Source organism: Sciurus vulgaris (assembly GCF_902686455.1).
Source record: "Sciurus vulgaris genome assembly, chromosome: 10".
Lineage (NCBI taxonomy): Eukaryota > Metazoa > Chordata > Mammalia > Rodentia > Sciuridae > Sciurus > Sciurus vulgaris.
The window spans coordinates 79,443,050-79,726,581 of record NC_136470.1 but is presented as its reverse complement, the minus strand read 5'-3'; the positions used below and the strand labels follow the sequence as shown (position 1 = coordinate 79,726,581).

The 283,532-nt window shown below is 42.7% G+C and overlaps 4 protein-coding genes and 1 long non-coding RNA gene across 16 annotated transcripts; 1 reads left to right on the top strand and 4 right to left on the bottom strand.

Moving 5' to 3' along the window:
- Positions 1 to 118,487: 118,487 nt before the first annotated feature.
- Positions 118,488 to 131,215, bottom strand: CPN2 (carboxypeptidase N subunit 2). Its single transcript, XM_079101136.1, has 2 exons — positions 131,068 to 131,215; positions 118,488 to 123,785 (listed from the first exon to the last, which is right to left on the bottom strand). Exons 1-2 carry the CDS (start codon positions 131,068 to 131,070, stop codon positions 122,142 to 122,144), a joined length of 1,647 nt encoding a protein of 548 aa, XP_078957262.1. The 5' UTR covers positions 131,071 to 131,215; the 3' UTR covers positions 118,488 to 122,141.
- A 2,424-nt stretch (positions 131,216 to 133,639) lies between these two features.
- LRRC15 (leucine rich repeat containing 15) lies at positions 133,640 to 147,061 on the bottom strand. Its single transcript, XM_079101135.1, has 2 exons — positions 147,000 to 147,061; positions 133,640 to 139,212 (listed from the first exon to the last, which is right to left on the bottom strand). The coding sequence occupies exon 2, from the start codon at positions 139,205 to 139,207 to the stop codon at positions 137,441 to 137,443; it is 1,767 nt and encodes a 588-aa protein (XP_078957261.1). The 5' UTR covers positions 139,208 to 139,212; positions 147,000 to 147,061; the 3' UTR covers positions 133,640 to 137,440.
- LOC306638050 lies at positions 136,272 to 144,845 on the top strand. Its single transcript, XR_013757343.1, has 2 exons — positions 136,272 to 136,345; positions 142,765 to 144,845. It is a non-coding gene; the product is annotated as an uncharacterized lncRNA (long non-coding RNA).
- Positions 147,062 to 173,189: 26,128 nt separating the features above from the next.
- GP5 (glycoprotein V platelet) lies at positions 173,190 to 177,248 on the bottom strand. The gene has a single exon (XM_079156026.1). The coding sequence runs from the start codon at positions 176,836 to 176,838 to the stop codon at positions 174,982 to 174,984; it is 1,857 nt and encodes a 618-aa protein (XP_079012152.1). The 5' UTR covers positions 176,839 to 177,248; the 3' UTR covers positions 173,190 to 174,981.
- A 1,503-nt stretch (positions 177,249 to 178,751) lies between these two features.
- Positions 178,752 to 263,828, bottom strand: ATP13A3 (ATPase 13A3). Of its 12 annotated transcripts, none has more exons than XM_079156116.1 (34): positions 255,713 to 255,731; positions 254,915 to 254,958; positions 233,445 to 233,541; positions 231,302 to 231,475; positions 229,873 to 230,055; positions 229,559 to 229,629; positions 227,633 to 227,713; positions 226,354 to 226,423; positions 224,694 to 224,828; positions 224,172 to 224,244; positions 222,000 to 222,131; positions 220,718 to 220,897; positions 220,419 to 220,576; positions 219,445 to 219,633; positions 216,235 to 216,296; positions 212,467 to 212,617; positions 209,653 to 209,769; positions 209,064 to 209,081; positions 208,821 to 208,974; positions 208,606 to 208,726; positions 206,017 to 206,141; positions 204,176 to 204,351; positions 203,575 to 203,697; positions 203,417 to 203,496; positions 202,522 to 202,564; positions 202,322 to 202,431; positions 201,935 to 202,031; positions 201,183 to 201,255; positions 199,084 to 199,261; positions 197,331 to 197,518; positions 192,649 to 192,737; positions 189,498 to 189,578; positions 188,038 to 188,130; positions 178,752 to 181,949 (listed from the first exon to the last, which is right to left on the bottom strand). In XM_079156116.1, exons 3-34 carry the CDS (start codon positions 233,493 to 233,495, stop codon positions 181,752 to 181,754), a joined length of 3,774 nt encoding a protein of 1,257 aa, XP_079012242.1. In that variant the 5' UTR covers positions 233,496 to 233,541; positions 254,915 to 254,958; positions 255,713 to 255,731; the 3' UTR covers positions 178,752 to 181,751. The 12 variants fall into 12 exon arrangements, with proteins under 12 accessions (XP_079012242.1, XP_079012243.1, XP_079012246.1 ...); XM_079156117.1 differs by lacking the exons at positions 254,915 to 254,958; positions 255,713 to 255,731 and adding exons at positions 241,915 to 241,977; positions 244,791 to 251,012; XM_079156120.1 differs by lacking the exon at positions 254,915 to 254,958 and having other exon boundaries at positions 255,713 to 256,221.
- Between the last annotated feature and the right edge of the window lie 19,704 nt (positions 263,829 to 283,532).

The window sequence follows — 283,532 nt, the reverse complement described above, 5'->3', positions numbered from 1 at the left end:
ATTTATACGCTCATTAGAAAATAATACACAGTACTATAACTTGAATTATATGGTCATGGGAAGAAGAGCTCTATAATAGAATTAGGTCTATGGATTGTAAATTATATTTATTATAAAGTCTTTGCAAACTCCTTAAAAATAATAATACAGAGCACTTAATGCGGAAGGCTTTTTTTCCCTCTCTACCTTTTATTATTATTATTGTGAGAATTTGGAGATGCCACTCAGTCATTCTGTGCTAGAGCAAGCAAACATAAATCAATGCCAAATTTGCTGACAGCATTGCTCTCTATGCACATGTGTCTCTTCCTATGCATGCTCGCGCTCACACACACACACACACACATACACACACTAGCTCTTGGCCCACTCAGCTTCCCCATAATTTCACAAAAGAGTGACTCTAATGTTTGCTGCTTCGTGGGGAGCCAGTGGGCATGGCGGTGAATTAGATACCTACACCAGAGAGGGCCTGAGAGGCGTAATCAAATAAGGGAACCACTTGAACTGCTCTCCCAGCAGGAGCGGGAGGGAGGCCTTGAGAGGTTACAGGTGCTTTTCATCCAGCCTCGCAGGAGAGCACCAACTTCCTGCTGCTAGAAATTTGTCTGCAAATTTTTTCCTCATTCAGACAGAGAGCTGGGGTCCAAGAGACACTGGGTTGATATGATAACTTGATTAAGTCTGGGGACAGATGACACGGGAGCACCAAGTCAGCTCAAAGGAATCTGTGCTCTCCTCTTTAACCTCTCCTTGGGAGCCTACAAATTATATCTATTAATGTATCAGCCCCCGGCATTGCACAAAGACCGTGTCTGCTTAAATGTGTGTCAATCACTCGAGAGGCCTGTGTGGGATTCCCACCACATTTTCGTTTCTCTGCTCCATTTTAAACAACTGTTTAACCGGATGGTTGGTTGTTCAGACTAAAGCTCACAGCCACCTCCTGCTAAAATCACTTTGGAGGCAGAAGTCAGCAGAAGTGTTCAGAGTTTTCTTTAAATGGGCCTGGACTGCTGGAGCTTCCCCCAGGGGAAGGGAACCATGAGGAAGAAGGGTTTGGAAACTGCTCCGTGAAGCACGGGTGCACCATGGGGGATTCGCGGGGAGAAGATAAAACAGAAAAGTTGAGAGCTGAAGAAGTGCCAAGATGAGTTGCTGAGGGCCCCAGGAGAGAGCCCTGGGAGAGACATGCCTTCACCAAGTGCCAGCAAAGTGCCTGGTTGAAAAATGGGCCACGTGCGGGAGCTGCCCCCATGGATGTGAGGACATCTGCAGTGTGGCCAGCTGCACCCGCCAGACACAACCTCCCATCCTGGTCTCTGATCCCGGAGCTAGTCCACACAGGACAGATGAAGCTTCACTCCAGTAGTATGGCATTTTAAAATTGAGGCTTAATTTAAAAAGCAACAAAATGTACAGATTTCCAAGGGTACCCTTCAATGAGTTTGGAAAATGTAAACTGAAAACGTAACAGAACATTTCCATCACCCGCAAAAATTCCCTCGTATCCCCTGATTAACCTGCTGAAACTACAAGGAATGTGCTAATATTATCCTTCCAGTGGAGCACCATGCCTGGGGTCTCTATTATATAAGAACTTTATAATAAATGGCAGGCTGATATAATGGAATAATGATTATACTAGGAGGGAAAATATCTCCCTATACCCCACCAATCACTGTTCTGATTTCTATCACCCTTAGTTTATTTGTCGGCTGGGGAACTACATTTAAGTAGAACCATACAATAGTACTGTGTGTGTCTTACTTCTCTCACTTAGCTTTTGAGATTCATCCTTAAAGTTTTCTCCTTTTCTTTGCTCAGTAGTACTCCCTAGTAAGGATCTATCACAATTGGTTTACCTTTTCTGCTGAGAGAGGTACTTGGGTCGTTTCTAATGTGAAGCTATTATGAATGTAGGTGCTATAAATGAATCCATCAATTGTTTATAGGATTTTTCATTTCTGGGTCATAGGGTTAGGATATAATCCAAATGCCATTTAAACACCACTGCAAAATAAAGAAAGCCAGAAGTCATGACTGGTGTGGTCTTCAGTCAAGACAGGAAGGATTTTCTGGGACTTGACATTTTCTAGCTGTTGTCCCCATCTTTCCTAAAAAGCACAAGTTGCCTCTCTATTCCTCCCACTGGTGGGTAGGAGCAGATACTGGGACTGATCTAGGGTGGCCTGGGAAGTTCCATGAGCAAGAACGTCTATTGCAGCAAAATGGGTGTTGGCATCATTTCTGTCTGCTCAATATACCTGAATGTCCACCTGCTGAGCTCCTGCTATATGCTGGACCCTGTGGGGGCACTAGGGCTGTGGAAAGGGAGATGAATCTTCTAGGGCCTCTGTCTTTAAAGAGTTTGCAAGTCTAGAAGGAGAAATAAATAAGAATGAAAACATAAGTGGACATTCCGCAAACACTTAAAAGCGTGCTGGTGCTGGCGTGCTGGGGACAAGGCCAGACAAAGGCGGAGCTGACCCCTCTGAGCAACTTGAGGAAAACCTCCCACCCTGGGAGAATGGTTCCCATTCAGGAAAGAGGACATCAGCTGGAGGGAAAGTTGGATTTGGACTTGGAACAGGTATTTGAGAGCTTGGGTCAGTTTAGCCACCTTCAAACAGGAACCTTCTATGCCAGGTATCTCCACATGGATTTATCATCACAGTTCAGGGGCCCTGAGAGTGACATTGGCATTAAGGCCTCGAAAGTCACACAAACCCACCAAAACACAGAATTTTGGTGCTGGGCGGCGCCTTCCACGCCATTCCAAGAACAGATAGGGAAACTGAGGTCCAAGCTCAGAGAAGTTACTTTCCCAAAGTCACAGGGAACAAACATTTCCCCCCAATACAATCATTGTCCTATTACTCTAGCCTGCTATTTATTATGAAGTTCTCATTATATAATAAAGACCCTCTACCGGAAAGATAAGATGAACACATTTCCTACAGTTTCTTCAGCTTAATCGGATTTTGCCTGTGAGATCACACTTTGCCTATAAACAGCTGTTACATTTAGAGAGACATATTTTCATCCAGAAGTTATCCAAATGGTGTGATAAAAACAGTAAGACCCTGTTATGATAGGGCCTGTGTGATTATGGCTCATTCATTTTTACACAAGTTGTTTATTTTTCTAATTGTTAGGCTTTGGGTTTATTTCCTTGTCATTTTTCTACACAGAGGCTTGACAACTGTATAATCACAGAATACTATATAAACAATTTTATATTCTGCTTTTTTCCACTATTATAGAGTAAAACTTCCTTATTTTGGTGAAACCATTTCAACCCTGAAAACCATGGATGTATATTGCAGTACCACAAGCGGAGGGGGGCAGTGTGTGAATCTATTGAGTTTCCATACTGTCTTCAAACAGTTGTCACTGAATTGTTTTGTTTAAAAGGAAAAAAAAATGAATCTCAACTTATGTGAATTTGGCAGGAATTCTTTCAAAATTAATTTGCAAACCAAAAGGAACCAAAATAACAATTTATGATTCTTTGTAGAATTTTAGTAGTAAACAAAAATGATAAAATACTTTAAATTTGTACATTTTTAACTTTCTGAAACACTTTTTTTGTGCATCCTTTTAAGGGAACCCCTGATGAGCAACGGGCATGTGCTATCTCCATTTTGCAGATTGAGACACAGAGGGCCTGGGGAATGAGTGACTTGTTGTGATCATGGAGTAAGTCAGGCCACCCTGGCTTCCTCCACACCACCCTTTGCCCACCAAGCAATACAGTACCATTCAATAGCCCAGCTTGGACCCAAATACAATGCAGAGCAGCCCAGCACCGCCAACAGAGTAGTTTCTGATCAGTGGTGAGATCTACGATCACAGATTTTTTTCTTAACACATAGTATTCGTTTCTGTAGGTCTTCTGCCAGAACCCTGGCTGTCTACATTCACAATGCCCATTGCAAAATAAAAAGGCTGGAATTTTTGTTCAAAAAGCAGGGGAAATGTGCCCATAAAGGTCCTGAAATGTAAAGCTCTTTCCTTTTTTCCAGTGGTCTTTCTCACAACTTGTCATGGTAGCTTTTTAAATTTTATAATTAATGTTATTCTAAGTCAAGAAAAATTGAAAATCTTAAACAGTTAGCATGAGTTTTACTATTCATTTTTATTTTTTTATTTAGTTATTATTTATAAAATTATTTTGTGACTCTGGGGATGGAACCCAGGAGTGCTCTACCACTGAGCCAGATCCCCAGTACATTTTATTTTTCATTTTGAGACAGGTCTCAGTAGGTTGCCAGGGCTGGCTTTGAACTTGTGATTCTCCCAAGTAGCTGAGATGGCAGATACTATAGTTTATCTTTAAATCATATGGTGCCATTCGTAAGTACAAATCCAAGAGTATTCGACTCTTTGATAAAGTCACGGAAGTTGTATTTCACAGCTCACACATGCATGTATGTTGTTGTTGCTGTTCCTACCAGAACAGTGGCAGTTCTGCACAAAACCAAGCCAGCTGTGGTTCTTGCTCTGGGAAATGTACACTTAGGCTCCAGTCCTCTCTGCTAATGAGGCTAACCCAAAGGACAAGGAGCTATGTGTGGTAGCAGCACTGCCTCCTTCTGTCATTATTTTCAGTGTAAAAAGGTTGACTGACAGAGAGAAAGAAGATGAGTAAGAAAAGATATGGTAGGCTCCTTTGATCATTCATGTTTCTTAGAATGTCACTGTTTTTGGTCTGGGTTGTTCTGTCTGGTTTGAATGGAAAACCTAATCTCTGAGTACCATCAGCACCCCCACCCCCACCCCACTCACTCTGCTGTGGCCATGACCCACCTCCCTTGGGTCTCACAGAACTCCTGGGCCTCCTGGATTTCTACACCCCTGGGACATGGAGATTGCTGTGTGCACAGGATAGCAAGGAACTGCAGTTGCATAGACCTCTTATCCCATGTCTCATCTGATCTCAGAGCAGAGGCTCTGACATGCAATCATCAAAAATGTGAAGACAGCAACAGCTAAGTACGGAACCAAGCACAGGGCTGTGCTGAGCCTGTGCAGCAGGTCACATGCCAAGGTCAGCTCTGACTATGACTAATCCAGAGGCTTTGAGGGTGTGGACATGTCTCTGAGGGCTGAACTGTAGCTGAACCTCTAAGTGGAAGGTGGACCTGCCTTGCCACACCCCTGGACTGATGGGCCTCGGGAAAACGTCATCCCACAGAGAAGATGGAGCTCCCAGGCCTGCCCCACCCAAGATCCACCTGGTGGGGCTGGGCAACTTGGGGGACAGGAAGGGGTGGGGCAGGTACAGATCAGCTGCCTACTGCTAAAGTAGAGCAGAGGAAGTCTCATCAAGGAAATGTTATCATGAATTCAGAATCCTATCAGAACCTAGGGGTATTCTTTCTCTGCAAATAACATGGGTTTATTTGTTATTTTATTTATCATTATTATTATCATTGGTACTAGGAATTGAAGTACCAGGGGGCTCTACCACTAAGCCACATCCACAGTCCTTTTTATCTCCAGGAAAATTCTCACTAAATTACTCAGTCTGGCCTCAAATTTGCAATTCTCCTGCCTCGGCCTCCTGAGTCACTCGGATTACAGGTGTGCACTACCACACCTAGCTCAAAATAATGTTTTAAAGAAAGTCATCAGTGAAGGTATCTCTTCTGACACATTTCACAACCTAAAACCCATGGTGACAGCTCCGATTCTTGATGTGTGACTGAACCGGTGGCCTAACTGCTCGGAGCCTCTGTTCTCTTACCTGCGAAATGGGAAGAGCGACTCCTAATCCCGAGGCAGGTCCTTGTAGAGTTACACGGGGAGGGAGGGTAAGCCATACATCGCTGTCCACACGAAGGCCGACACGTTGCCCTAGCATGTTGGTAGCCGATGGACAGACGCTCCAGAGCTCATGCAGACGCCATCAGGAAATTTCAGTCTGGGGCAGAGTGATTTACAAAGCCTGCTCAGAAGTGGAGTCAATTAAGGTCAGCTTTCTATGTTGCTAAACAACAGGGGATTCTGGGTTCAGTAACCTTGAAAGGCAGGCCCAACACACCCCTTGAAACCGGGCTTTTCAGAGGGTTCAAAGGAAGGCGAAACAAAAGCCCCTCTTTGTGATGTTTTCACTCTTCCTTCATTGTCCTCTTTCACCCTCCGAGGGCCTTCCTGTAAAGAAAGGGGCTGCTAATGTGCGGAGTGGGAGTTTAAAATTGTCCAGGGCCAACAATGTTGGCACATTCTGCCGGGCCTCATTACAGAACCATCTGAAATGCTTGGGAAGTGTTTCCCACTCATTAGCATAAATAGCAGAAAAACTCTTTCACAAACAAAGCAGGTTCCATCTGCCCCCAGTATGTCCTCACCTTGACTTCAAATGGCCAGTCCCTCCCCCAACACAATACCAGGGGCGCAGGCCTCCGAGGCCCCAAACACCCCACTTCAGAACGGCATTCAGTGAAATATCAACACGGCAACCTGCATGTTTATTCATTGGCCAGCCCCCTCCTTTTAATGGAGTCCCTGCCCATTGTGGCCACTTGATTCTTTCACAGACCTGAAAGGGACAGGCAGGAGAGGCTTGCTCTCTGAGCTGTGGGGAGCCTTAGCAACCCACACCTTGTGAGTGGGTCGACCAGGCTAATTAGGTTTGTTCTGCCTTTTTGGTCCAAGCGTATTTTGTCAGGTATTCGGCTATGGGATTAAAGAGTCATTAATCACCCAGGCCTGACGCTGACAAGGTGGCTTTCACGATGAAGTCCCCTTCCTGGTGTGGGGAGCCAAAGCCGGATCTGTTTTGCATTACACTGCAGAAGAATGGAACATGGGCTGCTTCTCCCCAGTCCACCGCAGAGGACACCAACCATGGGGGCCCTGGCCTTCAAGAGTCTGGTGCCAGGAGTGAGACAGCTTCAACCTCCAAGCAAACATGCTCAGGGCAGCTGGCCAGAGGTGACTGGGCTCCAGAAGGAAATCTCCCAGAACAAGATCATAGCACCAGAGCAATGGGGACCTTAGTCACCAGCCAGCCACCCACGCCACTGAAGAAAGCACTGAGGCTCAGAAAGGGAAAGAGCCTTGCCCAAGGACACACAGCAGGATCTCCGTGCGATTCAAGATTAGAACTGGGCATGTCACCACCCTCACCACTAACACGCTGAATGCAAATCTACACGCCTTTTTTTTTGGAGGTTCTGGGAATCAAACCCAGGGCTTCACATTTGCTAAGCTCTATCACTGAGCTACGTCCCCAGGCCCTGTATCTAAACTTTTTATAACAATTTCAACATGATCCCACACTGTTGCACTTGACAATGCAGAGCACCCTGCAATCCTAGGAGGAGAAGGGAGGGAAGTTCTGCCCAAGTACCAAGTGCTGCAAAAGGCGAAGCTTTGTGCTAGGTAGTTGGCATACTTGAATTAATGGAAGTTACATGCCATTTTAGTTAGGTGGCAAGGGGAAGCTCTCAGCGAATCCTAGTCTTCACTCAACACAGCAGTTCTCCTAAGGAGGCATCGCCATTTCTTCTTCTTTTTTAATGGATAAAGAAACCAAGATACAGAAACATTACATAGCCTATCTTCCTTCCTGTGACTGATTGCCTTTTGAAAAGATAAGAAGAGTTCCCTAAATCCAGGTGTTCTCCTGAACTTTCATTATTACTTACATAAATCATAAATTCAAAGCTGAGGTCAGGTAAACAGCAGATAATCTTGATTCATTCCGTTGATTCCCTTTCATCTCTTACATTACTGATAAGCTTATCTCCGCCGATGTTTTCTTGCTTTTTCTTTATTTGCTTATTCTTTCATTAATGTAGCAAACACTTATTGAGCACCTATGATGCCAAGTGCTGGGGATACCAAGATTAATGTCCCCTTTCTCATGAAGTTGTTGGAAATGAGCTTCTCACAAAGCAGAGAGTAAACGAAGAAAGAGGAAGAGGGGCTCTGGGAAACAGCAGACCTGTCACAGAAGGGCAGTGCAGGCAATCATCGGGATGCCAGAGGGGTATCCCAGAAGCCCCCGGACTCAGAGGCCAGCCGTCCACATTGCTGCAGGGAGAGCCATGACAGGCTTCTGTCCGCAGATGAATGTGACAGAAGACTCTGTCTTCTGAGCAACTGTGAAAGGGATTTAGAACTTTGGCAGAGTTTGAACTTTATTGAACACACACACATACACACACACACAAATACACACAAAAGAAAAATATATTAGACAGCGACTAACTCCAGGAAAGAAAAGTAATCACAGTGTACTGCAGGGCTCCGTTCAAAAGGTAATTTTCATTTTCATAATGTAAACAGGGAATGTTAAATAAACTGCATTAGCACTTTACTACTTCAGGAGGATGTGGAAGGGAAGAGGAGAGTGTCTATAAGACAGGGGGCAGGGGCAAGTCACAGAATGAAGTCTAAACTCAGTTTTCACGGTAGGAATTCAAGAGTTAATGCTTAAAACAAAAAGATCAAAACATAGAAAGACATGCCCATTGGAGAAAGACCCTTGCAGCACTATTGGAATCTCCAAATTTTGCACAGGAGTAACTTTGGCAAATGCAAAACCTATCATTAAAAAGCCATTGTGAATTGAGCTGCTATAAACATTGATATGGTTGCGTCACTGTAGTATGTTGATTTTACGTCCTTTGGGTATAAACCGAGGAGTGGGATGACTGGGTCAAATGGTGGTTCCATTCCAAGTTTTCTGAGGAATTTCCATACCGCTTTCCATAATAGTGGCACCCATTTGCATTCCCACCAGCAATGTGTGAGTGTGCCTTTTCCCCACATCCTCGCCAGTATGTATTGTTGCTTGCCTTCTTGATAATTGCCATTCTGATTGGAGTGAGATGAAAGATTAGTTTTGATTTGCATTTCTGTAATTGCTAGAGATGTTGAACATTTTTTCATACATTTGTTGATGGATTGTATATCTTCTTCTGTGAAGTGTCTGTTCATTCCTTAGCTCATTTAGTAATTGGGTTATTTGGTTTTTAGGGAAGAATAGAGTTACTTTACATTAGGCAAAGGGAAGTGAAAGGAGGAGAAGGGGTATGGGGTAGGAATGATAGTAGAGTGAAACAGACATTCTCACCTCATGTGTATGACTGCAGGACCGATGTGATCCTGCAATATGTATAATCGGAAAAATGAAAGATCACACTCTATGTATGATCTATCAAAATGTAAAAATGCGTTCTACTGTCATGTGCAACTAATTAGAACAAACAAAATTCAAAAAACTTTTTTTAAATCTTGTGACATCAAGATAAAAAAGCCATTGCTTTATTGATTTTTTTTTTTTTTTTTTTTTTGTGGTACTGGGGATTGAACCCAGGGCCTTGTGCTTACGAGGCAAGCACTCTACCAGCTGAGCTATCTCCCCAGCCCGTGCTTTATTAATTTTAAAGGAGGACATTGTGTTTATTGTCGAAGGGTCCCAATATCATTAGGAGGCCGTCAGTCAAGAAGTATTTGAAGTATGCCTGGCAAGTACTGGAAGTTGGGAAGCAGGACGGGGTGGCAGAATGTTGGACAGACTGTCTTCTGGTTCTGTCCAGTGAAATGGACAGGACTCAAAAGTTAGCCTGAGCTAGACCCAGCGTGAAGCCCAGCTCTGTACTCACAGATCCCATGACGCTAGACCGCCAATTTAAACTTCAGGGTTTCCCTTTCCACATGTATAAAAGAGAAATAATACCTCCCACCCAGGACACATTTATATAGTCACCCCTACTAGAAGCTTAACAGGCTCCAAATAAAAGCTAGTCCTCAAACATACTCTCAGCAAAGCCTGTGAGGTCAATAGTATTCATTTCTTGAAAATATGAGGGGGGCTGGGGGACTAGATCTTTGATAAACAAATTGCTTGCTTCACCTGCACAAAGCCCTGGGTCCAATCCCCAGCACTGTGAAAAATAAATAAATAAATAAATATTTATTTGCTGGGTGTGGTGGCACACACCTGTAATCCCAGTGACTCAGGAGGCTGAGACACAAGGATTGCAAGTTGGAAGCCAGCCTTAGCAACTTAGTAAGACCCTATCTCAAACTAAAGTAATAAAAAGAGCTGAGGATATAACTCAATAGAAGAGTGCCCCCTTGGCTTAGGCCTCAGCACTGAAAAAATAAATAAATAAAAGGATAGATAATCATGTGGAGATGATAGACTCAAATCCACAGAATGACTCAATGTTGGAAAGAGATGAGGGGGAAAAACTGCATGTAGGGATTTTTTTCTTCTTCTCCCCCCCCCCTTTTTTTCTTTTTCTTTCTTTCTTTTTATCTTTATTATTAAGATGGGAGATGGGATCTCACTATGTTGTCCAGGCTGGACTTGAACTCCTAGACTCAGAGATTCTTCCGCCTTAGCCTCCAGAGTAGCTGGGACTGTAGGTAAGTGAACCTCTGTGCCTGGTTAGGAAAACGGTCTTAATGGATAATTTGCGCCTTCAAGACCTAAAACCAGACCTAGGAAATTTCTTTTAGAGAGTAAACACAGTAGGATTGATACACTGGATCCAAGTGTTCGTTTCTTTCTGAAGTTGAGTTATTCTATGGATTTGAACACTTGGAGAACTACGGAGCGATGCCCTTGGTCAATGTTCTCCCGGTCCTTATCTTGTGTTTCTGTCTGCCTTTCCCCGAGGCCAGAGACCGTTCTTTCCTGCTTCCTTCCTCTCTGTGGCCCCTCCCCACGTCCCTGAGCTCTTCCGCAGCAAAGGCCTTGCCATCTCCTGGTTTGGCCTCGCATGTCACCGGCGAGTGCGTGCACCCAGCCCACGTTAGAGTTTGTCCCAAAGCCTTGAGAGGCTGTTTGTGAAAAAGATCTCATGTTTCCATAACAAATAAAAATTGACTTAAACTTAGGAAAAATATAATCAGAGGTTGGCCTCCCAGACTTTCAAGGGGTGGAAATGGGTTCCCCAGAGGGAAAATTTTTAAAAATCGATGTAAATGACATTTACTTGTATTTTGGAGAGGAAGCACAGGTGGGGGGTGGGGACCAGTGGAAGGATGGGGAAAATTTTGCCTGAACAATAGAGAGATAATTCAGAAGTTGCCATACAGTAAGTAGGAACCTCCCAGGGGATTGATCATTTTCTACCCCTCTGACAAGAAGGTTGAGGGAGAGAAATCATGACCAGTCTTGTATCTGTCCTCGGAGAACATGAGACTCACTGCCAGCCTCCCTGAGCCCTGGTCACGGTCTGTGCAAAGAGGGTAAGGCCCAGCAGCCTCCAGAGATGCTGCACAAATCCTTCATTTGTAATCACTGAGCTGCGGAGAACAGTTAGCTGTGTATAGTTATTTGTTTGATTTTGTTTGTTTGTTTGTTTGTGGTGCTGGGGAATGAAGCCAGGGCCTCATGCATACTAGGTAGGAGAGTACTCTACCACTGAGCCTAAACCCCAGCCTAATAATTATTCTTTATAACCATAGCTAAAACCATGTATTAGTAAAACTGTAGCTAATATTTATTGAGCTCTTGGCATATGCCGGACATTGTGCTAATTATTGGCATGCAATCCCTATTTAATTCTCCTAATGATTCCACAAAGGAGTCTCCACTATAATGTTCCTTCACTTACGGAGGAGAAAAATGAGGCTTAAAGAAGAGGCAATTTGCCCAGGTAAAACCAGGACTTAGACAAATGCCCTGATTCTAGAGCCCCGCTTTTACTGCAGAATTGTTTTTAGAAAGTATTGATTTGTGTGATTTTTTTTTTCCCCTTGCATGTTCACAAGCCTTCCAAGCAGGCAGATGGTCCTGTAGAGTTTCTGTAGGACAGTAAACAAAATACTGCCTGAAAATCAAGTCTCTTACTGTATTTTGTAAAGACCAAAGTGCAGAGATGAGGCCAGGTATCCCAGGAAGATTTTTTTTTAAGTAGCCTAGGGGAGAAAAATGATGAGAAATTTCTCCCATCCTAGGAAATAGGGCTCTCAAGTCCTGTACAGTCTCAGCCCTGCAGGGGAGGGCAGATCCTCTCAAGGCTGACCCCCGGGTGCATTAGAAAGACCCAGCACTGTTTATTAAGGACAGATATATTTGTGTAACTCTTTGATGTCTGTCTTCCATGTTAGAGTTTCATGAGGAGGGGGACTATGCCTTGTCCTAACCTAGGAAACAGCACAAATTTGGAAATATAGTAGGTATTCAAGTGATACCTACTGAATGCTTGAATGAACCACTGAGTGAACTTGGAGCAATAATAGTTGGTCAAAACCTCGAGGGTGGGCTGGGACTGTGGCTCAGTGGCAGAACACTTGCCTAGCGTGTGTGAGACACAAGTTTCGATCCTTAGCACCACGTAAAAAATTAACAAGTAAAATAAAGGCATGCTATCTATCTACAATTATAAAAAAAATTATAAAAAAAGAAAAAGAAAAAGAAAAGAAAAGAAACTCAGCGGTCATGCAGCCCAACACCTTGAGAAGCCAAGTTCAGAGGTGTTGAACAACTGACTGAGATTAGAGTTGGTGATTGAGCCAACACTAAAAGCTAAGGACTCCACACAATCTTATGAGTGACTTTTTTCCCCTTGACCTGGACATCTTCCATCTCCAGATTTATTCTGATAGATCAAGGTCAAATCCTGAACCACCTACTTATAAACCACCATTGTCCTTCCTTGTTCTTAAGTTCACTGAAATATTATCTTAGGCCTCTTTAGTCTGTATTTCAGTGCCGTGTCTCACAGAACCTCAGTCTGTCTAATGCCCAAGAGGAGATTATTGCTTTCTCTCTTCTTTCAAAGAATTTTGTATTTTAATATGAGATTCAAAGGTTTTAAGATTTGTTCTTGTTCAACAGATGTTTGCTGAGTCCCCATAAATATGGACACTGTTCTAGAGGGTACAGCAGTAAGCAATATACCTTCTGCTGCAAAAGACAGATAATAAAGGAAAACTAGTAAATAAAACAATTTGAAGAGCTATAAAGAAAATAAAACGTGGTAAGGATGTTAAGAGACTGGGGATGTGGGCTATTTTTGATCAAGAGTTAGAGAAGACTTCTTTGAGGTCATATTTAAACTGAGACCAAATAAGAAAAGGCCAGCCTGCAAAGCGTACAGAGACAGAATTCCAAGCAGAGGAAGTTACTGTCACGCTGGTCCTAAGGACCTGGCCTGTCTGCTAAAGCATGACCAACGACACTTATCAGGAGTCTGTGATGTAGGTGAAGAGCAGATCACAGAGGATCTTGCAGGCCATGAAGGAAGGATTGAATTTTATTCTACAGGTACCAAGAGGCCATTGGAGAGTTTTAAGTAGGGGAGGGATGCGATTTTTCCTCATTTCCTTAAGACCACTAATGCTGCCAAGTAGAGAATGGCCTACAGCGGGAGAAATGGCCACAGGGAGACCAACGGATTGCAGTGGCCCAGCCAAGAGAAGAATATTCAGAGACTAGGCCAGAGCTAGTGCAGCCATGAGAAGTGACTGGACCTGGGATCTATTTCAGAGAGAGTGTTGTCATGACTTGTTGAAGGATTAGACATGGGCTCTGAGGAAAAGAGGCAGATCAAGACATACTCCTTAATTGTGAACGTAGGTGAATGGTGGTGTGTTCACTAATATGGAGAAAGAAGATTGGGAAATATTGGGGGAGGGGTAAACAAGAGCTGGTTTGGGAGGCATTAAGTTTAAGAGGTCTGCTAACCAGTCCAATGGAGATGCCAAGTAATCAGACAACTAAAGGAATGTAAAATAAGGGAGGAATTTCTGCATTCTAACAGGAAGACTTGGGCCACAGCTGGAAGGGGAGATGGGGAAGGAAAGGCCTCCTAGCTACTTTCAAGTCTCATCACCCAGCCATTGGACAGGTGAAACTCTCTAATGATTTTAGCACAGGAACCACATCCAGATCTAATCTCTCAACGGTGACAAGGTGGCTGATTTTACAGCAGACAGAATTACCTAGCATTCCTGAACTGTGAAAGGTTTCCATACTTGAATCAATGCATCAGGGAACGATTGCTATAGTTGCTAGACAATTGCTAGACTGATAGTTTGGATCTATAATGTTCCCCCAAGACCCTTGTTTTAAAGGCTTAGTTCCTAACCCATGGGGCTATTAGAAGGTGGTAGAAACTTCTAAAGGTGGAGCTTAGTAGTAAATCTTGATATTACTGGGGACATGACTTTGAAGGAAACAGTAGGACCCTGGCCCTTTCTCTTCCTCTTTCATGTCCTGGCCACGAGTTGAGTGATTTTGCTTTATTATGTGCTTCTGCCATGGTGTGCTGCCTCACCGTAGCCCAAAGCAACAGGACCAATTGATTATGAACTGGAACCTCTGAAATTATGAACCAAAATAAACCTTTTCTCTTTATAAATTGTCTCAGGTATTTGTTACAGTAATGGAAAGCTGACTGAAATGTGAACTTTCTCTTTAATTACCAAAATTATGTAGTCTCTCTTAATCCTATTATTTATAAGCCCATCCTCCTACCTGGGACCACCAGTATCTCATCTAGGAAGTGCAATGAACACAGCTGTTGTCCATGTGCCAGACCATTTATCCTCACCCCCACTGCCCTGCTTGCTGGTGAAGCCCACTTCCACCTCAGAGGATGGAAATGCCAGGTACCCTCATGCCAACCTTCCTTGACATTGGGGCAAGGAAGTAGAACCCAATCTTGGTCAAGGGGCCTGTCCTTAGAAAAAGTCTGTTGGGAATCTTCTGCAAAACTTTTCCTTTAATTAAAGAGCATGCTTCTCCTTCTCACTGCATATTATTGGTCAGCATGGGCTCCTGGGATGGTAGCACCCCTTTGCATGATCCAGAGGACAGTGAAGCAAAAGGCTGCAAATATCTGGGTCCCTGAGGACATTGGGGAGTCCTGGGCTCTTCCTGGCAGCCCTGTGGCCCAGCAGGAAAGGCTCTTGGTTTGACAATTGGTCATACCTAGTCTCTCTTCCCTCTGTCTCCTTACATCTTCCTCAGAGCTCAGGCACCACCCCTTCAAGCACAAAAACTGCTTTACTCTGAGCACCTTCACGTGTCTGTTCATCCCAGGCACTCAGGTGGTGAAGAAACAGATGTCCAGGTGGTGACCAGTCTATGGGTGTAAAGAATGAGTGTGGAGACTGGCGTCACATGGTCAATGATGGAAGACACGATTACAGTTTTTGGCCAGTGTGCCTGTAAAGGGCAAGAAGGGTGGTGTATGGCAGAATGACAGGACGGTGGCCTTCCAGGCTGGTGTTCTGAGAAGGCGTCCCCAAGGAGGTGACATTTAAAATAAGGCCTGAAGGCTGGTGATGTGCTCAGTGGTAGAGCACTGACCTCACATACACAAGGCTCTGGGCTCCACCCCCAGCACCGAAGTAAACAAGTAAGTCAATGAAGTATGACCTGAATAAGGATCCAGAGGGGGAAAAGAGCAGCCCTTCAACAAGAGGGACCAAGAAATGTGACTTGGGTTTCCATCTCCTCTTTAAGCAGAGCTCCTGAGCATGGGGGTGTGTTGCTCCCTTCACTAGCGTCCCAATGCTGCTCTCCCCCAAGTGTCTGCTCGCTCCCAGAGTCCACCCCGACGCTATCATTCCCACACCTTAGCAAAGCTTTTGAACAATCCTGACCCCGCCCTCGAGCAAACAAAACCAAGAACATTAAAGCCCTTCCCCTCTGAGTTTGGCCAGGAATCCCTCCCAACCTCATTTTGGGGTGGGGAGACAAGAATTAATGACAGCAAAGTGTTCAAGATTCCAGGCCTCACCCACGGGCTAGAGAAATGGGTTTGAAAAATGAACATCAACTCCAGGGCCCCAAGTCACACAGACCACTGTGTCCTCGTTTAAAAACGATCATACAAAGACTTCAACTTGTCCTGGAAACAGGTCAACAGGCCACAGTGGAGACATTTACAGACAGGCAGAGACCTAAACTTCCATCCTGATTTTTCCGTGGACCAGTTCTGTGACTTTGGGCATTTACCGAATCTCGATTTCCTCATCTGTCAAATAGGGCTAATAATACCCACCTTAGAAGAATTACTCACTATCAACATGAGCAGCACCCAATCTGATGGATTCTCAATACTCGGGAAATGTTGAATCTCCTCCTCGCAAGGCCTGGCTCTTCGATCGGGTAATTACATCCCTATGGAGGCATTCAGATGTGGTTACAGCCAGTGAACCTCAGAGAGGATTGCAATTCCGGTTCGTTAGCGATGCTCTCCAAGCTGGAAATCCATATTGAAGTCAGCAATGGCCACGGGCTGCTAGGTATGGCAGGAGGACTCCACCTCAGCTCACCTTGGCTCCTACCTGCCCCACCAGTCTCGCCAGACAGAAGTCAGGAAGAGCCCTTCACATTGAACTGGTATCTAGCAGCTCCCGATGCTCTTAACCTCAGGGCGATGCAGCTGGCTTTACTACTATCTTCCTTACAGTAGAGATGAGGAGGTCGAGTTCTAGAATGGAAGTGATGTACTCAAAGTCTTTCTTCCTTCCTTTCTCTTTCTTTTTCTTTTTCCTTTTCAGTGCTGGGGATCAAATCCAGGGCCTCACAGATGCTAGACCAAGTGCTCTATCGCAGAGTTATACTCCAGCCCCCCGAACCAATCTCAATGCCAATCTCTAAAAGTCCAGTGCTCCTGCCATACCACCAAATCCTGACAAAAGGAATGTTGTCTTGGAAAAGTTCAGCAACTGTCTTCCTAGCTTCTTGGAACTGACTTCTTGTCCAAAGGGATAAGTTGGCTCTGATTCTTTCAAAAACCCTTCCTACTGCCTGGGGGTGTGCAGCTCCAGGAATCAGAGAGGCCATGGCAGGCTCGTTGTCAGCAGCAAAGAATGCACTCCACAATCGCCCTGCCCTGCTCCTGTGCTGCCGGCTCATCTAGACCAATGTCACCGACTGGGCTCAGGATAGTCTGGCTTTATTCTAGGGCTCTCACTTGCATTCTTGCCTCTGGCACTGTGCATTCACACATGATCATAGGCCATGTTGGAACCCGCTTGCCAAACTGGTGACCTTTCCTCTTAGGCAAGTGTGGGGAGAATCAGTCTGACTTTGGTTCCAGAAATGACTTGAGGGTGATGAGCACTGGGTGCCACGGCCACCTCAGTTATCTGACACTGCTAAAGAGCAAACAAGGACCACTCTGCTTTACTTTCAGCAAAGAACCACCCGGAAGAAATGGAAAGTAGAATTCTACCTTCAAAATGTCCAGAATAACTGCAAACAAAGCTCTAATGGTTATATTAATTTCTCCAAAAAAAAAAAAAAAAAAAAAAAAAGAAGGTCCAAGCTGCTAGAGATCTTCTCATTCTACAAACTCATTTCATACAATGACAAGTGGGGAATAGTGAGGACAAGTGATCTTTTCAAGGCCACCCACTTAGCAGAGGCAGGGTGAGCACCCAGGACCCGGGTGCATTTTTCATACTGAACTATGCAGTTCACTCCAGAGCCCCAAGCACATTCGATTTGGATGTTCCAGATGATTCTCACGGCACCACTCCTCTCTCCCAACCTGCCACTCCCAGCACCCCTCCACCCCCTCCTCTACCTCGTCACCCCATCCACTCCTCTCCTACCCCTAGCACCTCCACCATGGCCTCCATGTCTTCTGTACCACTGCCCCACTTCTATACCACTGCTCCCCCACCTACCCTCCCTCCTCATCCCCTCCACCCCGACTTCACTTCCTCCTAGAACCACCTCCAATACCCCATCCTCTCCCACCTCCATCCTCACTGCATATACTCCTAGACTACCACCAACAGCTTCACTGCCCGCTACTTCTTGCATTAAAATAGGTCTTCCTACCAAAAATGCCTCTAAGATCTTAGTGCTTTGAAATAAAGAAGGTGCTCAGTATTTGAATCTGTACCTAGAGTCCATTTATCACACCTTTGAAAGAAACCAGGATTATTAACTCTTTCAAGTCCTGCTTGTTTTTGAAATTGCTTGTCCAAACACACTCATATACGTACTTTCTCTCCCCAGAAGACCATAGGTACTCTGAAACAAAGCAAACAATGGTGGCCTTGTTACTGAAGCCTGATATTAATAGATGATTCCTTTTGATTTCAGCCTGGAAACACTGGCAGCAAACCAATGTTAGGAAAGAGGACTGTGTAGCAAGTCTAAAAAGAACGATGAAGAAAAAAAATCCAACCCAGCTTTGATCAGAAGGGTCTAAAGACGAATTGTGGTCATTTCGCAGGTCTCTGGGTGGAAGTTAATGTCATTTTGAGACAAGAAAACTGGGTTAACAAAAAAAAAAAAAAAAAGGAAACCAAGAAGAAGGGATGCACTTTCTGAAGGAACAGGCCACCATGCCAGGAGGATCAAAGCTGCTTTCCATGCAGAGGAGAATGAAGGATTATTCACTTTCTATTTTTTCACGCCTGCAGCACACATGGGGATCTAATTGGTCAGGATGCGAAATACAGACAGGCAGCCCCAGCAGCGAGGCAGAGCCCAACAGGGGAGGCCAGGGCTTTCTGCAGCTGCAAACCATTAGAGGCAGGCTCACCACCATGTGCCCGCTTTAATTGCTCTTCTGTGTGTTTCCTCGGCTCACGACCACTAATGTCTACTTCCAAGCCTTTCTGATCTCAGAGGTGATGAGCTTGACGGCTGTCAGACGTGCTGGGGTTCAGGGAAGGCAGGGGATGCGTCTCAGGGGGAGTGCACGGAGGGGCTGCTGGGCTGGAAGAGGCGGGAACTTGGCTGCAAGCTCTGGCCCAGCCTCACATGCATTCTTGTTCCTTGGGGTCCTTAGCATAAAGCCAAGGGTCTCCCTGGGGGTGGCACTGCCTGGGTTCTAACCATAACACCAGGAGAGATGTAAGACAAAAGAGGGTAAAACAAACACAGGGCATGGAAACCTGCAGCACCGCAGTCTGCGACCTCAGCCTCTCTGACCCTTTATTTCTTTACCTTTAAGAAGCTGCGTGTACTGCTAGAAGGATTAAATGACATCACAAAAGGCAAACCAGTGCCAGGAGACCCCTGTTGCCATCTAGACCACAGCCCTCCTTGACCCTTCTGCCAGCCCCTTCATCTACTTTTATTATTCATTTATTTATTTATTTGTTTATTTGGTACTAGAGATTGAACTCAGAGGTACTCACTCGACCACTGAGCCACATCCCTAGCCCTGTTTTGGATTTTACTTAGAGACAGGGCCTCGCTGGGTTGCTTAGCGCCCTGTGGTTGTAGAGGCTGACTTTGAACTCCTGATCCTTCTACCTCAGCCTCCTGAGCCACTGGGATTACAAGTGTGCACCACCACGCCTGGCCTTCATCTACTTTTGATCCAAGTTCCCCCAAGTTCCCCTTTCAGCCTTTCTCCACTGCCACTCCCTGGTGACACTTTTCCCGACCACTCAGATCTGCAGGATCTCAGAGCCCCAGCCTTGCTGAACCCTCATTCCAGGCTCCCATCTTTGCTCTCCCATGTCAGCCTTGGGCGCATTCTCCTGCTATTATTACCAGTGATGGCCACATATGAAGCTATGAAATGCAAGCCCCTCCGTCCACCCCCCTACTGAGCCCTCTGCAGGGCTCCCGGTCACCTACAGGATAAAGCCTGAGTCCTCAGCTCTGGTCTTCTCCTCTGCCCCAGCTGCTCTGTTCTCTGCTGTTCCCTCGGACAGGGATGACTTCTTTCGCTTTCTGTCTGCTTCATCCTTCAACACACAGCTGAGGTGTTAGCTCTTCTGGGGAGCCACCCCAACTGCAGACAACAGCTAAGTACCATATATGTATTTCATATTGTCCTCTTTCCACCATATTGGACTGAAATCATCTGCTTGCCTGTCTCTCTCCATGTAAAGGTAAACTTTTTGGCAAAAAAGAATGCACTAGAATTCATCTTTCTACACCAGTTGTGGCATGTTTAGCATAGTACCTGAAATTTAGCAGGTATTCATAAGTGTATTTGGAGATAATTTATGGCTATCAGTTGTTTCTCTGAGTAAACTATCCAGTTAATTTGTAAACATTTGAAGTGCTGGAGTTTTTTTTATGTTTTGTGTTTTGGGTTTCTGCGGGGGTTGGGTACTGGAGATTGAACTGGGGATGTAACTAGACCATTTTGTATTCTGACCAGTGTCAAGCACATAACAGAGCCTCAATAAAAAGTTGCTGGTTCTGATGGCTGACTGTGCTGGGAATAATGCCCTGTGGGTCTAGCTTGTGTGTGTGGTTTTTCCAACATTTAAAATAGAGTTTTGCACATACTGGTGCTCAGTATGTTTATTTTGAGTGAATAAGTAGTTTGGCATTGTAGGGAAAGCCCTGTCCTGGTTAAGACATGCAATAGATTGAATGCTTATATGCCCCCAATTTAAAAAATGCAGTGGGTTGAATGTTTATATTCTCCCAAATTCATATATTGAAATGCCCCAAGTAGTGGTATTAGGAGACTAGGACCTTAGAGGTGGGCAGAATTAATTTATAAAGTTAATATATAAAATATATAAAAGAATTATGAAATGAATTGCCATATAAAAGAGGCTCAAGACAGCTTGCTCATCCCTTCTGCCACGTGAGAAGAAGCTTTTGCATGAGGAAGGGGGTTCCCACCAAACACTGGATCTGCCAGTGCCTTGGTCTTTGTCTTCCCTGCCTCTAAAATGGTGAGATATTTCTGTTGTGTATAAGCTACTTGGTCTAAGGTATTTTGTTACAGTAGCCCAAACAGGCCTGAGCTATGGCCAGAGGTAACAAGCACAAACCTGAAGAGGTCAAAGAGAACTTCTGATTTTCCCCAAAGCATCACTGCTCAGCCCCAAACCTCAGCAAACAATTCCCATCTTGATAAAGAACACCAACACACATCCTGTTGCTCAGACCAAAAATCTACGAATGATATTTGATTCATCCATTAGTCTTGCATCTTATCTCAACCCACTAATAAGTTTTATAGGCTCTGTTTTCAACATATACCCAAGCTTTGACCACCACCTTTACAACGGCCACCCTAATTCAGGCCACCATCATCCTGACCTCAGCTAGTCTCTTGCCCCAATACACATACTGTGTCCCCTTTTCATGTCATAGCCTCAATCTTTCTGATACCACCCCATGCCTTCCTAATCATGACCTGCATACAACCTCTCGCTCTCTATCTTCACACACACACACACACACACACACACACACACACACACACACGTATATTTGTATTCTTTATATAATAATCTATTTATACTAATATATCTCTGAAGGTATGCCTGTAGAGAGCTATCTCTATCTATATAGAGATATAGAGAGAGGATAGATGGAAGAATGGATGGATGGATGGATAGATAGATAGATAGATAGATAGATAGATAGATAGATAGATAGATAGATAGATAGATAGATACTGAGATACTAAGCCCTGGGCAGGATGGGCCAGCTCACTCATCTTTGTATCCCCTTTTCCTCCCTTTTCTCCACTACCCTCCACAACCCTGCACCAAGGAGCTGCTCCATAGATGTTTATTTCCAACAATGAGATAAATTGTTCTATGATTGTCTCAATTTTAGTCCATTACATTAGCAACACAAAACTCTACTGTTTGCTAACTATCTTAATACCTTTAGGTTTTTGGTAGGAAGAAGGTGAATGACATAGCTGGGAGAAACATACAACAAGAATTTAATCCCATCTAGTCTACCAAGTTTAAGAACCTCAAATAGATCTTTATCACATGCAATGAAAAGGACACTCTCGTACCTGCCAACAGGCATGAAAAATGGTACGACCACTTTGGAAAGCAGTTTGGCAGTATGTATCCAGAGACATCAAATTTCCATACCATTTAACATAATGTGCTGTATTCTAGAAAGCAGTCCTTGGTGTTCCCATGAGACACAGAGGCTGCAACCTAAATATAAGAACCAAAGCTCTAAAACTTTTAGAAGAAAACAAAGGAGTAGATCTTTGTGACTGTAGTCCAAGCGATGGGTTTTTAGATATGATGCCAAAAACACAGGCAACCAAAGAAAAAAAATGTGTGTGTATCAAAGGACACTGTCAGGAAAGTAAGAAGATAGGCAACAGAATGGGGCCGTTTTCTCCACATGGCTGGATTTTACCCAGAATATAACAAGAGCTCTTAAAACTTAACAATAAAAGGAAAAATGACCCAATTCTCCAGAGAAGATAAATACACAAATGACAAATAAACTCATGAAAAGATGCAAACCATCACTACTCACCAGGAAAATGAAAATCAAAACCACAGTGAGATACCACACCCACAATGACAGCTATTTCTGAACAAAGGAAAATAACAAGTGTTGGCAAGAATGTGAAGATATTGGTAACCTCATATGTTCCTAGTGGAAATGTGAATTTCTAGCACTTTGGAAAAGGGCTTGGCAGTTACTCAGAAAGTTAGACACAGACTTACCATCTGAACCAGCAATTCCACTTCCAGGTTTATGCCTAAGACAGTTGAACGCGTATGTCCTTGCAAAACTTGTTCATGGGTGTTCATAGTAGCATTAGCCACAATAGCCAAAAGCTGGAAGCACACATGTTCATCAACTGAAGGACATAGCTGCCTGTTCCCCATCTGTGGATTCAACCAATTGCAGATGGAAATATATATATATATATATGTGTGTGTGTGTGTGTTCAAAAGTTGCATTTGTACTGAAGATAGACTTTTTTCTTGGTCTTTGGTCCCTAAACAATACAGCATAGCTACTTATATAGCTTTTACACTGCATTAAATATTACAGGTAACCTAGAGATGATTTAAAGTACAGGGGAGGTTGTGCCTAAGTTATATACAATTACTGTGCCATTTTATGCAAGGGACTTGAGCACCCGTGGATTCTGGTATTTGCAAGGATCCCAGAACCACATGGAGGGATGACTGTACTGACACTGTAACAACGGGGATGAACCTTGAAATTAAGTGAAAGAGGCCAAAAATAAAGTCACATGTCGTATGATTTCATTTACATGAAATGTTCAGAATAGCAAGTCTACAGAAAGAGAAAGTACATTCGTAGTTTCCAGGGGCTGGAGGGAAGTAGGAATGAGTCTGGGATTTCTTTTTAGGACGAAAACAATATTTCTGGAATTAGAAAGTGGGGATGGTTGCACTACTGAGAATATGCTAAAAACTATAGCACTGGAACTTTAAAAGGTGAATTTTATGATTCCTGAATAATATCTCAATAAAGCAGTTATTTAAAAGGTGATCTTTACATCAAAATTTATATTAATAGGAAAGGAAATGTCCTTTTTTAAAAGGTGACCAATTAATAATCTGTTTGAAAGAATATTGTAAGCTGTTCAATTATATGTATGAAATGTCATCCTATGTCAAGTAGTTATGTAATAATATTAAATAAGAATAATTAGAACAAATGTTTTTTAAAGATATCAAATAATTCTGACTATTTTTTTTCCTTTTTCTTCCTTTGATCTGAAAAAACACACCAAACTTTAAACAGAGGTTGGTTACAGGTAGTTTATCTGTAAGTATTCTGTATTTCCTAAGCTTTCTTCAGATACACTGTATTAATTTTGTAATTTTATGATTTCATATAAATATCATAATTGTTGTAGATGGTGAAAGTGAGTTTTGGCATTGAGTTTAAGATCAACTCACCTCCCCCGTGTGGAGCCCAGTGCTCCCCCCACGGGACTGCTCCCCTCCCCTGACACACACACGCAGCATCCCCAGGGAGAACAGGCTGCAGGTCCCACACAGTTCTACACCTGTGAGTTCCACAGCATCACCTTGAGTAACAGGGAGCCGCTTCCTTTCCTGTTTCAGTCTCAGGAAGGTTTCTGAGAAACCAATTGTCATCTCAAAAGTGGTACAGGAGGTTCCGTCGCCAGGTCTGTGTCTTTCCTTTGTCTGCCCTCCCTGACTGTTTATTTGCTTTTCCATCTCCGGGTGGCTCCCTTCAGCCAAGGACACCACTAGTGTTGTTACAGGTGTGGGCTCATCCTGGTCTCATTTGTTCTGGAAGGAATTCTGGTCGGGTCAAATGCCTCTGTGGAAACTCAAGCTGAATTGTCTTCGGTTTCTGTCATTTTGTTTTAACATCCCTGCAGCCCCAGCCTGTCAGGGTCTCCACCAGAGACCCAGCCATTCATCAATTTAAAGCATGGCTATAAAGTTCTGGAAAGTGTCCAATCCCACAGAAGCAATCAGTTTTTTTCTTCTAATTTTTCTTTGAAGGCAGGAAAGAATCTGCTCATCTGGAGACAAGGAATAGGGCCTTTCCTGGGAGCCTGCTTTCAGACAGTAACACTCCACCTCTCAGCCACAGACCAAGCCTCCACCTCTGCAAGGTATTAATGCTGCTGAGAAACCAGCCAGGTGGTCTTTTTGAGTTAATTGTAATTGTCTCTATGTTTTATTGTTTCTCATTTAGCAATAATTATATCACATTATAGGACAGAAAGACTTCTCATATTAACTCTTATAATTCTCTCCACAATCCATAATATATGTCCTGTTTTGCAGATGAAGAAATACATTAAGAGTCAAATGACTCCCTCAAGTTCACACACCTAGTATTAGCAGGCAGATGTGGGATTTTTTTTTTTTTTTTCATTCTTTTCTTTCTTCCTGTGTGTATGTGTGTGTGTGTGTGTGTGTGTGTGTGTGTGTGTTGGGGATTGAATGCAGGACCTCACACATGCTAGGCAAGCACTGTACCATTGTGCTACATTCCCAGCCCTTTTTTATTTTATTTTATTTTATTTTATTTTTTTATTTATTTTGAGACAGGATCTCTCTATGTTGCTAAGGCTGGCCTCAAACTTCTAACCCTTCTGCCTCAGCCTCCTGAGTAGCTGGGATTACAGGTGTGCAGAGATGGGATTTGAACTCTGGTGATCTGCCTGTAGATTCTGTGCTTTTAGGCATAGGGATTCTCAACCTTCTACTCACAATTATAGTGAATCACCACTAGGACAGGGAAAAATAATCAGCCAGATTCAAGGATTAAATGAACATGAAAACTATACTAAGTAACTTCAGGAACCCCAAGTTTTGCTCTCTGGAGTTGGAGTGGTTTTGCTTCAAGTTAGTTTTGCCTGTTAATGGACACTTCTTTGGGGTACAATATAGGGAAATTCAGAAGAAAAGGACACAGAATGTCATGTTCATCACCAGCCTAGGCCTCATCATAGCAGAGAAGACCAGACTGTGGAGCACGGACCGTCCCTCACCCTACCACCAGCGGAAATCCCAGTGCCACCAGTGGGAAAGCCATTATTTAGCAGGCTACAGGGAGAAGAATGCTGAGCCTCACCGTAGACTCCCATCACGGTGCAGAGGAAAGGTACCCTGGAACACAACACCCTGTGTAGACAAGAAGTGAATGGTATTCCTTGAAGTTGTGCCTGGGAATTCTTATTCCTTGGCGTCGTGTGGGAAGTGTCTCCGAGATCCTGCAGCCACAGTTGAGGACAATTGCCTGGAAACCAAACTGCACACATTCCAGCCCCCAGCCCATGGGTATGGCCTGTCTATTTGGTGGTCAGGCCTTCCTCTGCAACAGAAGCGGATGGCTGCTCACCAGGCAAAATCCTAGCTGCATCTGCCAGATCTCTTTCACACTGATGAACATCCATCAGACACTTCTTCCTTGCACTTCTGTTTTCCAAAAAGAAGCCAAGGCACTCTTTCCCAACTTTCTCCAAACCAAGCCAATCGGGTGCTTCCTCACCCTACCTTCTCTGCATCGGAATAGGCCAAGAAGACTTCAGAGGACTTTATTTTCCATAGTTTGCATGTACATGGTTAAATGTGCTTTTTATTATTATAATTACTAGTTCTTATTAATGGGTCTCATTGTGATGTTTCTATACATGTATGACGTGCTTTGATCGTATTCACCCTCCCTACAACCTTTTCCTTGCGTACAATTATTTTTATCCATTCATCTCTCGATGGGCATCTAGGCTATTTCTATAACTTGGCTACAGTGAATAAAGTTGTGATAAACATGCATACTCTGATATCTCTTAGCATGCTGACTTTGATTCCTTCAGATCTATACCCAGAATTGTATAACTGCATAGGAACTTCCATACTGTTTTTTTTTTTTTTTTTGTTTGTTTGTTTCTCTTTGGGGGCTGTACTAATTTACATTCAAATCAATGGTGTATAAGGGCTCTTTTTCCCCCTTGCCAGAATTTGTAAATTTTAATTTTCTTGATAACATCCATTCTGATCAGGCTGAAATGGAATCTTAGTGTAGTTGTGATGCACATTTCCCTGATGGCTAAAGATGTTGAACTCTTTTTCATATATTTATTGGTCATTTGTACTTTTTCTTTTTAGAAGCATCTATTCAGCTCATTCGTTCATTTGTTGAATGGACTATGTGTTCTTTTTTTGGGGGGCGGGGGTGTTCCAGGGATTGAACTCAGGGGCACACGACCCCTGACCCACCTCCCCAGTCCTATTTTGTGTTTTATTAGAGACAGGGTCTCACTGAGTTGCTTAGCACCTCACTGTTGCTGAGGCTGGCTTTGAACTCAAGATCCTCCTGCCTCAGCCTCCGGACTCACTGGGATTACAGGTGTGTGTCACCACACTCAAAGGATTACTTGTTCTTTTGGTGTTCATTTTTTTTTTAGTCCTTTATAAATTCTGGATATTAATCCTCTGCCAAATAAGTAGTTGACAAAATTTCTCTCCCATTCTGTAGCCTGTCTCTTCACTCTATTGATTGTTTCCTTTGCTGTACACAACTTTTTTTAAGATGTAACCCTTTGTGTCAATGCTTGCTCTTATTTCCTGAACTATTGTGATCCTTAATGTACTTTTTGACACTCTTCTTGGCCCTGCCCTGGGTGAGGAGCATCCTGAAGCAGAATCACTGCGCCAGGCCGTAATTGCGTGGAGTTCTGGGTCCTGCACTGTCCAGCACTCCAAGGCCTTCCCCTCGGACTCTCATTGTTTATTCCTACCACATCGGTCTGGAGTATTCCACGGTTCAGGCAGTTGAGCCACAATTGAGAGTGGCAGCTACACAGCCCAGCCTCGCTGGGCCTCATTTTACAAACACTGCACCATTTACGAAGGTGTTTTAGAGGCTCTCCGAAGTGCCAGTGGGGCTCCCACCGCCAGGGCCTACTTCACGAGTGTGTCCCTGGTGCAGTCCTACAGGGCCTGCGTTTGGAAGGACCTCGTGTTTGGTTTATTGCTTTTCTGCGGCTGTCCTGAAACTCATGATCACCTTTGAACCAAAGGACCCACTGACTCCATTTTCACTGGAAACAGCTCTGCCCACGGCCTTCAGTTGCCACTCTCCATGCCCCCACCCCATACCTCCTGCCCCGCATTTGTGGGAGCAGAGAGTTTAGTTCCCAATGGAAGCATGAGGTTTGGTTCTTGAAACTTTGACTTGATATATAGTTACTTCCCCCTTTTGCCAACAAGGAATCTTAAACATGTGACATCCCCATGAGGTACAAACATCATTACCTAGTTCTGCAGGTGAAACAGAGATTTTTGGCTTTAGCTATAGCCCAGGGAGGCAGGAACAGCTCTAAGTCAAGGACCTACGGGAGGGTACACACTTGTTTGGGGGAGTAGAGGGTAAGTGGTAGATGGGCATGGATATTTTGAAAAGTACCATAGTACCTAAAAGATTGCCTTTGTAGCAAAACAATATTGCGGATCTCAAGAATCCGCAACACTGCTTGAAGAGAAAGCATAATCTTTCTTCTATATGGGGACGTTGAGATAAGAAATCTGAATGTGAATGGCTGCTTTGGCAGGTGACCCCCCCTAAAAGATAAGAGAAGAATTTGCAATTGATGCAGTATTTTGAGGTCATGAGAGACCAGTCAGAGTGAAAATACAGCATTTTAAGGGTGTCGATGAAATAAGCTTGGGGAGTCTGGAAGTCAAGGGCTCCCCTATTCTCTCTTTGGAAAACACAGTGGTGACATTTTGGGCAAGTGATGTAATCTCTTTGGTCCTGGTTCCTCACATGGAAATGGTAATAATATTAGTACCAAGTATGTGGGGTTGTTAAGAGGAACAGGGCAAACCACTGCCCCCAAATTGGAGAGACAGTCAAATAGAGAGGAAATATCAGAGCAGAAACCTGCAGGGTAACCAGCACTGGGCTAGAAAAAATAAAAACTGTAATTAACTCATTGCTGGAAGCCACATGTGGGTACATCAGAGGGTTAAAGACTCAAGGGGTACCCAGCCATGGGGGGTCCCACACATTTGTGAGTTTTACCTCCATGCAATGAATTTTCCTCTTAGTACCACTTTCATAGTGTCCCAGAGATTTTGATATGTTGTATCGTCGTTCTCATTGACCGCTAAGAATTTTTTTATCTCTTCACTGATGTTTTCTGTTATTCATGTTTCATTCAATAGCATAATATTTAGTCTCCAGGTGTTGGAGTTATTTCTATTTTTTATTTTGTCATTGATTTCTACTCCCAGTCCATTATGATCTGATAAAACACAGGCAGTATCTCTATTTTTTTTTGCATTTTCTAAGGGCTGCTTTGTGGCATGACATATGGTCTATTTTCAAGAAGGTTCCATGTGCTGCTGAGAAGAAAGTGAATCCACTCCTTGATGGATGGAATATTCCATATATGTCTATTAAGTCTAGGTTATTGATTGTGTTATTGAGTTCTATGGTTTCTTTGGTTGGTTTTTGTTTGGAAGATCTATCTAGTGGTGACAGCGGTGAGTTAAAGTCACCCAGAATTATTGTGTTGTGGTCTATGTGATTCCTGAAATTGAGAAGGATTTGTTTAATGTACAGGGATGCACCATTGTTTGGGGCATAAATATTTACTATCATTATGTCTTCCTGATTTATGGTTCCCTTAAGCAGTATGAAATGTCCTTCTTTATCCCTTCTGACTAACTTTGGCTTGAAGTCCACTTTATCTGATATAAGGATGGAAACCCTGCTTTTTTACTGAGTCCATGTGCATGGTAGGTTTTTTTCCCATCCTTTCATCTTTAGTCTGTGGATGTCTTTCTCTATGAGATGAGTCTCTTGCAGGCAGCATATTGTTGGGTCTTTCTTTTTAATCCATTCTGCCAGTCTGTGTCTTTTGATTGATGAGTTTTGATTGATTAACGTTCAGGATTATTATTGAGATATGATTTGTATTCCCAGTCATTTGGCTTATTTTTGGTTTTTAAGTCAGCTTGGTTTCTCCTTTGAGTGGTTTTTCTCTAAAGTAGTTCCTCCCTTTGCTGACCTCCATTGTTGTTTTTCATTTCCTCCTCATGGAATATTTTGTTGAGAACATTCTGTAGTGCAGGCTTTCTATTTGTAAATTCTTCTAACTTTTGTTTATCATGGAAAGATTTTATTTCATCTTCAAATCTGAAGGTTAGTTTTGCTGGGTATAGGATTCTTGGTTGGCAACCATGTTCTTTCAGACCTTGAAATATGTTGTTCCAGGCCCTTCTAGCTTTTAGAGTCTGAGTTGAGAAGTCAGCTGCTATCCGTATTGGTTTCCCCCGTATGTAATCTGATGCTTTTCTCTCATGGCCTTCAAAATCCTATCTTTATTTTGAATGTTAGGCATTTTCATTATAACGTTCATTATCAGTTGGTCTGGGGGTCCTGGCGGCAGGGAGCAGTCAGTCAATGTGAGGGCCCCAGAGGCAGGGAGTGATAGGTCGGACTGAGGGATCCTGGAGACGGGGCTCAGTCAGTCTGGCCAGGGGTCCTCCGGGGCCTGGCTATTGTCTCAAAATGGCAGCAGCCACGTGTAATCAAACCTGCAGGTACTGTCACAGTGAACTTCCAGGGAATAGCAGGCAGCTGGTGCTCCACTGGCGGTCGGCGATCAGTTTGCTGACTGTTATTGGTCGATCGGAAGGTGAACCTCGTGCTTTGGGTGATGGATAGGTGTAATGCAGGTGATGGACAGGCAAGAGGCAGGCAAATGGTGGATGATAGGTGCCTGACAGTGAGCAGTCTGCACTCAAACAAGGCGTCGATGTGCTGGCAGACTGCAGGTGATCACAGCAGACAAATGGGGTAAATAGCAGGGGGATCAATAAGCAGCAAAAACTGCCTCACCAAGAAACAGATATCCTCTGCTTGAAACCAGAGTTACGGAGTGACAAGAAACGCAGCCTCCCTCTAGCCCGCCATCTTGGATCTTCCGAGTTTTTTTAAAATACACCAGAACATTCTGCTCTTCTTAACAAAATTCTTCCCAAGGGAAACCATTTTACCAGACCCTGGAGTTTCATCAAAGCCTACCTGACCTGAGGGAAGGGCAAAACCAGCTCCAGCACCCAGCAGCCTGCCACAGGGGGCAGAGGAAACAGGAAACACCAGACCCCAGCTCCTTTAGCCATCCTGTCCCCCTGGAAGGGCCGGAGGTGAACTGAGAAGTGCGTGTGAGGTTCCAGTCCAGAGGCACAGGCTCTCTGATGACTGAGTCCAAGGACTACAGGACACTTCCCTCCCCACCCCTTATTGTCACAGTGCCAAAGTCTATTTACAGCAGTTCCTTTTACCTATGCCTCATATCCAGCAATGAAGAAAAAATTACAAGGAATACTAAAAAGCAAAACAGCTCAGTTTAGAAAAACAGAGCAAGCAGTCAGAAACAGATTCAGATACAGCAGGGATGTTGATATATAAAAGAACTACGGTTAATATACCAAGCGTTCTAACAGACGAAGTAGACAGCATGCAAGAACAGATGGATAAGGTAAGCAGAGAAATGAAGATTCTAAGGGGCAAAGAAGAAATGTGAGGAATCAAACACACTGCAACCATAAAGAAGAACAAACGCCTGCAATGGACTTATACAGTAGATTGACACAACTGAGAAAGGAATCTCTGAGCTTTAGGATATCCTAATATAAATCCCCTAAACTGAAAAGTTAACAGAAACATGATGTCCAAGTGGGGTGCAGTGGCACATAACTGTCATCCCAGCAACCTGGGAGGCCAAGGCAGGAGGTTTGCAAATTTGAGACCAGTTTCAGAAATTTAGCAAGCCCTGTCTCAAAATAAAAAGCAAAAAGGACTGGAATATATCTCAGTGGTATAGCATGACTAGGTTCAATCCCTAGCATTAAAAAACAAACAAGCAAATACAATATCCAAGAATTTTGAGATAACCGCAAAAGATGTAATGTACATGCACAGGAATATCTGAAGTAGAAGAAAGAAAAGAAGGAAGGAAAAGAAGAAATAATTGAAAGAATTATTACTGAGAATTTTCCTAAGTTAATGTCTGACAGTAAACCACACATGCAAAAGAGCACAGAGAACACCAGGCAGGACAAATTCAAAACAAACAATCAAAACTACCTGTGGGTATCATTTTCAAATTACAGAAAATCAAAGAACAAATTGAGAAGGTTGTTGCCAATAGACTTGCATGCCTTGCAAGAACTTTAAAATTTCTTCAGAAAGAATGAAAATTATATAGATCAGAAACTTGGATCTATATAAAGAAATGAAGGGCATTGGAGAAGGAAAAGTAAAGATAAAATGAAAACCTTTTATTTTATACTTTATCAAGTTGAACAGATAATGGTTTGTACAAAGTAACAAGAACAACGTATTCAATTTACTGTAAGTGAAAAAAATGGCAACAGTGATTCAACCAGTGGGAAAAAGAAATTTAATTATTTTGGTATTTTAAGGTATAGTACTCTTGATGCAGAATAATGTTATTTGAACTTTAGATTACTTGTATATTGTGAGCTCTAGGGCAACCACTTTTTTAAAAAAGGAAATAAAGCAGATATGCTAGGAGAAAGAGAAAACAGAATCTTGTGAAATTCTCAATTAAAACCACAAAAGACAGCAAAAGAGGAGGAGACAACAGGAGGAACAAAAAAAAGGTCAACTAATAGAATACAGTAACTAATGCTGTAGATATTAACCCAACTATATCAATAATCACTTTGAATATCAGTAGTCTAAATGCATCAATTAAAAGTCATCAGGCTGGATCAAAAAGACCTGCTTACATGTTGTTTACAAGAAACACACTTTAAATATAAAGTCATATATAGAATGAAAGCAAACGAATTATGAAAGCTATATTACACTAATACCAATCCAAAAAATCAAGGTAGCTATATTAATTTTGGTCAGAGCAGACTTCAGAGCAAGGAAAGTTATTGGAGAGAAGGAGGAGCCATTATATAATGATAAAAGGGTCAAATCTCCAAGAATACATAATAATCCTTAACAAGCGTGTGCCTAAGGGAGTGTCAAAATATGTAAGGCAAAGCTGAAAGGACTGCATGGAGAAATAGACAAATCTACTAGTTTGAATAGAGATTTCAAAGCTCTTCTGTGAGAAATGAACAATTCCAGTCAGCAGCAGAAAGTCAGTAAGAATATTGAGGTCAACAACACTGCCAATCAATTTGATGTACATACATCTAGAGACTAATTTATCCAGCAAGAGTAGAATGCACATTCTTCTCAAAGGGACATGTAACATTCACTAAGATAGGCCATATTCTTAATCACAAAGCATACCTTGACAAATGTAAAAGACTAGAAATCATACAGTGTCTGCTGACAGACCACAAAAATGAACTTAAACTAGATGGTGATAAGAGAAAGCCGAAAAATTCCAAAGTACTGGGAGATTAAACAATACAGTTCTCAAGGACACATGACTCAAAAAAGAAAACTTCAAATTTTAACATAGTTTTATGAAAATGCAACTTATCAAAAATTTGTGAAATTCGATAAAACAGTGCTTAGAGGGAAATTTGGAGTACTGAAAACATATTAGAAAGGAAGAATCTAAAAATCAATCATCTAAACTTCCAATATAGGAAACTAGAAAAAGAAGAGCAAATTAAATCCACACTAAGCAGAAAAAACAAAAATTAGAGCAGGAATCAATGAAGTTGGAAATACACAATCAATACAGAAAACTAAGAAGACAAAATGTTGGTTTTTTTGAAAAGATAAATATGGTTGATAAACTTATGGACAAATAACTAAGAAAAAAATAAGACTGGAAGTATAGATCATTGTAGAACTCTTTCCTGCAATGCACAAGCCCCTGAGTTCAATCCCCAACACTAAAAAAAATTAATTAGTCCATTCATTCATTATAAATAAATAAATTAAATAGAGCAAGAGAGAGAGGATATAATATTAGAAATGAAAGAGGGCATCACTACAGATCCCACAGATAATAAAATGATAACCAAGGAATATAATGAACAACTCCATGTTCACAAATTTGATATCTTAGATGAAATGGGCCAATTTCTTGAAAAATAGAATCTGTTAAAACTCACGCAAGCCAGTCATGGTGGCACATACCTGTAATCCCAATGATTTAGGAGGCAGAGGCAGGAGAATCACAAGTTTAAGGCCAGCCTCAGCAACTTAGGCCCTAAGCATCTTAGTGATACCCTGTCTCAAAATAAAAAACACAACAGACTGGGGATGTGGCTCAGTTGTTAGGTGCCCCGGTTTCAATCCCCAGTACAAAAACAAAACAAAACCTCATGCAAGAAGAAACAGACAATCTGAATAGACCTATATATCTATTAAAGAAATTAAATCTATACTTAATAACCTCCCAAGAGAGAAAGCACCAGGCCCAGATGGTTTACTGGTGAGACTCACCAAACATTTAAGGAAGAAATTGTACTACAATCTATTTTGAGAGGAGGGAAGCAAAGATGATACTTTTTACCTCATTCTATGAGGCCAGCATCACCCTAATACTAAACCAGACAAAAATACTACAAAGAAGGAAAACCTCTGACCAATATCCCTCCTGAAAATAGATGCAAAGAGCTTCAACAAAATATTAGTAAATAAAATCCAACAATGTATAAAAATAAAAAATAAACACAACCAAATGGAATTTATCCCAGGTATGAAAGTCTGGTTCAACATTCAAAACTCAGATAATTTATCCATGGATTAAAGAAAAAAAAACACAGGATCACAGCAACTGACGCAGAAATGGCATCTGACAAAACCCAACACCTATTCATGATAAAAAATGCTCACAAAACTAGGGAATAGAGGGGAACTTCCTCACTTGATAAAAATATCTACAAGAAAACCTACCACCATCAACACACTTAATAGTAAGAAACTGGAGGCTTTTCTGCTAAGATCAGGAACAAGGCGAGGATGTCCCTCCTTGTCACTTCTTTTCAACATTTAACTGTAAGTCCTAGCTAATGCCATAAGACCAGAAAAGGAGAGAAAATGCATAGGAATTGTAAAGAAAGAAGAAAACACTGTCTTTGTTCACAGGTGACATGATTGTCTATTTAGAAAATTCTAAAGATTTGATTTAAAAAACCTCTTAGCACTGATTAGTGATTTTTGCAAAGTTGTAGAATACAAGAGATAATATGCAAAAGCCAAATACTTTCCTGTACCTTAGCAATGAACAAGTAAAACTTGAAATTTAAAACATAATACCATTTATACTAGTACCTCAAAAAATGAAATATTTTGGTATAAATATAACAAAATAGGTATAAGATCTATACAAGGAAAACAGCAAAACTCTGATAAGCCAAGTAATGTTTTTAAAAAATTAAGTACAAGAAGAAACATTCCATGTTCAAAGATAGGAAGACTCAATACTGTCAAGGTATCAGTTCTAGCTTGATTTACATAGTGAAGGCAATCCCAGTCAGAATCCCAGCAGATTATTTTGTTGATTGGCATCAATAGACTGATCTTAAAGTTTATATGAAGAGGCAAAAGGCCCAGAATAGTTAACCTGATACAGAAGGAGATTGATGCTATTCAACTCTAAGTCTTACTATAAAGCTACTACAAACAAGATGGTGTGATATTGGCAAAAGACAAAGATATCAATGGAGCAGAATAAAGAATCCAAAATAGATGATCATAAATACAGCCAACTTGTCTTTGACAAAGGAACAGTGTACAGCTGAGAAAAGACACTCTTTTCAACAAATGGTGCTGGAAAAAGTGGACCTCCACATAGAAAAAGTGAATCTAGACACAAAATTTCCATCATTCACAAAAATCAACTCAAAATGAATCAGACCTAAATGTAAAATGCAGAGCTGTAACAGTCCTAGAAGATAAGGTAGAAGAAAACCTAAGTGACCTTAAATTTAGCAATGGCTTTTTAGATGTAATACCCAAAACACAATCTATAAAAGAAAGAATTGATAATGTAGGTTTCATTAAAATTAAATTTTTCTACTCTGCCAAAAAGACAGAGAAAATGAAAAGATAAGCCACAGACTGGAAGTAAATATTTTGAAAAAGACATACCTGATAGGTGACTAAATTTTACAAAGAACTCTTGAAAATCAACAATAAGAAAACAGCCAAGCTGGGGCTGGGGTTGTAGCTCAGTGGTAGAGTGCTTGCCTGGCACATGTGAGGCACTGGGTTGGAGCCTCAACACTACTTAAAAATAAATAAATAAAATAAATATTGTGTCCATCTACAACTAAAAAATATTTTAAAAAGAAAAAGAAAACAGCCAAGCTGATTTTTAGGAATGGGCCAACAACCTTAACAGACATTCACCAAAGAAGATACAGATGACAAGTAAAGCATATGAAAAAATGCTCTATATCATTTATAATTAGGGAACTAAAAATAAAAATAGCAATGACACCTTTCCATACCTACTAGAATGACCAAAAGCAAGAACTCTGACAAAACCAAATGCTGGGGAGGATGTGGAGAAACAGGAAATCTCATATGTTGCTGGTGGGAGTGCAAAATGGCACAGCCTCTTTGCAAGAGAATGTGGCAGTTTCTTATAAAATTAAATGTAGTCTTACCATAAGGTTCAGCAATCTCATTCTTTGGTTTTAATCCAAAGAAGTTGAAAATTTAGTCCACAGAGAAACCTGCTCATGAATATTTGTAGTAACTTTATTTATAATTGCCAAAACTTGGAAACAGCCAAGGTATCTCCAGTCAGTGAATAGATTAAAAATTATGGCACGTCCAGACAATGGAATGTATCATTCAGGACTGAAAAGAAATGGGCTCTCAGCCATGAAATGACATGGAGGGATCTTACCTGCATATTGCTAAGTGAAAGAAGCCCGTCTGGAAATGGTGCATACAGTATGATCAGAAAGTGTATGAATTTTGCTGAATATACCCTTATGACTTGTTTATGGTTCTTGCTTTTGTTTCTGATTTTTTGAGATAGGGTCTCACTGTTGCCCTGGATGGTCTGGAACTCATGGGCTCAAGTGATCCTCCTGCCTCAGCTTCCCAAGGAGCTGGGATAACAAAGAATCCCAACTATATAGAATTTTTTAAAAAAAATTTTAGTTGTATATGGACCCAATACTTTTATTTATTTAATATTTTTATCTGGTGCTGAGGATCAAACCCAGTGCCTCACCCATACAAGGCATGTGTTCTACCACTGAGCTTCAACCCCAGCCCATACAGAGAATTTTTATTGCACTGAAACCTATTCTGTCTGATACTAGGGATATATAGATACTTGCTAATGTAAGGTAATTGATGCATGTCATATGTTTGTCCAAAACCAACATGAAGGGTGAACCCTAATGCCACATCCCCAGCTACAATGTGTCAATCAACATAGGGTCAATTGCAAAAAGTATACCACTGGAGTGGGGAATGTTGGCAATGCAGGATTCTGTGCACGTGCTGGGCAGGGGCATGTGAGATGTCTCTGTGCCTTCCTCTCAGTTTTGCTGTGAATCTAAAACAGCACTAAAAAAATCAAGTCTATTTTTAGAAAGTCTGAATTTGGATAGCCTTTAGATATAAATGCCATTTTATAGAAAATCTAGGGAACAGAGGAATCATAATCATAAACAAAACCCTAAGGGTATATTCAGCAAAATCCATACTCTTTCTTCAAAACAACAACAAACAAATAAAAAACTGCAATTAAGAAATAGAGGGGGAAACCTATAGACTAAAATAACCTTAAGGAACCCATCTCTCATCTGTATCATGGGACTCTTATCTGGATCCCACTTCAAATAAGCAATCTAAGTCTTAAGTTTCCAAATTGCAAGTTCAGATTATAAAACCAGCTTTACTGAAAGGGAGCAGTCCTAGGGCTGCATTAGGGTGGTTCTGTCTGGTGATTTCCATCCCCAGAACAGCCCTGGGGAATCTGGACTCTTTAAATGTAAGTTCATAATAATAAAGAAGCCAACAACTTATGGAACGTTACCCATGGTGCTAAGCATGATGGATATTTTTTTTCATTCAGACATGCCTCATTCGTGGTATACTATGAAATAGGGGTTTGTTTTCATTCAAACAACACAGGTTAGAAAAGTAGTCATGTCGTAGCCACATCAATGTTTGTAGCAGCTCGATTCACAATAGCCAAGCTATGGAACCAACCTAGGTGCCCTTCAACCTATGAATGGATAAAGAAAATGTGGTATATATACACAATGGAATATTGTAAGAATGAAATTATGACATTTGCCAATAAATGGATGAAACTGGAGACATGGCTAAGGGAAATAAGCAGTCCCAAAAAAAACAAAGTGCAAATGTTCTCTCTGATATGCTAACCTCTAACAATGAAGGGTAGGGAGGGGAAGTATTGAAGTTCATTGGATTAGACAAAGGGGAATGAAGGGATGGGAGGAGGGAGGGGAATAGAAAGGACAGTAGAATAAATCAGACATCACTTTCCTGTGCTCATGGATGTTCACCACCAGTGAAACCCCACATCGTTTTCAACCACAACAATGGGATCAGAATTGTAATGGGTTGCACTCCATTGTATGTATAATATGTCAACATACACCCTACTGTCATGTATATCTAAAAACAACAAATTTTTTAAAAGAAGTCATGGAAACCTCCCTCCACCATCCCCATCACTAATCCTGCCCCCCAAAGGCAGTGACCGATTACAGCCCATGTGTTCTTCCTGACATTTGTCTATATTTAATCAACAGTATGTAGGCACGCCCACTTGGGTGTGTGTGCACATACACATAGTTTGTTTTTATGAAAATAGGATTGTACTTATTAAGCCACTTGCTTTTTTCATGTAGTCATCTATCCTTTTCTAAACCCGTACATATAATATGTGAGAGACAATAAGGAAATGTGGAATCAGCAAAAGGATTAGTGGGTGTCTGCAAGAAGAGCTATGTGTTGTTCCAAGTTCTTCTTTCCGGGCTGATCCCAGCTCTAAGCTACAGCTCTCTAAGATTTGGGGAACAGAAGACACACAGTGACTCTTGGTTGGGGACAAGGAAATGAGTTCTGTCAACCCTTCTACCATGTGCAAAAAAGCCAGTTTATTGTGGTTTTCTGAAAATCAAAATTTCTAATCCATAAATATGCATTCTCTTTTGAATCAGTTATAACATCTCTGATTCATTTACTAATAAAAATAATGTGTGTTCTTTTTTTCAATCTATTCAGTCATGATTTTACTTTAAAAAAAATCTTTTCACAACAGGGATTACTTTCTCTAGTATATTGATGGAGAAATTCAGACTTCCAAAGATTAGTGATTGGCAATGATCAAAGTGCCCAGTGTGACATGAATGGTGGATTCCAGGGTGACCTGTCTGCCTCTAAAGTTACCATGCAATTTTGCCTGTGTCATTTCAAAGGAACAGATACTAGTCACCTGCAGCAACTAGCCTGGGCATTTTAGGCTCCTATCACCCACAAAGTATTGATATCCCTACCTTACAAAGAGGTGAGGTAATGGGAGGTAATGGGTCCAGGGCACACTCGAAAGGGGACACAGAGCCTGGCAGCCCTGCCCCAAAGTTGCAGCTCTCAGCTGCTGTTGGTGCTATTGCTTGTCCCTCAAGGCTCTCTTTTCCTCCATCTGGCTTTTGGTAAGCCAGCCCAATTCATCATTTGGATGATTATTAGTCGGATACCATTGCCAAGAGATTTAGGTCTTAAAAGGAGTCCAAAGCTGTATGTTCATTTCCCAGAGCTACCATAGCAATGTGCCAGACTCTGGGCACAGAAATTCATCCTTCCCATTTTGGAGGCTAGAAGATCAAGATCAAGGTGCCTGCAGGGCCGTGCTCTCGGTCTGACCTCTCCAGGAGAGGGTCCGTCCTTGTCTCACCCAGTTCCTGCTGTTTGTGGGCCGTCTTTGGTGTTCTGTGACTTACAGAAGCATCACTCCAACCCTCTGTCTTCATCTGGTGTTCCGGCTATGTCTCCATGTGTCTTCACATGGCCTTCCCTCTGTGCCTGTCCCTTTCTGTGCTCTCGAATTTCCCCTTTCATTAGGACACCAGTTGCATTGAATTAGAGCCCATCTAATGACTTCATCTTAATTTGGTTTAATCTGCAAAGACCCTAATTCCAAACAAAGTCCTGGGGCGTTAGAACTTCAAAAATGGAGGGGGTAGGAATGCACCCCACCCCACCACTGGAGACATATGGGAGCTTGACCTCTCCCAAAGCATGTTCCGAGCCTGCTAGTCATACCAGGAGCTCTGTGGAGCAAAGGCTCTGTCGACTGATGAATGGGCCTGATCCCTGGTGGTGCTTACAGTGGCCACTTGCATGCTGCCATCTTGAAAAGATGCCACCAAGGGACCTGCCAACTTTGAGTTGGCATTTCCCAAACCACTTTGAGCACGGGAATTGTGGGGGTATTGTTGGTGGTGGTTTTGATAGTGTTCTGTGACACACGCTTGGGACAACTCACAAGATCAGAACCTGACTGAAACCAGGGAGGCCGAGATTTGCACTGACCCTGCTATTTACTGAATACGTGAACTTGGGCAATGCCTGTCCTCTCTGAGTTTCAGCTTCCTCGTCTGTATAAGGAGAGTGAAAATCCCTAGTTAGTTACTTAGGGTGAGTTCACTGCTATAACAACACCACAAAAGTTGAATGGCTTGGAAACAATAGGACATAAATTCATTCTTGCCCTGGTTGAGGTGGGGAACGTGCCGTCTGGGCAGTCTCTCCACTCAGGCAGCCAGAAAGCCAGGGTGACGGATGTTCTGCCAATTTAATTGGGTGGTTTCCAAGGGTAGGTGGGGTTGTCCTTGTTCCATCCAGTGGGGGAAGCTCTGAGATGCTTCCTGGGAGGTTCCCAGGGGTCAGGCTCTGCAGCAGAACCAATCACTCCTTCTCATACTGCTTGGGGCAGAACCCAATCCTAGTGCTGGAACTCACTGTAATGGGCTTGGAAGATGTGACAGCAGCCATTTCCCAGTGGGACACACTCTAGAGAAGGAAAGCACACCTATAGTGGACATCTAGGCTTCTCTGCCATAGGTAGCTTCAGGGGTGCTCTGAGCATTCAAGGAGCTTTTGACAAATGTGGAGTCCTTAGCATGATGCATGATTCAATGACTAAATAAATGGCAATAGGAAACGAAACGCAGGCCCTGTGGCACAAAGAAATGTGGACTCCCTTCTGTCCCTTGCTTCCTAAGGTGTCCTGGTGGCCCAAATCTGCCATGTGGTAGGGAAAGAAGAGTAAAGTCCCCAGGGTACCATTCAGCCCCAGACAGCTTCTGCCCCTGCTTCCTCTGCAGCCAGATGGAGAAGGGTGCAGCGCCAGGGTCGTGACAGCCTGCAGCTTCCCAGGCAGAGGCCCCCAGGCTGCAAGCCCCACCTTCCTGCAGTCGCTCAGCCAGCTGAGAGGCAGCACGCCAGGCCCCACAGCCGCCGCTGGAACACACATCAGTTGCAAACACTTAGCACGCTGGGGGAAGGGAAGAGCAGCATGCCCACAGGCTCCCCGCAGGGGCCAGACGTAGTGCAAACCCCAGCTACTCAGTCACAAGGCACAGGTGAGAGCCACCTCAAACCTTCCGGGGCTCTGAAGCCTGCAAGGAACCAAAGAGGGTCAGTAGGGCAACCCCCTGCCTTCAAATGCATGCATTCTTCCCGTGTCCACATTAATCATTAAAACAACTCTATCTCCAATCACATCCCCAACACCTGAACACATGAACAAGTTCCAACAAATGTGTGCAGGAGCCCCTCCCTCCTTTCTAGGCATGGAAATGAGTTTCTCTGAGCTGCCATCAATGTGTACACACAACTCTCTTTCCCCTCTTCTCACTCAGCTTTGTGTACACTTTCCCACGGATTCAGGTCTTCCAGGCACTGAATGTGTCACAGGATGACAAAATATATGGAAGACATATTTTGTTTTAGAATCACTACACCCAGAACATCTGGATAACGCTCAGACAACTGGAGAGATTCTTGCTGATGTTGCAAGTCTCCAAATGCATGTCCCCTTACAGAGAGAAGATGCGGTATTTTGCATCTACACATATTTACTTGGGCTTCTCAAGCACAGTGGACTGCAGAGTGTGACAGGTAGTGATATCTTCCCTGAAAGTGGCATGACCTGCAGTAGTAGCTGTTGGCCCAGCTACAAGTACAGCCCAAATTATTTATTGCTTTTGATTCCTGCACGGTTCCCTGTGTAAATTAAAATGTGACATTATTACACCCGCCAACAGCCCACCAGCGACCTTTAGCACTCTCCCCCCTCCGCAGCCGTTATTCAGCATAATTTGACCGGTTTGAGGCCAGTTGGGAGAGTGGGAAGGGATGGGTGGGGGCAGGAGGAGGCAGAGTCCAAATTAGAAACAGATCTAAAGAGCATGTGCAGGGAATTAGGCAGTGCGCCAGGAGCGCTCGCTGGCAGCGTGCGTAACCCCTCTTTAGGGACTGTCAGCTCCTCCTAGGTTTCCACAGCGGATGTTTCCCGGCCAGAGCGCAGCTGGGTTTCAGTTGTCAAAGCCACAGCCAAGACATCTGAGAAGGGAGCGGAGTGCCGGTGTGCACACGTGCATGCACGCCCAGGCCATATGCACACTCGCTTGACCCCAGGACTCCCAGCACACTTCCACACATACACGCCTACGAAGGCATCTGCCCAGCTGCCCAAACAACCCCCAATGCACAGGGTATAGACAGATGCAGGTGCACACAGTGTGAACTGGAAGAGACACATTTACACATGTGCACACCCAGACTCAGACTGTCCCTGCCCAAGCTTTTAAGAGAATTCTGGAGCTGGCTTCTCAATCCATGCTCCCCTAACCCCACCACAAGACCGGCTCTGTGACCTTGAGTTAGCCCTTCAACCTCTCTGAACCTCTGTGTTCCTAACTGGAAGGTATTATAAATCATGGTGGCCCTGATGGCCAAAATGATATAATAAAGTGAATGTCAGGAAACTGTGTGGATTTATTTATATGAGAAATGGCAAGAAGGATGGGTGGGGACAGTGGTGAAGATAAGGGCGGCTCATATCCTTTCAGGAGGAGACACAAAGCACTGAGCTGACTTGATTCTACCTTGATACAGGGTGAAATGTACACACAAGGGCAAGCAGGGCAGAGAGGAAGCAAGACACATTTCCCCGCACCTCTGTGGTCAGGAAGGGCACTTGCAGACATCCCCAGTGTACCCAGCTCTGGGCTCTTTGCTGCCCAGGAGGCCTGGTGTGCCACATAGGGTGCTGAGGTTGAAGTGCTGCTCTGCTGGCTCCCTCCCTCCCTACGCCTTTGCTGCCCACTATTCCTGCCAAGTCTTCCACAACTTCTCCTTCTCCGCCCACACTCTTGGGAGGAATATCCCTGTCTCTTCTCTCCCTCACCTTCAGGGCTTCCCTCCACCCATCCCCTTTCCCAGAGCCGCATCCCTCCTGGCATCAACCTCAGATCAATCCAGCGGAACCTGGCTGCCCTTTCCCTGGACAGACTACACACAAGCTCTTGTTCTGGGTGCTGTGAGGACAGAAGCAGGGTCAGGAATGGACTGGATATTGACCCTGCCCCAGGAGAGTTGTGGGGTCCAGAAGGAATCAGCACAGAGCACCAGTCAGGACCTGCCAGAGAAGGCATGAGCATTGGTAGACCCTGGAAGGTCAAGGGTCAGAAAACCATGTCCTATAGTGTAGATCAGGACACTCTGACCCAAGTGGCCTGGTGTGAGGAAGAACAGGTTGGGTAATACCAAAGTCAGAGACAAACAGCCAAGTAGAACTGGTCCTGAGGCCCATGGACAGCAGAGGACCTCAGAGTGCCAGGACCAGAATGGATAGGGGGCAGTGGACACTGGGGGAGATACATGAGGGTGGGAGGGGATTAGGCACAGACTCAGTAGTTCCTAGACCTTCATTTGGGCAACAACTTAAAGAGCTTCTCCTATGTGCTAAGTGCTGAGAATGCAGTGATTAATAAAACACAGATCCTACTTCCTGGAACTTTTCACAAGAAGACAACCGATACATAAATAGGCAATACCAATGCCATCAGTCACGTGCTCTCTAGGAAACGGCCTGGACACCGGGAACTGAGGGTATAGAGAAACCATCTAATTCAGACAAAAGGAGAAGAGGAGGTTCTGGAAGATGCATCCTGGGCCCAGGATACATAGAGAGCTGCAAGGAGTTTGGGTTGGTCACCAGGCAAAGGGTAAGTTGGAGGCAAGGGGAGAGATGAGGCTCGGGAGGTAAGCAAGAGCCAAGCGAGGGTGCAAGGTCTCCCCTGGTGCACCCATGCTCATCAGTTCAGCAGCTGTTATGAGAACCATTTGCAAGGGGCCATGCTGGGTGCTGACACTTCAGTGGAGATCAGAGCAAAGCAGACACGTGTGGGAAGGTCTAAGGTCGTTACAGTGGGAAACAAGAGAAACCAACAGATTTGAGAGCTGCACAGTCCACTTTGATTGGACAAGGATGGCGAAGGAGGGGGCATGTAAGATGGCTCTCCGGTTTCTAAACAAGGTCTAGATGGAGGAGGTGCCCTTCCCTGAGAGGGAAATACAGAAACGGAGCAGGTGGTGGCCAGGGATGATAAGTCTGCATCGTTCTTGCTTGTTGGCAAGGTTCAAGAGGCAGGAGCAAGAAGGGAGCTGGTGGCCATTGAGACTGGAGCAGAGCCCCAGCTAAAGACACGGGGAGTGGTTTCAAGAAGGTGGCAGATTAGTCTGCTGCCAGGGCCCCACCCTAGAAGAACAGAATTCAGGATTGAGAGCTAGCTCTAAATGGTGACTAAAATACTAAAGGCAAAATTTCAGTTCATTCTAGGTGCTACAGATACCTGTCTGTGGTAGCAAAACAAAGACCAGTCCTTCTTGCTAATGGCCTCATCAGGTCTGCATGAAGTTTGCACCAAAGAAAGGAGTTGTGGAAGGAACCACCTGAACCCACATGGTGGTCTTCTATGTGTTAGGTTTGTCCCCTGACTAGACCCCTCACGGCACTTACAACAGAGCTGGTGGGATAATAAGTGCCCAGCAAATATCTCCTAGGAGCATGTAAACTTGCAGCCAAGTCTGGGAGATTCTAGAGATGAAGGCAGCACTATGGCCTGAAAGGGCCCTCATTAAGTTCTCTGGAATTGAATTGGAGCTGTTGGTCTCCTCTGACTGCATTAGGAGAGTCCCATTTATAGCAGTTCCTTTTTATCTGCAGGGTTGGGGTGTTTTTTGTTCGTTTGTTTGTTTTTTGTTTTTGCCATGGTTTGATAACCCAGTCAACCACAATCCAAAAATATAAAATGGGCAATTCCAGAAATAAATAATTCCTAAGTTTTAAATCTTATGCCATTTTGATTAGTGTGCTGAAATCTTGTGCTCTTGTACCCAAAAGGTGAATCATACATTTGTCCAGTGTATCCGCCCTATATACACTACCCATCTCTTAGTCACTTAGTAGCCATCTTGGTTTTCAGATTAACTTTCACAGCAACACAGTCCTATGTTCAAATGACCCTTATTTTATTAATAATGGCCCCAAAGCACAAGAGTAATGATGCTGGAAACTGGGACATTCCAAAGAGAAACTTTAAAATGCTTCTCTTAAATATCATCACATAGACACAAGAGATGACCTTAGTATAGTAAGATATTTTGAGAAAGAGCCACATTCACATAACTTGTATTACAGTACATTGTTATGATTGTTCTATTTTATTATTAGTTAATTCTGCACTGTACCAAATTTATAAATTAAACTTTATATATGTACGTATGTAAAAGAAAAAATAGCACCTATAATGCTAGGTACTACCTAATCTCAGTTTCAGGAATCTGCTGGGGACCTAGGAACATATTCCCTGCAGATGAAGGGGGACTACTGGTCTTAATAGTAGACCCCCCCCCAAAAAAAAAAAAAAAAAAAAACAGCAGCTTTTAGTGTTGACCTTTGCTCTTCTGGAACTTAGTACAGAGACTTAAGCTTACACACTGGAACTCCAGGTGTTTACCCTACAACTGGATTCCCTAAAATACTGCCATTGTGATGAAGTCCAGGCTCAGGCTGACTGCTTAAAGCAAATATGCAGACATCACAAGTTGCGCTGAAATTAAGGGCTTGGAATAAATGAGAGCAGTCATCCAATCAAAGATTGGAAGAAAGTATTTTCAATGCTAAAGCTCATACGAAGGAAGGGTCTCATACGAACAGGTAAGTTTCAAAAGTCTATGCCAGAAAAAGTTTTTAATCAATTAACAAGACAATGTGGAAGGCAAACCTAGAGTGACTGAATCTGAATGTTTTCCTGCTAAAAAGCAGCTGGAGCCAGGTGCAGTGGTGCACACCTGTAATCCTAACAACTCAGGAGGCAGAGGCAGGAGGATCACAAGTTCAGGTCAGCCTGGGCAATTTAGACCCTGTCTCAAAATAAAAAATAAAAAAGACGGGGGCATAGCTCAGTGGTAGAGCACCCCTGGGTTTAATTCCAGCTACAAAAAAAAAAAAAAAAAAAAAAAAAGGCAGCAGTCAGAAGCTTAAAACAAGGAGGAGAGCTTACCCAATGGGAGGTTCAGGGTGGCTAGTTACAGGGTTCAGAAGTACTGATCTCTTCCTGCAATTGTGGAGCATAACCTACACGATTGCCTGATGAGCTGCCACCCCTGGACAAGATCTTTCCTGCAACCCCAAAGCCATCTTATGTGACAGAGCTGTGTTAGGTCAATCCCTTAGGGCTGGAGAGGGAAGTGACTACTCAGGATCTCCAGTTCAGGGGTGGCAAAGTGGAGATAGAAACCCTGGTGTCTGCCTCGGGTTTTAATACTGTTCCCTATTTGTGCTGTGAACAGGAACTCAGATCAAACTCCATCTGCCTGTGTTTCTCTCCAAATAGAAAATGTGTTGCTTCTTGTCATCAACCTTTCTACCCTCCCAAAAGCAGATTTAGCCAGAGTAAATGGTTATAATGCATTTCATGTATATGAAATGAGTATTAAAGAAGTGCCAACATGCAGAGGGGTGGATTCAATGGGATAAGTACATCCCACTTTCGAGTTATGACTAGCAAAGCTTCGACTCAAATTAATTTTGAGATGAAAATCGATTTGTAATCTATCTTCTATTGAATGCACCACAGATTATTTATTGACTTTTTAAAAAGTCTTTTACCATCAAATACTTGGAATTAGAAATAGATTGGCATTGAAATAATAAACAATGTTCTTATTAAGAAACAATAGAGTAAGCCAGGCACAAAAGTGGTGCACAATTGTAATCCCAGTGACTCGGGAGGCTGAGGCAGGAGGATCACAAGTTCAAAGCCAACCTCAGGGGAGTGAAGTGAGGGGAGGGGGCATGGGGGTAGGAATGATAGTAGAATGAATCGGACACTATTACCCTATGTGCATATATGATTACATGACCTGTGTAACTCTACGTCATGTACAACCAGATGAATGAGAAGTTTTACTCCATTTATGTAGGATGTGTCAAAATGCATTCTACTGTCATGCATAACTAATTAGAACAAATATATATTTTTTTTAAATTAAAAATTAAAAAAAAAAAAAAAAAAAAAAAGCCAGCCGCAGTAACCTAGCAAGACCCTAAGCAATTCAGCAAGATCCTACCTCTAAATAAAATATAAAAAAGGGCTGGGGATGTGACTCAGTGGTCAAGCATGCCTGGGTTCAAACCCTGGTACCATAAAAAAAGAATGAATGAATGAATGAATAAATAAATAAATAAATAAATAAATAAATAAATAAATAAAATGGGAAGAGTATGAAAAGGATAAATCACACACACAAAAATATCTCCTTATCTCTTTCCAGATGCCAGGTCTGGGACAGCTCCATTGGAACCTGAGGTGACCTGAGGTTGTCACAAAGATAGAAATTATGAGGAAAACAGAACAACTCTGAAAGCAGCAGTTCCGGCACTTATGTGAGGAGCCGGGACTTGTATGAAGTGCCTGAGGGACAGTGGTTGTTGGCCACCGGGATGGGAGTGGGTCCGGCAGACTTCCTGGCTTCTGGTCAGACAGACTGCCTTCCTGAATTACTAGGTCTAGGAAGTGGTGGTGACAGGGCGGGGGAGAGGGTGGAGAAGTTCCACGTGTCACACAACCCCCACACGGCCCTCTGCCGAGCTGCCGCCTCCCTTCCCCTTTCACAGACCAGTTGCCTAATCTGCAAAAGACTTGATGGTATCAGGATCCCTAACGGCTCTGAACTCCCGCCAGTCGAGAATTCAGATAGGAGAGCAGTTAGGGAAAGACAGGAAAACCCCAGCCGACCCGCAGCTCACAGGGGCCGCACAGAAAGCACGTGAGTGCTGGCCGCAGAGACAGAGCAGCAGCTGGCCTGTGTGGAGCACGTTGCCCACACTGGGCAAGGGGCTGTGTTTTTCTGTTCATTGTCACATTCCGTGGCCACAGGGACATGCCAGTGAGAGGACAAAGCATAGACGGGCTGAAGGAATGGCACCAGACGTCCACCCGGTAACCCCAGGCTCTGCATCCCACCATGCTGGACGCTGGGCTATTTCTGGAGGTTTAGGCTGGACAAACCTCTTTTTCTTTCTCCCACACACCACATACACTGGCAGCACCAGGAGAAACACTCCCAGCATGCTTCAGCTCCAAGCGGGATGATTGGTCTGACTGGTGAGTTTGGGAGCCCCACCACCTGCAGGGGCAGCCCTTCTGCTCCACAAGGGCTAGAGATGCCTTCTTACCAGGGATGTGCCTGAGGAGGCTCGCAGCTGTCACTCTGTAGGAGGCAAGCAAGGATCTCCATTGCAAGGGCAAATATCAGCAAATCTGCTTGACCACACACCTAAAGCCACGTTTTTCTCCAGTTGAGCAGTAAAGGTGATACTGCTTCTCAGTTTTGAACTTGGAAAGGGGAATATCGTTATTTATTGAAACCCATAGATACCCACCCATATGGAGACCCAGTGCAGCCTTGAAGGAACCACAACAGAAAGTTTGGGGACAGGGACAACTGTATAAGAATGGAACTTCTTAGAGCCAGAAGAGAACTTATAGCAGTGCAACAAAAATAGAACATGAGCCACATGTGATTTTAAATCATCTAGTAGCCACATTAAAAAGGAAAAAAGAAAAAGGTAACATGAATTATAATAATCCATTTTATTGAGTCAGATATATCAAAAAGTTTATAATTTCTGGTATGTACCCAAACATCTCCTGTGGCTAGTGGCTACAGTAGCCAACAGCACAACCGTAGATGCTCACCACCTGGCTGCTGTGCCTGTAGGAATCTGCTCCCCCTGACCATGTCCCTGGGTGAAGACTTCAGGTGTAAAAACCGATCCACTCCATTTACTTGGGAGGCATTTCTGTTCTGTAGAAGCACAGTTTTAGCCAGCTTTTTTGCTGCTGTGATGAAAGGACTTGACAAAAACAATTTTAGAAGAGAAGAAGTTTATTTGGGGGCTCACAGTTTCAGAGGTCTCAGTCCATAGATAGCAGGCTCCATTTCCCGGGGTTGAACACCATGGCAGAAGAGTGTGGCAGAGGGAAGCAGCTCACATGATCAGAAAGCGGAGGGAGAGACTTCACTCACCAGATACCAAATATATACCCCAAAGGCACGCCCCAGTGACCCACCTCCTCCAGTCACACCTTACTTGCCTTCTGTTACCATCCAGTTAGTCCCATCAGGGGATTAATTCACTGACTGGGTTAAGGTTCTCATAACCCAATCGTTTCTCCTCTGAATGTTTTTGCATTGTCCCACACATGAACTTTTGGGGGACACCTCACATCTAAACCATAACAAAACACTCATCCTCCACTGGACTCTAGTCCCCCACTAGACTTGTTCCTGTCTTCTGAGACTCAGTCAGAAGGGAACATGTTCCCCTAGAAAAATCCCTCTCTCCTGTCTTTCCTGCCTGACTCACTGCCCAACACTGGTATTGTTTGGGGGGACAAAGCTTTGTTTTTTTCCCTCACTTGAAAACACTATATTTAGAACCGTGGAGGACACCTGTTGTTTTTTTGACCACGCAGTATCTAAACGCAGTATCTTCCTTTTTTAGAAGCATCCAGAATAGGTGAGAGTGCAGCCCACCTCTTGTCACGTAGCTGATCAGGAGGTAGCATTCCCTGGCCACACTCAGCTAATCACAAGCTCATGCCTGAGAGCTGGAAGCCATCCGGAGAGCACAAAGACAGGGAGACGGCAGCACTTACAATGTACGGCGGTGGTGGCACAGGCCAGGGTCCCACGGCGGGCAGTGAGCATCCTGGGGTTGGGGGGAGGGGACAAGCCAGCTCCTGTGGTCTGCGAGCAAGGCCCTGGCTGGTAAGAGAACAGGCCAGCTGCCCTGGATGAGGCTCTGGGCAAGTCATCCTCCCTCCTGGGCCTCTGCCTGAATGGAGGGCCTGAGGCGGGTGCACTGGATTGTGGAGGTTTAGTGCATTCTTTCTGATGCTTCAGCAATGCAGCTGAAAGTGAGGTGGAAAGAGGCCCAGAATATCAGACCAACCTTTCACCATCTTAAGTGTCCCCACAGGTTCAAGTGGCAAGCCTGGTCTCCAGGGTGGTGCTACTCATAGGTGGTGGAGCCTTTAAGAAGGGGTACCTACTAGGCAGTCTTCAGGTAGCTGGGTGTTTGCCCTTTCCTTTAAAGGGGACACTGGCACTCCAGCCCCTTCTTCTTCCTCTCTTTTGCTCTCTGCCATGAGGTAAGTGCTTTTGTTCCACCAGGTGGCCCCATCATTATGTGATCGAAGCCACCAGGTCAATCAATCATGGGTTGAAACCCCCAAACTATGAGCCAAAAATAAATCTTTTCTCTTGATAAGTTGGTTATCTCAGGTTTTTGTTTTAATGATGGAAAGGTCACTAACATATAGTTCTTCCAAACTGTCCTCCAAAAGTAACTCCAGATCCACATTGGGTTTCCAAACTCCGAGTGGTTTTCCAAGACTGAGACCAAGACTAAAATGAAAAGATGAAAAGGCTGGTGTGACTCCCCCTGTTGCCAGGAACTACTCGCAACTTGAAAGCATAGCCTGAAGCTCTAAATATGGGAAGTAGCAGGAAATCGTATAAGATTCAGAGTCAGGACAAACTGGGTCCTCATTCCAGCCTGACCCTGGTGTGGGGGGACCTTGTGCAAATGGTTGTCTTTTGCTGAATCTCAGTTCCCCACATGGACAGCAAGACACTGAGTAATTGTTAAAGTCCTTTCCACATCTGATTTTTTGTGACTCTGAGTCCTGCAGGAGCTGTGATTCTTTGAAATCCTCCTTACTTATTTTCTGCTTCTCTGATTTCTGTATTAGAACATCACAAGTTTACGAGTGGATAAGCAAAATGCTGTAAATCTATACCATGGTCTATTATACAGTCCTAAAAAGGAATGAAGTATTGATACATGCAACAACATAGACGAACCTTGAAGTCACCACGCCAAGTGAAAGAAGCCAGTACCAAAGACCACATAAGGTATGGATCCATTAATATGAAATGTTCAAATCAGGCAAATATATGGTGATAAAAAGAAGACTGGTAGTAGCTCAGGGTTAGGAGCAAGTGGGGCATGGCTGTAGTGCCCATAGAATTTATTTTAGGGGTGATGAAAATAATTCTAAAAGTATTGATTTCACAGTTCTGTGAGTATACCACGACCTTGAAACTGGTGAATTGTGTGATATTTGCATTGCATCTCTGTAAAGCTATTAAAAAATCAGGCAACAAGTTTAAGAGAAATCTAACATTGTCAAACTGTGCTCATGGTGTTGGAGGACAGCCTTGGAAATTAAATCCACTCCTAATCCAACAATTCTATGTTGTTTGGTGTTTAAGACTCTCCTGTTATCAATTAACTAAGATTGATTAATTTGTTCAAATATAACTTTTTTTGAAATTGTCCCTTCTCAGATCTAATTAGCAGTCTAAAGCGATCAGAAAAAGGAGAAGGGATGGGACATGCTTCTAGGCTTGGTCCCAAAGAGTCCTCAAGAGACAGCATCTCTTTCCTGGATTTTTTTATTAGTTGTTAATGGAATTCTCTTCTGAAGAAGAATATCAAAACAGGGCACTTCATACTCCTATGTACACTTGAAGAACTCGGGGTCTCGTTGAAGTGCAGAACCTGACCTGAGAGTCAGCCTTCCTAAAGAGGCCCCCATATGACTCAAATTGTGATACAATGTGAGTGAATGAATGAGAGAATGGAAGTGATATGGGGGAAAAAATATACTGAATTTCAAAGACAATACCACAAAAATGACATAATAATTTTTATATTGATTTTTATGTTGGAATAATAACATCTTGGATACTTCGGAGTCCATAAAATTTAATTTTTAAAGCCTGAGTTGATTTGTTTAAAAAAAAAAAAAAAACAAAACTGATAGCTCCCTTCCATCCCTAATTATTCCTCTCCCCTCTTCCTCTAATGGATTTCCAACTGGCATGTGGCAGTCACCTGGAAATGAGGACAACTTGATCCAGGTCCCCTTGTAGTTTTGGTGGGACCTTATGGGACTCCTTGCATGCAATGTAGGGAGCTGTGCGTCTACTGAGAACCTTCTTTAAGAGATAACTCCTGTGTAGTCTCTTCTTCCTCCATCCCGCTGCCTAGAAGGTGGAGACGTGGCCATCTTCACCATGAAGTCAGGGCAATGGATCAACCAAATGGAAACGCCATGATGTCAGAGATTTTCACCTGTTCCCCGCCACCCAAGTGCTGTAATTCTAGCATCTAGTTGGTGCTAAATAAATATTTGCTGGCCAATTGATTAAATGAATAAGCCTGTGCTAGGGAGAGGATGTCAGTCATTTACCCTCCACCTAGATTTTACAGGAGAGGAAAACAAATTTCTATTTTGTTTACCCATACCTAATCTTAATCAATGCAATATCAACAAAGCCTACTACTGCATTATGCCCTAAAATTTACTTTAATGTTAAAACTAAGCCTCAGTGAATAAAACCACATTTTAAATACATTTGATAATCATTTTCTTATTCTATGGATTATTTTACAATGCTAAAATCTATTCATTTGTATGTTTAATAAATTGAAACTTCAATATTTTATGTTTCTAAAACTAAGATAGGCCTCTCCCAATACTTTCTAACTAGTAATTCCAAGCACTATAGAAATTCAACCCAACAATGTTTCTCTTAAAAGGCCTAGAAAACAGGTGAGTTGGCATCAAAAGAAGCATTTTGGGGCTGGGGGTGTAGCTCAGTGGTGGAGCACCTGCCTGGCATGTTCTGGGCCCTGCGTTTGATCCCCAGCACCAGAAAAAAGAAAGAGAGAAAGGAAAGAGGAAGGAAGGAAGGAAGGAAGGAAGGAAGGAAGGAAGGAAGGAAGGAAGGAAGGAAGGAAGGAAGGAAGGAAGGAAGGAGTTTATAAGATAGAGATGATGTTATTTCTCTTTCTAATTAAGGGAAAATTTTCCATTTCATTCTCTATCAAATACACTTTGGTGCTTCTAAACTGAACAGGAGTTTTATAACAGAGAAGTTAGTAATGCAGATTTTAAGCAAAAAAAAAAAAAAAAAAAAAAAAAAAGTTTTTTTTTTCCTATTTTTAAGAACATTGCCTTGCATTCACCTAAGTTGCAGCTCAGCTGACCTCTGAGAAGAATTACACCTTTATACATTGCTCCCTGAAAAAAAAAGAGAGAGTTTTGTAATTTCCGCAGGAAAGAAGAAAGGACACTGATTAATTAACTCTGGCATGCAAACAGGTGGGGCAGAAGCTCAGTCAACAGCACGCAGGGGCACTGCCTCTCAGTGTCCTCTCCTCAGGAGAATAGGAGACGCTGGCAGGACTTCAGTGACCCCTGAGCAGGCAGGAGGCAAGACCAGGGCCTGGCTGGGGTTGGAGGAGCCTCTGTGAATCTCCTGCCACCTGGTGCTTACACCTGGGACCCTTTCCCAGGACAGGGAGAGCCACTTACCCATGACCAGGATTCTTCACGTCCAGTTCCTACTGCCTGGAGGCCTTGCTCTTCATTCCAGACTCAACGGGACAAGGGCTTTGAAATCGTAGGAGGCAAAGCCGCAGCTGTGGGTCGTGTTGGGTGCACTAGTGGTCACACATTCACTTGCCCACTGATGACGGGTTCTACTGGAAGCTCCGAGGCTGGAAGGAGCCCTCCAGTCTTTGACCCAGAGGAACTCTGGAAGAACAATTTAATCAAACAGCATTCTTATCTGTCGCTGTCATTCCCCTTCTGGACGGAAGCCTCCTGTTTGCTGGTGGAGGGTGATATACGCACAGGGCCTGGCTGATTCTGACATGTAAGGAAGCTTTAAGAAGAAAGTATCTGATATGAAAGGTCCCTTGTATTGTGTGCGTGTGTTGGGGGATGCTTTAAAAAGTATCCTATTGGGACTGAGGTTTAAAACTTCAGGCCGTAGAAGACTGCTTGAAACTGATTTGTGATCTCCTAAAGAGGATGGGATTTCAGTGGGGGGAGCAGGCAATGATATTAAAAATGGACAAAATAAGAATGTACATAGAGAGGTCCATCTGTGAGGCTAACATGTGGTAAAGGAGGCTGAGGGATGAGGTTGGAAGACCAGCTGAGGAAGCTATAACTAACGGGACATTAACCTATGATGAAGAGGTGGGGCATGGATGAGCATAAAAGCAGCAGGACCAGATTTGCATCTTAATACAATCCAATGGTGCCATGGGTAAATGGGTGGCACAGGGAGCCACTGGAAGCAGCTACTGCAATAGCACAGGTGACAGACCCCAATCAGGCAGGGACATAGAGAGGAAGTTACTAGGGGACAGTGATCACTTTGGTAGCTGCTGGTCTTGGGATAGAGAGAGCAAGCCAGACGCAGATGAACTTCAGGCTTCTGACTTGGATCTGGGAGATGGAGAAGGCAATGGGGTGGAGATGAGGCGGTCATCTCGGACAGAGTGGGTTTGGGATGCTATTATGGTTTAGATGTGAGGTGTCTGCCAAAAGCCAAGGTGTGAGACAATGCAAGAGGGTTTAGAGGTGAAATGACTGGGTTCTGAGAGCTTTAACCTAATCAGTGCATTAATTCCCTGATAGGGATTAATTGAGTGGTAACTGAAAGTAGATAGGGTGTGGCTGGAGGAAGTGGGTCATTTGGGGGTTTCTATTTTGTTGTGGTGAGGAGAGCTTTCTCTGCTTCCTGGCCGTGCCCTGAACCACTTTCCTCCACCACACTCTTCTACCATGATGTTCCGCCTCTTTTCTAGTCCTGAGGAATGGAGTCAGCCATCGATGGACTGAGACCTCTGAAATCGTGAGCCACCAAATCAAATTTTCCTCTTTAAAATTGCTCTTGTTGGGTCTTTTGGTCACAGCAGTGAAAAAGCTAAGAGATGCCTGCAGGAGAGTCACACGGGCACACTCTGCAAGATACCTGGTGTATGGAGCCTGGGTTTCCAGGCTGAGGGGTATCCTTCCATTTATCCTCTTCATGTGTCAGAGGTAAGAGAAAGCTGAGGACCAGTGGCAATCTGACTCTCAGCACAAAGCGGTCTTTAGCGGCAATGCTGTTTCCCTCCAGATAGCAATTCCTGCCATTTCTCCAACACTTACTATTTTGGTCCCACGCTCTTCGTACACTCCTGACTTGTACCACAACTACCCTCTGAGCTAGGTATCATCCCATACCTCAAAATGGCAAACAGAACTAAGACTGAGAAAGAACCAGTTACGTGCCCAATTTTTCACAGTTAGAAAGGAACAGAATCAGGTTACAAACCAGCCTCTGTATTCCCTCAAGGAGATTACACTCCACACATGACATCTTCCCCAGATGGAGATCCAAACTGAAACCTAATGAGTACTGTAATGGTCTTATCTGCAAAAGCATTTGTTCATTTATTCAGCCGTTGAAGTAACATGGAACTCCTATTGAGCACGGAGTATAAATGTAGTTAATCTAAGATGGAGTACAGGGAGTGGGGACAGCGTTTGTGGTTGTATGAAAAGAAGTAAAGGGTTTTGTATTCATGGAGTTCTAAAGGAGCAGTCAACAAACTATAGCATGGTGGCCAATCCTGGCCCACCAACTGTTTTTGTGAATAAAGTTTTATTGGAACAAAACTACATCCACTTGTTTACATATGTGACTGTTTTTACATGACCATGGCAAAGCTGAGTAGTTGCCCACTGAGACTGTTTTCCCCTTAAAGTTTAAGGTATTTACTACCTAGCCCTTTATAGAAAAAGTTGCTGAGCCCTGGTCTAGAGTCAGAACCACAGAGGTCATAGACTACAATCAACTCTGGATTATTTGATACAGATGAAGATGTGAGGATGCTGAGAAGTGACCAGAGCCACAGGCAGGACCCCCAGGAGGAGGCTTTCAGAATGGGTTCTGACATGTGAACAATCGTTAGCATCCGATCCCAGCCCAGAGCTCAGCCCCCAGGCAGCCTACACAGGTAAAAGATGCCCACATGCCCTGGAAAGGAACCATTTGGTTCTCTTTCTAGAGCAACAGAAGTCACGGTGTGACCTGGGCTCTGCCCCTGCTAAGCTGAGCCAATCTACTTACCTGGGCCCTGACACCAGCCCTCCCTTGCTGGCCTATCAGGTTGCGGGATGCCAACGTGAGGGGCATGTGGGCCTGAATGGCTCGCGAAGGCCTTCAAGCACTCTATAATCCTGGGGGTATCAATGGCTGATGTAGGTACATAGACTGCCTTCAGGATAATAATACTTAGAATGAGCTCTGCATGCAAAATCGCCTTTGTCCTTGGCCGAGCTCACTGTTTTTCAGTCATTCTCTCACAAGACAGCTCTCCTTCAGGCAGGGAATGTGTGAACGTCTCACCCATGAGACTGCAGCCTAAGTTCCCTGAGGTGGAGGCAGCCTGGGCTTGCACTGGGGGACTGGGCACGTTTGATCTGGAACCATCAAACCCAAAGGGGTCTTGCACATCGTCAGCCCACTGGCCCAGTCTGGTAAACGCCACAGTCCCCAATCCTCGCCCTTCCTCAAGGAAGCACCTCCTTGCTCCAGCCTGGATGATGCTTTTCCGCTCGCACCCTTGAACCCACATCCCCAGCCCAAGGGGGAGTTCGTGGCCCTGTCGGTGCAGCCCGCAGCACCTGGCTCGCCTTCCTCTGCCCAGGGCCAAACCCTCAGACGCAGGAGAAACCAGAGCTGGCTCAGCTGGCCAGCACACGGGCTTCCTGTCCAAGTGTTTGTGGCTGGGCTTCCTGCTGACGGAAGGGCGGCCTGCAGCTCTGCTCTGACATCCCTCAGCGGTGGCTCCCAGGGCCCCAGCCGCCAAGCACATCCAGCTGGCACCCGGCAGGGTTGCCGCAGAGGCTGCACTCCATGCAGCTGTCAGTTGACATTCACAGGGACACAGGGGTCAGGCTGCAATAGCTATAAAGGGGATCCCTTTGGGAAGAGAGGAAGCTGTGAATCAGAACAGAAACACTGGAGCTCGGGCCTGTCCTGGGCAGGGGGCCAGAGCTCGCCTCACATACACCCCACACTCCAGAAGAACAGACCCCCATGCTTCGCTTAAGCCCACAGTTCTGGCCACCTGCAAATCTTTCCTTTTGTCTCTTAATGAGTCTCTGCCACATACCTTCCCTCTGCCCCAGGGACCCAGGCGCCTGATGGCAGCCCATCCTGGCTCCTGATCTCAAGGGATTTAGCTTCATGGAGAACCAGGTCCCCTTTCACAAGGGGAAATTGGAGGGTGAGAGTATTTGCAGGGCCTAAGGTTTATTTTCCCATGGTTCAAGGGCCATAATATAGGAAATGGGGCTGGACTTTTGTATAGCTCCAGAACAAGCATGATCCTCAGGCAGAATTCAGTCGGGGTGTACAAGAAGATAGCGAGCCTCCTATTACTGGAGGTATTCAAGGGAGATTGTCCTCATAGTCTTTGAAGTGCTACAAACTCTGTGAGGACCAGGTCCGTGCCTGTCTCACTATCACAGGACCAGAGAAGAAGGAAGGGAGGGCAGGAAGAAACGAGAGAGGGAGGGAGTTCAGTCTGAAGATCAAACTCCTCCTTTAGGGGAAAGTGTAGACAAGCTGGCTCTTGAGGCCAGTTGTGTGGCTTACAGGTTCTAGATTACAGGGCCCTACCCCTAATAACCGCAGGACAAGGCTGACCAACCCCCCTGTAGGGTGCATATTTAGAGGCACAACCTTTATCAGGAACTCTATCTGCAGACTCCTTTACATACCTTCTTCACTTCTGCAGAACCCTGAAAAGTCTCTGAAAGAGGCAGAGCCTCAGGCTCAAAGACCAGTGACAAGCCCAAGCTACGACTTATCCTGGAGATCCCGGATTCTGCGTCCAGTATTCCTCAGAATGTACGTGTCTGTCTGTCCCACTGCCCGTAGGTCTTTTGGCTCTTGTTTTGGTCTAACAAAAAAAAATCTGATGTTTGGTTAAACTTCAGAGGCTCCCCTATCTTCAAAAAAATGTCCCGGAAAGAGCTCCAAACACGATCCTCTCTTCCCCCACCTCACTCTGGGCAGAGATAATCTTGAGGTATAATAACTAATCAAGTGACCAACAGAGAACTTGAGACTATGTCCAGAGGCAAGTGTGCTCTTCAAAGGCCAATCCTTTTGGCCACCCACTGGAGGGATGCCAGGCTTTCCCCAAGTGTCACTAGGTGGGGATTAGGCAGGTCCTTTGCTTGTGCCACCTTAGATCTATGCTTCTCCCTTCCCTGCCCTCTTCCAGTCCAGGTTCCTACCCCTCAAGCCACATTTGCCAAAGTCCAGTCTCCTGCTGCCAGGAGACTGGGTGGAGGAAGCAGAAACCAAGAGCTCTCTCTCTGTCCCTCCCTTCTTCAGCAACACCTCCCGGGACCCAGCTTCTACCAAGGAACCTTCCCCAGTGACCTGGCTCCCACTGAGTCCTGAAACACCACCTCCTCTCTGGCCTCGTAGCCCAGGAGTGGTAGCAGCTGCTGTTCTGCAGGGCGCCTTCCCCTGAGGGTGTCTTTCCATCTTTTCCAGCACATTTAGAATCAGTTTTCCTCTCTTCAGTTTTCTGGAATGGGTTGTTCTCTGCCTGGATTCTGACCATCTCCCTCCCAGTGAATGTGAGTGGAGCCTCAGCCCCAGAAAAAGCCCAACCGACAGAAGCAGGGCCGTTCTATCTTGCCCACCTAAGGGAGGATCAAAGAGGCAGGCAAGCCAGGGGCACAGGGAAGCCCAAGTCTGTGTTTGCCCATATGAGGAGGCGACCTAGGTCTACTCAGCTCTGCATGGGGACCAGGGGCCTGGAGTCCGTCCCAGCTGTCCTTCCACCACCCCCCCTTCCCTTCTCAAGCCTTGCTGCACAAGGCCCCTGCCAGTCCTGACGTCCTTCGAGGCTGTGACACAGAGTCAGTGTTTCTCATGTACATGGTCCAGACTGTGTGACTCAGCCTCTCGGGGCTCTGAGCAGGTTCACGTCACCTCCGTCAAGGCAAAGGAGGAGGGCCCCTTCAGCAAAGGAAGCAGAGGCCTGCCCTCTCCTCCCAGACCTGGAGCATCTGGGACACAGAGGGGTAACTCCCAGGCTGGGCCTCTGCCACCCCCAACCCTACCTGCAAAGCACCCTGAGCTATCAGGATTGGCCTGACACTTTTAACAGCCTTGCCCAGGCAAGGCCCTGGAAGGATGTGTCCTGTGAAGAGGCTGTTCATGAACACAGGGACTTTATGGGGAAAGGAAGAAAGCTGGGCTTGGCTCCAGGTTTACATGGCCCCACTATGTGCTCATCACTGAGCTAAGCTGCCACATGCTTTATGTCCTTTCATCAATCAACAGTGGGAAAGAGACCCCCCAAAGGCAACACACCCCATTCAGCACACCTCTGTTGGGTACCTGCCAGGTGCTAGGGATTCTGCAGCGATGAGTTAACTATGGTCCCTGCCTTCTAGGAAAGCCAAGAACTTAGAAGTCGGGCATCAGTCAGAACTGCCTGGGTTTTGATCCAGATTCCAACAAGTAGTATTTATGTGACCTTGGGCACATGACTGTTAACTCCTGAGCCTCAGTTTTCTTGTCTATGAAATGGACATAATGATTATCTCATCTCATTGAGATGTTGACGAATTCACATAGGAAACCAGCATAGCACAGTGCCCAGCACATGAGGAACATTCTTCAATATGTGTTGACTTTTCAGAAGTGTAATATAGCTATGGTGGCTTTCAGGGGTGGAAAGGCATTTTTGAAGGCTGCTTCTGTTAACACTGTGAGTACATCACACAATCTTCTGACCCCAGAATAGGATAAAACACACTCTTCCTTTCCCATTTTGGAAATCTCCAGCAATCTGACCTCTGAGACATCCCACACGCCCTCAGTCCCCGTGACAGCCCCTGCGGCCACCCTTCAGAGTCGCCGGATGTGCCCCTGAGGTCCAAGGTTTGGAGAGTTTCCGGGACTGGCCCGGTCACCCTGCCGCTCAGCAGTGTCTGGCAGCCCCACCCTTCCTGGCAGCCAAGCCGCCTCCTCGGCCCTCTGAAAGTCTGCCAGCGCCGGAGGAGGGAGAGCTGGGCAGAGGGAGCAGCAAGGTCCTGCTTGGGTGGGGGAGAGCCGGCCGAGGGGGGCTCGGAAGGGCCCATTCTTCTCCCTGCGCCCCAGTGCCACGCGGGCTCTGTCTCTGGAAGTGCCGACTGCTCCCCCTAGTGGGAAAAGAATGATGCGCGATGCCCTTAGGCTGCCCTCTCCCTGCACCTGGAGGGATGGGGCACCTTCCCCAGGCCTAGGAGAAGATGGGAACGTAGTCTCATCCTAGAGCACATCACAGTTTTTCAACTGTTTTTCAGGTCTTTTCGGATCCAATTCCCACAACAACTTGGTGATTTTTACATGGGACACATTTTTGGCACCCATTTCACAGATGAGAACATTGAGTCAGTCTCTGGCCATTCATCTGTAGCACAGCTGGGACTGGAAATCAGATCTTTTCCTTCTATTTTGCATAAGCATTATTGAGTGCACCCCACTCAAAACTGGCAGAAGAAAAAAATGACCACCTTCTGGCCCACTGCCCACCCCCTTCCACCCCTACTCTGCACACTAATATGACACTATCTTAGAGCAAGACTGGTTCTCCTGTGACCTTCATCACCAGAACTCAAGTGCCCAGCAGGGTGGCCTGATTAAAAGAGTTTTGACTGACTGACAAATCAGCCTGCTGTGCCTCCACACCTCTCAATTCAGCCTTCCCTTCCAACAGCAGGTCTGACCCACCTTCTCCAGGAGGCGGCTGCCTTCTGCTCATTGCCATGGAGCCAGGGTTCAGAAGGCCTTCCCAGGGAGCCACCTCCACTCCAACACACACACACACACACACACGCGCGCGCGCGTGCGTAGGCACTCACAACTGAGTGAGCCAATGCAGAGGCCCAGGGTAGTTCAAACGCTGGGGTGGGAGACAGAGGGAGTGGCTCCAGCCATGTCAATGAAGCCTGCAAGCTGCTCCCTGGAGAGTGGGCCCAGTCCCCTCCTGTCACCCCTACCCTGGCAGAGACAGATTGGAGAGAGGCCATTTCGAGCTACTCACTCATCAAGGGGGGAAGGTGACCCTTGCCCTGTCTTCTTCCCTGAAAACAAAGTCCTTCCTTTGAGCTCTCCAGAGATAGGCCTCCTGCACTGAATGCAGCCACATGCGGCCCTGGGGGATCCTGGGTGGGGAACGTCCCCCAGAGGCCTGGCCTGGCCTGGGGACTCTGGCTTGGAGGCTCTCCCAGACCTCTGGAGGCCAGAGGAGGAAGCAGGCCTGCCGTTTGCCACCCACAGCCCAGATCCTGTCATGGGACAGAGCTGGGCCTGAGCTCAAGGACAGAACAGGCAGACAGAGAGTTGTGTTTCCTGGGAAGGCAGCCAGTCCTTGTGCCCTCAGGCTTCCGGGCACTGAGGAGAGCAGCAGGAAAGGCACCCGCTGCCACGGGCCCCCTGCAGGCTCTGGCTGGGTGGGCACACCCTCTCTCTGGCCTCTGTGACAGAGAATTACAGCAGACAGAGACCAAAAACACTCAGCTTCTTCCCTTGCCCACTCCCTCATGAATCAAACACTGCGGCATTAAGGGGACATGGGGCGTGATCCCAGGCCTCAGGGCCATCCTAGCATGTGCCCAAAAGCACACAGAGTACAAGTGTCTGGCTGTTGCATTCTGAGTATGTCTCTTCTCCCCTGCTGTCTGAGGGCTTGGGAAAGGCATTGGATTTGGCCTCAAAACACTGGACTCTAGTTCCTGGCTAGTGTTGCCATCTACCTGTGGGAGCATGGCATGCCATCCCTCCCACCTAGTCTGTTTCTTCAGCTATCCTGTGGGACATAACCCGTGCTGTGTCCACCTTCCTGGTTCCCAGAATCTCAAAGTGTAAGGTGAACACGGTACTGCTATAATGACTGCTTCTTATCCACCTGGTTCAACACTTCACTTTCCATGTTAGGGGGAAACGAAGGTGGAAATGAAGATCAGGCAGGGTGGGAGCACCTGGCAGCAGATTTGGACTCTCAAAGCACTTGCACTGAATCCCCGGAGGAGGGCTGATTCCAGCCCCCTGAGGTTACCAGAGCAGGCAGGCATTGCCCACCTCAGGGCAGAGGGGCGGTGCCCTCGTAGAAGAAAGTAAACCCAGGTCCCAGGAAAAGCAGTCAAGGAACTCAGGAAGCTCAAGCCAGCAGTCACTGAGAGGGGCCTGGGTTGTGTCTGACCCCAAAGGGCATGACAAGGACCCTAGAGTGATTATCTGTAGATGACAGGTTCAGATTGCTTCAAGAAAGAACTCTCAGCTGGGAGTGGTGGCACACGCCTGTAACCCCAGCCCTCGGGAGGTTGAGGCAGGAAGATTGCAAGTTCAAAGTCAGCCTCAGCAGCTTAGCAAGGCCCTAAGCAAGAGACCCTGTCTCAAAATAAAAAGCATGAAAGGGCTGGGGATATGGCTCAGTGGTTAAGTGCCAGGGTTCAATTCCTAGTACCAAAAAAAAAAAAAAAAAAGAAAAAGGAAGGAAAGAAAAGAAAAAACAAAAAAAGAACTCTAGAAGCTGAGCTTTCCAGCAAAGACTAGACTGCTTTCATGGCCGCACAGTCCTGGTCACTAGGCGTGTTTGTCTGGACCCAACTCACATGGTGGGGAGGTAATTTTACAAAGCGGATAGTGAGTCAAGGGCGTTAGAGGATCCTCCCCGTGTCCTGGGACTGCAGGCTGCTCCCTTCGCCACGGGACGCGAGGCCATCCCTGGTATTAATTAGCAAGCGCTGCCTAGACAGTTATTCAGAACATAAGCGCTTGGCCCAGCGCGCGCCTGCACCGCCCGAAGGCTACACATCTTGTCCATATTACCCCCGCGGAGGAGGGGCCGGGTGTCTATCAGGACAGGCAATTTAATGGGTTATAAATGGTTCTGTTCCCACGTAACCTTCTGTTCCATACAAAAAGTGTATCTCTCCCCTCATTGTGGAAATGGAAGCCACGTAGGCGCCTCATACTTACTGCCACAAAGCATGTGGCCTCCCCAGTGCCAGGAAAAACAAGCCCGTGCATGCAAGGAACCCACCCTGAAATGTGGCGGGCCAACTCTTCAGGGCTGGGTGGTCCCCTGGTTGCCACACACGAGTTTGGTGTGTGACATTCACCTGCCAAAATCCACACTCCAGACACCCTGAGTCAGGAGCAGGGGAAGGTGCTGGGCAGTGGCCCATTTCTAAAGAGGGGGCTGGTGATTCCTGCAGCTGGAACCCCATAGTTGCTATCATGGGGTTTTCTATCTGTTCAGCCACCCTATCAACCTGGAACCAGGCCTGCAGACAGCCAGCTGCAGACCAGCTGTTGGTGTGAGGAAAACCAGCAACCTAGAATCGTGACGGCTGAAAAGCAGTCTTTGCTTTAAGAGGAGAGCCAGTGCAGACCCCAGGAAGGTGCAGCCCTATGTGGCAGCACACTGGGTTCCTTTAGGCAAATGAATATCGACACGCCAGATTCTGTTTTATCTTGTTCTCACGCGCACTGCAAGGGATGGGCATGGAAATGGCAAAGCTTTCCAGGTCCATGGGTAATCAGGCATCACTCAGCAGTGAACAGAGAATCAGAGAGGAACTAGAGTCCCAGAGGTGGACAGCATCTTGCTTGAGACCTGTCTGACAGCAAGGCCCAGATCCACAGCTGTCTCTCCCCTGAGCAGCAGGTCTCTTCCCACCAAGCCCTACTCCAGGAAATTGCAGGTTTAAGGAGGTAACCACAAATAATCTGGCACCTGTTGCCTCTGAGACCCACCTCATGCGGCCTTCACCCTCCCTTGCTTTCCCAATGATGCGGGACCCAGCAAGCTCGCTCCTTGGGTCAGGAAAGGCAAGATCGCACATGCTGTCCCTCTACCTGGCTCTTCCCATCTTCTGCAGCCAGCTCCTAGAGTCATCCTGGCCCTAGCTCTGAGGCACCTCCTCCAGGAGGCCCTCCCTGCTGGTGAACTCATGACTCAGTCACTGCTTCCGGTCACTTCTCTGCAGAGCACTATCAGATGTGCTACTGTTGGTTTCATATGTGTGTTTGACCTATCTCCTTCCACGAAGACTTAGTGCCAGAAAGCAGACTGGTGGGGACTAACAAATATGACAGAAGGACCACAAATGAGACTTGCATTTTTAATTGCAAACAGCCCAGAGTTGTTGGGGATAATGAATATTTGTGGAGATTTTGTTAAACCTAACATTTACAGAGGGTTCTCATTTTTAGGTGACTCCTACTGTCCCTGCTAGAAGACCTGACAGAGAAAGAAGGACAAAGTACTCTGAGGATCCCTGAAAGGGTAAATAGGATTTCCTGAACTTTGTTTTCCTTTTCACTCGCAGAAGGGAAGCTAGGGAGATAAGTGACAGCCTGGTTCTCCCCCCACCCACCTTCCCATGATTGCTTCCTGCCCCTCTTCCTCTCCCACCCTGGGTGTCTGTCATTGTCTGTGACAAACTGCTTTTCACCTTTGAAAGCCGAGAATGATGGCAACTCAAGGCAGCCAGGAAGTTCTTTATGCAAGGAGGAGGATGTTTAGGGATAGAAAACACTATTGATCACTCTCCCCAGAACTAGCACCTCTGCAATTCAGTTTATTTAGCATTTATGGACAATTTGTGGGCCAGGTCCTATGCCAGACATCCTGGCAACACGGGCGTGGGTCCTGTCTTTCAGGGGCTCTCATGCCAATAAGTGCTAAATGCTAGGAGACCTATGATAAATGAAGAATAGACCTGACCCTAAGCAGCGGTCATGTGGAGAAGATAAATTACCAGCAATCTCAATATTCTGTCCTGTGTCCTGTGACAAGAGGAAAGCAGGTGGGAGGGAAGGCAGCAGGGATGGCTTTAAGGGAGAGGTAGGGGGTGGCCCAGGACACGTACCCGGTGAGTAGGGGCAGTGGTCAGATGGAAGGTGCTTCAGGCAGAGGGACAGCAGGTGCAGTGCACAGGTGGGCGGGAGCTGGTTGGGTCTAGAGTCTGCAAGGAGGTGGGGAGACTGAAGAGGAGAGTGAGGGCAGGAGAGACGGGCACAGAGGCAGGCTGGGAAAGCAAGGTGGACAGAACCCGGAAGCGTTCTGGCAGAATGGAGAACAGCCTATGGCAGCAAGCACCAGGCAACTTGTAAGGGGCAGTGACAGAGGAGGAGGGAACAGCCAGAGTTTTGACCTGATCCTGCAAGCAATGGAGAATCCAGGGAACCTGGGACTGAAGCTAGGAATCTGGCAGGGGAACCACCGTCTGGGGCTGTTGCCAGGATCAGAGATAGACGACAAGGGCTCAGCAGCTCCGCCGGGGAGGGGCAGTTTGGGAACCAAAACTAATAATGATATGCTCTTTCCATTCCTCCCACCCTGGCCAAGGAAGCCCCCATTCAAATTCCCTCTCCAGGCCAGGTGTGGTGGCGCCTGTAATCCCAGGGGCTTGGGAGACTGAGGCAGCAGGCTCGAAAGTTCAAAGTCAGCTTCAGCAACTTAGCAAGGCCCTGTCTCCAAATAAAAAATTTTAAAAAGGGTTGGGGATGTGGCTCAGTGGTTAAGCACCTCTGGATTCAATCCCTGGTACCCCACTTCCCTGCAAAAAAATAAAATAAAATGATAATAATAATAATATCCTCTCCAACCCATGCCCAGATCCTGTCCTCCAGCCCTAGCTTCACAGCTCCCCTTGGAGATAGATGCTGCCAGGAGAAAAGGCTTCTAGACAACACTGTGCTCAGCTGTGGGAGGGGAGGGAGGGTGAGGTGCCCCACCACTGCCCCTGCCTGAGCACAGCAGGATGCCTCCTTATCCTTTACCCCAAACCCCAGCATCTGGACATTAACTAGAGTAACAAGATCATCTCTGAGAAATGTCCACCTCAGAAGGCCAAGGAGGGAGGGAACCCGAGGGCCCTGGAAAGCACGACTGATCATGAAATAATTTTTCCCTTTAAGAAAATGCACCCCTGCCCCAACTCCAGTCAGCTGACTGACACATCTTTGGTCTGTGGGTACATGAGAGGGGCCTGGCTTGGCTTGGCAGGGTGACCAGCAGTAGGCCTGAGAGAAGGAGCACAGGGCACGAAGCTGGGCCAAGCTCTGACTCTGGGTGAGGCCCCTCCCTCTCTGGGCCTCAGTTTCCCTTTTGTAAAATAAGAGGGTCAGTGGCTGACTCTAGGGCACTTATTGTCACTGACCTTTTCTGGGCCACCTGCCTTCCACCCCCTGCCCTGCAGCCTGGCCTCTCCACCAGCCCCATTTGTCTGTGTCTACACCATGGTGAAAGGGAACAGCCATCAGCCACATGCTCACAGAGCCCCTTCCTGCTGGTCTTCCCATCCGCCAGTGCTTCACGCGGGTGCAGGTAAGGTTTCCGTGACTGCCAGTAGCTGTCAATGTTGGCTGCCTGGCAGGAGTTTTCGCCAAATCCACCCCCTCGTCCCTCTCTCTCTGGGCCTTGGACGGCTTTCAGGACTTCCTGACTTGGCTGCATGCCTGCTGCCAAGGTCCCCACACACCCTCTGCAACCTGAAGAAGGCACCCAAGGCTGAGCAGCAGCCCAGTGCCCCCTCCACCATCCACAGGCAGCCAGGAGCACAGCCAGTCCTGGATGGGTCCCTGGGGAGCATAGAGGGGTAGGGAGGCTGCTTCCAAGGGCTTTGCTTTTGTTTCCAGGGACATCATGGAACCTGGGCTGGGAAACAGGTGAGAAAGAAAGTAAGGGAGGGATGGGGAAAAACATAGTTGGGCGGGAAAGAAGGGCTAAAGCCAGCAAAACATCCACCAGCTCTGTAGCAGGCAGGGAAGGAGAGCCGGTCCCCAACCTCCAGATCCTCCCCCACAGATCCCCAGCCTGCCCCTGCTCCCAGCCCTGGTGTGGGGGTCAGGGGGTGGTCTCTAGTTGAGCAGCAGAATGCAAAGCCCAGCTGGGGCTTGGATTCGCTCCCTCCTCCTCTCCCTGGAGGAAAGAGCAGGAGAAGCAGCCCCAGCCCTGAGAAGCCAGGCCCTGGGGCTTCCTCGCACCCTGACCCCAGCACGGATGGAAGGAGCCTGTCTAACACACACTGGGGTCTGGAGGGCGCAGGGCGGTTGGCCCCCAGAGGAGGCCTTGGCTCCAGGCCCAGCCGTGTTGGCAGCAGCTTTTCTTGGCTCTGACAAACTCCCTTGGAAACAAATCTCTGCTACTCACTTCTTTCCTCCAGTTGGCTGACAACGAGTCAGAGCTGTTGGCTTGAATCCTTCTTTTCCCCCTTCTTTTTAACCTCTCCCTCTCCATTTTTTTTCTGGGGAAAAAAAAAAAAGTTTTGGTGACTTATGGTGCAAGACTCATTTATTTCTTACCTTTTTTAGTAAATGGTGATGGTTGGTGTTGGCACACACTCAGCTCCTGATGAAAGGCTGACACACACACTCTCACAGCCTCATGCCTGCACATAAGGCAGATGTGATCCTCCGAAATCCCAGGCGCACTCTGACTCAGAGAAGGGAAGGACCTGGCCTGGGCCACACAGCAGGTCAGGTAAGGATCCAGGTACTGGGTTCAACCAAAGAAGCCTGCAGGTTTCCGTGAGGTCCCGGAGGCCCCAGCAGCACACAGGGCAGGGGGCCCACCTCTTGCAGCCTGCACAATCTCACAGATTCACTGTGCAGCTTATGCATAATCAGAGCTGAGGAAACGGCTATGCCTCCCTCAGTCCCCAAAGGAACCAAAACTCATCCCTCTCCCACAAGAGGGAAAGGTAGTACCTGGGACTCAAGCACTCTGCAAGCATCACGCTGTTTAAAAACGGCAGCAACCTTCCCAGTAGATGTTACCCCCTTTCATACAATAGGGAAAGTGAGCTCAGAAAGACCTAGCCGCTGCCCAGACAACACAGGAAAGAAACGGACACAGGATTCAAACCCAGGTCTTTTTGACTCCAAATCCGTGCTGCCTCTCCTGCCCCTGGCTGCCACTGCTGAGACCTGCTGAGACAACACCCCCCATGCCCCTCCCCTGTGCAGACCTTCCCTTGTGGAGAGAGAGGGCACAGTCCACCATGGGCAAGGACAAACCTCTTCTTCGACTCTCCTCCTCTTTGACACTCAAGGGCCCACATACCCATGGGTCCTTCAGCGACTCAGCCATGCTAGGACTAACATTCCTGTAATAAATAGGAATCCCTCATGAGTTTCTTCTCCATGCTTCACATGGAGCTAGGTGCCAGGGCAAACGTAAACTGGTCCATGGTCCTGGCCTCATGGGGCTTCTAATAGGAAGTAACGGACACCAGAGTGATATATTCTGGCGTCCCGTAGCTTGAGGTAAAAATGGGTTATGGAAAATTGGAGAGGCTACAGTCACATCAGCTCAGATGGTTAAGAGTTGTTATACTCAGCCAACTCCTCTCCACAGGCAAGCCCAAGGGACTCTGGTCTAGAGTCCCTTAGGGGAATCCCCTTAAAAACAAAGTCGATAATATTATTCTTCTTTATGGCTGAATAATATTCCATTGTGTATATATACCACAGTTTCTTTATCCATTCATTGGTTGAAGGACATCTAGGTTGGTTCCACAATCTAGTTATTGTGAATTGAGATGCTATATACATACATGTGGCTACATCACTGTAGTATGCTGATTTTAAGTTCTTCGGGTATAAACCAATGAATCAAAATGCAGTCTGTAAAAATAAAAAAAAAATTGAATAAAAAAAACACAGTTGATAAAGAGGATTCCCTCTCAGCCTCTGTCTACGCTGGAACATGAGCTTCAATACTGAGGACCACTCTTGGGGCTGGAATGCAGGGGTACTTAACTTCATCTCTGAGGCCCAGGGGGAAGTGACAAGCTAGAGGAACCCCAGGTTGAAGCAGAAGGATCCTCCAAGTAACTTCAATTTCTCTAAGTGCCTACTGTGTGCCATTCACCATGTAAGCGCTGGGACAGAAAGACTTAGAAGCCAAAGTTCCAGCTTGTGGGGTGGGGTTCTCGGTGGCTGGGACAGGCAGACTGTCTTGGTCGAAAGTGAAACTAAGGGACAAGAAAAGGGAAGACAAGTGCTATAGGGTCTGGTGAAGCAGCTAATTCTGCATGGAGAGCCCAGGGAAAGGGACGTGGAGATAACACTGAGAAAGGGCTCCGAGGGTGGCAGCAGGAGAAGGGCAAACCCCAGCCTCCATGCTCCAGTTGGCAAACTTGCTGAGCTTCTCTGAGGTTATTTCCTCATCTTTGGAATGGGGAAAATAATTCTCTGATTTTGAGAAATACCTTCTCGAACAATCCTCTCTCACGCCCACCTCCAAGATGCGCTTCCTGTCTCCTCAGTCATTCCTCCTCCAGACACATCCTTTTGGAAACTAAAGGCGTAAGCCTTTAAAAGGGAAATGAAACAGAACAGAAGTGCTGGGACTGTCAATCAGTGCATCTGACATTTTACCAGTAGGGAAACTGAGGCCCAGAGATGCAACCTGACTGGTCCAGGGGCATCCAGTCAGTGAATGGCAGAGCCAGGACTAGAAGTTTATTTCCGATCACAGCCTTGCCCGCACATCTATCATAATCACATCTTAATGTCATCTTTGGGGGAAGGGTCAACCTTTGCTATCCTCCCCAACCCTGGAACTCTGAGTCCAGACAGGCCCTGGATTTCCACTCTCCTTCATGACAGCTCCTGGCATTCTCCCTCCTCCGCCACCCTGTGTCCAAGTCAGGATTTGTGGATCCAGTCCCCTGCTGCGGAAGTTAGTACCGAACTGATAAAACAGTGCTAGTCCTGGGAGCAAAGGCCCAGAACCTGAGGGCCTAGCAATCTGTCTCATTCATGGTCCTGAGGCAGAGGTAAAACAGAGGACAAGCCTCAGCTCCTGTCCCCAAGGCGGCTTCCCTCCTTCCGCCCATGCATGGAGCCTTGGGCAGAGGAGGCCTGCCAAGAGCAACTGGAGTGAGGGCCACCAGCAGGCAAGGGGGTGCGCCCGTGATGGGAAACACCAGGGACAGGTCAACCTGAGCTGCAAACAATAATCGATCTCTTCTTGACAGACATCTCAAGAGACCCAAAATGTCGACTTGGAAACCATCACACCTGAGATTGCAGGCAACATCAGTGAAGCCCAGGGTGGTATTTCCAGGCTGAGGTTGAGGCTGGCTGTCACATAGGGATGAACAGCTGTGGGCGCTAGGGCTCATGCGGGTGCCTGTGTGTCAAACTTATCACCCTCTCTGTAGGCCTTGTTTAGATTCTGATTACATCTCCTGCTGTGCATCCGCCCTGGATTCTCTACTGTTGGGCTGTTTCTCAGGGAGCAGGCAGTTACGGAAATGCCTTGGGGAGAATCCAGGCATCTTGGACCTAAAGCAAAGCTACAAAACCAGGAGCTGGCTGCTGCTCAGCTACCAGCCCTATCCTCACTGGCAGGGAGGGCACTCACTCGGGTGTGAAAGTAAACAGACTCTGCAGACATTGCAGCCCACGCACTTCCTAAGCCCTCACCAGCCCACCTCGCCTCTTAAATTGACTGATGTTTCTGTGTGGTTGGATTTCATAGGACTTGGGTCTGGACACTTTCTTTGTTCTCTACTTACAGGGGAGTGAACCAAGCCACAAACAGTAGGTGTTCAGGTCACTAATGGGAGAGAGGAGGTCAAGTTCAGTGTGGGATCTAGGTGGTACTGAGAGACACTCCCACACACAACTAAAGCAAATAACACAGAACCTCAAAACTGAAAAGTGTTTCCCAGACCGTCTTCTCAGAACCTTCATCCTATAGCTGGGACCACTGAGGCTGGTTTGGGAACGTGTCCATGATGACAAAAAGTGAGGGACTTGTCAGGCGGGTCAGGAATGGTTTCCTCTACTTTGGGGGAAAGTGGTGAATCGGAAGCCCTGGAGCTGGCCCCCATAGGAGAGTGGGAGATGCAGTTAGAGGAGCAATGGGAGGCTCCATCCCTCTGCACCTCCCTCTAAGTCCAAAGCCCTCCCGTGGTGGGGGGCAGGAGGGGCTGTAGAACTCCCACAGCGTGACCCACCCCTCAGGTATGGTGCACAGGAAACCAACTCTTAGAGTCAATAGTAAATTTCTAGCCCTCATTTCAACCAGGAATTGTTAGTTCCTCCCTTCGGTTTGGACAGGAAGCTGAATGGACCAATGAAAAGGAGATGCTGGCATTCTCCGACCTCCCGTTGCTCCAAGTGACAAGTGCTAATGGGAAGAGGAAAAGGTGGGAGAAGACTGAGGTAGAAGAAAGGCCCCCGTCCAGCTGCCCGTGTTAACTCAGAGAATCCAGGTTGCTTTCGTCAGTCTCCAAAATCTACTAAAAATCAGGCCAACCAAGCAGTTTCTAAGAGCTCCAAATTACAAATAATGGGGGACGGCAGAGGCATTGTTTTCAAATTTTAGTGAGTACCAGCATTCCCTGGAAGGCTTGTTAACAAGGCAGATTCCCAGATTCAGGGCTGGGTGAGGGCCCGGCCACCGCATTCTGACAAACCGGCCCACACTGCCGTAGGACATCCCACGACAGCCTGTAGCACTGAGGAAATACAGTTGTCATGAACAACTTGCTGCCGTGGAAGGTCCCTCATCCGCAGCAAGGCTGTGCAGCCTCCAGGCCTGGGGCAGCAGAGGCGTGGCTTACTGACTCTGCAGGACGACAAGCTGGAAAGAGCCTGTAATGGAGTCTGGGGGGAAAGCAAGATTCCAGTACAAGCACGCAGATACAACCAGTGAGCCAGGTCTGGGTGGGAGAAGGGCTGGGCAGAGCCAAGGGGTCACAGAGCTGGGGCAGCCAGGCAAGGGGGTGACTGAGAGAACTGAAGGTGGTCTGGAAGACTGCCAGACACAGCGGGCCCTGAGTTCCCAACTGTATACAGAGGGCCTGCAGCACAGTAGACTCAGGGTGAGGGAGGAAGGAACTGGAGGTGGGCTGCACCAACCATCACAGTTGTGCAGAGAACGCTAAGGAAGAGAGCCGGGACAGAGGTAAATAGCTGTGTTTCATGGCCATTAGGTTCCTTTCTTTCCACAAACTTTGCTTAAATTCATAATAAAAAAGTAAACAGGCAAATTACACTTACTTCACACAGTCATTTCTGGGTGGCAAATTCAGTATGAAATTTGAAATTCTTACGCATGGGTTGAACTCCCCATGTCAGCCAAACACAAGCCCTGGGAAGAGGGGCAGATGGGGTGTCATACTCTCCAGCAGCCCCTCTGTGACCCACTGTCCACAGCTGCCCTGGGTTATCACTGATCCCCTGCCATATCCATGCTGCTCAGGACGTAAAGACCTGAGCTTGCAGGCAGGCAGAGGTTTGCCAAATTCAATTCTTCTCGCTTACTTGAGGGAAAGGGAAGAGAGAGAAAATGTGATATAGTAGAAAGAACACTAGAAAAGAAGTCAAGGTATCTGAGTAAATTTCAAGGCCGATTTGTCCTTTGAGAAGTGAGGGAAGTAATTTCCCCCAACCGGGCATCAGTTCTCCCAAATGCACCCTAAGGGAGTACATTAGTTATCTACTGCTATATAAAAAGTGACTCCCAAATGTAGCCGCTGTCTCACTGGGTTTTTTGTTTTTTTGGTTTTTTTTTTTTTTTTTTTTTTGCTTGTTTTGTTTGTTTGTTTGTTTGTTTTTGAGTCAGGAATCTGGGAGTAGCTGAGCCCAGTGATTCTGACTCGGGGTCTCTCACAAGGTTGCCGTTGAGGCTATCGTCATCCCAAGGTGAAATGGACTCAATCTACTTTTAGATCACTCACGTGGCTGTCGTGACGCAGGCTGGGGGCCATCAGCAGGCTGAGCAGATCCATTTCCAGTCTCACCTGTATGGTTGCTGGCAGGCCTGCTGCTCACCAGATGGGCCTCTCCATCACAGCATGGAAGCTGGCTTTCCCCAGATGAGAAAAGGTCAGAGAGAAAGATGGAGAGAGAGCCCATGGCAGAAATTACTGCCCTTCAATAACACAATCTTGGAAGAGACATCCCACCCCTTCTGACATGTTCTGTTCTCTGGTGGACAGTCGATAAGCTCAATCCACACTCAAAAAAGAGGGGTAACTAAGTTCTGCTTCTAGAATCAAAGGCTGCAAGCACACAGCTTTAGAGGCGCCACAGGGAGCCAGAGTCAATAATCAGTAAAGGTTCCTCTCTGGTACTATGGTTCCCCCACTCTTGGGAGCATTGGGCCTGGTGGATGGGAGGTGTCTGCAGAACTTTCTCCAGGTTGGCTGGGTTCTCACCTCAGCAGAGAGGGCCTGGAGAACAAGAGACAGAGTTGGGAAGGTGTGTTTTTCTGAGGGATGCACAATCAGGAGGCTGCCTTTTCAATGAGGCCAAGGCCTTAGGCAGCTGTGGAAAGACATCTATAAGTCCCTGGATGGGGCACGTGAGGTGGGCACCCTCCTGCTGAGGCAAGCAGCCATGTTCAAACCCCTCAATGGTTCTGGGGCACAACAGCTGAGTGTGAAGCCCTGTTCAGCAGGGACATGATGCCTGGAATGTTCCCAGTTCCCCTCATTCCTCCAAAGGAAAGGAAAGGACCATGCTAGGGTGGCAAAGATGAACCAAGAAGGACAGAGTCAGTCCTCACCTGCTGACCAAGAAAGAAAGGGAACGGAAGACCACTTGGAATAAGCTCCCTGAAGAGGTCTGGTAGTGTGAGGTTGATATCTGAGGTTTGGGGTTAGGTGGCTCCGGGTTTGGATACTGGCTCTCACTGCCAACTATGTCCCAAATCCCTCCAGATTTTCCCTTATCTGCAAATTGGGCATAATAAGGGAGTTCATCCCATAGAGCTGTGAAAATTAAATGACATAATCCATTTGAGACTTCTAGAACAGTGACTAGTATATAACTATTATTAATAAATAATAACATTATTATTAGAATGGCAAAAGATATCAGAATGCTTCCAGTTTCACCACATGCCCAGATGAGAATCCCTTCCATTTTGCCATGACATATGATAGAGGTTCTCGGACCACCGCTTAAGTATTGTGAGGGCCTGGTTCTTCACGACCCGCCCTGGCAGCCTAGGACCACAGAACCAACCCACAGGTGAACAGCTCACACCAGATCTGGAGCTATCACCAGCCTCTCTGTGGCTGCCCCCTTCACCTCTATTCCTTGTGTCCCAACAGCAAACGACAGTTTTTAATTTCAAATAGCCCCCTATCACATGAAAGAAGAAATCAAAGTGTATGCTCCTGCTTTAGCTTAGGTAAAGCCTCCTTGGCAATCCCCAAAACATTTCACTTATCCTCATTTGCATATTGTTTCATTTTAGAGCCAAATCATAACCGAAACATTTGGCCCAAAAATCTGTGTGCTATGAACTGGACAAGGAAGATGCTGGCCCATGGGCTAAGAAACTGAGAGTGAGCAGATAGGTGTGAGGATAGAGTGTACTGGGGAATAGGGATGCTGGTGTGTGTGTTTATACCTGAAGGGTGCAGGTGTGTGCGTGTGTTTGTGGGGGTTAGTGGGATGGGTTCACGTGTGTGTGTGCATGTTTCTGTGGGAAGGGGGATTCTCTGTCTCTGTGATGGGGGGGGGGTGTAAGTGTGTCGGTGCGCAGGTGTGGCAAGGACAATCTTGGTGCTATCTGGCCAAGGCACAGTGGTCCCCAACCATAAAGCTGTGACAAATTTGGAAGCTCATTTCTTCTCATGTCAACGTCCACACTCTTTCCAGACAGCTGCGTTTGTTGGCCAGGATTTGCGGTTTCTCTTACTCAGCCTCCGGAGACTCATTCCAACGGTGAACATGAAGCACAAACTTGAGAAATAACACCACACATAGCACCTTAAAGGCACGAGGCACGAGGAGGGTGGTGAAAACCCCCAGGGAAGCCTCCGAGGAGCAGTTGTGCAGGTCACACCTCACAGGAAGAGTGGGTCGGCTCCTCCCCCACCCCAAACTCCCAGTCTGAATTTTTAAATCAGCCCTTATAAGCAAACATCTGCCACTTTCTATCTTCTGAATGAAAGGTGACGCTCAGAATGTGAAATCTTTGTGTTTTCATTAGGTATTTTAGCAAAGCTCGATGAGGACATTCGGATTCCATTTCCCTGTTTTGTACACACACGTAAGTCGGTGCTAAGAGGATTACTTTTCCTGGTGCCCCGTCCTTCCTAAAGGCCCTGGTCAAAAGAGCCCCTTGTTAAACAGCATTTTCTCTAATTCCTCTGGCTTTTCTTCCTTGCTCAATGTGCAGACTCTAGCCTGCTCCTAAACCCACCCACCTCACAGACCTCGGGATAAAGATGGCCCTGGCCCTCCATTCTCCTCCTGCCCCGGGTTCCTTAATAAAACTGAAGATGAACATTAGCACTTGGTTCAGCAGCATCCGAAAGGGAGAGGGCGGCCTCTTCGAACCCTCAACGCCCCATAGAAAAATGTAGCCTTTTTGCCTCTGCACAGTGAATGGCTTTTCGAGGGTTTTCATTAGGGCCCGGGTCTGCTGGTGCAGAAAGCCTCACAGATGTTGACATTTTTTTTCATCCCCGGGTTAAGATGTCTTCCATAAGCTTTTATTCCTCATTTGTTACTTCTTTATTATCCGGGAGCTTTTGCCGCCTCCCTCTTCTCGCTCCTCTGAAGAGAGCAGCGGTAGCCCAGCCTGTCATTATCTCGGCCCTTTTCTCCTGCCTCCAGAGGCAGCCCAGGCCTCGGGCCCCATTGTGGTGAACAGCAGGTAGCTGAGGCAGGCCGGGTCACTCTGCAGACCCTTTTGTGTCGCGGTCCCCTCCTCCCCACAGCTTGGCTCTTGGCATGTAAAAGGTCAGGGGCAGCCAAGCTTCCATACCTGAGCTTTTGTTTGGGGCTGGAGGCCACTGATTCCAGAAGTAATCTCTTGGAAAGCAGCCTGAGAGACACCCCTCTCCCTCCTGACTGTGCACAGCTGTACTCCTCCCCCACCCCTTGGAGCTAGGGGTGAGGGGATGGGAGATTAGTTCAGATCATCTGTACCCAAAAATGCCCTGAGGACAACATTCCACCCAGAGGATGGCTGAGATGAACTCAAAAGGAAGTCTGAAGCCTCTGAGATGTTGAGAAAAGTGTTTTGTAGTAAGTATACAGTGTCTCATTGGGTTCGACCATTCTGGCTGCAGCCTCTGTTTCCTCATCTGTCAAATTGTGATAATACATCCTCTCCTGCTCACTTCCTACAGTTTTTCTGTTATTCTATGGATCCAACGAGGTGATAGAGAAATTATTTTGCAAACCATAAGATTTAAATTGTATTTATAAATTTTTCTCACAACTATGAATAAAAGCCCTTGTATATTGAAAGTTTATTTTTCTGTAAGGTATAGAGCAGAAATGCATATTTAAGGGTTTTGAGACATGTAATTCTAAGCCTTCTCCAAGCTTGATACCCTAAGAGTAATGAAGATCTCAGGACAAGACAGTCTGGTGGTATCAAATTTTCCAAAACTTGATGGTAGATCCCCTAGAAGGCAGTTCCGGGAGGACAGTCAGGGGAAATTGATGTGTGCACTTAAGTAAGGAAAGATGAAAAGGGCCCAAGGGTGCTCACTGGCGGCCAGAAGAGCTGATGGGAACCTGATGCACATGGAAAGAAGAGGCTTCTAGTGACCTTCCTGGACCTCACATCTAAAGAGAGCTACATAGTTAGAGATCCTGCTCAAGGGAGGAGACCAGCCTCATGAGGAGACTAGAAATCTCATTGCAAAGACTGGATGGAGGAGTGGAGGCTGCTCCCCTACTGAGAGTTTAGTGATGTTTATGGGAAAAGGGAATTGGACTTATTCTGTGTCCCTGGGGTTGGTTGAACTGAGAATGAAGAGTAGAAGCTGAAAACATTTGGATCATAGTCAATGAAACTATTCTAAAAGCTCAGAGCTATCTAAAATGGAGTGAGCTGATCTAAAATGGAATGGGCTGCTTTATGAAATAGTGACCACTCTTCATTGAGGGCAGTTCGGCCAAGTGGGGTGCTAGGGAGAAGATTCGGGCCCTGACCATTAATTTAGGCCTTCCTCTGTGTCAGACCCAACAAGTCCTTTCTAACCCTAAAATCACTCCATTCTTTGATTTATGAAAAAAAAAAAAGGTAAGTTTCATTTTTTAGTGATTAAACTATAGTCAACTTCCATTTCTGGTGATGGCTGAGTCATATCACATTCACTGAGCAGAGCAGATAGTATATGATGCCAGTCCATGCTCTGAAGAGTGAGTTCAGCTTTGAGCTGAAAATATGGAAAATATCACTTTTAGTTGATACAGTACAGTATAATGAGTAGGAACATTGGGAGACTGGTAGAAAAAAAGAAAAGAGAAAAAATTAGGGGACCTGGGAACCAAGGAAACTCTGGCAGTGGAAAGAAGCTAAATCATTCAAGGAAAGAGCCAAGATAAAGTCCAAAAATTTTGTTTGTCCACATCTCTGTGAAAATCCTAAGCCATATGTGCACAGAGAAGTCTCAAAGCAACTAAGATACTAGAAAAAGATCTGAGTTGATAACTGGCATTTGCCATCTAAGGATGGAGTTTGTAATTTGAATCTAACCTAAGATAATAACCTGATAAAACAAAAGAAATAGCACCCACTGGAGAAAAACAGCAAAATCTAGAATAACTTGACATGCATAATATCCGGAATACAATAAAAAAGTGTTAATATGCATAGAACCAGGAAAATAGAACACATTCTCAAAAGAACAACAGCTGAGACAACATAAGATGATCCAGATGTTGTAATTAGGAGACAAAGAATTTCTATCATGCATTATAACTAAATTCAGTGAAATAAAGTAAAACATGTTCATAATGAGTGACTAGTAAGAAATCTCAGCAAAGACAGAAATGATAAAAGTGGAAATTCTAGAATTGAAAAATGCAATATCAAAAAAATTTTAACAGATCACTACATAGCTTTAACTACAGAATGGAGATGGCAGAGAAAACAGAAAGTGAATTTAAATATGAAACAAAAAAATTATCCAATATAAAGAATAAAGGAAAAAGGAGCGAAAAAATATACATAAACTAACAGGGTGTTGATAAACATAAATGTTGCAAGAAAAAAAGAACAGAGAGTAGAACACAAAAAGCTTGAAGCAATAATAGACAAGTTTTTCTCAATATGATGAAAATATAGATTTACAGAGTCAGGATGTTTAATAAATAGCAAATAAGAAATTTTCATTTTAAGAAAGCACACTGAGCAAATTGGCCTCCAATTAGACTTGTATTACAGAATATGCTATGGACGTTTTCCAAAATGAAGGGGAAGTTTACTAAATGGGAACTTCAATCCTCAGAATGGAAAGAATATCAGAAATACAAAATCTGGATATATATTCTTCCTCTTTAATTATAATATATGACTGTGTGAAACAAAAACTACAACACATGTATTAATCTATACTAATGTCAGACAAAAGTAGATACGAAGACAAAAATAAAAGAAATATAAAAGGACATTTGTAATGATTAAAAAAATCAATTCAGCAGGAAGACATAACAATCATCAAGATATGTATACCTATATCTAAAAAGAACAAATAAAAAATAAAAATAAAAAATTCTAAAATGTACAAAAATTATATATATATATACACACACACAGCCAATAATAGTGCTGCAAAATATGTGTGGTTAAAAAGAAAGTAGAATTGAGGTAGAAACAAGTAATTCAATGTGATAGAGATTTTAGCATCCCACTTTCATCAGGATGAAACAATTAGGTAAATATAACCAGAAAAGACAAAAGATTTGGACAATTCTAGAATTTCCATTTTTATCATTTCTATTTCTTTGCTGAGAATTCCTACCTATTCACTCATTATGAGCATGTTTATTTTATTTCACTGAATATAGTTATAAAGTATGATAGAAATTCTTTGTCTCCTACCTAATTCTTGACTGCAAGAATACATGTCTTTTTCAAGTGTATATCATCTGTTCATCAGGATGAACTAGGTGTAGTGGCACAAGCCTATAATCTCAACAACTTGGGAGGCTGAGGTGGGAGGTTTGCCAGTTTAACGTCAGCCTGAACAATTTAATAAGACCCTAATTCAAATAATATTAAATGGGCTGAGTTAAAAGCTCAGTGGTAGCTTGCCCAGCAAGCATGAGACTCTGGGTTCAATTTTCAGTATGACAAAAAAAAAAAAAAAAAAAAAAAAGGAATCATGGTATACTGAGACGTATATAAGTCTTATAAATTAGAAAAGGAAGAGCAATTAAATTCAAATTAAATATAAGGGAGGAAATAATAAAGATAAGAGCAGAAATCAATAAGTTAAAGATGGACAAAAAATAGAGAAAAATCAATGAAACAAAAGCTGTCTTTCTAAAGAGATCAATAAAATTAACAAACTCCAGCCAAGTTGGTTAAAAAACCAAGAGATAAGACACAATTATCAATACCAGAAACAAAAGAGAAACATTAGTACAGATCCTACAGACATCAAAATGTTAATGTTTTATTATTAATAATTTTTGCTAATGTACTTAACGACTTAGATTAAATGAGTAGATTCATTGTAAAACACAAATTGCCAAAACCAACTCAAGAAGAAATGCAAAAGATTTTAATAGCTTTATATCAGTCAAAGAAAATAAGTTGATAAATAAAAACCTTTCCATTAGAAAATTTCAGTCCTGAGTGGCCTTACTGGTATGTTCTACAATGTTTTTAAAGAAGACATTATAACCCTGCCTAAACTTTTTCAAGAAAATAGAGGGAAAATTTAACTCATTTTAGAAAGCCAGTATTACTCCAACATCAAAACCCGACAGAGATCACAAGAAACCTGAAAACTAATCTCCCTCATGAACATAGACACATACACATCAGAATTTTAGAATAAGATCTAACAATATATAAAAGTGTCAATTCATCATGAGTTTGTGGGTTTAATCCGAGTGCAAGATTGTAATTCACCCTATTAATAGAATAAAAAGGAAAAAAGATCATATCAATAGATGTAGAAAGAGTTTGAAAACACTTAGCACCCAAGCATGATTTTATTTATATGTTTATTTACTTATTTATTTATTTTGGTACCAGGGATTGAACCCAGGGGCACTTTACCACTGAGCCACATCCCCAGTCCTTTGAAATATTTTATTTATAGACAGGGTCTCTGTAAGTTGCTTACGGCCTTGCTTAGTTCCTGAGGCTCACTTTGAACTTGTGAGCCTCCTGCCTCAGTCTCCCAAGCCACTGGAATTGAGGGCGTGTAGCACTGCACCCAGCCCATGCATGATTTTAAAAAAGCAAAAATATCCTCTCCAAAAAATAGGAATACAGATGAACTTCCTTAACTTGATAAATAACATGTGTTTCTACATATTTTTTTAAGCCCTTTAACTAACATCACACTTAATGGTGAAAGATTGAGTCCCATCACCCAGGGCCCAGAGCAATTTAAAGACATCCACTCTTACTATTCAATATAGCACTGGAAGTTCCAACCAGAACAAAAAGACCAGAAAAGGAAATTAAAAGCATAAGGATTGAACAAGATAAAAAAAGAAATAAAACTCTACTAGAAAATTCCAAGAAATATAACAAACAAATATCTCTAAAACTTCTAGAAGTAACAAATGAGTTCAGCAAGATTGTAGGATATAAAATAAACATAAATTGTATTTCCATATACTAGCAACAAATACAAGGAACACAAAAAAATTAATGTAGTACCATTTACAATCATACAAATACTGAAATACTTAGGTGTAAATCTAACAAAATATGTACAAGGCATGCATGTTGAAACCTTAAAATGCTAATGAAAGAAATTGAAGAAAAATTGAGCAAATGGTTGACATACCATATGCTTGGATAAAAAGACTGAGCATAATAATGATGTCAATTTTCCCCAAATTGATATACAAATGTAATACAATTCCTACCAAAATCCTAGCATGATTTTTCATAGATGTAGATGAGCTTATTCTAAAATGTATATAGAAAAGCAAAGGAGGTAGGATAACTAAATCAATTTGGGGGAAGAGAGAGAAATCAATCTATCTGACTTTGAGACTTATTATATAGTTGCAGTGATCAAGTAAGCAAGAGGAATAAATAAATAGAGCAATGGAACAAAGCAGAGAACCCAGATATATCCCCACACAATGTCCCTAACTGATTTCTGACAAAGCTGCAAATTCAAGTCTGTGGAGAAAATGGCCTTCTTAACCAATGGTGCTGAAGCAAATGGATATTCATGGACAAAAGAAGAAAGAAAAGAACTTGGCACAGTAGTGCAAGCCTGTAACCCCAGCTACTTGGGAGGCTAAGGCAAGAAGATCCCAGTTCAAGGCCAGCCTGGGCAACTTGGCAAAACCCTGTCTCAAAATTTAAAAAGGAGCTAGGGATGTATCTCAGTGGTAGAGTGCTTGCCTAGCACATGTGAGGCCCTGGGTTCAATCCCCAGCATCAATAAAAATAAGGAAAAAAAATCTCTACCTAAATCTTGTATCTTTTACAAAAAATAATTCAAAATGGATCATAGATTTCAATGTAAAACAAAAACCTATTAGAAGATAATATAGAGAAAAATCTTCAGGATTTAGGGCTTCGTGAAGAGTTTTTAGGCCAAAGGAAAAGAGACAGTAAAAGAAAAAGTTAATTAATTGAATTTTGTCAAAATTAAACTTTTCTCTGAAAAGAATTTCTTAAGAGGATAAAAAGAAAATGTATACACTGGGAGAAAATATTCACAAACCACACATCTGACAAAGAATTCATGTCTGGAATGTATAAAGAATTCTCAAAACTCAACAGCAAAAACTATTCAATTAGGAAAGGGAAAAAAGATATGAACAGATTTTACTGAAGAGGATATACAAATGGCAAATAAGCATACAAACAGACATTAAAAATCACTAGCCATTGGAGAAATGCTACTTAAGACCACAATGAGATATCATTACACATCTATTAAAACAGCTAAAATAAAAAATGATCACAATACCACATCATGACCAGGATGCAGAGAAACTGGGTCTCAGAAACTGCTTCCAACCACTTTAAAAGAAACTATTTCTTTAAGAAATAAAGACACTTATTGTACCTCATAATGATTATGTTCCTTGATATTTATACCTTAGAAATGAAAACCTATGCCAACACAAAAACCTAGACATGATTGCTCTTAGCCACTTTATTTGTAATATCCAATGTCCTTTAATAGCTGAATGGTTAAAAACATAGTGGTTTCATACCACAGGTTTCTGTAGTACTCTGCTCAGCAATACAAAGGAATAAATTATAGATACAGCAGTTCGAACTGACTCAAGGGCATTGTGTTGAGTGGGGGGAGGGAAGCCCGAGGAAGCATATTATTTGATGACTAAAAACAGGTTAGTGATTGCCAGAGGTTAGGGATTACTGGAGAGACGATGAGGAGTGTGACTGTAAGGAAGGGCACAAGGGAGTGACAGAATATTTTGCATCTTGATTATGGGAATGGCTACATGAATATACACATATGATAAAATGACAGAAGGACACACACACACGCACACATTGCATCAATGTCAAATGCCTAGTTAATACTACAGTATGATCATGTGAAATACAACCATTGGGTGAAACCAAGTGAAGGTTGCATGGGTCTTAATAGCTACATTTACAACTTCCTGCCAATCTGTAAATGTTTAAAAATAAAAAGCTTAATTAAAATCTACTGTATTTCTATGTACAAGCAATGATCAATAGGGAAATAAAGGTTTTTAAAACTCCATTTACAAATAGTATTAAAAATACTTAGGAATGAATTTAATCAACAATAGGTGTTGGCGAGGATGTGCGGAAAAAGGTACACTCATTCATTGCTGGTAGGGTTGCAAATTAATGCAGCCACTCTGGAAAGCAGTATGGGCATTCCTCAGAAAGCTTGGAATGGAATCACCATTTGACCCAGCTATCCCACTCCTTGGCCTATACCCAAAGGACTTAAAATCAGCATACTACAGAGATACAGCCACATCAATGTTCATAGCTGCTCAATTCACAATAGCCAGATTGTGGAACCAACCTAGAAGTCCTTCAACTGATGAATGGATAAAGAAACTGTGGTATATATATATACAATGGAATATTACTCATCCATAAAGAATGATAAAATTATGGCATTTGAAGGCATATGGATGAAATTGGAGAATATCATGCTAAGTGAGATAAGCCAATCTCAAAAAACCAAAGGACGAATGATCTCACTGCTAAGCGGATGATGACACATAATGGGGGGTGGGAGGGGTTAGTGTTAGGGTTAGGGTTAGGGTTAGGGAGGGGGGCAAGAATGGAGGAAGGAAGGACTGTATAGAAGGGTGGGAGGGGTGGGGGGAAGGGGAAAAATAACAGAATGAATCAAACAACATTACCCTATGTAAATTTATGATTACACAAATGGTATGCCTTCACTCCTGTACAGAGAAACAACATGTATCCCATTTGTTTACAATAAAATATACATATAATGAATGAATTTAAAGGAAATGTACCAGATCTATGTGCTGAAAATTACATAATATTAAGGAAATGAAAAAAAAAACTAAATAATAATGGAGAAGTATACTTCATTTGGGGATGTGAAGACTCAAAATTGTTAGACTGATCATTTCTCCAAGTTGATCTGTAGATTTAATACACTCCTAATCAATAATGTAGAAGATTGTTTTAGAGAAATTTGTAAGTTGATTCTAAAATTATGTGGAAAAGCAAAGAATCTAAAATAGCCAAAATTAATATTTAAGTATAAACAGATTTGAAAGACTTACATTACTTAATTTCAGGACTTACTATAAAAGTCATAGTAATCAAGGCTCTATGCCACTGACAAAATTATAGATATACATATTACTAGAACAGAATAGAAGGTCCAAGAATAACTTGCACTAATTTAGTCACTTGACTTTTTTTTTTTTTTTTAACAATAGCATCAAGGTAATTCAATGGGGAATGGCAGGTCTTCTCAATAAATGCAATGGGTCTCTTTATGGGGTAGCACACATCTGTAATCCCAGCAACTGGGAGGCCGAGGCAGGAGAATTGCAAGTTCAAAGTCAGCCTCAGTAACTAAGCAAGGCCCCAATCAACTCAGTGAGACCCTATCTCTAAATAAAATATAAACAGGGCTGGAGGTGTCACTCAGTGGTTAAGCACCACTGAATTCAATTCCCAATACCAAATAAAAGAAAAAGAAATTGTTTTTGTTGTTTGTTGTTTTGTTTTTTGCTATACTAGGGACTGAACCCAGGGGTTTATGCACATACTGTCCCACTGAGCTACATCCTCAGTCTTTTTTACTACTATTTTAAGGCAAGGTCTAAGTTGCCCAGGCTAGCCTTGAACTTATGATCCTCCTGCCTCACTGAGCTGCTGGGATAGCAGGTGTCCACCACTGTACCTAGCTCAAAATACTCAATCTCAAACCTTACATCATGTTCAAAATGATCAAAATGAATCATGGACTTAAATGGAAGAGCTAAAATGATAAAATTTCTAGGAACAAAATCTCTAGCAGAAAATCTCTGTGAGGTTATCTTGTCAAAAAATCACCTAAACACCAACAACAGGAATTATGTATGTGTGGGTATAATGGACTTCTTCAAAGTTGAAAAGACAAGCCACAAGTTAGGAGAAAAATATTTGCAAAATATATCTTAGGAAAGGCTTGATTTCTTTCAATAAGACAAATATGAAAGAAAACAATGCAATAAAAAATGGATAAAGGTAGACGCTTCCTAAAGAAGATAACAAATAGCCAATATGGACATGACTAGTCATTAGGGAAATAAAAATTTAAACCACAATAAGATACCACTATATACCTACTAGAATGAATAATTTAAAAAAAAATTCAACACCAGGTGTTAGCAAGTAGGCAAAACAAATATCCTCTCATATAACTCGCTGGTGAAGGTGTAAAATGGTGCAGCCATTTTGGAAAAGCATTTGACAGTGTTTAGGAACATTAAACATGAACCCATCATACATTTCCACTCCTAGATACAAAAACATATGTCCACACAAAGGCTTACATGTGGAAGTTTGTAACAACATTATTCATACCCATGTATTCATAAGAGCCCAAATTTGACAACTCAAATGTCCATCAGTTGATGAATGGGCAAATTGTAGTTATCCTATGAAATACCACTCAAAATATTGAAAAGTGCAACAACATGGCTGAATCTCACAAACAATCTTGGAAGTGAAAGCAATCAGATACAAAAGTCAGCCTTCAATTAAACTCTAGAAAAGGCAATACTACAATGATGGCATTAACTGGTGCTGAAGCCAGGGGTCTGGTGGAGCTGACTGAGAGCAACAAGGCATAAGGACACTTTGGGGGATGATGGAAATGCTCTACATCTTGATTGTGGTGGTGGTCACATAACTGTATATACTTGCAAAAATTCATTAAATTGCATCTCTAAAATATAAAGATTTTATTGTGTGATACCTCAATAAAAAAAAACTTTGACCTAAAAAATTAAGTACAGTTTTGTATTATTTTGGGGGGTGGGTACTGGGGAATGAACTCAGGGGCACTCGACTACTGAACCACATCCCCAGCCCTATTTTGCTTTTTATTTAGAGATAGGGTCTCACTAAGTTGTTTACCACCTTGTTTTTGCTGAGGCTGTCTTTGAACTCGCAATCTTCCTACCTCAGCCTCTCGAGCCGCTGGGTTTACAGGCATGCACCACTGAGCCTGGCTCAGTTATGTATTATTTTTTATTATCCTGAATTATCCAGTACTACCATAGAGAATTGAACCAAAAAAAGAAAAATAAGAAAAGAAAATGCATAGAAATTTCACATGTTTGTAGGTTCAGTATTCTTACCTTGGGCTTTCTAAAATACTGAAAAATTTCCAAAAAGCTTTGTTTATCTGGTTTTTCTTCTTTCTTTCTTTTTTTCTTATTTGGTGGGATTGAATCCAGGTCTCATGCCCAGTAGGAGAGCTTTCTGCTATTGAGCTACATCCACAGTATTATTATTATTATTATTATTATTATTATTATTATTATTATTATATTTTTTTTAGACACGGTCTTGCTAAGTTGCTAAGGGTGGCCTCAAACTTGCAATCCTCCTGTCTCAGCCTCCCAAGTAGGTGAGTTTACAGGTGTGCAGCACCACACTCGACTTGTTTACCACTTTTGTGGGTACCTAGGAGTTCAGGGTCCTAGACTAAGAACCACAGAAGGAAATGGTCTCCCTGATCAATGAGTTCCCTGATCAAATATGAAATTAGGGAATTGGGAAACAGGATTTTTGCCACTGGATCCTTGCCAGTATGTGAAGTTTGTACTTTCTTGTGGAAGTGAACTAGTGGAGATTGGCACACAAGTGATATTTTGTGAGACTGGGTTCCTGACCAGGGATGCCTTCCTCTCTGGTTGACCAGGAACCATTTCTACAAGGATTTTCTGAAGTTTCTTAGAAGGCAGCAAAAGAATGCCTTTTTGCTGCATGACTTAAACTTAGAAAGGAGTCAATTACTTTGATTGTTAGTTTTGTATGTCACCTTGACTGAGCTAAGGCCTGCTCTGATAGCTAGTGAAACATTTCTTGGTGCTCTCTGAGGGCATTTTGGAAGAGATTAGCATTTGAATCAACAGAATGGGAAAAAAAACACCCTCACCCCATTTGTTGAGGACCCAAAGAGGGCACAAAAGTAGAAGGGGTAAACCCTCTCTTTTCTTGAGTTGAGAAAAGACAACTGTGCTCAGACATCGGTGCTCCTAGTCTGGGGTCCTTTGGACTCAAACCAGGATTGACACCATCAACCATCAGACCTCCCCAGATCCCAGGTCTTTGGGCTTGGATTGAATTATACCACTAGTTTTCCTGCATCTCCAGCTTGCAGAGGACAGACTGTGGAACTTAGCTTCATAATTGCATAAATAATTCCTATAATAAACAAATAATTCCTATAATAAACAAATAAACACATATATACATGCATACATATACACACATGTTCATGAATGCACACACACTTGTTGGTGCTGTTTCTCTAGAGACAACTATCACACTTTCTTTTAAATTGCCAATTACATTAACATCATCATGCAAATTTTCATATAAGCTGGAATTTAAAAGGTAAAACCAAAAAATGGGTTTGGTTTAAACAAAAAAAAGTGAAAAGATTTTATCTTTTTCTTCCCATCCCATAATCCCTTCATATCACTGACACATTGAGGAGCAGCAAAAATTAACTCCAGCATTGACTGCATAAACCACAGAACTCCAGCAGCCGCCCTCAGACCGCGGTGCCAGCAGCGCTCACCTCCTGCCCTGGAGAAGCTCCCAGTGTGAGCAGGGGGAGAAGTGGACCCTGCACAGAAGCTGACGCCAACCTGACTGGGAGGGGGCAAAGGTTCATGGGAGCCAGAAATGACTGCCTCATAAAGGAGGCAACACTGCATAGGACTCTGAAGAATGGGAAAAATTTAATAAGCAGAGGCAAAATCGCTGGGCAGCGCTTCCAGCCATTTGGGAGAGTCATGGCTATTTGGTTGAGGCAGGGGCTTAGGGGCCAACAAATGCAAAAGAAAGGAAAGAAGAGCAATCACTCGCTCCATATTTTGGTTCTTTTGCTATGTGATTATTTCTGTTTGGGCATCAGTGTCCCCCATTCTGCCCATGCCCTTGGGGCCTCCCCTCAGGAAAGCATCATGACTTCCATATCTATCTAGGTATCTGTCTGTCCAGAGCCAGTGACCAGGGGATAACTTAGCATGAAGAATCCTCCCTTGAGTCAAATCATCGATGACATTGGGCTCACAGTGCCTGGCCTGCAAGGCCCACTGTGTTCATTCACACTCCAGTGAGATGGGTGATACGCTCCCTGGTGAGTGTGTGTTGCCCACCCGACACTTACACTTCACAAAGCACCTTCTCCACCATTGACCAGTCCACTCAACCATGCTTCCCATGAGATAAGGAGGCAGAGAAAGGGTACCCCATTTTACAGCTGAAGAAAGAGCTGGGGCTTACAGCTAGACTGAAAGTCCATGTCCCCTGCCACGATATAGCTGAAGAACAGAAATACAGTCTAAAGGGCAGGAGAGAGTCAGGGGTGGGAGAAAGAAAGAGATTTATTAACCAGGTCTCCGCCTGGGTTTTTAGGCTCTGGGCTTTTCATCAAAATGCCAAAAAGTCCAACTTTCTATGAACTTCAGAAAAGCTGATTTTGACCAGATCGACAAGTCCCACAGAGTGTTAAAAAGCCTCTGGCTTTTCCTGCTAATGACTATGAAATTCATATTTGGTGATTAACTTATTCTCAGGATGGAATGCTCAAATATTAATGCTAATTAATAACTCTCCTTTCTCTTATCCCTCGTTGTGACGTTGAATCAAAGCATGTCCATGCTAGAAGGGCTTTAGAGGCATAAGGAATGTGGTTTTAAGGCTTTTCATTTACTGATCAGTCTATCAATTCCCTCAATTCACAACCAGAGAAGAAAGGAACAGTCTGAGTCATTATCCATCTTACAAATGAATTAACACAAAGCAGTTAAGCCACTTCCTCAAGTCACAGAGCTAGGTCTACAAGATGTGTCTCATGAACCCGAACCAATGCTCAATATAACATCAAACCATCAAATTCCCACTCTGAAGATTAGATAAAAATTACATGGCACCTGAACTTCACGAAGCAGGAGGCAGTTTGCTGAGAGAGGAGCAGAGATCTGGTTTTTGATGGGAGGTTGGAGACCTCCTTGCCTCTCACCCTCCCTATAGATAGAGACTTGCCACCAAGAAGATTGTTGCATGCCAGCTCCATCTTAACTTAAGATGGACTCCAGACCAATATCAAAAGGAAGGGGACAGTGTCTACCTACTCCATCATGGGTAGCTGGCCATATTGTGCCATTCTGGCCACAGCTGAGGCTGTTCCAGGTCATTATCTTGAAACACATAATAGCATCCCTCAGCCCAGCTTCCTCTGACAAGTCAGCTCTGAAGCCAGCAGGCTGCTGCCTGAAGCGGCTCCCAGCAGGAGCTGGATGGAGGCCGACAAGGTTACAGGTGCTTTTCATCCAGCCTCACAGGAGAGCACCAACTTCCTGCTGTTAGAAATTTGTCTGCAAATTTTTCTCTTCATTCAAATCCATGGATAGAGGCAGGGAAACACTGGGGTGATATGATAACTTGATTAAGCCACAGGACAGATGACACGGTAGCTCAAAGGCTGCATGCTCTCCTCCTTAACCTCTCCAAGGGAGACCACAGGCTCTGCTGGTAACTGACCCATTGTCCCTTCTACCGTGCTTCCTGCAGAAACCCCCCAACCACTATATCCCTCACCTCCTCTCCAAGGCAGACTTTAAATACTCTCATACCCATCAAGCCCAGTGAACTGTGATAAATACCTGCACAATGTGACTTTACCAATGTCATGTTTTAAGAGACTGACAATGACCCTTGCTGGAAGCAATTACTTAGTGAGGTAGTCTTTCACCCTCCAGCCCCGTGGTAAATTGCAACACATTTAGGGATAAAAAGAGGACATCCCTTTACTTATAGATGGGTGCAAACTTCAAATATTCTGTTTCTAGGAGAAATATCCTTAGATCTTTCCTGCTTGAGCAGTTTGGTATCTCCTATTAGATGATGCATTATTGGGTGTGTTGATTAACTACTTCCACGTTCTCTGGTGTACACTGGTATGAGCCTGCCTCCTGAGCAATGTATCTATGTATATATGTGATTGCTTCTGAAACAGATGTAGGTGGCTGGCCAAAGGAGGAGAGAAAAGCATGAACTAGGAGAAGATAGGATAGGATAGATATTCGCCAAGGTGGTCATTTTTTTCCAATCTATTTTCAAATTTTCTGTCAGCCTTTGTTCAGTAATAGATAAAGGAATTTTAGAGTTGAATGAGTTCAAAACAAATCCCCTCAACCTATTTTCTTTGGAATATATTAAAGAAATAAAACTCACTGTCGCTAGTGAAATGGGTTCTTGCTGGGAAACAGGAAGAAAATAGCCGTTAATGGCACTTTGAAAGTAAGCAAGGTAGGCCATTAAAAGTTAAAGAAATGCTGTTTAAAATTTTCACTTATTATGATTTATTGCCTGAATCTCCCTGTAAGAAAAGAGTCTGCGGTGTGCCAGCATCACGGCTCTGCTTGTGTCATGGGAATGGAATGTCTTTTGAACTGCTAAAGTAGATAATTCCATGCCTGGAAGAAAAACGGAGGGAGGAGGGAGAGGGTAGCATGGAAGGAAAAAAGTCCTCTCATTTCCCAATAATTGCAAACGCCGGGAATGTGCCACAGCGGCTTTGGGAAAGTGCAGGCATGGCTGTGCACAACTGTCCTTTCTCTTGGGCCAGGGGGACTGCGAAGGACCCCGAAGTGACTTCAACCAAGGACCCCTGAGGTCCAAGAGATCTGCCCCTTCCCCGCAATGGAGAGACAGTTGTTGTTTCACTCTTGGTCCCTTGGCTTCTAGCCGACCTTCTAGTGTGCCCAGAGCCTGCAAGGCTGGGCCACAGAAAGCTTCTCCATTCGGCCACGCCCACTCCAGCCATTGTCCCCACTCCTGCTGCCTCGCATTGGGTGGAGGAAGAAGCTTTTAACGTTGTTTCCCAGGAACAAAGAGGGCACAGGCACGGAGCTTCATTACGTGCTCATTGGCCATGCTGGCAGGCCACCCCTCTGGTTGCCACTATGCAACCCCAACAATGTCCTGCCCACCCCTCAAGGCTGCCCTCGCAGCCCTGTACCCTGAGCCTCAAACCACCATGCCTGAAGAAGCCACCCAGGCCCCTCAGGACCGTCCCAGGAGCTGCCTCCAACCCCAGGCACATCCCCTTCCTCGTGGGGAAGCTCTGTCTCATCCTGAGGGTGAGGTAAGGACTGGGACCCAATCCACCACGGAGAACGTTCACATTTATTCGATCCGTCCGGGTGCACACCAACCCCTGCCTGACAGTTATCTGCCTTTCCTCACCCCCCATTGGCTGAACACACCTGGCTGACCATAACCAGGAGCGGGCCAGGCAAGGGTCAGGATTAGTTTGGAACATAAAATACACACATGTGTGACCTCTGGCAGTCTCCAGACCTCTTGTTGGACAAAATGGAGTTAGGCAGTTGTAGGGTGAACAATAATGTACTATACCTCTCCTCTTTCCAGTAGGTGTTGCTAAGTCATAATTACAATGTCATTATGCCATTAGAGTGGGCTTCCAAGAGTAGCAGCTCTGGAAAGGGCCTCTCAATAGAGTAATGAGGTCTTGGGGGCAAACAGCAGGCCAGGCAAGTCCTAGTGGATGCCCTTCCAGGGAAAGGACGTCTGATCCACCAGCATCTGCTGCCCTACCCTCACTAGGTTCTCAGAGCCTGTGCCAAACCCTGGGGCAGGAGCTCCCCCTGGCAAATCCTGATGCATGAGGCCCACAGACAAACCAAATGGGCCATTCTGTGGGAAGCCAGGGCAAATCAGAATAGACAGATTTTCCTAGGAAGGCAATTTCACATTGAACTATGTCATGCTCCATTTCTTATAGAAGATCTAGCCAGCACCCACAGGACATGAGTGAAAGAATATTCACCAATGGAATAAGAGCACACCTCCTAGGGGCACTCCCCAAAGGTTCAAAGAACTGGTATTCCAGCTCCTCAGTGATACTCTGGGACTAGGGAAAGGGTGCTCCCCTGGTGCCCCCACAGAGGACTCATGACAACATCCTGCACATCTTGGGTGGGACAGGAGGAGGCATAGCCCACAGGCAGCTGGAGACAGCTGTAATCCTTTCCATCCCAGCAGAGGACCATTTTTCTTTCTTACTTGGGGCGGGCAATGAGGAAGACCATGGACTGCAGAGTGGAGCAGAAAGCAGTTCAAGCTGGAGATGGAAAAACCTTTCCCTAGATCCCAGCCCACAGCCTCATCAGAACTGTCCCCTGGGAAAACAGATGGGGTCGGGGGTACAGGACAGAGTCAGCAGTGACCCTTCAGATTGTTAATGTGCTCTGGTTCATACTGAGCACCAGACAACAGCACGCCAGTCATGGTACTTGAGGCCCCCAAAGGAGAAAAGGGAAGAAGCAGATTTGGCATTTTCAAAGTTCACCTTCTTTTCCTTGCTGATTGAGCCCAGCAAACCTGATTAATAACTTCCTTGATGTGTACACGTTTTAAACTTTGGTTTATATATTCTCCCTGTTTTTTTATTTTTCCTACAGTGATCATGACTTAATTGTGAAATTTTTAAATATTAAAAAATAAAAGAGACCCATTGGACAGTCTGCAAACAGATATTCCAGAGACCGAAACTCTGAGCTGAGATTAAATAGACTTATCAAGACTTACCAACTGCCAGGAGGTGTTATAGTGTTTGGTGCTTATACTCAAGCACCAGCTGGTCAGGTGAGGAAGCCCTGGGTCCCGGGTTTACTCAGTGCCTCACCTCCCATCCTTGCAGATGAGATTATTTTGTTCCTAAGAGTGAAACTTCAACTTCTCTGAAAGCCTCCTCATCCTGAGGGCTGACACGGGTCACATGGAGGAACACTGTCCTAAAAGCACAAGAAAACCTATGGCCATCTTTCTGAAAAAATGTGCCACACAAGTTTTCCCCATCTGGTACGGTGGGGTGAATGACAGCTGGACTGTTGGGAGGCTCTGGAAACACTTTAGGTGAGTGGGCCTCAGGCAACGTGGGCTGAGACCCAGCACAAATGACGCAATCCTCTTCTGGAGGGCCGGCTTAGAAGGAAGGGAAGGGCTTCCATAACAAGAGTCCCAAGGCATCCATAATGAGATTCCCAGCCCTGTTCCCTCAACCAGAGGTAGCAAAATTATCCACAGACCAGAAACCCTGCTCTGGCTGGAGCAGAATCCTAGAAGCTACTCTTGGAAGGAAAGCCTGTTTAATCTGGAGCAACAGGGTCTCAAAATGAGTGATATTCATGTGTACCTGGGGAAATGCTTTGGGTAGGGGAGAGAATATGTAAATATTTATTGGCAGTGGTTTTAAAAGTCTGGGGAGGGATCTTCTAAATGAAAAATTTTAAATATACTTAATTCTCAAATGCATCTCATATAAGGCAACAAAGGTTTGATTTTTTCAACCTACTTTAACTTGATAATCAAATATTAACTGAACTGTTTTTGAACTCTGATTTTGCACTAGTTAAAAATCTTATTTCTGAAGCCTATAAGATTTCTGTCCAGGGGGGTTTGGCCCACTTGCCAATCAGCACTTTGGTATATAAGCTGGTCTCCATAGATCAGGTTTGACATACATATAAGAGCAGTATTTAACACCAATAAAAATAAAATGGTCTTGACTCTAATTCACAACTTTTTAGTGGAGATAACATATTTGAAGCTTTAATAAGCACTCTGCATTGATAATATTTGAATAACTATGGATGATATTTGGTCTCTGGAATTCAAAGAAAAAAGTTAAGTGATATATCACCTTCACAGAAAAATGTGTATGTGTATATATATGTATATATATATATATATATATGCATACATATGTATGTTTATATATTATATATAATATGTTTATGTATAATCTTCATGGACTGGTCACATCATTGTTATGATTGGTACTCCAAAAGCATCATCACAATAACTATTATATTCATTCGATATGGGTGTAGCTCTACATACAAGCTCTACTTTGTTTTGGTATGGATTCAATAAACCTTTGTTGATTTCCTCCAGGGTGCCCGGTTCTGTATTAAGAAGCAGGAATTGAAGTGAATTTGCTCTTGAAGTCACATTTAGTAGAAGATGCAAACATGGAAGCAAATAGAGATGAAAGTATAAGTGCTAAAATAAAGAATGAACAGGAAGACAAAAGGAAGAATGTGCAAACTCTGCCCACAGCAGGGGACAGAAGGTAGGGAAGTCTTTCTGGGGGAGATGGCATTGGGAAAGGCTCCCAGCCCTCATGTCCCATCCCTGGGACTGTACCCACAGTGTGTTGAGCAGTCCAGCTCTCAGACGTTAAGCAAAAGGTAGGGAAAGTTTCTGCCGCCGGGCTGGGAGAGGTGCTGACCAGCTGGGCCTGGAGTCCCTCAGCAGGAGTGGGGAATGACCATTCTGATTAAAAGTGACAGCCGGCCTTCTGCAAGATGTCAACAGGACCCTCAACCAACTTGCAATAAAGGACCATGCTCATTTACTAAACAGTGATGAAGGCAAAGCCTATGGGCACAAGGCTCTCAATTCGCCTACCCTTGACGAATGGCCTCAACAGTGAGGCTGCTCAGGTTCTTTTTATTTGTTTTGCTTTTTGTGGTGCTGGGGAATCGAACCCAGGGGCTCGTGCTTGCAAGGCAAGCACTCTACCGACTGAGCTATCTCCCCAGCCCTGTTCCAGGCTCTTGTGCCTGCTCTTCCCCCGCCCAGAGTATCTTTCTCCTTGTTCTGGGCAATGCAGACACCACATCACCAGGAAGCCCTCCTGATATCCCAGCAACAGGCTCCCCTGACATCCTCTACTGCATTCATTCATGGATTCACTACAATTACTGAGCACCTACCATGTGTCAGGTATCGTCACGGTGGTGAGCAAACAGGCAAAACACCCCACCTTCTGGGAGCTACATCCTAGTGCAGGGACTTGGACAATTAGCAAAATAAACATGGAAATACAGTTTGGGAAAAGAGTAGGGAGCTAGAGGCAGCCCAACCTGGCTGGAGGGAGCGCTATAGCATTGTTCAGAACTGCGTGGTGCTAACAAGGAACAGCCTAACTTGGAGTAGCCCCACCATCATCTCAGTTCTCTCCAGAGAGTGAATCTCATTATCTGAACCCAAGACAGGTTCCCCCACCACCACCACCACTGACTTGGTATGCCACTAAACTAAAGAGGGATAAGTACACAGAGGAAACAGAGAAGGGAGAGGGAATGGGGAATGTGGGTGCAAGAGGTTGCGATTTTAAATAGAAGTCTTTACTAAGGTGATATCTGAGCAAAAATCTTGGAGGAAAAGAGGTCCAAGCAGAAGCAACAGGAAGTGCAAAAGTCCTGAGGCAGAAGAGAGTAAGCAGGGAAAATAATGAGAAAGGCAGTGAATGGGAAGACAGACCACACAGGGCTCTCCAGGCCTTTGAGATGAAGCCTACCTAACACCAGAGTGAGATGAGAAGAAAGAGACAGGCTCTATCTCAAAAGTAGAAGCTGGGTGGAGAACAGATGATGGCAGAAATGGGGAGGGGGTGCTGTCACTGCCAAGGAGCCAGACAAGAAGAGGTTCGAGAATGCCCATTGGATTTAGCAAAATGAGGACATTGGCAACCTGGCAAGAACCTTCTCACGGGTGACACTCTGATCGGAGTGGATTCCTGGGTGAACGGGAAGTAAGGCTTTAGAGATTGGCAAATGCAGATATCTGTTTTAAGAGTTTAGCTGTAAAGAGGAAATAACTGTGACCATTTTCCTGAGGAAAAATGGCTAAGAGAGGGTACCTTGGATGCAGAATGATAGAAAGAAGCAGCAGAGCGCGGAAGACTGATGTGACAGAGAGGCAAGGGTGCAAACTGGGCAATGTCCTGGGGCGGCCAGTAGGGCCTGGATGGATTGTACAGGTGGAGGGATGGCTTCGCCAGGCATGGGATGTTATTCACATGACAGGAGAGAAGCAGAGATAAGACACAGGCATGTGGTAGGGTGGGGGATGCTGTGGGGACAGAAGCTCATGACAGTCTCCTCTGATGGCTTTTATTTTTCATGGAAGTGGGAAGCCAAGTCATCCCCAGAGAAGAAGGGTAGGCGAGCCAGCTGGACTGTCAACTCCATGAGGGTGGGACCTTGTCTCTGGCTCACTCACGGTGTCCCGGGTGCTAGTACAGTGTGGGCCACACGCTGCTGTTCAGGAAACATTTTTCGAATGACGAATGGTGGAACAATTGAATGAGCCCTACATGGTCTCCAGCCAGATGCCCCATGCTGTTCTGACTCAGTTGTATTCACAACCATCAAGGCCCAGGGCCGCCTCGGGCCTCCAGCAAGTCTCCTCCCTGCCCTTCTTCTCTAGCTGGGCCTAGAAGGGCACAGCTTAGGCTTCCTGGTAAAACCATGACCTGTGCCGTCCAGTCTGACAGCAGCACAGCACATCACATCCAGACGCACTCATGCTCACCCAGTCACCCTCATCTTGTCATATTTGTTGCCAACCCCACCAAGGAGGGCACCCCAACCACCACCTCAAAGCAGAAAGGAAAGTTTAAAAATGATACGAGACACACTTAACTTTCTACATTATAATCTACTGCTCCGCCAAGGCCCAGGGAATGTCTCTCTGTTATTATCACCAATATTCTATAATTGTTACTAGTAGTTTAAACTGTTTGGAATCTTCTGACATCTGTCTGAGGCAGAGCAGTGGACGGTGGAGGCCAGGATTCTGTGGGGGTCCTTTAAGCCGAGTCTGGGTCAGGGAGTCCTCTGTCACATCGCACTCAGCAAGAATTCACCACAGGAGTCCCGGGATGCAACACATACCGTCTAGCCACAAGCCCCTCCAACAACAAAAATGATGGCCCCCTATGCAGCCCCGTCAGGTAGTCCTCCAACTTCTGGGTGAACTGCTGGTTTAAAAGCCAGCTGCCAGCTAGGCGGTGTGGTGCATACCTCTAATCCCAGTTTCTTGGGAGGTTGAGGCAAGAGAATCACAAGTTTGAGAACTGCTTTGGCAACTTAGTGAGACTCGCAGCAACTTAGCAAGAACTTGTCTCAAAATGAAAAAATTTAAAAGGGCTAGCAATGTACCTCAGTGTTAAAGCATCCCCAAGTTTCCATTCCCAGGACCAAAAAAAAAAAAAAAAAAAAAAAAAAACCAAAACCCAGCTCCCAGAGAATCAGTTGCCTTAAGTGTCTGCAGGCCCTGTGCATCTAAGTCACCTCTTCTATCTTTATTTAGAATGCTGGCTTCCAGCCTCAGAGCTGGGGAAGGCGGGACGGCAGGGGTTGGCCCAGCAGTTCTATAAACAGGTAACACATTGGTACTGGGAACTCATTTCAGCTGTCATTCTGAGCTACCTCTTGGTCATATCTGAAGAAGGGTGACAATCATCTCTCAATTCGCTCCTTGGTCCCCAGGGCATCAGAAGAGCAGCCAACCACCTAGGGACAAGGCCTTTAATTTCTTCCCTGTCAGGTTAAGAGGAGGCTGGGCCAAGCTATAAGGAAAGGTAGGAGAGAAATTTATTTAGTCAACAAATATTTATTGAGAACCCACATGTATGCCAGACACTGTTCTACATGCTTGGAATGTCTGAATAGACAAAACCAGTGAACTGCCCTGTCTGTGGATCTCTGGTGAGGGGCAAGGTCAGAGTTCAGGGGAGACCATCCCTTACAAAACTGACTTCCCTTCCTCCAGTCAGGCGCATGCTGGGCCATCTGCTTAGAGTGAGTGGCAGCGCCAGGTCCTTTCAGAACTTCGGTTGACATGAGGGAGGCCCAGAGACTTCCACTCTGACCTGCTGTACCGGATCTGCTGAGAGCCATCAGCACACCCCATCTCTCAGAGACTGAGAACCATTCAGCAATCAGCGAGATCAGCACCAGCCACGGTTGGTGGTAAACCTGGGCGGCTCTGGGGGAGGCCATGAGGTCAGCTCCTTGACACCTGCTTCCTGCCTCAGCAGCCACAGGGGAAATACCACCTTCAGAGGAGGTGGAGCCTGTCACCCAGATAAGCAGCTAGATCAATGCCGCCCACTTCAACAGGAAAACACTTTCTAAGAAGCAGTTCTTCCTCCTCTGAGGTTTGCCTGGCAAGTAGAAGCCGTAGCTGCAGAGTAGCAGCTAGATGGTGGGTTACGGGATATCTAGCTGCTAGATGGTAGGTTAAGGGAAACACTCCTCATTTTTAACAGCCAACTCCTCAAGTCCAAAGAGCTTCCCAGAAAGAACTTTGTAGAGAAAAAAATAACACATCTATCACTGTTTATAAACACTTCAAACAACTTAGGCTATATCTTTTCCCTGTCAAGAGTAATAAAAAGGGACTCCTGACATCTGTTTCCTTTAAGGAACATGTTGGGGGAAAAAAAGAGAGAAAAGAAAGGAAAAAATATATATAGATAGATCCACACTCTTGCTTGATGACGACAAAGCAACACCCCACTCCTCGATCTACTGGGGCCACAGTGCTCCCCTTCCATAGAGGAATTCTTTATAGAATAACATGAGGGAGATGTCCAGGCCAAACAAAAGTCACTCCAATGTTATAATAAAATCCCCAGAGCTTACCAAAAATAGTCAGAAAAAATACAGAGACCATTGCGTGAGATGTTTCCTCCTATGCAAAATTCAGTTCTGGATCCACGACTCTCAGGTAGAGTTCGGTGGCTTTTTCCAACTACATGTGTTCCCACCCCAATTCCCACCCCAGAAGATCCTCCTGTGGCCAGGAATCACTCCATCCTGACTCATTCTTCCTGGGCAGCTCCACACCCAGCAGGTATCAGAAGTCCCTAGCGGGGTTGGTCAAACACGAATCACTGGGCCCCGGCCCAGCTTTCAAGTCAGTAGTCTGAGATGCAGTTCTAACAAGTTTCCAGGTACTGCTGGTGCTGCTGGTTGAGGGATCTCGCTGAGAATCCTCCAGGTTTTTGAGATAAACAATGGTTAAGAACCGCTGGTTTCTAAAAGAAACCTGGTGCTGTTTTGTGCGAAGTCACAAAATCAAGCTTCTTTTGAGGCTGACAGTGTGGCTACGTACCATGAAATGCTAAGAAAGTGGCTTTTAGACACCACAATCAGAGGTGAGCCAGGACCAAGGCTGTACTGCATCTGGGCTCCCCGGTCCCCCCACTTGTGGATCTCAGGCTGGCCCTGTTTGTCCCAGGTGAAAACAAGGCAGGGAACCATCAGTTGCTCTTTTAGCTGGAACAGGATGCAAGGAGAATAGGACATTGGTTCCCTCCCCACATGAGGAAAGAAGTCCTGTCCCTTGGCCACAGTCCACAGCCTCTCAGGGATTGACACTCAGGCCACCTGGCAACAAGAGAATACAGGGACAGGCACCCCTGGCTGCTGCAGTCACCCAGTCCTGGAGCTCAGCCCACGACTGTGGCAGGCACTGTCATCAGAGGTGAAGAATCATGTTCTCAGAATTCAGGAGAGTCCTTGCAGCAACCCAACTTACAGCATTTATACCAAAGTCATGTCAACTTTGGTCAAAGTGCCCAAAGGTCAGCAATGGTCTCGATCATGACCTAGAAAGAAAATGGGCTCTGGCTCCACAGAAGGAAAGCCAGTCTGAAATGGGCAGACTCCGAGAATTCGCTCTTATTTCCCAGCGTGTTCTCACGGCACGTGGGATTCATTGCCTCATCGTTATGTATCCATGGAGGAGCGGGTGTGTAGCATCCTCTGCTTCCTTCAGGGCAGGGAACCTGTTTGTCAGCACTTCCAAGCCAGGTGCCTGGAACACACTAGGTCCTCAGTTAAGGACAGCAGAGTATCTCTCTTCAATTTGACTCCTGAAGTCAACATCTCCCAAAGTGGAAAGCACCATCAAGCGCAGGACCAGGGGCCCTGGGAATCTAGTTCAGCTCGAGGGAGGCAGCACAGTCTAACAAGGAATCTGCAGCGATGAAGGAAAGATTCCTTCATTCTGCTGGCTTGCAGGGCCCTGTTCCTGAATATTTAGTTGAAATAATTAAGCCTATTGCCCCCAGGCTGTCAGTACTGAGAATTCAGAAATGATCCTGTTGTTCTTCCAAAGAGTTAATGATCTTCAGACCTTGAAAAGATCCTGTATTTTTGGCTGGTTATCAAAATCAACCACTGGAAGAGGAGCTGATTACAGGCTGCTGAGAGCCTCACTCCATGGTGGGGTGTGTGTACGGGGTGGGGGAGGTAGGACAGAGAGGGCTTCTGTTCACACCCGCTCATACATGTGCACACATGTAAGGCAACACCAAAACTCAGGTATTAGCGATTCACTGAGTCTTCCACTGGGGTGGTGGTTCTGGCAAACATGCCCTTGATATGTATTCTGGCCTGGACATTTATTCATTCTGTTGCTTGCCTGTCTTAGATCCATCTCAAAGTGCCCTTAAGTATGGGGAGCACTATGGACGGGCCAGAGGATTTGATCAGTCCTGCTGGATTTTCCTCTATGATAATCTAACCCCCACCCCACACCCCATCCTGCCACTAGTCACTATGATGACACTAAATGCTGGTTCACAGCCATCACAGACAAATTCACTTCTGCATTTGCGTCAAACTTTTGTCAACACACCAGTCCACTGGATACTCTACAGGAAATCCATAGAAATTTCTTACCCCCACCCCCACCCCCCGTACTGGGTTCAGGATCTTGAACATTCTAGGCAAGTGCTCTACCACTGAGTTACATCCCCAACCCCAGAAACTTCGTTTGGAACCCAAAAACAAATAAGTTTGATCTCTCCTAAGGAAACTATATACTTTCTTTCCCCCTCTTCTTTTTTCTTGGCCACTAACAGTCTCAGAGTTGAACTTCAGAATAGTTTTAGGTTTTATATATGTACTTTTCTCCTCCTTTCTATGATTCTGAAAACAGGAAGGCTATTTTAATAATTTTATTCAGTATATTTTTGGTTATAAGGAGCACAATCTTTTTCTTTCTTTATCTTTCATTCTCCCTTTCTTTCTTTTCAAAACACAAGGTATCCATGAACTTAGTGCAAATCAGGGTTAAAAGCAGGATCCTACACTCAGAGGGGGAAACAACTGCAGAAATAATCATAATTTCCTATAAACAAAAATTTCTAAAAAGATGAAGGGGTCACAGTGGGACACAAGGTGATTACATGAGAATAACCCTTTGCAAGGGGGTGGCTGGGCTGAAGAGGCCTTGGGTGCATGTTTAAATCATGGGGACTCTTCCTTCTCCAGGGTGCCATTTTATTTCAATCCTCCACAAAACTTGATGCTTGAAGGCGTAGGGATGTAGCTCAGTGATAGTGCTTACCTAGCATGTGATAGGGTCTGGCTTCCATCCTCAGCATCACAAAAAAGTAAAAAATAATCATTAAAAAGCCTCGATGTCCTAACTTCATAGTGGCCCCGGAATCACCTCACAGCGGAGGGAAAGGATTGTGTGGTGTCTATTCCATCCTCACAGGTGACAGCGTGCTAATGAACATCCACCCACTGTTCTCAGGAGGGGCAGGAGTTGAAGGAGAGGGACACCCACTGGTCTCTCTCTCAACACTCTCCGGGGCTCACAGTCACACCAGTGTCAGCTGGGCCAGCCGCACAATGGAGCTGATTGGAAGAGTGCCCTTCCCTTGGGCCAAGCTGGTCAGCTCCACGCGAGCATGCACGCAGACGCAGACGGTAGACTGTCCTGTTCCCTGGGGTTTTAAGAAAATCCTCCCCTGGCTGGACCGAGTGAGGGAGGTCAGAGTCGAACTCTCAGAGCTCCTGCTCTGCAAAGGCCAGATGGCAGCGCGGCCACGCCTCAAAGGCACCTCACGGCCTGGGCCGCACGGCCGAGCTCCCAGAAGCCTGGCGAGCAGCACTGCCCCGTGGTATGGTTCTAATTCCCCCTAACCCTCTGCAGCCTCATTTCTGGAGCTGCTGTGTTGGGTGTTTTGGCACCAGTGGCCGTGTGAGCCGTGTTGGCCCCTTTCCCTGACTTTCTTTAAATATAAAATTTTAAATGTGACTTTGAGATGAAAGCAAGAATGCCAAAAGTAGGCGATGCTTTCTTGTGTTCAATTACAGCCCTGGGGAGCACCCCACACAAGGAACTGCTCAGAGCTCCAGCCAAGACCAAATCTGCTTTTCCAATAAGCACTTCAAACGGCAGAGGATGTTTTTGGCTGGGTCCAGCCACTGGGAAGCCAACAGTTAATACAGCTGGGCTGGGCACGGAGGCAGCTCCCTGCCACTGGGGGAAGTCTGTGGCTGCTGTTTGTGGCAGCCTTTACTGCCACCAAAACTACAAGACACTTGTCTGGTTCCCCCAGACAAGCGAGCAACATGAACCCCACCTTTGGATCTCAGTGAACAGAGCTTCCAAGATGAAAGCCTTCAATATCCTAGTAAATGATTCCCCATACAGTTTTTCTCCATTATTATTTCAGGTCAAACTGCTTTCCCATAAGTCCTAGGCATGTTCCCAATTATTTAACCAGGCTGGAATTGTGTTGATCTAAGTATAGGCCACACCAGAAATACAGATGATAATGAAATGAGGCTACTGAAAATAGTGGTAACGAGAGAGGGGTGGACAGACACAAGGACTGGCTGGGGGCAGAGGTGGTGGCAGCACTGTGGGGTGCCACAGGGAAGGCTGAGCATCTTCAGTTCCCAACCTTGGTCCCCAAGCAAATGACTGGCCCAAGCTCATAGGAGGTGAGCCTGACTTAGAACCTAAGTCTTCTGGGCCACACTCTTCTCGTGACACTAACTTGCTGCTTCAGTGACCTCGTTGCACCTTGACCAGACACTCATTCTGCCCCATACCAACGAGGAACTTTCCCAACTCAGTCACAGTCATGGGAGCATCTTGCCTGTTTTAGTTACTATGTACTAGCTAATTACCAAGTCACAAAGGGAATCATCGACAGGATTCTTGATAGAATCTCTGAAGTCACACTTAGGTTTGAGCAAATACTTCCTGCCTTATTAGGCAAAGGTCCTTCGCGTGGACAAGGCACACCAGGGTGAGAAGCAGAGATTACCAAACTTCAGTGTGCAATAAATGACTTAGTAAAGTCACTTTCCTGTGCCCAGGAACCAGCAAGTAGAAAGGAGCAAGGAAATGCAGTGTCAGTAGCAAAGTACCCATCTCTTCCAAGTCCTGATTCAAGTGTCACCTTCTCATTAAGCTGCATTCAGACTACTGTGTTTGAAATCACAACCCACTCCCCTCCTCCTCACACCCCATCTCCTTATCCCGCCCTCCTTTTTTCCCCTCCAAATACTATCACAGAAATGATATAATAGAAATTATACCATGTGATCAACTTGTTTTTCATATTTGTTCTTGGTCCTCCCAAGTAATGGAAAGTCCATGAGGGCAGGACCTGTCTTGTTCACTGCTGAATCCCGTGAGCCTGGAACAGTGCCTGGGTCAACAACTAGTTGTCTAAAACAACTGCCTGAGTGAGAAAGTGACCGCAATGCCTACACATTTTTAGAAGCCCTGGTCCAGAGACAGCATGAACTCTGGCAGTAGCCAAGTGAGAGTCTGGACCTCAGCTTTTGCTTGCTCCGTGACTTCAGACAATTGAAGCTCTGTCAGCGAAGTTTATCTCATCTGTGGAATGGAAACAATGCCTGAATCTTAGGGTTGCAAAACAAGGATCCAGTAAGATCACCAGGCACAGAGTGGGACTCCACGGTCTTACTTCTTCTCTCCTGGCTTATCACGTGGGTGGGATTTTGCAAGTAATGGCCTTCAGACAGAAAATGAATCTGAAGCTTCCCTGATGGGAGGGAGGGCAGTCATTGTTTCTCATCAGGTGGAGTGCAGCAGGGAGAAAGAGTTAATGGAGGTCGCCAGTCCGGGCAGTGGATAAGTCATCCCTGCCAGCTACCTCTGCAGCTCACAGGACACACATTCTCCTCCCTCCTTCCTCCATCCCTCCCACCAGCAGAAATGAACAGGCAGTTTCTCTGAGTAAACAGATGATAAATCACTGGCTGGAACCAGCACCCCCCACAGCAGCATCAGTTAGATCTCAGGCAGAGACAGCAGGCGTACTCTGGGTCTGCCATTTGGATTCAAGGCAGCCCTGTCCGGCATGCACACCCTGGGTCAAGCATTCTTCCTCAAGCATCCCATCGTTCAGGGTTCAGGGGGACCCGGAGTAAGTCCCACAGAGCTCTGCCAGCCCACCCAGAGGAACTTAACATAGAACATGGGGAATGTGTGTGAGGTGGGCACAAAAATTTCCTGATAGTGATCCTGGAACAGGTGACTAAGGCTATAGAATCATTTTTCCTGGGTTTTAGGAAGTCATTAGGATTGAAGGTAGAGACAAAACTGGAAATATCTACACACACAAAGACATACACACGGTGCATACCCCAAAGACAGAAAAAGAGGGTGGCCCCTGCAGAGTGGGATCAGGACATCTATCCACAAGGAAAGGACAGTGGTGGGGACACATAGCCCAGTGTCCAAAGCCTGCATCCAAGCTCCAGCTGTGCTCCAATGGTCCAGTAATCCTGAGCCAGTCCCTCTCCAGGTCTACTCTTGAGTTACCCATAAAATACAAGCACAAATCTCTGGTCTTCCTGGAGCTGATCTTTCATAAGTCTCTGATTTCCAGTTGAGTTCTGGCCAGACATGCTCAAGGCAGTAGGAAACTGATGTGGCTGTGTAAAGCTCCCTGGCCAGTCCCCAGCCCCATTTGAGACCCAAATCAAGACTTGGACCTTCATTTTCAGAGTCCATGTTGGAAGAAGCGGAATCTGTTCTGAGGTGACACACCTCTTTCCTAGCCTCTGCCCCTGTCAGAACCTCTATCTTGAGAGGCGAATTCCCCTCTAAACCCTTAGGAGGCAGTTTCCACCCATAGCCCCTGCCCAGTTTGTGACTTGCTGGCACCCAGGGTGAGCCCGACCTCCTGAATGACATTTGCCTCTCAGGAGCAGGATCTCATTTAGCTTCAAGGGGAGATGGTGCTTTTCTAATTTAACCAGCTCCCTCTGGGTCTGGCCACCACACTGTCGACACTGCAGAAATGTGTCACACCTGGGTCCTAGCAAGAGCTTCTGAGGAATTAGCTGGAAAAGGGATCTGCCAGAAACCAGGTATGTGACCTTGAGCAAGGCCCTTCTCCTCTGTTTCCCCTGGGCTGGCCTGGCTCCCTGCCAATTGTCCAGTATTGACAGCCTTGCCCTCTGGGTTTCAGGAAATGCCCACCCGACCACGCCAGCTGCAGGTGGAGTTGGGGTTCACATGAGGAAACCAGGAACAGGCCCTGAAGTCAGGGCCAGAAGGAGGGACAGGAAGGAAGCTTGCCTCTGCTCCCGGGAATTGCCACCTCCTCTCTTCTCAGAATTATGAGCTGTGGAAACCAGCGGGGCATCAGGCATCATCCAGACCAGGGGAGTCAAGCTTCTTTTACCCACATGGCTTTTCTCCAAAAGCAGCCTCACACTAGTGACACCGAATATCAAACAGATGGGGGGTGGTTTATAAGCAGGAATGAAGTATGAAGTGGAGCTTTATGATAAAGGCAGCGCTGGCGTACTGCCCGCAGAGCCCCGGGAGAGGGGGCAGGATGATGTCTCCAGCCAGCTAGGGAAGCTAGACAAGAGACATTACTGCTTGACCGGTTCCTACTCCAGAAAAAAAAACTCCCACCCCTACTTAAAGGGAGTAATTTTTTTTTAATTGAAGTTCTATCAACAACCAGATACCCCCCAACCTGCAACACATATATAAAATGTTCCTTCCAAATGGCACTGCCTTACCTGGCATAGAAAACTAAGGCAAGCCTGGCCTCATCTCTTCCAGCCTTATGTATGAAAACATTTTAGTTGGAAATATCTGACCCACACAGCTCAAATCAGAGAGAAAAGGGAAGAGCAAGCAGCAGGAAGGGAACCCAGAGAGGGCAGCTATGAAAGGAGAGGAAACCTGCAAAGCAAAGGGTCGGAGTTGGTTCCTACAGCTGACCTCCGTGTCCTGATAAAGCAGGGGAGGAGCAAGGGCCCCCAGGGAACATGGAGAAGAAAACTGGTGCCCAGTCGGGTGGAAGTAGGGAGAGGATCCCGGGCCATATGAGCAGCACGAGCAATGACTCAGTGCCAGAGATGAACCCGGAGTTCCTTCTGGAAGGGAGAGCTGCAGGGCTGGCCGCGGTGAAGCGACCTGTACCGGGAGGCTGCAGCGCGCGTTTCCTCAGCACCCGGCACATCGCTGACGTCAAGCGCGGCGAGGCCGCGGCCAGCAGCATTAATTAGGTACAGATGCACCGGCAGGGCAGGCCTCGGCCAGGAGCCGCTCCCGGAGGCGCCGGCCCCGGGCGGGCGCAGCGCGCCGCCTCCCAGGCTGGAGTTCCGCCAGGCGCCGGCCACCCACCCGCCTCCCAGGTGGCGCGACAGCGCGCCCTAGTGGCCATGGCCTGGAGAGCGCTTTCCGGGAAATCGCCGGCACACTGGTCTAAGGAGCCTGCAGCCCTTAGTTATCTTCAGTACTTTCAAAGCTCATTGACTTCATGTAAGAATCACCTAAGATATTTTTTCCCTTTTGCAGTACTGGAGTTGAACCCAGGGACGCTTTACCGCTGAACTACATCCCCAGTCCTTTTTATTTTTCTATTTAATTTATTATTTTTTATTTATTAATATTATTTTTAAATTTTATTTTATTAATCTTATTTTATTAATTTTTTTTAAATTTTGAGAGTCTCAGTAAATTGCTGAGGCTGGCCTTGAGCACTCCTACTGATCCCTACTGCTTCAGAATCCCGAGTCACTGATATTACAGGCTACAAGTGTCCACCAGCAGCCTGGCAACCTGGAGATCTTCTAAAAATCCCAGTGCCCAGAAGGCAACCCATCCCAATTAAATTAGAACCCCTGAGAGCCGGACTCAGCTATCCATATTTCAAAAACTCCAGCAAAAGTTTCTGACCTGCCTCCAAGTTCAGAAGCAGCTCTCACAAATCTGTGGTTCTCTGACTTGAGCTGCACTAGAACCACCTGAAGGGCCACTTACAACACATAATGCCCGGCACTACCCCAGAGATTCTGATCCAAGTCTGTTCCCAGGTGATGCTGATGCTGCAGTCCCTGGACCACGTCTTAAACTTTCACTTCCCAAATACACCAAGGGCCCACAGATTTGGCATCACCTGGGAGCTTGTTAGAAATGCAGGTTTAGACCCCTCTTCAGACTCGCTGATCCATTTTATCTAGATACAAGTGATTCATTTATTGTAGTTTAGAATCACTACTCTAAATGCTATTTAGCCAAGTTGTGTTCAGGCTAGCAAGATCTCTTCACAGCCTCCTCCAAATCTCTGAGTCAGCAAACTGCATAGAACTCTCCAGATTATCTGCCCCAATTATCTTGCATAACTAATGAGGGAAACAGTTCCACAGAAGGAAATGTGCCCAAGGTTCTGGGTTCCAGGGTAACCTATCAGTTTGTGAACCCCAGATCTCATGATGGCAAATGTCATCCCAGAAGGTGGCACCTGTGGTCCTGATCTTCATCTGCCAGTCAGGCAGCAAACTCTCAACGGGACGTGGAGCCCAGGCTCTGTCCTGGCAGCTTGGGAGGGGCCGAGGCAGCAAGAAGGGACACAGGAAAATCACCAGAGACAACATGATGGGAGATGGCCCTGCAGGAGGGCTCAGGAGGGGGGGGGGGGGTGAAAGGAGAAAAGGAACGTTAGCCACTGACCTAGTGCTGAGACTCATACCCATTTCTTGTTCATGATCATGCGTCTGAATTCTCAGGGAAAAAGAAATCAGAGGCCTATCTTGACTGAAGCTCAATGACCAATGAAATTCTGCACACTCCCTTGGCCTCTGGGCAATGCTGCCTTCATGTAAAGGTCAGTGAGCCAGTGGCGAGCACTTTCTGTGGCCACTATTTATGAAGGCAGCTTCAGGAACATAGAGACACATAATAGACCTGTTTTGGCCACAGAGTTTATAGTCCAAGTGGACAGACTAGACAAACACATGAATAAATGAGAAATGAAATAGATACAAGACTATGGAGACTGAAATGTCCACAGAGGGCAGTAAGATGGCATTGGGAGCGAGTAGACCCTGGAGAAATGCATGCTAGAAATCAGGGAAATCAGAGCATGCTTCCCATAGGTGGTGGGTGGCTATCACAGCCAGCGAATGGTGGAGCTTGGTCATGAATCCCAGGGTGTCCATATTTGAACTTCACACTCCTAACCACTAGTCTACCCTGCCTTCAGAGGGGCAGGAGCGAGCCGTACTTCATGGCAGACCTGAGATCGCTAAACAGGATGTCTGGCTGGAAAAGAGGGCTCCCACCCAGACAGTCAAGGCTGAAGAGGGAGGGAGGGGCCAAGAGAGAGGACCTTGAATTTACAGTTGATAAATGCTGGATTTATCCAGGATCCCACAGGAAACCATCTGTTTTGTGATGTAGGAAAGTGACACTGATGGAAGTTTCAGGAAGACCAAATCTTTCTAGAGCCAAACATACTACTGATGTGCAAAGCTCTGGCTACAGAGGCCTGTGATAAAAGCATCACTAATGATCTTTATCTGATTATATCATTTTGGAGAACTACATTTAGTATCTCAAATTCATTTCCACCCATCCCAGAAAGCTCTGGGAAAATAATTAATTTTTAATTGTTATGTAAAAATAAGGTGGATGTTTGTTTTCTTCTTGTGGGTCTTGCTCTTGCATTCCCAGCTATACTACCCCGATATCAGCTTTACAGAAAACAAAGACGCTGGAATTAAACATTAACCAGGATCACTGAGAATGTTACTGAAATGCACAGCCCTGGTGTTAGAAGAGGGGAGGCCCGTAACTCTCCGGTTGATTGTTCAAACAGGAATGGGACCTGGAGACAGGCCCCATCTCAAGAGTGTGGGGCAGGGGCAGCCAGCAGATTCCAAAGGAGCATTCCAGTGCACAGACGTTTGCTGAATTCCTGGGTTGGGCTGGCCGTGCTGCTCTGCCACGGGGTTCTCAGTACCTGGCTACAAGGAGGGCTCTGACAGAAACCCCCATCGCCTACAAGAAGGACTGCTAAAGAGGAAGGAATGCGGCCATGGAAGACAGAATGGGGGTGACATGTTTTACCCTAGAGGAGGTAGCACTTGCTGTAGGAGCTAAAGAATCAATAGATTTTCTCTAGTGAAAAGAGAAGGCAGCCCAGGAAAGGGAACCGAACAAGGAGTAGAGGACATTGCTTGGTGTGTTTGGGAAATGACTAGTGTGGCGGCAGGCACTGAGGGGGGACACGGGGGCCGGGTGCAGCTTGAGACCAAATTGGCAAGGCTGACTCCAACATGCAGGCTTGATTCATAAAGTTGTGACGGGGAGGGGGAGCTTATCTAAAGCATGATCCGATTGACATATTAGAATGCCCCCACAGAACAGTGGTAGGGAGGGTGGGCCACTGGGCAGGCCGTGAGCCCTGGAGGGAGGCAGCTGGGATCATCCCAAGTGGAGATGAGGACTTGCCAAGGCCAAGGCAGGAGGAGATCCTGGAAGGGCTCCAGAGACTCAGTCTTCTGACTCACTGGGCAGAGGGAGGTGATGTCAGCCACTCTGTAGTGCCCTCCAAGAAGGGACAGCATCAACCAGAGGTCCAGCAGGCAGCAGGGCCCACACTAGTATTTCTTTTTGTTGTTGTCTTTCTTTTTAGTTATACCTGGAAATATATCATATTTTGACCTATCATATATATATGAAGTATAATTCCTATTCTTGTGGTTGTACATGATGTGAGGTTTCATGGTCGTGTATTCATATATGACATAGGAAAGTTATGTCCTATTCTTTCCATTGTCTTTCCCATTACCATCTGCCCTCTCTTCACTCCAGTCCCCCCTGTCCAATCCAGTGATCTTCCACTCCTCCCTACCCGCTGTCTATTGTGAGTCAGCATCCACATATCAGACAGAATAGTCGGCCTTTGGTTTGGGGGACTGGCTAATATCACTTAGCATGATATTCTCCAGCTCCATCCATTTACTGGCAAATGCCATAATTTCATTTCTTCTTTAAGGCTGAGTATTATTCATTGTGTATATGTACCACATTTTCTTTACTCATTCTTCTGTTGAAAGTGGTTCCATAGCTTTGCTATTGTGAACTGAGCTGCTATGAACATTGATGTGGCTGTGTTACTATAATATGCTGATTTTAAGTACTTTGAGTATATGCTGAGGAGTGGGATAAATGAGTCAAGTGGTGGTTCCATTCCAGGTTTTCTGAGAAATCTCCATACTGCTTTCCAGAGTGATCGCACCAATTTGAAGTCCCACCAGCAATGGATGATTACTAAAGGAAGGATTTACCTAGGTGCTGTAAAGCCTGAGAAGCCAAACCAGACATTGGGGCACCAGAGATCAGCAATGGAAGAAGCCGGGGACATCATCTAGACTAGGAGGGACAGAAAAGGGTGGCAGGTGACTGGAGGCCAGGAGCTACTGACTGAGCTGACACAGGGCAGGCTGGGCAGTGGGCACTGGAGCCAGGGAGGGGTGAAGAGTGGGAGGGACAATGCCCTGGCTCCTCCCCTCTGCACACCCTCTTGCCTTCACCTGTTATCAGCCAAAACTACTTGGAAGCCCAGAGAGCAGGTGACCTGGAGAACGTACCCCAAGACAGAGAGCAACCAGAAGACAGGGGGTGGAGAGGAGGGCAGTGGCCAATGCCTAGCCCTGGAACACCAGGAGGCAGCTGAGGTGAGGATAGGAGAGGTCAGATTTGATCACAGAAACTGGGAGGCCCCTCCCAGAAAGGGACATCCAGTGTGCAGCTGACAACAGACTTGAGGATGAACAGATATGGCGGGCAAGAGGGTGCCTCTCTGCCTCAGGTTTTCCCAGCCAGGACAAAGGCTGGCTCATGCCTGAGTCACACTCCTGGAGCTGAGCCTCCTGGGGGAGCAGGGCAAAGTGGTATCTGGTGGCCCAGTGACATGCCAGGCCTCAGGACCAGGAGAGAGGATGGTGCAGTGCAAACAAGAGTGACCCAGAGAAGCTGTCAGACCTACAGCATCATCCCAGTTCCAGCAGCAAAGCTGTGTGATTTTGGGTAAGTGAACCATGCTCTCTAGGCCTTTGTATTTATTCATAGAAAGTCGTACCTCCTTAGTTTCAAGAATCAAAATCACACTTTGGTTTTATTTATTTATTTATTTATTTATTTGTTTTTGTTTGGTTTGGTGTGTGTGTGTGTGTGTGTGTGTGTGTGTGTGCGGTTTTTTGTTTGGTTTGGTGTGTGTGTGTGTGTGTGTGCAGTTTTTTGTTTGGTTTGGTGTGTGTGTGTGTGTGCGGTTTTTTGTTTGGTTTGGTGTGTGTGTGTGTGTGTGTGCAGTTTTTTGTTTGCTTTGGGGTGTGTGTGTGTGTGTGGTTTTTTGTTTGGTTTGGGGGGTGTGTGTGTGGTTTTTTGTTTTGGGGTGTGTGTGTGTGTGTGTATGTGATTTTTTGTTTGGTTTGGTGTGTGTGTGTGTGTGTGTGCAGTTTTTTGTTTGGTTTGGTGTGTGTGTGTGTGTGTGTGTGCAGTTTTTTGTTTGGTTTGGTGTGTGTGTGTGTGTGTGTGTGCGGTTTTTTGTTTGGTTTGGTGTGTGTGTGTGTGTGTGTGCGGTTTTTTGTTTGGTTTGGTGTGTGTGTGTGTGTGTGTGTGCGGTTTTTTGTTTGGTTTGGTGTGTGTGTGTGTGTGCGGTTTTTTGTTTGGTTTGGTGTGTGTGTGTGTGTGCAGTTTTTTGTTTGGTTTGGTGTGTGTGTGTGTGTGCGGTTTTTTGTTTGGTTTGGTGTGTGTGTGTGTGTGTGTGTGCGGTTTTTTGTTTGCTTTGGGGTGTGTGTGTGTGTGTGTGTGTGTGTGCGGTTTTTTGTTTGGTTTGGTGTGTGTGTGTGTGTGTGGTTTTTTGTTTTGGGGTGTGTGTGTGTGTGTGTGTGTGTGTGATTTTTTGTTTGGTTTGGTGTGTGTGTGGATTTTGTTTGGGGTGTGTGTGTGTGTGTGTGTGTGTGTTCCTTTGGTACTGAGGATTAAACCCAGGGGCAAGGGCACTCTACCACTGAGCCATACCCACACCCCAGCCCTTTTTTTTATTTTTAATTTTTGAGACAGAGTCTTGCTAAGTTGGTCTCCATCTTGCAATCCTCCTGCCTCAGACTCCTGGGTAGCTGGGATTACAGGCGTGTACCACTGCGCCCAGCCCAAATCACACTATGTGAATAGTGACACTGTGTCTGTACCTGGAGGACAAGGATGACAAGTGAATGCCAGGTCTAGCCAGAGTGTGGCAATGCCAGTGGCTGAGCAAGGCATTTGGGACAAGAGCTGACTTCAGTCTGGCAAGTCCCCTGGGTTTCCATAACCTGCAGAAGCAGATAGCACTGCCCACTGCTGAGGCTGCTGAGAGGCTAATTCCCGGTGGTTTCAGCTGGCTGGTCCTATCTTCTGTCATTCCCCTGTGACCAGCCACTCACACTTAATATGACTGAAAAAACAGAGCAGCAGGTGGAACCCCAAGGACAGCCACATGCTTTGTCCTTTTGAGGCTTGGGCCTGTGACCTTGTCATAGACAGCAGGGAGGTCACTGAGCTGAGGGTGATCCCTGCAAGGCCAGGCAAGCCCACTGGTCTGGAAGAGAGCCCTGAGCAGACACCACCTGGAGGGCAGGCCTGACTGGTGGATGTGTCTGTGCACAATTTCCAGGGCTGATCTTAGGAAAGGAGTGCTTAATTCTGAGAGTACGTCCGTTCTTCTTCTCAGAAATGTCCCCCTGGAGTCCCCTGTGCCCCGTGAAATGCACTGTCACAGCAGTTTCTCCCGAGGGGTAAAGCCGGCTGACAGCTCTGCCTCTACTGGACTGTGAGCACTCGGGACCAGCATGCCATCTGCACATCTCTGGGCCGGGCACTCAGGTTCCCAGGGTGTGCCCAGTGAGACCCAGGAAAGGAGAGATTCGGGTGTCAAAAGTGAACTCTCAGGTACAGAAACATGAGCGACAGCTCTGACCATACCAGATGACATTTTTTAAATGAATGAAGTGTTAGTGAATATGATCCATGTAAACTTTTAAGGTTTTATGAATGGGTCATGTGAGGCCATGGTCTGGTAGGGCTTGTGGAGGTTTATCTGTGGAGCAGATGAAGGCAAGTAAAGGGATCTTTTTTTGTCACTGTGATGAATATTTCAGAAAATCAAGTTAAGGAGGAAAGGTTTATTTGGCTCACAATTCCAGTCCATGGCTGGCTCCCTTGCAGATATGTCATGGCAGAAGGACACGGTGAAGCAAAACTTCTCACCTCATGGCAACCAGAAAGCAGAGAGGGGATGGGGAAGGGGCTTGGGACAAGAAATTCCCTGCCAGAGCACATCCCTATTGACCTCCAACTAGGCCCCATCTCCTACTGTTCCACCTCCCAATAATGCTTTCAACTGTGAATCCCTCAGGGAATCAATCCACTGATGATCATGATCCAGTCACCTCCCCAATCCCCTCTGAACCCTGCTGCCCTGGGGACCAAGCTTTCAACACACAAGTCTTTGGAGAACACTTCATATCCAAACCGTAAAGGGACCCAATGGCAAGATGACCCTTTGACCCAGCTGACCTCATGAGACCACCAAGTTACATAGTCACTTCTCAAACTGTGACTCCCAAGCTTGGTCAAGAGCAGGCACCCTTCACCTGAGGAACATCACTTCCCTCCTCCCCATCCTCCTGGGACTCTGCCTGCTCCCTTCCTTCCCTCACCATGGGAGCCGTCCACCCAAGCACTCCACGTGCAACCTGGCCTACCTCCTGGGCCTACGCTGCCATCCCAAGGGCCCCCGGGCTGGGGCTTCGCAGCCCCACGGCCCCATCAGGAACTCTTTGCAGTTTTCAGAACATTTTCTGCTCCTCATTTCACTTGATCTCCACACCCTCCACTGAGGCAGCTCACACAGGATAACCAGGCCCTTGTCATCAATAAGGGAAATGGGCACACCAGGATCCCAGCCTCTACTTATGACTTCATATCCCTGCCTCTCCCCTAGTCTGGCCACGGTCAGCGGGGTGGCTACCAACCACAGGAAGGGTCCTGCTGTGTTTGGGGGCGTGTGGAGTGAATCACCCAGACATCCCACTACTTCTTAGCACCCAGAACATTTCTGGACCCTTGACCCACAGCATTAGGAAAGCAAAGGAAACATAAGCTCAGGCATTTCTCATCAGATTGGCTGATACTTTCATTCCTGAAAGCCACACTGGGAAACATGCGCACACACAGCAAAAACAACACACCAAAAAGACAAACAAAAACCCTTCAAGTACCTTACCCAAATGGATTTCAAAGAACAGATTTTGGACTACAAATTACTGCACCAAAATAAGAATCAAGTTAGCTGTGCTATGTCTACCTCACAAACGTCTGCTATGTAAATATTCAGGGACACAAGCATGTATCACGCAGACATACATGCCTCTCTCTGGGTGAGGAGGCCTCGGGGTTAGGATGCATTCTGGAATCTCGCTGTCCACACCTCCCAGGTCTGGTCACTGTCTCTGAGGCTGACAGCCCTCCAGCGTTGGGATGGGCAGGCAGAAGGCCATGGGCTGTGCACCAGCCAGGTCAGCTTACAGTGAGCTGTCCCCCTGGTGACTGATATCCCAGCGTGGCCATAAATAACAGCAATAAAACTGCAGCAGGCTGCTGGCCTCCCCCAGAGCACACCCACTGTCCATCCATCTCCAAGGATGACAGCTTGCATCCAGCCTTCCGCCTGACCCAACCCTGGCCCTGGGCATTCTTTGGGGCGCAGCATCCCTTCCCAGGCATGGGAGGGGTCAACCAGGAACACTGAGTGGCAAGGCCCCCACATCCTGCCAATATACTTTATGGATGCCAGAGACAGGCAGGAAAAGTCTGAAACACCACCCCTTCGGAGTAGGGCTGCAGAAAGCAGCATCTGCCCTGCTGATCTGGTCAGGGTGGATTCTGCACCCTACACAGCCCGATTGCCTGGGGCCATATTACCGTTAGTTACTGTGGAAAAGCTGGCCTTTGTGCTTTTGGCAATGTGGGTGGGCAAAAGCCAGAGAATGCGGCAGCTGAACTGTTTACACATCTTTTGTCTCAGTCTCAAGTGGCAGTTACTTTTTATTTCTACCCTTTGTCATTAAGCTTCTTTGCTTCAACTGTCTCACGCCCTAAAAACTTCCACCCAAAATCACAAACCACTTACACATTTGCCCTCTCCCTGTCTGTCTCTCTCTCACCCTCTCCTGAGCTCTTGGGATTGAAGTTACATAAAAGTCACATGACTCTACCATCTTAACAAGACAATTTGGCTATCTCACTAACAGCCTTATAAAAGAATTTCAATCCTATATCTCTAGATAAAAAATAAGGAAGGACAAAATGACTGCTAGCCATTGCATTCAATACCCCATGGTGATGAGCTTCTGGGCCTCACAGAAGCCAAATTCTTCACCTACACCTGGAAACGGACGCCCAAAAAAGTGACTTCCTTAGGGTCAAGGGTCAGGTGGAGACCCAGTGCATCTAGGCTTTAGTGCACTTAGAACAGGAGCATCCAAAAAGAGTCCTCCTCCAAGGGAGCAGAGGGCACACACGCTGAAGCCACATCCTAGTCTAGTGCCTCTGGGTGCTTTTATGTCTAAACTAGGCACTCGTGAGTCTCTTTGGGGACCTGTCTCTGGGCCATTGTGGTGAATGACAGGGGCATTCTTCAGCCAGTAACTGACTATCAGGAGCCGGCTCTCTTGCCTGAGTTGAAGCAAACTCTGAGAAATAATTTGCATATCAGAGCTTTCCTTCTGTCTGGGGATCTCCTACTCACCCCTGCGCACCAAAGCCCCCAGTCCCTGGGATCACCTCCTTTTAATACATCAACTGCATCTGGACTCTCATCTCAAAGTCTGCCTCTGTGCAGTCTGACCTAAGGTCATAGAGCATTTGTAGAATAAATGAGTGGCTCTTAACCCCAACCCCAGTGGACAGAGGTGCAAATGAAGAGGTCACAGTCAGTGAGCAGCCCTGACCCAGGTAAGGTGAGCAGTAGAAGCTGCACTTCCACATCTTGAGGGCTGAAGCTCGGAGTCATGGGGTGTTCAGGTGCTATCTCTTAAAAAGGCTCCAGTGGGCGCAGAGTCACAGAGCATGCGGCTGCCTGGTGCCTGCCTGTGGCTGCCGGGGACACTTTGCTAACAATGAGCCCTCGTGACAAGCAATCTGGATGGGCTCACCCCTAGATAACTGAGTGATGGCCTCTTACCTGACAAAACCCTTAGAGCTTCTTCTTTGGAGTGGGCACCACCCTCGGCTATGGCCGCTCCAAGCAGGGTGCTGACCGCCCACCCTTTGCCCAGCACCTGCTGTGGTGCGGGTTCTGTGTAAGCCCAGCTTTCTGCTTTCCCTGAGGCCTCCATGCAGTAAGCCCTAACTGGGAGCTGGAGCGGGAGCTGGTGGGTAAATGCTCTACTTCTTGTCCTTTAGGAAGACAAAATGTTCTGGACGTTTCTCAGGAGGCTGCAGCAACAGCCTCCTCAGAGCATCTTCCAGTGTTCCTCCTTCCCTGTCTCCTGGACCTGCTTCCTGAAATCACCTCCCCCTGATCTGCATCTAAGTCCTGGTCCTAAACTCTGCTTCTAAGCAAATGCAGACCACATCACCTTTCCCCAGGTAGCTGGCGTCAGCATCAGCCCTATTCTTGACTTAACCACACGCGGATCTCCGGAGCTGCTGGTTGACTCCCCTCGGAGGCCCAGGCTACCCTTCTGTCTGATTTAGCCGTCTTTCTATCACTTTCTTTGTTGGTAGTAAGTCTTCCTCCAGCAGAACTGCCACAACTTGTCATTTTTGTCTTTAATCTATAGTCTGGAAATCCTAAAACCAAACTTGATGTTTTATGTCTTTCGTAAAGATGAACACATTCTGAGGGAGAGTGGGGGGGGGGGGGTTTGAGCAAAGGCATTAGCTGTTACTTAAAGCACTGGAAACTTATTTTGGCTGTTCAGGAGATATTTTTATTTTTCCCTGGTTCAGAACAGTATTTTGGAGAATATAGAAATTAAATAATGAAATTTGGTATGAGTGAGTTCTAACATTTCAAATTAAATATGGGATATGTTTGTGGATGAATTCACTGGGTCTAATAATACTTATCACAAATGCCCTGGGGCTTTTGGCTTGCCGTGTATCAGGATACACCAATTTCATAGATCAGTTTTTAAGACTCCAGGCGTCTGCCAGTTTCACACATGTCAAAACAATATCCCACACCAAAAACCAGTGGCTTACACACAGATTTCAGAGCAAAAATAAAAATAAGTCCAAGAATTGAATACAAATCCTTCCATTCAGCCTCCAAGTCTAACCCAGAAGTCCCCTCTCCTCTCTTGAAAAGTCACATCTCATAGGTGGGAGGAGGTATGTGCCCACATTGGCTTGGGGGAACCCCAGGGAACTCTCGTGTGAGTGGAATTCTGTTCTGGGACTTACCCCCCTTGCAACCTTCTCAATCCCAAGGGCACAAGGGGCAGGCTTCTGTTGGGCAGTGATGAACTGCACAAAAGGGCCAAGCTCCAGGTCCAGGTGTAAAAACAAGGCCAACAGGTGTGGATTATCATTTACATCAAAGTCCCAGGCGTATGGGGGAAAAGAACAGTGGGGCCAATTTAACTGTCTCCCAAGTGATTTCTGTGCTGCTGACAGCAGGAGTGGGCAAAAGCATGTGGGAATTCTTTTTGGCATTGTACCACTAGGGGGCGTTCTGAGACCAAATCAGAACCTTTGCAGGTTTGGGACCAGAAAAACCTGCAGATGTCCACATGCAAGAAGAAAGCGGAAAACAGGGAAAGAAACCACGGATGGACTTGTACTAGATTCTCTAATCTTTGACAGCACCGTTCATTTTTTCCAATAACTATTAGCAGCGAAATATTTTGCAAATTGCATTTCCTGTCCTCCCAAAGAATATAATTTTGATATATAGACAGTAGTTTTCACATTCTCCCAGAAACAAGCCAAGAGGAGCAGGTAAAACAAATCTGACGGTCAAGCGATTGGCCAGAATTTGTCTAACCCCACCCCCACCCCCACCCATACCCACACTTCTCTACAAATACAGTCCTGCCTCACTTCACCTCAGGGACACGTTTGAAGAAACGCATGCATGGGCGATTTTGTCATGTCATCCTGCAAACATCAAGAGTTGTTCTTATGCAGACCTAAGAGGTACAGGTCAGTCACTCCTCCTGGCCTGCCGATGTAACCAGGAGAGTGATAAACGAGATTTGAGGCCTGCTGTGGCCTAACGGCATACTGTTTTACAGTAAAGGTTTTTTTGTTTTGTTGTTGTTTTTTTTTAATAAGAGCATGCTTTAAAATAATGATAAAAAATATAGTAAATACATAAGCCAGAAACATAGTCATTATCATTATCCACTATTATGTACTGTTGATAATTGTACGTGCTACCTCTTTATGTGACTGCCAGAGCGAGCAGTCGGTTTGTTTAACCCAGCATCACCACAAACAGGTGAGTGACGTCCTCTGACGTGAGGACACCCACAGTGTCATTAGGCAATAGGAATTGTTCAGTTCTGTTATAATCCTATGGGACCACCATTGTACATGTGTTCTACCGTTGACCGAAACAACATGCAGCACAGGACTCAGAGAGGAACCATGATACCGAAAGGTATCATTTATTGAGAATTTGGCATACACCGTCATCTTGGATACTTCATGTGAAGACACAAGTTTGATCTCAGCCAATAATGCTATGAGGTGGAAGATGTTAGGTGACGGACCATGTGTCAAGGAAACTGAGGCACGGAGAGCTTAGTAGCCTGCCCAGAGTTCCATGGCTGCCAAGTAGCAGGAAATTCCTGGACAACAAACGGCATAAGTGTCCTGGAAGGAGTCCCACAACACTTCCAAATAACTCAAATTTCCTTATACAGCAAGAAGAAAGGGCAGCTGTAGCTTCTCCAAAAATGCAAACTGCCGAGAGCACTGAAGATGATAAAATTAAAAACATCAGCAAGGAAGCAAAAGAACACCTGGGAGATGTTTGTGACAAAGCCAGCATCACCGAGGGACCTGGGGAGGGTGCAAATTACCACTGTGAGACCCGGACCTGACTAGTGTCCAAGGCAAAACCAAGCCCTGGGTTCTCAGCCCTGGCTGTGTTAGAATCACCCGGAGAGTTTGGTTTGGGGTTTGTGTTTGGGGTTTTTTTGGGGTTTTTTTGTTTTTTTTTTTTTTTTAAGCTGATATCTGTGTTCCCCTCTATGTCCCAAGGAAGTCAATTAGAATATCAGAAGATGGGGTCCAGTTCGGTTTTTACTGGACTTCGTTTTGTTTTGCTTTTTGAAATAGAGGTTTCCACACTTTGCCCAGTTGCTCTCTAGCTCCTGGGTTCAAGCCTCAGCCTCCAGGGGAGCCTGGACCACAGGTGCGCATCACCACGCCCAGCTAAAGCTTAACCTTCTATTTTTTCCAGCGTTAGGAATTGAAAGCAGGACCTTGGGCACATTAGACAGGCTCTCCCCCACTGAGCTACACCCCCAGCCCCTACTGTTTTCTTTAAATCTCCCAGATAATTTTAGGATTCAACCAACCTTATTATACAGATGAAGAAACAGGCCCAGAGCAGAGGCATGATTACCAAATGCCAAGCATTAAGGAAGTGAGGGGTTTGCACTGATTCTAGACCAAAACCCATTAAAAATTCAACTGTTGGGCCAGACTGGGGCACCTGTAAGGCAACAAGACCCGAAGACCCTGGGGTGCCTTGGCTCACTCAGAGCCGCCTATCACTCACCATAACTCCATCTGTGCGGGCTGCTTCCTCAGCATCACGTGGCAGAGAGAGAAATTATTTTAATTTAATCCAGAGTTATATTTTGGGGGAAAAGTGTACTTGAAAGAAACATCTGCTAGATTACTTGCCCTTCCATCCCCGCCAGGGGACACATGACTACTTGGGCCATGTCTATAGCTCAGACACGCATTCCTCAGATGGAGATTCATAAAGCTCCTCTGGGGTGCAGGGTGATGTCACTTCCCCAGATGGTGGTCAGCACACCTAGATGGGAGCCAGCAGCCTAACACAGCCCAGCCTCCTCCATCTCTCTGAGGCCAAGTTCTCCACCCTTGGAAGATGTGCCCAAGAGACTCTTAAGCCAAATGATTTTGGAAATGGAACGAGTGTCTTTGAGAATCTATGCTTTGTGAATCCGCTGACCACTGTCCATCAGCTTAACATTTAATTGGTTTGAGTGTCCAGAAACCTGTTTGTGGGCCAAGGATGTAGCTCAGTGACAGAGCACTTGCCCAGCATACACAAGCACTGCTAGGGTCAAAAAGAAAAAGAAACTGGTCTATAAAATGCCCTGCAGGAGTCAGGGGAGTTGTGCTTCCTTGTCTGGTCATCTTGCCCCTCCGTTCTCCTGAACCTGCCCCTGCCCTCAGTTCAGGCCCTGCCCTTGCTATCCTCAGCCACCCAGGAGGGAAACTCCTGAGACTGACCACAGTCTTCTTTTCCACTTTGCCCAACCTCACCCACTCAGCTCCCTCCCCACCCCTCTTCAACTCAGAACTGCTGGATTTCCCAGAGCTGCACCCACCAGCAGGCCCTGGAGCCCCTACCCCGCCCACACTTGGCATGATCCAACTCTCTAGTCTTTGTGGGTCTAATAGATGTCACGTGATATCTTGTTGTAATTTGCATTTCTGTAACTCGCAGTAGCTGTTTGAATCTTTTTAGCTTTGGGTTCCATTTCCTTAGCATGCTGACCCTTATGGCTTCCATTTCACGCCATCCAACAGCCTTCACTGTTTGCCCTCCTCTTGCTCCCCTCAAACTGCTGGGTCACCTACCTGAAGCACAGGCAGGAACATGTCCCTGCTCTGCATAAGCTGCCTGGAGCATCCTTACTAAGTATGCAAACTTCTCTTTCCACACTCAGAGGCCCTGCAGAATGGGGCTCCTCTGGGTTCCCCCAACCTTGCTCCCCTCCTCCACTCTCCCCCATCAAGTGGCCTGCTCTATAGTCCCACAGCCCTGACCTCCCCCTGCATGTCTCTAGCCCTCAGCTCCCATTCTTGCTGCACATGTCTCCTGTGCACCCTGCCTCCTTCAAGGCCCAGGACCGACCGACCCGAGGTTCTTATCGTCTGAGGGGTGTTATCCTCTGACTCCCGAGTGTTTGCCAATGCGCCCCTCTTTGTGCTTTGTGTTCGGTTCTTCCCTTCATGCCTGCCTTTTTTCTTTTTCATTCAGGGCCTCATGTGTGCTAGGCAAGCTCTCTACCACTCCAGTACATCCCCAGTTCTTCTTCTTTTGTGACAGGTCTTGCTCACTTGCCCAGGTTGGTCTTAAACTTGCGAGCCTCCTCCTCAGCCTCCTGAGAAGCTGAGTTACAGGTATGCGCTGCCATGCCGTGCCCTGCACTCTTGTCTGATCTCTGCCCCAGTGGTAGGATGCCTGAGGGACCTGCTGATTCATTGCTCCCTCTACAGCCAGGAAACTAGGAAGGAAGACAAGGAGATAGAGTCTGGGGATTGAGAAGTGGAAGCTAAATCTGGAACATTCGTTGACTAACTATTTGGCCACAGGATAAGGAGGGGAAGAGATTGGAGGATACCGCCAGCTTGCCAGTTTGCTGGACAGGAACCCAGGAGGAGCTGGGGATACAGCTTGGCTTAGATCAGCATGTGGCTGGCTGTAGATCCTGGGACTGCTAAGCAGGCACAGGCCAATGAGCAGCCGAGGTAAGCTGAGCCCCAAAAGGAGTTTGGGGGTCATCAGTGTGGAAGGAGCCTCCAACTGAGATTACTAGGAGGTGGGAATACAAGACCGCAGAGGAGGCTGGTGTGTAGGTGGCGGCTGAGAAACACTGAAGTGTGGTGGGGTGGGTAGGCAGCAGTGACTCTAAAACCAAGGGAAAACCAGGTGTGGTGTCGCACGCCTGTAATCCCAGCGACTCAGGAAGCTAAGACAGAGGATTTCAAGTTCAAGGTCAGCCTCAGCAACTCTGTGAGACCCTTTCTCTGAATAAAAAATAAAAAGGCCTGGGAATATAGCTCAATGGTAAAACACCCCTTGGTTAAATCCCTAGTACCTAAAAAAAAAAAAGTAGACAAAGAATCAGGGACCAAGGAAGAACAATTCCAGAGAATGAGCAGCCCAGAGAGTCAGGCTATGAGAAAAGCAGGTGGCCACAGCCCACCCAGCTCACCTGTCCCCTCGCCCCTTCCTACATCCTCAAGCAGTGGCCCTGTGTGCCTATCCAGCAAAGCACCTTTGCCCTCTGGGGCTTCATGTCATGAGAGCCAGCAGCTGGCATTGACCTTCCCAGGGCACCCTTTCATCTTGATTTTTCCTGCACACAGTTGGGCGCAGATGACACGATTTCCTAACAGGAACCCAGGCCCTGCTTCTCTGGCCACCTCTACTTCTGCCATTTCCTTTGTCACCTCTCTATCCAATAAAACAAAATTTCAGGGCAAGGCATTGAAACAGACGTGTGTGTTTTGAGCTGGATGTGGTGGGAATGCTCTAGGGCTGGAGCTCTGGGCAAGGCGGAGCGGGCGGAACTAAGACTCTCAAACCACCGGACTGGGGAGGTTTATTCTCCAGAGCACAGTGCAGCTTTCAAGGGTGCTCTGCAAGGCATAAGGATGACCTTGTCAGGTCACAGACCCTGAGAGGGTTTGATGAGGGAAGAAGAGGGGAAAGCCGTGCTCGGTGGAGCAGTCTAACTCCACCTCATGTGACCATGTTCCTTGCATCAGAAAAGCCAAAGCTTGAGACCCAACCCCTCTCCTGCCCCTTGCCTGGTCAGGCCCAAGGAGCTACTGTCCAGGCTCCTGGATCCATCTGCCCTGTACCTAGGGCCCCGCTGCCCGAGCCTCAATAGACACAGTGACCCTCACAGAGCCACAACTGGACCTCAAGTCCCATTCCTGACTGGCATTGTATTTCATCGCCAGGGAGCCTGAACCCTGCCTAGGAGACAGCTGGACATTCAGCCAGCGACACTGGGCCTCGTCACAGGCCAGCACAACAGTGCCCTCGGGGTTACTATAGGTGCACCGCCTCTGGGCTGCCCTTTCCTCCATCGTCAGATCCCAGATGTCCCCTGGCTCCCTGTCATACATCCCCGGGGTCTGGAAGCCCAAACGGTCTCGAGTGACAGGGCACACCAGCTGTTCTTCCTTCAAAGCGAGTACTGACTGCCCCTTGAGGTAGGCAGGGCCCCCACAGTAGGTGTGGATGTGGAGGAGATGGTCGCTGTACTGGAGCAGCCAGGTAAAGAGGTAGGCCAGGTGGCAGTCACACTGCCAGGGGTTGCCGTGCAGGGCCAGGTTGAACAGGTTGTAGTTGGTGTCAAAGATGCCCCCCGGGAGTGTGGACAGCTGGTTCCTGGAGAGGCTGAGCAGCTCGAGCCTGGACAGGTTCTGAAAGAGGGCAGGGTGCAAGACGGTCAGGTTGTTGCTGCCCAGGTAGAGCTTAACCAACTCCTCCAGGTCCCTGAAGACCCCAGCGGGGAGGTGGGCGATGGCGTTGTGAGAGAGCGTGAGGGAAACGAGGCTGGACAGGTTGGCAAAGGTGCCTTCAGGGATAGTTTCCAGCTGGTTGTGGGACAGGGACAGGCCCACAAGGCCTGGGTTGTGGGCAAAGAGGCCTGCGGGCAGCATCCGCAGCTCGTTTCCCTGCAGGTTCAGAAAGGTCAGATTGCCCAGGGAGGCGAAGACGGAGGGCGGCAGGTGGTGGATGGCATTGTGCTGCAGCCACAGCTTCTGCAGGCAGAAAAGCCCGGAGAACACCTCCGGGGACAGCTCCCTGATGCCATTGCCATCCAAGAAGAGCTCCTGCAATCTGCCCAGATTGCCAAATACGCCCTCAGGGAGTCCCGAGAGCATGTTATTGCTCAGCTTCAGGGTCTGCAGGCTGGTGAGTGAGCGGAGCAGCCCCTTGGGAAGCTGGGCCAGGCGGTTCTGAGCCAGGTCCAGGGTCTTCAGACGCATCAGAGGCTGGAAGAGCCTCCCAGGCAGGGTCTGGAACCGGTTCCCCTGAAGCTGGAGGGACTCCAGGGCACCCATGTGGTGGAAGAGGCCCTCGGGCAGAGCCTCAAGCGTGTTGAAATTCAGGGTGAACTTGCCCAGTGAGGTCAAGTTGCAGAAGATGTCAGCACTGAGGTTGGAGAAGGCACTGCCCGTGATCTCCAGGTCCTCCAGCCTGGGCAGCCCCCCAAAAGCATCTGGCCCAAAGTGATGGAGCTGAGTGTTGAGGAAGACCACTTTGGTCAGGTTGGGGTTACCGCTGAAGGCCCTGGTTCCCACTGTAGTGAATGCGGTCTCCACAAAGACAATGTCCGTGGCATGTGGTGGGATGTCTGGTGGGATGGCGGCCAGCTCCTCATCTGAGCAGAATACCTCCTGGGTGAAGCAGTCGCAGCCCCTTGGGCAGGGCTGGATGGGCCTGGGCAGGAGCAGGAGGGAAGCCCAAAACAACCAGGCTCCAGGGAGCATCTTCCAGGTCCGAGGAGGGAAAGAAAACAGAAAGGATACCTCTATCAAGGGCAGCATGGCACAGTGCCCAAAACACTGGACAGTGATCCCAAAGACAGGAAGAGGTTGTGAGTGAGGATCCACTCCTTGGGAAAGCTACAGTGTGGCAACAGGTTTTTGTTTTGTTTTGTTTTGATTTTTGCAGTGCTAAAAATCCAACCCAGGGCCTCACACATGCTTGACAGTGCTCCACCCTGAGCCGCACACCAGCCCCTGTTGATAGTTTTAGCAGCTGTTTTCATAACACCCACAGCAGCCTTGCAAGATAGGTGGGGCTGGGTTCTCATCTCCTGAAGGTGAAGGCATCAGGTGGTCTGACAGGTTACACCTGCAGGTTAGTACCCACAGCAGGACCAAGATCCAAGTTTTTTGGACTTTCCATGTTCTCTCCAGATTGAAGAAAGGAAGGGCGAAAGGAGACAGAAAGACAGGGAAACGATGCATGAAAGGAGACCATGGTAGTGTGGAATTTTTCAAGATACAATGTAAAAATATGGGAAGATTCAGCCATTAAGAAAAATGAAATTATGGCACTTGCCGGCAAAGGGATGGAACTGGAGACTATCATGCTAAGTGAAATAAGCAGATCCAAAAAAAACAAAGGCTGAATGTTTTCTCAGATCAATGGAGGCAGGGACACGATAAGGGAGGAAGGGGGGATGGGGGAGAAGGGAGGGGGATGGGAATGCAAAAGACAGACTCAAATGGACATGACTTTCCTACGCTCATATATGAATTCACAACCAGTATAACTCCACATCATGTTCAACCACAAGAATGGGAAGTTACACTCCATGTATGATTGATATGCCAAAATACACTCTGTTGTCATGTATAACTAAAAAGAACAAATTTTAAAAATGTGGGAGGATTGTCACTGAGTTGGAAATTTCCAAATGTACCTCTTCCTGAGTTTTCAGATCTCAGTGCACTTACAGGCCTGATTGTGAGGATACCTTACTGCCTGCTCTCTGTGCCATCCGGGGTGATGCAGCGCCACACAGCACTGCCACCAAATGCTCTCCTCGACCAGTGCCTGTCTCTCCCCACCTGACCATGATGGAGCCCAGGATCTTTCCAGTGTTGTGTGGATAGGAGGGTCCCAGACTTGGGAATTCCACAAACCAATAGACCAAGGGTTCCAAGCTTCCAGTATGCTAAATATTAATCAAAAAGCAAAACAAAGAAAAACCTGCCAGCATCCTCTGACTAATCACAAACAGGTGACAAGGCTTACAATTACACTCTGTTTATTCCTCTGTGGTCATTTTTATATATTAATCAGTATCTCACACACAAAGACTGGGAAACGTCAGATTAAAAGTTCACATTTTGGGAAGATCTGGGGGCAGTTGGCTCACATTCCCACCTGGCAAGAACAACAGGGGCTCAGTGCCTCAGCCCCATTAGGGGATATGTGCTCTCCAGGCCATGACCCTGATCATATCATTCACCTACAGGTTTGTAGTAAGCTCAAATCCTAGGACCATCACTTTCTAGCCATGTGATCTTGGGCATGGTATTTAGCCTGTCTGTGCTTCAAATTCCGTATACGTAAGAGCAAGATAATAGTAGTGTGTTAGGGTAATTGGGAGAATTAAATGAGTAACTATAGATAAAGGTTTTAGACCAGGGTCTGACAGAGCAAGAAATTAGTCCACTTTGTTAACTATTGTTAAAGCTTGCAAGCCACAATCATTACAGAAAAGGCTATTTGAACAAAAAAGTAGGAGGAACACAATATCCTCTAGATGGAATACATTTGACCTTAACAAAAAATTTTTAAGAAGAAATTGCAGCATAACCCTAATTGTTCTCTTTACCTCTTGACTGGAGTTTACCCTGGTCAGCCTGAAAGCATCCAGGCCCCTGGCAAGACTCACTGATTGTCTCTCTGCTGCCCTCTGCTGGCTGCCTCCTCCATCTCAAGCTTCCGCTTTGAATGGCTGTTCCTAAGATCTTCCTTCACACAGAGCACTTTTACACAAGACACTCAATGACTCCCAGTTTTCCCAAGAATATTCTTCCTAACCTATAGAAAAAGGACAGTGTCTCCCTGAGAAAATGCATTCATCCCTCAGGCCCCTTTACATAAACTCCAGGCGGTGGAATTCGAAGGACTCCTGCGATGGCAATTTGAGACAAGAAGGAAAGGAAGGAGCTTCAGGCCAGTACGCGTTCCCTGGGCCAGCAGGTACTGAGCTCATCTTTTGAAGGAGACTGCTCTTGTGAGCCCACGTGTGTAGAAACCTAAATGCAGTGGACTTTGGCTGCAGGAGAATGGGGTAACCATGGTTTTGTGCATCTCCCACACCTGGGCCACCCCTGTGGGTAAAACCCCCAGGCACGTTGAAAGACCAGTCCTGGCTGACCTTTTTGTGAGAAGATGAGTGTGCTCATCTCTCTATGCCTGGCATCCAGGGAAGAACTGACTTCCTGTTGGCTCAGCCAGGGTTTGCTGAGTGGAGCTCTCCAGACAGGGATGAGCTGCTTGGAGGCACAGCTCTCCTTCCCTGGAATGCTTCCACACAGACCCACCAACCACCCACCAGGACAGGATCAAAGCCTGGAATCTTCCCGAGAATAAGAAACCAGTTCTTCTTACTGTCAATGTGCCATGATGGCATCCAGCGACCAGTTACTCTTCCTGGCTAACCCCTTCAATCCTTGGTTCTTAAAGGCAGTTTCCAGAAATAACTCCTCCAGAATGAAGAGCCATTCAACACTAGGACGCAAGAGCCCTGCACACTGTCAGGTCAGCCTCCTTGCAGGAGAGAGAGGCCAGCCCAGGGTGTCTGCAGCAGGGCTAGGTGGCAGAGCCCAGATCTCCTGTGTTCCCACTTGCTCCTTCCAGGAAAGCTGTGGCCAAAGTGGAAGAAGCACCATGAAGAGGGCCGGAGCCTTCTGCAGCATGTGCCTCCCAACTGAGCCCACCCCAGACCATGTCCTCTCTCCCATTGCCTGGGTCTCTTCAATCCCCTGTCACCTGGAAATAACACTTTTTAAAAGTTCCAGAAAAGGCAGTTGCTTCAATTCAGGCCTTGACACAAGAATATGGCACTGTTGGCAAAGAAAACCAACTCCAGCATGGTGGGAGGTGTCTGCTGACATGTGGCCAAGCCCAAGGGGTCTTCCCACCTGCCAGCTCTCAAAGCTCTCACCTGCATCTTGATCCTCAGAGCAAACCTAGAAGTATCTAGGACAGGGAAATGGAGGCCCCTGTGGCACACACTCAGAACGAAGGAGCCAGGATCAGTCCCAAGGTCTGCTCAAAGTAGGGCATTGCTGTGACTCCACAGGTTTCTGTGCCAAGGACAGTTGGAATGGCTGGGATGGACAGGGGCTGCTCCTCACATTTGCAGGTCCCAGGGCAACACATACCAGGGAACCCACCCACTGTGCCCTTCTCTTTCCACCTGAGTTTCTGGAACTGAGACCTCCCCACAGCCATTCCAGGATCCCACAGGCCAAGGTGTGCACTTCTGTGGCAAGATCGCCCTGGGGAACATGGACCTGGTCCTCTGTAGTTGAAACATGGCTTAAGATGGGGACACAGCCTCCAGTGGGCATGTGCCCTAAACCCTTGAAGGTCTCATGGGAACAGGAAGGCCAGAACAGGGCCTTTTAAAGTTCAGGGCAGGACCCTTCTCGCCCTAGTCAACAGGCATACAGGGCAGGGTACTAGCAATAAGGGTACAGAAACACCAGCAATTTCCAAATGACCCACTCCCAGCCCAAGACTCGTTCTCACACTGCTGTGGATTGGCTAAACGTTTGCACTCTGAAGTCAGACAGTCTGGACTCAAACCCTACATCCATCCCTGATGAACTGTGTGGTCTTGGCTGAATTACTTAACCTCTTTGTGCTTCAGTTTCCTCATCTTCAAAACCACAAGCACACTACCTTCGCTGTGGGATGGTTGTGAGGATTTAGTGAGAGGATGCACAGAAGACTCCAAGCCCAGAGCCTGGCACACTGGGAGCACCTAGCCATGCTAGTGACCCTGATTCTCCTGAGTTCAGCCGGCCCCAGCTCTGTTCTGAAGTAGTCACAGAGGTTACTCTGGAAAAACCGATGAGATCATCCAACGGCCCCACTGTGAATCCGAGATGCTTCTCGACAGCACTTTTTCTAGCCCTTTCCTCTCTGGCCAAGTGAAATGGCATTTTTGTCCTTGTTTCAGAGGAGCTGACTCTGAGGGCTCTGGCCATGCTGCCCTGGACTGGGGTGCTTCCCAACCCACCCTCAAGACAGCAGGTCACTGGGAAGCTCTGGAGATGAGAAGCACCCCCACAGAGAGATGGTGGAGATGGATACCAGAGGGCCACCTTGGGGAGGCAGCCAGGAGGTTACTGGCTTTCACCTGGGAATAAGACCAGCACATGTCCTCAAAAATGTTCCACACTCAGCAAGCCAAGGAAGTCTGGCCTCTTCTGTGATTTTAAAGCTTTATTATTTATTTTTATTTTTTTGGTTGACGGGGTGCAAATGGACTCCTTCCTCCTCTCAAATTGCTCATGGGTTGGTGCATTTCTGTGTGTGCCCCAAGCCAATCTGTCATCCACCACAGAGCTAAGACTCACTCCTTCCAGAGGGGGATGTGAGCCAGAACCCTGGCCCCAGGTCCTGGTGGGTTGCTGCCCAGTACTGACTGCTGGATTCACCACTCAGCCTGCCACTCATGTGGAAGCAGGAAGAAAAAGCCCTTTTTAGGCTGAGCCTTGTGAAGCATGTGGAAACCCCTGGTGGCCTCATCTGGTTCCCCAGGGAAGACCTGCTGCTCCCAGCCCTGGTCTCCTTCCCTCTCAACCCAACAAAGTCAAGACAAGGGGCTGAGGCGACAGACTGGGGCTGGGATCCAGCCTGGGCTCCCATCCCACCAGCCCCACACACCTTGCTGTCCAGGTGTGTCCCCTCTGAGTCCCTGCTTCCACATTTGTAAATCAAGAGCGACCATGGCAACAACAATCAGGACACCTAGAGTCCAGCATTATTATGGCTAGTGTGGCACTGAAATGAGACAACAGGCACCAGACTATCAAAAACTAGAAACAGCCAGGCTTGGGGACGCACACCTGTAATCCCAGTGACTCGGGAGGCTCAGGCAGAAGGATTCAGAGTCCAAGGACAGCCTCAGCAACTTAGTGAGGCCCTAAGCAACTTAGCAAGATCCTGTCTCAAAATGAAAAAAATAAAAATAAATAAATGAAAAGGACTGAGAAGCCGGGCATGGTGGCACATACCTGTCATACCAGCAGCTTGCGAGGCTGAGGCAGGAGGATCAGAAGTTCAAAGTCAGCCTCAGCAACTTAGCAAGGCACTAAGCAACTCAGTGAGACCCTGTCTCTAAATAAAATACAAAAAAGGGCTGGGGATGTGGCTCAGTGGTTAAGCACCCCTGAGTTCAATCCCTAGTACAATTGAAGAAAAAAAGAAAAGAGAAGAAAAAAGATACAACCTAAATGTGCAACGTGAGGGCTTGATTGAGTTATGCTGCACAGATGTATCTTCTCTGCTATCTTTAAAATTATAGGTATGTATTTAGTGATGTTTGCAGTATTTTAAATGAAATCTATGTAGAATCCCAAAATGTTACATTTCCATTTTTAAGGTACATTCGGGCATAGAAAACATAACAGAAGATCATACACAAAATGTTTGTAGTGGCTATTTCTGAAAAATAGCATTATGGGTGATTTTTTTTTTCCCTTTGGCTTAAAACTATATGTTCTACATTTTGAAATGATAAACATGTATCATGTTGGTAATAATGGGGAAGTTATTTTATTATAAAAATGGAGGTAGTCATGTAAAACACGAGGCACAGCTCCCGGCCGCTTCTGGAAGGCTTGAGGTGGGTCACACTGGCTCACAGTGCACACACAAACGTGAAACCCCAGGTGCCCGACAGGGGCGTCCCGGAGCTCTGCACCTCTTGGCGTGGCACTGTGAGGCTCAGGGAGCTTGTCTATCTGCTGTGTGGGTGTTCTGGGAGAGGAGACAGCCAGAATTTTGAAATAAGAGGAGGCTGTGAATTGGGTGCCAGCACTCACCCACCCCAGTCCTCACCCCAGGCCCTGCTGGCATTTGTGGAACACCTGCGCCCGCCTTTGTCTTTTTTCTTTTTTTCTTTTTCTTTTTTGGTTACTGGGGTTGAACCCAGGGAGCTTAGCCACTGAGTCCCATCCTCAGCCCTTTTTAGTATTTTTGATTTAGAGACAGGGCCTTGCTGAGTTGCTGAGGCTGACTTTGAATCCGTGATCCTCCTGCCTCAGCCTCCAGAACCACTGGGATTACAGGCATGCACCACCATGCCTGGCTCCTATTGGTCCTTTACTCAGTCCTACCCACCTCCTAGGCCAGCACAAGTCCCACTTCCCCAGGAAGCCCTCCTTGACTGCCCCTCCTTTGGATCCTTGGGTTGCTTGTCCTCTGTTGAATGTGCTGCATTCTAGTCAGTTGCACCCACCTCACTGGAGTCTGGGGTCCCAGGGTTCAATGCTCTGTATTCATTACCTGGCCTAGGGTTGGCACAGAGATGGCACTGCTCTCTGGGACCCCCTAATTTCCGGCCATGCTCTTCGTCCTGCTTAGTGGAGCAGGGAAACTGACTCTGCCAGTGCAGAGAGAGACTGAGTTTGAAGTCTTGCGCTGGTAGCCACAAGCCGGGGGGGCTCTGTCAGGTCATCCATCCCTCTCAGCCTCAATTCCTCATCCACCATTGTAGCCCTCAGGGTCATGGCTAGCACTCAATTGGAAGATAAACACACTCGATTAGACAGTAAAAATAAAGCACTGGACACTAGCAGGCGTTCAAAACAAAAGGCAGCTGCGTGCAGTGAACTTTCAGTCCTAGGTGACAATAAACTTTATCATCTAAACCTGGACTCTTCGGGGACTGAAAGGGGGAGCTGGCAATATTATGCCAGCTGACAGGGATAGACCAGGGCAGACCCCAGGTGTGTTGTCACCCTGACTTCACCATTTACCAAAGGCAGGACCAGGTGGTGATCTCAGAACCCGCTGCCCAGGCCTCCTCCAGCCTCCTTCCAGCCTGAGGGAGCTCACGGAGCCCCTCACTGCTGCTCCTCCCAAGGGAAGGGGACCCAGGTACTACAGCTGCTGGAGCTGAGGAGTGCTCTGAAATGGGGAAGAGAGGCAAGCCCCTCTCATGTCCCATCCCCACCAGGACTCCAGGCCCCCACCTCCCCGCAGACCCAGACGTGGCCCTGGGAGGCCTACCATGAAGACGGAGCAGGTGGAACAGGCAGCCCTGGCTCTTCCTCCAGACCAGCGGGGAGTCTGGTGCAGCCTGTGTTCGGTGAATCCAGCCCCAGCGCTGATCAAAGTTCCGGACAATGGTTCCTCCCCTCACGTGACCTGTTCTGGGAATGTCACCGGGGTCACAGGGCAGAGAGAGAAGCTGGGCAAGGTCTCTGAAGATTACAAAATGACCCTGAGCTGCTCCCACAGACAGGTGCCTGGTGGGGCCAAAATCCCACTAAGGTGGCAGGCTGGGCATGCTGGGGACACAAGGGCATCCACCAGCGCTGGAAAACGCCCAGCAGCTGCACTAAGGTGAGGGCCCGGCCCAGGGTCCACCTTCCCTTGCCACAGGTACCTACTCCACTCTGTACACAGTCACTGGAGTACTTCTAAAACGGTTGTGGGTGTGTTGTTTTGTTTGTTGATTTGTTTGTTTAATGCACTCACTCTCTGAACGCTTTCTTAGTTAAAAGGGGAAAAAACTACAGGAAGTGAATTTTTGACTCAGTATAATGTGGAACACTTTCCCACTCAGGCTCTCCAGCAGCTTTGGGAGAGAGTGATTTCCTGTCTCTGGAGATGTCCTACTAGGGTCTGTAGAGTGGGGTGAAGAGTGTGTGTGGCGAGCATGCACGTGAGTCTGAGTGTGCAGGGAAGGTATATGTGTGTCTAAGCATGCGTGAAGAACCTGTGTGAGATTAACTATGAGAATGGGTGGGGGTGTGGCCACTGTGTACACGCATGTGTGCATGAGTATCCATGTGATTTCAGAGGCACAGCCTGAAGCAAGCAATCTAAGATCATTCGCAATGCCAGGAGTCTTCCATTCAAAGCAGTCTGATGGCTTCTTACCTTGTTGCATGGTATTAATATTTATCTCACTCTTTTTACCAGGACAAAATAATATTTCTTTTGCACATGAGTGCACTGCCTCAGCTACACTACCAAGATCTGACCGGCTGTAGCAAAGAAGCATTTTTTCAATAGAGACAGGTTACAAACTCACACTTGGCAGAGGAATGCAGGCGTTTCTAAGAGGGACAGAAGCAGTGAACAGAGTGCACCCAGCCCTACTCTGGATGGCACCTCGGCTGGCAAGGGCAGGGTGTCAGCATTCAGGAGTGTAGGGGGAGGAACAGGCACCTTTGGGAGCCTGGCTATCAGGTGAGAGAACAGACCTGTGGTCCAAGCAGGCTCTCAGGGCATCCATGCCTCCAGACACAGCTGCTGCATTTGTCAGTGTGCAGTGGTGAACCAGAGAAATTGGGCATTAGATCAAGGTTTGAATTTGGGTCTTCAACTAACTAGCCATCTTTTTTTTTATATATTGGGGGTTAAATCTAGGAATGCTCAACCACTGAACCACATCCCCAGTCCTTTTATATTTTATTTTGACACAGGATCTCACTAAGTTGCTGAGGCTGGCTTTGAATTCATGATCCTCTTGCCTCAGCTCCCCAAGCTGCTGGGATTATGGGCATGAGCCACTGTGTCCAGCATAACTAGTCAGTTCTTAGACCATGATTTACTCTCTACAAGTCTTCATTCTTTTCTATGGGAAGGGTATGGCTGAGGGCTCAACAAGCTGTGTGTGTGTGTGTGTGTGTGTGTGTGTGTGTGTGTGTGTGTGTGTGTGGGTGTGCACGCGCGCATGCATAATCAAACTTCACCTAATAGGTATGCATGTCATGTGTGGAGGGAGATTTGCTTCAAGAACTCCAGAGATCTTCCAGGAGTTTAGGGATGAAGACTCTATTATTTCAAATTCCAGAAATTTGAGTAGTTGTCCCAGTAGCCTGAGATTCAGTGGTCAGGGAAGCATAGCAAGGCCCTGCCCCTCATCATCGAAGCGGTCCAGCCATGCAATATGGTGAACATTATTGACCTCTGCCCTGCCTCAAATTCCTGGGACAAGCTTACACCTGACAGGAATGTAAGAGAACATATGAAAGTCCAGTGTAAAGCCCCTTTCCTGAGATGACGGAGGGATAGGAACAGTGGGGTCATCCCTCAGAACTACTATTCTTGCACCAGCAGCTGTGGCACCCTTGGGACTAGAGGGCTTAGAGAGGCCTAGGGACACTTCACTCAGAGGGTGTATTCTGAGAGCCTGTGACTCACTGAGCCTGTGCTGAGTTCTGACAGGAGCACGGTCCTGCCCTCCCGCACGGTGTGTGTGTATGGGCATCCTGAATGTGTGAATGTGTTGGGGAAATGCCCTCCTGGTGGCACAGAAGAAACTGGAAGCCCAGGTCTCCTGCTCGCTCAACCCTTAGTTCACCAGCCAACTCTGGGAAATTCTCTTGGGCTGGCTTTCTTCATCTTTAAAATGGGTTGAACCAATTCTTAAGGTCCCTTCCAGTTGCAGTAGCCTATGGACATCATTTGTTATTCCTTTTTGGTCCCCACTCACTTTCCAAAGTCCAGTTCTCGACTCAAAATCTATTTTCTGTGAGGAGTTATCCAGGTCAGCCTTGATCTCTGGGGCAAGAGCAGAATTCGCAGGTGTGAGACACCCTCACCAAGACATTCAGAGAGGGCACATGTGTCCTGGGTATACCCTTTATTGTTGATTCTGTACACCAAATTTGTTACAAGCAGCATCCAGCAAAAGACAGACTCCCAACCCTGCCCACCAGGGCTCACACTCTATAAAACCCTGGGGGCCTAGAAATCTCTACATGCACTGCCAAGCACCTGGGACTATTTGCGGTGATTCTCTAAGCAAGGCAAATGTGATCTACTTTTGCAGGCAGCATGAAGGCAATGGGTGGTGAGAAAGATCTCTTCATAGAAGAAGGAACCCAGAACTGGGAGGAGTTTCACCTGGAAGCAGCCTGCCACCCACCCTCTCTGAGCCACAGTGTTGGCTTCCTTGGATTAGGTTCTGACCGCAGGATCAGTATGGGCCAAATTTGAGTAGCTTATAGCTAAACGCTGGGATGCACCCCACATCTGCTACCACCTCCAGTCATCTAGTTACTTGCTAGCTGTCTGCTTTCCACACATTTCCTGAGCTTGGAAGTAGATTCCCGAATCAACTCTACCCTGCTGTCTGAAGTATGGGAATTGTGTGGTTGCCCGTGAGAAGATCTGAGAACTTGTCTGTGCCTCCACATTCTCAAGAGAAGGAACAACACTATCCACACAGACCAACAATTCCCATGAGAGGGGCCAGTTTTTCTTTCCTGGCTGGACAAGTTTCCTGTATTTACAAAGTTTTGATCCATACAGTACTAAGTGAGGTTCCAGTGACTGCGAGAATGGGGGGCACCAAGAAGGGAACTCCCATTTGCTTTATTCTCATGGTGAAAGCCCTAGACAGAGCATGAGGTCTTGTGTAAAGGCTGAAGGGAGAAGCAAACCCACAGCCTGTTGAGAACCTATCATGACAGTCTGCCCTGTCACAAAGGGGCACTGAGAGGGTTAAAGGGGAATGTGTCCAGAGCTTTGGAAGGCACATGCACAGTAAGCACTTTTTAAAATGGTTCTTTCCTCCAACATTGATTCCCTCCTTCCATGCCACATGAAGTTTGCTGGTGAACGGCAAGGTGACCTAGAAACCAGTGGAGGGGAAGTACCCTACCCAACATTTCAGAAACCACTCAGCTCACTCCAGTCCCAAGAATTGAGCAAATAGATCATTCAATAGTGCCCTGTTGAAAAGGGCATTCCACTCAGCTTTTCTGGCAACTCCTTGACCAGACAGCACAGTCCAGAGGGGCTGAGAGTCCTGTCAAGGAACAGCAGGCCTGATGGTTTCACCCACCCACTCTGGTGGGAGAAGGGAACAGGCAAGCTGGGAAGGGTCATATAAGAGGCCCATCACCCACACCTATGGTCCACCTGGGTGAGTCATCTGAGGACACCCATTCTCAGACCAGCACTTGGGCCAGAGAGAAAGGTACTCCAATGTCATGGCCAATGTCAGAAACACCCTGGGTTCTGGGTAAGGTTAGTGGGAGGCATAGAATGCTGAGGGCTCCTACTCTTTCCATCCCTAGACACTTGTTCCTTTGCACAGTGTGACACTACAGCCCACTCACAGGCTGTTCTGATTCTGAGGAATTTGGTGCCAAACCAGGCTTCCTGTCTAGAGGAAGGCAGACCTGGATTCCCTTTCAGCCCCAGGGCCCACACAACAGGCCACTGTCAGCAGAATGACAGTCATGCCCCAAGCTTGGGCCCCTTCCTTTTGGGTCCTGGTAAGCATTACTTAGTACACATGTACTCATTCTATGAATATTTTGAAAACATCTGTAGACCCAGATTTGCCTTGGGGACATGCTATCTTTTGTCTGACATCAGATTCTCTGGGACAAAGTTAAAATCTATGACATGCACTAGTTTTTACAGACATTCCTTCTGGGATATTTTGTGTTGGGGGCCTGGCCATCCTGTCACCATGATGCTGCTGAAGCATCAGGGGACTGCTGACTCATCTTGTGAGGTAGAGGGACTAACAAGAGCCAATGAGAATTGCTGGTAGATTTCTGAATCCCTGAGGTCAGCTGAAGTTCTTACTTGGGCAGATATGAAGACCTGAAATTCTCCCATTTTATTGCTTTTATTTCTGAACTGGTGGGCCAGTTGTCCAGAGAAAGACATGCGTTGCCTTGAACATAATTTCTTTGACATGTGTGAATATGTGTGTAGCAGGAAAGGCATGAAGATAGGTATTCGAGCAACTGTAATCAAGGAGGAGAAAACCCTGCACCCAATGATTTAACTCATAACCAGATTATAGGCAGGAGGAGCTTTAGAGAACGACCCCACCACGTGGGACCTGTCAGTGTGCCCTGATATCTGCTGTCGGTGAAAATCCTGAAGTCTAGCTGCTAGCTGACTAATGTTGATGGAGAATTTTGCCACAACATTACAGGGATCCCTGGTTTCCATTACACTTGAATGTTCAATTAAAAGATCTCATCTCTGAGCTATTTCATTTCCCCCAAATGGAATATAAATTAAAAACAGATATAGGCATGTCATGCCCATAAAAGGGCCCAGGCAAAAGAACTTCCAATGAGCTGCAGCTTATCAGCAAGGAAGGGACTGTGGTTGCATGAGCCACTGTAGTCAGGACACTTCTGACCTGGCCAGCCTGGGTCCCTCCAGATCTCAGGGTTCAATAAGATCTCCTCTCCAGGCCAATCTCCTGTGCTGTCCATTTTGCATCTTCTCCTTCATGCTGCAGCTGGGCCTTTGCAACAGCTGGCCATGGCAGGCAGTGAGACCCCTTGTGGGAATCCAGGTAAGTCCACGCCATCTTCAGAAGTCCCAGTCCTTCAGTAAAAGCTTGGGTTTGGGATGCTGGTGATGCTCTATTCTTGATCTGATGCCGATCACATGGATGTGATCGGTTTGTGACAATTCATCAAGCTGTATACTATCTTGTTCCCACTTTTCTGTATTTATTATACTTCAATTTAAAAAAATTGAAAAGAAAACCCTAGGGGTGACTGAAAGGACCCCCAGGCACCAGGTTTCTTTCTCCATTCAGTACCAATAAGCTGATTTTAGAAATTAAATGTTTTTAGAAGTCAAAAATTCTACATGATTTTATTCCACAAAGGATTACAATTTTCAAAGCCAACTTTGCAGTTTGGAATTATCATCCTCTAAAAGGCCGAATATGTTGCATGTGTGCCTTTCTTTTCTAGATAAAAATCACAAGAGAGATGTTGATGACAACCCTATGTCCAGGAATTGAGCAGTACAGGTTTCCTTCTTTCTCACAGAGCATCCTCCAAGCCAGGGTGCTCAGCAGGTCTTAAGAATCCAGCTAAATGATCTGAAGCCTTCTGTGAAGAGAGAACTCACCCTGCCTTCAGGAGCAGAAAATGAAGGGGAGCACTTTCATTTGAGGGGACAGGGTTAAGCCATGGCACAAACAAGAGAAGCAAAAGAAGGGAAATCAACTTACATAATACTCTGAGGAGAGGGACTGTCCTGGTGGAGAACTGTTCCCACAAAGTGAGCAGGTTTTGTCACCACTGAGTCTATGGAGACAGGAGGGGACCTGGGTACAGGAAAGGCTGTTCTTGGAGGAAAGGTGGTGAGGATTTGAGGGAAGCGCTCCCTCTGAAGGAAGCCCAGGCATGTGAACAGGCAATTTGCCACAGGTTTTTCTATGGCCACGTGAGCTCCCAGATGGTAAGAAGGTCCTGTGAGACCTGCTTCGCCACAAAAGAATCAAGCAGGTCAGGACAAGTGGGGGGCACCTCTCTCTAGGGCCTGGAAAGAGCCATCAGAACCTGGCTCTGTGGACCCAGGGCTGGAGGCAGAACAATCACACTCCCAGATCCTCCCGTCTCTCCCTTCCTGAGCCCTGCTCCAGCCTGCCTCCCTAACACTCATTGGGTGCCTTCATCTGCATCAGGACCGCCTGGCTTCCCTTCTTGCAGCAGCAGCAGCAGATGCAGGCAGCCAGGGAACAGGCCAGGGCAATAATACCAATTACAATGGCAGCAATGGCGAGTCCACTCTGGGTCTGGGTCATGCCCCATGTGTTGCGGTCATCTGTGGCCTCAATGGTGGTCAGATCAGTGTAGTCTTCCATAGAGCTAGTGATCTCAGTTGTAGAGGAGATGGATGTGGTGTCAGGATAGCTGGGTGTGTCTGGGTAACTGGGTGTGTCTGGGTACCGTGGTGTTTCTGGGTAGCTGGGCACCTCAGGGATGGCTGGGGCCTGAACACTGGGACCAGGCACATTGATGATGATGATGGACTGGCCTCGGACATTGGCTGGGCTGGAACACAGTGGGAGAGTGTCTGTCCCTAACCTAGCCTTGTTGACCAGGAGCCAATTGCGGAGCGGAAGAATGTCTGCGTCACACCTCCAGGGGTTGTCATACAGCCGAAGCTCACACAGGTTCCCCAAGTGATCAAAGATGCCCACAGGCAGGTTCTCCAGCTGGTTGCTCTGCAACTGAATGGTCATGAGACCATTGACATTAGCAAAGATATTCCCTGGGAGCTGTCTGAGGCGGTTGTTCTGTAGGGAGATGTTCTGCAGGTTGGCCAACATGCGGAAGACATTCCCATCCAGGTCCTGCAGTGCGTTGGTGTGGAGGGACAGCTCTCGTAGCTCCATCAGTCCATTGAAGGCACCTGGGGAGATGTAGCTAATCTGGTTTCGACTAAGGATCAAGACCTGCAACTGATGGAGGTTGCTGAAGATGTTGTCAGGTAGAGAAGTGATGTGGTTGTCATAGAGCCAGAGCTCCCGCAGGTTGTGCATGGGCCCAAAAATTCCCGGGGAGAGCTCCTTCAGGGAGTTCCCAAAGAGTGTAAGTCGGTTGAGCTGGGGCAGGTGCATGAAGATGCCAGGAGGCAGCTGGGAGATGTGGTTGTTGGAGAGATAGAGCCTCTGCAGGTTCCGGTTGTTGTGGAAGAGGCCAGGCGAGAGCATGCCAATCTGGTTCTGCTGGAGGGCCAGCTCCTGGAGGTTGCTAAGCCCATCAAAAGTGCCCATGGGGATGTCTGAGAGCCTGTTCTCATATAACCGGAGCACCTGAAGGTTGCCCAGGTGCTGAAAGATCCTGGGTGAGAGGTGGGTGAGGCTGTTCTTGCCCAAATTGAGCTTGGTGAGTCCCACCAGGTGGTCGAAGACACCATCAGGGATGTATTCCAGGTGATTACCATGAAGCTGCAATTCCTTGAGGTTGCCACACTGGGAAAAATGGGCAGGCTGGATCTGCACCAGCTGGTTACTAGACAGAAGGAGGGACTCCAGGTTGTCCAGGCCCTGGAAGAGGCCAATGGGCAGAACCTGAAGCTTGTTGTTGGCGAGGCTGAGGTAGCGCAGCGAGCCCAGGTTGCGGAAGGCACCGGGCATGATGTGCGATAGCTCATTCTTCTCGATCCTCAGGGCAATGAGGGCCGAGATGTTGAGGAATGGGGACTCATTGAGTTCGGTGATGTGCGTGTTGAGAATCTGCAGGCTCATGGCGTTCCAGGGCAGAGGCGTGGGCACTGTCACGATGCGTGCCCCCGTGCACTCCACCTGAGAGGCCCTGGAGCAGGTGCACTCACTCGGGCAGCCATAATAGGCCAAGCCTACAGCCCAGGCTTGGCAGCCCACCAGCAAAAGGAGGTAATGTTTCAGCAGCATGGCCTCTGCAAGGAGACAGCACATGTTAGTCGGGGGACCTCACTGACACGGTGGCTGGTTTTAAGCCAACACTGACCTTCAGTTCAGTAGTGGCTTGGCCTCAAGTGCTATTATCATGGGCCCCGTTCAGTGCTCCCTCTGCTCTGGTCAGCAAGCCCCTTGGCCTTCCCCCAGGCCTTCCCACTTCCAAGCCTTTGCTCAGGCAGCTCCCTGAGTCAGAGTGCTCTTCATCCTCACCCAAATCTTCCCCGTACTTCTAGGTCTAGCTCAGATGCCATCGCCTCTGGGAGGCTTTCCCAATACCACAAATCAGTATTCGCTACCCCCCAGGCAGGTGGTCTTCCCAACCTCCCCCATGGGCATGCCACAGCAGACGTTCATTGTGTTCTCCTTCCCAAGTTAATACGATTTTCAAGGACAAGGGGCTCATCTTTCATGCCTACATATTCCTTAAGGCAGAAACTACATCTTATCCATCTCTGTCACCCTCACAGCAATGGAAAAGGATGTCTGAACATGGCCTTGTCAGGAGGAACAGAAAAGAAGCAAAAACAAATAAATAGGGCCTGAACCTAGGGAGGATGCTCAGGCTACAAACGTGGTGGCCTGTCAGGAGGATCAGCAGCAGCCAACAGGGTGAGGACCACACTGCTGGTACGCAGAAAGACTGTGGGAAAACCCGGCTCCTCCTCCCTCCGCTTGGCCCCGCCCAGTCCATCACTGCCACCAGCAACCCATCCACATGTGTTTCTTGGAGGTGTAATTCAAACCATCTTCCTGATGCAAAGCAACCGTCTGCAGCGGGGAGAAGCTGCTGGGCCCAGCCGATGCCTGGGGCCTGCCTTCCAGATGTTGAGTCCCAGTTTCTGGAAAAAACACTGGATGGCCTGAAGTAGGTTCCAGAAAACTTAGACACACTAAGAGCTGAAGGATGTAGTAGGTACAGATGCCCCTCAGACACAGAGCTGGCACTAGGAAAACAGCCAAACTCACGGAAGTTTGGTGTTTGAAGTCACCCAAGATTATGGTAAATATATACAGATATGTGTGCATACAGAGACTCAGGACATGGGCCCTGGTCCCTCCATGAATATTTAAGGACTTCTGTTTGACCTTGAAGTAGTCTTAAGTTTGACCTTGAATGAGACTTGAGCTTCAGCTTCTTCCTCTGCTAAGTGGGATGATAACCTCTGCCCCCTCTTGGCTGTGTGAGGATCGAATGGGAGAACAGAGGCGAGGACATCCTGAACGGGGCTGTACAAATGTGTGCAGCTGTTCCAGCCTCACCCACAGCATCAACCCAAGGCCTCCACGTGCTTCTCCCAGCATTCCTAGTCAAGGCACCAAGGGTTGCCGTGTGCAGATGAGGCCATCCGTGACCTCCGCCCAAGGTTCAAAGGGCCCTGTAACTCCTGAAGGACTGAGGAGTTACTGCTGCTCATCATTCATTTTACAGGGGAGCAGGGAAACAGACTCAGATCTTAAATTCCGGATGCCCAGACTGTCTCTCTCTCTCTCTCTCTCTCTCTCTCTCTCTCTCTCTCTCTCTCTCTCTCTTTTATGAGTAAAACACCTGAGTCAGAGGAAGAAATTTGAAATGATGGCATAGAAGGCATACATGACCTGGGTGGAGAAGGCCCTTGTCTGGCATCTCCCTATGCCCAGAATCATGGGGTCCTAAGCCTGGGGCATAATCAAAATAATGCAGGCTTCCCATCCTGGCCTCCACCCCACACACTGCTCCCCACCTCTCCACAAGGCATCTGAGGAAAACCCCCAAGCTCATCCCCACCTCCTCAGGCCTTGACTTTTCATGTATTCACAGCCTATGGAAGCCCTGACCTGTTATAATTTCATTAGGAACCTGGCTAAGTATGCAGAACAGTGGCATAAAGAAAGGAAAAAGAATCACTTGGCCAATGGAATTCAGATGTGAAAGAGTGGGACCAGATGAAGCTGTGGACAGATCTAAAAAATGAACTCGTAGAGAAAAATGCCAGGCCCTCAAATTGAAAGCAGAAGACTAACTACTTAAGCAGGGACCACAGAAAAAGCAGCTTGACATCCACCCCAAAGAAGCCCTTTATTTATAAACATACACGTAGAAAGAGGCTGCCCACAACATCTACCATGACCTGAGATCACATTAAAAGAAGCACCAAGTGTGGAACAAAGGAGATGATAGTCTCAACTCTACATTCCCGGGTCAGGCCACACTCGTAGTCCTATGCTCAGCTCCCCTCTGAACTTCAAGAAGGCCAATGACAAACTGGCTTCTTGAAGAACTTCTCTAGAGGATAATGAGGGGACCCAGAACCCAGAACATCTAAGCATCCACTGAAGGAGCTGCAGATGAATGGACAGAAAAGGAGAAGGCGTGGGGAGTCCAGAAGCAGTCTCCCCAGTATACATGACGGGCTGCCCTGGGGTAAAGAGAGCAACCACACTCAGCGGCTCCAGAGGTCACAGCTAGTGTGCAAGAGTTTCAGAGTAGCGGGTTTCAGCTCACCACCAAAGAGAGCTCTGCAAAGTCAATGGCAACAGCATGGCTCCCCGCTACTGGCAGTGCTGAAGTGGAGCTGAACCACCTCCTTTAAGGAAGCTGGAGAGAACAGAAGCCTCCACACCTGGTCAGGTATCGGACTAGAACACAGCCAGTGTTCCGTTCGCCCCTAAGATTGCAGGATCCCAAGGCCGAGTTCCAGAGCGTGGATATGAGATCCATTTACAGGATAATCGTGCCTGTGTTCCAGGGCTCTGTGCAGAGATGTGGGTGTCTGGCCTTCCCCTGGGTATGTGTGTGTGACAGATTAACCCCCTGGACTGGCTTACAGAAGGTGAGGCTCTGATGGTCCCTGGTGGGTGCTATCCTGTGCTCATTTATTTTTATCATACATTTTCCAGGCCCAGCATGCTCCAAAAATGGTGTCACAGTCCAAATACCCCAGTGAGTTAAGAGTCCAGCACCTGAAAACTGCTGTGTTGTTTCCCCACGTGTAAATGAGCGTGTCGGTGGGGGCTCCTCTGAGGACCTACCTCTTGATGGCCTTCTCTGAGTGTGCACCCCCCAGCTAGGGGGTGTCAAGTCAGGCCTGCAGAGGGTGCCTGAAGGTCTGGGCGGGGGAATGGAGAGAGAATTCCATATGGGAAGAGGGCCATTGCCTGTCGTCTAAAATGGACCACACTCGGCGTGACAAAGATGACAAGAATTTGCAGACTGTCTTTTTATAAACCCTCACGTCTGCAGAGCCCACCCCAGCACCACACACAGCCAGACATTTCCTGTTTTCCAGCACTTGTGACTCTCACAGCTCCAACCACCTCTGAAGAGCCCACCTCAGCCCAACTGCAGGGCCCTCAGGGAAGGGGGGCGCGCAGGAGCCAGCCAGGGCTGGGTCCCTGGATTCTCAGCCAGTGCTGCAGACGTGTGTGGCCCTTGGCCCTCAGGAGCCCAGCACGCAGCGGCCTAATAGCCCACGCTGTTCAGTGCTGCTTGGCAGCCGAGGGATGGCAGTTAAAGGCCCGCCAAGCGCCCTAATTACACCTTCTTCCCTCAGGCAGCCGTGCGCGTCGTCAATCACTGCAGAGCTTCAGTCCAGCCTCTGTCCAGCCCCTGGGGACGGGGTCCACCTGGCGTCTGCTGCTGACCCATGAAGTCAGCGAGCTAGGCTGAGAGACAGAGGTACACACAGACAGCTCACCTGGACACTGACGCGGCCCCTCCCCAGGAGAAGCGATGGAACCAGGGCGCGCGGTGGAGCTCTTACAGAAACACCCTGTGACTCATGAGTGAACACATAATTAGCCTTGAAGCCTTGGGCTTTGTTGGTTGGTGAGTTGGGACTTTTTTGGTTTAATACCATCATTCACATTCCCTAAACACAAAGCTCCCTGGAAGGACACACCTTCTTATTTCAACGCCACAGAGTAAGACGTTTGGAAGGACCTGGAAGACCCACTTCTACTGAACACTAAGGTACAGTGTGAGTTGAGCTCAGTGCTCCACGTCTGTTTCCCCTTCCTCCTGTGAGGACTCGTGAGGCCTTCTGACTGGAGGCAGGAAGGAGATGTGACTGAGACTCACCTTCCTCCTCTCCTTCTTTCTACAGGTCACACTGAACCACCTGGCCTGGCCTCATCTGCGTGCTGAGGCTTACGTATTCTGTACTCATCTTTTCAGACCCTCCTGTTTCAGAAGTTCCCAGGCAAGGCAATCCACTAGCTAATCCCATGTCTTCACATAGCCACAGTCATTTCATGGGACCCAGGGCCTGAGAGATCCTGTGCTCTCCCGGTACACCTGGGGAAACTGAGGCCCGGGGAGAGATCCTCTTTTCAGAGGGCTTCTTAATGGTGGCCTCCTCTGCAATGAGATGGTCCCCAAGTAGCCTGAGGGCTCCCAGGGGAGATGCCAGGCTTGGAGCTGTGCCTGCTCCCAACAGCCATGCTCGTCCTCAGGCAGCACAACACTCTTGCTCTTGCTCTTTGGTGCTCGGTGCATTGGGTCCAAAGTCACTGAAAGACTCAGCCTGAAGTTCAGGCTTCAGTGTGTCCAGACCTCCCTGGCTCACTGACCCCACCCCAGAGCAGCACGTACAAATGGCCAGAGAGGCATGTTTACTAGATCTGAACTCACAGATCTGCCATTGGAGTGTTAAATGAGTTAATATGTGGAAAACCCCTAGACTCGTTCTTGTCATAAAGTGAGTACACAACGAATGTGGTGAGTGATGACTTGCTGTTTTGTTGGTGAGTAAAATCAGATCTCTGGAAGCTCCACCCAAGGAGATCCTAATTCCAGGGTCTGGGCAGGTCCCAGGACCCTGCACAATTAATAAACCCCAAGCAGCTCCAATGCAGGTGTCCACATGCCATTCTCAGAACACTTAGTACAGCTTAGAACAGCTGGGACCCACACCCACCGCCAGGACCACCTACCACCAAGAGCACAGAGAACCAGATTAGGGAGATAGAAGGTCATGCCACAGGCTGGCCCAGCTCCCTCTGTCAGCATTTCCTTCAGTTGGCCCATTCTGCACCCTGTCAGGAATCCACAGTTTGCCACAGTTGAGCACAACTGTAGAAACCACTTCCAGACATAGCATTTAGAGCACAGGGTGTCAGAGATACAAGGGCCTGTTGAGATGATCTGGTCAAACCATCTGGCTGCAGATGAGAAAACTGCTAGGTCCACAGGGAAGAGGGGATTTGCCTAAGGTCGTGCAGTCTGTTGAAGAGTCCTGACACCCTGTCAGGCCCCTAACCATAGAGCTGGATGAACCCCTAAACCTTATCACCAGGCACCAGGACCTTGCTCACTACCTGTCTGTAGGGGAAAAAAGGTGACTTTACTTCTCCATCTTAAACTCATCTGCAGTTCACACGCTACTCACTGTCCACCTGTCCAGCATTATCAGCCAAGTTCAAGTGCTCTCTCTGCTTCTGTGGTGGTACACTCCTGTAATCCCAGTGGCTTGGGAGGCTGAGGCAGGAAGATCTCGAGTTCAAAGCCAGTCTCAGCAACTTAGCAAGGCCCTAAGCAACTTAGCAAGACTCTGTCTCTAAATAAAATACAAAAAGGTCTGGGGATGTGGCTCACTGGTTAAGTGCCCCTGGGTTCAGTTCCTGATACCCCCCCCCCCAAAAAAAAGGGCCTCTCCCAACTCCTGGGTTGCATGGTTTCAGGTACTTTCTTCTTTAAGGCTGCTCTGATGTTTCTGTTCAATTTCACCTAAGTACCCTAGACCAGGAGAGGAAAGGAACAGAAGGGGTCACGGGAAGGAGGGGACCCCAGTAGTCCCAACACTCCCAACCCCATTCTCAGGTCCCTGACTTAGGAAGGTTCTGCCCAAACACAAGCATCCTTGAAACCCTAAGGCAAGACTGGCCACGCCCTCATCCTCCAGCTCACTCAATTGCTGACCCCCATCTCTCAAAGCCCCTCAAAACAAAATACTGTGTGTGTTTTAAAGAAAACTAATTTTTTTTTTTTTTTAAAGCAATTCCATTCCAGCCCCTCTGTGGGGATCCTCCCAGGGTTGGGGAGGTTGGCTTCCTGTAGAGGCCAGAGCAGGGCTGTAATTAGCTTGGCAAGAGTGGCAGGAGCTATTGACACGCTGCCCAGCACAATAGGGAGAACTTCCCAGACAGGACTCTTCCCTGAGAAGCCAGGGTCTAGGAACACGCCCCTTCTCAGGGCAGCACCTAGGGGCCCAAGGAGCTTGAAATGGATCAGTCCCTGATCCAAGCATCTTGGAAGTTGTTTCCAACTGCCATGTCCCAAAGTCAAGTGAGGCAATGAACCCCCGAAGCTGCAGTTGCTCTTTCGTGGTCAAGATTTAGGGAAGCAAATTACCATCTCTAATCACAGCCTCCGAGTGTTCCTGGCAGCACTAAGTCGGGCAGCTTCTCTCCCATCTCTTATTTCTCCACATCTGGATCTACTTCTACCCGCGCCTCACCATTCCCTCCATTTACTGAACAAAACAAGGTAGTGTCCCCCAACCCCAGGAGGAATCTTCCTGCGTTTTCTAGGGTTCTATTCAGAGTTCTCCCCTGTCCCTGACCCTTCTCACATGCCTGCCTCGCTGTTGTCACTGCTGAGCCTGCCCGGCTGACTCAAGACCACAGGCAAATTGGACCGTCTGGCCCTGAATTTACCCCAGATGTTCACTGGATGCAGAATGAAAGAATTTCTAAGTGCGGAGACAGTGGCAGCCGTCAGGGGAATTTCTAAGTGCAGAGCCAGTGACTTGAACTCATCTGAGTGCTGCCTGTGATAAGGTGGTAATCCCAGATAGCCCTGGAGTAGAAGGTGGAGCCTGGCACGTGGTCACCCAGCTCCTTCCATCTGAGTGCGTGTGTCATCGCAGGCAGGCGCAGCCTGCCCCGAGGTAACACTTTTGATCCTGGAGGTAGAATGGCTCTCCCCAGCTTTTGCACAGGTGGGAAGGTCCAAAAACAAAAAGGTCTGGTTCTCCACAGTTGGTTCCTCTACACTGGAGCAGAGATACAGGTAAAGGGCCAACAGACCAATTTTATGATCACACTACCCTTCCTGCAGGTCTACCTCCAGCCCTGCCTCCCTCCTCAAAGCCTTCAGCTCCCAGGCATTTCTAGACGAGTAGACAGAATGGGGTCACCTAAACCACACACAAAGTTAGAACCCAAATCATCTGAGTCCACAAAGTTAGAACCCAAATCATCTGTTTTCCAAACTGCAACTCCCAACCAGGGACCAACACATCTGGTGAAGTCACATTTATAACAGTTATCAGTCTTAAAATCAGCGGACAGATCTCCCACCTGGGAAACCAGGTGAAGGAAGAAGACATAGGTCCTAGACAGGCACAAATTCAGGGAAGGCAACAAGCAGCACAAGGAAAGAGGACTCGGATTCAATTCACCCTTGCCCAATGGATCTAGTATCCAGAAAGAGGCAGACTAGATGGGGCAGCTCTGAGATGCGACAAAGGAGTCAAGTCTCAACTCATTGCCAGTCCAAAGCGCTTCTCAGCACCTCCAACCCTCCCCCGCGCCCCACCCCCACCCCGTTGACATCAAAGATGCTAAAGACAAGAGGATCAAGAGGCTGACCGAGATCCCCAGCGCTGGGGCGGTGGGGGCATAGACTGACACTGCACTCTGCACCCCCAGCCCTGGCTCCACTTGGCCCTGTCTTGAGCGCATCGCCAGGCACCACGCCAGCCCTGCCCTTTCTGGAGTCGCTCCAGGGGGAGACCGAGCGGGGGTCAGCAGAAAATGGGAGGGGAGGGGCGGCTCGCCCACTTACCAGCAGCTCGCGCCCGCCCGTCGCCCTCAGTCGACCAGAGGGAGCCCGAGAGGAGGACGTGGGACGGCTCAAGGCTGCAGCATGAGTGCAGCTGGCCGGGCCCTCCCGACATTTAAACGATCCGGGGCGTGAGTCACTGCAGGGGGCAGTGTCCCCGCGCGGCGGGGGCGGGGGTGCAGACGGCCGCGGTCCTGCGCCCCGACGTCCCGGAACGGCACCCGATGGACGCAGACCTACGTTCAAGTTTAAGGGGTGTTACTGGAGCGCATTTTAAAACAACAGTTTCTTCTTTTTTCCCCCAATGTTCCTTTTGGGTTCATCGCTGCTTTGGCTTTGGTCGCTCCGGAGAAGGGAGTTTCCGCCGCCCCCGGACCCCTCGCTAAGTGACTGCGGACCCCGCTGCCACCCACCCTCCCAAGGAACCAGCCCCCGCGGGTCGTTCAGAGGCTGCCCCCGCAGAGCGTTCCCAAGTGACGCTCGCTGTGGCCCTAGAAAATGTGATGATTTTTTCTTTTTAACTTTAATTTTTTTTATATAGAAATAGCTTCAAAATTACAGAAAATATGCAGGAATAATACAAGGAACACTCATATGCTTAACTCAGTTCGCCTGCTGATAGTATTTGGAGAACATATTTATTTTAAATTACAAGAGGAAAGCGAAATTATCCCCACTGAGTCTCTGCTTAAAACAGCGTTTGGGTTTCTTCCCATGTCCCCCACCTTTGACGGTTCTGCCTGCTCCCAGAGCTGGGTGCCCCACATGATTGTGGGCTGGGGAAAGCAGTGTGAGGGGCATGTCTGAGAATGGGACCTTCCCCTTTGCCCTCTATCTCTGCATTACAGCTCATGCCCTGTCTGCCCACTGTATCCTTCCTGGTAGGGGACCAACACATCACTTCTGTTGACGGCCCTGGGGAAATCACAGTTGGAGAGCAGGAGGTTGTCAGTCCCTATGTTCTCCTCCAAGACTGATTCTCAACATGCTAGGCTGAAGCCACCAGGTCCTTCCCTTGCTCAGTTTACCCTCTCTGCCAAGCGGGGAGAGTGATATTACACACAGTGCCTTGCAGAATGTCAAGAGCCTTAATTAATGTTTGCACTGTGCTTTGACATCTGCGATGAAAGGCTGACATAAAAGTGCATAGTGTTATTACGGAAATAGTCATTTGGGTGGCTTGCCGTGGTCACGCTCTACAGCCTGAATCATGCTACATTCCTTCTCACCTGGGCACTATGATTCAGAGTCAGAATCAGAAAGTACCCTGATCATAAATGACAGGAGCCCAAGGAGGACAGACACTGCTAGGAGTGAGTCCCCCCATAATCCCCAGTCTCATCCCTTCAGTCCTCGTCCTCCCTTCCAAATCACATTCAAAAGGAAGAACCCCCTCTTTCACTACTGAGGCCTCCACATCCCAAATCTGGGGCAACAACTTCCTGTCCACTGACTCTGCAAGAATAAAAATGTCTTCCCGTTTCCTTCTTTTCTTCCTTCTGAAGCCTAACTTGCGGCTATTCTGTGCTAGGCACTGTGTGGGAGTTATGGACAACATGGGGATGAACCGAATACATTCCAGGATGAACATTCAGCAAGCACTGCTGTGAGACAGACTGGCAATGCCATAGAGATCCAGGTGCAACAGTTCTGAGTTTCAGTCCACCGAAACCCATTCTTCCAAAGGGAAGTCGCCCTCTCCTCAGAGAAAGCAAAATGTCCCCCAGTTGGCCCCCACAGGTGAGATGGATTACTACTGAAAGGAAAAGCCTGATTCATCACCCACAGGAGCTGTAACCTGAGGGCACACTTTCTAGCCCCCCTGTGAGAATCAGAAGGACCAAGTTTGCCTCAGGACTTCAGAGAACTCTGATCCCTCCCACCTGCCCTTGTATCTCTACTCTATATAAGAAGTGAAGAATCCAGGGAATTGCAGATCATAGGACCGAGCTCCCCTCTGTGGTGGAAATCCTGCACAGGACCTGGATAGATGCAGTTTACATCCCTGCTTAATCCACCTTAGGGTAGGTTGCGTTACCTCACCATGAAGCCCCCCGGGGTAGACTGGCAAAATAAAAAAGGTGTAGAATACCCAGGGTTGGCAAGGATGTGGGTGGTCTCACCCCGCTGATGCTGATGGGAATAAAAATTGGTAGATCAATAGCTACCAAAACTCAACATAAACCTATTTACCAGCATCAGGAGCACCAGACATGCTGGTGCCTGTTCACAAAGCTGTACTTCCTACAATGCGCTATGCAGCATTATTTATAAAATGGATCATTGTAAATAATGTGTCTGTCCAAAAGACAGGTTGCATATGTTAAGAAAATCCATAACAAATAGCCAATTTAAAAAGGTGAGATACATCTTTATTTACTGAGAAGAAAATTTTATCAGCAGAAGAGGCAAATCATAGATTAATATACGTAATATGGTTGCACTTATTGGTTTTAGAAAAAAGACATTAGTGTATTATTATAACTCCACATATATGAAACAGTATGGAAAGCAATCTTACTTTTTAAAAAATTTAAAATTCGTTTTAGTTATACTTGGCAGTAGAATGCATTTTGATACATCATATAATTAGAATATAATTTCTCATTCTTCTTTTTATACTTGATGTAGAGTCCCACCAGGCATGTATAGTTATATATGTACATGAGGTAATAATATCTGATTCATTCTAATATCCTTCCTATCCCCAAACCCCCTCCCCTCCTTCACTCACCTCTACCTAATCTAAAGTAACTCTATTCTTCCCAGCTCCCACCCATATTGTGAATTAGCATCCTCACATCAGAGAAAACAATCAGTTTTTGGTTTTTTTTGAGATTGGTTTATTTCTCTTATTTTGATCATGATCACACAAAAGTTTAAAGGTTGGGGCAGACTTGTTTCCCCATTCAGTGCCCATGGATGCTGTCTTAAACATACAGTGTAACAACTCTTTATATAACTTTTATATTGTATTAGGTATTATAAGTAATCTAGAGATTATCTGAAGTATGTAAGAGGCAGGACACAGTGGTACACGCCTGGAGTCCCAGTGACTCAGGAGACTGAGGCAGGAGGATCAAAAATTTGAGGCCAGCCTGGGCAATTTACAGAGACCCTGTCTCAAAATAAAAAGAACTGTGGATATAGCTCAATGGTAGAGCATCCCTGGGGGGTGGGGAGGAGAGGAGAGGAGAGAAGAAGGAAGTGATAGAAAGGAAGGAAGAGAGGGGAGGAAAGGAAGGAGAGAGGGATGGAAGGAAGGAAGAGAGGGGAGGAAAGGAAGGAAGAGAGGGGAGGAAAGGAAGGAGAGAGGGATGGAAGGAAGGGAAAGCAAGGAAGAAAGAAAAGGAAAGAAAGAGGCTGTGCCTAGATTAATACTATAGTATTTTATCTAAGGATTGGAGCATCCAAGGATTGCATATCCATGGGGTGCCCCATGGATACAGAGGGACAACTGTCTAAAAACGCACAGAAAAAGATGTAGAGGGCTACATGCGAAACTACTGTGTGGCATGGGAAGGGAGCAGTGGTGAATGAGATTTTTTGACTCCGTGGAGTTTTACATTTCATTGAAATAAACATGCATTATGAATGGCATCTAACAGGTAAGTAGGATGATTTTAAATACAAAACTAAAGTCCTATTTTTAAAAATTTTTGCTTTCTATTAAATTAAATTCTGCCTCCCTGGAAGCTCCACCAATGGATTCTGTTCCATTTTGGGGGCCCCTAGTGCCTGTCCTTGCCCCTGAGCCAGCCCGTGGGGCCCATGAGCAGCCTCACTATCCTAAAGTCTTCCCCTCTCCTGTATCTTTGGGCACAGGACAGGCACCCTCCCCAAACCACCCACTTGGCCCCCGTGGCATTGGGTAAGTGGCCTGGGTTAGGTGCTGGCACGCAGGAGTGAATTCATCCTGAAGGGACTCAGACTCACCAGCAGTCATGTTCAAGCGTAAGACCTGTGTGAGAAGGGCCACACGGAGCTGCTGAGCCTAGCGCAGGAAGTTTCACCAGGGAGGTGACAGTTGGGCTTTGGCTGGCAGGAGGAGGAGGCATCTATGCATTCTAGGAAATGAAAAGAGCATTTGCAAAAGCACAAAGTCGTGAAGGACCATCGCTTATCAGTTTGTGGGAAATGGTGCAAGATTCCATGGAGCAGGGTCACATGCAGAACAAACAGAAACAGCATCTTGGAAGAGACCAAAATCCAACAAATGGTGTCCACCAACAGGACTCATTCTGAAGTTCATAGAAAGCCACAGAAGCACTTTGCAGGTGAGAGAGGTGATGGATCAGTGTAAGGCAGTGGTTTTCAACCAGGCTGATATTGCCCTCTTCCCAGGGATATTCAGCAGTGTCTGGAGATGTTTCTGCTGTCACCACCTGGAGATGTAACTAATATCTAGTAGAAAGAGGCCAGAGATACTGCAGTCCCACAGTGCACAGAACAATCCCTACCTCAAAGAATCATCTGATCCAAGAGAATCAAGGATGCCAAGGTCAAGAAATGCTGATACAGAGATTGGGTAGTTTGGGCAGCAGTATAGGGCATGGATTGCTAGAAAAGACGGGATCAGGGAGACCTGATTGAAAATGGTAGCAAGAGTTCAGATGGGAGTTGATGAAGGCCCAAACTAAGGCCCATAGGGATGGGAAGAGAATCCACAGTCAGTGAGTTAAGCAAGAAGTAAAGCATGGGAGTGGATCCATTATGGTGGCAAGTAGGGTGACAGTGGGGCTGGTCGGATATGGGTTAGGACCCATAACCAGATAAGCCCAAACCAACAAGAACATAAAGGAAGCTCATTTTCCATCTCGAGGAGAAATGGTGGCTTAACCACACTGGGAACCAAGACACCATCTAATTGCTCTGCCATCCTCCATCCATGGTTACTGTTTATCCAAAATGGCTGCTCTAGATCCTCCTTTTCATTTCATATTCCAGCCAAAGGGGAGAGAGGGGAAGAGGAAGCAAAAGACTTAGTCCTTCTCTCTGAGGGTACGGTGTAGAAGCCACACTTGTCACTCCTGCCCACATTCTGCTGGCCTGAACTTAGTCATTGCTCTTACCTGGAAGGGAGGTGTTGTCTGGAGCTGAACACGAACACAACATTTAAACTCTCGTAAGTGTAGAAGTCAGGGTGAGCAGCTTTTAGGGGGCATCAGTGGTCCACGCCATAGGTGATTAAAGAAAAAATATCATGAAGGCAAATTGCCAGGTGACTGAGTGGGTGGCTGGTCCCCATATGAGGGCTGGAGAACACAGGAGGAGGGGCAGGCGTAGAGCCAGGGAGCAGACTTGGGCTGGACACGTGGCATTTGAGGCTCTGAGGGACTCCAAGTTGGCCTGCCCAGCAAAATCTGAATTCTAGGCCTGAGTGCAGGGCAAGGCCTGGGCCTGGGACAACTCAGAAGCCAGGATAGGGAGGAGGAGGCCTCCTTAGTCGGGACTCTGCCAACCCCACCCCTTAGCTTGCTCTCAACTGAAGGACTGAGATGCTGCAGCCTAGGAGCTCCCTGAAAAGTGTGTCAGAGGGTGTGTCAGTGTGCACTTTTCTGGGGAGGCAGCCCATTGCTCTCAGCGGTTTCTTAAGGGGTCTGGGTGCAGAGCGAGGTAAGAAAATGGTTGAGAAAGGCAACCGCAGGTTGAGGAAGAGGAACCAATGGGAGGAATGGCGAAGAGCAGCGAGGGGCCACAGGGGCAGCAGGCAGAGTGTTCTTGGGGTGGGGGAGATCCTGTGCTCCCAGGCAGCCCCCAAGACCAGGGTATCAGGAACCCTTGGACAGGCACATCAGTGTGAGGGAAGCAGAGGGACAGGTGTAAGAGGCAGAATCCAGGAGGAAGGATTGGACGGAAAGCCAGTCTTGGAGAGGACATGGGGTCATGGGGTTTTTGTCTTTTTTTCTTTTCTTTCCTTTTTTTTTTTGAACTAGGATTTGAGCGCTGTGGCAGTTTACCACTGAGCAACATCCCCAACCCTTTTTATTCTTTTATTTTGAGACAGGGGCTCACTAAGTTGTTGAGACTGGCCTCAAACTTGCAATCCTCCTGCCTCAGCCTCCCAGATCTCTGGGATCACAGGCCTGCACCACACAGCTCAGCTTGTCTTTTTTCTTTTTTAATAGGTTTTATTTTATTTTTTCGTACTGGGGATTAAACCCAAGAATGCTGAAAGAATAATAAGCCACATCCCCTGCCTTTTCATTGTTTTTTGTTTTGAGACAGGGTCCTGCAAATTTGCTTAGGACCTTGCTGTGTTGCTAAGACTGGCCTTGAACTTGTGATTCTCCTGTTCAGCCCCCTGAGTTGCTGTGATTATAGGCATGCACCACCACCCCTGGCTAGACTTAATTTTTTAGGGCAGTTTTGGGTTCTCACAAAATTGAGAGAAAGATTTAGAGATTTTCCATTTTTCTCCTGCCCCTACACATCCACAGTCCCCGTTATCAACATCCCCCACCAGAGCGGCACATTTCTTAGGACTAACGACTCCACCCTGACACATCGTCATCACCCAGAGTCCATTGCTTCCAACAAGGTTCACTTGGTGTTGGACATTCTGTGGGTTTGGACAAACATGTAAGGACAGGCCCGCCATTACCGTCTCCTACAGAGCACTGCACACAGGATTGTTTTTAAATGACAGGGAATTAAGCACATCTCAAGACTGAGTGGAAATGTCGGGTGGAGAGGGAGGGATTGAGAAGAGATGGAGTGAAGGCTATTTTCTTCTTAAAACAGGCTGCAAATACCAATCTAGTGCTCCCTGTCACAGAAAGGGCCTGAGCTCTCAGCAGCATCCACTCACAACCCTGCCCAGTTCTGTCCTGCTTCTCTGAGCCTTTGGGTCCCCAGGTGTGAACTCCACTGACAACCCGCCTCACCTAACTGACACAGGGATTAGAAGAAAAGTCACATGTGAAATGACCAGCTTGACCCCATCTCAGCAGAGGCTGTGTGGGTGGGTGGGAGGCCCTTGCCCTCTGCAGCCATGCCCCTCTGTGTGTAGGATCAATGCGGTTAGCAACCAGGAACAAAGGAAATGTTCCTTCATCATGGAAAAGGATGTGACTTTATCATTTCCATTCTCATTGTCCCAAAGGAGCAGAAACAGGTCTATGCAAGGAACAATCATGCTTCTCTTGCAACAGGGGTGCCTTCTGAGAGAGGTGGCATCAGGCGATTTCATTATCGAGTGAGCATCCTAGAGGCTACTTACACAACTAGGAAGACTAAGACGTCCACGGGGAGATACCATCTTATGGAACCACTGTTGCAGCTGTGGCCCGTTGTTGATGGCAGCATCATTAGGTGGCACATGACTGTGTTAGGCACCATCCTCATGTTGGAAGAATGAAGCCAGAAACACTGAGAATATATAGAATAATAACAATGGGACAAACAAGCAGACAGTCACCTTTTTAAAATCCCTAGTGACAACTCCCAGACTCATCTCTGTCCATACCCAGTTATTAGTGGTGTTTCTCCAAAGACAAGTTTCATAAGATTGCCCTTGGTCCCCAGCATCTGTTCCTGGTGATGATGATGACTTTAGAGTCACGAGTATTTGGTCGGAGTGTCGAGCCTGGAGCAGTGGGTGGAGGAGAGAGTATTCCACACGTGAGAAAGCAACACTCAAACGAACCCTCCATGAAGAAAATGGGCACAGGATCCGGATAGTCCTCTCTCCAAAGAAGATACACCAACGGCCAACAAGCCATGAAAACATACTCAGTGTCACTGTCATTAGGGAAGTGCATGCCAAAACCACGTTGGAATACCACCCATTAGGATAGCTGCCAACAAAACAAAACAAAAAAGTAGAAAGTAACGTGTCGGCATGGATGTGGAGGAATTGAAACCCTTATGCGCTGCCAGTAGGGATGTAAGATGGCCGTGGCCACTGCGGAGCAGGACAACGGTTCCTCAGGAAGTTAAACATAAAATCACCATGTGTTGCAGGATTCCACCTCTACCCAGAAGAATTGAAAGCAGAACCTGAGCCCGGCGCGGTGGTGCTCTCCTGTAATCCCAGCAGCTCGGGAGGCTGAGGCAGGAGGATCGCGAGTTCAAAGTCAGCCTCAGTGAAAGTGAAGTACTAAGCAACTCAGTGAGACCCTGAGTCTAAATAAAATAGGGCTGGGGATGTGGCTCAGTGGTCGAGTGTCCCTAAGTTCAATCTCCAGTACCAAAAGAAAAAAAGCAGAACCCGTACACCCGTGCTCACAGCAGCGTTAGTCACAGTGGCGAACCACAGAAGCAGCCCCAGTCCATGGACAGAGGAGTGGATGAGCAAACTGTGGCATATGCATACAACAAAGGAATATCGTTTGGCCTTTTAAAGGAAACGGATTCCTGAAGACATTATGTTAAGTGAAATAAGCCAATCACTAAAGGACGAATGCCACATGATTTCACTGATATGAAGTAGAGAGAGTAGTGGAATTCATAGAGACAGAAAGTAGAAGGGAGATTGCCCAGGGGCCAGGGAGGCGTGGAATGGAGATTGCTACCTAAAGCATACAGAGTTCCCATTTGGGAAAATCAAGGAGTACTGGAGATGGATGCTGGCCATCTGCTGGATGCCACTGAACTATACACTTAAAAATGGTTGCTAGGCCTGGCCAGCAGCTGGGGAAGCTGAGGCAGAAGGATCACAAGTTCAAAGCCAGCCTCAGAGACTTAGCGAGACACTAAGCAACTTAAGCAAGACCTTGTCTCGAAATAGAAAATGAAAAAAGGCTGGGGATGTGGCTCAGTGGTTAAGTGTCCCTGAGTTCAATTCCTGGTACCAAAAAAAAAAAAAAAAAAAAAAAAGGTGGCTAAGACAGTATGTCTTTTACTACATTAAAAATTGGGGAAAATGATAAATGTTATGTTATATATATTTTAACACACACACACACAAAGCAATCTCCAGGTGAAAAGGTGCTGGAATTGAGGATCATCATTTTACAGGAAAAATGTCAGTTTATGAAATTAAAAATTCATCCCTTCTGAAAATATTATTTAAAAAATAAGGGCCATGGAAACCCACTCTTAGCAAATTGGTGCCCAGTTCCACAGGGACAGCAACTCATCACAGAACCCACCCCTCTGCCCTGGCCTGAACCTGCTGCCCTTGGCCAGCAGGTGTGGTGTAGGCCTTTGAGGAAGGCTGGCCTGTCTAGAGGTGACGGGATATGAGCCATCTTTCCTGGCCCTATAATTTTGTCTTTTATATTTTTTCACATTTTTCTGCAGTTGATTGATGATTTTTATAATGGAGAAAACATTCCTTGAATTCTCTCTCTATTTTAAAGACCCCATTCCCCACGCGTCCCTGACAATGTTTCTCAAGCGGGCCTGGAATTAGCTCCCGAGTGACTGGTGACGTGCTACTTCCCTGGGTGAGTCATGCTGGCAGGCTCATGAGGACAGGCTAGACTGTCTAGGTGAACACAAGTCCTGCACAACGCCGTGGCCATCTGCCGGACTCCAGGCAGGCACTCTGCACAGAGCCCACAGGGTCGAGCTGAAATGAGCTCGGGGGCTGAGATGCACAAACCAGAAACAGGAAGCTCCCAAACTCAAACCAGTCCTGACCTCGTGTAAGCTATGTTCCCTGATAGGACAGAGGAGGGAGAAATTTGTCCAACCTGACTGGACCAAGGAAGGCATGGTAGGGGAGGGGAGGCGGCTGCAGGGCTTCGCGGGGAAGGGGATTCTGAAAGGAGAGGGCATTTGGGCAAGAAGCAAAGGCCCAGAGGCAGGGGAGGGTGCTGTGGTAGGGGGAGTGGACTTGTGGAGGTGACTGGATCAGGAGGCCCTGTATGCCTGGAGGGAGAAGTAGCTTGAACTTTTTCCACAGGTACCTGGGAATCAACCCCTGTACTCATGACTGTGGTTTCATTCATTTTATGGAGACTCAGCCCACCTGGGCCCGCAGACCTGACAGAGGCTGCCTCCTGTCAGCCTCCAGAACCATCTGAGCCCAACCAGTAAGCTTGCCAGATGACTGTAAAAACTGTGATTTCCAAAGAACCCTCCCCTTCTTTTCCCTCAAAATCGTTTGGAGTTTGAAGGTTAGCAGGTGGGTGCAGGCCGGAGTGGGGCTGGTCTCAGGGAGAAGAAGGGAAAAGTTCTCTTTGGCCTAAAGCAATTTATTCAAGTTACATTTAATGGTTCGTTTTAATACAAGACTTCCAAATTTTATGCCACAATAAAACAGAGCAGCCTTTGAGATGATTAAGTGAACAACTCAAAGCCCTCACGGCTGGAGCAGTTTCCAGCGTCACCACACCTAATTAAAGGTCAGGGACGGACAGCCAGGGTGTTTTCTTCATCGCTGCATGAACGAACAGGTCTGCCGCGAGCCCTACCAGACCGAAGCCTGCACAGCAACACAGGAACGCAGGCTCGGTCCCCTGCTGCTCGGCTGGCTGCCTCGCTCTCCTTCTCCCCCTGCCACAAAGTCCTGGAACAGGGGGGAAATGCCCTCGGCCAGATAAACAGGCTAATGAACGCGTTCAAGAAGATATGGGGGGCCTCGGCCCCGAAGACCAACATTAGCAAGTCACATCCCTCTTGGGTCTCAGTTTTCTCACCCCTAAAGTGGGGACTCTACACAAGATAACCGTGTCTGTCAGCCTACGTGGCTATGAAGAAAATTATTTTTTCACTCAGTCTCATTTGGTAAAGAAGGAGAAGGGAGATGGGACGGAGGGAGGGAAAGAGGGGGATTTTGTTCGCAGCCCAGGTTTGCATCTTTCTTGATGTCCAGTCCCAGGCCCTCCTGACTCTGTGCTGATCACCACATGCGTGTCAATACGGTGCCTGGCTTGCCCAGCCCGAGCGCTGCTTAATACATGCAAAGGGACAGGACTGCGCCTGGGTTCCACTGTCAGAGCCATCACCTGGGATTTTTTTTTTTTTAACCAGGGATTAAACCCAGGGGTGCTTAACCATGGAGCCACATCCCCAGCCCTTTTTATTTTTTATTTTTTTTATTTTTTAAAGTTGCTTAGGGCCTCTAAGTTGTTGAGGCTGACTTTGAACTTGTGCTCCTCCTGCCTCAGCCTCCCGAGCTTACGGGCATGTGCCACTATGCCCAGCTTTATCACCTGGGTTCTTGGAGCCACAGACTTGTTCCTCACCAGAATTAACTATTTCCTTTCTAGCAAATTAAGGGAAAGGACTTAGCCTTGCTTCCTGTAGCACAGAACTCTGAAGACAGGAAAGTCCTGATTGCTTCAGGGAGCACAGTAAACATGGGGTGGAGAGTGGGATGGAGACCGGTTAAGAAGTGACAGGTGGAGACAGCTGGGTCGGGGCTGACTGTGGGTGACCCCTGGACTCTGCCTGGCTCCCCATCCCTCCTAGGAGGCATCAAGGGCAGAGCTGTGGTCCTCAGGACTGGGTTCTGGCCGGAGCAGCATCCTGGTCACGTCAGAGCACTAGGAACCCCCCAGTCCACCTATTCACCTACTTGATCTACTTGTGTCTTCATCTAACCCTGGTTCCAGAAAGGATTTAGCAGTTCAAATAAAATGTACCAAGAGAAGGTAAGTTAACGCTGGGAAAACAGAAGCGAAGGACCGACAGGAGGGAGGAATGAGGCTGAAAGTGAACACCTGAAAATTCAACTGTGATCATCCACCCAGCCACACGCGTGTGGTCTATGCGCTTTTCTGTCTGGATGTTAGGCAATTTTTTAAATCATTTTTAGATGGATAAACTTGGCTGGCATTCAGTGTTGTCCTTATCTTTTCTCTTCTCCTCCCTGGGATGGAGAGACTGCAGCTGTAGAACACAGATGATGGAGTCTCTGCACCACCCTGGATGTCTCTGAGCTCATCGGCAGGCACGTGAGGACAGCCCTCCCCAACTCAGCGAGGCCAGGCAGTGGGTCTGACGCCTGCAGCCCCTCGCCATTCTGAAGAGTGCACCTGAAGCCAAGGACTTCACAGAGCAGGGGCTGAGGTGAAGAAGGGTGTGGCAAGTGTCTGAGGGCTCTCAGCATGTGAGAGCAAGTGCGAAGAGGCCGAAGAGGCCGAAGAGGCCGTGCCTGCAGGGAATCAAGGCGACAACCAGAGCAGCAGGACAAGGAGGGAACCTTGCAGAGTGGACAAATGCTTCTCTCTCTAGCAGAAAATAAGGAAAAGGAAACAAAGCCCATCCATATATCCTGACAAGACAAGTGGCCAAAGAGTGTGACCCTGTGACATCAGCATTTCTCCTAAGGGTCTTTGCAGTGGACACTGTTGGTCCAAACAGTCCCAAAAAGCATTCTAATGACCAAAAGCCATGAGCCCCACGGGGTCTTGTCTTATAATGCCTCTCCACAAAAGCAGATGGGGTCACCACAGAATAGGAGGGCAGCTCAACTGAGGGCCAGGACCCCTGCTCTCTGCACCTGGGGCCTGTCTAAGGGATGCATTTGTGACCATCAGGAGGAGCCATTGAGCCCACGTCTCTTTCCAACTACTCTTGCTAAATATCATTCCTTTCATCTGAGCTTTTAAATCTCAGGTGGCCATGAGGCTGATCCTGCCCTTCTGGCCAAATGTCAAAGTGCAAGTTTTAGTGAAGGGAGGGAAAGGGTATGGGAGAAGGAATGATAGTAGAGTGGAGCAGACATTATTACTTCATGTACATGTATGACTGCGTGACCAATGTGATCCTCCAATATGTATAATTAGAAAATGAGATTACACTCTATTTCCATATGATCTATCCAAATGCATAAATGCATTCTACTGGCACATACAACTAATTAGAACAAATAAAATTTAAAAATTAAAAAAAAAAAAAAAAAAAAGGCAAGTCTCCCTGTCCAGAAGACATAAACCTGCCACACTGGAGTTGAACTTTTTAAATAAAGTCAGTTGTCCAAAAAAGAGGGTCCTTGAATGTCTGACAAAGGAACCATTTAGTCAATCCATGCACAGGCAGGAATCCCTCAAGAGGAAAAAGAAATAAAGAGACTAGACCCAGCGGGCACTGCAGTGACCCCCATAACGATCTATTAGCCAAGTCCGAAGGCCTGGGTTCTGTTTAAGAGGGTGACACTGTTTCATCAGAAGAATGACACTCTTGGGAGGTCATGTGACCCAAGGTGGGGCTGGGTCCCTGGGCATCACCCCAGCTCCTTCAGCCCCCTTATGGTAAGGAGGCCCAGGCAGCAGACTGCGCAGGGGCCTCACTGCCCACGGTTCCCATGGCAATCCCAGCTGCTCAGCCTGCTCTGCTTTCCCTGCTGCCTCAGCCTCAGTGGAGACCAAGAGCTGAGTGGCCCAGGGCTCTCAGGGAAGCAGAGAAGGCCCTTGGGGCACAGAAGCATGCCACGGTGGGGGCATGTGGATGACTATGGTGCAGAAATGAACCTTCTTACTCTACAGGTAAGGGATGGAGTCCAGACAGAAGGCGGCGCTCAGGTCACGCATGAGGGCACAGCCAAGTCAGGAGGCCACATGCTTTCCACTCTTCTCTCAAGCGGAAGGCCTCTGCCTCAGTACAGTAGCACCTGCTGACCTAATGTGCCCCCCAAAGGCTCCTGGGGGTATCCTTGGACCTTCTGAGTGTGGCCATTCCTCACATCAAGCTTTCCGGTCACAAAGCTGCTTCCCACCCATGTTCTCACTAGACTGTCCCAAGAATGCCTGCTTCCAGCCATCTGCAGGGCCATGGTGACCCAGGGAACTCTGTGTTGTTATGGTGTGCTCTTCCTGAGAATGTACTCTCTTCCTGACAGGTGGGGCAGGGAACCACCTGGGAGCCATAGACAGAGCTCCCAGGTGGCAGTCAGCCTTGGGCTCAGCCACAGCACAGCAGGACCAGGAACTCACCCACCAGGAGCTACCAGAATTACTATCCTGCTTCTGTTTGGTGTGGGAGGGGCTGTGGGGATGCACAAGGGACAGAGACCCCAGGGCCGGCATTTGAACTGATTTGCCTGCTCTTCTGAGAATGTGAGGGGAGGTGAGCAGGGCCATCATTCAGGTGCAGCATGGAGGCGGGGATGGACAGGTGACAGGGATTGTCCTGGATGGGAGGCAGGTAAATGTGCAAGGAAGGGAGGTGAGGAGTGAGAACACTTGAATTCAGGAGCTGGACTCTGGGTTCCGAGCATGGAAGTGTGAAGGTCCAGACTCCCATTTTACAGACTAGGGACTCGAAAACCCAGAGAGGGGAAGGGATTCACTCAAAGTCACACAGACAGAGTGACCATTTGAACCTTGCTAACAAATATGACAACAAATATGACTGGTATCTAGAAACACCTCATGTTTTCTGTCTTCTCTAACTCCATCATCTGAAGTCTGCAGATTGGTGTAATCTGCTGGGTCCCCTCCTCCCCTGATGAAGGACCACTGACCGGTCACTGCATTATCAAGCTTCACCTCACTGTAGGGAATCACGCACAGAGCCCTCCAATGGGGTACTTAGCAGGGAAGGAGGAAGACATGGGAAAGCTGAGTTGGGATAAAGGGAGGAAGGAAGGACCAAGCCCTGGCTGGGATGCCCCAGGGAGAAGACACAGGGAAGGGGGAGAAAGCCAGGCACACACCCTGGTGCCCTGCAAGGACTCTGCGGGAAGCTTCAATTGATCTTTCTCAAAGCCAGTTGGGAAGATAAAACCAAGGCCCCCTTCCCTAGAAACAAGAAGCTACAGAAAGCCTATCGTTGGAACAGCTGGTTTTACCTGCTTGTTTGAGGTTGGACTGACCCCAGGGCATCAAGCACCCAAGCCAAAACAACCCCTGAAAATTGTTCTTCCACTCAGCACAGGTCAGCTCAATGAGGTCAAGGCCAGTGTCTCAAGTGACCAGTGTCTGGACAGCAGGTTACACCCATATCCACCCAGTTCAACCCAGGGCAGGGGTGGCTAATCATGGACTGGGAGAGGTGGAAGGGACCTTAAGGAGCAGTTTCCAGCCCCACACCTGTCTCCATCCAGCGCCGGCATTCCTTCCGTCCTATGGTTGCGGGGAGTCCGGGTGCGCATGTTGGGCCACTGCAACCTTAGAGGATGCTCAAGTCTTCCTCAGATTCAGAGAAAACTTCACCCTTTTATTTCCTGCCTATTGATCTTCATTCTCTTCTTTGAAATCACAGGGTACAAGTCTCCTCCCTCTGCTTATATCCGCCCTTTAGTGGTGTAACCAGCGCCCCCTGAACCCTCACTTCCAGGCCCAGTGCCCCAGGGTCCTTTGCTCGTTCATCAGTTTCTATAGGATGGGTTCCAGTCCCTCAGCCCCGCTATCCTCTCCACCTCCCTCCTTCCTATTTTCTTCTAAACTCTCTCCACATGGCTGTGACCCCAGCATTGACCAGAACAGTCAAGTTACAGGCCAGGATTACCAGTCACACTCCCTCTAGAGCCCTAAGGAAGTGGCTTATGCACAAGCCCCTTGTCCTCCCTGATCCAAGACAGGAAAGTTACACTTGCTCAGAGACAAAAACTATACTTCTCTGGGGCTCACAGTAATTACATGTGTGGGAAAAACTGATTTTCCAAAATCTTAGTAAGAAAGATTTACCTCTTTGCAGGGCTGTGGGTCCCACGAGGCCTGCCCCCAATAGCACAGCACGTGTTGTCACTGTCCTCTGTCAGGTCCAGGCTGGCTGATGTGCGCCACGTGCATCCATTCAGAAGAGCACCCACCCTAAATGCCAACTATGTGCCAAACCCTGCCCCAACCCCACGGGAGGAAAACTAATAGGATCCCAGTGAAGGAAATCGGTACATACAGAGCGTAGGTAAGATGTGCCAGTCGCCATGACTGAGGCCTGAAAAGGGGAAAGCTTGGTTTCCTGTCACTGCTGCAATAAATCATCACAAACCCCATGTGGATCTCACTGGGCTAAAATCGAGGTGTCAGCAGGCCCGTGTTCCTGCCAGAGGCTCTATAGTAGAAGAATCTAGACTCCTTTCCTTCCCCTTTCCAGCTACTAGAGGCTGGTGTTCCTTGATCCGTGGCCTCTTTCTCCTTCCCTCCAGCCTCCAGCTTCCTTCCTTCCCCCAGGTGGACTCTAGGGACTGCCTTGGGCTCCCAGGAGAACCCAGGGTCATCTTCCATCTCAGTGTCTTCACCTGATTGCGGGTAACAAGCTTTGTTTTTTTTTGTTTGTTTGTTTGTTTGTTTGTTTTGTTTCCCCCATATAAAGTAAAATCCAGAAAGGTTCAGGATTAGGAAGAGGCATTTTGGGGGAAGGGCATCATTCTGCCTCCTACAGTCAGGGAACAGCTAACTCTGACTGTGGGAATGATTACATCTGGGGTGATTCTTTAAGGCCATGCAAAAATCACTGGCATAAATAGGAAAAGGAATTTATGAGGAAGAAGAAGGGTCTTTCATAAAGCATGAAGTTACGAGCCACCACAGCTAGCTCTTGTCCTTCGTGGATCGGTCGCTGTGCTTTTCCAGAACGGGCCAGCATCTTCCTGATTTGCCTGTGGTGCTGACAGCCTCATGACCTCCGAGAGCCCTCCGTCCAGTCCCACGGGCGACTCTGGACAGAGAGGAACCTTCTTTAATTAAGCCCTGTCATTTTCATCATCTCTGGAAACAGAAAGGCCCTCAGTACCCAGGAGTGACCCTAGTTGGACCACAAAGGGGCGCTGTGCTGGTGGGAGGGTCGCGGTGCACTGGGCAGGGACCTGATATACCCAAGGGGTCCCCTAGGTCTCACCTAGACTGTGTTCTTCCTAAACGCCTCTGTCCAGGTTTCAAGGCCAATAATTTAGTAGAGCAATACCAGTGTCAAAGCTGGGGCTCAGCAGAATTTCATTGACGCCCTCTCCTCTACTCCTCTACAATCAACTGAAAGGAATTTAAACTGAGGATGAATTTGTACTTGAGCTTGAAGGGGACAAAAACAGAAATACTGGCATTTTCCTCTTCTCTTCTGATGCCACTGGGAGCATAAATTGCTAGGATCTGGAGCCAAGGAGAAGGCCCAATCCTGTGCCTTCTAAGAGCAGGCTGGGGCTGTGGCAGGAGTCTCTGTAGCAGAGGTCAGCCGGAGGGGTGGCAGGGTTGGACTGGGAGTCTGTGGAGGGAGACAGGGACACGGGAGAGCTTGCTAGAGGACCTCCCACATGCCTGTTCCCCGCTGTGGCTCTGTTGACACTTGTACTGGACTCCTTTGTGCCAGTGGCGCTGTTCAGTCACATTAGGGGTGTGGAGGGATGATTCCACGTCCTCCCTTCCCCAGCTCCCTAGTGAGCCAGCAGGAAACCCTCCAGAGAACCCTCAAGCCCAGCAGACCTCTGCTATCTGTTGTCCATTACCTCCTTTGACTCAGAACACCTGGAAACAGTGGGGAAACTGAATCAATGGCAAGTTGAGACCAACTCTGCCATTCCCGCCACACAGGACACCTCCAGGGGGCCCTGGAAGTCTCCTGCCTGGGACGGGCTGAGCCGGTCGCCACTGTCAGCAGTGGTCTGCACTCAGGATCCTCCCTCCTTCCTCTCGTTCCTTCTCCTCCCATCTACCTCCCTCCCCACGCATTTTTCTTCTGTATTCCTCTCCTTCCCATCAGTCAAGGCCCCCACAAACAGTGCTCAGCTCTCAGGGAGTCCCTGCTAGGCGTAAAGGACTAGAGTTGCTGGATCAGGATGTCTATGACCATGAACATAAGTGTCCCCTGGCACTCATCCCCCTGATCAGCAGGCCCTGGCTTGGCAGCTGACCCAGTCCATACCAGGAGATGGAGGTGGGGGCCTTAGAATCCCTCTAGGAACCAGGAAACTTGAGCTGCTATAACAGCTCTCCTCATGATAACCTTAGGTATTTTCCACCTCGCTCTGGACCTCAGTTTTCCCATCTGTAAAGTGGGACAGTAACACCTACTTCTTGGGGCAGTTACAAAGGTTAGGCAAACTGACCCCATGGTGCCAGGTATACATTAGATGTTTTTTAAAAGTTCACTGAATGTGGCCCATGAAACACGGAACCCTCCCAGAGGCTGGATTTGGAAATATCAGTGTCTGTGCTGGGGTAATAAAATCCAGGAAGCGGCTCCTGGAAGCATCGTCAGAGAGGTGGAAGGGGTGGAGGGTGTCACTGGGCAGAAGCTGCTGGTTGTTTTCCCCCACAGGCATCTCATCCTCCCGTACTCTGGGCTCAGCCACGGAACTCAATGAATGTTTGTGTTTTTACAATGTTGATACGATCGTCTTGTAACATTCCAGGTGCCTAATGAGGGGGTGCACAGCTACTGGCAGTTGAGTCCTGGAATCTCCCTGCCTTTGGCACGCCCTGGGAGTAATGTGAATTTTAAAAGCTGGGAAGCCCAAAGTGACTTCTCCCAAAACAGACTTGGTCAGTTCCAACGTCAGCAGAGGCCCACAGCCCAACCTGCAGAGGCTCCAGGAAGGTAAGTCCAGTATGATACACAGCAGGGGGCTTGGAGTGGGAGACCCTGGACAAAGAAAACCCAAGAGAAGTCAAGGAAATGTCCAGAGTTGAAACTTACAGAATAGGAAAATCTCCACCTGTGTCAAATAGCAACGTGCTGCCTCTCCTTCAAGGGACCCCACTTGGATGGCAGTAGGAGAATTGAAATGGTATCAATTTACCAGGTCAGGGGAGCAGGAGAGAATCATCAGAGCACTGGAGATTCAAGCGGGTTCATGAAACAGGATGGCTGAAAGACTGGAAGGCAAGAAGGAAGCACGGCTGGGTGAGTGGCGGACCCCTCCTTAACAGAACTCAAAAATAATTCATCACACCAGGTATGACACAGGCCAGGTGTGCAATGCGGGCATAAAGCCAGGCAGTGCATGTACGTATCTGTCAAAATGCATTCTACTGTCATGCATATCCAAAAAGAAAAAATTAAAAAAGAGAAAAAAATAAAAATGGATAAAATATCAAGAGAAAAATAAGATTTTTTTTTTTTTAAAGCCAGGGAGTTATTTGAAAGCTAGGACGTACCAGTGGCATCTGCTTTCATCCCTAGGAAAACAAACCAACAAAAATTACAAAAGATTACCAGGTCCTGGAGAAGCAACTCTCCACAAGCATTCTGGGTTGTAGAGCTTGCCAAGACCCTGAAATGAAGCTTGCGGTCACTCACTCTCACCTGTGCGTACACAGCTTCCGATGTCAGTCATTTTTCTTGCTTCATTTCTAATATATGATATGACAAGCAGGAGTTTGAGAGAAATAAACAACAATAACAAGAAATCCTGGAGGAAAAGAGATGTAGTTCATAAAGTAAAAGAAAATGTTAAAACTCAAAACCGCTAACTCCTGTATCCTATGAAATTGTGTTCATAAAACAATAAGTCTTTTTTTAAAAAAAAAACTGATATCAGCAATTAATTATGGAAATTAAAATTTTAGCATTGGAAGACAGCTAAGGACTCTCCCAGAAAAGAGAGATTAAAAAGATGAGTGAAAAGGAAGGGGGGAGGAAATTAAAAAGAGAAAACAAGAAACAATCAGAGAACTTAATAAAATGCAAGGACAAAAATCTCCAGAGGACCCAGGTTGTGTGCATGGTCTGTGAAAGTGAGATCAGAACACAAAGGACATAGAGAAGATCCCAAAGACTTCCACCAAAGGAACACAGGCTCCAGGTGCAGTGGTGCACGCCTGTAATCTCAGTGGCTTGGGAAGCTGAGGCAGGAGGATCTTGAGTTCAAAGCCAGCCTCAGCAACTTAGTGAGATCCTATCTCAAAATAAAAAAGAGCTGGTGATGATGTGGCCTAGTGATTAAGTGCCCTTAGGTTCAATGCCTGGTATTAAAAAAATAAATAAAAGAATAAAGAATAAGGGATCACCTTATGACAACAAAATCTTACCAGCACTCTCGCGGCAAGATGATTTGAATGTAGAATTCTCTTCCCAGTTAAAATAGAAGTCAAGTGTGAGATGCCCTCTGTCTCCCCCTTCCCAGGTAGGCACAAAAATGAGGGGTAAACAAGGAGGAAGAAAACGTGAAATTTAGGAAATCGTAGACACAACTAAGGAAGTCCATGAAGAGAAGCTCCAGGAATCAGCTGGCAGAGCCCCAGAGGGGTTTCTAGATATTGTACAAAAAATGAAGGAAATGCCAGAAAGGACATGCAGTGACAGTGTACTCCTGATACCGTAATAAACAAGGATTCCAAAGAAGCAATGGCATTCGCTCCTTTTTATTCATTTTCAAGTTTTTCAACAATCATCAAAATTTTAGCTGTGATTAATACAAAAGGGACCCAAATTGCCAAAGGGGGAAAAGACAATAAAATCGATGCCACATTTGAAAGAGAAAAGAGGAATTTAATACTTTCAAGGTGTTTGGAAATTTGTATCATTAATGTGTATGTTTTTTAAAAAAGGTAACCATTAAAAAGAATCTTTAAAAATATGAGAAAAAATAATAATCAAACTTTATCAACCTACCGAGGACGTGAAAGAAGCAGGGAAAGAACAAAGAAATAAATGGGAAATAGAAAACATACAATGGGCCAAGTACGGTGGCACACCTGTAATCCCAGCAGCTCAGGAGGCTGAGGCAGGAGGATCACGAGTTCAAAACCAGCCTCAGCAACAGTGAGGTGCTAAGCAACTCAGCGAGACCCTGTCTCAAAATAAAAAAGAAAAAGGCTGGGGATGTGGCTCAGTGGTAAAGCTCCCCTGGGTTCAATCCCCAGTTCAAAAGAAAAAGGATAGAAAGAAAACAAAATTGACAAAAAATGATACAGAAAACAATGACACAATAGAGGGGGTCACCAAAGGTCAAAGTCTGACCTTACTAAAAGCTAATAAAATAGAAAAAAAATATTGCAAAAGTGAACAAGACAAAATGAAGATGGCTATAAATATTAACAGGGATTTTAAATAGGAACGACTAAAGATCCAGTGGAGATTTTAGACTTTTTTTTTTTTTGGTGCTGGGTATGGAACCTAGGGCCTTGTGCTTACAAGGCAAGCACTCTACCGACTGAGCTATCTCCCCAACCCCTCAGTGGAGGTTTTAAGGCTGAATAAAAATCCCACAACAAAATGGACACTTTGGGAATAAATAATGTAACAAAAGTAAGGAAAGAGAGAATTGAATAGATCTGTGACCACTGGGAAAAAATTAAATCAGTAGTAAGATAAATTGCACACACAAAGTCAGGTATACTGCGGCAGTTAGCCTCCAAAGTGACCCCAGTGACCTTGCCTCCTGGTGTTTGTTGAGTAAGGCCCTCCCACGCTGCACAGCACGCCTGTGTAAACCAGGAGGCTATAGTGGAAATGACTGCGATTGCCAAGGCTGCGTCATAAAACAGTGCTGTGGGCTTCTGCCTCGATCTCTCTCTTAAATCATTTGCTCTGGGGAGGTCAGCTGCCCTGTCATGAGGACATTCAGGCAGCCCCAAAAGAAGTTGCTATAGTTTGGATGTGGCTTGTGCCCCCAAAGACTCATGTGCTTGGAAGCCCAGTCTCCAGGGTGGCTGCGGGACCTTTAAGAGGTGGGGCCTGGTGGGCGATGACTAGACCAACCAGGCACCACCTTTGAAAGGAATGAATGCCTCTCGCCTCCTCTCACCGGAACATTACTTCTCTGTAGGTCATTTTTACAATGAAGATCTCTTGATCCTGTTTGTTTTCCTTGAATTTACTTTGTAAAAATTGATATTCACATAGAATAAAATTTGCCATTTTAAAGTGTATAATTCAATGGGTTTTTTTTTTTTTTCAAATTTTATTTTTTGTTACATTTTTAAAATTTGTTCTTTTTAGTTATTTTAAGTTGACCAGAAAATAGAACCATGGTGACTGTGGGGAGAGGAGGTTACATGAGGGTGGCAGAAGGGCAGTTGGATACGACTGGTGCATGTTGTACAGATGCATGGAAATATCACACCCAATCCCATTAATATGTGCAATTAATACGTGTTGGTCTAAAGAGAATAAAAAGGTTTATTGCTTCCCTATGGGGGTCCATTCTGGCTCTCTTGGAAGTCCTGTGAGAACAGGTCATCTTGAGGATGCATCACATGCTAGGTTTCTTCTGCATGTTGAATTTCCAGCTTCTCCACCATGTTGTGATTCTGCCAAAAGAGCCCTCACGAAGACACCAGCACCATGCTCTTGGACCTCCAGTACAATCACTGAGTTACATCTCCACACCCTCAGCCCTTTTTATTTTTTATTTGGAGACTGGGCCTTATTAAGTTGCCCAGGCTGACCTTGAATTTGGGATCCTCCTGCCTTAGCCTCCAGAGTCACTGAGATTACAGGCATGTGCCACCACACCTGGCTAAACTTCTTTTCTTTAGAAAGTACCCAGTCTCCATACCCAGCCTCAGGTATTTTGTCATAGTAACACGAAACAGACTACTACAGAGGTACATATGGCAAGGGTCTGAGGTCTCCTGCCATGAAGCAGCAAGGAACTACCAACTGTGAGAGTGAGAGATTCTGGGAGCAGATTGTCCAGTCCTATTAAGATTGTAGCCTCAACAAAGATTTTGATGAAAACTCCTTGAGAGACCCTGAGCCAAAACCACCCAATGAAGTTACTACAAAATTATTGACCTTCAGAAACTGTGAGATAATAAATCATGTTGTTCGAAGTCACTAAGATTTGAAGCATTTGTTCTGTAGCAATAGATATGTAACACACATACACAATATAACCAGGTCAAGAAGGTTTTTCAGAGGAGCAGTTCAACATGTTCAAGAAAAAGATGGCCCCAGTTTGTATAAACTGGAGTTAGAAAATCTCCATTCACATTATGAGATTTATAATCTGGACACCAAAACTACTCAAAGATATTATTTTTAAAAATTTACAAGTAAATCTTACTAATGAACAGATACAGAAGTTTAAAACAAAACATAAGCCAACTGAGTCTATTAATATATTTAAGAATGAATGGCCAGGCTGGGTTTACCTCAGGAAGGCAGGTATGAATTTGCTTTTCAAAATCTGTAAACTTATTTACCATTTCAACACCTTGAAGGAGGAAAAAAAAAAGAAAGAAAAACCTGAACATCTTAAAAGATAAGGTAAAAATAGCCAGGCGCATGGCATGACATGCCTATAACCCCAGCGGCTTGGGAGGCTCACAAGTTTAAAGACAGCCTCAGCAATTTAGTGAGGCCATATGCAACTCAGCAAGACCCTGTGTCAAAATAAAAAATAAAAAGGGTTGGGGATGTGGCTCAGGGGATGTGGCTCAATGGTTGAGAGCCTTTGGGTTAGATCCCTGGTACCAAAAAAAAAAAAGTAAAAATTGATAAAATTCAACATATACTCATGATTTTAAATAACATTTAGCCAACTAGGCCTAGAAATGCCTTCCTTCATTGGTGAAACTTATATTACAACCTGGATTGGATACTCTCTCCAATTCTGGTCAAACACAAGATTTAAATCAGTGCAGACTTTTTTAAAATATAAAAATAAATGAGTATAAAATTTTAATAAGAAAAAGAAAATTGCTAGGATTATTGCCAAATATAGGATAATTATTTAGACATAAGTTGCATTTTTAAGGGCCAGGGATGTAGCTGAGTGGTAGCGTTTGCCTAGCATGAGTGAAGCCCTGGGTTTGATCCTCAGCATTATATATATATTTTAAATTATATTCCTATATATTGGTGGTAAACAATTAGAAAAATCTTATCTTAAAAAAAAGTTATCTACAATAGCAATAACAAACAAAAAAGGTGGGAGAATTTCTAGAAATAAATCTAACAAAATCTGTACAAGATTTTTATGAAAAAAAATTCTGAAACATCATTGAAAGACTAGAAAAGACTCAGTAAATAGAAAGGCAAATCACGTCTACTGGCAGGAACACTAATTATAAACATTGCAAATTCTTTAAAAATAAGTTTATCAACTTCCTGCAATTCCAATCGAAATCTCAGCAGGAATGATTGACATGCTGACCTTAAAATGTGTACAGAACAGCAAGGGGCCAAAAACAGAAGAATAAGGTGGAGAGGTGACTCCATACCAAAGACGCCCAAAGCTCCAGCATGAAGATCCTGAGCATAACACAGGACTAGAGGAGACCGATGGTTCAGACTGTGAACCCAGAAAGCAACCCGCCCATATTTGGAAACTTGGCAAATGACTGACGTGGCATTAGCAAGTCAGTAGGGGAAACTATGGACGATTGGGTAAATGGTCTGGGATCATAGGATATACATTCAGGAAAAGTCCAATTGGTTCCCTATGCCACACCCTATACAAAAATAAATTTCAGTGGATTAGGGATTTAAATATAAAACCAAAACTTTTAGAAGAAAATATAGGAGACTGCCTTCATGATCTGAGAGTAAGAAGAATTTTTAAAAATAAGATTTATTTAAAAATACAAACATAAAGTTATATTGCTAAATTTTACTAGATTAAGAGGAAAATTTCTGTTCTACAAAACACAGTATAAGGAAAGTGGATTAAGAAGCCACATGGCCAAGCACAGAGGTGCATACCTATAATCCCAGTAACTCAGGAGGCTGAGGCAGGAGGATCGCAAGTTCAAGGCCAACCTCAGCAACTTAGCAAGGCCCTAACAACTTAATAAGACCCTGTCTTTAAATAAAAAAATAATAAAAATGAGGGGAGGCAGGGATGTGGCTCAGTGGTAAAGTGCCCCTGGGCTCAATCCCCACCAAAAAAAAAAAAAAAAAAAAAGGAAGAAAGCACCACCATGGAATAAGAAAAATTGCAAAACATATAACTTGCAGAAGCTAAGTGTCTATAACTTGTAAAGAAATGCTACAAATCATCAAGAAGACAACAAAATGTCCCATTGTCAATTGGTCAATGCATATGCACAGGTAATTCTCAGAAAAAGAAATCAGAATGTTCAATAAACATTCAAAAATAATCTTGGGCTGGGGATATAGCTCAGGGATAGAGTTCAAGGCTCTGGGCTTGACCTCAGCAACACACCACACACCCCTCAACTTCAACTTCACTACTTATCAGGGAGATAAAAGAGAAAACAATGAGACACTATTTCATATCTATCAGATTGGCCAAAATTTAAAAAGCAGAATTGGGAGGCTGTGGAGTAATGGGGAGCAAAACATAAAGAAAAAAAAAGACTGGTACTAAGTATCTATCAACAAAAAAACAACAAACTTGTGGTATAACCATTCAGTAGATAGTATGTAATTCATATTAAAATGAATGAACTAGAGCCAAAAAAAGTCATAGATCTCAATAGTATTTTAGAAAAAAAAATATAGCTCAAAAGTATTCAGAAAAAAAGTCCAAGAATACTGTACACAGATTAGCATCATTTATGTAAATTTAGAAAATATGCAAAGCATAACACCTTCAGCTAGTTAAGGGTTGTAGACACATAGAGTAAGAGTATAAAAACAAATCAGGTGTAGAGGTGCATGCCTGTAATCCCAGAGATTTGGGAGGCTGAGGCAGGAGGATCATAAGTTCAAGGCCAGCCTCAGCAATTTAGCAAGGCTCAAAGCAACTTAGTGAGATCCTGTCTCAAAATAAAAAATTGAAATGGCTAAGGATGTAGCAAACCAAAACAAACCAAAACAAAACAAACCACCACTACCACCACAACAAAATACTCCACCAAAACCAAAGTATAAATATAAAAGCATGCACAGGGATGCAAAACACCAAACTTATTAAGTAGGTTACCTCTCAGGAGAGAAGGAAAAGAATGAAATCAGGGAAGAGATGCATACAGGAGCCTTCAACTTTATCTGTTGCATTTTACTCTGTTAAAAAAATTGTGAAGCAAATATAGACAAGTACAAACATTTTATAGTAGCCAACGTGCTCAAAGTTGTCTCAATGCTTTTCTGGATATTGGAAGATAATGGCTAAGAGTTCTGGATCACAGTTACAGTGGGAGGGGACAGCAGAACGCAAAACCCCATGGAAGTGTGCACATTGTTTTATCTATTGCTCTGTCCCTTCATCTAGAAGGGGTACAAAGTAAATGTTCAATAAATATCTGCCAAATGAATGAACATATGCAAAGGCCTGAGAAATGTCTAGAACACAATGAGTTCTGAAAGAGATAATCAGAATTGCTAACTTCTTTTGAGCCCCAGGGCCCCAGCCACTGATTATCTCACACGGATTATCTCATTTTGCCTTTGCAACAATAATAGGAATCATTATCATCTTCATACGAAGGTGAAGAGACAGAGGCTTGAGAGCTAGGGAGCTTGCTAGAACCTTGAGAGTACAGTGATTAGAATTCAGTCAGTATTCCATCCAAAAACGTCTGAATTTTCAGCTGCAGTAATTTCAAAATTTGAAAATAAGACCACCTCTGGTTAAGGAGTTTATAGTGCAAGAGGCACATTAAACAGATACCCTAAAGTGACACCCTGGAGTGAAATGGACCTAGTGGGAGGGATGCCCAGTGCCTGATACAGAAGCACACAGTGGGGAACATATGAATCTACAAGAAAAGGAGACATCTGCACTTGTCCTTGAAAGAGAAGTACATCTACAAATGCCAGAATCCAGCTCTTCCTCCTCCACATCCAGTTGGAAGGATCCACAGCTCTGCTGTGAGCACAGAGCAGACCACACAGCCCTGAGACCACCCACAGGTGAAGATGACTGACTGGCATCTAACTTGCAGTTTGAGAAAGTTTGCTCTTTCTTTTATACACAAAGAAAAACACAACTCAAAGCTCTTCTTTAGACACCGTGATGTGGTAATCATTGCTCACCCTTGAGTTACAATAACTGCCATTCATTGAGCATTTACTGTATGCAGGGCACTGGGTTAAGTCTTTATATGCTTCATCACCTTTAAGCCTCACAGCACTCTGTGAGGCAGATTCCTATTTTATCCCCTGTCAGGGATGAGGAAACCAAGGCTTAAATGTGTGTAGGTGTCTTGCCCAAGGTGCTATGCAGTAAGTTGAGGAGCTGGGACGGAACCCACAGTTGTCAACTTACCAGCCCAGGTTTCCACCAGTGCCTCTCACAAGCACAGACGTTCAATTAAAGCAACAAGGGTTTAACTGCTTTCAATTGGAAGAATAAATGAGAATGTGATACAAGCATAATAAACCAGGACCCAAGCTTATCATTACATTCATGAACACCTGTCATGTGTTTGCTGCTCCATAAATGCTTGTGAAATGAGGTGGTGTTCGGTTCCAGGAAATGAAAACCAAATGACATATTTCACTGATGCACAGCAAGTGGAAACTCAGGGGAGGTGACTAAGCATGCTGAGCAGTTTCCCAGCCTTCACAGTCACACACACTGGCTCTCCGAATACACCTTGGGGACCGTCTTCAGTCGGCATTGTGACCCAGTGAGCTCCTGTTTTCTCGGTCATGGCGGGCTCAACGGCGGCTCTCACTGGGAGCTGCACTCCTGGAGGGAAGGCTCCGTGTTCTTCCTTCTCAACCTGTCACAGAGGAGGCCTACCCTGAGACCATCTGCTGAATGAATGGAGTCCGATGTTTTCAGAGAGATACGCGAAGGGAGAAATAAAAGGCAAGGGAAAGAAAGAAACTGCGGGTGTAGCTCAGTCCCTGCACGCTCCCAAAACAAAACAAACTGCAAGAGTTTCACTTTTCAAATACAAGTAGATGACAATCCATCCTTTCTCCCAGGAAAAGCCATCATCACTCGGATCCCAGGTATATTTTATCCATTCATTTCACCAACATTTACAGCAGACTTGCTGTGTGCGGGAGTTAGGCCTGGACTGGAAATGTAGCCTCACTCAGTAAACATTTAAGAACCCTCTCTCCACCAGACACCAGCCAGGGCTAGTGGGACAGTATGGGCCAATCACAATCCATAGAGTGTACACAAGAGCAGGAGATGGAGGCCTGCAAGCGATCCTAACTCACAAATGCAAAGGTTAGTTCTAAGGAGAGGGCAAGAGAAGGGTTGAGGAGGAGGGGGACAAAAAGGAGAGGAAAAGATGGCGGAGGGGAGGAGGAAGAGAACAGCACAACCGTCTGGACTCTCCCCAGAGCCACATCTGACAACACTCTGGTCACGTTTTAATTACAAGGTTTTCCCATTGACTCAAATAAGAGCCCTCTCTCTGATTAATTTTCGAAAGAGCCCGCCTATTTTAATCATAGTAAACACAATGATGCCGGTTATTAGGGCCTGAGCAACTAAAAGCAAAAAATACAGACCCCAGAAGAGGCTGTGATCTTGACGTTCACCAGAGGCCACCAGCTGGGCCAACGCCCCAGATTCTGAGCTGTTAGACAGCAAGGAAGGGACCGAGGCTTCTAGGGCGTTCCCGGCTAGAGGGCGGGGAGGCGGGCCCCGGGGTCTGGGGCACCATGGGTCACCCTCCAGGAGCGCCCAGAGCGACAGGCCCGCACGCTCCACAGGGCCGTGGCAGCTCGGTGGCTCATCTTGACCCACTATACCCGGGTGCTGCTGCAGCCACTCAAGGAATGGCCACAGGCCACAGTCACAGAGCCAGGGATTGTGCCCCAACAGGACTTCCGTCAGCCGGGGCAGAGACCCAAATAGGTCGCCAGGCAGAGTCTCCAACTCGTTGTGGTCGAGCTGGACCTTCTCCAGGCTGCTGAGGTTGCGAAAGAGCGCACGGGGCAGGGCCTGCAACCTGTTGTGGCGCAGCGACACCTGGCGCAGCCTGCCGAGGCCGCGCAGCAAGGCGTCGGGGAGTGAGGCGAGGCCATTGGAGTGCAGGGCCAGGACGCGGAGCTCTGCCAGACCCTGAAAAGTACCCTGCGGGAGCACGCTCAGACGCGGGCTCAGCGTCAGCCCTAGGGTGCGCAGGCCGCTCAGGTTGCGGAAGGTGGTGTCGGGCAGCGTGCGCAGCTGGGTGGCGTTCAGCCACAGCTCCTGCAGGCCGGCCATCTCCCCGAAGAGAACCTCTGGGAGCTCTTCCAGCGGGTTCTCGAACAGGGTCAACAGAGTCAAGCTGTGAGAATGAAGAAAGAGTGCGGGGGGCAGGCACTCCAGGTGGTTTCTCGAAAGGGTCAAGGACCTCAGGTTCCCGAGACGGTCGAAGGCACCGGCTGCGATGGAACGGATGCGATTTCTGTCAAGCTGCAGCTCAATCAGGGCTTCCAGGTCGTCCAACAACCCCGAATCCAGAGAGACGAGCTGGTTCGAATGGAGCAGAAGTTTTTCAAGCTTAGTCTGTGTTCCGAACAATCCCTTGGGCAGGTGGGTCAAGTTGTTTTCGGATAAATCCAGCAGTTTCAGGTTCCCCAGATTTGTGAAGAGGTTAGCAGGAAGAAAAGTGAGTTCGTTTTGATTCAAAAGAAGCTCCTTTAGGTTAGCCAGTTTCTGAAACATGTTTTGGTCAATGTCCCTTAGGGCATTGTGGTTCAAAAATAACTGTTCCAGGAGCACCATCTTATCCAGGAGAGCTCCTGGAAGATGAGTGATTTTGTTGCTCGACAGCCTGAGGGTTTTCAGTTTTATCAAGTCATTGAAGGTTCCAGGAGCAATATCGGAAATGTGGCTGTCTGAGAGCATCAAGCGCTGCAGGACCGTCATGCCACTGAAGCTGTTGTTTTGCAAGGCTCCGCGGCCCATTCGGAAGAGCAGGACATGCGTGAGGTTGGTGGGCAGGCCCAGGTCTGCGATGCGCGCCACGTTGCTGCCAGAACACTGCACGGCGTCGCGGAAGATACATTTGCAGGCTTGTGGGCAAGGGAAAGGGTGGGCACGCAAGAAGCCGAGCACTGCGCACAGCAGGATGCTCCTCAGCATATCTGAAAAGGCAACATATAGGACATTTGCGCTTCTGGCAGATCTTGTAACCCTTTGTATCTTGCACGGGCACAATCTTTTCACCAGGATTCCCACTGCCTTTGAATTTTGCTCAGATGCAATTAAGTCGTCTTCTTTTCTCAGTGCAGGTATGCCTGAGTGGTGAAAGATATTCATTCTACACTACCTGGTCCTGTTCTTTTATTGATTTTCACTGTTTAAAACATTGAAATGAAGCGTTTTCAAACTATCGAATAGCCAATGTTTTAAAATCTTCAAATGGAGAGAACTAATTAAACATTCTTACATCCAGGTTCACTGACCTAACAAAGCTGAAACCATTGTGAAAAATGGCTGTATTCTTGACTTCTTTACTTAACCAGGGTTGGCTATAATTTACCACTGGCTGGCAATGGCTGCAACAGGAAGTAAAGCAGTCTGGGTCCACTCCCATCGGATTCGTTTTGTATGCTATTTTCAAAGTACAATTTGCTCCACTAAAAAAAGAACAGGGAATACCCTCTGTTTACAGTATGGCTAAGAGCACATACTAATACCCATTACTTTATGCCATGCATGGTTCTCTACTGTTTCTGATTTTTAATAAAAATTAATGCTTGAAGAATGAGAAGTTGTACTCCAATTATGTATGATGTGTCAAAATTCATTGTCATGTACAACTACTTAGAACAAATTTAAATTTTTTTTTTTTAAATTAACACTTGGGACTTTGAATTGTCTGAAATACCAATCTGCAAAAACAATGTTTCCCAAGTGAAGCTGTACACAAATTTTTTTCTTGTACCAATGTTATTTCTTATGCATACAGAGTGAGCCCTACACTTGCCTAATTTAAAGAAATATTTGGCCTTACCTGAAGTGGATCTGCTCCCCAAAGCAACTGGAAGGCTTAGAGCTGTGCATGTGATTCTGCACTTTGCAGAGGAAGAGGGAGTATCCTTGCATCCTGAGGATAAAGACTCCCCCAGAATATAATCTGGGAAAGGACCCTATCTCAGAGGGCATATTCTGGTTCTTAATGACAATTATCTTCAAAGAGAAACCATATATAACGAGTCCTACTGTCGAAAGTTGAGTGATAGGAGGGAAAGTTTCTCCATAAATGGCACAATATGACTGTGATACTAGAAAAGTTTAGTTGGATCACTGCAGCAGCCACACCCCTAAACGGGTCACACTTCCTTTGCATGCCACATTGGGCGGTACTCTGCTCCATTTCCCTTTCTCTTAGGGATGAAGCTAATCACATTCTAAATGTTCCACTCTTTTTTTTTTTTTTTTCCATTTTTCTTTACTTTAAGGCAGAAAAACAATGCCAAACTTGCTCAGTAATGGCACTGCTGGTTTGAAGGGTGTTCACATATTCATTTCAATTTGTCAAGCTGCTCTCCAAAGTGGCCACTGATAAACAATGTGATCTGCCATGCGAGAATTCCTGAGCTTCACCTCTTTGTTCAGTTTATTTATTTCTGCAATCATCATTTAGCTCCAGCTTCTCTTGTGTCTTTCTCTAAGTGTTCTTTCTGCACCCAATGGATGCCACTACAGATTTACCATGTCTTACATGGCTAGCTTTTGATTTGATCTTTCTAACTACCAAGAGACTGTGGGTCCTTTAGTCTTATAGTTCACTACTTCCCTCAGATTTCCTGACACTTAACATTTGATTCTACATTGCATCTGACAGAGGAGCTTTTCTAGGATGGGTACAGGCCTGAAGTGACACGAGGAATGTTGTTCTTATTGTCTTTAAAAAATCCAAAATCTTAAAAAAAGAATTAGGAATATACTAACCATAAAAATTAATCCAGAGAAGGCTCAAAAGAAAACAAATGTATAATGACACAGAAAAAATATGAAAATTCATTTAAATTTTTTATTTGAATAGCTTTAATCAAAAAAGATTTCATAAATTATTTACAATGCTGAATGTACAATTACGAATGTATGTCTTTTTGACGACAGGGTACCATTCTTGAGCAGCAATACAATTTTAAAAATATAAAGATGCAGTATCATTTCTGATATAAAGTTATTTAAAAAAACCAAGGTCTTAGGGAATTCACAAATCATAACAGGAAGTAATTATTTTATTAATTTCATGTGCACATAATTACCAAATCTTAATACATTAAAAATGTGTAAATGCCCATAGACTGTACAAAAATTAACGTCCCACTTTGTTGAAAATTCCCAACACCTCCCACCATAAATATACAAAAACCTATTTTTCAGATATGTCAAAATTACATGCATGAAATATTAGAATGTTTTCTAAAGCCTGCATTTTGTTCTTCACTGGACGTTGTTATCTATAGCTGCTTTGGGGACAAACCACATAAACACTGATATATTATTTGCCATGCCTTTGAAACTGCAGTACTTTCATCAACATGGGAAACAAATGAGTAAAAACTGCAACAGTTGCTTTTAAATGCAAGTGCAATTTGGAAAGTTTTCGAATTTAAGGATTATAAAACTATTATAAAAAGTCTTTATTTTGTGTCGGCTTAGCCATTTTTATTCAAGCATTATTTGCAGCATTGCTTTACAGCAGTTGGTGCTAGAAGATAGAAAACATATAGTTACCACTATTTATATTTGAGGGAGAAAGAAAAAATTTAAACAACCCTGAGGGAGACACACATTAAAAATCTTGTTATTTATTTAAAAAGTTAAAAAGTTACATATCATTATTTAACAATTACTTCCTGGACATCTCTGTCCTTTAAGTATGTGCATAAATAAAATTTAAATCAGCAATATTTATCAATCTTAATACATCAAAATAATATATGTACAGATTTTTAAATTTAGTTCTTTATACACTCAAATAATTTAATGTAAAATTCAAAACCAAAATTACTATGTAACGGTGACCTACAGAGAGGGCTCAGTCTACCTATGGCACTGAGGAGGACCCACACCTCAATTCAGACATTCTGCAAATACATTCTCAACTTGAATAACCTACCCTGTTTATGTTCAGTCTAACTTCCTACGAATGCTTTTCCACCTATCTAAAACCTCATTCCTTGGATTACAAGTATGGACAGATGAGATATAAAACCCTTATTAACTCTAAATGTTAAAAGGGATGTGCGTGGTCAAAAATAGTTCTTTATGATCATGCTCTTAAAGATGTTAAATATAATCTGATAACTGGATTTTTTATCTGCTACTTAACAATTACTTTAATTATATGCTTCAGTACTTAAACCAAAGAATAAAATTTACAATTCTAAAAATCACCAAAGAATAACGCTTGAGTATATTTAAAATGAATATGGAAATTATAAAACAAGGGATTTAAGTAACTATAGAAAACAGTGCTAATTCACAGCTCAAGAGGTCTAAGATGCATAGCTTCATAGAATCATTCATGGAACAATTGTTCTTATCATCTAACGTGTATTAATATCTTATTATACATTTTGATGGAAAACTTCGATTATATTTTTTGTAAGAATCATCAGTGGCAATAGCAATAACAGTGATCCTGAGTGTAACTTAATTTTTCTACAGTTACCAAACACCATTCATGTCTTTGCAGCATAAAGAACAAGAACCATTTAGTTCTATGGTTCTAGGTAACATTTGGTAAATTGGTAAATATGTACTGGGAAAACAATGATCAGCTAAAAATGATCAGTGGAAAGCACAAGTATGTGACTAGTTAAGAAAGAACATAGAATATCATATTGTTTTAATAGAGTAGGGTGTGTTTTACAGTTGCCTGTGTCTGTCATAACCGTGGGCATTGCCAAACTGCTGGATCCTACCTATAAATCCATTCTAAAGGTAAAACTTCTGAAAAATTTAAACATTAATCAAGCAAAACAGAAAGGACAAAAGTAATTTCCTACATTTCTTACAGCTCAATGAATACCTATTCTTTATTTCCTCGTTTTTTTTCCCTCCCAGATATTGCTACACCAGATATACTCATTTATAGCAAAATAGGTATGCTTTGACCTCTAGCGCCACCTAATGGCATACAACAAGCTCTCACCAAGTTCACTTTGCTTTGGGAAAAAAAATAGCAGTCATTCAAATCCAACTCATTATTTTTTAAACCTTACTACTGATGAGAGATACACCTAATTTAAAAAAAAAAAAAAAATCTTTCAAGGTAAAATTCTAACACAAAAAACAAAACTCATTATCCTCCTATGTCTTTAGGTAATTAAAATTTGTGAAAATAAAAAAATTTAAGTAATACAAATCCTGAAGGAAAAAAACAACCCAGGTTATGTTGAGATGTTTGAAAGACAGATCTACATTTACTGCCAAAAGAAATCTTATTCTAGTAAAAAAAAAAAAAAAAGGTTCCACTACATTTAAATGAAGCAAACTAACTAAACCACTGACACCAGACATAAAACAATATCTACTTAACAGCTTTGAGGGACATCTTAAGAAGGCAGTGAAGCACCTTGCTGATTAGAAAAATAAAAACCCAGGCAGTTTGTACAGAAAATATAAAACCATACAGGGGAATAACCTGAGTTGTTCTATAACCAACACCATACAAACCGACTCCTAATTCTAAGCTATCAAAGGGAACGGTGTTTACACAGAATTCTTTGGAAGAAATATTGGAATCAAACAGGCTTTCAGCCTGTTTTCACTAGAGGCTAATTAACATCCATTTTATTTTTAACAATCACAAACTTAGGCCCTGTATATAAACATAAATTTTTTCTAATAAGAGGGTTGTGAAAATAAACTTAAAGAGGCAAACTAGTCCCCAAAGCTAATGTCTAAATATCTACCAAACACCAAATTTCTCTTGTACCCAATATAAAGAGCATCACTGAGGGTAACAATCAAAATTAAGTGTATATATTTGGTTACTGAATGAAGATATAGACGGAATGATAGTTAATTTAACGATGAGGTCAATACCTTTTTGCAGTTTGTTTTGTTTTAAACAAAGCTCTTGAATCAGATACTATCAGAAAGGGCATAAATTGAAAGAGTGCCACACTGACACACAGGACCAGAAAATCCTAAAATCACATTCTCTCAAATACTGCTATTATCATACCACTGAGACTAAGTCATTGCTATGTTATGGTGATGATCTGACATGATCCATTCTCCTTCACTAAAGCTTTAGCTTCTGTTGTTGTCTGAGGTTTTGGTGGCCACTCTGGATCAACCAATAGCTCCTGTGCCAGATACATGTACTTTGCCTTTGGCATCTTCTTTCTACATCCCTGGGCCCAGGACAAGCAGCATTTTCCCCACCGATCCACTGACTCCTAGGAAAACAAGGGGGCGGGGGAGGAGAACACCCTAGTTGATTAAGGGTTTATTGTTGTATACAGGTTTGTTAAAGCACACATTGGCACAGATAAATAAGAGGATATGACTTCTGTAAATAATGAAAAAAATTTTTAAATCCATGTTAAAAAAAAAAGTCAGCTTTCATTATTTAGGAACATATGTTCTTAAGAGTAAATTTTTTGGTTATCAATGTCATTTATTTCACTTTATTTAGTTTCATATATTATTATTCTATGTGCTGATCCAATTTTTAAAATAACTTGGAGATCTGTATTCTGTAACAAAGTTTCAGATACATTAAGAATAAGTTTAAAATACTGAGAACGAGAAAACATTTTTAATGTTTAATTTGGAAATCCTCGTATGCTATCCCAAACTCTCTTTTCCCTGTTGCTCTCAGCAACTTAGCCATCTAACCATTTTTGGAAGAAAGCAGTAGAAAATATCATTGTTACTGTTAATATCAGTTTTCAAAACATGAAGTATGAAGGAATTATTATTAGGTCAAAATTAGGACTTAGAGATCGGGTTTAACATCAATCACCATCTTTTAAAACCACATTACCCACTAATACAAAAACACCCCCATTTTAAAAGGTTTCCCTTGGTGCTCCACAACTTGAAAGAGAGACATAGAAATGTATAAAACAAGTACTTTTTCTTAGTATTATTTCATTAATACTCTGCCACCATTAAAATCCTTCTGATCAATCCTGGTGTTATTAATGAATGTGACCTTAGATAAACAATCCTTGTCAATAACCCAGGCAATATGTATTAGGCTCTAATCTCAAATTGAAGTAATCCCACAAGAAGGAAGAATAACTGAGATGCATATTCTAATGTGAACATCCAAAACCTCATGATGAAGAAAGGCAAATTTGTTATAATGTAGATGTGAAACACGTTTATAAACTGGTCAAGGGAGAGCAGAAAAAAAGCTTTAAAATGAAAGCTCTGAAAACAGTTTCACACATTCACTTGAGAGGTCTTTCTCAACTTACTGAGATGACCATCAGGAACTACTATTCTTTCCCTCTTCTCCAGGATACTACTAACAGCATGATAAAAATTCAGTGCTTTCAAATTTAAAAGTCTTCTAGTTTAATTTGTCAACAAAGTATCCTAAGCTTTAAATCTTCTACCAAAGATTTAAAGGCAAAACTGTGGTCACAGATAAGCTATCTAACATTCTGGGGAAAAAAAGATTTGAAGAATATTCATTGAGGAGTCTCAATTATCATCATAACTAGGAAAGTCATTATACTATCATTCCCTTAAAAAAAAAAAAATCACAGGAAAATATTCAGCATTAGGATAGAGAAGTTACTAGTTACTATGTGTAGGATTCTTCAGGTAATCCAAGTAACAGGTAAAGCTCCTTTCCAGTGTAGGAACATAAATAACAAACTTAGTATTTAATCTGAAAGATGATGGTTCACTATTTGGATTTCATTCTTTTCCCAAAGTGTTTAAACTCTTCAATCCAAATGTAGGAAAGATCACTGTTCCTAAAGCAATATGTAAGTTGTCATTTTTTTATTTTATAGCAAGTAGCATTGTTAAAGGATCACAGAAGAAGGTTCACGTTGACTGCTGGCTAAAAGGTTTATTTATTTTTTAAAAATCCTTACATCCTTATTAAAAACAATGTCCAGGGCTGGGGAGATAGCTTAGTTGGTAGAGTGCTTGCCTCACAAGCACAAGGCCCTGGGTTCAATCCTCAGCACCAAAAAAAAAAAAAAAAAAAAAAAGAGAGAGAGAGAGAGAGAAACAATGTGTAGGGGCTGGGGATACAGTTGAATTGGTAGAGTGCTTGCTTAGCATGCCCAAGGCTCTGGGTTCAATCCCCAGCACCACAAAAAAAACAATGTACATTTGTTTTGTCTTTTTTTTTTTTTACAGATCAAGTCAAGGAACACCAAGGATTCTCCATCACCATAATTAGAAACTTATTATTTCTGTACCCTTATCCTCCCCCAAATATCATACATACAAAACACAATATATACAAGCAAAGGTTTGTTAGATAACAAACATGAACATACCACATACATCCTCAAACACTGGAAAAGGGAAAAAAAGGTGCCACAGGCATGCTGGAATGTGAATCAATCAGGGGAGAGAGGCTGTCAAGGAGGAAGGCAAGCATGGTACAACACAAAGGCAATGAGGCAGAGCACTGCAGAGGCTCACAATCAACACTTAGGCCTCTCCAAAATATCCAGTACCCAAATCCCTGAAGTAGGAGAAAATAGCAGCTTTATCAGCTGGATCTGTTATTTCTGAAAGGAATGTTAAGTGACCAGCTTTATTCACTCACAGAAAAAAAAGAGGGTACTACCACCACAGTCTGGCAGAGAAAACATGAAGAACTTCCCAAAGATACATAGCTACAATTCTCCTGCTTCTTAGACCATTTCAAGCTGTTCATTCTAGAACTCAACTGCCGGTTTACTCTTGGCAATCTTTAGGAAATGTTTTTATAAGTAGCACATACAATATAAAGCCATGCTTGAAGGGGGAAAGATGGTCTAATGGTACTGTGGTTTTCATAAGAATCTTTCATACCAATTTTCAAAATAATCAGAATTAGCACCCTATCTAAATAGTTCAAATAATATCCTAAGTGGTTTAAAGACTACAGTTAACACTTGGATTTTTCACCAAAAAAGAAAACAAGTCAGGCACTTAGCCTCAGTGGGACTGAATTACATGACAGGATGATCCGAATTCTGTATCTACTATTAAGTGGCCTCAGTTTTATTAGACATACATAGGCACAAATGCTTCTAAAGTGAACAGACTGCACAGAGGAGTAAAACTATGGAAAACTAAACATGAAGGATATCTACAACAAAGACCTGCAATTAGTCCAAGGCATTTCCAATCAATACCCTTGCTTGAAAATCACTGATATGTCAAGAAACTTTTTTGTAAGAGAGTAAGTATGAATACCTGGAACTGCTAAAGAACATTATAGGGAAAATATATAGCTACATAATAGCTTTAGATTTAATTATTTGCAAATGATTCAATTTAGTTTTCAATTTGATTCAACAGACAGTTACTGAGGCAACTGCACATCAATAAGAATCACTAAAGAAAATAAATTGTAAAAATTTTACTTCCTATAACTAAATGTGGTTAACTGTGTGAATAATCAGTGAGCCAGGTGAAAATGTCCAGTAAAAAACACCTCTAAATTTATCTGGTCTTTAAAGGATAGGGGCTTTGTGGTAAAAAAATACGATGGTCCTGGGTCTGATTAATCTGAATTTGAATTCCAGTTCTAACACTGTATCTTCATCTGGCAAAAATGGAATACAGGCACTACACTAAAGATATTCCTGTCTCTTAAGACTGCTGTAACAATTAGTGCTTACAAAATGCTATGATATGTCTACCACAAAGGAGGTATAATAGTAGCTATTGTTTGTCTTTATATTGTCATTTGATTCTTACATTAGTTTTTATCTCTATGGTTCCATAACTGATGTATGTGAGGCAGCGTGGTAAAGTGTTGAAAAAGGACTACTCTTAAAACTCTGAACTCTATCACTCATTGATGCATAACCTTGGCAAGTTGCCTACGGTTTCTTTATGTATAAAATGCAGGTAGAAATAAATCTGGGAGGATCTTGGAGGTGTTATACAGTGCCCTATAGATCCCCAGGTATTTCAAATGCAGTTACTAGAGATTTCCAGGTAAGGTTCTTTACTTCCCAGTTTTACCACCTAAGGCCTGAAGCCCTAGTTTGGGGTTTATGGCTCTGTAAACTTTCAACCCAACTCAATGATACCCCACCTATATGACATGGAAGAATTGCAGCATCACAGAAGTCTTCTGAGTGGCTAGTCATGCTCATCTTTACTTTCCTTTTCACCTCACAGCAGGGTTTTTCAACCTCAGCACTACTGACATCTTGGATAAGGCTGTCTTGTGCACCATCCTATTTATTTAGCAGCACCCTGGCTTATATTCACTTGATATGCCAGTAGCACCCTCCCTCCCTCAATTGTGACAAAAATGTCCCCAAACACTGCTGAATGTTCCCCAGGGGGAACATCACCCCTTACTGAGAACCATAAACTAATATGATTAATTAGCTCTTGATGGATCACAAATATAAACAGTGAAATCACATTACACACAGAACTGTCCAAACATAAAGTATATCATTCTGTGCTAAGAATTATAAGAACTCTTTTCTAAAGCCAATTTAAAAAGTAATTTCTTAATCATGACTACAGAACTGAAATGCCAAAATTCTTGTCCTCTTAGGAGTAATCCTGAGCATTTTAGAGGTAAAACTTCACATAAGACACAAACTTAAAAATAAGGAGGGCAGTCAGGTATGGTGCCTAAAATCCCAGTAAAAACTTTGCCAAAATAAATATTTCACATGGATACTAGTAATATGAGCCAAAGATAAATCTCTGAAATAATACAAAGGAAAAGCATACAGGGACAGAGATTTAGCCCCTGTACTTGAGCCCCAAGTACAGCTCTGGGCATACCCACTACAGGGATAATGGGTATTACGGTGCTTTGAGAAAAATTAACTGATGCTGACTACAGACTTATGCCCATCATTTCAGAACTATCACTATTCATCATACAGCACTAGAAAATGAAAATGGTATTCTATAGGACCTTTTATACAGCAATCTTATGGTACTATTCCTGGATATCAAGCTTGCTTAAATGCCAAAATACAGCTCAACAAGTTGCCACTTAAGTAAAAGGTTGCTAAAAATCAATGAGTGACCAAAGTCAAAACTGGAAGGTTAAAATTCTTGTCCAGGGAGACCCCTGAACTCTGCAAGGGAGTTCTCTTGAGCTCTGCAAATTTCCCTGTTGCTCAAGGGTGAGTGAAGACACAACTCACATTTGTGAAGCACACTACTCACCTATATAAGATAATAAGGGGTGAGATTTTATACTGTCTAGTTCTCTAGCCTCAAAAAGGTTGGCTCACAAAGCTCTGATTCAATGACAGCAGTTTGAAAAGTAAGTCTAATCTGTATTTTCTATTAAGAGCTATACTTTTTACACCCTGACACTAGGAAATGGGTTTTATTTATCTGGTTCTCTCTTCTTTTTGCCACAGAGCTATGATACCTTTTAAATAAGCTATTTCACTGACCCCACAAGTCCTAACCATGGCTTGCATAAAAATGAACAGTGTTTTCTGAATGAAAAGACACACATGTTGGGGAAAGCCAAAAAGCCAGACAAAACTAAGGTGCAATGATTAACAAGAAATCAGAAATGATTCCTCAAAAATTTGCCCTTTGGACTCTGATCCAGGTAGTATGATTTTTATTTCAAAACTTTGTTTCTATGAATCTCTTTTAACTTCCAGTGGGACTCATTTAAACATAAAATGTAAAGCAGACAGAAATGGAAAAATTAACTCATATCTTTGAGGACAAGACCTTTACACACAGAGGCTTAGGACTGGAAAAGAAGAGACAAATGAAATTTCTAAAGCCCTGAAAAGCATATTACAAATGTTTTTTGCCATTAGTTTTCTGAAATGTCCAACAATTCACAATATCCAAGTTATGGAACTGACATAGATGCCCATTAATGACAAAGAAAATGTGATACGTATGTGTGTGCATGTGACATATATATATATATAATATTCCACTGAGCACATATTTCATATATATATGCACACAGGTGTGCAATGGAGTATCATTCAGCTACAAAAATGAAATCATGACATTTGCAGGAAAATGGATATAACTGAAGATCATAATGTTAGGTGAAACAAGACAGACACAGAAAGAAAAGTATCATGTTTTTCCTAAGATGCTGAATGGGGGTGGGGAGAATATGATCCAAGTGTTACTTGCATGTATGAAAATGCCACAATGTAACCCATTATTCTGTATAATTAAAATGAGAAAGAGAGAAAAGGAAATAAAATGAAATGCCAGGCAAAGGGAAAAGACTAAAGCGATATACACAGAATACCCTTGAGAACACAGAGTACACATTGGAAGAGCCAAGATATACGTGAAGAATTGATAGTAACTGCTATTTCCAACCTGTGGTGGCTGTGTGGTGGTGGTGAAGCGATATTCTCCTTGTCTGTCTCGATTGAACACAACTTTCCAAAGGACCATGTCAAGGAAGAAGCTCTGAGAGATATTCCAGTGAGTTAAGAATTAAAAATGACTAAGTCATTCTTTTTTAACATGCACATTTTAAAAACATTCACACAATGCTGCATCACTAGTAAAAAAGGATAAAGAATAAAGGACCTTTGTAACAAATACAAACCATAAAATTCTTGATAAAATGGAACAAAAGTTTTCCACAAAATGTGTTTTTTATGTGACACCTCAGGACTTAACCATATTAAAACAATGCTTATTAATTTGAAGTCTTTTTCTTAACAATGCTATTTTTACTGAATATCTAATATTATTGTCTATATCTACATATAAGCATGAATTCACATCCAACACAAATAATACGTTAGACAGTAAGAATAACAACATTTGAGTGAAAAAATGAAATTATATACTATAGAAAAGGTATATTTTTTGGATACTCTCTTAAACATGCCTTCTAGCATCCTTAGTAGAAACATTCCATCAAGCAAACTAAACCAGGATATCCATTACACAAATCATATCTCAAATTTAATACCAAGTCATCTGTTGGCTAAATAACTAAAATTGAGCATAATTTCTAAGTCTAGAACTACGATCCCTAAAATACCCATTTCCCCACAAATTATCTTAATTTTCATTCAAAAGCCTATCCCCTAAACTTAAAGATCACAACTGTATTTCCCTGTTCTGTTTCTTATATTGCTATGGTGGGAGTGAATTCTGACTGTAGTTCTGAGGGTAGAGCAAAGTTTATTAATAAGCAGCAAGTGAGAACTTGCTAACTCCTTTCAGAGATGCTGACCTAAAGGCAATCATAATAGGAGAGAAAATATATACAATGAATCAGAGAGTACTTAAGACTTCTAGAGGTCACTTGAAAGTAAATACCAAGGAGGAAGTACCAATAACCAATGCTGAAATTAGGTAAGTTCATATGGTCATTATTTTTCACTTTCAATAAACTCATTACAATAGTCACTACCTTTCCCAGAGAACCTCCTCACTGACTTTCATCCTTAAATGAGGCATTCTACTTTACATTATAGAACACAAGATAGTATATGCCCACTCTGAGTCTATGGCTGCTGGATAGTTCAAGTGCTGCCTGGCCACCACTTCTCTCAACATTCAGTTTTCTATTCAACATTCAGTTCTGCTTATAGTTTCTCATGCACTATCTGCATGAGTGTAGCTAAGTCAAATCTCTTAATATGACTATTATCATATTTTTCAAGGAAAAGTTCAGGGGGAAAAAAAGGCTAAATGAAAGGCTAAAACTCAGTCTGTGGGCTTCTAAAATGTTACCTGTACTATTTCCCCCACTTACCATTAAACCACCAAAGAATGTAAACCAACAAGATAGCCATTTCACTATCTGAAGTGCTTACCTCCACCATGATAGACACAAGGGCATTGACAAGAACAATGATGAGCATAGTTATACGCCACTGATATGGTACACACACTATCTGTAAGACAAAAAATTTTAAAGTTGTTGTATCTAGTTGACATTATATCATAATTTCTGCATTTACTGAATTTCTATTATATACCAAACACCTATATACACATTTTCCACTACTTAACCCTCAACAATGAATGGCACAAAGTTTTTACTATATCTTTCAGATGCTAATATTTTAAATAATTCAAGGTTAATAATAATACCAAGTGGATGAACTTGGCATCAAATCCTATTCACTCAAACTCGAAAGCCCAGGCTCTACCAGATAACAAACTTCTACCTAGTCCTTATTTTTAAAATAAAAACCTGTCTTCTACCACTGAGGCAAACACTAATCTTATAATGAAATGGTCAAATCTCATATTACTGTAAATAAAATTCATAAAAGAATTCTACTAATCAATTGAAGAAATATAATGAAGTTCTTGCTTTGAAATGCAATTCATTTCTATTTGTGGTTTCTTTATGTAGGGACAGTGTGTGTATGTTTGTGTTTTGCTAAATTGCTCAAGCTACTCTTGAACTCCTAGGCTCAAGTGATCCTACTGCCTGAGCCTCCTGAGTAGCTGGGACTACAGGTACACACTACTGAACCAGACTAAAAACTAACTAATTTCTAAGGCCCAAAAAAATAAAAGCAAAAAAATCTTTTTAATATATCCACCTTTTAGTCAACAAAAACGTATTATTGAATACCCAATATACTATGCTAGATGCTACACTTTAGAAAAATACTGCTCCATTAAGAAGGGACTGAGGGAAGGAGACGGGTAAAATGATCCAGGTAAGAGTGACTAGAGTTCAGACTAGAGTGGTGGCAAATGGGACTGGAGTAAAGACAGAGCTATTTTCAGAAGAAGGAAACTGAAACTAGCAACTGACTGGCTACGAAAACAGGAAAAGACTAGCATAGACAGACAGACAGACAGACACATACACACTTACTTCCAACTTGGATAAATGATGATACCAAGAAAAAAGAAAGAAGCAGCGTGGAAGAAGAAGAACACAGTCAGCTTAGTTTTTAAAATGTTGAATTTGGGGAACTGCTGGATTAAGCACGTAAGTAATAATCAATATATAAGTGTCTATGTGGATCTAAAGTTGAAAAGTGAGACCTAAGCTTGGGGTATAAAGGCATGGAGTCTTGCCAGGCGTGGTGGAGGACACCTGTAGTCCCAGCAGCTCAGGAGGCAGAGGCAGGAGAATCTCAAGCTAAAGGCCAGCCTTGGCAACTTAGTGAGACCCTGACTCTATAAATTTTTAAAAAATGCCTCAAGATAAAAAGTAAAAAAAAGCCTGGAGGATGTGGCTCAGTGGTAGGGCATCTCTGGGTTCAACCACAATAAAAAAATAAATAAAAAAAATAAAAAAAAAACAACGACAAAAAACAGGGAGTCTATAACATACAGATGGCAACTATGGGTGAAGCTATGACTACCAGTGAGACTGAGAGAATTTAGAGTGAAAAGAACCATAAAATCACAAAGGTGAAGACCATTATGTTTAAGGAATAGAAGGAGGGGTAGAACCAAAATGGAAACTCAGAATAAGGAGCCACAGAGGCATGAAAGGGCCAGAAGGGAATAGAGCATCACAAATTTCAAGGGACAAATGCCTCAAGAATAATGACATGGTTACATAGGACATCAGTGCTGGGGAGTTCAGTGACACTGGAGTTGGGGGATGTTAAGGGCACAAGTCCATTAGACTTAGCCAGTAAGAAGGTTGTTAATGGCCTTGGTAAGGGAAAACTCTGTAGACTGGCAGGGGTAGAAGACAGATTAATTAGTTGGCAATGATGTGGAACAACAGGATCTCACACATCATAGAAGTATAAATTGATCCAATCATTTTGGAGAGCAACTTGGCACACCTTAGAAGGTGGAAGAGTAGGCACTCAAATTATACTAGAATTCACCAAAGAATCTCTTTGTCTCTAGTGATATTGTAGGGCTAGGATAGGTAGCAGTGGAAAAAGTGTATATCACTGACATTATTTGGAATTATCAGCGCATGGTAAGATTTAAACGTAGATAGACTTTTAGTGGGTTTTATTACTGTCTTAAATTCTCTACAGCACTGTACCATTCCCTTGTTGCTTGTACCAGCTCGTTGCTGCATCATTACTTACCTTAATACACTAAGAGAGACAGCAGTACTGTTAATAAAAGAAGACTAAAACAACCCAACTCTTTGTCTACGGAGAAAGGAAAAGTGAATCGCAGTATCCTACAATGGACCACTATATAGTGAAAATGAAATACATTTATAAATAGGGTCAATCTTAGAAACAATATTTATGGAGGAAAGTCACAAAAATACAATAAGCAAAATATTTTCATGAAATTGAAAGCAAGCAAAGCTATGTTTATGACCACATACATGTATAGTAAGTACACAATGAAAAATAGGAGAATAAGGAGAAAAAAGTAGAATATAGGTTCCCTCAGGGTATTTGAAGAAAAGTACACAAACATCTTTGGTGACATTACCTATTTTTAGGCTGGATGATGGTTTTATTTTATTTACTAACTTTTTATGATGCTTTACAACTTAAATCAATGTGTGTTTTCTCTTCTATAAAGAAGCATGTCATCATTCATAAAGTTTTTAAAAGAACTAAATGACCAGCAAACAAGAGAGAACATATGTACATCACTCAGAAAATAGTATTAAGGATGGAAAAGTAAGAAAATATTGGGATCAAGGCTTTTTTGTCTTTAAAGATCAAGGAACATTTGTCTGACAAAGGGAAATGGAACCAGAAGCAGACTGAACATGTATTGTCAATCAAACCTGCTACTTCAATTATGTTCTTTATTTGTTTTGCAGTATCTTTAGGTCACTCTAATTATATCTTAGAAAAGAGGAAAAAAGAAATGGAGACAGTTTAGTCTCTTTCTTGGTAACTAGGAAAGCAGAGGAGGGGGACAGATCTTAAGGCCTTCCAGCAAATATCCAAAAGTTTCATTCAGTTATTTAAATTCCATGTAATATTTAAGTGACACTTTCAATTACACCAGTTACTGTCAACCACGAGACAAGTAATAAGTGATGTGCTTAAGCCTTACCTGAAGAACCTGGTCAATAGAAGCAACTGGATGCAACATGATGAATAATATGAAAACATACAAAATAATCACAGATATAACAAAAAGATCTGGAAAAGAAAGTAAAACAAATTAGGAAGTTCATTTAAATAAAAAGGAATCCAACAAGTAGTATACTGTCATTTCTAAATCTGGTTGGATACGTCTCCTTAAGATGATGAAATATATAAAGTATGTGCTCCTATTATTTCCTACAATGGGAGAGATTGTTCTAGGCTCCCAATGATAGGTTCATGTATATGAGAAGATATACATATTTAAGTTCATTAGCTTCAATTTTAATAATATTTCAAAAAAAAAGGTACTTTAAGAATAAAATTCAGATTATTATTGACATCTATGTCCCAGAGATACATCTATAACAATAATCAAACCTGTATATATAATTTATGAGTAAGAGACCAGACTATGTATGTCAAAACAAGATTATCATTTAAAACTAGTATTCAATAACAACTACTGATTGTAAAAATGAGGAATGACATTTTCAGCATTAGGTACACCATAATCTTAAAGGCATTCTAAGTTGAATTTGTGCTTATCTCTGGCAAATGAATCCCAGTTTTCATTAACTTTCATGAAAAATTTTTTCAGAAATGTTAGCCAAAAAGCAGAGACTGAGTTGATCTACTATTTTCAAAAATATAGGCTAACCTTATGGTTTTACTATGGAAGGTAGGAATGGCAAATACATCAATGGGTATTCAATGGGTACTTCATAGTGACTGTAAATGAAGGGTCTCAATGCTATTTTTAAATGATGTCAGTTCAAATCCACAGGTCAATTCTTATTGTTCTATAGAAACTATGCTATATAGAAACCATACTCTAAGTATATGTGATGTGTTTAGCATATATATTTCTAGCAACTTAGGCTGAAAGTTACACTAACCTTGCCAAAAGAGGGAAACTATCGTACTATGAGCCACTGGCCAATGAGATATTTTAAAAACTGGGGACACGTGCTTGGTAAAAAGCACTTTTTTCTAAATTTTTTATTTCTAAAAAAGTCTATAAAATTGCAATCAGGAAATGTCATGTTCCATTTCATAAGTGAAGTAATATATCATAGTTACTGAAACTTACATGGTCATTTAAAGTATTCTGAACGTGCTGGTTGAAAGTTCACATATAAAAAAGGATAAAATGAGAAAAGAACTGAAAGTCATGACCAGAAAACAAATGCCAGAAAAACATGAAGACAGTTTCATTTAAATAAAAAAAAACCCATATTATTTTTCAAATTCTACTACTATTTGAAAACAATAGTCAAACTGGATTTGTAATCTGACTCCCAACACATGCATGTTAATTAGAAAAAGAAAATTTCTCAGGCTTAGAAATTCTTTACATCTATCTAAAGAATACTTCTCAAAAATTCCTCTCCACTCCCAGAGCCAGGCCTTGCATCTGCTCCTAAAAATCTGCCAAGATTTCCATGTGGAAGGGAAAATAAATAATTGTGTCTATCTTTATTTAGCCTGGAGAAAAAAAGAGACACCGCTCAGAAAAGATATTATGTGACAGGTGAAGAGTATTGTTGGCAGTTTTATATAACTATACAAAATTTAAAAAGTTAGTAAGAATTTCAATCAAAAATGAAAAAAATGAGCATTCAATTTGGATAGGTATGAATGTCCATAGCTCCCAAGTTTTCCTGGCATTGTCGGTGATCAGTTACTAATCCAGTGTCTTCACCAGAAGATAGCTATCAAAACAAACTGTGTTAGTAGTGATTAAAAGTCAAGAAAAGTATCTCCAAATTAAAGATTTAGATTGTTTGATCGATTTATAAACAAAGCTAAATGAACCAGAAAAAGACAAATTATTTTACCTACAAAATGGGGTAAGATGAAGATCCCATAAGAAAGAATAAATGTTTAAGTACTCAAAAATGTAAAGTAATATGTAAATTCAAGTTATTAAATATGTCCCAGATAATGCAATACCGATTTGTTGTTAAAAGTTACCAGGTTCTTTTGAGGGAATATGGTACCAAAATATGGACCATACAGATTTCCTTCATATTCCCCTCAGTAATTCAGAAATAAAATCTTATATAAATACACATATAATATTCATCCCTGATACACAACTTTCTACCTACCTCTGATTTCTTCCCATTCCTTCCTCAAATAACTTGGCCCTTCTGACCTATCCCCAGACATCAAGTCTTTATTGCTATTCCCTATTCCTTTATGCAGTTACTTGTCTTTGAAAACCCATCTTACTCTGTAGGGCATATAAGGTATTTGAATTGTTTCTATCAATTAAGACATGCAAATGAACAGGAAAAAGATACATAGGCACTTTACAGAAGAGACAGTAGCGGTTTAGTAAAAACATCTTTGAGACAGAGAAAGGGACTGAATTTGACAAGCAGCAAACTGTAGAGACCAAGCAAGGAACTAGCAAAAATTAAAGCAAGTCCTCAGAAATTATACCTAAGTTGGAGTGAAAGAATTAAGTGTGTTTATCATTTGCAGCTCGTGCAATAAAAGCACAAACAATAGAAAACGTAACTGCGCTAAGATAAAATTGAAAACAAATTTCAACTACAGGTTTTATCCGAAATGAAACTGAACCAGAAAGATGGGAAGGGCTTAGGGCAGACTCCCTTAGACACCTAAGATGGGGATTCATTTTTTTAAAAAATTTAAAAATAAATGTAAGTGTATTATACTGCTTAGATATAAAGAACATGAACCAAAAGACACTAGCAAAGAACTGTTACAATGAACTCCAATAGCAATGCACTTCAATGACAAAGAGACTGGAGGTGAAAATTAGCAAAAACATACAGTCAACTGTATAGTTCCATTTTTATTTTCCAGACACCATGTTTTATAATAGGATATACTTCTCCTTATTCACTCTCAGAAGTACACCATTACAAAAACTTCTTATATTAAAGACAATGGTTTTATGATTATATTTCCTAAAATGGAATTTTGGGAGCTGGGGAGATAGTTCAGTAGGTAGAGTGCTTGCCTTGCAAGCACAAGATCTTGGGTTCAATCTCCAGCACTACAAAAAAAAAAAAAGGAAAAAAAAAAACTAATATGGAATTTTTAATACACTTCAAAATTAGTCCACTGGTCAACAAAAAAGTATCATCTATGCAATTAGAAATTATATACGCATACAAAACTCCTGAAGTGTTTAATTCTTTGAAGTTTTCCAAGTCACATAAAAGACACATTTTAAAAACAGGCAACTTAGGGCTGGAGGTACAGCTCTGAAACTCAGGGGTTAAGTGCAGGCTCAAGGCCCTGGGTTGCAATAAAAGAGGAAAAAGAAAGAAAGAAAGAAAAAAGGTGACTAATATTCTCTATTTCTAGCTCTTTTTTTCAAAAAATATGTATGGATAGAGTAGATTTATTTAGATCCCTACAACTGACATTCCTGATAGGGTCATCTTACTTACAAAGCAGTCAGAGTATCAGTTTTCTTTATATTGATGAAGAAAAAAAGCATTGTTCTTTTGTAGATGTTTTCAGCTACCCTTGACATGCTTAGAAGTTCCTTGAAATTTAAAAATACTGAACTATAAATAAAGCAGATTTAATATTAAGCTCATCTTATAATAAATTAATTTTAGTTATGAAGTCCTCTTAGAAGTACTAATAAAAGCTTTTTTCTGACAGTTTGTCCTATGATATGGCTCTTACATGGTTCTCAGTAACATAGTTACTAGTACTCCATATAACAAATACAATAATATAATTTTAGTTACTTTTAAATAAGAAACATCAGTTCCGAAATAAAAAATTACCAGTAAAAACAATTTCAATCTTATCTGCCCAAAATATAAAATAAAACTTGCCCTACAAACCACAAAGAGTAGAAGTAAAAAAGAAATAAAATAATGTATGTGAAAATGCTTTGTCAACTTAAAAGATTCTGATAGTTATTATTCCCATGACATACCAAAATCTGTAAGCTGGCAGAACACTGACATCTCTTCACAACTAACAACAGCAGAACAAACAAAAAACTGCTATTCACTCCAACACACTGCAAAAGTCTGAATGTTGTTCTATACATTAAAATAAGTATGTTCTCAATTTTTAAAGACTGCAATTACATAATTAGTGATCTCTGTCCATTAACTCTAACTCTGGTCATTTAAAATGGTATGGGCTATTGCCATAGGCAGACAAGTCCATGTAGGTACAAACCTCCATTTTACTGACTCTTTCTGCAGTAGCATACAAAGGTGACAAAAATGAAGAATTCCAGAGGTGAACAATGACCATATCAGTGTCAGGGAAAATAAAAAGTTGGTGATGCACATACCACCCAGAAGGAACTATAACACTCATACTACCCCTTGAGGACCTTCTGACACTCCTTGCAATTCTAACTTTCTCTGCAATGGGTTACAGAAATATAAGAGCCAATGGTAACAGGATATGAATACCAGAAATGCTTAACACTGGTGGTTTTAATTTTTTTTAAACTTAGTGTGGCAACTCTCAAGAAGATAAAACAAGACAGTAAGCATTTAAATCACTAGGTTCTTTCCATCTGTGAAGATCAATTTGAACTTTGGAAAGACAAAACAAACAAACAAACAAACAACCCTTCAATATTTTAAAGGAGAGAAGCATAGTGAAAATCACAATAAAAGTCAAACTTACAATTCTTGTAGCAAGGTTGCCTGAAGGGTTTTCCTTTTGAAAAGGCAACTGCCACTATGAGGTACTGAAAACTGGAGATAAAAAACACCGTGGTATTTTCATAATTTTGTATATTGCGTGAATCAGGTTCAGTTTCATTGTATATGTGTGAAGAATTCCAATGTGGGTTTCTTGTTGTATTACAAGCACTGGAACACACACAAAAAATTTTGCGTTAGTAAACACAACACCTACTTCCCCAAAGAAATCAATTTTACCCCAGATGCTTTGAATCATCACCATAACAATAGAAATAAGGTGCTGTTTATAGCAAAAGATGTAACAATATCAATGTAAGATATATACAACAGGTAGACAATAATGAGGGTTTTCGCTCTTACCAGACATTACAATCAGTTAAAAATCTGATATCAAATAAAAAAATTTAATAAGCAACAAGGGCTTGACTTTAGTTCTGCCATTATTTAGCAACTATTGAGGTATATTATTTAATCTGAGAGTCAACTGCCTCACCTGCGGGTACTACCTGTTTGTTCTAAGAGAGTTAACTGTGAGGACTAAGATAAGAAGACTTGCATTAAGTGTCTAACAAAACACTGGAGACAAAATGGCCTTCAATATTCTCTAGCTATAGCTCACTCTCACTTCTATTTCTAGGTGAGTAGCACTGTCGGGCATACACAGAAATAACTGAGAAGTCCCTATCCATGACTAAAACATTAACTAAATATACAGAGTTAGGTGGTAACAAAACATTAATCAGTTACAAATTAACTCCAGAGAGAGACTCAAGACAATTCAACAGTGGACAGTGTTTGTATACACATATAATAAAACATTAAATTTTTAAATTTTTCTAATTTTTTAAATGACAATCTCACTCATTCAAGAAAACGTTAAAAAGTATTTACATCCAAAAATTTAATCTGACAAAGTTATTGATGTTTCATTAAAGAAATAACATTTTCACAATTTGTGAAATGTATAGTATTCCAAAAAATAAGCATAGAAGCACATAATATCATTTTTTAAAAATGTTCTAGAATGCCATTTCCTAATCCAGGGTTATAAAAGAAGCACAAACATTCTGGTTTTAGAAGAAACACTACAGATCAACTTTAACTTTCTCATTGTACAGATAAGAAAATCAAAGTTCATTAGCAAATTAAGCAACTGATCTAAGATCCCAGGACTTTGCCTGAATACATTGTTGTAGTTTGAATATGACTCGTCCCCTTAAAGCTCATGCTGAAATTTAATCCCCATTATGAGATACTAAAAGTGGGGACTAGGAGAAACTTTAAGAAGAGATTAGGGCTCTGTTCCTGTAAATAGATTAATCTACTATGTGATTAATGAATTAATGGGCTCTTGAGAGTGGCCTGTAACAAAAGCCAGTTTGGCTATGTCTCTCTTGAGCTCTCTTTCAGCATGTGATGTTCCACACTGCAGATCAGATACAACTAGCAAGGACCCACCACCAGGTATAGCTCTTAGACCCTGAATCAGAACCATGAGCCAAAAAATTCTTTTCTTTACAATTTAGTCTGTGGTACTGTGTTATTAGCAACAAAAAGCAGACTAAGACACTTCCCTACAGATTGGAGTTACCATGACCATGAAGGCAAATATAAGCCAAATTATACATTTAAATCAAGCTGCATGAAACTTTTATATACATTTCTGGACTCACTTTTATATGCATACATATTGCACACACTACACAGATTTTTACAGGAACTGACCAACTTACTCTGAATATGGATGCCATACTTCATACCAAGGCTGCTGCTTAACCCAAAAAAAACCCAGAGATTGAAATCCAATGCAGATGATTATCTGAGACAAAACAGAGAAGAGTAGGGCCCCAGATATAAGGCCTGAAGGTGGTCTTTGTGCCACAAGTTCCTTCCAGGCAGAATTTAAGCTCACTATATTGAAAAGAAAAAGAGAATAGGTTGTACCTAAATTAGTCACTATGAAAGACATAGTGAAATTCATCTGGATTTTTTTTTTTTTTTTTTTTATGCTACTGGTAATTAAGTGCTTCACCACTGAGTTACATCTCCAATTCTTTTTATTTTCAGTTTGAGACAGGGTCTCCATAAGCTGCTGAGGTTGGCCCTGAACTTGCAGTACTCCAGAGTCACTGGGATTGCAGGCATGGCCACCATGCATGGCTTCATTTGGAAACCTTTAAATTTGTTTTTCTCTAAAATTCTTTAATAGGAAAGATTTCCAAAAACCAAGCCAGATGTCAATATATATTTAAATAATCTTACAAGGCAAACAATTTCAGGTTTTTGCAAAAAATGCATGAGGAGCAATTTACATATTTCTACAGAAATTCAGAAAAAAATACTAGTTAAAAAAAAAAAAAAAGCTACAAGTACAAAAACTACAAAATTAGTCACCATCTTAACATACCTAAGTAAGAGTTCATTATTTTCTGAACATTTAATTGCAAAACTACAACTAAAATAACATTCTTCCTCTGGAGAAAATATTAACAAAGATGTGGTGACATGTGCCTGTAATCCCAGCAACTCTGGAGGCTGAGGGAATAGGATGGAAAAATTCAAGGCCAGCCTGGGCAACCAGATCCCTGTCTCGAAATTTTAAAATTAAAGGGCCAAGTATGTAACTCAGTCCAATAATCCCCCTGCATTCAATCCCTAGTATTGCCAAACAAATAAAACTCATAAAGGTTTAAAGCAATATAAACATTAACAGTAACATTCAAAGAGACTTTGAAAACCTATTAAGGTAGCATCCACCTAGTTTTTCGCTGTGGAGTTTCTATTTTTCTTTTTTTAATTAATAACTTGTGAAAAGTTATATTGAGACTGTCAAAGTCCTTATCCTCTTTCATTTACTAGTTTTATCATCTACTAAAGTAGAAGTCTCCTAGGTTACTTAAGATCTACAGCCTTTTGTCTAACTCAGTGGTTCTTAATCAGAGGTGATTTTACACCTCCAGTGAAGATCTGGTAATGCCTGGAGATATTTTTGGTTGTCATACGTGGAAAGGGTTACTAGCAACTAGTGGAAAGAGAAGCAAAAATGCTGTTATGCATCCTACAGGGGACAAAACAGCTCCCCATAATAATTATCTGCTTAACATATCAATACGAACAGGGTCTCACTATGGTCCAAGTCTAATATTCCTTCTATTAATCAGCATTTTCCTTAAACAAGAGCTTTCCCTTATCTCCCAAATATTTATTTACTTATAGCAAAGATGGAATTGTGAATTTTTATTTGATTCAATGGACCATACCTCATTACCATCATTATTTATTGTGATGTTTGCATTGCCCATACTATAACCTACTAACATCCTGTGTCTCCTTATATGACGCATTTAAGACATAGCATCACTTCTTGTATTCCCTCCAAAAATCCACAGCCTGATCTAATGAGTATAAATCAGACAAACCCATATTCATACATGTCAAAAAAGGCTGAGGGATAATTCTGGATTAAAGATTAAAAAGACATAATAAATAAATGAAATTTGGGGGCCTGGATTATATCTGGGTTCTAATCTAAGTGAGAAAATAGGTATAAATGGACCTTATTGGAATAAGTGACAAAATTTAAATATGGAGTTTAGACTAGATAATATTACTATCAATGTTAAATTTCCTGATCTGTATTCATAACTATACTTACTTTTAGGTAATATACACTAAACTGTTCACATATAAACAACTAGTAATAAAGAACACATTTACAGGGAATTTGGAGAGATGTGAGCTGTTGTAGTTGTTGATGTAAATTTACCAAAGATTAATGAAGTACATCAGAATTTCATATACTATGAAACCAGTAACAAAGCAAAATACTCACTTGTGAATACCACTACCAAAATGATTGCCAGATCAATGAAGAGAAACTGGAAGTCTCCTAGGTTACTTAAGATCTACAGAAGTAATTTTAAAACATAGTTACTTTTCAAGAACTATTTTTACAGTATTATTCCCAGGTGAGTCACAAACTGTTTTCCTCCCATTATGATAACCTCAAAAGGACCTGCTTAAAAATTCAAATATATCTGCCTTTGAAGTTAATCTAATATATTAATAAAACATTTGCTTTAAGATATTAGTATAAAAAGCATCTCTTAAAATTATTTCAATAAAAATCTTTAAAAGATTTTTTTTGGAGGGGGGTATGCAAAAAATAAACTTTAAATTATTCAATACACTTGGAAGTTGGTATCTTGAAACTTTCTTAATATGTAATACCATCTTTTAGGAGACCTTCTACAAATGGTAAAAGGGGATATAACTCACACTAATTCCCTGGGATATCACCAATGTTCATTAGGAGAAACAACTACAGTAACATCAATTGGATTATAAACTCTGATACCTATGGACATCATTATGTATGCTTTTTTCTGCAAAGGCACAGATCTGCAAACTGTAGCTAAAAAACTTTCCTTATTCTGGCCTTTCCTATTAACATATAATGAACTGTAAAAATATGCCACGGAATATTCTGAAGAGTAAAACAAAGCTGTCCAATCTGTACTGATGGCTAATATCTTAAGTGTCCTAACATAAAGCCCCAACTCTGTGCACTTTGTTGGTACTCACAGAATACAGGAGAGTAACACTGAAGTACTGTATGATGCTGTACAATGCCATAAATTTAAACACACAGAAGGAAGTCATTAAAGCAGCACGGCCTTCCCTGTGAAGAGAAATGCAAATGTCAGCATGTGAATAACTGCACATAACGAATGTGAATAAAAACACAAGTATATCTTGACAGATGAACAACATTTAACAGATACATTAAAGCACCTGTCTACCAAAAAAACTAAGCCAAAGGAGAACTGGAAGAAATGACTAGTAGCAATCTGTTACTAATCAATTACAGATCAAATGTGCTATTATTTAAACAAATTGATGTCACTTCTAATGATAATCTGCCCTTTTTTATTATTAGTACAAGATAGGAAAAATTTCAGTTTGTATTACCTTATAAGGTTTGGCACACAAGAAATACTAGGAGTTTTAGAGGTAAATGGAGATGCCACCGAAGCCTCAAGCTCTGATAAGGAAATGCCTCCATGTGCCCTCTTCAAAGCCTAGTGATTTCAAGAAAACTGGTAAGTTTTATGAATGTAATTCAGGCAAGAGCAAGAACTACAAAAGTAAATCACAAAAACTATACTTACACCACAATCATTGGCACCATCACCACACATCCCAACAAAGTAACTAAGAAACAAAACAATTTTATGATTTTAATTTCTTAAAATAGTGTTTAACCTAGTAAGATTTCTCTAATACAGAATTATGAAGAGCTAACTGACTGAGAGACTTGGGATGAAACTAATTAATCTTTCCATTACAATGAATATGGGGACAATGCTTTGCCAACAGCATTGGCCTGAAAGTGAAATAATCTCAGATACCGATCTGTTTGTTATAAAATGGGCTAATCATTTTGGCATTTCAACTTCCCCATCAAAATACAAAATAGCTTGTGCCTATATATTCTTTAACATACCTTTATTAAGGGTACCATTTCTCCCTTAAAAAACTGAAGCAATTGTTCACTAAAACTAAAAAGATAGAGCACCTGAAAGAATTAATGAATGAACTCTACCATATTACTCAAAGAAGGAATGGTAGATATTATAGTGAAACAAACAAGCACAAGTCTTTTAAAAAGAGGCACTTAAAGTTCTTACCATCTATATTATAGGTGACATTCATTTATTTGCATGTAATGTATGTTCATACACATACAAAGGTTGAATATCCCTTATCTGAAATGCTTGGGATAAGAAGTATTTCAGATTTCAAAGTTTTTCAGATTTTGGCACATCTGCTTAGATTTTAATACTTGAGCATCTCTCATCTGAAAATACAAAATCTGAGCTGCTCCAAAGTTTACTGCAACTCTCAAAAAGTTCTGGATTTTGGAGCATTTCAGATTTCAAAGTTTGGGATTAAAAATGTTCAACCTGTTAAGTAATAAATGTTAGTTACTAGTTTGAATTTTAAAATCAAACTGTAAAGTACCATTTAAAAAAATCCCAAAACAGAAAACCCACCAATACTCACTCTACATTTTGCAATGCTTCTACCAACTGTGTCTTCTGATCAGGTGCCATACGTGCAAACACAGTGCCATGCAACATCAACTAGAAAAAAATTAAAATTTCTTAAAAATATTGTTCACAACATAATCATGAACATGTCCATAAACTCCTATCACTTACCTTAGGAACAAGGTCTTGAAAATGCTCCAATATCACTGAAAATGACTTTCCATTCATTGCAAAATGATAACGAGTCAACTGAAGATCTTCTAAGCTACCATGGACCAACTTAATTGGAATAGCCTGTGTATAAAACATTAAGAACAAAATTTAGGCAGCCAAACCAAAAAAAGTACAATCTTATGTTAAATGTATTTGTTCCAAAACTAAATTATTTCATATATTTTATACAAAACACTAAATAATTTAACACTTATTCAGAGAAAAGAAAAATTAATTTTAAGGTTACCTATATTTATTTTTAAAGAAAACTTAACAAAGATTAAATATCAGCTTTAGCTTTATACTAATCATTTAAAAATAAATACTTGGGATTCTATACTTTAAAACTACAATTAACTAAGTTTGGACAAATATTAAATTTAAACATTGAGATTCCTGAGTCTTCCTCAGTCTTAATGAATCTATGGGGAGTTAATTGAGGTTTGTGTTCATTTAGATCTTGTTTTTTGTTATGGTTTTGTTTTAATGCACCATTATTTCCTTTTCTAGACTAAATTCAAACAAGCAAGCTTCAAAAGAGAATGAATTTCAACATTACCTCAGAGTCAATTGCTGATGAATTACCGCACTGTGTTAGTGAGTCCGCGTAATGCCAATTTATCTTGGCAACTTTCCCATCCTTTGGAGGTAATGCTTCAGCAATAATAACTTTATCTTGAGGTAGAATCATTCCACAGTCTCTGGCCACAGAGACAGCAGTCAACATGTTGTCACCTATTTTTCAAAATATTTTCAATGTATTAAAATTAAAATGAAAACATGAATGTGTATCTAACAAGTATTTTTTTGAGAATCAAAGTCCCTATGGCTGGGCTGCACAGAATGAGAATTACATCCTTGATCCTTAGGAATCTTTCACTTATTTATTCATTTTTAATTTTGACACAGGGTCTTGCTAAATTGCTAAGAGACTCATTAATTTACTGAGGCTGGCCTTGAATTGGGATCCCCCTGTCTCAGCCTACAGAGTCACTGCAATTATAGGCATGTGCCACTGTGTCCAGCTATTCTTGGAAGTTTTAAAATAAACAAATCAATTAGGGCATGCTTATAAGGGAAGCCTCAAATGATTCCAGTACATATATGCTAAAATCTTGCTCACAACTTCTAAACACAAATACAATCTTTTTCAGACACTCTTTGTGTCCCACAACAAACCGTATAGTGCAAAATATACAGTAGATGCACAATCAACACTGAGATAACCTAATGGAAAAATACCAGAGTGGTGTCACAGTAAAGGATGAAATAGAAAAATTAAGATTATACAAAACAAAAAAGTTAAGACAGGAACAGATGTAATAAGAAGTAAAAGAGAACTTCTCAGTCATGAGAAGGAAAGAACTGAAGAGAAGCAAGGACAGAAGAAATAGGCAAAGTTTTGGAGATCCCACTGCTAACAGAACTGAAGAGTTCAATATTTCTTTCTTCATTTCCCATATACTACTTGCAAGAGTATCTTCTGGTGGCCCATGGGAAATAACAACATTCTGTCATGGTAAAGGAGGAGGAGACACAGATGTAAAGTGCCTTGAAGGAGACATCAGAATTAAGAATTTTCAGAACACAGATAAGATTTAGTTATCTTGAGCCATACAGTAAGAAGTATGCTATAGACAGATCTGAGAGTCAAAGACAAAAATGTAAACAGACTTTTTCTAGAAAAGTCTTATTGATCACACAAATGCCATAAAGTGAGGTAATTTAAATTTGCTTATTTACTATGAAAAGAAAAGAGCTGGCATAATTTGACACAGCTAAGGAACAGAAATTCTGTAACATTCCAACAGTATAAAAACACCAAAGAGAATTATTCAGATATTGTGTGGAAAAAGCAAAATGAACCTCAAAAGTAATTATGAATTTAAATAAGGATAATATTTTATATATGTGCACACGCATGCACACACAAAGTATGTAAATCTAATTCTAACAAGTATCTATTAATCATTTTCTATATACCTGGCAGTTCTAAACATTATAAAGGAGCTCAAAAATGGATAAAATATACTTAATTCTCATTAATTTTATATTCTAAAGTAGTTAATTTACAAGCAACTGACACACAATAATGTATATTAAGTGCTATATGAATATATGACTAAAGAAGTAATAAAAAGAAAAGCTGAAGTGTTTATAATGTGTTCTTCACTATTTTACAAATTCTGTTTCTATAAACAGAATTTGTAAGACCTCATGAAGAGTACTCCAAGATTATCTTATACCTTGGAAAGATACTCAGAGCTTGAAGCAGGGCAATGTGGGGTGGAGTCAATATATAATATACTTTAATAACTAACTTATCATTTCTCAATATTATGTAACTTGGACTCTACAGTCACACTCAGTATTTTTCTGTGTTCTTTTACAAAGTCTAACCTGTGACCATGACAGTGCGAATGTTGGCTTTATGCAAATCTTCAAGTACTGCAGGGGTTTCTTGCTTTAATTTGTTCTGCATTATAATTAATCCCATAAAATCCATGTTGTTTTCAATGGCATCTCTGCAGAAAAAGAAGTTTTAACACATAATGGTTTAGTCAAGAGAACAACATTGTTCTCTTTATGTTGACAAAGCATTTAAAATACCTATAAATTATAAAGTAAAACACTTTTTTTTATGCTGAATAAAGCATGTGTTCATTTGAGTTCAATATTTCAAAAAAATTACATCTGGAAAACAATTTCTAAGAAGTATACTTTTGAAATATTGAAATAAAATTCCACCCTTTGAAACATGAAAAACAAGGATCATTTAGAAATCTCTATCTTTGCAAAACACTAAACAATTTTAGCACTAGGACTACTAGTCTAGGAATGTTCATTTTATATCCTATCTGAAAATGCATAAGCATAAATATATTCTTTACTGTCCCTCACAAAATATAACCTAATTTAAACATCAAGAGAAATGGGGGAAAAAACTACCACAAGCACATTTGATACTCATTATTTACATTATCATGTCTAAGTACTATAAAATTTCTATGAAATACAATTCTTGATCCTAGAAATGTAAGAACCATTAGAAGCACAACAATAAGATCTATTCCAGATCCAGAGATGACCTTTAGAATACTGAAAATCAATACCGTTATCAAGAAAATAACTCAATGCACCAGCACTACGCCAGTCATGGGAGGTCAGAGACGAAAAGGGCATAAATGAATGCTACTTTCAAGACACTTAGTGGGGGAAATGACAAGTAATCAGGGACACATGCAAAAGTAATAAGTACTTCAGAGTTATAATAGAGGTGAAGTCTGTTCAACAACAGCCACATAGTTAAGGAATCTCATGCTACCAAAATTACACTACAGAAATGTTTTTCAATAGAGAAAGGGGGTGTAAGGTAAGTAACTAGAATTTCAGACTTGCAATTAACTAAGTAATTTGTCTACATAAAATTTCAACAATAAAGGAGCTGAGTATACACATGGAATCTAAACATCTTTGAAATACACAATCTGTATCAACAGACAGTAAAGATATTAAAGAACAGATAGAAAACAAAATGAAAAGACACTGCTGTAGTAAAGGAAGGAAAAAGCTTTGAAGCCTAAAATTGTCTTCAAAGCACAAAATTGTATCAGTGTGAAAACTACTGGGTTAATAGCACCAGGTTTCCTACAAGGTTCTAGTTCCTGGCTTTGGCTGGTTTCCTAAATAATACAGGTCAAGGAAATCATGTTCTCTAATTAATAAACTATACAATGTTCAATATATAAAAGATTAAGCTATTAGAGAAAAGCTTATTCCTATAAGGCAGAATGCAAAAACAGAGGTCTTAGTGACTGAAAGATGAAGAAGAAAGGGAATAGAAAGAGATGGTTGAGAGAGAGTGACAGAACATTCTGGGCAAAAGGAACAGCCTATTCACAGGCTTCAAAGAATGTGTGAAAGGTGAAAGACTAGAGAACTACAGGCAATTCACCAATTAGTCTTTAAGGGGAAAATGGCAAAAGGTGAAGTAATAAGAAAAAAAAAGACAAAAGTGCCCTCTGTAGGAATTAGGAGGTATTACACATCTGTGGTTCCTACCCATGCATGTGCATTAGATCACTGGGTAGAAGTTTTCTTTGTTTAAAAACACATGCTTAGACCACCTCCCCAGAATACACAGAATTAACAGGACGATCAATGGATATTTCTGTTTGAAAAACATCAGGAATACCATAAAGTTCCTAAACAAAAACTCTACCCTCGGAGGGCAGTTCTAAATGAGTTACAATAAAAGTAACAATTCTTTTCTTTTTTTCTTTTTTTTTTCTTGGTACCAGGGATTGAATCCAGCAGTGCTTAACCACTAAGCCACATCCCCAACCCTTTTTATATTTTGAAACGAAGGCTTACTAAGTTGCTTAGGGCCTCCTTAAATTGAAGAGGCTGGCTTTGAACTTGTAATCCTCCTGCCTCAGCCTCCCAAGTCACTGGGATTAAAGGCATGTGACACTGTGCTCAGTTTAAAAGCAGAAAATTCTTGAATGTGAAACCCATATTTATACATGAAAAGAAATGTGATGTTGGTAATGTCATTTGACTAGAGGTAGAGATAAGTGGGGTGAGAGGAACAGTGCTGGGTACTATGACTCATGAAACTCTCATCAAATAAGTGTTTAGATCCAACCACTAGGCAAAACAAGATCATTTGGGAAGAATAAACTTCTGAGAATTGCTCATTGTTCCAAGAACATGCCTGACACATAGTAAAGCACTTAATACTTAACAAATTGAAAGCAGTTCCACTCATTTTTAAGGAAAAACATATAACAGCATAGGCAAAAAGTCAATATAAAATGAAAGGAAATTAGATAATGGAAAAAATGTACTTTCACCTCAGTCATCTAAAACAATACTGCATTTACATACATGTGTATATATTGCATACATTCAATAAATATTTGTACTTACATATAAACATATATGATGCATTAATGGAAAAACTATAGGAAAGATATTCAATCTTACCTACTAATATTCTGTATTTTATGCCATGTCAGTTTTGACTCCAATTTTCTATGTGCAAGAGCAATCACACGGAAGCCCTGTTTAGTATAATCTTCTAAAACTTCCTCAAAATCAACAGGAACTTTTAAAAGAGAAAGTAAATTTCACTATTATAACTACTAATACAAACTTATAGAAATACCAGAATTTTATCCAAATCATAGTTATGTCCTTACCTGTTTCTGGTTTACAAAGACTGGCAATGACCTCAGGGGCTCCTTTCATGTAGGCATCCATTTTCTTATCCCCTAGCACCCTTGCAACCACACTCATACGTTGCAAAGCAGAAGAAAATGGGAACTGGCGAACAATTCCTATCTCATAAATAGCCTATATAATTTCAAAAGAAGCACAAAGCATTTATTATTCCTTAAGAATAAAAACAAATTTATTTAGGTAACAAGTAAATGTTCACTTACGGGAAGTTCAAACAGCTCCTAAAAACAAAAGAAAAGAATACAAATTAAGCCCATCAATGCACTCGAGTTAGAAAAAAAACCTTTAAGCATCCACGAACATTAGGAGAGTATTAAGGATCCCTGATTATTTCAAAGTCAAGATTCCATATTCCCTCTCTACCATTATGTTCTTGGAAATTTTCAAATATTCTAGAATCCTAGAAATATTAAAACATTAAATGCTACTGGGGAAACATTAAAAAATCCACTTAAAGCTTTTTCTCATTAAAGCATTATTTAAATACTCTTCATAAAATTCTAGGTATACAGAAATAACTTTAAAGGAGTAAAAATCATGTATTTAAGTCATAAGATACTAAAAGCTGCATACTATACAGGAAAGAAAAGTAATGACACTGAGAATTAAATCTCAACATTTTACACAGAACACATATAGCATACCAAAGGTATAGTTTCAGATAAATCAGCTAAATATCCATATTTGCATAAGAGAAAGACATTTGACTTCTTCTTCTAGCAATATTTCAAAATGACAATTAAACATTAAGTATGCATCAACAGTACTATCCAGCATTAAGTAATTTCACACCATTTCTTGGTTTCCTGCAGGTGTAGATTCAGGAAGCAGTTGTTTAGGAGGACGAACCACAGTGGGCATAATTCGATTATGAAGTGCTGTTTCTTCTTCAGTTGCTTCTTCCAGAATCTGGAAGGAGAACATTTACTGAATCACTTCACAAAATTCAGCTCATTGGATCCATTTTTAAATGGAATATTATAGCCATTTTCAGCCAATTAAAAAAGAAAACCTGTCTAATCTAAGTGAAACAAAATATAAAGAGAACTAGTTAATTCGACACTTAGCAACCCACGGTATAAAGAAGACAGAGGTTAGAAATTGAAAAAAGAAATGAGTCAAACATCAGTCATTCTGCTCCTCCAACCTACTGAGTTTAAATACTAGCTCTGTGAAAATAGATAATTCTTGCAACTCCAAAATTTTCGGTCTATCATCCAAGGACTCCTTTCTGCCAACAGAAGACTCAACAGTATATGGAGTTCACAGATATGGTTAGCAGAACCAGCAGGTAAAGAACATGTAAAGAATAGACTAAGGCACCAAGATGTGAATTTAGAGTTTCAGTATGAACATTTCTTTTTAGGCTATTACTACATTAATCCCTTGAAATTTACTTTAAAAACATTTTTTCTTGGTGAAAAAAAATTCAAATAGTGGTATAGCTCAGTGGTAGAATATGTGCCTACTATGCTCAAGGCCCTGGGTTTGATTCCCAACACCAAATACATAAATAAATTCAAACAAAATTATATATTAAACATGTTTAAGAAAAATGACACACTAATTTGACTGTAACTAGAGTGATTTATCAATGAGGGAAATGGTGACCAATTAACCAATTTTATGTAATGCTATATACTTTTTCTCTACATTTTAAAGTCTCTGAAGTTGGGATGTATCTTTTATGACATTAAGTACAAGGATTATTTGTGCCTGTTCATATGAAACCATCCACTGATACACAAGATCTTATAAAGTCAAGTATCAAAGCATCTCTGGGTCTGCAAAAGAGGCTATCATGCAAATTTACTTATTTAAACAATCTTTTTAAAAGAACACTAACACTGAACACTAAATCTACTGAAAACCTATTCCACTGAAGAAAAGTATTAAAGAATAAAAAAGATAAATCAGCCTATTTAGCTTCTGTCTCTATACATAAAGTGAGGTCCTTCTTCAGGAATTAAATTTGAAGAGTACTTACTGTGAGCTTTTCGAGGATGGCAGAGTACTTATCATCCACCTCCCTCCCTTTCAAAATGTTAACAAAATACAGAAACAACAGCAAACAAAAAGCAAAGAAGGGGTGGGAACATATTTCAAATATGGAAACAAAAGGCAAACTGAAACACTGACTGATACAATTGTGAGGGAAACAGAGGCCCACAGATATCAGGAAAGGTAGGAACTCTTCTTTATCAGTTGGAATAGCTGAGCTAAACAAAGAAATCACAAATATCATGTTTTGCAAAATAAGCCAAACTAAAAAGTCAAGGGTTCTATATCCAAGGAATATCGCTCAGTTGGTAAAGTGCTTTCCTAGCATGCACAAAGCCCTGGGTTCAATTCCTAGCACCACCAAAAAAACCCCAAAACAAACAAATGAATGAGAAATAAAGAGGGGAGGAGTCCTCATGAAAAAAGAAGGGAGATCAGTAGAGAAGAAAGGGAGAGGGGAAGGAGGAAGGGATAAAAAGGGGGAAAAGTGGGGAATAATATTGTCAGATTACATTGTTATATTATGTACACGTACAACTATGTAACAAAAAATCCCATCATTATATACAACTATAACACACCACTAAAGAAAAATTAAGGAGTCCTCTCTAGAGATATGAACTACTGTATGACAACAGAAAGGGGTTTCTATATTTCAGGGTAAAAAAGCTCTGCTAGAGCAAGTTTGGTGAGAGTGGGTGAAGAGTCTCTTCCTCCAAAACTGAAGAATTCCTGTTGATGGGGCCCCGCTCTCAACATAAAGAAACCCCCCAGTCCGTCTTCCCAATCAGGGAGATATTTCTAAGAAAAAACTGATTAATACAGACATATAGGAAAATGTAAAAATCTGACCGCAAGTACCCAGAATTATCAAATCAGAGCTTCAAGAATTATGAAAACCAAAAACAAACAAGGGGGAAGTAAGGGGAATCGTCCCCAGAGAAAATGAATAACTCAGAAGCCAGAAGGAATCTTTAAAAAATTATTACTACATCTATAAAAGAAGTAAATGCTATACTGGGTGCAGTGGCACATGATGGTAATCCCAGCAACCTGGAGGCTTCAGAGCCAGCCTCAGCAACTTAGCAAGGCCCTAAGCAACTAAGCAAGACTAGGGTTGGGGGTATAGGTCAATGGTTAAACCCACCTGGGTTTAATTCAGTCCCCCCTGTCCCCCCAAAAAATGAAGTGAATGCTTTCGAATTGTAATAACCAGAGTATATAAGTACTTACAAATTAAAATTAAGTGTCAAAAACAGAAGGAATCTGAAAAATGCCAAGAAATTAAGGTCATTCTACTGACTTCACCATACTTGCCCCAAGCTGCAGATATCTGAATTACCTTATAAACATTAAGCACAGTGTAAGTTACCAACTTCTATTAAAGGTATTTAAATGAGTTCATTCAGCTGAAACAGATTACTTTTTGTTCAATTAGAAATATTTCTCCAGTGATAGAGAAATCATTAGAAATTTCAGTTAATTTTTTTTTTACGTTTTTTAGACTGTCATCAAAATTGCTAGCAGAAATAATCCTTCTGTGAAGTAATTTGATTTTTAATATATTTTCCTGAAGTTACTTATATTTTATAATGTTGAACTTACCCATCCAATGGCTTCAAACATTTTCAAATCAAGTGGATCACCAGAAAGCACTCCTTCAATTTTTGTAAGTGAGTGACAAGTAGCCATACAAGCAACAAACTGGGATTTTACCAACATCTCATTGCAAACATTTTCTTCTGGTAAAAAAAATCTAAACAGAAAATATACTGAATTAGGTTCATAAATTCCTGGACTCAAGACAATATTCTAATGGGCAATTTCATGTTTTGTATTACTTTTAAGTCAGGTAAGATGGCACATGCCTGTAATTTCAGCTACTTGAGAAGCTCAGGCAGGAGGATCACAAATTTGAGACCAGCTTGGTCAACACAACAAGATCTCATTAAAAACAAACAAACAAACAAAAATACAACTTCTAAATCCACGCTGGGCACAGTGGCACACATCCACAATCCCAGAACTCAGGAGGTTGAGGCAGGAAGATTGTAGGTTCAAAGTCAACCTAGGCAACCAAGTGAGACCCTGTCTCAAAAAAAAAAGGGATAGGGATATATGAGTTCAAGCCCCAGTACAGGGGTTGGATGGAATAAGGGAGACAAACTTTTAAATCCAAACTTTTAAATCCAAAACTGAGCTTCTAAGAAAGGGAAGTGTTCAAATGCCAGAAAAAGAAGGAAAGGAAAACCAGAGGGTTGTGCACCTGAGGTGATGCTGAGGGGGGAAAACAAATGGAGATCATCGCCATACCCCAAGGACGCAGATTTTAATATCATACAGGAATAGGAAGCAAAGTTGTAGCCACATATAAAATGAAGAACAGGCACTGAGAGCATTCCTCTCATCCAAGAAAATCAGTGCTAACTATGCACACTTAGAAAAGAGGTAGACTAGAAAGTTTACACATGGATCCAAAGGCCTAATTCTAAGTTTGCCTCTCCCCCACCCAATGTTCAAGAAAAGAGCTACTACCTACATTGGATGTTCTATGTGCCAGGCACTGTTTTGAGAAATTTTCATATTGTTTCATTTCATCCTCACACCACAGGGAGACATTTTATTATCCCCATTTTAAATAGGGATAAACTGAAGCCAACTGGTTGATTTGTTGGAGGTGACACAGCCCATAGCCACGAGATCTGGTTTCTAGGCCTAATCTCTGAATAACCAAATTCAGAATGGGTTTAGAGTTTGAATATATACTACTGCCTGGTCCAGAAATTCTCAATTATGAGTTAACAGTAAAACCTGTATGGTACCATAATCATCACTGGGACACTTGGCACCAAAGTCAAAACTTCTCTATTGGAAGAGCTCACACAATGCAACTGAAAAGGAGTCTCACAGAAAAATCCAGCTAAATATGATCCTTAATTTTAAAGATATGCTAGAAAACAATTTACCAGAATAGTCAACAAAAATAACAAAGACAGAATTAGAATCTCATAAATCTGAGATAATAAAATGGAAATCAGAAAGAATGCCAAAAAGGCATTTTAAAATTAAACTTAAAGAACAATGTATCATGGGGAATGGGGTGCAGATTTGTAAAGAATCAAGAGAATTTTTCTCCTACAACATACGGTTAGAATTCCCAGATGAAGAGAAAACAAAGCATGGGGGAAAGTCCCAATAGAAAGAAACATTTCCAGAATTTATGAAAAATATGAATCCTTAGAATCAATAAGAAAAAGGAATCCTATGAAAAATTAAAAATAATAAACTAAACTGCTGAAACCAAAGATAAAGAAATAGTTTCAAAGCAACCAGAGAGGCTAATAAGACTTCTCAGCAGCAATAACAAAATGTGTCAGGAGAAATAAAGTAACACCTTCAAAGTGATGAGAAAACAGAAATGATGCCTAGAAATCTGTATAGTTACACCATCATTCAAGAGTGACAGTGAAACAAAACTCATGAATGTATTTGCAGAAAATAACGTAATTCAGAGGAATGGAACTTTTTCAAATGGTAAATCTAAACATGCAGACTTTATAAAATCAAAATCATAATCATAAAACATTATATAATAAATATACATAAGAAGGGAGGGGAATAAGCAGGGTAAAAGTAAAGTCTAGGTTTTTAGAAGGCAATAAAGACCAAATTAAAAAAAAAAAGTAGTAAAGACATCCATAAACTTTAGCTGTAAGTCTGAATATTAAAAATTTTAAAACCAGCAGTAAAAGATTAGGATGCATAAATACTGAGAAAATGAGAGAGAAAGTGAAATAGGAAAGAATGAGAAAATATGTATTTAATTTGGGGTAAAGGATAGCAGAAATAATTTCAAATATATCTGCATATATTTATATGTAAATCTCTAAGTACATTAAACACAATGACACAAAGACTGAAAAGCAAACAGATGGAAAAAGATATACTAGGCAAGTGTTAGGCAAAAGAAAGCTGGTGTGTAGCTATATAAATATTAAAATAGAATTCAAGGCAACATGTGTTACTGGGATAAATGAGCAAGAAGATACAACTCTTAAAGTTACATAACTCAATAATCCAGTCTGTCAAACTACAAACCCAAATCTGACAGATGTCTGAAGGAATTAAAAAATGACATAAGCACAACTACAGTACTAGAACTTCTGAGCTTCAAAAGACAACAAAATAAAGTTAAAAGATGAGCCTGAGACCTAGGGACAAGTTTGCAATACACGGTACTAAACAAATTTAATATAATACCAGAAAACACAAATGACTTCAACAATAAGGAAAAGACTAACCACAAAAAAGTTATAAACAGGTGCAAGAGAATGCCAAATACTCTCCAAAAACAAGAAGATGCTTAACTTTGTAAGTAATGAGAAGAATGTGAATAAAGTTATAATAAAATGTCCTTTTCATATCTGTTCATATCTTGGAGCAAAAATTACAAGTCTGACAAAACTAAATTTAGCAAGGATATGGAGCAACAGGGATCTTTACTGAGGGAGAGTGTAAACAAGCACTACCATTTTCAGGCAGCAAATAGGCATTATCTGATAGCAAAGCTGAAGCCAAATCCAGACTACCACCAGTGAGCATACATACCTACAGGGATATGGCTTATGCAGACTCAGTCACATCTCACAAGCTATGTCTAAGAATTTTAATTGTAGCACTACTTGTGAAAGTGCAAGGAGAAAAACTGAAATTGTCTTAGCAGAACAGACATTATGTTTAGTTATATGATGGAATAATTTTATTAAAATTAATAAATTAGGTCTGTACATATCAACATGAATAAATCTTGAAAACAATCTGACAGGTGGAAAAAAGCCACAAAAACACATATAGCATGTCACTCATGTATGTTTATTCACAGATTATGTAGGTAATAAAAATATAAAATATATGAAAATAAGAGTGGTGGTAGCAACAGGGAAATGGACAGATTGAGACTCCATAATTTCTATGCAATATCTGTAATATTTTAATCTTTTAAAAGTAAAGAGTTAGCCAGGTGCAGTGGTGCATGCCTGTGATCCCACTGGCTAGGGAGGCTGAGGCAGGAGGACAGCAAGTTCAAAGCCAATCTGAGCAACTTAGCAAGGCCCTAAGCAATTCAACAAGAACCCTATCTCTAAATAAAAAGGCTCGTGACTCAGTGGTTAAGCACCCCTGGGTTCAATTCCTGGTACTAGGAAAAAAATAAAAATAAAAAGTAAAGATCTAAAGTATATATGGCAAAATGATAATTGTTCAGTTTGGCAATAGGTACACAATTGTCTCATATTATTTCTTAAATAACTGAATGCTACATTGCTAAAATATGAAAAATCAACTAATAAACTATCAAATCCAGCTAATATTTACCGGGCATTTTCCACTCGTTGAATCCCCCAGAGATCTAAACCATCTTCAGTAAGCGTTCCAGTCTAAAATAAAGAGCACAAATGCACAAAGTAAGGATCATACCTCAAGAAACAAGAAAATGCAGACATATATCATTAAAAACTGTGCTATATATATATATACAATGGAGTACTATAGAGAGTGAGAGAAAGAAAAGAACAGATAAGATCTCCAAGTACTAACAGAGAATGCAATCTAGGACACAGGGTTAAAATAGGAAGTAAGCTTCAGAACAGTAGACAGTATATGGCTCTTCCATGGAGGCAAAGGGGACATATCTAAGTAATTGTATGTTTATGTGATTATATTATAAAAAGAATACACCAATCTATCAGTCAATAAACAATACTTATAATGCTGAGATGGACTAGAGTAAAAGGAGTCCAGAGGAGTAAGTTAAATGACATCGGGGGGAAGCAGTCAAGTCCAGATGTAAATGACCTGGTTTCTTCAATAAAATGATTAGGGATGAGGGGAAAATAAAGGCAATTGTTAAAGATTAGTTATGAGACCAATGAAATTACACATACTTGGATTCTGACTGAAAAACATTTTTGAGATAGGCAATGTAATCTGAATATGAACTAGATATTAAATAAAACTGTTAACTTATTAATTATGATAGAGATAATATAGTAATGAATTTTTTTAACCATCTTATCTTCTAGAGACATGCCTGGGGAGTTACGGTTGTTGGGTGTTATGTTACAATGTCTGATGCTGCCTCCTTCACAATGAGAGAAAAGAGGAGGTAAAAAAGACAAAATGTGGATAACTGTTAAAATGTAAATGAGGGCTTATTATACCTGTATATTTTCTTTACTTTTGTACCTATTAACTAACTTCTTTAATAAAAAATATTCCAAAAGCTAAGGTGCAGCTCAGTGATACAGCATGTATTTAACCATGCTAGTGAGGTCCTGGGTTTCAATCCCCAGCACACCTTCACCAAAAAAAAAAAAAAAAAAAAAGATAAGCATAAATAAATTTTTTGAACAGATAAATAAAAGTGATGAGAATATATAACCTTTTAATTTTTTTCAAAACATTCATTTCTTTTTTTTAATTGTTCTTATTAGTTACACATGACAATATATTTTGACATATAACTTCCCATTCTTCTGGTTGCACATGGTGTGGAATTACATTCATTTGGTTGTGTATTCATATGCACGCATAAGAAAGTAATGTCTGATTCATTCTACCATTTTTCCTATTCCCATTCCCTCTCCCTTCCCTTCATTCCTCTTTGTCTAATCCAAAGTACTTCTATTCTTCCCTACCATCCCCCTTTACTATCATTTAGCATCCACATATCAGAGAAAGCATTGGGTCTTTGGTTCTTTAGGATTGGCTTATTTCACTTAGCATGATATTTTCCAGTTCCATCCATTTACCAGCAAATGCCATAATTTCATTCTTCTTCATGGCTGAGTAGTATTCCATTTTGTAGATGGACCACATTTTCTTTGTCCATTCATCTGTTGAAGAGCACCTAGGCTGATTCCACACTGTAGCTATTGTAAATCAAGCTGCTATAAACACTGATGTGGCAGTATCACTGTAGTGTAAGGATTTTTGGGGTATAAACCGAGCAGGGGGATAATGGAGGCAAATGGTGGGTCCATTTCAAGTTTTCTGAGGAATACTGTTTTCCCCCAGAGTGGTTGCACCAATCTGCAGTCCCACAAACATATGAGTATGCCTTTTTACCAACATCCTTACCAGCATTCTTGATAATTTTCTTTTTGACTGGAATAAAATAGAATCATAGTGTAGATTTGTGTGTGTGTGTGTGTGTGTGTGTGTGTTGGTACCAGGGATTGAACTCAGAGGCACTCAACCACTGAGCCACATCCCCAACCCTATTTTGTATTTATTTAGAGACAGGGTCTCACTGAGTTGCTTAGCACCTCACTGTTGCAGAGGCTGGCTTTGAACTTGCAATCCTCCTGACTCAGCCTCCCGAGCTGCTAGCATTACAGGTGTGCACCACTGCACCTGGTCTCAGTATGGTTTTGATTTGCATTTCTCTCTCTAACTGCTAGAGATGTTAAAGGTTTCTTCATATATTTGTTGACTAATCATATTTCTTCTTCTGTGAAGTGCCTGCTCATTTCTTTTGCCCATTCACTGATTGGGTTATTTTGGTTTTTTCGTGTTAAGCAAAACATACATTTCTCATTTTTTGTCTTTGAAAATAAAGTGCTCAAAAATCTTTCACAAGTTATCCAGAACAGTTTGATGGAAGGTTTTCTAGTTAAGTTTAATCTTTCAGCAATACCTAAGTTCCCTTCAAGAATGGAGAATCAGGCCAGGTAGAGTGGTACACACCTATAATCCAAGCAGTTAGGGAAGATAAGGCAGGAAGACCACAATTACAAGTTCAAAGCCAGTCTCAGCAACTTACTTAGTCCTGTCTCTAAATAAAACATAATAAATATGTATTTATAATAGAATATTAACATATATAATACATAACAAATAAATAATGGATGGGGATGTGGTTCAGTGGTCAAGCACCCCTGTGTTCCATTTCCAGTACCAAAAAAATAGAATGGAGAAACATTAAGAGACAAATACACAATTTGTGACTTTCACATAAAATTTCTGACCTTCATAATTTTGAAATGCATTCAAAATCACAGCAACAATAAACACAAACTTATGAACAATAAAAAAAATAGCAAATATATGTCTATGAAGCCTATTCTGTTAAATTAAGATTACCTAAAATCACAAAAGTTCACATAATTTTTACACTTATTCTACTATATTTTAACCATTTTTGTTTGAGACAAAGTCGTGCTATGTTGCCAAGACCGACCTCTGACCCTATGACTCAAGAGATTCCCCTGTCTCAGACATCTTCCCAAGCACTGGAACTAAAAGTGAATGCCACTGTGCCCAGCTTACTTATTAATATAGAACAAGGTATAATACTGAATACATTTAGTCAATTGCAGATTTGAGCAAATAAGTAACATCTAAAAGCTTTAAAAATTGAGAAAATAAATATAAAAAAAGATGTATAAGCTAAATAAGCTGAGGAGAGGAAAATTAGAGAAACATTAAAATATGCCTGCAAATTCATTGACAAAAAAAGAAAACAATCTAAATACTTAAAATCTACACAATAACCTTCGAGAACAATTATAAAATTGAACCAACCTTGTCAAAACAAACAAGATTCAGCTGTCCACAAATATTAATCCGTTGGGGACTGATACAGAAAATACCAACTTTTTTCAGTCTTCTCTGGGCATACACAATACCAGCAGTCATTGCAGCAGGAAGAGCAGGTGGCACAGTAATTGTAATGATATCAAGAGACTCTATAATTATTGCCCCAACTTCTTCCTACAAATGAAACAAAAACTAAATGTCAAGCCCCTATATTACTTACTAAATTAATGTGGGTATTTATTCAGTAAATCCATAAACATTTTTAATTTTATACAAAAGAACATATATATCTACGTATGTGTATATATGTATAGTTACACATATATACACATCCATACACACATCTCTTCTGATATCTAATTTTTCTTCCTTCAGAGATTCTGCAGAATAAAAAATTCAATGAATGGCCAGATGAACTGTAAAATCCCAGTCACAGGAAACTTCTGACAGCTATCATATTTTTATAGTCTACATTTTTCACAAGACACCCTTCTAAGCAAGTTCAACACACTGCCAGATTCAGTTCATTTGATAATCATGTCTCTAAAGGTGACAGAAAAGGGATATTTTACAAGGTCCCTTAGAGATCCCTTCAATTAAGTGTTCAAAAAAATAAACTTATTCTGTATATTCTATCCCAATGCTAAAAAATACAGTTTCTGGTTTGTATGTGTTTTTTTCTTTTTCCTTCTTTTGTTCTTTAAAGTCAACAATAGGCGAGTAAAAGCCCATCTAACCCACAGCCATCCAAAACAAAAAAATCCTGAATTCTACAACAGAAATGTCCTATATTTGTTCTTTGCATACAGTAACTGTTAAGTTTCATATGGCTTCTTTAAATAAGTTAAATGAGCTTAAAAATTTGGTTCCTCAATCTTACTTAATCACATTTCAAAATTCTCAATAGTCACATGTGATAATAATTAAGGATCAACCCTAGTAAGAGCCCTCATACATACCTCATTTAAAATGCTATTGATAATAGTGTAGATGAAACCAATGCCAGCCACTGCCACAAGACACAGCAGAAACAAGTAGGCATCTCTGTAGAGTTTAAAATCAGTTGGTTTGGGATACAATATGGAACGGACAAGCTGTCCTTTGGAAGTACTAAATCCTTTCCCCCCAAAAAAAAAAGAAAAAGAAAATTACTTACATTCTTATATAGAAATAAGAATTATCTCCCAGAACAGACTATCCTTTTAAACATTCAAGAGGTATCAAACATACTAAAATATGCAAGAGATGTATTTTCTACCTGTTCGAACTACTATGGCTTTGACGAGCTCTCCAGTGTAGAAACGAGTCTGAATGACAGTTGTCCCACAAAACAAAGTGTGTCGTTTATGTGTTTCTGGACTATATAATTCCTCACCCATTCCTTTTATATCCACTGAAGGATTTGGCAAATTAGTCTTTGTCACTGGAACACTTTCTCCTATTTAATAAAAACATAAATTATTAAAGGAAAGCACTAAAATTAGCATCAAACATAAAAACTTTAAATTGTGAAATATTATAAATACTACAGTAGTGTTTACAATAGTTATTAAGAATTCTCCAGGTGGATAAGACAGCTGAAGCAATTAGCCTTTTTTTTTAAAGTTTTGTCTCCCACACAAATTCCAGAAAGATCGGTGACTAAAAGGTAGTATTGTCTATATTTGGAAATGATTGTGCTATTGCATTTCAAATAATTTTCAAGATGACCAGAGTAGGTGCAATAGCCCCAGCACCTGTTCTTACATCCCTAACAATGGAACTAGAAAGCACTGTTACCTCAAATATCCTGTAATGTGAAGACCCACCCGTAACAACCCCTACCCACACACACACACCACACACTCTCTCTCTCTCTCTCTCTCATATGGGTAAGAAAAGGCATCTGGGCAAAGAAGAGCAGAATAAGGAGTGTGGGGTTATCTCAAGCAATCAAAAGTCAAATTCCTTTCAAAATTTACTTTTCTGTACCATTCATAATAACCTGCTTCAAAGGCACCACATGTATATTAAAGTGTATATGTTTGTGCATTTTAAGCAAAGACTAATTTCCCAATGTTATATAGGAATCATTTTGTCAAACTGACTACATTCACATGATTTAAAAATATATCTACCTCCAGATTACCAATTTCCAAAGGAAAATTAAAGTCTACGTTTCCCCAGTTTAACAAAAATATAAATCGTTATTTATTCACATTTTTTATACAACTAACACGGAAGCAAATATGCTGCATATTCTGCAGGCAAAGGACTTTTTTCTTCCCTTACTATGAAGCATTTCTTCATGTCAAAAAGTGGCCAGAGGCAGGCCAAGACATGTAACCAATCCCAGCATGGTGATTCAGCATTACAACTAAGTATTTTGCAGAATTTGGTCTGCGCAAGAAAATCTTCAATAGTCATCACATTTTTTACTCACATCTGTGAGCAAAAAAATATAAATCACAGTTAATTTTGAAAGTTTAAACAGTAACTACTTATTACTAATATTATGTATAAACAACTGGTATAATATTTACTGATACAGTTTAACTTACCTGTTAACATGCTTTCATTTACAATGCAGGTACCATTAATAAGTACTGCATCACAAGGCATGACTGTTCCATTTAAAGGAATGACCATAACATCTCCTGGCACAAGGTCTGTAGAAAATATCTCTTCTATTTCTAAATTTACAGAAAGAAAAATCTGAAAAGAATATCCTTTGATTTGAAATAAAAGCAGGGCAATTGTTTGTATAAATGAGCCAATCAAGAATGATCTAAAGAAAGTATTAATACAAAAATTCTAATAAATGAAATGTTTTAAGCAATAGAATTAGACCAACAAAGTATGGTGTGTCAGTCTGTCTCCTGACAGGATGACTGTGCATAGGTGATGACAAGCTCTTATGAATACACTTTAACATTTATGACACCTGTGGATGATTGATTTTTAAAGTTATCCATCTATTCATCTTAAAAAAGAAACACATCTACACAGGAGACTCACTGTAAGAGGTAAAACAAACTTGAATTTCTAAAATCTCATGCAAACATTGAAAAACTCAGCATATTTTTTTTCAAGAGCATTTTTATAATATTCTTTGTGTGTGTGTGTGTGTGAAATATACATTTGAAAATTTATGCATTATAGAAAGATTTATCCATAGACTATTTCTGAATAACAGTACTAGTATTCTTTTTATACTAGTTATAACCCTAATGTCTCACAGCCTTCTCAATATTCTTTAGTCTTTTACATATTATTTTAAATGACTAAATTTATTAAATAAAGCATTATAACATTTTACCTAGTGCATTATTTCCTTGAAAATCTAAGTGAGCTAAATACTTTTTAAAAAATATCTTCCCAAGGGTAAGAGGTTTTTCTTGAGTCACTTAATATTGAAGCATTCTCTCTTCCTCTTACTTGTTCATCTCCCTGACTCCCATATTTAATACTGTGTGTAGGAAAGTCACACTAGCTTGAATACAAAGATGGGTGAGGGAAAAAAAACACTGTATTGCGATGTTAGTCTTTAAGACAAATACTTCCCTTAAAAAGGATGTAGTTTAAATTATGAAACGACCTTTAAGGAATGATACTTAATTCATTTTTATAATAAAAGCCTTATTTTAAAATCACTTTTGCCAGGCATGGTGGTGCACACCTGTAATCCCAGCAGTTCAGGAGGCTGAGGCAGGAGGATTGCAAGTTCAAGCCAGCCTCAGCAATTTAGAGAGGCCCTAAGCAACTTAACAAGACCCTGTCTCTAAAGAAAAAAAGCAAATGGACTGAGGTTGTAGCTCAATAGTTTAGAGCCTCTGGGTTCAATCCCCAGTACAGAACAATAAAATAACAATAAAATCTTAATCTTTCTTAAAGCTTTAGCACTACTTAAAAATTCTATTCCTTTTCAGTATACCATAAAACAAAGCATCAATGACATTTAGGACTACACAGAGTCCTTCTTCAATAGTTTTTCACTGTTTTTGGATTGAGTTCAAATTTCTTAACATGCCTTGCCCATCATCCACTTACAATATGTGCCACGCTGAATTTCTTTCAGTTTTTATAATGGACACACAATTTCTAATTTCCAGCATTCTTCTTTCTCTCTCTAATCTTCACTTTACCAATTCTCATCTTATTTGGCTAATTCAAACAGTCACCACTTAAAATTATTTCATCAAAGAAGCCACCCAATACCTGCAGTAAATGACTTCTCTCCCTATCATAGCATTTATCACACTATGTGTGTGCACTTGTGTGTGTGTGTGTCAAAACCAGGGCCTCACACATGCTAGGCAAGCACTCTACCATTGATATATACTCCCAGCCCTTTTTATTTTGAGACAAGTTCTCACTAAGTTGCCCAGACTGTCCTCAAACATATAATTCTCCTGCCTCAGCCTCCTGAGTCACTGGGATTACAAGTGTGCACCACTGCACCTGGCACATTTACCACACTCCATCATTACTGTGTAACATCTGTCTTTTTAAATCCCTAGAGCCTAGTGTAGTGCCTATGCTATGCTACCTTTTTCTACTGTAGAAATTTAGATTTTACATAAATGAAGGAATTGGATACAAACTCAGGAATCCAAACATGTATTTTTAGTTCTTTTAAAAAACTAATGTATGTGTATAATTTGCACTTACTTTACATTTCAGCACTTAATGGGCATTTAAAAAAATTCTTAACAGTCACCTGAAATACTTACCTTCATTTACTCTACAAACTGAAACTCTCACAGTACTGTGAGCTGCCACCATGTCATGCAACATAACATATTGCTGAAGGAAGAAAAGAAATTTTAAACTAGTCAACATAAATCTACTCAAGACACTAAAGAGTGCTAAAACATAAGGTACATTTATATAATAAATACATACTACTCCACCTTTATAAAATGCCAACAATCATTGATTTAAGGATTATTCACTGTATTATCTCAAACAAAAAAGCACTCTGAAACAGTTTTGAAAATAGTGGAACCAGCCTTTCAGTATTCCACTCTGTGACAAGCAACTAGATCCCCCAGGACCTCTAAGTAGTCAAGTGGTAATCTGATTCTAAAAAGAATCTACCTCTCCGTCCCCTGAAAAAAGCAGAAGGGCATATAAACCCATGCAACTAAAATAATGACAACTGAGTATTCATTTTGTATCAAACAGTATCCCACACACTTATCATGTTATCACAAAATGCAAATACAGTTCTAAAACCATAAATTTTGACTTACCTTTCTAATGGAATATAGGGAGCTTACAATTGATACTATGGACATAATCACAATGGCTAGAGCATAATAATAGTATTCATCAGTGCTCCACAGTATAACACTGAACAGCTGGAAAATGTAAAATGGATTGAGAACCTAAAAAAAAAAAACAAAACAAAAAAAAGTTTTTTTTTTTTTTTTTTTTGCAGTGCTAGGGATTGAACCCAGGGCCTTACCAGTTGAGCTATATCTTACCCAGCCCCATAAAGATTTTTTGAAAGGTAAATTGAATGCCATGTTCATAACCATGTAGATTTTCCACCATAATAAGATACAGGATAAACCCTCTAATACCCTAGGGCAACACGTATTACTTTAGAGTAGAGCAGTGTATTAGTATGTTCTTTCTTTCTTCCTGTACTGGGAATTAAACCCAGAGACTCTTTATGAGAGATATGTTTCTATTCTTTTATTTCCAGATAGGGTCTTGCTAAGTTGTCCAGGCTGGTCTTGAACTTGCAATTCTCTTTCCTCAGCCTCCTGAGCTGCTGGGATTATAGGCATGGAATACAACCATGCCTGGCTATATATTCTTGTTTACCTTTAAATTACTGGAATGTGGCTAAATAAGCCTGATGTAAATGATTTGCATAGAAAAACCTATAATAAATCAACTTAGTTGTTCTGCATTCTGCTTCAGTAAAAAAATACATTTGTTTTCAACAATTAATGTGCTCAGGGCTAATAAAAGACATAAAATTTAATCAAACTGAACCAATTTACTTACGTCAAAAGGTCAGAGTCCAAAGGGAAAATAAATAGGAGTAATGGGTTAAACTATTTTGATTCCTCAAAGGAAATAAAGGATTAAATTCTGATTAAAAATGAGATAAAGGAGCAGCCCTGAAAATAAATAAAATTAATTCATTTACCCAAATTGTGTTCATTAATAACCCCTCTGATGTCTTAACACTGATGCTCCTATACATCTCAAAGCACTTTCATATATATATATATATATATATATATATATATATATATATAGTTCCACTTTACCTCAAAGTCATATGAGGTATTTAGAAAGAACTTACTCTTTTTATAGAAAAAGGAACAGCAGAGAAAATGCTTTCAAAAGCAAAAGGCCAGAACAAATAGAGCAGGCAAGCCCTCCTCTGCTGGTCAGTCTCTACTCCCTTCCTTGACATGTCCATTATCCTTTATTCATGCTTCTGTGGCTCAAACAAACCCTCACCACAATAACCACTAACAGAGTATAGTGCAAGTTCCTGAAAGTCAAGCATCATGTCATGTGCTGATTTTCAAATTTCTGGTACAATGCTTAGTCTCCAATAGTGTACCATGAAATACCATGTAAAGGAAACAAATAATTTTTTCTTAAAAATGAAGAAAAGAAAGGTGTTACATCTGTAACACAGGAAAAGATTTAAATGTACAACTTTTTGAAAGTTTAAAAAAAATTCAATAAAAACAGAAATAGACAAAATTTAAAAATTCATACCCAAAATTCTTCTCTGCCAATTTTTTTCTCTACTTTAACCTTCCAAGTAAAATGGCAAGCAAAGTTAGCAAACAGAAAACCAAGTACATTTTATTGCTTAATTATGACTTTACAAATAGACAAATTTACTGATCACAAATGTTTAGTTGTATGAAGTCTTACCTCTTTAATTAGAAGCTTAAAAACAGAAGGCACTTTCACAGTAATTTCATTTATACCATAAAGCAATTTTCTGTAACAGAAAAATACAATTATTAGTATTATACTGTATTATGAAATAACTATAATTTAGGAAAGACTGTATTAGATAAGATTCAAACCACAGCCTATTCTTAAATTTATGTTTTTGAAACATGTGCTTCTACAATTAAAATTCTCTATGCAAAAAAAATTATTTACCTACGATATTTTAATCAAATTAAGTCAATCCTGGATGACTACACTCTTCACATTTCATTTCACTCTGTCTCACATCTTACATAAATTGATAATAATCCCACTAGTCAATAATCAAGTAAACAAAAGGATCTCTTCTCCATCCTTGAAGACAATAGATCTTAACAAAATTTGAATTATAATTAAGTTTTACGAGATTAAACTTGAGGAATTCTGTATTATTCTTCTAATAAGAATATTGTACTATGAGTATTTATTTCAAAACACTGTACATTTGACTTATAAGAAAAAAGTATTTTTAAAATGTTGGTTAAATCCTTCCAGATAATTCCTTGTAGTACTTTCTGTATGATATAATAAGTTTGCCTTTTATAAAGTGTTAGTCTGAATGATTTTTTTTTGTTCCAACTCTGAAAGCAAATGCTATGAAATGCAATAAAATTTCTAATATAAATCTGAAAATGGCATTTATCTAAAATAAGCAATATTTGTATTTTATAAATAAGTATAAAATATGCAATATGTATATTTTTATGCTTTAATAGAATAACAAAAAAGTAGGACTCCCAATTTTCAAATTTTCATTGTGGTAAATCTGAGCTTGTTTGAAATTCTCAATAAAAATAGATTTCAGAAAATCTAAGATGTCATCATTTTACAAAATACTACTATTTTATGTATGATCAAGAAAGATAAATCTCTGTCAAGCAAAGGATGACATTCCAACAGCTACATGACATGGCTCAATTGTAGAGATATTAAAATGGGAGAAAATGTGCATCTTAGGATAGATGAAACACACGGAACTTTGGAGACAGCAATTTCAACATCACCTTTAACACTTTTATGATTCTTAAAACTGAGAGACAATTTTACTCAAATGGAATGTAAGTTAAGTTCTCAACAACTAGTCTGTAATATTTAAATACCTCTTAATATGTACTATAAGGTAAAGGATGAAATGTGTGTATATATACATATACCATATATTTTTTAAGTTTAAGAATTTTGAGAACAGATCTAACTTTAGTTGGATAAAAATTACCTGTAGGCATGCATCTCTTTTGTCAGTCCTGCACCATGTTTTTCATAAATTGACGTACAAGAAACACCTTCATCCAGCCCCCTAAATAAATCCAAAGTTTTTACATAAACAAAGTTTAAAATATCTAAATTTCTTAATGTCTCAGTTTTCTATATGGCTGATTTAAAAAGTGTAATTTCCTCATAATCTTCTTAGAAATGTTTAGCATAAATTTAGAAATGAGAATTTTAAAATTTCAAATTCTTTTTTAAAATATTCTTTTAGTTGTCAGTGGACCTTTATTTATTTATATGCAGTGCTGAGGATCAAACCCAGTGCCTCACACATGCTAGGCAAGCACTCTACCACTGCGCGACAACCCCAACCCTTCAAATTCTTAAGATAAATAATTATGAATGGTCTAAGTCTAAAGCATAAAAGTTACCCAATGAATTTATCACATACGATGGCCCTAAATACTCATTTATATAATGCCATTATCCTTTTAAGGCTGTGCAAAAGCTGTAAGAGTTAATGATAAACTAATAAAAGTTAAGGTTAACATAACTAACTTGAGAATTCCAAACTGAAGATTAAACTATTTTTACTTTCTATATGTAGTTACTCCTTTACAATTTTAGCATTGAACTAAGACTCCTATTCACAATCTACCATCTTCAGAAGGGCATCAATTCAAATCCTTCCCTGAGCTTAGTAATGCATATGTTAGAAGTACAGAATTTATGAACCATAGATAGTGTCTAAAATCTGTAAAAATCTTAACTGGGATCGAACTGACATTTAATTTTCCCCAAAATGTCTTATTTATGCTTATTTTATCTAAGATATAGTCACAGTACGCTACAGAAAGAGAATCTTACACATATTTAATTTTGATCCATCTCAGCTTTCTTAAAAATTATGGGTGCATCAGAGTATACATGCACATATGCTCACTCACATGCTAGAGATAAAACCCAAGGTCTTGCACATGCTAGGCAAATGCTTTACCACTGAGCTATACCTACAGTTCCTCCTCCACTTCAGTCCTCAGAAGGTTAAGACAGGAGGACCACTTACTTGAGCTCAATAAATTGGGACCAGCCTGGGCAAAAATAAATTTTAAAGTATTACTCCAATCTGTCCTACCCAAAGATGACACATTTGACAACATCCCATTCTTTATTCAAATATAAAATCACATTTCTATTTCTGTGTATTACTTTGGTCCTCAAGTACAACTGGATGGGACTGTCAACAAATCAGAAAGTAACAATTCAGATCCTCTAAGTTAAATCCTAGTGGGTTAGAGATGCTGCTCAGTGGTAGAATGACTGCTTGGCAGGTTCAAGGCCCTAGGTTCAATTCCCAGCACAACATGCACAAACATATCTATTAAAACAGGCTATCAGTCATACTTGAAAAAAAAATCATTTTGAGGTGAAAATGAAAGGACCTCAGACTTGGGAAGGCTTTGATATCATACTGCTTCTAACTTCTATATAAATTTTACCCAAGTATAATTTACAGGTGGGACTTTTTTAAAACGGTTAATAAGCTTTCAAAAACACTAGGGGCATGGAGGTGCATGCCTGTAAGCTCAGTGGCTTAGAAGGCTGAGACAGGAGCATCACACATTGAAAACCAGCATCAGCAACTCAGTGAGGCCCTGAGCAACTTTTCAAGACCCTGTCTCAAGATAAAACATAAAAGGGCTGGGGATGTGGTTTAGTATTTAAGTGACCTAGGTTCAATCACTGGGTTTAAAAAAAAAAAAAAAAAAAAAGAAAGAAAAAAAGCTACTGGGGAGTTGTTAATGAACAAATGAATAAAAGTCACGCAATAAAAATCTCTTCAATTCTAGGTAACATTAGAATTAATTTGTTTCTACTTAGAACATTTTCAGGATATTCATAATGTAGTCCAAAAAAACAGAAAGATACTTACTTTAAGAAATCAAAATTGCGTATGGTATCATTCCAGAAATATTTTACACTATGGTGAGTGAAATAACGAATCTGTAGAACATACATAAATGTTACATCAGAGCTTATCATTGTTTGCTGTAATGTAATGTTTTTTAAAGGAACACCTAAACTGTTACATTCAATGATAGGTATTTTATTTTATATGCATATAAATTTCATTTATCTCAAGCAATAACTGAAAACCCAAAATATGTATCTCATAAGTTATGTATGATAGCCTAAAATGCTCACAATTTTAGTTTGTAAAGAAATTTAGACACTAGAGCACAATACCTGTTGTGTCTGAGTCTGTGAATGTTTACTCATCTCATGCCTGTATTCTTCAGCAGGATTCTCAGTTAAATGAACTGCATGACCATTTGAAATCTTATCAGTTATAGATTTTGGATTTGAAAATGGGTGATTTTCCAGAGAAAGAAAGCGAATTTTTGCACAAAACCACATTCTGAATTCATCCTTAGAAGAAAGGGAAAAAGAGACAATTATGTATATTATATGACTGCCTGTATTTTTAATTTCCATTCTGTACATATTTACTCACCTCTAATTGAGAAAGCATCATTTCTCCCCCCGCCTCCCCAACCCAAACAGTCCCAACCCATAATGGGGATTGAACACAGAGCTATTTTACCATTGAGCAATATCCCCTGGCTTTTTTGTATGCATGTCCGTTTCTTTCATTACTTATTATTTATCGGTACTGGGTATTGAATCCAGGGATGTTTTACTACTGAGCTATACCTCCAGTCCTTTTTATTTTGAGACAGGGTCTTGCTAAGTTTCTGAAACTAAATTTCTGAGGTTGCTCTCAATCTTGTCATCCTCCCACCTCAGCCTCCCAAGTTGCTAGAATATGTGTGCAACATGGTACCTAGCAAAGAACATAATTCCTGTTCAATAAATGTTAAACTACAAGAAGATGAATAAATTCAAACATGAACTGTATTTCTTTCCTTTTTTGAGGGGCGGTGGGGAGGTGCGTACCAGGTATTGAACTCAGGGGCACTCAACCACTGAGCCACATCCCCAACCCTATTTTGTATTTTATTCAGAGACAGGGTCTCATTGAGTTGCTTAGTGCCTCACCATTGCTGAGGTTGGCTTTGAACTTCCGATCCTCCTGACTCAGCCTCCAGAGTTGCTGGGATTACAGGCGTGCACCACGGCACCCAGTCAAATATGAAGTATATTTCATTGCTCATGAATTTTAAGACACACTTCACCAGTACAGTTCCATGAAAGATCACATTCCATGAAAGATTAAACTAATTCCTTAATCTAGTCACCCATCTTTACATGAACACTAGAAACTAAAACCTTTTATAAAATGCTTCAAATTAGGATAAAAACAATCAAAACAGCCTGAAATGAAGCAGCATCACACAGAAGATAGGTAGCTGGCCTACTAAATGAGCAATAGCCCAGAGAGTACTAAAGCGCCAGGCTAGTATCTAATCTCTTGAGGCATCAAGAGCTATAAAAGGAAGGGGAAAAACTTGATCATTTTCAAGATTCCTTTAAATTCTAATCACTATAATAATATTCGCTTTAAATAAACACTTTAGAAATACCATATTGAAAATTCATTATATTCTGGCACTTCTCCCTAATGTTCCATTAATACATTGTTTTGAACAAAGTAAATACAAAACCATTATTTTATTCCTCAAATAATCAGCTACAAGTGAATACATGGACTTACAGTAGTCCTCAGCAGCACCACTTCACAGTCTTTAACTGCAGCTCTGATACAAGTTGCTTTCACCCGCCACTCAGGCATCCAGTAGAGGAGGAGGAGGAGAAACCCACCAGTACAAATCACTCCTAAAGAAACTATGGCAAGCTTCCAGCGACTCAAATTATAACCATAAATCTCCTATATGGACACAATGATCACATGATTAATTATCAAATGATACAGCATACAAATAAATTCAAAAATTCTTTTTTTGTCCAAGATGGATACTATTGTCTTTGTTACAAAAACTGTAAATATATTTTTTTAAATAGTACACTCTTTTTTTTTCTTTGCGGTACTAGGGATTGAACTCAGGGCCTTGTGCTTGCAAGGCAAGCACTCTACCAGCTGAGCTATCTCCCCAGCCCAAAAACTGTAAATATTTTCTCAATCAATAACTTATCTTTTTGTTTCTGACGAATTCATGGATAAAATTAACTACTTTTACATAAGTTAAATTGCTGATATTTATAATTTATGGCTTGATATCTGATGCTTAGTAAGTTCTTCCCAGTTGACACAATATATTCATATTAAGTATATTTTCTTACAATTTTTACAAGTCTTATTAATTCGTCCAGAATTCACTTTGTTGTGAGATAGTTTTTTATTTACAGAAAAGTTGCAAAAATGAGAGTTCCTATATCAACTTACCCCTAATTTAACATCTTGATACATTTGTCAAAACCAAAAGATCAACACTGCTACTTACTAATTAACTAAATTCAATGATAGAATTTCAAGTTTTTCCACTAACATCTTATTTCTATTCCAGGACATAATCCAGAATATCACAGTGCATTCAGATGAGGTAGATTTTAATTTTTCCCCAAGTTAATTTGCTAACTGTCCCAGTATCACTGTGACTGGATAAATTGGAGTCCTGACCCAAATTATTTTAAATATTACCATTAAAACACAAACACGGGGCTGGGGATATAGCTCAGTTGGTAGAGTGCCTGCCTCGAAAGCACAAGGCCCTGGGTTCAATCCCCAGCACCGCAAAAAAAAAAAAAACAAAACACAAATACATGGGCTAAGGTTGCAGCTCAGTGGTAGAGTGCTTGCCCAGCATGTGTCGGTCACTTGGTTCCATCCTTAGCACCACATAAAAATAAAATAAATAAATAAAGGTTCACTGACAACTAAAAAATGTAAAACCACACACACACACACAGGTTGCCAGGTACAGCAAATTAAAATGTTGAGGACCTATTTACATTTAAAATTTCAAATAAGCAACAAACAACTTTGCTTGCCCCATACAACATTTTGGGTACACGTAATACTAAAAGGTTTATTTCTTGAATATCTAAAATTTAAATTTAACAGAAAATTTTATACTTAATCTGGCATATTTCCACTCCCACCTCACTAAAGAGTTGAGAAGTTCTTTTTTTTTCTGCTTTGTTTTGTTTGTGGTGCTGGGGATTGAACCTAGGGGCAAGCAAATGCTCTACAACTGAGTTGTATCTCCAACCTAAAAAGTTATTTTGTTTTGGTTTGGGGATTTTTTGTTTGTTTGTTTTGTTTGTTTGTTTGTTTGTTTGGTATTGGGAATTGAATCCAAGGGCACTTAATCACTGAGCCATATCCCCACCCTTTTTATTTTTTATTTTGAGACAGGGTCTCACTTAGTTGCTCAGGGCCTCACTAAATTGCTGAGGTTGGTCTTGAACTCTTGATCCCCTGTCTCAGCCTCCCAAGCCACTGGGATTATAGATGTGCACCACCACACTCAGTTAAAAGTTGGTGTTTTTTTGTTTTGTTTTGTTTTGTTTTTATGAAGTTGATTTTTAAACTTTAAAATCAAAATTACAAATCTTCATTTGGAATTATACTTAAGCATAAGTTAATGCAACATATTAAATCACCAAATGTAAAAGCATACTTCTTTTCCCTGGGTTTGAGCAGCTCACAAATAAATAAGGAATTACACTAAAACCAACAAATACAGATATTACATAATCCCAACTGAAGAACAGGAGGAGGAGAGAAACTCACTGATTTAGACTTGTTTCATAACTGTACTTTTCTACTCCTTAGAATAATAAATTGAAGAGATTATTTCTTCATACTTCACAAGTAAATTATGAAAGCTGGTTACCATTTCATCTTCTTGACCCTGATTGATAGTCTTCCTTTCTTCTTTGTCCATATCTACAGTGGTTTGAAAGGCCTTATGCTTCACAATAACTGAAGAACTGACGGAAGAAAAGAAACAAATGTCAGTGAACTATTTTTAGTATTAGTAGACTTTCCTCTACCAAGTGTCTATTATACCAAAGTGTTCTAAGATAGCCAGGCATAGTGTGCATGCTTATAATCCCAGTGGCTCAAGAGGCTGAGGTAGGAGGATTGCAAGCTCACAGCCAGCCTCTAAGCAACTGAGGGAGACCCTGTCTCAAAATAGGAAAAAAAAAAAAAAAAAATAAGAAAGGGCTGCGTATGTGGTTCAGTAGTTAAGTGCCTCTGGGTTCAATTCCTGGTATTAAAAAAAAAAAGGTGTTCTAAAATACTGATTGAATTTGAATTCTTCCAAAGCAATGATGAACACCTGCTGATTGGGAGATCTCTTTTGATAGATGCATCAAAGTTTAACTGATATTCTAAATAGTCATTAAAATGCTACCTAGTTCTAATGACAGTTCCAATGAACCTACCTTATTTACTACTACAAAGTTCAGTATATGTCATTAATTAATTTATACTCACAGTAGCCTTAATACAGAACTGATATTCAGGGAGCAATTACAATCTTCTTTGTACAATCCCTAGAAACAGGACTAGGGATATAGCTCAGTGACAAGAGTAAAGTTACCTAGCATGCATGAAATCCTGGGTTCAATCCTCAGTACTATAAGAATTAAGTAAAAGCAAGAGTTCATCCCCTAGTGTTATGGTTTGGATATGATGTATCTTCCAAAAGCTCACATGTGAGACAATGCAAGAAGGTTCAGAGGAGAAGTGACTGGGTTGAGTCTTAACCTAATCAGTGATTGATTTAATCCCCTGATAGGGATTACCTGAATGGTAACTGAAGCGGGCAGTTGTGGCTGGAGGAAGTGGGAACTGGGGGTATGGCTTTGGGTTATATATTTGTATCTGGCAAATGGAGACCTCTCTCTCTCTGCTTCACAATCACGTGAGCTGCTTCCCTCTGCCACACTCTTCCACCATGCTAGGAGCTGAAGAAATACCTCATACTGGAGAATGCTCCCCTAGCATGTGCAGCATGTGCAAGGGCCGCGGTTCGAATCTCCGGTGCCTGGGGGGCGGAGGGGGGGGGACTCTACCACCATGCTGTTTTTTTTTTTTTTTTTTGTGGTGCTAGGGATTGAACCCAGGGCCTTGTGCTTGTGAGGCAGGCACTCTACCAACTGAGCTATATTCCTAGCCCCGCCATGCTGTTCTGCCTCACCTGGAACCCTAAGGAATGGAGTCCACCTTCTATGGACTCTCTGAAACCATGTGCCCTCAAATAAACTTTTCCTTCTCTGCAGTTGTTCTGGTTGGGTCCTTTTAGTCACAGCAGCAAAAAAGCTGACTTAAACACCTAGATACAGGAAAGTAGCCTACTTTACCGAACTTGCGCTAAAATATTTCACACAACTCAATTTATTCCTTAAACTATTGTAAAGAAGTAATGTACCAGTATTAACACCTACCCCAAACCTCTCAGATTATTAATCACCTAACAAATACTTGCCAGGCATCTGTTACACAAATGGGAATCCTTGGCCAAGAGTCAACTGCTAGGGTAGACATACTCCTACTGGAAAGCATTCAGTTGACTTCCCTGTCAGATTCCAGGTCCACTAAGCAACCTTCTGATTATTTCTGACTATCCATGAAGCTTATCTAGAGAGAAATCTCACTGAACCCACTGATACATTTTTCCATTTATCTGTACATCAAATGTTAAGACATTGAGCTGCACTTTCTCTGTATCCCATGGTTACAGAACCCTCTAGGTATTATTAACATAGCTTACCTACCGATCATTGCTAAAATTATCATTGCCGATTACAACAAAAATAGCATCAAAAATACTTGAGAAAAAAATTGGATCTGTACTAAACATGGACAGACTTTTTATCATTATTCATTAAACAATACAGTATAACAACTATTTATATAACATTTGTGCTACATTAGCTATTATAAGTAATCTAGAGATTTAAGGTACGTAATAGAATATGCACGGGTTAAATGCAAATACTATTACCATTTAATTGATAAAATACTATTTATGTAAGGGATGTGAGCATTCTCATATTTTGGTATCTGACAAGAATCCTGGAAGCAATCCCCTACAGGTACCAGTTATATTTAAATACCAGTTTTTATCTCATAATACGGTGCCAACTGATAAACAAAGCTCTTTAACATCCACAATAAGTTTAAATGTCACTATTTTAAACCGGTCTCATCTCTGCAAAAACAGTGGGACTATTACCTTCCTCATTTCAGATTGTATACTTGACTACTTAATCGATTCATAATAAAGCAGATTTGATATGTCAGGCACTAAATTGTCTGAATAAAGACCCGGTAAAGACATTTTGTACTAAAATAACAATAGCTACTTCTTTCTTTTTTTTTTTACCTTTTTTTTATTGTAAACAAATGGGATACATGTTGTTTCTCTGTACATGGAGTCAAGGCATACCATTTGTGTAATCATAAATTTACATAGGGTATTGTTGTTTGATTCATTCTGTTATTTTTTCCCTTCCCCCCACCTCTCCCACCCCTCTTTTCCCTCTATACAGTCCTTCCTTCCTCCATTCTTGTCCCCCTCCCTAACTCCAACCCTAACACTAACCCCTCCACTTATTTCTTATATGATACAAATAGTCAAATAAAAGTCAAATGCACAATTTTAAAATAATCCCCTAATACAACTGTTGAGACCTCATTAAGCAAATAATAAAAATATCAGACCTGGTGCCACACTGTAGAAAAGAAGACATTGTAAAGGTATCAGGGCCAATTTCTCCAAAGTCACATAATTACAAAAAACACTTGGCAATTCAGTTAAGAATTTCTTCTCAGTCTAGGACACTGTGTACTCTTAAAACATACTACTACAGGTATTCCACTATGGTAACAGTGATCCATCAAATTAATATGACCTGAAGTGGCAGTTATTCTCAAAGTCTATGACTGTTCCTGAAGTCCATGGAAAGATTAAGCAAACCCAACCTCTTTTTTCCTGTGAAAAAGATCAACAGTCACTGCCTAAATGTGTTCAATTACACACAAGCCGACCTTCAAAGGATAAGGCCAAAATCATCTTTCCCAACACTGTTCTCACTAAAGGATACTGTACTAGGATGGGATCCTTAACTTTCAATCTGATTCTTCTGTAGGCTATGAAATGAATCCCAGTGTCATCACACGGGATTCGCTGGGTACATTTTCAATACACAATTTTGATACTCATTTCCCACTTCTACCACCTTTATATATTTCTTGAGGAAAGGAATTACTTCAAATTTTTACATGGAGAAACCCTGGTTTCTAACCAAGATGGAATAACAAGAATCAGATTTGTCCAATTGCCTAAAACAGCAACAAGAAAATGGACAAAATACATAATGGTTTTCAATGAACTGGGCACTGAGCAATAAAGGGAAATGATAAACTAAGGGAGCTCTACAACTATTCCAGTTTACTAATTGAGAGGAGTTTATCCACAAAAAATGGAGGACAGGGAAACCAAAGAGAGCAGTGAGATAAAGCTGGGAGTCTGGGGAGGCACCAAAGGAACTAAGTTTACAGGTCACATCTCTAAAAAAGATCTGTACAAAGAACTCCAAAGATCAGCAAGATGGTTCCCCCTCTCAAGTCTTTAGCTAAAAACTGATCAGAGCTTATAAGAAACTACCAAAGGTCAGAAAAAGAACCACTCAAAATGATTAAGGAGGAAAAACCACTGCTCATAGAGGGATGGGAATAGTGCCTATTCCCACCAATTGGAGAGAAAAACCTCACCACTCAAAAGTAAATGAGGCCAGAGTGGTGGCACACCCCTATAATCCCAGTGGCTCAGGAGGCTGAGGCAGGAGGAGTTTAAAGCCAACCTCAGCAACTTAGCAAGGCCCTAAGAAACTCAGTAACACCTGCATATCTAAACAAAACACAAAAAAGAGATGGGAATGTGCCTCAGTGGTGAAGTGCCCCTGAGTTCAATCCTTGATATCCAAAAAAAAAAGCAAATGAGGGATGACGTTGCTTCAGTAGTGGGATAAAGTTAGCCCTGAACAAAAACTGCTCTGGTTCTGCCAAATAAAGCTTAAAAATGACACCTGAAACAAAATTGTTAAAAATAAAATAAGCCTGAAAGAATAAAACTCTTTCCAAATTAAACTCCCTAAAAGAACAAAGTTCAGAATATTAACTATAATACATCCAGCATCCATTAAGTCATGATTAATGGCATTGAACTGAAACTTAACTTAAAAGGCATTAAAAAAAAAAAAGAAGAGCTAACCCAAAATGAGAAATTCAATGAATAGAAAAGGATCCCAAACTGACAAAGTTAGAATATGAACAAGAATATTAAAATAGCTACTGTAACTGTATTCTGTATATTGAAAGAGAAGCTAGGTAGAACATGTAAGTAGACATCAAAGACACAAAATAAAAAACAAGCAGGTAAGATAGTATACACCTGTAATTCAGCCACTTGTGAGGCTGAGGCAAGAGGGACACAACTCAGGAAAACACTTTGAAATTTGGAAATGGTTGGGGATATAGCTCAGTAGTAGAGCACTTGCCTATCATGGGCTGGGTTTGATCCCCAATACTGTCCCCAAAGAATAAAGAATGAACAAAATTAAACTACAAATAAAAAGTACAATGCCCAAGATAGAAAATGCACTAGATGAGATTAGATTACATCACTGCAGAGAGAAAAATCAAAGAACTTGAAGACATCATAGTGGAAACTATTCAAAAATAAAAGCAAGTGAAAAAAAGATGAGGGGGGATAATAAACTCCACAGCCTTCCTAAGCTGTGGGGCAGAAGCATTTTAATATGCATGTAAGGAGAGGGGAGGACCAAAAAAATGTGTAATGTTATGGCCAAAATTTTTCACATTAGATGAAAATTACAAACCAAAGAGCCAAAAAGTTCAACTAATAAGTACAAAAGAAACATTAAGAAGAAATGTTGAACTCCTCCAAAAAAAGTGATGGGGGAAAAATTGTCTAATTATAGGAAAAGAGACATGTTAGTAACAAGACAAATAAGATATTACCCTTCTTATCAAAAACAATGCAGATGAAAATAACCACAAAGTTACTCTTTTCTTTTTAATGGGTACATTATAATGGAACTTGCCAAAGCAACAGCTTTGAAATACTGAAACTAGTGACAGAATGCTATACCCAGCAAAAATATCTTCCAAAATTGAAGACAAAATAAAGATTTTTCAGACATAAAACTTGGGGAGGAGGGGATCATAAGTCACAGACCTACACCAAAATAAAGTGTTAAATCCTTCAAACAGGAAAAAAGGGACAACAAATAAAAATATAGATGACAAAGGCATGAAGATCATCAGAAACGGGTAGCTATGTAGGTAAATATATATTACGATAGAAAAAAAGAGGGGGAGAAATAAGTATACTATTATCAAAGTCTTACAGAATATACCACCAAGAAGTTTATTATCACTTGAAAGTAGACTGGTAAATTAAAAATATATATTATTAACTCTAAACTGGGCACTAAAATAAAACAAAGATTCATAGCCAAAAAACCAACAATGATGATAAAAAAGAACCATAAAAAACACTCATCTGAAAGCCAGACTCAGAAAATCAAGGGTTGAATATTCTCTCTCATATGTGAAAGCTAGATTAAAATAAGGGAAAGAAGGTGGCTGGAGAGCAAAATGGGTATCATAAAGATATAGGGCAGATCAGTGGAGAAGAAGAATGAGAGTGAGGGAGGAAGGAAGGGAAAGGGAAAGAAAAATGGAATGAATTTAACAAAATCATGTTATATTCATATATAAAAGTTCCCAAGGGAATTTTACCTTTATGTATATGTAGAAGAAAGAAATTTAGGAGAGAGTAGGTGGAGGAGGGAGGAGACAAAAGCGGGGTGAAAAATGGGGACTGAAATCAAATTCCTTGCAAGTATTGATTTTGTCAAAATGAACCCAAATACTATGTATAATCATAACATTTTAATTTAAAAAAATTACTCAATTGACCCAAAAGCATAACCTAATTATATTCTGCCTACAAGAAACCTGTTTTTTTGTTGGTGGTGGTGCAATGTTGAATTGAACCCAGGGTCTCTCACACATACTAGGTAAATGCCACATCCCCAGCTACAGAAATAACATTTTAAATATAAAGGCATAAGAAGGTTAAAAGTAAAAGGAAGGAAGATACAACATGCCAATAAATTTAAAAACAAACTTGGAGTGATTATGGTGTTTTGCAATGAAAAAGGGGTCATTCACAGAGATAAAATACTGACTCTAAAAATGTATGCACTTAAGACCTTTGAAATATCTGAAACAAAACCAGATAAAAATGTAAGGAAAAATTCAGAATTATCGGAAATTTTTTTTCCAATACTCCTCTCAATAACTGAGAATAAATTACAAAACAGACCACATAAGATTTAAACAACAATCAAGTGGACCTAACTGACATTTACAGAATACCCTACCCAACTACAGCATGATAACATGTTCTTCTAACATATACACAAAGCATTTACAGAGAAAGGCCACATACTGGAACGTAAAGATTCAAGTCATAAAAAGCATGTATTTAACAATGTAATTAAATTAGAAACTATAACAGAAAGACAATTTGAAAATTCTAAAAACCCACAAGCCAAAGAAAGCAAAGCAGAAAATACAAAGTATACTGAACTTTACTAAAATGAAGATGTAACATGCCAAAAATCTGTAGGATGCCACTAAAATACTTTGAAGAAATTTATAACAACAAATTCCAGTATCTGAAGAAAGGTCATGATCTCAGTCAGCAAGCTACTACCATAGTAAACACAGGGGAAAGGGAGTAAACATTAAAAGGGGAGGAGGTTCAAAGAAGAAATAATGAAATAAGAAACAAAAATAAAGTAAAGCTGATGAAAGCAACAGACGATTTTTTAAATTATATTTTTATTTTTTACAGACTACATTTTGATTCAGAGTACACAAATAGGGTACATCATTTCATTTCTATGGTTGTACACAATGTAGATTCATACCAGATAGACGCATCTAAAAGACAAAGAGCTGGGGAGGATACAAATTACTAATACCAGGAATATGAGGAAAGACAAATTCACTAACAGAATCTGCCTATCAGAAGGCTAATCAATGAGCTTCAAGAACTTTACACGAATATACCAACTTTTCTGTTACTTTAAAAAAATTTTTTTTTAAATAAACTCATCTGTAGAGGTCAAGGAATGGTCATAAAATGATAACTGCTAAATCTGAGTTAAAAACTGAGTGAATAGGTACATAAGAGTTCATTATACCAATCTTTTTACATTTGATCATACAGAATTTGCCCCTAAAAGAAAGCACTCTTTTTTTTTTTTTTTTTAAATAAAATAAAAGCTACCCACCTGAAGTTTATAGATAGAAAAAACAAATTTTTTTTAAGAAGACATTTGTTCCTAGCACAAAGGAGTTAAATCTTGAGAATTCTGCCTCTGGAGTCCCAAATCCACTGCTGAACCTACTACACAACAGGCAGTATCTATAAACTCTTAACTCATTATCATAAACTCCTCAGTAGATAAATAAGCAAAGGTTTCAGGATTTTAGAAAATGAAATGCCATTAAAATTCAATGTTTCCATTAAGCTCATGTATTTATATTTAAAAACTTTCTCTAAAAATGCTGAATGAGTTCACCTTAGTGCAGCACAATTATATTCTTACCTTCTACAGTTAAAAAACAAAACCTACAAATACTACAATTATTTTAAATAAGCTATCACAGATAATTTACAGCCTTAACAATCTTATTTTCATATTTTTCTAAATATAATTACTGACCATATTATAATCATTACTCATTTTCCAAGTATTATTTTTCCAGAATTCAGTTACTTTTTAGACAAAATTCTTAAGTCTTACCCAATTTTGCTAAAGTAAAAGTGCTAAAAATAATTTAAATAAAGTTCCTCTAAAAACCAATTTACTCACTTGAAGCATATTATACACCTGATAGGTAACTGTCAAGAATTTATCTTTCACATAAACTTTTAGAAAATTCCAATGAGACAATTTCAACACTGCTTATTTAAAATACAGGTATATTATAAATGCATATTTAGATTTTACATGTACATATATAGCTTAACATTATTTCAATGATTCCATAAAGATAAAGAACTACATAAAATATCTTAAGCAGTGCTTATCAGGATACATATTAAATACCATTCTAGCATATCTAATTAGACACATGGAAGAACAGCAAACTTCTAAAATACACTAAACAAAGTGTAACTTTGGTAGTTTGCTGGTGTATTTTTAATCAATTCAATTTCTAAATCACAGAAAATAAATTTTTCTTACCTTCAGCACTACATCATAATTCCTCTCAACTGCTGATATTAGCAGGGCTTTCAAAAGCTTTTACTGAAAATAAAACTAAGCATAAAAATCCATTCAAATATGAGGATTCTATTCCAAATTTTTTTGATTGTTTTAACTCCTTTCAAAATGACAGCATTAAAATTTAGAATTAATTCACCAATTTGAAATGGGTTTCCAAAGATCTGTCACTGGTAGAGATCCCACTATTTAAATAAATACTATCTTGTTAGCTCGCTGAAGTTCCAATTCCACAGTGCATGCCTGAGTCTTGATGTTATCTAAATACCAAGGAGCTTATAGGCTATTGTGCTTAGCCAAACCCTTCCTTGAATTTATAATGAACTTGATTTGCTGTGTTAAAAAAAAAAAAAAGGACAATATAGGGCAAAGTAAAACTATTAGGATTAAACCTCAATAAATTTTAACATAATGATTTTGTTTAAAAGTTTACTTATTTTTTCACATTATGTAATTTTATTAAGCATCATTCAAAGAAGTGTTTAATCTAAATTAAAAGGTGATCAGATCATTTCCTAAAACAAGATAAGCTTGCTTGAACAGGTCCCAAGTCTCCAAGCCACCTTTGCTTCAAACCTGAACTTTTCATGAGCTATATAACAATAATACTGTAATAGTTAACTGTGTAGAGTTTGAGTTTTTTTTAAAAAAGGACAATCTATGTATGTGCCTAGAACTAAGATGTAAGTTATTTCACAAAGTGATTTACAGAATGTTCTGTAACCAAAGTAAAACATCAAGCAAACAAATCTAAATAATACATTTTTAGCAATTTTTAAAAATTGGTTATTATTATTTATAATAGTATGATTCATTGTTACATATTTGTACATGAACACACTATAACAATTTAATTTGGTCAATGTGTTTTAAAATTTTTTTTTTTTTTTTTTTTTTTTTTTGGTACCAGGGATTACACCCAGGGGCACTTAACCACTAAGCCACATCCCCAGTCCTTTCTTGTATTTCATTTAGAGACAGGCCCTAAATTGCTTAGGGCCTCGCTAAGTTGCTGAGGCCGGCCTTGAACTTGTGATCCTCCTGCCTTGACCTCTAGTCACTGGGATTACAGGCATGCACCACAGTGCCCAGCTGAATAATACTTTTTTAATTTAATTCTTTACTTCATTCTATTTGCCATCTTTAGCAGCATCCAATTAAAATGCTGAAATTTTAAAAGTATCATTCAAAATTCACAAAACTAAGTAAGAATAGAAGAAACTGAAGCAACTGAATTTTCCAATGTTTTTTTCAAACATTTGTAACGTATGTACCTCTGGAGTTTTAAAAACTGAAACTACACTAAGGCTCCTGGGACACCTCTACTAAAATAAGAGAAGGAATGGTCCCATTTTGTTTCATAGTTGTAGTTTTTTTGTTGAAAATTAACCAATATTTATTGATGCTAAACAAAGACTGAAAAACCGATCTGAAGGACTCTACAAGCAAAGTGTGCTTTAAGGTTGTGAAACAGAAACAGAAGAGCTAGCGTTCTGAACATTATTTTGGAACATCCACAGCAAAAATAATGACCTCCTGTAATTCAAAAGCAGTTCTACCTTTTGCACTGGAAATAAAATATGCCCTACTATATGCAAAATCCTAACTCTACTCACACTGAACAGCCTCAATTTTAATATCCACATAATATTTACACAAAAAAAGAATAAAGATATTTGAATCTTTCAACTGCAATAACAAGAATGTGACAACTATCTGAAGGCAAAACTTAAAACTTCAAGTCAGCTCCTAACAATAAGCATGACATAATATAATTTAATGAATACATGGAAATTTTACAAGGATACCAGCTAAATTTTAACAAAGCTCTACTCAATACCCATTTTATCACTTCCCATCTTAGACTTTCTCTTATAATACGTGCTTTTGTTTCTGTGTTTAGGCTTAAGGAAGACCATTGTATCCAATATACACCAAACCAAGACTGTATTTACATTTGTAAAGTGACGCCTTTGTATAATTTACTTTTTTGTATGTTATAAAACAATGTGATAGCTATAACAAAATAAGTTATAATTAAGAAAGATAATAAAATTACCTGTATTTGTATCAATACAAAGAATTAATTCTTGCATACATCTTTATCACTTTCATTACATACATGATTTTTAAAAAAGAAATCAACCCTTTTATTCAGAAACATCCCACAAGGTAAGACTGTCATCATGACACAAAATATAGCTTTCTGTCTAATTGTATAGTACTTAGCAAAAAGGGGATGTTACCTTTGGACTAACAAATTAAATCTACCCTTTTCTTTCTTTATAAAATGAATATGTATAAAATCATTTATATACAACATAATAAAAGTTTGCAATTTTTTTTAAAAAAATCTGTCTACTTACGTGAACAAAAGATTTTTCTATTTCAATTATTGAAGCTACTTTGGTTCTAAAACTTTAAACATTTTCCCTGGGTCAAAGACATATGGATCTTCAAAACACTTTTGCCAGGATCTCACAAGTCATTTTACCTCAGGCAAGAGTAAGTCATTTTGAAGATTCCATTAACAAGTACATTTCTATGAAGCTACAGTTGATTAGATTTATTTATCTCCTTTACATTTTGGCCCAACCAAGGTAAAGTAGTATCTCATAATATATAGCAGGAAATTCTTGCTTTATCAAAATAATTCACCTATAAGGATTAAGTGAGAATATAAGCCATGTTCATTATTATATTAGGAGCAGAAAGATATGTAACTTTGTCCCCACTCCTAAAGAAACAAACAAAAAGATGAACACAGAAATCAGGTATCAGCTTTAACTTGTTCATAAATGACAATTCAACATAAACTATTATGCAAATTATTATACCTGTCTTGGTCTCAATTTCTCCATTCCCATGATGCAAGTGGGATACTGCCTATGAAAGATTTCAACGAAGAAAGTTTGGGCCTACAGGAGCACTGCCTTTGTGTATGGCCTGCTGATGCATTCTTTCATCCCTAGGTGGCGATCCAACACTGGGAAGGAAAAGGGCTTGACAGTTTTAATAAGCCTTAATAAATAGAGTAGCTGCAATTATTCCAAGTGATCAAGAGTGATTAAGACGAAAAAATTATATATAAAACTTTTTAGTACCACTGGAGATCATGATAAAGAAAGAATAAGTTGCCTTTTTAAAAGAGCCACTGTATTCATGTGTCTCCACAGAAAACTAAAATATGCAATGAACACAAAACAAACGATAATGGGGAGAGGAAGACAGGTATATTATTACTCCCTTTATATAGATTACTCCCAAATTCACAATTGTCTGAAACTACAATTTAAGGATCTTACAGTGTTACAGAGCAGAGGAGAGAAAAACCGTAACAATTAAAGAACACAGAAATCTACTGGAGGACAAGATGGTATTTAAAGTATAACATGAGCCAGGTACCACGGAGAACACCTGTAATTCCAGCAATTAGAGAAGCTGAGGCAAGAAGATCAGAAGTTTGAGCCCAGCTCAGCAACTCAGCAATACCCATCACAAAAATTAAAAATAAAAAGGGCTGGAGATGTAGCTCAGTGGTAGCATGCCCCTAGGTTCAATTCCCCAGTACCTCAAAAATAAAAGTAAATAAGTAAAGCATAATATTATATGGTAAACCATTACTCTTCCATTAAACTGGCAAAGAAAAAGAAAACAGATAAGAGGCATCCTTATAACACTGCTGTTAAGAGTAACAGTAACACTAAGTCTTTTCAGAAGATCAATTGATGGTATATATAAATTTAAAACATATATACTTTAATCCAACAATTATAATTTTAAAAATCCACAACACATTACTTATATATGAGTATGTATGCACAAAACATGTATCTGGCTATATTTTTTGTAGTAAGAGAAAACAAAACAAGAATAGAACACTTGAATGTTCATCAACAGAATGGATGAATACTCATGAAATTAAGGAAAATGAGTTAGATCTATGAGTAGAATCCAAGATTGTTCCACAAAACATATAAAATGGGAAAAAATTACAAATATACTATTTTTGTAACAACCAAAAAACTGTGGATATGTGCTTTAATAAGAGCAGAGAAAGGTGTAAAATACACACAAAATTATTAACATTATCTCGGAGAGTATGTGTATTGAAGGACACAGGTTACTGGTAACAAGTACTTCAACTACCTCTGCATTGTTACACTTATGAAATAGAGTATAACAGTTTTGTATCTGTTTTTCTTTAGAGGTGAGAGTGGGTACCTGGAGGTAAAATCACCTAGTTGACCAAATGAGAATACTTTTAAATAAGCAAAAGAAATTTTGTGATGTGGGCAATATAAACAATAGGAATTGACAAATCAAGAGTTCCAGTAACAAAAAAAAAAAAAAAAAAAAAAGAAAGAAAAAGTTCCAGTAACAGCTTGTGTAAACAAACCAAATTGATAAGTAAGCCTAATTCCCCCAAACTGAAAACTATAAAGTTCAGCAATACATAAATGGATGTTTCTTTCATTTTAACACAAATTAGTGACTATTTGAAACTGTAATGACCCAAGGTATGGAAGAACACACCTGTAACTCCAGCAACCTGGGAGGTTGAAACAGGAGGATAGAAATACCAGTCCAGCCTGAGTGACTTAGCAAGACCCTGTCAAAATTAAATTAAATTAAATGGCTTGGGTTGTGGCTCAGTGCAAGAGGGTTTTGAGATCAATCCTCAGTACCTCATGTGCACACACACATACATACATACAACCAAACCTGTAATGCAATGCTATTAGTACCCCTAATAACTTATTTAACATTTCAATTCACAATTTAAAGATGGACTTTGAAATCAACATATTCATTAGTTCTCAGACTCATATTTTTCAGACGCAACTCATACTAAACCTGTTGCAGTTAGCAAGTGACTGCTTGTAATGCAGAGGTCACTGCACACACTTGCTCAAAGTTGGTCTCACCATTCTTCTTACTACCAGTTAAGTAATGTGCATTGCTGGTAGTACAGTGTTGAGTTTAAATTAACTAAAGTATTTAAAGGATTACACTACAACTGCATTCTGAAACAAAAAAGTAGCAGTGTGCACAGGAAGGCATCAAAATAGAGCAAGAGTGAAAAGGAGATAGTGAAAAAGCTGGGGCAGCAGGAATAGGGAAGAAAAGACAAAGAACAGAAGAAAACTTTACAGAGGGTTATACTTCTAAGCCTTCGGTATGCTATGAAGATGTTTTCTTTTCTTTCTTTCTTTCTTTTTTTTTTTTTTTTAAGAAAACCCAAAAGCAATCCTCACTGGGCACCTATAACCCCAGGGGCTTGGGAAGCTGAGGCAATAAGATGCCAAGTTCAAGGTCAGCTTCTGCAATTTGGAAGTCTACCCAAAATAAAAAACTTAAAAAGGGTTGGGGATGTAGTTGGGGAAAAGCATCCCTGGTTTCAATTCCAGTATAAGGAGAGGAAGAGGAGGAGGAAGAAGAAAGTAACCTGTTCTTAAACTAGAGGAAAAACTGGGCAGGGCACACACCTGTAATCCCAGCAGCTCAGGAAGATCATGAGTTTAAAGCCAGTCTAGCAACTTAGCAAGGCCCTAACCAACTCAGTGAGATCCTGTCTCAAAAATAAAATATGGAAAAGCACTGGAGATGTTACTCAGTGGTTAAGCACCCCTGGGTTCAATCTCTGGTACCAAAAAAAAAAAAAAAAAACACTGGCTGCTGGAATTGAAGGAACATGAATTTCCAATCAGTTGTCAAACTAGTGATATTTTTTGGGTGGGATGGGGGGGTACTGGACAGAGAGTCTCACTAAGTTGCTGAGGCTGGCCTCAAACTTGTGATCCTCCTGTCGCAGCCTCCCAAGTTGCTGGAATTCAAACTAGTGACTTTTATTATCTAAAATAAGAATGTAGGCTCAAAGATTCCACATAAAAACATGATTTCACTTTGTTTAGCTGTTTAGATCAATCACAAAGAAATGGAAACCAAAACATTTTCATTTTATATTCAAATAAATGAATAAGTGAAGTATTTTTCATCCTGTTTCATAAATAGTAAAAAACAGAGCATCAGGAATACTGTAAAAAAGCCACCTTAGACACATATATGGGAGCAACTCCATGACTCATTTTAAAACAAACTAAAAATAGTTTAAGAAGTTTGTCAAGCAATCAACCCTTAAAAGTTGGTGCTCAGGCCAGGCTCAGTGGCACATGCCTACAATCCCAGCAATTCGAGAGGGTGAGACAGGAGAATCTTGAGTTCAAAGACAGCCTCAGCAATTTAGAGAGGCCCTAAGCAACTGAGTAAGACCCTGTCTCAAAATGAAATATAAAAAGGGCTGGGGATGTGGCTCAGTGGTTAAGTTCCCTGGATTTAGTCCCAGTACCAAAAAATAAAGCAAAATTTAATAAGTTGGCTCTCCCTAGAAAAACATTTGAGTTTCGAGATGTGCCATTACTACAGAGTACAAATTAAAAGGGTAAAAATATCCAACTAGAACAAAGATAGAAATTTTAACCTGTTTCTTTATTAAAATGGTGTCACCTCTCCAGTTTCCTCTTTTATACGAGTGGCTAGTTTAAATTATTAGCATTATTATTTTCTAGCCTCGCCTCTTCATTTTAATATCAAAGTTAAGAAAGTAAGAAAAACTAAATACAATAGTCAATTAATATAGCTTGCTATTACCAAGGCAAAATTGTCTTCTACCTAACTACCCAATAACAGTTATATAAGTATATAAAATTTCTGAGAAAAGATTCTATAAACATCAGCAAATTCCAAACTATGTAATCAAGAAATTCTACTTTATGTAGCTAACTCATTTTTCTTGGAAATTTAGTTTTATTTCTGACTAGTCTCTGAGTTTTACCTAATTATTTCAAATCAAGATCCACAGAGGTAAGTGTAAGAGACAAAATTCTGATTAACAGATTAATTTCCCAATCTTAAAGTTTGCTATTTGAGTTAACGTTTTACCATCTCTAATCCTAGCAAAGGTCCCAATATGACCTGCGAGTCTAAGATGTTTACAGATCTGGTGTTGGGGTGTTTTTCTCAGAGAACTGCTCTATGGAATTCTCCAGCAATCCCCATCCTCAAAAAACTTTTCTCAGTCTCAGACACTGATTACTTGGACAGCTCTCATTCCTTCATTCTGTTTTTCTCCCTTCTTACTTGTTAACATAAAAATATTTTTTAAACTATTGTAATGCTGATCATCTTTTGCCAGATACCATTTATTCATGACATTTTATCTCTATTTTTTTTTTTTTTTTGCTTTGTTTTGTTTTTTGTTATTGCTCTTGTTGCCATTTCTCCCCAGTACTGAGACTGAACACTAGGGCACTACCACTGAGCTACAAAAAGTCACCTGCCTTTTTAATTTTTTACTTTGAGACTGGGTCTCACTATGTTGCCCAGGCTGGCCTTGAATTCCTGAACTCAAGTGATCTCCCACTTCCAGAGTAGTTGGGATACAGATTCTCATCACAATGCTATGCCATATCCAGCAACATTACCTCTATTTTTAATCTTACTGATGCAAATTATTTTAATTCATAACTTATCCTATCACTGGTTACCATTAACTTCAGGACATTCTACCTTACAAAAGACCTACTTTTCTCAAGATTAAATAATCTCAGAGCCTTTTTTTTTTTTTTAATAAATCTTAACTAAAATGTGCCCCAATTCTGAACTTATTTCTCACTCTAAAAATATGAAAAATCAACTCAAATAAGTATCTAAAAATTATTTCCTTGCTTCTTGCACGTTATCTGAAATAGTCAGGCAGGCTAACTAAGAACAGTATTGATGACTATAGATTTGCTCTCTCTATAAGCAAGTTAACTTCAACTCATAAAATTCCAAAATCAAAAAGTAAATCTTGTCAGCTATCCCTCGGATCCAGATTTATCCAGATAAGATAGCATACAGTAGTATCCTTTATAGCAGGAGACACAGTCCAAGACCCCACGTGGATATCTAAAGCAGTTGATACTACCAATCCTATATATCCTGTTTTGGGCTTTATCTTTCTATGTATGTGTGTATACACACACACACACACACACACACACACAACTATGATTAAGTTATAAATTAGGCATTTATTATTTTATCATATTAATAATAAAGAACATTATAACAATATGTTTTAATAACATTTATGTGAATTTGGTATCTCCATTTTTCTTTCTCTCTCAAAATACCTTATTGTACTTTCACTTTTTCACTTAAAGGAAGCACTTTCTGGCTTATCTCTGGCATATGTGAATTGCCAACATCACTGCTCTAATGTCTTAAGTCCATCATTAAGTAAAATGTGTCACTTGACCACAGCACTGACATACCATGACAGTCCATCTCTTAGTAGAGATGGCTACTAAGCAACTAATAGGCAGGTAGCCTACAAAGTGTGGATATGCAGGATAAAGGCATGATTCAAAACCAGACAAGGAGTAGGACAGCACAAGATTTCATTACACTACTGAGAACATTAGGAAACTTAAAACTTATGAATAGTTTATTTCTGAAATTTTCCATTTAATATTTTTGAATCACAGTTGACTGAGCATTAACTGATACTGCAGAAAGTGAAATCATCAACAAATAAGCAGAGATTATTGCCAGGTTTGTCACCTTCAGAAATGTCAGGCCCACTTCCAACCCCAAAGCTGGGGACTGAACCCAGGGATGCTTTCTATTGAGCTACATCCCCAGCTACCCCTTGCCTTTTTTTTTTTTTTTTTAATTTTTAGACAGGGTCCCATTCACTTGCTTAGATCTTGCTAAACTGCTAAGGCTGGCCTTGAACTTGCAATTCTTCTGCCTCCGCCTTCCAGAGCTGCTGAGATTAGGGTGTGTGCCCCCAGGCCGGGCTTAGATTAACATCTTTTAGCATACCACTATGATTTGAGTTTCAAGCATGTCCTCTTTAAAAGGGGCAGGGTGGCTCACACCTGTAATCCCAGCAGTTTGGGACACTGAGGCAGGAGGATCATGAGTTCAAAGCTAGTCTCAGGAAACTTAGCAAGGCCCTAAGCAACTCAGTGAGCCCTGTCTCAAAATATAAAAAAGGGCTGGAGACCTGACTCAGTGGTTGAGGACCCTGGGTTCAATCCCTGCCACGGAGTGGGGGTTGGGAGGCCCTGCTAACTCTTATTCCATTTATGGTCCATTCACATACTAGGTCTCACAGTTATTATTTATATAGTTAGTTTAAGTCACCATGCATACCTGCAGAGAGAACCCATTTTAAATAAATCAGTTTATTAAAATCATTTTGAAATTCTATTTTTTGTCTTCCATGGTTTCAGAAATTACAATCACTTTGTTGTCATTCACAAGCATAAAGTTCTTATTTCACTATCACCTGGAGTACTGAGAAAAAAACAGATTAAAACAAAGTTCTATAAGGTACTTTCATATCACTGCTCATTTTCATTGACCACTGAGTAGGTTATAAATCTACAGTAATATCATCTAGAACACGTCTCCTAAGATTACAATTCATTTTGGGAATAAAGCATATTCACATTTTAAAGTCTCATCTTCACAGCGATCACAAAACTACCACGCCACACAAGCATATGCTCATTCAATATATGGAGTGGAAAGGAGAAAGGAAATACTATATGCCACTAATATATAGTACTCAGAACCTACATTATGAGCTAATTCTAAAACCTCTCTGAAGTATTAGTGTTATTAATTAAAAAAGAAAAAAAACCTGAGACATCAAGCAACTTACACATATCTGATGTTTCTTCAGAAGTAAAATCTGTGTTAAAAGGCATGAGTATTTGAATTAATGTTTTGTTTAATTTCTTTATGTAACATATACAGCTGATAACCACTTTAGTGCCACATGCTTATCACAGCCTCACTAGCATTGAATCATTATTTTTTACTTCATTTTCAGTCATATGAATTTTTTTCAATTGCATTTCTTAATTACATGTATGGCTATATCAAACTTGTTATTCATGTATACTGACTTCTTGTAATCATGCAATTTTATTTTTATCTGGTTTAACTCAGTGTCATTTATTTTCAAATACTTAGTGAATGCCTATCCTATGTCAGGTATTTTGCCAGATGCTAAAGATCATAATGATGAACAAAATAGTTTCAATTCATGCTTTATGGAATTTGCAAGCCAGTGGAGATAACAGACACTAAACTGATGAGTGAAATGAGAAGAGGAGGTAGACTTAGTGATGTACGAGACCCATTAAAATCTGGAAGTTCGGCCAGGTGGTGTGAAGCACTTTTAATCCCAGTGACTCCTCGGCTGAGCCAGGAGGGTCACAAATTATTGAGACCGACCTCAGTAACTTAGGGAGACTCTGTCTCACAAAAAAAAAAAAAAACAAAACCCACAGGAACTCAGGGATGTAGAACAGTGGTAAAGCACCCCTAAGTTCAATCCCCAGTACTGCATCAAAAAAAAAAGAAAGAAAAAGAAAAAAGAAAAAAAGCCAGGTACAGTGGTGGTGGTACATGTCTATAATTCTAGCAGCTCAGTAGAGTGAAGCAGGAGGATCACAAGTTCAAAGCCCAGCCTCAGCAATTTGGTGAGGCCCTAAGCAACTTAGAGAGACCCTGTCTCTAAATTTTTAAAAACTTAAAAGTGAGGGGTGGCTGAGAATGTGCCTCAGTTGTTAAGTGCCTCTGGGTTCAATCCCCGATACCAAAAAAAAAAAAAAAAAAAAAAAAAAAATTAAGAAAGAAAGAAAAGAAATCTGGAAGTTCAAGAAATACTTCCCTGAGAAAGAGATTATGATGAAACGGATGAATAAAAAGAAGTTAAATAGGGAGAAGGCTAGTAACAACATAAACAAGGGCACTAAAGAGAAATGCCATCTACCGGCTTTAAAAGCTTTTTAGGGTTATTTTGCGGTTATTTTTGCTTTGTTTTGTTTTGTACAGTGTTGACGATTGAATTCAGGGTCTTACACACACTAGGTAAATGCTCTACCACTGAGCCACATACCCAGCCAATATGGTTCATTTTTATGAATAAATATGTTAGAACTCATCTTTAATGTCATTTATTATAAACATCATCTGTCCTTTACATTCTAATGTATGGTATCTTCATTCATTCATTCTTCTGCTTTCAAGTGAATTATAATAAATGGCTATTTGTTTCTTTTTGTGTGAACTTAAAAAAAAAAAAAAGTAACTTATGGTCTAAGGAATTTCAAAGACAGCCAGAATTTAAGTTCTATATTACTATATATAACATAGAAGTTTCTAGGTTTAATGAAGTTAGCGGTATATAATTGGGTAACAACATTGCTGAGCCTCCATTTCCTCATTTGGATAAAGGGGTTTATAAAGTGAGTTAATTCATGTTAAGTGTTTTTTTCAGAACCTAGTATACAATACCTCAGTCAATAACTATTAGCACTAGTTAAAGTTAGAATTTTTAAAAATCAGAAATCAAAGTCAGGTCTGAGTCCCAAGGTCATGCTCTTTCTACTAAAATCTGCTATAGCAGATCATGTGGATAGTTCTTAGCCACATAAGAATCAACACATTAAAAAAATGACAGGAAACTGACAATACCTAAATATCTAGTAAGAGCTAACTAAACCAGTCTAAGTATTTTAGCTCTAATATCTGATAAGAAAGCTCAAGCAGCTTATCAGAAAATACTGTTTAGATATTCAGAAGTACATAAGTTTGTTCTAATTACTATTACTAGTTTCCTACCCATATAGGAACTTACTCTATTTAAAATGAGTTGTAAATTAAAATTTTAATTACCATAGGTTCCCTAAATAAAGCTTACTGGTTGGTCTGCACAAAGAAATCAGTCCTCCTACAACAATATACTGCTTCAACTTGAAACCTGACTTTATTTTAGAAATAAACTAAATTTTTATTATAACATACTACTTAATTGAAGCAATGAAACAGTATCACTTCCTGCCCATTCCCCTGACCAAAAACAGGCATTGCTATTCTAACAATGTTTGAAAATCTCACTTAACTATTTCAGCCTCGACCTAATGATATATAATGCTAAAAAAGAAAAAAAGAAAAAAATATATATATATAAAAAGTTACATTATGAAGCTGTGTTTTTCAATATATGACATGACATCTGTGCCATCTAGGAACTCCAACAAAAAACTAGATAAAGCCCCTTAACCTTGGACCAGAACCATGAGCTCATTAAACCTTTTTTTTTTTTTTTTTAAATAACTCAAGAAGGAAAAAAGAAAGTTATCTTCTACAACAATCATTAATAATAGTTTTACTGTTTCAAAGAACTTCCAGGAACTAATGTGCCTTTAAAAAGAGGTTGTTAAAGCCAAGTGTGGTGTCACATGTCTATAATCCCAGGGTCTCTGGAGGCTGAGGCAAAAGGATCACAAGACCTAAAGAGTGAGACCCTGCCTCAAAATAAAATTTTAAAAAGGGTTAAGGATGTAGCTTAGTAATAAAACACTTGAAACATTTGCTTAGAGTACATGATATCCTGGTTCAGGCATGGGGTTAAAACAAAATGGATAGTACACATACGTATTCTGGCAACTGTAGCGTATTAAGCAAAGCAACATATAAGCCACCAAAACAAAATTAATGCATGTGCCTTAACAAAGAGGCTGAGTTTTAACCAACAGAGAAAGCACAGCACTTTTCATTATGTACTGGCCCTTCAAAAGAATCACATCAGACACAACACCTTAATTTTAGCAAAAAAAAAAAAAAAAAAAACTTTTGAGGACAGTGCTCATGTTTAAAGTCCCTGCATTTCTTAGATTTCTTAAATTCTAACTTCTACCTCATAGATCTAAAATAGGCATTACATACTCAAGTATGCTCACTCATTTAGTTCAGAATCATATGTAGAGGAACACAGGTTTCCGTTTCTAGGTTTACGACTCCATTACCCATTCATTTTGCACTAATATAACCACTATATACAGCTCTAAGACACTGATGATTAGAAGTGGTTAATTACGTGAATGATTCATACCTCCTATGTCCAGACACCAAAATCCTAGGATGTTTGTGTCAGATCTATGGGAAGAGGAAACAATAAACACCTGTCACCAGAGCTTTCCAAACTGGGAAGCCCCGAAATTAAGTTAGTCAATCCCCAATCCCATTCCCCGAATCTTAACTCACCCCCAACCCCCTCCCCAAAACCCAGAAGCATACTTTCACCAGAATCTGACCCTGTGAAGAGAATGAGAGAAAAATGCCTGAGCGGTCAAGAAAGTACTCAAGCAAATGGCTTTGGGTTTTTCTAGTCCTTACTGTCAGAGTCGGAGAGAGAGGCCTTCAGAAAGTCGTAGTCGCTTTTCCTCTCTGGGCCTTAATTTATACAAAGCGGTGATTGGCAAGGGGCTCTACTACTCCGTGGGTGAGGACAACTCGGATTCCTATAGTCAGCACCCGCACAAACCCATCAAGAGCCCTGCCAACACTCCATCTTCAACCACGCCACCTCCCGGACTTTCTAGAGGCCCTGGGTCACCATCCCGCGCCCCGGCGTCCTCGCACACTCGCCCTCCCCGCAAGCAGCGTGTCCACAGCAGGCCATCGCACCTACCACGTGGACCCTTCTTCCTCCCCTCACCGGTCCCAGATTCCGGGATCTTAGCGCCCCCTCCCCACCACACACACCTTCCAGGACAAGTGATGTCCGATTCTGGCTCGAGATGGCAGCCCGTAAACTCACCTGGAACCCCGACAATACTATTCGCCTGCTCCAGCCTTCCCCATCGCCACCATCCACCCGGCCCACTCCCCGCTCGCCGGGAACACTCACCCGCCACGCTGCCGCGCCGTCTCCTCTGCGGCCTCCTGGCCGGAGCAACCAAGAGGCCGCGGGGGGCTGGGCCGCCGCTGTCGCCGCCGCCACCACCTCGCCTCAGCCCAGCCCCATCGCTCTCGGCCGGCGCCGGCGGCCGCGGGTCGCTCGGGCTCGAGGCGCCGCCGCCGCCGCCGCCGCCGCCGCCGCCGCCACCGAGCGCTGCGGCTCGGGCTAAGAGGGAGGCGCCGCGGCGGGGCCCGGGCCCGGCACAGGGGCGTCCGAGCTGTGCTCCTCGGCGCCCGCGGCGGCGGCGTGCAGGCGGGCAGGGCGAGAACAAGGGAGGGCGGCAGGGGAAGCGCGCAGGGGAGGGGGGCGGTCTGCACTCCGAAACGGCCTCCAGCCGCCGGCGACGTAGCGAACCCCCCTCCCCTCGGCCGCGGCGCCCCGATCACGCTGCGGGGAGAGCCGGCGGGCAGGCAGGCGGGGGAGCACGCCGCGAGCTCGGGAATCCCGCGCCGGATGTGAGGTCACGTGATTGCCTCATCCAGCGCCGAGGGCGGAGGGGCGCGGAGGGGACGTCAGGGAGCGGGGCGGGGCGATGCCTCTGCTCCGCCCACTCCGTCGCTTTGGCCCCTGAACCTACCAAGGGGAGAACAGCTTAGAAAAAGGTATTCCCAAGAAGTTGGGTATCAGGTGAGGCAGGGCGGCTCTTTTGGGCGGAATGAAGTGGAATTCGCCATCCTTGCCGTGCAAAGGCAAGACCACAGTCCAAATCCCCATTTTACGAACAGAGAAACTGAGTCCCAGTGACTACTCCAGACCTGCCCGGAATCACGGTCAAAGGAGGAACCTTGAATTAGACTGGTGAAGAGGAAACGAGGTGCTAGCTCCAAATCCAGGTCTCTCACTCCTTTAGGTCTCCTCCCCGAAATAAACCCACGAAATACTATAATTAGAATTTGATCACGAACAGCGTGCTGGCCTCGGGCAGAGGACAAGAAGGAGCACGGGAAAGCTCCTGCACCCACCCGCCTCCTCCGCCTCCCGCGGGAAAGAATCTTACGACAGCGCTGAATGAAAATTGAATACTTCCCTCCGCAGAAGATTTATCTCGGGGTAGGCCCCGGGCCGGATGTTCAGATCGCGGGTTTGGTTTTCTCTGCGGCTACGCGCGCGGGAAGCGGAGAGCGCGCTCAGCCACCTGCTGCCTGCAACTCCCGCCATCTTCCTGTCCCTGGTTTACCTAACCTGCGCGCGCTCTTGACACCTGGTCGTCACTGTTCTTATTCCACCTTGCGGCTAATAACTCTTAGCTGTGTGAGCTTCTTGGAGGAAGGAACAGCATGCGCGCGGCCCCTGTCTTTCGCATTTGGGAATACCTCACCAGGTGCAAGGAGCATTCAGCCTGGACAATTCTTGGGGGCTGCCCCACAGGTCCACAACTCAGTGTGACACCACATCTGGGGCAGTACACTGTCCCAAGTCCATGATGACACCTAATCGAAGGCAAGAAACACAGTGCCTCTTTTCCCCCTAGGTGGGCCTGGAGAGTTTGGTGGTGGCATTTCCTCTCAGCGTGGCATAGACTGCCACTGGGCCGAAATGAACCACAACTGTCTATTCCCAACCGCTCCGCTCACCGTTTGCTCGAAACCTCAAGGTGTTGAAATGATTAAATGAGATAAGGGGTGTGGAAGTGTTGGGCAAACCGTAAGAAAGAAAGCGGACTGGGTGGGGCTAGGCAGGAAATACCTCCCTCTCCTACCTTCCCCAGCTTCTTTAGCTCCTGGTTGTTTCCCCTTCTTATCTTTCCCAGTCCTGAAAACAAAACTATAGAGCCAGCCCTCCATTCAGAATGCCCTTTCTGATTAGACGCCAAGTGTTTTTCTCCGTGTCATGTGGTCTACCCTGCCGGCCTCTACTTCCTTATTTCTCAGCACTTAGCAATCTGACTTCTCTAACTCCCCATTCACACCCTTCTTCACCCTGCCCAGGCAGAGTAACCTATGACCTTCATGTTCCGAAACTTGGCAGGCATTCCTCAGTCTTCTCTCTGCATCTCTGCTACATATGACACCTTGGATGCACTCACCTTCTGGACTACCTTCACTTCCAGAAGATTGCATATTCCCAGTTGTCACATCTCAATAACTAAGCTCTCTGCTTCCTTCTGTGGCATCCTTAAGTGCCACCAATTGCAAATCTTAAATGCAAATCACCACTCTAAACTCACAGCTCTCCTCACCCCACTCATTTCTGGGGGATCACCTCCACCTTTATGCTTTCAATTGCCAAATCAACAATCTCTAACCCAGACCTCTTCCACAAAATTTAAAACCAAATATCCGACTGCCTGCCAGGCAGCTCTATTTAAACTCACAGGGACACCCCAAACATGGTGTGTCCAGAGCAGAATTCATCCTCTGCCTTCATTCCGGTCCCTCCCTCAGCTGTTGGCACCAGCATCACACAGTCATCAGACTTAGAAAGTCAGGAATGTGTGAGTCATCCTTGATTAATCACCAAGTCCTATCTATTTCACCTCCTTTATAAGCCTCTAATTCCTTCCTCCATTCCCACTGGTAGCTGTCCTTTTTCTAAGTTGAACGGTTGCAGCAGCTTCCTAAGTTTCTTTCAGGCCAGGGGCAGTGGTGCATGCCTGTACTCTCAGCAACTCCAGATGCTCAAACAGGAGGTTCACAAGTTTGAGGCTAACCTCAGCTACTTAGTGAGGTCCTAAGCAACTTAGTGAGAACCTGTCTCAAAGTGAAAAATAGAAAGGGCTGAGGATGTAATTCTGTAAAGCATTTCTGAGTTCAATCCCTAGTACCCAACTTATAAAAAATAAAAAGGACTGGAGATATAACTCAGTGGTAAAGCACCCTTGGGTTCAATCTCCAGCACACACACACAAAGTCTCCTTCAGAAAGTCATCTGCCATCCAGCACACCTATTTAAAATCCTAGGGGTTCCCTGGGTTTCTGACTGCAGTGTGTACCTCCAACCTGCCCAACACAAACCTGGCAATGCATTTAGGCTTTTAAAAGACCAGGAAGATCCAGAAGCAGTAGCACATGCCTATAATCTCAGCTACTCTGGAGGCTTAGAAAGGAATATCTCAAGTTTGAGACAGCATGGAAAACTTAGCAAGACCCAGGGTCAAAAAAGGGGACAGGGAGCCAGGTGAGGTGGCGCAAGCCTGTCAGCCACTCAGGAGGCTAAGACAGGAAGATCACGAGTTCAAAGCCAGCCTCAGCAAGAGCAAGGTACTAAGCAACTCAGTGAGACCCTGTCTCTAAATAAAATACAAAATAGGGCTGGGATGTGACTCAGTGACCAAGTGCCCCCGAGTTCAATTCCCGGTACCCAAAAAAGGGGGATGGGCATGAATGTAGCTCAGTGGTAAAGTGTTTACCTAGCAAGTGCCCAGCCCTGTACTGCAAATAACAAATAACAAAAGACCACAAAGAGCCCAGACTTCAATGTGTAGCCAAACTTTCCAAAGTGAGACAATGCATAACAGGACAAGGAAACTGTAAGAAAAAAAGCAGTTGAGCTCCTGCAACTTAGCAAGACCCTCAGTAACTTAGCAAGACTTTGTCTCAAAAATACAAAATAAAAAGGGCTGGGGATGTAGTTTCATGGTAGAATGCCCCTGGGTTCAGACCCCAATACCAAAGTGGGGTGGGGGGAGAATGAAAGAAAAAAGGAAAAGAGAAGAGTTGCTGAATATTTTAAAGTTTCCTGCTGCAGATATTTTGGGTATGAAGTAAAAAGAACTTGGACACTGACTTGGAAGGAGATACTGAGTCACCAGGACAGACTTGAGCATGGTTATAGGCTGAAGAAAAAGGAGCCAGAAAAAAAAGGAAAAAAATGGGAGAGAGAGAGAAGCCCAAAACAAGAGGAAAGGGGTGGAGAAGTCTTGAAAGTCTGGAGGGTGTATTGATTCTCAAACTCATCAGGATTCTGGGTCCTGGCGCTGGGCCATGTTAATGCAGGGCCCAGCCCTTCACTCTTCTGATGCTACTCTTTAAGACCCAGCCCAGGCTGAGTGGGATTGTATGTGCCTGTAGTCCCAGCTACTGGGGAAATTGAGGCAGGAGGATCCCTTGAGCACAGTAGTTGAAGGCCAACCTGGATAACATAAAAAGATCTAACCAATGACCACAATCCCAATTAGGTAACAGTCCTACTGGTAAACTGTGCTTGACACAAAAAGTATTTCTTCTTCTTCAAAACCCCTATCCTTATTTAACCCCTCAACTGCCATCTCCTTGCCTCTTATTTCATTGGAAATGCAGACCCTCCCACAAATTTACACATCATCCCACATCAGCATCCAGTGTCTCTTTTCTTGCTTCAGAGGGACAAAGCCCCCTCCTGCAGAGCTAACCCTCTACAAGTACAGTACTGGGCCTCCCAGTGGTTGCCACTATGGCCAACTCCAGTTGGCATTTTGTGGACCTTGTTTTCCTATCCTTTTTGAAGAGTTATATCTCCTTCTTGAAACACTTTTTCTTCCTTTTGATAATGTACTTTTTTGTAATTCTTCCTCCCTTTCTTTGCCCACTCCTTAACTTGTGCTTCTTCAACCCTGCCTCTAAAAGTTGCTACTTCCCAGACCTTGATCCACCATCCATTCCTCTCTCTACAGAAAGATTTTGGTTTTGTTTTTTTGTGTGTGTGTGTGTGTTGGGGATGAAACCCAGGCCCTGGCACATGCTAAGAATGCATTCTACCACTTAGCTACACTACCAGCCCTGGCTTTTTGTTTTTGTGCTTTGTTTTGTTTGTTTTGGGGTTTTTTGTTGTTGTCGTTGTTTGGTTTGTTTGTTTGTTTGCTTTTAGCAGATATTGCATCCAGAGGCCCTTAACCACTGAGCCACATCCTCAACCCTCTTTATTTTTTATTTTGAGACCGGGTCCCACTAAGGCCTCACTAAGTTGCTGAGGCTGGCTTTGAACTTGCCATCCTCCTGCCTCAGCCTTCTGAACCACTGGGATTACAGGCAGGTGCCACTGCACCTGGCCTTTTTTGTTTTGTTTTTTAATTTGACATCTATAGGCTTTTTAGGAGTTGTGGTTGGGCTTTAAAGGGGTCTATAAATTCCTTAAACTTGAAAGCAAATATTTTAAAAAGGAAATCTTGGAGCTCTTATCCCCTTCTCAAAGATACCTGGGAGGGCTGGGGATGTAGCTCAGTAGCAAAGTGCTTGTCTGGCATGCTTGAGGCCCTGAGTTCTATCCCCAGCACCACTCACACACACACACACACACACACAAAACACAGTGTCTAGGGCCCCCCAAAAGATAAGAGTTCTGATTTACACATTCTCCCTCAAGCTATAGCTATCATCTGCATGTACTTTGGGAACTCTGAACTACGTCCCTACAGTCCTAGGTCTCTCTCCAGACTCCCTGGGTCATACCTGCCTACCAATTCCACAGGGTATCTCGTAGCCTCTCTTAAGGTGACTTATGCAAAACAGCTCTTACCTTCTTCCCAAACCAGCTCCTCTCCCAGGCTTCCTGAAATTTTTACCCATCTTACTGCTCAGTGCTCAAACCTGAAACTTGGGAGACACTTTTTTTTTTTTAAAGGGTATTTCATTTTTTAATTTGTACATATTGATAGGGTACAGTATAACAATTCAATACATGTATACTATGTATAGTGATCTAATCAATGCAATTAGCATTTCTGTCTTCTCAAATACTTAACATGTCTCTGTGCTGGCAAACTTTGGACTCTTCTGACTATTTTGAAATATATCATAAATTGTAGACTAAATTCATCCTACTGTGCCATAGAACACTAGAACTAATTCCCCCAAATAACCTTGTTTTGGTACTTCTTATCTAATCCTCTTTCTCCATTCCCTCCCTAGTTTCTAGTGACCCTATTTTACTCTCTTTTTCTATGAGATTGACTTTTTAGTTTCAATAAATAAGGATATGCAGTATTTGTCTTTCTGTGCCTGGCTTATTTCACTTAACATGATGTCCTCTGGTTCCACTCATGTTGCTACAAATGACAGGATTTCATTCTTTTTATGACTGAATAATATTCTATTATATGCCCCATTATCTTTAACCTTTTCTCCATTGATGGACACATTGACTGATTCCATACATTGGCTATTATGCATAGTGCTGCAATAACATGGGAGTACAGGTATCTCTTATGTTTCTATTTCCTTCAGAAGTCATTCTTCATATCTTCCTCTTCTTCATCACCCACCTGCAATTCAATACCGAGTCCATTTCAAATCCTTCCACATCTCTCCATCTCCATTACCTCCAGAATACTGCAAGCCACATCCATCTCACCTAGAATTACTGCTTTTCCCCTCAAGTGATTTCTCTACCTTTGTCCCATCCATCCATTCCCACCCAGCAGCCAAATTATTACTGTGCATGACTTGGAGCATAGCCCCTGGTGGGAGCTTTCAACCACTTCCCATTTCACTGAGAATAAAATGTGAACTTCTTTGGCTTAAAGGATATGGCCTGCCTACCACTCCCCCTTCCTGGAGCTCCTCCCAAGTCCTCTTACCCCAGATCCCCTCCCCACCTTACCTCATTCCAACCAAAGGCTTTCTTTCAGTTCCTTCAACACACCAAGTTCTTCCCTGCCTCAAAATCTTTGCACAACCTATTCTTTCTCTTCCTTCCTTTTTCACCAGCCTAACTCTTAACAAACTCAGCTCTTGACTTTAATACACAAGCATCAGTTCTTGAGAAAGTCCTTGCCTGGCCCCTCATTCTCTACTTTCTCATGACTTCCTTTTTTTTTTTTAATAACCATTATTACAATCTTAGTTATCTATGAGCTTATATATGTATTCTTTTTAAACCTGTGTCTCTCAAGCCAGGCACAGTGGCCCACACCTATAATCCCAGCAACTAGGGAGGCTGAGGCAGAAGTTTCTCAAGTTCAAAGCCACCCTCAGCAACTTAATGAGACCCTATCTCTAAATAAAATAGGGGGGGGGGGGCGCGCCTGGGGATGTGGCTCAGTGGTTAAGAACCCCTGGGTTCAATCCCCAGTACCAAAAAACAAAACAAACAAACACTGAATCTTTCTTATGAGACCGAAAACTCTGTGAAGATGGGGACCAATTGCTGCTCTCGCATTTTTCTAGAAGGGCTTAAGGCTGTGTTTTCATGACACTTCATGTAGGATTGAAAAAGTTGTCCACCAGGCATAATGATACACACCTGTAATCCCAGGTTGGAGGATCACAGGTTCAAGGCCAGCCTTGGCAACTTACTGAGACTCTGTCTCAAAATAAGATAAAAAGAGCTAGGGATGTAACTCAGTGGTAGAGTGCTTGCCTAGCATGTGTAAAGCCCTGGGTTTAATTCCCAATACCTCAAGGAAAAGAAAAAAATATCAGCTGGCCATTTTTGTATATGTGAGGACTTTGGGAATTATGGGAAAGGGCACATAAAACTTTCCCCTTCCCAAACCGTTTCTTGGTGCTGCTACTGGAAGAGACTGAGTCAGTCAGTGTGGCTTACTACTATATGCCCAGCGCTAGATGAAGCAATGTTTTTTGTCTGATATGAACTAGTGCATAAGTGAATGAATTTGTAATCTCAGGCATCATCTCCTCCAAGTGCCCTCCCTGACTCCCAGGTTAAAATTAAGAAACACTTCTTTGAACATCTTTATCACTGCATTTACAGCATTGCATAAGTGTCTATTTAGTGTTTGTGGCTTTCATTAATCTATATCTTACTCATTTTTTTTGCTTTGTTTCTAAGCCTCTAAATACTTTCATTTATTATCTCATTTAATCTTTAAAACAATCCTAAGAAATAGATATAATTATTATCTCTGTTTATGAATAAAACTGAAGAGAGCTTAAAATCCCATTTGATAGAATAGAAGATACAGTAAATAACTCACTCGAGGTTACAGAGCTAACAAACAGCACAGCCAGAATTCAAACCCAAGCAACTTGTCGTTAGAGCCAAACTGTTGACCATCATGACCAAATGAAGACATAACAATCATCCTTTGGCATCCAAATTCTTTGGATTCTCTGTTTAAGTACCCAGACTCTAACTTCCTATGAACAAGAAGTTTTCTTACCCACCTCGGAACCTCAGCCTCCTCAGAGAACTCAGTACATAACATTTAACAGTAAGTCTGCCGAATTACTTCATTTCCTATATGTCAGACAAGTGATGGAATGATTCTCATTTAATAAAGAAGAAAATCACAGGAGGAAGTGATTTGTCTGAGTCCTCTGAGTCCAGCCGCCTTTTGTATTCCACCTGCTGCTTCCACAAAAAGTCAGAAGACACATGTTTGGATGAGGAAGACTTCACCTTAAGAAGTAGAAAATCATACCAGGCCCAGTGCCAGCTACTGTAGACACTGAGGCAGGAGGACCATAAATTAAATGCCAGCCTTTTAGTGAGCCTGCCTCAAAATTAAAAAAACAAAAATGGCTGAGGGATGTAGCTCAGTGGTTCATCCCCCAGTACTGCCAAAGGAAAAGAAAGAAATAGAAAAACAGCATTCACTGCTTTTCCTAGGAAAAAAAGTGGCCATTAAAAGTACTTTGAGGGCTGGGGACATAACTCAGTGATAGAGCGCTTGCTTAGCATGCACAAGGCTCTGGGTTTGATTCGAGCACTACCAAAATAAAAAAAGTACTTTGATTATGATGTTTGTCCAACAAACTCTATGTCTCTTTTAGTGTTTCCTGAGCCATTCTGTTCCTATGTAGCTTGAATTCCACAGGTCATTATTTGAGCATGTGTGTGTGTTTGTGTGCATGTGCATATGTGTAAGTATGAGCATGTATGTGCTAGAGTACAAAACTAAGAGCAGAAGTCTAGAAGTCAGAGTCCACTGATACATTTCTGTTGCTAAACAAAGTGTGTAATTTTTTTCCCCTTTGTCATAAAGCAAAACTTGTGGTCCTGACCTTGGTCTGAGGCCATTATGTCCTAGGACTTGGTGGGTCACATGCCACTGAATATTGTTTATGAACTTGTTATTTTAGGATACAGTCCCCTACTGGAGGAGTACTCACTATTCACATCTAGCCAGTTGTGTACTGGAAAACTGGCTCTTCAACAGATCAAAAGCCCTGATTCATAGCACCTGCCAATTTCATGATGTAAATAGTCCCACCACAGCTGATTTCAAGCCACCAACTGTTTAACAAGTGGTTCATAAAATCACTGAAAATTGAGTGATCAGCTCCAGTGAGCAGATACAAATCTGCTCTAGCACGCTGCAGCTCATGGTAACTCTTCGTGTGAATGGGTACAAGAAAAATACAAGCAGTTCTTTAAATTATGGTTTTAGGGTCCAATGCCTGACATGTAAACTGTTATAGGGAGCACCCTTGTGTTTATACATAGTGATTTGAACTCTGATAAGAGCAGTTGTGCTGCAGATGGGGAAACTGAGTCCAAGTCCTAGCCTTATTCTTTTCCAAGGTATTTATTTCTTTGAATCTTAATTTTAGTGGGAATAGTATCATGCAGTTCATAGAATGTTCAATTTCCTGTTACAGATTTTATTATGTTAGGCATTAAGTAATTATACAAATTTAACTCATTTTAAAATTTTTCATAAACATTATGGGATAAGTACTGTTATCAATTTAGAGGTAAAAAGACTAAAAGCACAGAAAAGGTAACTAAGTTTACACAGTTAACAACTAAATAGAGTCCGGATTTGAACCTGATTCCAGAGCCCATGTTTTTACCTCTTTGACCCCAAGTCAAGCTAGGTGCCTAGTTTTCTTTCCTTTTTATTGTTTTCTGGTGCTGACGATCAATTCGGGGCCCCACACATGCCAGGTAAGTACTTGCTATACCATTGAGGTACCCCACAAACACGCTAGTTTTCTAAATAGAGTTCTACTGGAACACAGCCAGGCTCATCGTGCCTGTCATTATTGTCCATGGCTGCTATTATATTACAACAGCAGAGCTGAGGAGCTGTAACAAAACATATGGCCCATACAGGAAAAAATTCACTGTGTGACCCTTTACAGTGGAGGTTTACTCTCCTCTGTTTTATGGTATCCTGACTTTGTACAGGATGAGACATTGATTATTATTTGGAGCCTCAAAGTCCCCAGGATGAAGCTAGTTTTAAAATTGTGTTGCTGGCCAATAAGACAAGCAAAAAATGTCAAGATTGTAACTATGCTCTAACTTTTGTACTATGAAAATTCTGTCAGTGAAATGGCATTCTAGAGCATAAGGTGTGGACTTTAGTAACAAATGATCCACAAAAATGTGTATTAATAGAAACATGTGTCTGACTTCTCATAGGATCCCAACATCTCCCTGTTGGAGTTTATTCAAAGATCGTTGGTCCCAACCCTGACCTTCCTCTTGAGATCTCCACTGGGTTTCTTTCTTTCCCTTCCTTCCCTTCTTTCCTTCCTTCCTTCCTCCCTCCCACTGAACCACTGAACCACATCCCCAACAGCCCCCACCCCCCACCTTTTTCTTTTGTTTTTTGTTTAGAGACAGGGTCTCACTGAGTTGCTTAGGACCTTAAATTGCTGAGGCTGGCTTTGGACTTGTGATCCTCTTGCCTCTGTCTCCCAAGCCACTGGGACTCCAGGCATGCGTCACCACACCTGGCACTATACTGCATTTCTAAAGTTTATGCTTCAGGATAGTTCCTTGAGTCTTGCAAGATGATTCCCCTATGAGAGATGGGCTTCTTGCACAGGAGAGCACAGGCAACTCTTTCATGGGTCTGAGACATCAGGCTCATACCTGCCCCCGTGTTGTCCTGTCTCTGAGGCAGCTTCTCCAAGTGTCTGTTTCAGGTGCCAAGTAGAGAAGCAGCTCAAAGCCTGTCATTCACTGGCCTCCTGAATAGTCGTTAAAAACTTCCCCTGACCTTTGTAGCTACTTCCTGTGAGCTGCTCAGGGACTGCCAGTCACTCGTGACCTATTTTCAGAGCTGGCAGCTCTGGCTTCTAGAGCAAATGCAGAGCAAGCCCAGCCTACCGGTGGTCTACTGAGTTTCTTTTGGTCTCCTGGCACACAAACAGAATCGCTTAGTGAAAGGATGGTAGATCAGACTGGCACCTGATCGCCACACTCAGATAGGTAGGTAGAGTTTCGCTACACTAGAAACCATGAGTCAGTATCTCAAGATGGCCAGAAGCTGTTATCTTCTGTTTGCTAAAGATGGTTGCTTCCCTGTGATCATAAAAACAAACAGCCATTAACTCTTCACTTTTTTTCTCAAAGCAAAGATGCCTTATTAGAATTGGTAAATTAAGGTAATACTGACAGCCAGTTGCAGTGTGGGAGTTCAAAATTGAGTTTCAAAAGTGAGTCAATCCAAAACACGCCTCCACCTGTAACTTAATCCAGTCTAGGAAGTAGAGTCCAAACAGCTCGAGGATCTGCAAATGGCACAACAGCTGCCGCCACAAAATGAAAGTGAACATGGCTTTAGGGTGGAGAAACCAAAAACATGTTGCTATTTCCACATGCTCGTTGTCACTATGCTCCCTAAATACAATGGTATGGCTCATGTTACCAGCAAAGAACCAGAGTGAAACCTCTTTGGATGTTACTAAAATTCCTTGTGGAATTTAGATGACTTTGATATCCTTAGGGTATCTTTAAATGAAATTATGACCTTAATTTCAGTTTTCAAATACAGATGTTTCTTGACTTAAGTTATGTCCCCACACATCCATTGCAAATGAAAAATATCATAAATTGAAAATGCATTTAATGCACCTAACATGCTGAAACTATAGTTTATCCATAGTACACTTAGAGCATGCTTGTTTCCTTGATAGAGAGCTGCGGTTTGCTGCCCCTGCCCTGCATCTTGAGAGAATATCATACTGCACATTGCTAGCGCAGGAAAATATCAAAATTCCAAAAACTACAGTTTACGCTGAATGCATATCATTTTCACACCATTGTAAAGCAGAAAAACCATAAGTCAAATCGTCTTAAGTCAGGACTTTCTGAATGCCAAAATTTTAAAAAGACTCAGGACCCTAAGAATGTCTCTTCAAGGGATAACTAATAGCTTTTTTGGGATTTCCAAAGTACCATACTATTTGTATATAGTAGTAAGTGATCAGTACATAGTACTGTTGACATGTAACCTCCATGAAGGCAAGAGCTTTTTTTGTCTATTCCTATACCCCCAAACTAGGACAGTAACCAGCCGGTACTGACCACTCAAACACTATTACATAAGTTAGTCTGTAGCCTTAATAAATGTAAGAGAAGGAGGTCTCAAATTCTTAACTTTCTAGTTAATTTGACCCTCCTTGTAAGACTAAGCAGAATTGGTATGGGCTAAATATTAAGAGATTCACTGCAAGGAATTGATCTACAAGATTATGGGAGCTAGCTTGGCAACTCTGAAGTCTGCAGGACAGCTTCCAAGGAAGAGCAGACTGCAATTTCTTCCTCCTCCTCCTTCTTTTTCTTTTTCTTCTTCTTATCTTTTTCTTCTTTCTTTCTTCCTTCCTTCCTTCCTTCCTTTCTTTCTTTCTTTCTTTTTTTTTGTAACAGGAATTGACCCCAGGGGTGCTTAACCACTGAGAGACATCCCCAACCCTTTTTCATATTTTATTTAGAGACAGGGTCTTGCTGAGTTGCTTAGGGCCTCGCTAAGTTGCTGAGCCTGGCTTTGAACTTGGCAATACTCCTGCCTCAGCCTCCTGAGCCTCTAGGATTACAGGAGTGAGCCATTACACCCAGCTGCAATTTCTTCAAGGAGTCCTGGACTCTGCTCCTAAGTCCTTTCAGATGATTAAATCAGGCCCACCCAGATTATCTAGAATAATCTCCCTTACTTAAAAAGTGGATTCTATAATTGAATCATATATACAAAATGCTTTCATAGCAAAACCTAGATTAGTGTTTGATTGAATAACTGGGAACATAACCTAGTGAAGCTGACATATTTAAAAAAAATCAAGTTTCTCAAAAACCTATCCTAGAGTTTTGGAAGTAAATAGTTCCATATATATTTATTTCCTTTTCCTTAGATGAATGACTAATAGAAAATTTTTTGGGTGTATCAAATTTTCTTAGAAATGTTCACATGCTCTGCCCAAAGTATCACAATGATACAAAGCAATCTCAATAATAACATAACTTAGGTACCCAGGAAAGGATTATCATTCCCCCATCACAGATAAAGAAACCCAAACATGAAAGCTTGTCCAAGGTCACAGCTGGGTAAAGTGAGGGGACATGGTGTCATTCCAAAGCCATCTCCTAACTGCTACCCTATAAATTGAAACAGGAAATGTTGCTTACACAGAGGTGGTCATTTCAATACCATTTATAATGGAAAAAAAGGAAGGGAGAAATCTAAAATTCTAAAGATATTCAGCAAAATTAGAATGGGATTTATCATAATACATCCACATGATGGTATACTGTACCAAGTTTTAATAACACATTTATAAAGGAAGGAAATAATACATAATTACAAAGTAATACTATAATTATATGGCAACAAATTAGATAACTCAATAAAATGCATACCTATTATAAAGACAAACTATAAAAACTGACCAAAAAAAAAAAAAAAATACAGCTGGGCATGGTAAGGCATGTCTGTAATCCCAGCTACTTGGGAGGTTGAGGCTGGTGGATGGCAAGTTGGAGCTCATCAGGACAACATAACAACTCTATAAAAGAAGGAGGAGGAGAAGGAAGGGGAGGGAAGGGAGGAAGAAGAAGGAAAAGAACAATTTAAACAGATGTATAAAAGGAACCAATTTAGTAATCAAAACTTTCCCCAAAAAAGGGGCTGGGTTTGTGGCTCAGTGGTAGAGTGCTTGCCTCAAATTCACAAGGCACTGGGTTTGATCCTCAGCATCACATAAATAAATAAAATAAAGGTATTGTGTCCATCTACAACTGAAAACAAAAAATTTTTAAAAAAACTTTCCAAAAAGAAACCCTCACCAGATGACTTCCCTGATCAATTGTACAAACTTTTTAAGAAGAATTAATGTCAATTCTCCAGTAATTTTTCTGAAAAATAGGAGCTTGAACATTCAACTTATTCTATGAAGCAGTATCAACCTGATACCAAAATCACACCTCAAGAAAATAAAACAAGCCAGGCATTGTGGTGCATACCTATAATCCTAGCAACTCAGGAAGCTGAGGCAAGAGCTCAAGCCTAACCTCAACCATTTAGCAAGAACCTGCTTCAAAATAAAAAAATAAAAAGGACTGAGATGTAGTTCAGTGATAGAGTGGTCCTGGAATCAATCGCCAGTACCGCTGTGGGGAGGGGGTTCAACTCCTCGCATATAAAAATTAATTATTTAATTAATTAATGCAGAAAAGTTGAATGGATATTTCTCCCAAGAATATACAAACAGACAAAAAGCACATTAAAAGCCAGGTGTGGTGGTGCACGCCTGTGATCCTCCGGACTCAACCTCCCAAGCTGCATGCTGAGAAAGCACTCTACTACTGAGCAACATCAGCCCGTCCATTTCTAAATTGAATGATTTCCTTTTTATTGTACAGAAAATATAAAGAACTCTAACAGCTCAATAATAAAGAGTGCTTACCTAGAATATATAAGCTCCTGAGTTTGATCCCCAGCACTGCAAATGAAAGGGAGGGAGAGAGGGAAGGAAGGAAGGAAGGAAGGAAGGAAGGAAGGAAGGAAGGAAGGAAGGAAGGAAGGAAGGAAGGGAAGACAGGTTGACAAGGGTGGGGAAAATTGGAATCCTCATACATTGCTGGTAGAATTGTAAATTGTGCGGCCACTTGGGAAAAATCTAGCAATTCCACAAATGCTAACTAGAGTAACCCTACAGTTTAGTAATTTCACTTCAAGGTATGTATGTTCAAGAAAATTGAAGCCAGGCAGGGCAGCTTGTGGGGGCGGGTCCAGACAGGAGGATCGCAAGTTTAAAACTGGTCTCAGCAATTTAGTGAGACAGTAAACAACTTAGCAAGACCCTGTCTCAAAATAAAAAATAAAAAGGGCTGGGGATGTAGCTCGGAGATTAAGGGCCCCTGGGTTCAATCTCTTGTACCAAAAATTAAATAAATAAATAAAAACCTATGTTTACACAAAAACCTATACAACAGTGGTCACTCTGGCATTATTCATAATAACCAAAAAGTGAGGAAACTTAAAAGGCCCATCAGATAATGAATAAATAAACAAACTATGGCATACCCACACAATGAAATATTATTTGGTAATAAAAAGAATGAGGTACATGTTACAACATAGACGAATGCTGGAAACATGCCAAGTGAAATAAGCCAGCCACAACAAAGATCATATTATATATGATTCCAAATATATGAAATGTCCAGAACACATAAATCCAGAGACAGAAAGTAGATTAGTGGTTGCCAAGGAAGGGGTCAAAAGGGATTGACTACTAATGGGTGCAGGGTTTCTTTTTGGGGGGTGATGAAATTATCCCGAAATTAGATAGTGATGACAGCTTAACTACTTGGAAGATATTATAAAATCACTGACTCATATACTCTAAAAGAGTATTTTTATGGTAGGTGAATATCTCAGTGATGCTGTTACTTTAAAAACAGTATATGTTACGGTTTGGATGTGAGGTGTCCTCCAAAAGCTCACATGTGAGACAATGCAAGAAGGTTCAGAAGGGAAATGATTGGGTTGTAAGAGTCTTAACCCAATCAGTGATTTAATCCCCTGATAGGGATTAACTCAGTGGTAACTGAAGTGGTAAGGCGTGGCTGGAGGAGGTGGGAAACGGGGCACGGTTTTGGGTATATATTTGTATCTGGCAAGTAGTCTCTCTGCTTTCTGATCATCATGTAACCTGTTTCTCTCTGCCACACTCTTCTGCCTTGATGTTCTGCCTCACCTGGAGCCCTGAGGAATGGAGCCTGCTGACTATGGATTGAGACCTCTGAAATCATGAATCCCCAAATAAACATTTTCTCCTCTACAGTTGTTCTGATTGGGTCCTTTTAGTAAGAGCAGTGAAAATGCTAACTAAAACAGTATATTTACAGAGGGTTTAGAGTAACATAATAAGAGAACTCCAGGCCATGGGCCTGCTGCAACTTCACTTAATTCTTTTGTCCCTCTGGGTAATATAAATAAATTCTTCGCTCGAATGAGACTATCCGAAGTTTCTATGTGGAATCATGTTAATACAGTGCCTCACAGAATCACCTCAACAGAGTTTCATCTTAATATTTTACCTATAGCTTTTATCAAAGTTGCTAAAATATGGGGACTGGGGATATAGCTCAGTTGGTAGAGTGCTTGTCTTGCATGTGCAAGGCCCTGAGTTCAATCCCCAGCACCACCAAAAAAAAAAAGTTGCTAAAATAAATAGCCATGAGGAACTTCCTTCTGCATTTTTTCACAAATATTGATGACAATGTCCACACCACCATCCCATTATTCATTGTCCCTGTATTTATAAAATACTTCATGAAAATTTTGTTATAATTTATTTTAGGAAAAGCAATGCACCATTGGAATTATCTTTTCTGATAATCAAACTGTACAGTTGATTCTAATGTTTTTTCAGCCTTGGAGGAAGCTGAGTTGAACCATAGCAATTAAGTTGGTTGAAATAGTAACATATTTGTACCTCCCTTTTTTTTCTTTCTGCTTTTCTACTTCTATTCATGTTTTACAATTTTATTGCATGGGTTCTGGGTATAAATCACCTCAAATTTCAATATCTGAGTTTATTTGAGGCACCAGTCTAGGATTCTGGTTGAAGTTTCAATATTTACATTTTTTATAATCTTAAATCATTACTTAGTTATACATTATATCCCCTGTTTATTTTGAGATCACAGTAATCTTTACAACAAAATTTGATCTTTTAAACATAACTCTAAATGAGCTCAAGTCTGGCCTACTTTGGAGCCATTCTAACATGGAGTAAGGTAGGAGGCAGAGCCTTATCTCATCTAAAGTGGGGCTCTTGACAAATAACACAATACAACATGACATCTAAAACTTAAATCAAAGAAAGGCTAAGATACCTTTTAATTTTCTTTTTGTGGGATAAGTGACAAAATGCTTCCATGTTTTACAATGTCACCTTTAAACAGATCAGGCTCTCTTTATTACCTTCCAAAAATACATTTAAATTCCAATTTCATATACAGAGCAACACAAAATTTTATATGTAACCTATTGAAATAGGTTACTTTATCCAGCTATAAAACATCAAATGACATGCATAAATACCAACCAAATTGTTATTTCTATACAAATCTGAGACTATTACTACAGATAATTTTAGTTTGGAGAACACCACCTTAGCAAAGTGCTCTCCTAAGCTTTATATTTAACTAAGTTTAACTTTAAAAATACAATTTAGAATCCATAGTGTACGGTAACAATAATCACAGGTCTGCATGGGTTAACAAAAATCAAAGGACAGCCTTAAATCTCTCTTACATTTAGGAAACAGTGTTAATGATCAGAAATTGACGTAGTCAAAACAAACACATGAGACAGGTCGTCAAATGACAGTGTGGCCCTTTTATGTCAGATATAATATATAAAAGAGAGCACTTATTGGTTATCTTGCCTGTAAACTTACATAAACTTTCATTTTTATAAACTTTTACATAACACTTAGACAAGGCTTAGACATATATGCATACATATACCTAGTCACATATATTTAGGATGTCAACGATATTGTTATAACCTAAATAACAATGGTTTGTTTAACCAGTTACAAAGTAATCATTTAGGACTTTAAAACAGATACAAACCCTAATTCCTTTAAGACTTAGTTTTCCCAAGTAATAAAATCTAGCAAATACAAATTCGAGAAAATTATCTCAATAGCTAAGACCAGATCAATGTTTCAGATTTTGCTTCATATCAGAACATTAAATTTTAAATAACTTTGACTGTGCTAATTATCACCAATTTAATCACAAACACAAACTGTTTGATATTTACCTTCCACAAACTTTCTACAACTTAAATATTCCCAACTTCTTTACATACTTAGTATTGTCTTCTTTCATCTTGTCCTTTAGCACAAGAATATTACTTTACCAGACAAAATACTTTATCATCCAGAAACATTTCTTATACTATCTAATTTTCCATACTAAAATATTTTCATACCTATAACTTTCTTTTCTTTTACTTTCAGACCTTTCTTAAGTTCATATTTTGAAACAAATCTTATAATGTTATCTGTGTATGTAATTTTCACAACAAATTTCATCCCAGGAGAGAGTTGGACAATCTGGCATATACAAAAACTCTGCCTTAATCTTTTCTCTCCCAGGTGGCATTCAAAGTGTTGGAGTACAGGATACTTTTGAGTCTGACCTGCCTGCCTTACCATTATCATGATGCCATCAACTTTAAGTGAGTCCCCTACTGTCATTTGTACTCAGAGGCTCCGTTTGGGTCTTTTTCTTAACACTAGGCATATTGATATTGAATAGAGGAGTCCCCTTCTGTTTTAGTCAGTTTTTTCACTGCTGTGACTAAAAGATCTGACCAGAACAATTTTAAAGGAGGAAAAACTTATTTGCTGGCTCACAGTTTCAGAGGTGTTAGTCCATAGAAGGTCAATGGCCTTCCTCCAGGTGAGGCAGAACATCAGGGGGAAGAGTGTGGCAGAGGGAAACAGCTCACATGGTGATCAGGAAGCAGAGAAAGAGATCTCTCCACTTGCCAGATACAAATATAGAATCCAAAGCCACGCCCCAATTCCCACCTCTTCTAGCCACACCCTATCACTTCAGTTACCACGCAGTTAATCCCAATCAGGGGATTAATTCGCTAATTGGGTTAAGGCTCTTGTAACCTTCTCTAACCTTCCTGCATTGTCTCCCACATGAACTTTTGGGGGTCACCACATCTAAACCATAAAATTCTGTCCCTAGGCCCCCAAAACTCACACTCATCTGACAATGCAAAATACATTTTGTCCATCCCAAGAGTTCCAAGATTGCTCAAAGTTCAAATCTAAAATTTTCTCTGAGGCTCAAGGCAATCTCGCATTTGAGTTCCTGTAAAATTAAAAGCAGTTTACAAGTATCCAATAGAATACAGAGTAAACATTTCCATTCACACAATTAGGGGCATAGAAAGAAGGTATGGGACCAAAGGAAGACTGAAATTCAGCTGGGCAAACAAGTTCTGAAGCTCCACGTCCAGAATCTTGGGCACATGGGCATCGTGATGTTCTTTCCAAGGGTTTTATGTAGCTCTGCCCTTGTGGCCTTGTTTGCAGCCCAAATGGCCTTCCAGTTGGCTTATCTCTGCTTGATTCCTGCAGCTTTCCTAAGACAATGTCCTACGTTACTGGCATTTCTTTCTTTCTTTCTTTCTTTTTAATATATACATTTTTAGTTGTAGATGGACACAATGCCTTTATTTTATTTATTTATTTTTATGTGGCGTTGAGGATCAAACCCAGTGCCTCACATGTACTAGGCAAGCACTCTACCACTGAGCCACACCCCTAGCTCCATTACCGCAATTTCTTAATCTTGGGGTTCTCCACTGCAGCTTCAGCTTCCTCCTCACATCTTCACACTTTGACTTCTCAGGGAGTGCCTGCAGGGACTCTGACCCTCCTGGACTTTGCCTGGCCTCCCAGGCCTTCCTTTGAAATGTTGGTGGAAGTCTCCATGACTGGCTAACTCCAGCATCCTGCATTCCTGCAGAACTAGAACCACTGGTTGATGCCAAAGTCTGCCGCCATCTTGAGCAGTAGCCAAGATTTCAGGGACCCTGGCTGCAGCAGCCTCTCAGTGTCTGGGTGGCTGAGCACATTGAAAAAAACTTCCTACGCCCTGTTATGCAACATAGGTACTTCACTGGTCTCTTATCAAGAGAATTTTCACCTTTACTCTCTTGAGCCTGAGATGGGTGTGGTCTTGCCAGCTCCTGAGATGCTCTCAAGTCATTTTCTTATTGTCTCTGGGCAAAGTCTTTAGCATTTCTTTAGTGGCAGTAATATCTTTAACAACTGCAACTTCCTTGGCCCCAGTTTTACTCCTGCCTTTCAAGTTCAAGTTTTTCAAATATTTTTGCTCTCTTTCTGCTCCTGATTATCACAATAAGTTTGGCTAAAATCTGCCAGCAATATCCATGCCACTGCCTGAATGCTATGCTGCCTAGAAATTTATTCTGCCAGAGTAAAGAAGTTCATCACTTTTAAAATAAGCCTCATAGAAAGTCTCAGGACACAGGCATAATGCAGACAACTTCTCAGTCAGAACCTATCAGGAATGGCCTCTAGTCCAAATTCCAATAGAGTCTGCCTTTTCCTCTAAAATACTTTTGAATCCTCTCTTCATTATCCAGAGTCCCATTGGCATTCTGGTCTTCTGAGCTCCCACCAGAAGCAGCCATTAAGTTCCACTTATAATAACCTAAAGCATTTCCAGCTTGCACTACTAAACACCTCAAAATTCCTTCCACAATTCCAAAAAGCTCACAAAGTTTCTGAACAATATGGTCAGGTTAGTCACAACAATGACTCCACTCCTGGTACCAATTTCTGTTTTAGTCAGCTTTTTGCTGCTGTGGCTAAAGGACCCAACCAGAAAAATCATAGAGGAGAAAAGGTTTGTTTAAGGGCTCATGGTTTCAAAGGTCTTAGTCCATAGACAAGTTCATTCCTCCAGGCTCCAGGTGAGGCAGAATATCAGGGGAAGAGTGTGGTAGAATGAAACAGCTCACATGGTGATCAGGAAGCAAAAAGAGAGGTCTCCACTTGCCAGATACAAATACATAACCCAAAGCCATGCCCCAATTCCCAGCTCCTCTAGCCACATCCTACCACTTCAGTTATCACTCAGTTAGTCCCTATCAGGGAATTCAGTTTGTGTTAAGACTCATAATCCCATCATTTCTTCCCTGAACCTGCCTGAATTGTCTCCCACCTAACCTTTTAGGGGACACCATATATAAACCATAACACTTTCCATCCTTTTCTTTTGGCTTCCTTAAAGATCCCTTTGCAGAGAATGCCTACAAAACCCAGGTTGGCCTCAGTTTCTGTCTTCTCCTTTTCTGTGTGCAGTTGTTTATCCCATCAGTCTCCCCATGCATTTAGTTTGATAGTTCTCTTGTAGCAAGAACTGCTTTGCTCCAGTGACAGATATCACCTGGCCAAATGGGGTGTCCTGTCAGATCTTGGAAGAATATTCCTGTCCTCAGGTTATAAACTGACAGTGCTGGAACCTACTGTCACATCTTTTGTGGCCAGCAGCCTTCACCCTCCAATGGGCTGGAAGGCAGAGCAGAGGCCAGGTTCTCTTTGGCCATTTTTCTAGAGTCCAGGCAGCTTTCCTGGAAACTTTCTCCCCCGAGTTTAAGGCTAGTGTCCTTGACCCAGTGAGATGATCTGAGCTTGCCTGGGGCCAAGCTGAGAAACATCTGGGAGTGCCAGCCCTGGGTTTAAAAGATTTAAATCTTCTTAAACACTTTCTTCTGGTGTCCTTCTGTCCTTGCACACCAGGGGTAGTGCCTTTTGGCACCTTCAAATTAAGTAGTTCCTGACTGTTTGAACCCCTTATCATGCAACAGCATGCATGCCTGCACATACAAAATCTTTCTTATACTTTAGCCCTGACTAAATCAACTTCAAGATTGCATACTAATCCAGAAAAATCATTCAAAGACCAGACTGTGCTACAGTAAACCGTCTTTCTCTTCGACAGGCTTATACCTATAGGTGGCCCATGTAGCCAAGATCTATCGGTAAAGTCAATGCAGCATGGCCCATGTCTTAAAGACCAGTAACAAAAGACAAAAAAGCAGACAAGAGAGGATCACTGAAAACAGGACTGACAGACAGCAACCTTTAAAATGGACAGACCTGCAAGTACAAATTTCTTCCATTTTCATTACTTTAACAGACCAACTCCAACTGCAAGATCATACAATAAGTTTTAATAGAAAACTATTTAAAAGCCAGATCATTACAATAAAACATTATCTTAGACAGACTTATACCTAACCATGGCCGTTTCTTCAACTTACTTTACCTCTGACAGACCAACTCCAATTGCAAGATTGTACAAAAAAGAAACATAGAGACAACTAGAGAGGAGCCCCAAAAGCAACAGAGGGGAAGCTTTAAATTCACCAGTTGAGATCTTTCCCTAGAGACTACCTATAGAATCGATGGCGTATTGGTCGTGTCTTAAAAGGGGGCAGTAACAGATCGAACAAAACAAAAACAGCTGTCAACCAGAGGGAATTCCCAAACCCAAGGCTGACAAACAGATGAAAACCTAGAACAGACCAGAAGGGTGTAAATATCCCTAGGTTCTCGGGTTCAGTTCAACCATGACTTCTATACCAGTAGTACCATAGTTGTCCCCATAAAGAGGGACCACATGTTCCCATGAAGAGGAGTCAGATGTGTAGAATCAAGGGTCTTGGTGGGCACATTGGGGGACTTACCAGATGACCAAAGATACTGCGACTTTCCTGAGTTCAGTTTCCTTTTTCTCAAAGTGGACCATGATAGAGCAACCTGTACGGTTCAGGGAGAGAAGGTAGGAGTTCCCTGAAGCAAAAGGAGCTTCTGCAGCTGCTGGGATAGTTTCTCAGTCCCTCCCTTTACCGGAACAACTCCTCGAGTTCCACCTAAGGCAAACTCACTCCTCTCAACAAGTTCACCAGCCACCTTGCATCCTAAGCATGGAGGTGGGATTCCTTGGAAAGGAAGAAAGCTGGAGTGGGGGCTGCTCTTGGGTCCCACCTGGGGTGCCAAATTTGTTGCTGAAATCTCAGTCCTTGTCCCTGATGCCAATAAAATTACAAGGACACAATTTTGAGAAAAAGGAAAAAGAAGGTTTATTGCTTTGCTAGCAAAGGAGATACACGGGGACTCCTGTCCCAAAGGCTGTGATTCTCTCAATGTCACTGTTGGATACTTAGCAGCATCCCTGGCTTCCACCCACTAGATGCCAGCAACATCTCCTTAGTTGTAACAACTGAAAATGTATTCAGACATTGCCAAATATCCCCGGGAGGGCAAAGCTGGACCAGGTTGAGAACCACTGCAACAAATCCTCATTGAAAAACTGACCCCTACCATTTCCAGTAACTCTTGAGAAGTATCGAAAAGTCATCACTAAGATCAATAGAACAATTGATAAATTCACACTTTGCTCACTTATACAGGAAATGAATTGAAACACGTCAGCACAGCTGCTTGCATCTTAGTTTATATAAAAAGCAGTTTTGATCTATTATCTCATTTGAGCCCAACAAACCATTAAAGAGAAAATTTATTACTCACAATCTTAGATAAGGAAACTGAGAAGAGTGAAAATGATGGATTTCAGAACTAAACTCCAAATGCAGTGTTTGTTCCTCTCACAGCAAGGTCAAACATGCCACCCCTCCACCCTGGTGTCTCTATATCATCACTGTGCCCTCCCTAGTTGCTCCTTCCCTGGGTATGGCTCTACAAACCTCAAGATACTCTACTGAAGTGCTAACAAGCTGGGTGTGATAACACATGTCTGTAATTCCATCAACTCAGGAGGCTGAGACAGGATTGCCAGCTCAAGACCATCCTCAGCAATTTAGCGAGGCCCTAAGTATGTTAGCAAGACCCTGTCTCAAATTTTAAAAGAGAACTGGGAATGTGACTCAGTGTTTAAGCACCTCTGGGTTCAATCCCCAGTACCATAAATAAATAGATAAAATTTTTAAAATAAAGTGTTAACAATACAAAATCATGTCTAATCTAGTCAATACCTAGAAAATGGATTGCCTTTTACCAGGTTATGTTTACATTAATCTAATTAAAATACAGATTTCATTTAAAGCTAATGTCCAGTTTACAAGGGATTCAGGCTATAGAAGAATGAGTTGAGGACACTAACAAAGAACAATCAATCAACTCCAGAAGTGGGGACATTTTATAAGACAACCAGTCGGAACTCAGGCGAATCTGTTTCAGAATAAAATAGCAGCAAAACACAACAATCAAATGCAGATGTGAACCTTGACAGGATCCTATGGCATGTAAAAGGAATTCTTAGAATGAAGGGAATTAGAATGTAACTGGATATAAGATTATAGAGCCAGTTTCAGTTTTCTTAGATGTGATAATGCTTTTGTATTACAACAGATTGTTCTTATTCCTAAGAGATACTTATTGAAAGTATTTTGTGTCAAAGTGTCATGATATCTGTAACTTCCAAATGGATCAACAACAACAAATCAGAGGATAGATAAACATACTCATAAAATATTAACATTGTTAAAAATTTAAATGAACTTTAAATTTACATTGTTAAATGTAAAATGAACAGGATTTTTGTTTTACTAGCCTTTCAATTTCTTTCAATGTCGAAAATATTTTCATTATAGAAAGTTGGGGGGACAAGCTGGGGGTGTAGCTCAGTGGTAGAGTGTTCTCTAGAGTGGTCAAGACCCCAGGTTTGATTCCTAGCAATACACACACACACACACACACACACACACACACACACACACACTCATATTTGGGAGGAAATCAATTAGCCCTTTTAATGCAGGGATTCTGAATTACTCCACGTAGCCCCTGAATCACCTGAAGAGGGGTCCATGGTTGTGCTTTAAGGACCTAGGACTCCATGTCCGCTACCTTCTTCCCTACAACTATTAGAGACAGTCTGCTTGCCCATTTCTCTGGAGAGAAGTTCTGTTACCCTTTTCAGACATTGTGTGTGTGTGTGTTTGTGTGTGTGAGTGATAGGTCTCACTATATTGCCCAGGTTGGTCGTAAACTCCTGGACTCAAACCACTCTCCCACCTCAGCCTCCTGAGAAGCTGGGACCACAGGCAAGGAACACAACACTACATGTGACTCAGGTTTTTTCAAAGACGTCCCATGACTTCAGAAAGGCTGAGACCTTAAGGCTTTCCTCAACAATTTATGACTATTGGCTAAAGCTGTCTGAGATTTTTGGACTGCCAGACATTATTTCCCTGCTGTTCAAATCACGTGTTGGGGATAGCTGCTTGAAGTCATAGGCTCTTAATCTGAAGGGAACCTGAGAGATAGGCCTTGTCCAAGAGAAAAACTGAGATATAGGTCTTGTCCAAGCTCAATTGAATAACTTAGTGGCAGCAGAAGAAGAAATAAAGGCCAGGTGTCCTGATACCCAGGTCTCCACTCTGTTTATTTATTCAAATAACCAGCAGATGGGCCGGGAATTTAACTCAGTAGTAGAACTCCTGTCTAGCATGTCCCCAAGCCCTGGATTTGATCCTCAACATCACAAAAGCAAAAACAAAACAAAACAAAACAAAAAAATCCCCAAAGAACCAGCTTTGTACATCACTTATAGTTTCTATCTAAACCAGAAAAGTCAGCAAGCATCCTTCTGCAGAAGAACTGCCTGACCTCTTTCTCCTCCCACTTCCTTCTCTGACATCCACACAAAAATCCAACCTGGACTCACTCAGTTTCCTTGCGATTCTGACACACACCACCCTGGTGCTTTTGCTCTGGCTGGTCCCCATCTTCCTTTTCAGGGCTCTTCCTCCAGATATTTGCTTGGCTAACTGCCACCCCGCCTCCCACCCGCCACCATTTTTTTTTTTTTTTTTTTTTTTTTTTGGTACTGGAGCTTGAACCCAGGGAGACTTAATCTCTGAGCCACATCCCCAGACCTTTTTATTTTTTATTTTGAGACAGAGTCTTACTAAATTGCCTAGGGCCTCACTAAATTGCTGAGGTTGGTCTTGAACTTTTGATCCTCTTGCCTCAGCCTCCCAAGCCACTGGGATTACAGACATGTGCCACTGTGTCCAGTTCCACCCTCCTTTTCAAGTCTGCTCACTTCACCTTCTCCACAGGAAGAACCCTTACCACCCTGCTTACTACTGCAACTCCCTCCACCACCACCCTAACAACACTTAATCCAACAGCTTATTTTTTCCATTTCATCTGTCCAATTTTAATATCCTATACAATTTCTTGTTTACTATGCTTTGTATCTCATTGACTACAAGCTCCACGGGGATCCATTTTTGTTTGCAGTGCTGGGGATTGAACCTAAGACCTTACACATACTAGACAAGTACTCTACCACTGAGCTAAACCCCCAACCAGGGATCCTTGTTTTATTTGCTGATAGATCCCAGTACTTGGAGCAGTGCCTGACATAAAAGTAGGTACTCAATCCTGGAAATTTTTGCGGAATGAGTGAATATTCTATCTACAAATCAGGACATCATTTCAACTAAAGTCTTGATAAGGGAACCACAGAGTCCAAAGAAATAGATAGGAAAGTTTGGGAAGATGTTGCACCCGATGTTTTATGCTTATTTAAAAGTCAAGGCTTAAACCTTTGGTTTGATGAAATATACAAATGAACATTTGACCAAAGAGCTCGGCGCTGCTTTGCAGTGTCCTCTAGCACTGCTCAGACAAAACAGATCAGCAGCATCTCTCCTGCCTGAGGGCTTACATGTTGCAATTCTCTTATAATAAGTTCCTAAATATTTAATACTTGAATGACTTCCTAGTAGGGTGTTGATTTACTACATCACAGGCATAATTAAGAGGCATCAGTTCAGGTCTATTGGGATTAAGTTTAAAGCCCGAAAGCTAAACTTTCAGAGCCAAGCAAATCAGAAAGCAGCCAGCACATGATGCAGAGGAACACTGACACACAAGCTCAAACTTGCAGCTGTATTTCTAAGATCCCCACCTTTGCTTTGGGCTAAGTGAACCTTGTTCTGAGGCCTGTGAGTGAAGCTAAGGTGGAGCTACTATGTTAAGCCTGCTGTTGGCGGGTGTGTGATGGGTTCCACAAGAACCACACTGTAGTTTTTAAGCTTGGGAAGAAGACCCCAGTCTGGTATTGACGGAGATGGTCAATTCTCATCTACAAGTGTGGGTGTAGATACTCACTGCTAAATATCACCAGAATTAAAGCTCACCCTCAGTGTCAGCCTCTAGCAATTAAACACTCATGGTTTTTGTTTTTGGTACCAAGGATTGAACCCAGGGAGGCTTAACCCCTTTTTCATGTGGTTTTTTTTTTTTTTTTTTTTTTTTTTTTGAAACAGGGTCTCACTGAGTTGCTCAGGGCCTTGCTGAGTTATTTAGGGCCTTACTAAATTGCTGAGTCTGGCTTTGAACTTGAGATTCTCCTGCCTCAGCCTCCTGAGCTGCTGGCATTATAGGCATGAGCCACAGCATCTGGCAACACTGGTGTGTTTTGCTAGTGACTTTTCATTGTAAGTATGCATGTATCATAGCACCATGACCTGAAGTCACATATTAACAAGTGGACTGACTGGTAAGAGATTTTGAAAAGCTCTGGCAAAATGTGGTCAAGTTTCCTTGCCCAACCTTCAGCATGTTGCACACCTGGGCCTTCCAGAGGTTTTCCCAAATCACAAAGTCCCAGTGGGCCCATCCCATCTCCTTTTTTCAGTGCAGAGTTACTTGAATCATCTTTGGCCTTCATTCGCATTGATAAACCATTGCCTCTCTTCATATGTTGCTGGATTGCCGTAAATAAGGAAAAGAGATTTGATGAGAGTTTTCTTCTCTGTCTGTCTCTCTCTCTGTCTTTGGTATTGGGAATTGAACCCAGGAGCACTTTACCTCTGAGCTTCATTCCCAGTCCTTTTTATTTTTTTTTGGAGACAGGGTCTCACTAAGTTGCTGAGGTTCTGAGGTTCTCATTAAGTTACTGAGGCTGGCCTTGAACTTACAATTCTCCTGCCTCAGCTTCCTGACTTGCTGAGATTGCAGGTGTGTGCTGCCATGCCCAGCTCTCAATCACTTCTTTAAAAGTCTTGCTTCCAAATAGTCACATTCTGGGGCACTTTACTGCTGAG

What these genes read in the sequence shown, in the direction of transcription:
- LRRC15 (XM_079101135.1), bottom strand. Translation starts at nt 139,207, where the DNA reads ATGCTGCTGAAACATTACCTCCTTTTGCTGGTGGGCTGCCAAGCCTGG.
- ATP13A3 (XM_079156120.1), bottom strand. Translation starts at nt 233,495, where the DNA reads ATGGACAAAGAAGAAAGGAAGACTATCAATCAGGGTCAAGAAGATGAA. An exon ending in AAAATACAGAATATTAGTAG is followed by an intron (nt 206,142 to 208,605) that starts GTAAGATTGAAT and finishes CTTTTTCTGCAG; the next exon opens with AGATGCCATTGAAAACAACA. An exon ending in CTATTGACCAGGTTCTTCAG is followed by an intron (nt 189,579 to 192,648) that starts GTAAGGCTTAAG and finishes TTTGTCTTACAG; the next exon opens with ATAGTGTGTGTACCATATCA.
- GP5 (XM_079156026.1), bottom strand. Translation starts at nt 176,838, where the DNA reads ATGAATATCTTTCACCACTCAGGCATACCTGCACTGAGAAAAGAAGAC.